Raw genomic sequence first — 243793 nt, 5'->3', positions numbered from 1 at the left:
AACACAAAGATCGTGCAGGGAACGCGCGATCTGAGCGCACGCCGTCCTTGGTTGAGGTCGGAGGGAAACAAAAGCACGTGGGTTCACTTGGTGGGTAAATGAACTCACACGAGACGCGCAAAGAGCAGACGAATTTGCCCGCCGGATAAATTCCACTGGCGGCCATAGTTGAGTCGGTTGTTGCTGAGCTCATGGCTTACGATGAACTTTCCCAGGCTTATACGCCACGTGCATTCCAGGCTAATATTATAGTTCTTAGAGGTGGGGGCTCGTTCTGAGCATGCGCTCCGAAGACAGCCCTCAAATATGCTGCCAGTGAATACCACCTGTATGCAATTAGGCTAAAGGGACACTGAAGTGGACTTTGAGGTCGTCTTTTTATGATTCGAACTCGGCACCAAAACCTGACACGACCTTTTTTTTCCTTTTTTTTAGATATCTCAGAAAAAGGGCGTATCCTGCTGCGATGCCCAGTCGTGTTTTAAATTTTAATGAAGAGGAAGGACACACATTATTGCATTTTTGGGGGTTTTCTAAGATGCCTAGGGCACGTAGACATGCAGTTCACACTATAAAGAGACAAACTCAAAATCCACTTTAATGTCTATTCAAGGCATCGTGATTGACAACGAGTAGCGCAGATGGCGACGCGTGCTGCAGTTACGTGAAAACTGCTGAGCGAAGACAATGAATTTGCTCAAAAAATGGCGGCTGCAGTTGTGCCGTTGCTGCCAACATGGCTGGGGGCCGGTGTGCAAGCCCTGCAGACCTCCTCGATCCGTGTGCCGGGTCCGGCCGACAACCAGTCTGTGCGGTTCCTGGTGTTTGGCGACTGGGGTGGCCTGCCTTTCTACCCCTACACGACCCGGATACAGAGGAACCTGGCCAAGACGATGGCTGCCGTCGCGGCAATCAAGAATGTCGACTTTGTTCTCTCCCTGGGAGACAATTTCTACTTCAAGGGAGTGCGCAACGCGGACGACCGTAGATTTAAGGTGACGACGATTGCTTAGGTATTTCATTGGAGAGGCAATACCACCTAAAAGACGAAGCCTGGACATGACGCCGTCATTAGTAGGTGTGGAAAGGGTGCTCTCGGAACTTACACCCATGGCTATACATTTCCAGTACCCTTATTTCAAGTAATACAATCTTTATACTTATTACGTAGGGTTACTTTACCTCCTCCATTCATTGGGCTAGTTCCGAAGTCCACCAAGTGTCCCGTTTGAAATTATTGAAACGTTTAATGTGCCTAAACCTCTGAACTGTATTGGTCCTGAGTAGGCCTATAATACCGGTCGTCATGTTCATATCTACGCCGGACGTTTATTGTGTTTGGTTCTGATCGGCAAGCCTACTACGACGTGCCATATAAGAGAGTTTTTCTTTCGGTTCGGTTTCTCTTGGCAGAGAACATTCGAGGACGTCTACCACGCAGCTTCGCTCCAGGTTCCATGGCTTATACTCGCCGGGAACCACGACCACGACGGCAACGTCTCGGCTCAGATCGCCTACACTAAGAAGTCCAAGCGATGGTATTGATAACTTCCTCCTCTCCCACGAAAAAGGCCAATAGATACTTCTTAAAAATCCGTGCGTTAATCATGATGTTTAAACCCCGTGACTGGGAAGGAAACCTGAAAACAAAGTAAAAGGCATAGATGTGAACCGACAAGCGTCTCCGAGACGCTCGTCTGCCCACTTTCTTCTGTCCCTTCTACTTTATTTCCCAGTTCCCATGCACTTTGACCTTTTTTTTAGAGCGCAGCTCTTAGGCGCCCGTTTCCTGCTTGAGCGGCGTCGGCGACGGCGTAACCGCGCGTTGCATCATGGGACGTTTCCCATAACGACGTCACATGTGATGTCACGAGGGTCACGAATGACGTCACGAGGGAGGAGGAGGAGGAGGGAATTTTTCTGCTAAATTTAGCGAAACAAAATTGCCCGCTCGATTTAGCGGAAATATTTCCCAGCTATAGATTTAAATAAAACATTTCTCCGCTCAATTTAGCGGAAAAAAATTCCAGCTATATTTAGCGGAAAAATTCCCCCTCTAAATTTAGCAGAAAAAATTTCCCGCTAAATTTTGCAGAAAAATTCTGTCGCTAAATTTACCAGAAAAATTTCTCAGCTAAATTTAGCGGAAAAGATTCCCTGCAAAATTTAGCGAAAAAAATGTTCCCACTATAGTAAAAAAATTTCCCCACTAAATTTAGCGCAAAAATTTCCCCGCTAAACTTAGCGGGCGAATTTTTCCCCTAAATTTGGCGGGGAATTTTTTGTTAAATTTAGCGGGAAAATTTTTCCGATAAATTTAGCGGGGAATTTTTTCCACTGAATTTAGCGGGAAAATTTTTCCGATACATTTAGCGGGGAATTTTTTCCACTGAATTTAGCGGGGACATTTTTTCGCTAAATAGTAGAGGAGCAGGAGAAGAGGAGGGGAATACCGTCCCTTCTGTAACCTCCCTCCTCGTCCTCAAGAGCTGCGCTCTAATGGACTACTTCCAAAACCGACGCGCCCCATCGCGGCGAAATACCACACAGTGCACTCTGGAAACTAGTTGGCCACTCAGTTTCGGTTTCGACTGAGCAGCTTCACCTCATGCTATCACGCCGCGACCGAACGCGCTGCTTGCGTTTTCGATTATCTGACTTTTCACGAACGTACAATACACTGATTCTCGAGCGATACAAAACTAAGACCGGGGCACTTTCCTTGGCTCCCGAAACACCGGATATTGTGCGTGCGTATGCGAACGTAGTAAGACGTGGCTTAGTCACCTCACCCTACGAGTGCATGTTTGAGCTCAATTTCAATAATCCCGTCTAGTACCACTGAACTAGAACTGAAATTTGTTCATCTGGAGCCTTTTACGTATTATGTTTGCCAAACGTCCGTTTCTTGTTACTTCATTGGGCGAAAAGAAAGCCGCATCCTTACAAGGTATCAAAGTTGAGCCCAGCGTTTACGCATGAACTTTTAAGGAAACGCAATAAATTTGACCTCACTACTGCACAAAAGTTACTATGATGTCTTCCTCGTGTCATCATATATCTCCCACTCGAATTTTATGCTGGTAGAAGATTAACTTCTCGCAAACGCTGAGATCGGCTAGCTACGACGGAGGCCCTAACAAGCGTCCCCTACTCCTCGCTAAGCCTTTTTGAACGAGCTTTTACTGACGCTCAAGATCTGCGCCTGAACGGTGAGTCTGAAATTATCTCGGCATACTCAGGCAGGAAAAAAACAAACACAAAACAAATATTATGGCCGTTAGCAACCGTCAAACGCGCTTTGAATTCGTTCGAGCACTTCTGTGAAGAATGTAGCACCGCGCGCCGGACGGGTATGAACCCCTATGCGGTGCGCATGGGGGTTCATGCCCGTCTGGCGCACTTCCGGGGAACGGTGCGACATTCTTCACACAAGTGCTCGACTTTTGCTTTTTCAAAACGGTCTGTATGTGCGAATTTGCCTATATGATTGGCAGGATAACTTTATGTGCATACGCGGTTTAATGGAATGCAAGCGGGTGGGGACTTCACTTCGTGCAGTGCTGCGGGTCAGTACAGATAAGAGATAAGAAGTGTGTCAAAATTGAGCTTTTCAATGGCGCCTCCGAGTTTTACCTCGCATACTCAGGCATATTAAGAAATACAGTAACTGCAAAAAGTAATATTTCGTCTATGGACGCACGAAACAAACAAACTTCCTGATCAACAACACTAATGTAAAGGCGCGAGCTCGATGTATGCATACTTATTGGTTGCTACAGCTTGTTGATTCGTACACAAGCAACATCCCCGAGCTTCGCAGCGTCGGGATTCCCAGCACTGGCTCGCCCACATACCTCGATTGGAACGCTAACAGGAAGGCTCAAGTACAAAAAAACAACAAGCATCTGTTAAGACAAGCTATACGTCTCGGGATTGTGCTAAAGCTTCGAGGTCTGGCCATTTAGGTTAGTTTAGAGACCACAAACGACGCTCTCGGGACCGGAAAACGACGACGTGTCGATCGAAACCGAAACCCTGCCACTCTCCTCCCTGGCCAACTAGTTCCCAGAGTGCAACGCGCGCCGTGTTGCACGCAGGGCTTTATGGAAGTAGTCTATTCGGCAGTACAAGAAGTTGTAAACGTATTTTTTTTTTTTCTGATTTAATTACACAGTTCGTGCCCGAGAAATGACGACAGCAAATGTTGCGCGATCAACTTTTCAAAAAAAAATTGGTCTATTGTTAACTTTTCGCCGGAAGGTACTTCCCAAACTACTACTACAAGAAGAACTACAAGATCCCGGGCTCCGACGGCACGCTGGACATCTTGATGCTGGACACGGTGCTGCTGTGCGGCAACACGGACCCGGAGGACGAGGAATCGCAGCCGATACCCCAAAAGAGGAACGAGGCTCTCTACAACAGGCAGTTCCGTTGGATCAACAAACAGCTCGCCGAATCCACGCAAGTATCTGTGACGTCATAACTTCAGCCAATAATCATTGCGCAATCCACGACTTTAGCCACCGTGACGCAAGCTGCCTTTGCTGATCGGTCGCCGATCCAATGACGTTGGCCAATCAGTGTGTCGCGTTATTACGTCATTCAAAAGTGCTCAGACACTACTGATACGTCACGTGACGGCGGGAACGTGGACTGTCAATCCTATAAGGAAATGTGGGCAATGCGCGTAAACATCTTATAGCAGAACAAAAATTGGTAAAAGCTGCGCAAAACCCATCAAAGCGAACAGCTAGCAAACGGGAGAAGCCGTTTACCGTTACCCTGTTTATATTTTTATTTCATCCAGTAGTAGGGAATAGCTTAGTACGTGAATACATAATCGCGTGTTCCAGCATCGCGGACGCTTCGGCAAGCCAGTATTTTAGAAAATGCGTGTGCGTGACTGTGCATGACGTCACACCATGCCATGCCAAAGCCTGAAGAGAAGGCAAAGCTGTCTCACTGGAGTTTCTGAACGCAGGGCCCGGTACATCTTGGTGGCGGGGCACTACCCAATCTACTCGGCCTGCTCTCACGGCACTACCAAGTGCTTGGAGAGGGATCTGGTGCCGTTACTGCAGAAGTACCGGGTCAACGCCTACCTTGCAGGGCACGACCATGACCTGCAGGTATGCAGCCTAGGTGGAGCAAGCCACCGTCCAATTCAAAGGGTTCAACCTTATTTGGAGCAGTTTTGGTAAATGTAATAATATACCTCGTTCCAAACCCTTCAGAGACCTACGAGGCTCACTGGTAGAAATGTAATCCTGATAGGTATGTACGCACATTTAGTAGTAATTCAGCAATGTTTTACTTTTTTTTTTTTTTTCAATGACATGGATGCGCCGATTCCTATGACAATTGCTGGATCGCGCATCACCGCTCCGCGAGTGCGGCCACCGGACGGCCATCTTGCATACAGAAACATTTCGTTTCGCTAGCGTCGCAGAGGCCGGCGGCAGCGTGCTAAAGACACGTTTTTTACTCGTTCGTCGTCATGCGCCGAAGTTTTTTTTTTTTTTTTTTTTTTTCTAAAAATTTCTGTATAAGCCGTGAGACTTGCCGTTGAAAACACGTGGACTTTTTACGAAAGCGCAGTGCCGCAGGAAAAAGGCAGAACTCGCCGAAAATAGAGCACTAAACTCCCACAGAGCAGAGTAACGCAATCCCTTTCATACGCGTGTTTGCCGACAACATGGCCGACAGAGCAGTTCGGCGCGAGCCACGTGGTACTAAGGGTTCCAGGAGGAATGGAAATCGACGCAACACGGCTGATTAAAAAATAAACGCAGAGTTCACACTTTTCGAAACTAGTCTGTCGTGAAGTTGGTATAGCACTAACAGTTTTCACAATAACGGATGCGTGTGAACATGTTGAGAAGGCAATTTCCAAGGCAATGGCGTTTGAAGCAGACGATTTTTGTACGCAGCGGAGATTGGCTTTTGGGCGTTCTACATCGCGCTACTCTGCTCCGAAGGCTTTTGCCGGTCTCGCGGCGTGTTCACACCTTCCTTGGCACTCCGAAGTGCTGCGTCTCTCTGCCTTCGCACACTTGAATACCCATCAAGAATCGACGCCGTGTGGATGTGTTTTGCACGTGTACAACTCACAAACACATCCATTTTCTTTTCTTCACTCTCAAGTGTTGACTACACTATTATCTGACCAAATTCCCCCCCCCCCCCCCCCCCGCCCTTTCCATAATGTCCAGAAGTGGATCCTCAAGGTATTATGAATAAATAAATAAAAAAAAAAAGTGGATATATGAAGCCTGTACTATCGAGACGTCACAACATGACGTATAAATTATATAGATAACTGATGCAAGCATGTATTGTGGAGTGCGGTCCGATATCTTGGCAAAAGTTTGACTAAAAGCCTTTTGATGGCGGAAACTAAACCAATGGGCTTACGGATCAGTACTTTGCGTTGGTCAGTTCTTATGCTCACACCATCGAAACAGGCAGATAATTGAAAGATTGATAAACCATTTCCCATCTGCCATCGTTCTACATAAGTGACGGTGCCCAATTAATTAGTTTTTGTCAAAAGTAAAACAGCTTTCCAAGCCACAGACAGCACTAAGTTTAAAAAAAAAAAGTATCCATTACATTCAAACTTCGATTTACCTAAGCATGCTTGCATACTCTTGAATGTTCGAGCTTTCAGCCTATGCTCAATAGTTGTAGCACTTAACTAAAAAATACTTGTTTCAAATATTTTTTTTTTCTTTTTTTGTTTAAAACTCTGCTGCCTTTTTCGTCCTCAGCACATCCGGCCAGACACCGAAAATTGGACCGTGGAGTACTTCATCAGTGGTTGCACGAACTTCATCAACCCGTCGCTGATCCACAGGCGGTCCCTACCCCGGAACTCCCTGAAGTTTGCGTGGGCCTCCGTGTTCAGCTACGGCGGCTTCGCATACATGGAGGCAGCCACAGACTCCATGGCCATCACCTTCTACGACTCCACCGGAAAGATCCTCCACGAGAACGTCATGAAACCCCGCTAGGTGCAATGCCACCTAGATAAAAAGGGCACAGTGCTGAATTTTTTACACTGCCCAAGAGTAAGCGAAAGCGGGGCATGGTTTGGACACGAGTGTAGAGTCGGCATTTGCCCAAGACAAGTCGTCAATTGATGAGGAGACAAGCCACAGTCAAACGCAGACACAGCACCCGTGTCCAATTCCTGCCCCACATTCGCCTCCTCAGGGCGACATTAAAAATTTGGCACTATGACCTTATCTAGGTGTTGCTAAGTGCCACACCACAGCACTTTCCCCCAAATGGCTTTCGAATTCGCCGCTACCGAAAATTCGTCCCCGTCCATGTCTTCCGAAGACCACAGCTGCAACTGCCATCCTCTGTGCCTCGTTTCTCGTCCACTGCTTCGAGGAAGCCGTACACCTGGCTGGTTCCAAGTCCGGAAGTACCACAGTAGTCGAAGCACCCCCCAATTTTCGGAGGTTCGTTCCAATTTCAAAAATCGAGAGACACTACATTCCAGATTCTATCGCCTTCTGGCAGTTATCGATATGCAAAATCTCGATGCCCCGTTGAAGAGCTCGTAGGCAAAGAAAAAGAATGCGAGCACCGAGTAAAGGACTAGAAAACGCCCCTCACAAAATATCAAAATTAGGTTGCAAAAAAAAAAAGCACCTACGCAAGAGACACCAGACGTCAACACCATGGCTACGACGCACCGATGAAGAAAGAAGCAAGAGCCAAAGTCGTAAACAGAAACACTTTGTTTCAGACGTGGGTACACATGCACATGATGATACAAGCAAAGGGGAGCAAAGGAGAAAAGGGGGCTGCTGCATATAAATTAAACCAACAGTACAGAGTCCTGGGTGGTGTCTTCGCAGCCTCCGCCTCAGTCCGCCTCCTAGCGAGGAAGTCGAGACGGGCCTCGCGCCTCTCTTCGTCTGCCTCGTGTACGTGTGTGTGTGTGTACGTGTTTCCGTGTCATAAACACTCCTCCTGCCAGTTTACATATATATATAATATATATATGTGTACATATGCATATATATACAGAGCATGTAGTGTTGTTGGTTCTCTTTTTTCTTCTCCCCTACCCCCCTCGCAATTTGCCGCGACATGCAACGAGTACACGGCACAATGAAAACGTCCCCTTGTCTCACGGATCATACGTTCCGCGACGACACACCGCTCAAGGTAATTGCAAATGATGTGGGGGGGAAAAAAAAGGCGAGCGGTTTTGTTTAATGATATGGACGCGACAGTGTGTGCCTCTTCCAAAGTAACGTTAGAATGACGCAAAAGATCTACCGTAAGAGTTATCTTCGCGTCAAAATAGCTCTTTAGACGAGGGAAAAAAAAAAAGTCCAAACCAAGAATCGAAGATGAAAGCCTCCAAACCGCGTTGATGCTGTATAGTTTTCTTCGTCTGTCCACTCTCGTCTAACCAGTCTCGTCGAGCGTCCGCTACATATACATATATTATGTACACACACTCACGCACGCTTGCACACGCTCAGACGCTCGTCCAGACACGCACGCACATTGCACACTCATGCACTCGCAAAACCCTAAGAAAAAAAAAAGACCCCACTTTTTTGGAAAAATGTTTCTTTTTTTTTTTTTTTGCGGTTGAAACGTGAAGGTGTATAAGCGCCACACAAATTTCGTCTCTCTAGCGTGCACAATTTTGGTGTTTCTTTCTCCTCTCAAATGCTGCAGCCTCGACCGTTGTCAGGGGTACCTAAAACCGAAAATGTTGGTCGAAACAAAAATATAAAGACAAGCGGTGCCTCTACGACTGTCCACACGTCTGTGCCAGTAACCCTTTGCAAAGGTAGGGGCCCTTAAAGCGCAGAAGAAAAAAAAACGAAAAGAATCGACATCTTTTTTCAAGATGCACCACACCACACACTGCGAAAAGGAGAGAAAGAAAAAAAAAAGCTTTTCTTCGACGGACGGGGTCATCCGTCCCGACCCGTTTACACGACAACGCCGTTTCCTCCTCCAAGAGGACACCTCCAGAAGACCAAGAAGAGAGACAGAAGACAAGAGACCTGTCCCCAGAGAAGGGGAGAGAGAGAGCAGCCCGCAAGGTAACCCCCTCCCCCCACACACCCCGCCTCCTCCCCCAAACTCCCCCACCGTGATGCCTCGTTTAACTGCGCTACCCCAACCTCTTTTGCCGCCATTCCTACAGTGCCTGCAACAACCTTCTCAACCAGTCTTCCCCGGCCGGGCTGATCTAGTGCCCCTGAACGACTCCGATGGCAACCCCTGCCTAAAATCAAGGGAAACCATTTACGGCAACCACACCGTAGAGACCATGAGGAGATGCTCCGTGATCGTTACTACTGCCGTTCCTCTGTAAAATGTTTGATGGTACCCTTTCTGTAAAGGGAGTATAATTTTCGTTTCAATTCCCAAAACCAAGTGGGGAATGAAAGGCGTCTGCTGGCATCCCGACTTTCACCAGTGCAGAAGAGTGGCCAAGATCGGGAGCAATCTTGATCAGTCAGCCTGCAGTAGATCGAACAGTTTACTTTGATAAGATCCTAAACTTAAAAAAAGAAAAAATAGAAAAGTCTGATAGCTCTGTAAAATACTGCGGCAGGCCCAGAGGACGTTGGCTACTCTTTCCCTGCCTTCCCAGATGGCCTGTGAGAGAAGTTCCAGCTCTAGCAAACTCAGACTCGCCGACCTGGCTACCAAACTTTCGCAAAGAAAGAAAAAGGCAAAAAAAAGAAGGGGTCTTCGAAACGCCGTTGCACTTCAATACTCAATCGGGCGAGGAACGGCGAGGGGACCAACCCCAGCCCGTAGTCTCTTGCACTCCGAGAATACGAGCGGTCCTTCAATCCTGTCCGCGTAGAGGCAGCGAATTTGGGGTGCCCTCCCCCCAACTCAAAGGAGAGAAACAAGAAAGAAGCTGCTTGCTTACTGGCTGAGAAAACTGAAGTCTAGAGACTGCAGAAACGACTTCGTTCCCCAAACCCCTTCCACCGGTGAACCAGCCCGCTCCCCTCCCCCTAAAATAAACCGACCAAACCCCGGTCCCACGAGTTCATCGGAGACACACTGCACGCCGCCGCGCGGCCGCACTGTCATCATCGTCGTCACTGTCACCGCGTCGCCGTCTTGTGTCCTCCGAAGTTGCAGCACTGTCTAGAAGTGTCCCGCCGCTCGCAGTATGTGGGGGGTAAGTGGGGAGACTGGGGGGAAAGTGGGGAGGGGGCGAAGGTCTGGGTGGGGGGGTGGTGGGGGTTGCCAGACTCTCTCTGCGAGGTGCAGGGCTGGCGGGCTTGGTTGGTTGGTGTTCTCGATTCGCCGATGACGACGTGGGGGGGGCCCACCCGGTTATTGCATGAAATAGTCGGGGGGCTCCGCCGGCGTGTCCTTCTCAAACCTCTTGGCCTCTTCTTGCATGCTCTCCTTGATCTTCAGTATTGCTGCCGACTCCGTCTGGTCCTGCGGAAAGCAGAGGGAGAGCGGGGGGGAAGGAGGAGACGGGAGGGAGAGGAGGAAACGGGGGAGGGCGACGGGCCCAGTTCAGACATTCCACGACGGACAGAGGGCAAGCGTTTGCGGCGTGTCGCCACGCCACTTCAACGAGCTACACTGTCACTTTACAGTCCGATTGACAAACAGCCTCCGAGCTCCCGTCAAGGCGACAGCCAGCCAACACAGCTCCCAGGAAAGAGAAAAATTCCTCCGCTCAACGTAAACAGTCCCCAGTCAACAGCTCCCCACTGTTGACAGTTGACAATGCCGGGGTGTTGCCAGCAATGCAGGGGCACCGCCAACAATGACAAAGAGTTGGCTGCCTGCCAGCATAAAGGGAGTGAACTAAACAAGTGGAAGCAAATGGCACAAACACACAAAGAAATAACTTTTTTTTTTTTTTTTTTGAAAACACATACAAAACCCCATTGCCCCAAAAAGGCACAGGGTGAACGAAACGCATGCCTTATTGCACGCACACACACACACAGACACACGTGTAAGTTGTCACATGCCTTTCAAGGTGTCAACCAACTTGGTTTTGCACTCTGCTGTGTCTTGCAGTGCACCCCAAAAAAAAAAAAAAAAAAAACTAACATGAAAAATTGGCAAACACTTAGCCCTGCATGCCAAAACCAATAGATGCTGTGCCTCTGCGTTGTCTGTTCCTTCTCTCCCGTTCCAAAGAAGAAAAATGATAAAAAAAAAAAAAAAACCTAGAAAAGCCGGACTGTGCATATGTTGAAGAAAGGAGGAGGGAAGGGGAAAGGCCTGCCTTTCGTTGCCACCCGGCGGTGCTCCAAGCACAAAGAGACACTGTGCAGATAGATAGCTTCCCGTACCGTAGGTTTTGCATTACGGGCCATTTCACATGCATGGTTTGTCTGCACTCTTGCAATATACCTCTACGAATAATATATATTGCAAGCCCCAGGTTATTATATTTGTGTCTATAAATAAAGTGAAGCTAGATATGAACAGCGGACCAAAAAGAATTGACCAGATTAAATTAAAAAAAAAAAAAAAGACTGCCAGTACACATTTCTTTGCCAAGCATTTCGTATGGCATAGAACTATTCTGGAAAAACGTGCGTCGGTATATGGATGGGTTTTGCCTGGCAGAATTTCAAAATGAGAGTTTGCCCCTCGCAGTAGATCCTTTTCAAAAGTGCGTACCCTCTAGCAGCTGCTGCGCAAATTATCAGAATCCGCCACTGTTTGGGCATGAACTTTGAGCGAGCATCGGACACGAGGGCTGCGACGGAGTTTGGCGTTAACTCGGCTCAGCTTTTATCGAGAAATCGTTGCGTGAGCGATCGTTGAGGACCCGGATCCTGCCGCACGCTTTGAATTGGCGACCGCCAATGTTGCTCGACGGGGTTCTGGGAAGGGGTCTATTACAATGGATAGCCCGTTCTCAGACTGCAATAAAAATCGTGGCAAGATTCCTAAAGAATGTTGTAGCCAACTAGGAGTTTCCTTCTTTTTTTCCTTACCTACACCCTTTTCCCCCAAGAGAAGTTGAAACCGAAAAGAACATAGTTGCCGACTCTCGGTTTGTGTTTCATTTAATGCGCGCGGTTATTTTAATGAAACTCTTTGTTGCCAGACAATTTGTTAGTCAGGGACAGGATACATACAACGAAGCAGGTGGAAGGCAGTTAGTCGACAGAACGTAGTCGAGGGGCCCGTAACGTAAGACCCGTCAAAAGCCATTAGCTCAAAAAAGGATAGATGTTACGGGACGGGTGGATACTATTCGACTCTAAATAATTTCGTCTAGGAGACTGCCTCGTGTAGAAGTGCAGGCCGAAAAAAGCAAGAGCTCCAGAACGATACCACCCCAAAAAGATCCTAGACTTTGGATGCAACGTCGTTTCATACTATCCCGTTAAAAGCTCCCCACATCAGATGCTAGCCATGAGGATCTGGCCTGTCCTATTTCTGAGCGCATCGTAAGTTAGAGAGAGGCATCGCAGACAGAATATCTTCTACGATGCCAATACTACTTGGTATCTGTTACAAAGGGCAGCCATCCAATCTAATGGCAAATTACCCCGGTAGATTTGGAGCGGTTATGGAGCACTTTTTTTTGGTATTTTTATGCACATTCAAACACGAGCCAGCATTCGCTGCTCTAAGCGTGCAAGCATGAAGCGGTTTTGGGTCGCTCGAAATCTATTGGCAGAATTTGCTTCAAGACGCCTACAAGGTTGTCTCTGAATACACTGCTGCGACGACCATGTCTCCATAGCACCTCCCCTCGATCCCAAAGGACGTCGCGAGAAAACGAAAACAAAAGGGCCTCCTTTCCGAGAGAAATGTGCCGTTCCCAAAACGCTGATGCTGCTGCTGCTGCTCAAATGGTGTTGCAATGTGGTATGCAGAAAGCGAGGAAGAGTGGGGAAGGATGTGACAAGGAGGGGGAGAGCGAAAGAGAAAAAAAGAGGAGCCAGAGACAAAAATAAAAAAGAAGTCTGAGAAAACAAAGAGATTGTTATTCTTACGCGGCAGTCAGCACCGGCAGCTCGCCTGAACCTGACTATCAATCCACTGGTGAAAAACCTAAAAACCAAGCGACCAAGGGTAATAATCAGCAACTGGAGAGGGCAAACCCTTCTCTCCTTACACCTCCCCTTTTCCCCCAACACACCGGCAAAAAGGTAGAGAACAGGGCACAGTTTCGACTAATTTTTCCCCCTTTCTTTCTCCCTCCCCTATTCCCCAAATCCCTAGTATGGGGGAGAGATCTCTAGCTCTGGAGAGAGATCCCCAGAGGAGGGCGCAGGGACGCAACTCACATTTTCCTGTCCGTAACCCGGGATTCCGTAGTCTCCCATCGGTGGTCCGTCTTCCCTCGGTGTTCCCGGACCGTTGGCCGGAGAGTTCTTCATGCCGTCCAGGCCGTCACCTGAATCGACATCCGCGCGGAGCAAAATGTTGTTTGGTATGTTGGACGACGTGGAGTGTCAGTCTGTTCTTCTCCGTTTTCTTTTTGTTCTCCGTGTCTTTCGATTTCAGCAAGGCTGAAGATCCGCAGCTTGGGAAAGAAGAAAACCTCCCCTCCCAAGCTGCAAATCTTCAACCCTGCCGAAGGAAGATGTAGCACGTCGGTTTTTAACCTCGCACTTCGTTGAGGCTTAGCAAGCTCAAGATCACTAAGCGTGTTTGAGACAGTGTCCAGTCAGCACAAACATCACCTTTAAAATGCACAAAAAAAATATATAAAAAATTTGCACGCTTACACTGTAAACGCCTTAAGAATTCGTGGAAATGGCCGTAATCCCCAGTGGTTTACGAAATATTAACCTAAAACCATGCAGCGCAACACAATTACAAAGCTGACCAGCAAATCAATGTTGACAGCTTGGAACCACCAATGCTTAGGCCCGCTTCAGATGGGGCTATTTCTCCCACAAGTAACTTGACGTCGCAACACCTGCAACACGGGCCGCCTGCGTTCCCACGCAGCAGCCACTTGCTGCGATTGGCCATCGTCGTCACTATATTTGATTTTTCTTGCACTATTTAGAGACACAGTTGCACGCCATAAACGTTTTTAAACCTTTAAATGTCATTGAGAATATTAACTCCTCTTTGTGAAGCTGTTTATTCCCAAAAACGATTGATTTCAAACCAGAACCCCTGCATGGGATGCCACGTGAAAATATTGCGTCCCTCACTGGCTGCTGCCGCTTCAATTGTCACCGAGTTGTCCGAGTGGCTCGCTTGTTTCGAGCCGGACGCGATCCGAGCAATTGGTGTCACACTAAGGAACGTTGCCCCGTCTGAAGCGGGACTTACTAATCGTCGTTGCTAGGCTTCGATGCACCGTGGAAAAAAATTGTACGGTTTCCCCATTCCCCCAATTTGAAGGAGACTTTCGGTCACAATGCGCCCCAGAAAACGCAACCACAATTGCGCGAGGTACACTAAAGTTCCACCCACCTGCTGAAGACATGCCGTTCATGACGGGTGGTCCCATGTCCGGCCCCATAGACCCCATGGGGCCATCAGGGCCCCCGGGACCCATCTGGAACTGGAGAGAGAAAAAAAAAGTGTTGGACTCAGAAAACGTGTTTGTCCTCGAATGAGAAGAAAGAACACTTGTACACAGCTTACATTTAGTTAATTCACGCACATCCGGGTTAAGATGTTCCCATCCAGTCCAATACAAAGGAAATCCACTTTTTTGCCAAATATGTGCGGTCAACTGGACACACAACTGGGTTTGAGACTATCGTAATATATCGTGAGAGATGGCCCACCCCCTAAAGATAGCCCACCCCTATTTTTGGCATGATTTGCTATTTTTTCAGAAACGCCAAAAGTTAGCCCCCTTGTAGTAATTGCAGGGCCTTGACCAATGGCGACCTTGGCAAAAACAGTGTTAAACCATGGCCGGAGTGAACGCTGTGACTGGGAAGGACAGTTGTTTATGGCTCATTGCCCCTTCTCGAGACCACAAGGTTTGAGGGTCAAAAATTCTAAAACTAACATTTCTTTCAACCTTTTTTTTTTTTTTTTTTTTGTTATGGCATGCAGAAACTTAGCTTACCCCTTATTTTCATTTGATTCGCTATCGGTAAGTGGCTGAAAACAATGCGCATGCAAGGCCTCTTCCACCCATTCAAAACTCCAACCATCCGCTACATCCCGTTTGCCCGCTGAGCTGCTGTGACCTAGATACAGCTCCCCCAAACTTTGTTTTTGCCTATATCATAGGTCGTCTTCAGTCCCGAGGTTGATACATAGAAACCATCTTCCCTTTCTGCTGGGCCAGAGGAAGGAGAGAGAGGGTACCACATCCGTTTATGCCCAAACCAATATTTCTGCAGAAGGTCGATTCTAAAGAATATTCAAATAAATGGTAGAGTATTCTAATGCTCGATCCATGGCCAAAATTTCGGCCCATTCCCGCAAGTTCCTTCTTTCATATTTGCCAAAGGGCAAATTACGGTTGTGGCGTGCAAAACAAAGTCTCGCGAATCGCACCTAGCGGGTGCGATTTATTCGGGCCCAGGCAGTACATTGTCAACACAAACATTTTGCACCCTATTAAGAAAAGAAAATAAACACAAAAAACATCTAGAGACGAGAAAGAGGAGAGAAAAGGTTAACTTGAAACGTACCCCAGGCATTCCTCCGCCAGGCACAGGCTTCATCATGGCGTACATTCCGTCACCGCCCGAATTCGAAGAGTCTGCAGAGGCGGGGAAGTCGAAACGGACAATCGTCAGACCTTGCGGTTTTCGAAGTGGAGCATTACGACACATTATTTGAACAGCTTGCTCAATACCTTCATTGTAGTTCCCCCCCCCCTTTTTTTTTTTTTCGCTGTGTTTAGATAACAAGAAGTCCAATCATAAACGTCTAGGACAGAAACACCGTCTCGACTCTCGATCGTGGAAGTCGGTACCGCGCCGTCCTGCACCGCAATGACGCAAACTCGTGACCTCCTTTGGCACCGAAACGAACCCAGGAAGAGGGCCTTCAAGAAATTTAATACCACGTCGTTAAGCAGCTCTAACAACTAGACCCTCTGAGGATGACTTCTTAAATCACATAGCTTCGCAGTAGATCAATATCAAAAAAAAAAAAAAATTGGACTAATATTTTTGGATTTTTAACAATCTAAAAAAAAGCAAGATAAAAAAAAAAAAAAAATCTCAGGGTACACAGACACTGCAAAAACTTCCAAAACTTCACCCAATAAGTAAAAAAAAGAAAACACAAGGACAACAATGTTCCGTCCAGTGTTAAGTGAGGAAACGAGCAGGCAACAAGGGCCGAAGCGCACCGTCAACCCCGCATTATTTAAAGAAACAAAACAAAAAAAAACATTGCATGCATTTTGAGGAGGCATTGTACCCCTACCACCTCGGTAGTGTCTGCACCTCGCCACAACCTTCCGCTCGCTTCTAGCACAAATTGCCAGGAGAGGAAAAAAGCGAGCCAAGCACTTGCAAAAAAAAAAAGAAAAAAAAAGCCCGTTGCCCAGAGCAGTGGCCAAAGACGTCGTCACCGGTTAGAGTGGGCTCCCAACAAAATTTCCGCGGCGGTGCTGTGGAAGGTAAGAGAGCACTTTCGGTCGCACGTCGAAAGCCTTCTCCAAAGCGCGCACGAGCAAGAACCCATACCTTCCACAGCACGCCACAGAAACGTCGTCGGTGAAGGCGTCTGCAGTCCAAAGCGGGTTACAGGGACAACACTCCCACCATCAGCTGCAGTACTGGCAGGTACAAATTTGGCAATTCCCCCTTCAAACTCCCGCTATAAATTTGCGCTAGACCCCAGCCAGGCGTACAGGGCACCTCGTTCCAATTGTATGGGTGAATCGGCGTTTGGACGCCGCATGCAGTTCGAAATCCCAAATGAGCATGACGACGCGAGCCAAAATTTCTGCACTTTTAGTTACCCCGAGGTGGACCACAGACAAAGCTACGAGGCCCTTGGATTAGTCGAAACAAAGTACAATGAAAGCCTTAGTTTGCTCACAGATGAAGGTCCGGTTAGAGCTATGTACGCCAAGGTCTAGCAACTGTGGGCTGCCGTTTCGTTTTACGTTTTTCTTCAAATATGCAGTTTTCTTTTTTTCACTGTTAAGCCACCTTAATCCAACCTAATTGTTTCACAGCAAAAAGTCGCAGTAGAGCAAAAATAAACCGGATTAACCTGTGGCACCAATTGAATCAAACCTGCCAAGAAAAAGCAAAAAAAAGTTTTCGTCTACGAAACCAGACGTTTTTGTCCACGATTTCTCCTGCAACTTCGAACGTTAGCTCGCACACGCACCTCCCAGTACTGCAGTGTCAAGGCACAAGCGGGAAAGCAGTCCGGCAACAAAGGCACACGACACCAAAGAAGGAAAGAGGAGGGCAGATAATAGGGCAGGGGATGACAACGACGAAAGAGGCGGGGACAGGGGTGGGCTGGGGTGGGGGTGGGGCGGGGAACGGAAGTTTGGGTAGGGAGGGTCCAACTTCACCTCTTCTGGTGTTGGGGGCATTCATTCGGTGGCTGGCGGGGGAGAAAGGGCCGGGGGTACCTAGAACAACACAGGGGCCAAGGGGGGGGGAACAAGGGGGAGGGGCAAACGAGCAACGTGCCCGTCAGCAAACACGCACACTTGGCAGCACATTCAGCAAAAAAAAGGGTAGAAAAAAAAAAAATGCTCGGAGTGGTGCGCGGTGTTTGACGAGATGTGGCAACGGCATTGAGAGTGGAGTGCGGAACTATGTCGTAGTTTGTCGGACGGGCGAGCCGCACAAACACTGTGGTCAAGTCGTCGCCAAAGTGCGAGACTTGACCCGAACGCCGACAGTAGACGCTGAAAATCCAACGTCGCAAAGTGCGGTGCCACGACGGATCACAGAAAGGCTCGTTTTCCGTGGACATCGGCGGGTGAACCTACCCCCGAACAGATATTATGGGTGAAGATCACAATTTTCTGCTTTGCCTACACCTCATTGGAGTGAAGAAAGGTCGCTGTAGGATGTCAAAAAACATTAATTTAACGTAAAAAAAAAAAAAAAAAAGTGAGAATGGTACAAGAAACATTAACTCTGATGTTCCCACGACGAACGAACCAGATTGCATGGCCCTTCAGAGAAAGCAAATTTGTAAACAAACTAGATGGGCCAACAAGTTGCAGCTTTGCGATGCATTAAAGCATCACACTTTGCAAAACCAATTTTCGCCGTCAGCGCAGTACGACCCTGGTTCTCTTTACCCGACACCACAGAAGGTGTCAAAAGTCGGGCAAGCAGCCGAATCATTGGACGAATGTGCAAGACTTGTTTAGAGTCATGTAAACTGGAAGCCACAGCTCCAAGCCTCGACGAACACCGCGCAACAAACAGGAGGCACACAACACAAAGTAGCGAAGCACTCTGGGTAACAATGCGCACAAACGGCGGTAGTCTATCGCACGTGCGGGGCACCGTATGTGCGGCGTGGGACGGTCAGCACAGCCAGTCATACACACACACATACACGCACAGCTATGCACACAAGGAAAACGGGATGGCAGGAAAAGCCAGGGTCGACATGGCCGTAAGTCCACTTGGCAAACAAGGCGCAGCAAACGAAACGTGTGGTATCTGTTGCACATTAGTCCTTTATCTACACAAGCATGCATCTTAGATTTAGTTAGAATTTAGAAGAACTTTGAGTATAAGTCGGCAGGAAAACGACGAGTAAATGCAAACGAAATGGGTCGAAGGAATCTGTCGATAGGCAGGGTTGCCAGCAGATATTGTTGCCGGACCAAGCTCACCTTGCGGACTGGGCATGATGGGAGTTCCGGGACCCGGGGGACCAGATCCAGAGACTGGAGGTCCCTGAGAAAGAGATTATGTTAATATTAGCAGTAGAAGTGATATAGCAACGGGAGTGGTACTAAGAGTAATAGCAGTAGCAGTAGCAGTAGTAGTTGTAACAGTAAAACTGTTTTGTTGGACAGCAAGCACAATCTGGCAATGAGACAAACATCTAGCAAACACTTGAACCTTTTCAAAAGTCTGTGCCAAAGCCTGTCCGCCATTGCTTGGTGACATACTCTTAGCACCTATAGACCTATTGCTATATTACCCAAGCATCAAGGAGAATGCAGGGATCAATGTTCCACACGCACACGCCTTCCCTGTATAAAAGATTCCAAGTAAATAACTAAAATAAAGCGTTGACGAACGTGCGTGCAAGATGTTATTTGTTTTAGGTATTTTCTTTAAAAAAGTTACTACTGCTAACGCCAGCACGTGCGGCGCGTGGAACACCAATCCCTGCATTCTCTTTGATGCTTGGGTAATATAGCAAATGGTCTATTGGACATGAGGACTGAGTCAGTGCTCGGCGAGGGTTCGAATCCAATCACGCGCTTTGTGAGAAAGAAATGGTGACTGCCAATGTTGCTTGATGGACTTTGAAAAGGGTCTCTTGTCTAGCAACAACCAGGTTTCCGAACAAAGGATGACCAAGCTTGGTACAATAGTAGTACTAGTAGTAGTAGCAATAGTAGCACCACTAGTAGTTGTAATCATAAAGCTATGTTTTGTTAGGCAGCACAATCTGGCCATGAGAAAAGCATCTCCTGTAGTCAGTGACAGGTTAAGAAAGGTGTTGGAGGGAAAGGAAGGTTGGGGAGAAGGAAGCAGATGGAATGCTGAAGAGAGGAGGTGGTTTCCCCCTCTCCTCTCAAGCATTTTGTCTATTTCCACCTCCCCAGCCTTCCTTTCCCTCAAACTTTCCTTAACCTGTGTCTGATTAAAGCAAACACTTGTATAGCAACAACCAGATTTCGAACCAAAGTCCACGGCCCATGAAGGACAGTCGACTCACAAAACAATTGTATGTCAGACACCAAACAACGTCACTCGATCCGACTGAGCACATGGTATGGCAACACATTTCCTACAGAAAGAGGAACGGTCTTGTGGCTCGGCAAAAAGAAGCTAACTTTTAGAATGATGTACAAAGTGTACTGCATATTTGAAGTGCACAACAAAAAACTGACAAGCTACACGAAAAAAAAAAAAAAGAAAAGAGGTTCAGAAAGTTGTTGTTACAAGGGTGCAACAAAAAACTGCTTTTTAAGAACGGGCTGACAAACAAAAGGGCACCCCCAAGGAAAGCTTAACTTGGAACAGCGGGGTCGTCGTGACGGCTCGTTTGATTTCCCTGCCCCTCCTGCACCGGCGCAGAAAAGTGCACAGCAGGTATAGTTGTGTTGAGGTACGATTGGACGTTCACCACCTTACTCTCTTCCTCAACAGCACAGTACGTTCAGGTAAATCAAATGAGCCTAACCGACCAGCGAAATTCTACCGTTCCCCTCCCGTCGTCTTATTAACCGGCGACAACACATTATGAAAAAAGCGCCAAACGACGCCAGACTCACCCCATAATGGCTACCGGGTGACGCTGACGAATAGTTCATCTGAGAAAAAACATGGAGGGGGGAAGAAAACAACCAAACAGAAAATCAGCAACAGAAGCAAATGCAGTCACCCACGAAAGAGTCCCCTTCCAGTTCATTCAAATCGACTACGACTTAAATGTCTCGTGCAGTCGCTGTCCTGCCGCCAATACATTGTATAAAAGACAGTCTGCAGGTGCTGCCTCTGGCAAGTTTTTTGCTTATGCGATGGCCCTGCCACATCGGTCGTACAAATACAGTCTTTCAACACGTTTGAAGCATACAGTAGGCTCGCGATAATTCGAACCCTGATATTTCATACTTCTGGTTAATTCGAACAAATTTCAAGATCGTGGTCATCCCTCCATGTTTTAAATGTATCTTATAAGCCGCTTGATTCGAATGGCCTTTTCATGCAATTTATAATTTCCATTCTCGCGGCCCCGCCGAGCGCGCTTCTCGCAGAGCACCGGTGCGCTGCGGAGAAGCGACACCCGAAGAGCTCGCTTCCGTGAGTGTCGCTCCTCCGCAGCGCACCGCTGCTCAGTAAGAAGCGCGCTCGACGGGGCAGTGGTCCACAATTGGCTCTTTTCTTTTTTTTGCTGGATGAACAAACTTGATCTTGCGTATGAGGTGTCACGTGCTGTCTTAACAGCTCGCGATGTACGACATTTTTGAGGGATGGATAAACTTATCTCGTACGTTTCGCCAATGTTTCATGTGTGGCAGACCTGCTCACTATTACTAGGTGGGCCTGTGTAGAGGAAAGCATCAAATATCTGCTTTGTACGCGTATCCATCCACATAAAAAATGTTGAATTTTATCACGCACCTTCGGCGACAGGTTAAGAGCTCAGGGAGAGGGAAAAGATAACTGGGGAAGAGGAGGATGTTTCCTCCTCTCCTCTCAGCAATCCATTTGCTTCCTCCTTCCCAGCCTTCCTCTCCTTCGCCCTCAACTCTTAACCTTTCACCGACTATAGATAAATTTCTGACAATTAAAACAAAATGTGTGACTTCCTAGAGTTTAAATTAAAAAAAATATAAACCCAAACTTTTTTTTTTTTTTTGATTACGAGGATTTTGGTTTTAGTAACTAGTTATACACCCTTACACTGAATTTGATAACCATATGCTGAATAGCTACATTGATATAAAATATTTTCTACACCTTGTGAGGCAGTAATAAAGTAAAGGAGTTCAATGTTTGAATGCATTTTTCTCAGTTCCACTTTTTGCTGGAAATTTCATACGAAGGAATCTTTTGTTCGGAGTTAAAATTATTCTGATACCGCAATTAAGATGTTTCTGATGTGAAATTTACTGGGGAATCAGGAAATCTACTTTATTTTGTTTTAAATTGAAGTCCTCATTGAAAGAACACAATGTTTTCAAAAATTGAGACGGGACAGATATGCCTCTCATATTTTGAGGTAAAACTCTTCCTGAAATGTTTACATTTGAGTTAAAAAAAAAACAACTAGATAGGCCAAAGTCCCGCATCCCCCACTTAATCTCTAGCCAGTGTCCCCCCAAAGAAAATCTGCCGTACGCATGCTTCGAGCGCACCCAAGGCACGTGCGCAGACCATTTGTCGTCACGTCTGCAGCAAATGCCGCGTCGTTTGCAAGATATACTAGCAGGGCAACTACGGACTAAGAAATGCAGCCTGTGACGATTCCCAAGGCATCTTATTACCGCTACGAAGCCAACACGACTGCGGCTTCGGTAGACGAGAACGCCGACCAACTAATCGCGAAGCAAGCAGGGCGAGCACGACAGGCTGCGTACTGCGCCTCTAAAGCCGTCGACGGCTAGAATACTAGCAGATGGTCTTCTGAGGACACCAACTTACCGAGGACGCGTTCGGTTGCCATGGTCTTCCGCCGGGACCGGGCCTGTGGGGGAAGATTGCCGTCAGAGTCTCCTCGACGAGTACTAGAATTAACGAGCAACGGTTTATGGGCTCACATGGACATGGGAGGCATGCTCGGACCGCCGGGACCCATGGTGCTGTTCGGCGGCGGCCTCATACCCCCGTAGTTCTGCAGCGCGAGGGAGAGAGAGAGAGAGAGAAAGAGACGGTAAGACGCTGCAAGCGATCGAAAGCACCGAGTTCTTGCCGGCGACTTTCCGATTCACTCACCCCGGGGTTCATGGGACCCAATGGCTGCCCCCTCGGAGGGTTCATCCGGGGGTTCATGGGGTTCATCGTGGGAGGACCTGTTAAAACGCAAAAACATAAATTAATAAAAATAATTCCGGTTCGTGTAAACCTACAATGCACTCATGGCCATAGCCGAGACACGTCGTAAAACCCTAACAGGTCTTTACGTATCTTGCACCTTACGTGGAGGAACCTGGGCCAATCCCTGGTCGGAGAGCGACACGCTCACTTATTTTACACGCACGGAAGCCCTCTAACGAATGCGGCGCGAGGCTCGGGTGGCACAGTGCGATGTCGCCGCAACTGCGGCCGTTTGGTGGGCGCCGCTCAATACTCCTGCATGCTCACTTCCCAATCGAGGAACCAGGAATCAAATCCCTAACAGATCGCTCGGGATTTTCTTTTATCGATCATTCAGTGATAACGAAGACGGACACCCCACATCATTTTTAGTTGAGGGTGGGGGAAGAGCCCGTAACAGCCACCACCGTAAAAGAGCGTCGGGGGTCAACAAGTATGAAACATGGGTACGAGCATTCGTCTTCTCAAGCCAAGGGAAACGAGGCACAAACACGATAAAGCGGGGCTCGTGCTCAGCTCTTCAATAAAACCAGCGACAGCCTGCAGTCTCGATAAATGCCACGCCAACCTAGGTTTTCACAATCAATTACCTTGACTTCCCCTCACCCAGAGAGACCTTACATTCTAAAACGCCGCAGGGTTAACGGGTGGAAGTGTTACCGTGTTCGAGCTCGTATCGGTCGACGAGTCTCGAATTCTGGGAATGAATTCTGGGGACTTGCTTCGAGATAATTGCACACTGTTTTCTGGTATTGAGGCTTCTCCACTACGTACCAGCCAATAACAAGAGCAGAATATACACGCACAAAAAGATACAACAGCATGCCGTCAACGTTTTAAAAGCAAAACTAAAAACGAAACGAGTCAACCTACCTTGCCACCCTACGAACTCTCCACTGTCACCTGCATACCAAAAGAAAGACTGAATTGGACATTGTTGTCGACGGTCGCCACTTCTGCTCGCTCGTCGAGTTCGTTACGACAAAACACTCAACTACTGCCCCTTACCCGCGCAACAATGTTAACAATGTGAGCGTAAGTTCTCGTACTAACCGTACATGCAGTGGCACGGAAGCGCCGATTCCAAGGAACAGTCGTGCGGCACATCTACAACGATTGACCAGTTTCGCAGCTGCCTCATCTCTCAGAACCAAAGATACACCTACGTTGCTCTGGGCTACTAAGCCCGACCGACAGCAGAAACAACGTGGAACATTTCAGTGTCCCAAATATCTAGCATTCAACATAGACACGGAAAAACAGTGCTATCAAGACCCCTTCATACTAAATGCCAATAAATAAAATTGTAAAAAAGAAAAAAAAAGAAATAGACAATCTTTAGCATTAATTTTATTTAAAACTGGTAATTCACACTACCGACCAGTTTACAGGAATCCGATACATTTGGTTGACTCACGATTACCCAAAGGGATACTTCAACGAAATTTGAAATATGCCCGTCGTGTTCAGAAATGGGCTGAATATGATCCACAGTATCCGTAAACGACAATCGCACGTTTCAGGGCCGTACCCAGAAAAGAATTTCGGGAGGGAGGGAGGGAGGGAGAGGGGGGGGGGGGGGGGGGGGGGGGGGGGTTTCGGGGACAACGGCAGCCATTTTGAAAATGTCTATTGTCTTATTTTCGCCTATGAATCATGTGCATCGGTGGCATATAATGGAGAGTTATAGCAAACCGGAAAACCGGTCCCGGTTTGGTACCCGGTAGCCGACCAGCGCCACTGCGCGTGCGCAGAGGTGGAGACTAAAATCGGCTGGCTGCAAGTGCACCAACCAGGGCCGTACCCAGAAAAAAATTTCATGGGGGGGGGGGGGGGTCAGAACCCCCTAACCCCCCCCCCCGGTTACGGCCCTGGCACGTTTGTATTTTGAGCCTGGTGGCCGTATTTTTCGTTATAAACAGCACACTCTGGCAAGCGCTCCGAGACCGGCCAGCAGAGAGCACGTGACATCCGGCGCAGCCGCGATGTAGACTGCCTCGGGACGAGCGAAAAAACTGCGGCGAGGCTGACGTCGACAGGACGCCCTGCCGTTCCAGCCACCAAAGCAGTTGAACCACGCCAGCGATCGGACCACCGCAACAAAGCGCAAAGCTGACTTTGTATGAATTTTGAGTGACGAGTTAATCTTCTATAATCTTGTAGAGGGACAACAGCCACGTCTGGGGAAGTCTAGGACACACAAGAGAGTCCCGTGAGAGAAGAGTTTCTCCTTCCCCCTTTTCCCACGGTGACTGGAGAGCTGACGGGACGACGTTAGGTTCAGGGCATGTATAGTTCTCGGCGAGAGAGGAATCGTCACTACCTGTCAAGGTTCCTAGATGGGCTTTACAAACAAGGCTTTAGCGACATCCACCAGGTGTTCCTTGATAATCATTTAATCTGTTTTAAAATTCCTTTTCGTGTCTTTTTCAACAAGAGATGTTGGGATTCTGCTCCCTTGAACACGTACAGACCAAAAAATAAGCGCCGAAATTGGTTGTAGTATCCCTTTAATGCATGTACACATCTCTTAAGTCCTATACAGATTTAGCGAGTTCAAAACTTCTCAAAACAAAAAATAACGGAAGCGCCGCAAGACTTCCAGTAACCTGCATTTCAGTCAGTGCACTGTACGAAAGGTTTCTTATATACAACATATGTGCTACAACTGCAATAAGAGAAGTTTTCTTGTCTGCCTGTGCATTACATTATTCTCCTAGATTGGTTTCAGACGAAACAATGTCAACGAAACATACACCTCACTGGATATCCGGTACGTATTCTTAAGAATACCTCTAGCAGTTGTTAGCTTCTCATGCCTCCTTGCACTGCACACAAAGTGTTCTAATTATTGCACACACAATCTAATAGGTGTGATTAGGGAGGGGGGGGGGGGGGGGGGGGCATTTAAAACTTGAAAACTTACCTTGCCGCGTAGGATCCATACTGTTCGGCATCATCGGCTGACCCGGCACGCCACCGGGGGGCTGCAAGAAACGGAACAAGAAGCTTATTTCACTTACTCACTCATTCCAATCAAACAAAGCGTCATAATTTTCTGCAGAAGCAACTCAGGTGCGCCCCTAAGGCAACCCCGATGCACCCCAGGGGGGACTCTGCTGTGCACCAAGGGCAGCTTGGGTGCACCCAGGGGTAGCTCTGGTGCACCCCAAGGGAAGAGCAACCCTGGTGCATTCCTGGGGCAACTCTAGCGGACATCGGGGACCTCTGCTGCCCCCTTGGGGACAGCTCCAGCGCACTCCAGGGACTGCTCCAGTGCATTCTGGGGGCAACTCTGGAGCACTGGGGACATCTCTGGAGCACTCTGGGGGCATCCCTGGAGCACTCTGGGGGCATCCCTGGAGCACCCTGGGGGCATCCCTGGAGCACCCTGGGGGCATCTCTAGAGCATGCCCGATGTAGCCAGAGGAGAACCCTGGTACACTTCAGGAAACCCTCTTGTAGAACTTGGAGGCAGCCCCATTGTGCACTAACCTCCCCAAAGACGGAAAAGAATAAAGTGTACACTCACGTTGAAATCTACTTGCTGGGGCATCCGAACACCAGGTCTGGGTCCCCCAGGGTACCGTGGAGACATAAAGGGCTGCGAAAGAAACAACATTGTGAGAGAGGCATCAAAAAGCACCAGGCTGAGATTACCACAAACGACTGTTGTCCATGGAAGCCACCCAAGCTATGGTAGTGTGCAAGGGGCTTCAAACTGTTTAGTGTGGTTAAGCTAGTTCAGCCATTACTGGTAGAGAGAAGGTAGGTTACAAAAAACGACACCTGGGGGAATATTTGTTTCGAACAGCCTAGCCAAGGGATCACATGCGAGTAAAGTGAGCACTTCAATTGAGCCCACATTTGCTGAACTGCTTTTGCACATTGTGAAACAGCAGCTCTGACTAACAGAGCTTGCAAGTCTAGCATCTACCATGTTAACACAAGCCCCTCTTTAAACAGAGAAGTCACTATAAAGATTAGTCAAGTCCTACCTGCTAGCCTTCAGTGTGGTCTAAACGTAACACCTGCTTCCTTTCTGCTCTCAGTATTCATGAGGGCACCGTACGGGCACAGCTGTGCACACGCTTGCAAAACGAGACCGTTGACAAAAGCGAAGCTTTCTTAAACGAAAACAAAGATGGTGGAGCACCAAGTTGTCACATGACCAACCATGCAAAAAACAGTGCAAACAGAACTTTAAAGACAGGCGGAACTGAAACACCGTGAAGCGAGGCTCTGGAAAACACACATAAGCATATCAGTGCAGTTATGTGCAGTGGGTGTCAAGTTTTACGAGAAGCTCTGCCCGGCTACACAAGTGTGTCTTCAGAACTGTGGCCTGGACAACCAGACTTGAATAATGATGGCACAGTCACAAATGCGAGGCACATGAAGCCCTGAAAGTCAAAACAGCACTACAGGTTTTGACACAGAACAGATGCAAAGAAGCTACTGCGTAAGAAACACACACAATAAAACCAAAAATAATGCAAAGGAAGAAATGCAAGCGACAAAACAAAAAAGTGGAAGGGCTGAGGCATGAGGAGGGACCACTTTGATTTTAAGAAAAATAAAAAGAGACAACAAAAAAATACTTATTTATCAATAAATCTGTAATAATGATAACAAAGAGGCACATTCAATGGACGAGGGAACATGCTTACTAATAAAGTAAGGGGGAGGTTAATGCCACTAGAGTGTTGTGAGAAGGCGGGAGGAGCCATCAAGTGGGCAGGGCCAAGGTGGACGGGGGGTGGGGGGGTGGGCGGGGCATCTCCTCACCTGATTCTGCATCATCTGACTGTGGGGGGGAGGGGGCTGGGGGTGGGGGGACGGTTGATTGGCGGGCTGCTGTGGCGGCGAGGGCCTCATGTGCGAGTTCTGCGGGCACAAAAGACAAAGACAAACGGGAGGGAGGGAGGGATGGGGGTGGGGTTTGAGACAAGGAGGGACAGGGTTTCGATGACAGGGGGCAGGGCACGAGACGGAGGAAAGGAAGGCAAGACGAGGGGAAAGAGGGCAGAAAGAAGGGAGAGGAGGCGGAACCGGAAGAGGCAGACGCCCGGAAAGGAAGAAGAGGGAGGGCGGAAGAGAAGGAAAGGGAGGAGAGGGAAAGAAAGGTGGCTCACACCTCGTCTCTCTCGCACCAGGTACGCAAAAAGAGAAAGATAACAAACAAAATAAAAAACTTAAGGAGAGTATAAAGAAAGTAGAACTATAGGGTGACAGGAAATGAAGAAACACAAGACAACAACTCAAAGAAAGATGGGAAAGAAGAAGTGCACATGCACAAGCACTGGCTACTCCACAGGAAGGAATCAACACTTGCAGACGACAACCCTGACTCAGATCCCCAGATGCTCTCTTAACATTCTTTTCAATTGGAGCGTGGGCAACTAGGATTGCTGCAACAGCCACTGTGATTTGGCCCACTGCCGAGAGATTTCAAGATGACGGCAAAGAAGTGCGAGCTCACTGCCTTTGAAATGGTTTAGGTATCGGACCACCGAAAAGCAGCCACTTATTGAAAGGTGGTACATCTCCGGGACGGGTGTCGTCTGAAGAATGCCCTCCTTTTGTGGACTGTCGCACAGCGAGAGAAAGGCATGCATCTGTGAGTCGTCGACAACACCCACATCTAAAACCGCACGTGTGTGGACAACGTGACAACAGAACATGGGACAGTTTGTCACACTGCAGCCGTCTGCAAGCACGCACACAGGCAAGAGTGAAACGAGACACTCGTTTGAGCAGACGCCAAAACAATGAGCGGCAGGATGACGTCACAAACGGACACAGAACATCCCAATAGCAGTTGTAGGTAGGTGTCAATGCTTGAATTGAAATGTGAAGCTCAGCAGGATTGTTCATTACAGCGTCTTTTCCATTTTTAGACCTTAAGTGAAGTGCCTAGTTCTTCAAAGCTTAAATAGTAATTGCACATAATGATGAACTAACTTCTGCACAAACATTTGCAAGAAGTTACTCGCACACCATTATAGTCTGAACTGTGTTAGATCTGACTACGGGATAGATCGTGTTCAGGGCGACACATTGGTATTATACACTGCAACTGGTGCTCCATTGGTAACTTCAGTTTGCCCAAACATCACCCCCCCCCCCCCCCCCCCATGTACTGCTAGACCCTCCTTCAAACAGCAAGGTGCCAGTTTTTTTTGTTTTTTTTTTTTACTGTTGCATTTATCATCCACTTAAGGAACCAAGACAAAGACATGCCAGCCCTTTAAAGACTCGAAACTGAGCCGGCGGAGAAGGTATACACAACGAAATGGGGCATACAGCAACGGCACAGCAGTTCTTGACTACGTACCAAAGGACAGCACGAGAAGCATGTCCCGTATCCTAGAACGCACTTTCCGCACGTTAGCACTCCCTTGCCTCGACTGCTCCCCCAAGAATGATCCAGCGGGACAACTACTTCAGAATCCTGTAGCTTAGCACCAAATTTGATGCACACAAACAGATCCCCAATCCCTATACTACCCTCTAGACAACAGTAATGTGGGGCTGGAATGAAGCCGCAGAGTGACCACATTACTAGCCCCAACCACGCCAACAAACAGTTTGTCATCACGTGCACGCTGCCTCGTTACAGTACAATGCTAAAACTCTATGGCGAGTGATGCGATTGCCCCGCAGTTTGGTCTCAGCAAAACGGGCCAGGCCGCCTGATGTGCCACTAAGTCGATACGTTAGTGGTTTCAGGGCATCTTCCCCGGGGGTTTCGACGGCCCATATCCGCAGAGAGAGCACGGGAGCGCAACTTTGTAACCGGGCACATGGAACGAAAACAGGAAAAACGGTGGGGAAGGGGACTTACAGGAAAGAAGCCGCCGGGGGGCATGGGTCCTCCCGGCATGCCGTCACTTGGAGGCATCTGACCCAAGGGGCTAGGTGCTGACGGATTCTGCAGGCGACGGGGCAGAAAAAGAAAAAGGCACAAAGGATGCAAGGTCAGTTCGCTAGTCCGCAGGGGTAGAACATGCGAGTAGGCCGATCTTAGACCTGGGATGCAACTTTTGGTGGCCACAGTATAACGATGATGGTAATGGGAGAACAGTGGAAAAGACAAAGAGAGACTGAACAAAACTAAAAATCCTAATTCGATCTGGTTGAAAATTGCCGACAAAAGGTATGTAAACCAAGAGATATGCTAAAAGAGAAATACTCGCTGCATGGAAGCATACAAACAGTTCGTTCTTGGCTATGCTCCCTACCCATTTTTCTCTGTGTTCTATGTTAGTCAATCATTTTCGTGAGAGCCACTGGTTTCGCCGCTGTTGCGTGGCCTCCACACTCGTTGTGTCTAGGTACCCGAAAATTTCACTGCCTTTTTCCTTCATTGCACCACCCCTCCTCAAATTTAAACTGACTATCCACTTCCCTTAAAAAAAAAAAATCTCTGTCCTTCATCACCCTCTACACTTCTGTTGGGAGTTCATCCACGCACAGATAGAGCCGGGCTGCTTGCACTCCTCAATTCCCTTTTGTGCTGCTGCACCCCAGATTTCAGGCATAGTAGCACATTTCAACAAGTGGGCCCCGATAATGGTGGTGCCATCTCTGGGCGGTAACGAGAGACGGCTATGAAGTCACAGTCCACCTTTCCACAGGCTAACACCAGGTCAGCTACCGAGTTTGATGTATCACGGGTAGCATGGCAAAAAGAGTTCAGTGACTGCCAAGATGCACGAAAATAAAAATAAAGAAGGCCGTGTTTCGCGTGGGATAACAAGAGTGTTTTTCTTAATGTTTGCTAAGATTTCATATCTTTTAACAAAACTTTGGAACGAGTGATGACTGGGAGAAAAAAAAATCAAAACAATGCATACATTGAACCGCTCAAAGCAAAAAAAACGAGTAATAAGAAACAAAACAAAAAATCACCTAACAGTCGGAGAAATAAAAATTACAAAGAGAGGTACAGGAAAAGGCATTGGTGAGGAGAGGAGGGAATGGAGTCCTTTTTCCCTTTCCCTCAAACATTAACCGACCCAAAACAACAAAAGTTGAAAACAAAGCAACCACGGACAGTCGGCAACAAACACGAAAAAAAAAAAAGAAAAAAAGACAGGGTGAAGGTGGGAGGGAAGTTGTTGTTGCCGCCTGACCGAAGAAGGGAGAGGGACAAAAAACGGCGAAAGGGGAAAGGAGGCGGCGATTCGGCCAGAGAAGAGGAACAATGCACCAAGGGTGGCAAAAAGCGCCAGAGGCGTCAAAAGAAACAAGAAAAAAAAATATTACAACAGAAAGAAAGAGATAGAGAAAGGAAAAAAGGACGGCAACAATCGCGAGGATGGAGAGGGGAAACGGGAATAACCAGTCCAGTCTCCCCTCCTTCCCCCCGTCTTTTGTTTTTGTTTGTTTTCCAGCCACCCCAACTCTTGTTTCTACTTTTCTCTTCTTGTTTTCTTCGTGCGCTACTCCGGAATCGTCGCCCCCTCCGTTACCCCGAAAAAGCAGATGACAAAGAGATATATACACACGCGTACAAACGTCTACAAAGACAAAGCAACCGCCAAAAAAAAAAATCTGGGCGCGCCATGGTGGCGGCCATGGCGGTTTCTGCGCGCTCTCTCTCTCTCCTATTCTGTTCAACGCCAAAGAACTCATCTCCACGTTTGCGCAAACTTGTTAAGAGCTTGGAAAGTTGAACGTGCTCGTGAACTATTCGACGTGAACGAAAACAGGCACGCGAAGAACACCGAACGAAACGCTCGATTCGAACGTTGCCACCCGCGCCGACTAATGACATCGAGGAAGATTAAAATAATAATAATAGTCGAATTAAAGAATCCCATTATCCACTTGAACTACCTTTGAATCCGGGTATTGTTACCTTCCTAAATTCCCAAAATAACTCGGAAAAAATAGAAAGCGAGCTTTCAGCTCGTGACAGCCGGTTTAAATTTGGATTCGTAATCCGGGAGTGCGGTCTAAGACATAAAACTGAGTTCGAGCCACACAATGAGCGACGTTACTTCTTGTAACGGCTGCGTAAACGCCGAAGAGATAAAGTGTTTCGCGTTCGAGCTCTCCTCGTAAAATGGAGCGTTTAAAACTGCGTCGTATTTTGAATCGCTCCGAAGCGAAACAAAGACCCAGTGGTTTGGAAGCACATCCTCCTAGCCTGATTACACAGACGCAACGTTCAACAAGTGGTCGCGCAACACATGCTACGTTTTTGAAAGTTTTGTTTATGTGTGTGTCTGTATGCGCGCGCGAGCTTTTACCTTACGAGCAGGCGCCACAAACACTGCTTGGTCGAATCCCAATGACATGCACGGTTAAATACTGTTTTAAACTGGATGTGGGTTAAAAATAGCAAACACGAATAGAGCTGCAATTTCTATTGCGATTCGTTTCGTATTATCGTCTCGTGCCCAACAACAACAAGCCTTACACACGAGTCGCGCAAGCTTTTGGAAGTTCCGATAATTATTAATAATACCGTAATAATTATTATTATCGCATTATCGCCTCTCTTGGGGTCACACACCCGACGAGTCGCAGCCCACCGCTCGCGTGACGCTCTTCCGTTACAGGAATGCGCTACAGGAAGATAGAAAGAAGCCAGTCATAAACATATTCTGTAACAAATTAACGAGTTGGGCTAGTTGGTTCATTACATACATTTTAGCGAAAAAAAGCCAGAAGGAAGAACGAACACAATACAAGTCTTCATTAGCATTGCTAGATAAGGATTTTTTTTTCTTTTATTTAGAACATGAAGGGGCATCTTGGAATTATTTTATGAGATTTAAGCCCATGTGTTCCAAATTAAATTTCAGTTGCGAGTGCGCCTTCTATCTGTGTTAAACCATATTCTGTATTAAAAAAAAACAACTTTTTTTCTTTTTTTTTTAGCAGACGAAGTGAGCAGCAGACGACCTGAGTGAGTAGCAGCTAACTTGAATAGCAGACAATGCGCTCTAGCAGACGACCCGCTTTTCGCAGGCGCCGCCGCGCACGGCACGAAGATGCCATCGATTGTTCGAAAACGGGATTTCAGACAGCAACATCTACTCCGCTGTCTGCGGCAGTTGTGACGCCACGGGGAACAAACGCCTATGCCCGACGTTCACCACACATGTGCCGTCTCAACGGTCGCCGCCAGCCGCAGAGCTGGCCATCCTAACACCTTGTTTACTAACACACCTCAAACAGAATCGAGACGCACGCTTTTCAACAGAAAAAGATTCAAGGTGATGCAGTTTGGTATATAGACCTTTTCTGTGTACTCTCGTCCCCAGCAACCTAATAGGCGTATCCGGTATGGGCGATGAAAAAATAATCCAACGCTTCAACCTGCAAATAGTAAAAAAATAAAGGCGAGGCAAAACGAGAAAGTGTGACGGTTACGTTTATATCCTAAATGCCTTCTGTTGGCGTGGCAAAGGCAAAACAATGTTTTCGCCCATACTGGAAGTGACGTCAATTCAAGATGGCGGCGCACTTGCAGAAATGGTCTATACAACGAGAAAAAAAGATCTAACCAACCAAAAGGGAAAATAAATTACAACTAACTTGTCCCCCAGAGGGATCTGGCGGAGGGGAAACAGAAAAAGAAGGAAAGAGCGGGTGATGCAGCACAAAACCGGTCGTATCCACCAAGGTAACGACTCCATACCCCCCCCCCCCCCCCCCCCCCCCCCCCAAGAAAAAAACAATTAAAACGAACTATATATACCCAAACCAAGAAACAAAACAAAAGAAAGGTGCGAGTGAGGGCATTTCTTCATTAGCGTACCGGCAGAAGTCCCCCTCCACAAACAAAGGAGCCAGCACCGCACACCAGATAGGTGTCCCAATTCGAAAGGGTGCGCCACCTAGTAGCGTCTGCTCCAATTATCCGGTGTTCACCGTTTTTCAAACTAGTTGGAACACGCGCTCTGAGCATCGCATCGGGCGCGAGGGCTGCTCGAGCGCTCGGCGTGCAACTCGGCCTCGGCTCGTTCGTGTACGAGGACGACTGCGGCGGCTCGCAGCGAATCACCCGCTCCGCGGCCCAAAAAATGGCGACCGTCTATGCTACTTGACGGGGTTTAACGAAGGGGTACGTTCCGACGACCCTGACTGAACCGTCGAATCGTCACAGCGGTCCGTTGTAACGTGAGAACAGTAAGAAAACCAACTCCGCCCGCGCACCAAATGAACAAGCAAAAACGCTCTGCTAAGTGTCCAACGCGAGGAAACTCACCGGTTATCAAACAGAGCGTTTTATTTCCTCTGTGTGTGTTGGGGGAGGAGCAGTCTCTAAAAAAAAAGTCTGATAAATGTAGGTCGAAGAATTGGAAATAAAAGGTCACCACCGGAGGAAATACTATCGATCATTCGGCGTTTGCGACTATTTTATTTCGATATCTCGGTACAGATAGCAAGGACGTAAACACAGGTGCACGATAAGGCAGCTTTTCAAGCATATCGATAAAAAAGTTAAAAAAAAAAAAAAAATCTTACGTCCGCTCGCATCTGCGAACCGTTGCCGGCTTATTTGCGCCGCTTTCCTTTTTCGCCGATTTGGCGCCCATGTTGCATAAACACCGAATGACGTCGATTTCATGTTGGGTTTCATAAACGCCGATAATTGCGATGCCCGAACGGTGTCCGAAAATAAATACCGAAGATAACGGATTCGCGCTACCCGCCACGAGGTTAACAAAACTCTTCACTCGTAAAGTAGCATCAAGGTTTAGGGGTCTGTCGGCGGCCGAGTGTGTTCGGCGGACAGCTCGGAGCGCGTGGAGCGAAAGCTCGCGCTGCAGAACACAGGGATCCTCGGCTCAAACCCCGCCCCCTGCCTGCCCGTTTCGATTTTTTTTTTTTTTTTTTTATAGATGAGCATCGTACCGGCGTGCGTAAAGAAAAAAAAAAAAAAAAAAAAGGCTTCGCGACGGGCATTAAAACGAATCGCATGTCTGCTCTGACTCTACATCCCACTCATAGTTTCGTGCTACATTTATTGCACATTGACATAGTCAACGTCGCCAACCTTAGACCTCAGTGTTATGCGTTTGACTGCGTTAAACTTCCTTCGCGTTCTTGCGCATTGAAATATTGTGCTTAATGTCTTATGTCACATATTTTACAGCGGAGCTGTTAAGAGCTAGTTTCCCCAGTATCGTGTCCGTCAGCAAACAAATGATGACACGCAACTCTGGACAGCTACTGCCACCTATGAGCGGCGGCGGCAACCACTGCAGACAATCGGCTTGCCGCCGTCGCTCATAGATGGCGCAACCTTTCGAGCCTTTCCACTCTGGCTTGCCGACTTGCAGCCGGCCATTATTTCATTCCCACCATAGTACAGCTTCGTTGGTCTTCCTTCTTTACCAAAGTGGAAGCTTTTATCGCGAGTTCCATGCCATGCTCGTGAGTATACTTCTGCCCCTTGTAAACATGGCAAACTTCCTATGTGTCTTGATTTATACCTGGTGTGTTTTCTGGGTCAAAAATATTGTTTAATGTCATAATGAACTTAATATGTAATGTCAAAATAAGCTACTGTAAACGTTTTAATTTTCGCGAGGACCTAATTTTCGCGAAAAATACGTCCCACGAACATATCGGGCAATACGGCAACGCTAGGGAAGCTACACTCGATTCGCGGAAATTAGAACCCGCGAATAATCTGAAATTTTCAGCTTTGGCTCGATTCGCGAAAAACTGAGCCCGGAAAAATTAAGTCGTTTACAGTATATACTTTCATTTACCTTGTTTTTTTACAACAATAATTTGAGTTTATTTGTTTAGATGTCGACCTATTTATTTATTTTTTCGTCGTTTATATTCGCTTGTTTATTTTCCGGCTACGAATCCCCAATCCGGTTCCCCCAGCCGAGACGTTCGGGGACCCCCGACCAAAACTGTAAAATTATAACTAGGGGTGTCGCGAACCGGCCGAGGTTCGAGTTCGACCAGGTTCGAATTTTTCAAACTTTTAGTGGAATGCTCGACGAACCTCTTAGTGAGATTCGACTCGTGTGGGCATGCGCGACAGGCTGGCCAGTTGGCTTCGGATTGGATGGTGATGGCTAAGGCATGAATTAAGGGCAGCGCTGATTGGTTATTTCGGTTAATACAGTACAAAACAATAAAGTTATTAACTTCATCATTGATTAGAATTGGTTTCATTTAATTGCAACTGATAATAAAATAAAAAAAAACCTTTGCATAAAAAAAATACTCTCCAAACCTAAACATGCTGGTATCAAGGTCTGGCCACACTGTCCACAAAGTCGAACCGGTCGAATCTGGTGAAAAGTTCGAAGGTTCGTCGAAACGGTTCGACCCAGTTGAACTCCGAAAGTTCGTCCAAAAAATCCGGTTCGACAAAAGTTCGCGACACCCCTAATTATAACTACTATTTTTCTTTTTTTTAAACAGCACACTATAACTGGGCATGTGCGGTGATCGTTCTATTATTCTCTCTTTTGAGGACCCCTACTAATGCGAGGCAGGGCTCAAGCAACACATGAAGACAATGAAGGGTGTTCTTTGCATTCGGAAATGACATTTCGCGAGCCACGATTGTGAGCAGTTCCGCCGTGCCCACTGAGCAGGAGAACCGAGGACCCTCACTAGAGCGCTTCCCTTTTCTGCCGCGAGAGGGCGAGCAACGAGCTGGAGACGCGAATAGGTGACATCTATAGTCACTCACAGAATTAGAATGGTGTGGAGGTCCTTCCGTTGTCCCGTCTCTAGCGCCAACTTCCTCTAGTGCGAGCTTCCCACCATCTTCGATAACACTTGGGTGTCTCGTGAGGCGTGCATGCGCAGCCCAACGCACAACGAAGGCAACCGGCACGTGATAGAGGCCGGGCATCCCAACGAGACGCCCTACCCTTCTCATTTTGCCAGCGGCTAAGTGCTAAAAGATACTAAACGTTCCCAAGAAGAAAAAAAATCCTTGTCTGTTGGTTTTGTAAATGAACTGCACATTGCAGAAAGCTCACACTTTGCGAGAATCTGGCTAAAGCGGCGGGGATAGAACGAAAAATGTTTTGAGAACGTTACCTGGATCAAAGTATAATTGGGAAAGACGAAATCTTCCTTAAGAACGGACGTTGTGGAAAGAGTCTATTGTTTTTTTGTTTGCGGCCAATATTATTATTATTTTCACTGAAATAAGTAGATGGGACAGGCGCCCACAAAGTCATTTCTCGTTTTGACAATATTAAGCTTAGGTGGAGATTGGCTCATACGAGAAATATCGTCTCTCTCGAGCACCTTGTGATCCAGGTAACGTCTCTCAAACTTTCACGTTCTATCCCAACCGCTAGCATCACAGTCTCGCGGTGTTTGAGCCCTCTGCGATACATAGTTAATTTACTCAAATAATATTTTTTTAATAGAAACTTTAAGTACATTGATTGCTTCTTATCGTTCCCTATCTATACTTACCGGCAAGCCCGCAGGAGCTACGGCTATCCACACGAGCGGGACCTTGTTTCATCGAAGAGCACGACATGTAGTGCGCACACATGCTGTCGTTAAGGCACAAATGTGGTGCGACCAAAAACATAAACAAAAGGCAACTCACATGTGCGATTCCGTTGACCGCATAGCCGGAGTTGACGAAACCCTGCAAAAGGAGAAAAAAAATAGCGGTTAGTCATTACTCGTATGGCTAAAGGAATGCCCACTGGGCGACGTAGGTATCAAATAGAGAAATACATCGGACGACCACGGCGCACAAAGTATAGTCGCAAAGCAGAAGCAAGCAAGAGTTTTAGGGAACCGTTTTCGCCACTGCTAGCTTTTCGCTTTGCACTGCTAGTTTTGCACTTGCTGCACTAGTGAACAACTTTGGTGAGCCCCCGGAGTTTCACACAAGCTTCAAGTCGTTCTATAATTGACTGATGTAGCGGTGTTCGATTATGATCAGCATGTTTCTAATTGAAAAAGAAGTTTACTTAATTATTTGAGTCATCGCAAAGATTTGCCACCTATATGACGTCCCCCTGGCCGTATAGCTCGCTTGCCCCAACTGCATTAGCACATCTTTTACGGATAATTTTTTTCTAATAAATCTGTCCGAATTAAAATTGAACATCCGGTTTTAAAGCCGTCCTATTTCAGTCCTTCTATTCGAAGCATCCCCCGTCCCTTCTTGTCCTTTTTCCTCTCTTCTGTTGTCCCCTCGTCTTCTCACCGCCCGTAACACGAGCCCCACTATCCTCAGAGTGTCCGTCTTGGAGAAAGTCTAGGTACTCATGACGCGCCACATAAAGTTTGAGCCGACTGCCACAAGCAGTGGGAACTCTGAGTCTTCCTCGTCGAGGCGATACGTAACGGGACCAAGTTGCCTACTTATTTTGAAAGGCCCGCAGTACCCTGGAAGAAGTTTTTCCAAACGCTGTGGACATCTGAAGTGTCTTCCGAGAAGTAGCAGGTCACCTGATTCAATCAGCGGCGCTGAACTGCTCGAAGTAAAAAGCTCCGCGAGCTTCGACTTCTTGTGCAGAATCGCAAGCCGAACTCATTCCCCTGCCTCGCATAATCACCTGGAGAAATTGCTGCACTCTTGGCCTTGGCGAGTCCACGCAGTCTATTGCCGACCCTTCCGACAACGTTGGATGTCGTCCATAAACCAGCTCAAACAAAAGGGGGTTCACCAGCTGTTTCTTGATGGGATGTGTTCAGTGCGAAGGCCGCCGTTCCGACGTACCAATCCCAGTCTTCATGAAATGTGCTCACAAACGCAGCAGGAATATCCCCCAGGGTGCGGTTGGTCCTTTCCACGAGACCGCTTGTTCCGCGGGCGGCATGGTGACGCTGCGGTGAGTGGGATCCCGTGTTCACGGAGAGCGGCCTCGACAAGTTCATGATGCGAAGGAAGTTCCTCTGTCCGAGACTACCAGGCGTGAAGGCCCATGTCGCAGCACAAGGCGACGGTTCAAAAAGGCGACTAGATGCGTCGATGAGGTGTCCAGAGGAACAGCCTCCACTTTCAGGCGACGTACTTACACTTCCGAGTCGGGGCCAGCAGAATTTCTCTGAAACCTCGACTAACGTCCCGCGCTGACCCAGATTACCTGCAGAGGGCACGTCGCGACGCATCTCCAGAATCCCATGTCGTGCCTTCTCAGGAGCAAACGGAAACCAATGATTCGAGGGGCGGGATCGATGGCAAAGTCCATCTGTCACCTTGTAGTGTGCTAGGAAGCGATGGTGACCCATTGACGTTTTCCGTCAATAAGCGGTGTAAATGAGATGTCTCAAGATCATCCGATAGGGCTGTTTGCGGGTCCAGCAGTGCAAGAGGTGAAGATGCTGAGTCGTCCTTCGTTGGGTTTCTTGATAGAAAATCTGCGTCCTGACGCCGCTTGCTGCTCCGATGGATGATGGAGAAAAAGTGGAGTAAGACGACGACGTGACAAAAGGGAGGAAAAATACAAGGACTGAGGGATGCTTCGAACAGAAAGGCTGAAAGAGGACGACTTGTGTTAACCGCAACAATATATGTGTGTGTGTGTGTTATCAAGACGTACACGTTTCAAAAGCGAAACGACTTCGCGTGGCGTATGAACAATGCGCAAAACTTGACCATTTTTTTTCTTCTTGGAGTGACAACGGACAATCTTTTTATGCTTCCCCAAACAAAAGAAACAACCAAAGCCATTCCGACGTAATCCGGTTAACGCGCGGGTCACAGTCAAAGCCGCGGTGGCGCGAGCGACACGCACGCCACAATCCCGACGGACCACGCGGCGGCCTTGCAAACTACCACCTGCTCACGTGACCCCCACCAACTCCCGCCGACAGGGCGGCGCGCGCACGCGCGCAAAAGCGAGGACAAGCCGAAAGGAAGAGAAGCAAAAGAGGGGAGAAAAACCACGAGCAAACAAAAAGGAGAGAAGAGAGAAAAAGAGAACAAGAGTGAGGGAGAGAAAGCAAAGGGGCAAAATAAAAAAAAAGGGGGAGGAGAAGGAAAGTTCCTCCTCTCCTTAAACGCGCGTTGCCGCCGCGCGCCGCCGCCGCAAAAAGTCAACAAACAGCGAGACCCCCGCAAGCGCCGATTTTGCCGGAGGATCAACAAATGGAGTGGCGGCACGTGGACGGAGTTCGCCTCCGACGTTGCTCTTTATTTGAACGAACGTTTTCCCGCCTAAAGTTACACCCCCAGATTAACGCCGAGAAAAAAAAAGCGGTCGGCCGCACCATTTTTTATAAACGGGAGTAAGTATAATAAAGCATAGCGCCATTTTGGTTGTACCCGAGTTCGAACTTTTGACCTTCTAGAAAAAGAAAAAAAAAAATCGATTGAGTTCGACGTATGAAGGGCGAGCGCTGCCCGATTTCTAACCAAAAGTTTAAAGGTTTGGGGGGCAAAATGATACAGTTATACATGACGATTGAAAACCTTAGACTGTGGTTTGAAAAACAGAAAATTGTGAAGTAGAAAGAAAACGGGACAGACAACGTCTCAAGAGGTCTTGAGACGTTCTCCCTCCCTTTTTCTTCCCACAGAAAATCGTGAAGTAGAAAGAAAAAGGGACAGACAACGTCTCAAGAGGTCTTGAGACGTTGCCTGTCCCTTCTTTTTACTTCACGATTTTCTGTTTTCCAAACCACAGTCTCAGGTTTTCAATCATCATATATAACTTACACCAGCTCGCCTGCACGTTAACAGTTTTTTTTCAGGACACAGTTAAAACTATGTTAAAACTTTATGGGGCCAGTCAAGCTGTTTACACAGCTTTTCCCCCGTCCCTCAAGCAACATTGTATTTTTGTCGAGAATAATGACAATATTATATTATTATTATTGTTATCACTATTATAAAATAATTACCAACATTTACACAATACAATGACAAACAAACACATAACCTTTCAATGTTTTAGTTTAAGGGCGGTTTTTAGGGCCACCCGAAATAAACACATTTTCAGAATACTCCAACTTTACTCTTTACGGCATGGTTAGTTACACAGAAATAAATAAATAATAGACAATTGAGAAAACGACGAACGTGAAAAACACATTCAAATTTTCCCGCGCTCTGCAGCCGCACTAAGCAATCTAAAAAAAAAATAAAAAAATACGTTTCTTTTTTTTTTTTTTTGCTTTGCTGGCGAGAGCTTCCCCAGCATTCATATTGCATCATAAAAAAAAAAAAAATATTGTACCTAAACGTTGGGAAAAAGCTGCACTGGCCCTATATTACAACACTGGATGGGTAGATGGATGCTAATAGCTGTACCGTTTATCGCGGGCGGTGGTTTGCGCCACCTAGCCTAGAAACCAAAAGTTTGACGTCACGTTCTGCGTCGAAAAATAGAGCCTCAAACAATGCCACGGGCGTCTCTGAGCAAGCGCACCCGTGGCCAAATGGTTATCGAACCTCGGCCCTTTGCGTGGTCCCTGGTTCCGTGGGCGTCGCCTCATCAATTGGCATTTGTGACTACATCAAACTTCAATAACTTCGCAAAAAAAAAAAAAAAATGTGAATTGCAATTTGGGTTATTAGTTCAGCTGTGTCCCTTAACGTGCTGAAGCCATTTTGAGTCAAACCAGTGAATACCAATATTTTGCCAGGGACGTCACCAACCTGCCAAGCTTCGAGTTCTGAACAGGTTTGACTGTTGTGCGCATGCGCGAAAATTGATAACGAACTGGCGCCAGCTGGCGCAAGAGAAAATCTAAAAAAAAAAAAAAGAAAAAAAAGAAGAAATATAGAAACATCGGTGAGCATTTTATAAAATATGAAACAAACTACAGCATAATAAAGTCGAACTTCGTCGAATTTAGTTAAAAGTTCGAAGGTTCGTCGAACTAGCCGAACCTCGGGGCTCAAAGTTGAATCCCGACTCCGATAGAAATTTGCAACATCCCTACATAAATTAACTACAGCCAAAAGCTTGCTTTTTTGTATATGTGTGTGTGTGTGTGTGTGTGTGTGTGTGTGAATAATTAAAAAGCCTTGGCTAGGTGGCGCAAACCGCCGCCCGATTAAAAGGATTCATCCATCCATTCATTATGAGAGCGGTTTGTACCTTTCCTACATTCGATGGCCCCAAGCTAAATGCTAAGGTCGATTGCATGAAAAGCAGAGGGGTTCATGCCGTCGCAGCGACGCAAGTTTATAACAAGCGTTACACACACACAGACACGCACACACGCACACTAAGAAAATCAGTCGAGCAAAACCTAAAGTACAGTTACAAATCAAAGAGGGAAAGGCGAAACTTATGGAGAGTGTCGAGAAGGAGGCTCCGTGGTTGTCAAGGCGACGCAAAATGCCAACAGACGGTAAGAAAATAAAATAAAGACAAAAAAGAAAGGAAGGATAGAAAAGCGGCAAGGTATCGACGCCAAAAATGACGAGCAAAGAACTTCCGAGGTACGCATAAAAAAAATCAAAAACAGATTTGCGAGAGAGAACGAGAGACAGAGAGAAAAAGAGAGCGTTGATAGGGAAAGGGTAACATAAACAACGCTCTTCAGCGAGAAAACAAAAACAAAGGAAAACCCCAAGCTCAAGTTCGGCAAAGAAAGGCCTAAAGCAAAAGCACACATGCAAAAGAAATAAATTAAGAAGGTAGTGGCAGTGCTCGAGAAAATGATGCGCATGAACACGAACTTTAGTTAAAAGGAAAAGGCTAAAAAAGACCATAAAACAAAACAACAAAGAGGAGTCTACGTCGACCCAGAAGAAAGAAAAAAAAAAAAAAGACTGTGCAAAAGGTCGAGCTCAGACGCATAGTAGCCAATACGAGAATAATATTAAAAAAATACCAGAGACGATCTAAAAAAAAAAACACAAAAAAGTTCCCAAAATCCAAGAATAATAATAATAAAAAATCCCGAACATTTAGACACGGAGAGAGCTTGAGAACAGCGTCGAAGAAACTACACAAATAATAATAAAAAAAGGGTATAAAAGAAGGGATTGGACTAAAACAATAAATGAGACTGAAGACGAGACTGAAATCACCGAATGGCGTGAATGGATAAAAAACGAAAAACACGTAAAATGCAAAACAAAAACAAAAACCCCCCAAATGACGGAACCCCTCGCGGACAAAAACTTCAAAAAAGAAAGGAGCAACTTAGACACAAACACAGAAAGTACAAGCCCGACCCGAGTACTTCTTTCTTCTCGTAAGAGCTTGCCCTCCATGCGACCATCTCACCCTCCAGCCAAGACGGGAGAACAAAAACAACAAACAAAAACACCTATTCCCGAAAGAAAAAAAAAAACAAAATGGCGGAGAGCGAGAGAAAATATATTGATGTTGAAAAGAAAAGAGCAAATATAGCTACACCTACGCAGAGCCCAAAGCGCTTCTTCGTTTGCTCCATCTCCCTCTCCCCTTTTACTCCTCACCCTTTCCCCTCCCCCGCAAAAACAAAAGATTGAGAGAGAGAGAGAGAGAGAGAGAGAGAGGCTGAGAGAAGCGTTTTGCCGGGTTCGCGAGCCGCGCGGGCGCCGACAAACCAACGCACAGCAAATAGAGCAAACCTCCGCCACCGCAAAAAGAGGCAAAACCAAAACTCCAGGTATAGTGACAAACTGGTTTTCTAGTGCCTAGACCCGTGACAATACGCGGTTGCAGTCATATATGGCAAATAAAACAAACATAAACAGCAACATGAAAAAAGCAAAACAAATAAAATCTCCAGTTATAGTGACAACGTGGTTTTCTATTGTGCGCTACACTTGCGACAGTACACGATTGCAGTATCACCTACCTACAGCAAATAGAGGAAACGTCAGAAGCAAAAAAGCAATCAAACTCCAGATATAGTGACAACCGGGTTTATTTAAAGTTACACCTGTGACAGAATGCGGCCGCGCAGTCATAACCGAGTTCACAGGGCAGGGAATTCAGAACGGCTCCGGTGTCGTTATAATCGACAAGCTTCGAGAGTGGTCGGTTATTAAGGAGAAATATAAAATTAGGCTGTTCATCCCTTTTGTGTCTGTTTCGTTCTTGCTCCTAATAATAGGAGACGACTTTAATATCGCCACAGCGACGATTATTCTGGAAACAAGATACTCGAACAATTCCAACATACAATGTCAGTGTTGGTTTTTCTTAACGTTCGCCAGAGGCGAGGGTGGCATTTTTCTTATACACGACTGAGCGGCTAACCTTTTAAAAAGGCTATCCGACACTGCAAGGAAATTCTGCGAAACGACATGCCTAATGAACCCACAAAACCTCAAAACTGAAAAAAAAAACCACCGATAACTATAACGAAAGACATATCCAACAATGACAACCATGCCAAAAAAAAAAAAAAAAAATACTTTTTTTAAAATATAATTTAGATCTATGATTGCAATGGCAGGAACTACTACTAGCTAAGATTTAAGTATCCTGCAAAGGTCAAATTTGGACCAATGGCAAGAACGAGAATCTTCTCGGCCACTGATTGCACGCAACGCCTCAGAAATTTTTTTTTTTTTTTTTTGCTAGACGAGTCTTATTGACCAATGAGAGGTTCTTGATCTGCCCGTGAGCCCACGATCGACTAACACTCTGGTGAGAACTTGTCACCCACACCCGAATGATGAGGGACGTCTCGCGGCCGCTAATGTAACCATACTAAGTACTTTTTTCTTTCTTTTTTTTTGCGCTTAGACCCACTCTGTGAAAACTGTTACCTAATCATTACATAACATTCAGCGAAAACCAGTGTCCGTGAACCAAATCCGACCTCTGGTTTATGAACGTAAACTGTTTATGCAGAGCACGAATTAGTCCAAATTACAGGGGAAAAAAACGTTTTATGGTACCCTAACAACTAAGGGTGAAAAAGGGTTCTAGTTAACTTCTAAAAACCCTCAAAGAATTACTTAGGAAACCCTAGGCTCAAAACTGTCTCCTTTTTTTTTTCTTTCTTTCTCTCTTCTTGATGCGACAACTAGTTTAGTCGACAAACCGCGTAGCTGATTGGTACTAAGAGACATGAACCAGAGGAAGAGAAGAGAGGAGGTTAAGTAGGAAAGGCAGAAATGTAAAAACTGCAGCACCATACAAAAAAAAAGAGGTTGCGGTGTGTCTACTTCCGTGCGGAAGCCGACAAAGAGACCTGCCCCTTCTGGTTGCCCGACGCGTCGCACTTCCGCGTTTGAACCCGTCGGTCACGTGGTGGCCACGCCGTCACGTGACCGGGTCAGGACCAACTTTATTTAAGTTGGTCCTGGACCGGGTTACCCGTAAGCTGAGAGACAACCCTCCCTCACTGTCTTTTTTTTTTTTTTTTTTTTCTTATGTCGATTTTAAAAAGGGAGGAAAAAAATAGAATGTGGGAATGAATGGCCTGGACATTACCCCCCGGAAAAGCAAAATACGGAGGAATTAATTGCACAGTTTTACTGTCACCCTCCAACTATGCATTATTGTAGTATCGTTCAGTTACTATGGTCTCTCTAATGTGATTCCTCGTCATCGGCCGCGAAAAATAAGGGCTGTCGCCGTAAAATATTAATAATAAAACGATGTGATCGCCGAAGCGTTTTCCGTGACTGGCCGAAAGTTCGCTCTGCATTTACGTTTCCAAAATAGACTTTTCCAAAAGAACGTGCCATTTAGTGGCTGCTGCGTCAACTAGCCGAGGTCGCCATTGTTTGGGCACATATCCTGAGCATGTATATTGGACACGAGGGTCTGCGTCGGCGTTCGGAGAGGACTCGGATCCAATCAGACGCCTGGTGCCCATGGATGAATGGATGGATGCTAACGGTTGAATCCTCATAACGGACGGTAGCTTGCGCCACCTAGCCCAAGCAACGGCGACTGCAAATGTTTCTTAATGTTTTTTTTTTTTTTTTGTTTTTTTTTTTAGTCTACATTTTGATTTCCCCCAAAGTTCTTCAGCCGCAAACAAATATGAAGGAAAAAAAAAAGGGACCCAAACACTATCGTTTCGTCGTTTCCATCGGCGAGAGTTTAACGAGTGGTTAACGACTATTATTATATTGTCGCCACTCGGAGCAAAACGCGTTACACGCCAAAATCAAGAAAATTAGTTTTCTCCTTCTTCTTCTTTTGTTCAAAACAAACAATTACTACTATTATCGACATCGTCGTCGTCAACAACGGAAACGCAGCTCGCAACCTTGTGCCAACGTGCGCCCCGGCGATCGCGAGGCTTACGATCGCAAATAAAAAAAAAAAACTAATAAATAAACAAACCAGGAAAGTGAAAAGAAAACCAGTCATGGACGGAAGCACCAATAAAGAGAGGGGCTAAAAAAAAAAAGTAACAAGAAAAAGCTTTTTTCCAAGTGGAAACTTACGTAATCATGGAAGGCCTTCGCTTCGCTCGAATGCTCACATGTATCCCTCCGCTCTGGAGCTGCGCAGTACAGGTCCCAGAACACGCTGAAAAAGACAAGAAACAAACATTTATACACACATTGATCTCAAGTAATGAAGTCACAATTACGCGGAACGCGCCCTTGCTCAGTCACCATACGCCCCAAACCAACTCACTGATGACGTCACGCCGCTGCCGCGGTGGCGCTGTTGTCGGTACCGCGCATGCGCAGACCTGGTGTGCTGCTGTGTATACGCCAGTATAAAAGGCTCTGGTATACGCTTAGTGCGGCCTCTGGTTGGCGCCATCTTGCCGCTATATGTGTGTAACGACGTCTGCAAGCAGCCACGCTTCAAAAGCTAGTCTGGCCACCGTGGACGGAAAACGCTTTGGTTGGGGTGCCAGTCGGGCAAACCACGGTGGAAACGCCTTGGCGAATCGGCGGGGCGCGAGGAGAGGAATTATACTTTTGGGTTGTAGGCTAGGTGGCGCAAGCTACCGCCCGTTATAAAGTGTACAGTCATCGGCATTCATCCATCCACCCAGGCTTAAAAATCTGACGCTCTTTACACAAGCCGTCAGCAAGATGACGGCGCCCGAGGGGCAGTACTGGATTGGCATCTCAAAACATTATATTACCAAACACACAAAACATTCATACACACAACACAGACGTGGTGTGCCACGTCTGTGTTGCCATCCACCGGAATCCCGACACCTCCACGTTTCGTTGGTTACCTGCTCTCTCGAAATCGTCTAATCCGACGCCATTCGCTCACTTCCTCGCTTCATTTTATTGATACGGCTCATTCATCGGAATATTTCGGAATTAATAAATTCAAAATTGTACAAACGTCTCTCTCTCTCCCCCCCCCCCCCCCCTCTCTCTCTCTCCCACCCGCTTCCAATAGCAGACCGGTTCCGAAGGTGGGGGGCGAGGAAGGGAAAGAAGGTGAAAAAAAAAAAAAAAAAAAAAAAAAAAAAACTGAATTCACACACAGACAAAAAAGAACTTCCTGTCACCCCTGGTTTTTGCAACGATAGTCGACACCAACGCCCCCGCCAACCACCGCCACAAACACACGTGCATCGAAAAGATATAAAAGCAAAGCGGCGTCAAGAAAGGAGAGTACGCGAAGAGACGGACCGCGTCACTCTTCCCGAAAGAACCGGTTCAAGGAACGACGTACTACTACGTACACGCCGGAGCAGCCACACCACCGCCGAACCGTCGACAATCACACAAGTTCACGCATGATGCGGCGAGACGGCGACGTTTTCTTTTTCCTACTTTACTCTTGCTTCGAATCAGAAGCTCAATCTACACGGCGTGAGTTAAGTGGATCAAGCAGACTTTAAAGAAAAAAACATACCGAACAAAAAGAAAAGAAACAGCCTTATTACCGTTACGCCCGAGTCCCACTAGAGCGACAAACAGAAACAAACGACAGCGACAAGCCTCAAACCAGAGTCTTTCGCGATTTGACAGGATTCGTAGAATAAAGGAGGCTATGCTCAAACACGAGCATCGTGCACGCGAGGGTGTCTTCGGCAGGCTCGCAATCCCTCCGTGCTTACTTCGCGAGCACCGAACGACGAAACGCCTGCCAAAGGTATCATCGCGAGCATGTTGCATGTGTTGGAGGATTGTCCGTGTCGGTTGTTTTTGTTTGTCGCTCTAGTGGGACTCCGGTCGTACCGTGCCATCTGCCAGCTCAAGGGGCAGCGTTCGGGCTTCAGCGGGCAAGCATTGGACTCCAAATGGTTCGCCCCGATTTTTATCCACCAAGTTTTCAAACCTGCGGCGATATGTTGGCGTAAGGCGAGCTTCCCTCGCCCCTTTTCGGGGAAGCGACGGAAGAAAACTGCGGTGTCGATCATCGTCGATGAACGCGCAATGGCATAGCCTCCCATAAACTGACGAAGCCTGGCAGGTCGCCACGGGAAGCGGCCACCGAAATGGAAAAAGGTGGAGCGGCAGACAACGGATGAGAGGAGAGAGCCACGTGACTGGCGCCCCGCAGCGGCGAGACTCCGAAACGCACTTCTCCCGAGCGAACGAGTGTGTTTCGGGTCCTCGCCGCTGCAAGAGCTGTGCGCTGACGTCCAGGTTCTCCGAAAAATGGCTCTTTGATGCTCTGTGCTACCAGATCCTCGCGCTCCAAACCTGCGACCGGGCACTCTATGGCTCCGTCGTCCAACTGCCAGGCTTCGCGAGTATAAAGGCAATGGCTGATTCACACGATTGCATGGGTTGCGTTCAGACGGGCCCGGATAACACGCCGATAGTGACCGTAACGCCAGAGTCACCGGGACAACCGTTCCATCGCGCCAACCGCGCCGACAACGTGCAGCCACGAATGACGACAAATAAGCCCTGGAGAAGGGGAACAAGGGGGACAAACCCAAACCTCTGGTCCCTCGTTCCCCTTCCCCAGGGAGTGTTAATTATTATCGTCGTTCTTGCCCAGCTCGTTTCCACCTTCGCAATACGATGACATACTTTTGGCGCCGTTTCATTGTTCTACGTATTTTAGTACTTTTCGCGTCGCCGACGTGTTTTCGCTCAAGGACTTCGAAGGTCAACCGAACGATGAAACGTGCAAGGCTTTCGCCTTAATAAGTATTGTAATTATCTTTAACATTAGCAGTCTTTTCTTGGCAGGTCTCTAATTTTAATCGCATCTTTTTTCTTCATTACTTTTTTTTTTTTTTGGGGGGGGGGGGGGGGGGGAATTAGTTTTTGCGGTCCTCAGTTGAAATAATTCCTCTCTCCCGATTAAAAACACTCATCACATTTCTCTAAACTAGAATTACTTTACCATATTTGTTGGCAAAACCAAGCGCGTTCTTATTTATTCGCTTCCAAGAACCGCAATAATAATAAAAAAGTATGAATGACTTAATAACTGTATAATATCTTCAGGGATTTTACATACCTAATTACGCCCGTAAGACCAGCTATTGGGTAATTTGATCAAATTGCGTGTCCGATTTATGGTAATGGTACACGTTTAAAAAGTAAAAAAAATCTACCGAAAATAAATTTTGTAAACTACTGCGCGCGCAGGACGAAGATATGTGCAAATCTGACTTGTTATTTAGACCCAATTTCTATTAGTTCGTAATCTGTAAAAAAGAAACAATTTTTATAACCTTTTTTTAAATCAGTTAAAATGTTCTATTATACTCTATTTGCGTAGGAAAACGTACGGCCGTAAAAACGTCCCAAACAACCTTTTTTTTTTTTTTTTCGCATGACAGAACACAGAGTAAGCAAATCGGACAATAATTATCAGTACAGGAGCAAGCGGCCTTAGCATTTAAGACGTTCAAGCAGCTGCAGGTAAAAAAAAAAAAACAACACAATACGCGTTAAAAACACACACACACGCCGAACGGGACAGGCGCAAATAGGCTGGAACCCGCAAGAAAAAACAAACCAACAAAAAAACGGTCGAAAACAAAATGGCGACTGGGAGAGCAGAATAGCAGACGACGTAACCTTGATACCTCGGTCAACTCGGTGGAGAGGCAGGCAGCGGTGTGATTCGTGCTCTATGACGCGTTCCAAGGCCAAAAAGCATCCCAAAAACAAGACAGACAGAAAACAAAAAAAAAAAAAAAAGCAAGGCAAAGGTACGCATATGCATCCAGCCGTTCCTTCGACAAGACGAAACAAGAATAATGAAAACAGACAACGAGGGACCCACTTTTCGCGTCGTCTGCTATTCTGTGTCACCTCGGGGGCAGCGGCAGAAAGCAGACGACAGCACCCCCACCCCCCTTCACAACCACAAAACAACTAGACCAAGTCGACTAGAGCGAAATCAGTTGACGTCGAGACTGTCGCGGTTCGACAAGATTGTGATGTAACATTCACAAGCCGAAAGAAAGATGACCGAAGTCATCGGACGGAGGAATACGGGTGGACGGATCAATTGACGAATACGGCCGAACCCCTTGAATCGGGCGGCGGCAAAATCCTAATTGGGCGGCGGCTTGCGCCATCTACCCCGTTGCTTCAGCAGGCGACACCGAACGCTCTGCTCGCTGAGCACCACCAGAGATATGTAGAGAGTTTGGCCATTCGTTGGAAAGTATAGGAGACAAATGAGGCGCCATTGGCCGAAAACGGGCTGAGCGTGTTCCAGGGCGTTTTCACAAATTCGAATGTGGCCAACCAGAAGCCGGGAATAATACCCTGGCGGTGGTCGCGAGAAACAAACTTAATAAGTGCGTCGGAGTAACCCTCGCCGACTGAAAATACGGTGCACGTGATGTTTCAATCGCGGTCATCCAAAATCATGGTGGAAGAGTGCGACTAGCGGACCAGGCGCCGAGGGCCGGGAATCTGCCGTTCGAGTGCCACTCTCTGTCCGAGTAAAACAAAGTTCGAGCGGCGACATCGTTACTTACATCTTTCTGCATGATCATGATCAAAACATCACGTGCACGCTATTTTCAGCCATGCAGGATTACTACATTTAACTCTTACGCGCTAAATAAAACAATATACCCATGATCAGGGGTTTCCGCAGAAATTGAAATTAGGAGGGAAAGAAGGGGGGGGGGGTCTAAATTTTTTTTTTTGGGGGGGGGGGGGCATTGAGGATAGAGTCGTTGAGAATTAAGGTAACGCTTAAAAAAAAACAAGGGGAGGGGGTTGTGTAGGGAAATCACTGCCTATGATTAAATCTGTTTCACGTTACCACCGCTAGGGGATTCTTTTCGGCTTCTGGTTGGCCAAGAAAGCATCTGAAGCCCTCTTTCTGCGCCTGGTGCACGCCCGCGCCTTCCATTGACCAAACTCTCTACACACAACTCCGACAATTACACTCTCCTCTATCGGCGTGTACAGACTACCGCGTCCGAGAAAACGCACGGGCATCGCGCTGTCCACGCGCATCACCGAGGGAGAGGGCTGCCAACGACGCACCCAGATACCGGATTTGCCGAGGCAGCAGAAACAGCTAACTCCGCTGCAAGCTTTTTTTTTTTTTTTTTTTTTTCCACATTTTTTAAAGGTCAATCTTGCGATATCTCACACCGCATGGCGATAGTTACCAAAAAAACTGAGAAGAAGGATACTTGGCTTAGAAGGGCGAGGGAATGAATCATACTTTTGACTCGTTTTGGTTTCTCAGCTAGGTGGCGCGAGTGACTTGTACGTAATCCGTTACAAGTACCGGGGTCACACTGTCGCTTGCACTTACAAAACGCAAGGCCTGGCATTCTATCTTCACATCACCTAACCCTCAAAGCAAATCTTTTTTTTTTTTTTTTTTTGCTTGGTTGTTTGCTTTCTCACAACAAAAGGGGGAAGCACACTGATACAAAGGACCGGACTCTCCGTGCAAACTCCCAAAATAAAAATGTTTCCTTTTACAAAAAAAAAAAAAAAAAAAGTCAAGTGCAGAGCTTGTGTAGCGCATCTGTTCGCGTCTTTTCTTTCTGCCCTTCAATCTTCCTTTCCCTCGTACTAGTGCCACTAAATAAGCTACGCTTCAGAGTAGCGACACTTGGCCATATTGTGTCTTAAAATCATGGTTGCCAGTTATCCGAAGCTTCACCTGAAACCACAGGAAACGCCTTTCCGCCCTCCGGAAATGTTTAAACAGTTCGCGACAGAGCAAATCAATATTACGTGACCTTCCGAACACCAGATCTAATGCTGAGGAAGTCGCACTTTTGAATCATGACGATCGGCAGCTGTGTCTGCTCTGCATACGAGCCAAAATGGCGGCGCCCACAACAATGTCGTGGAGCGGAGTGCCAATACTCTAAGCGCAGCTCATTTAGTGGCTCTACCTCGTGCTATCCAAGAGAGAGAACGCAGATGACTTCTTCGGATCAACTTCAGGGACGAAGGTAATCCACACTGGGGAAAGGTAGGGAGCCTAGGGAAATGGAAGTTTGGGCGTGTTGGTAAGGCATCATGATTGAAATGTACAGTGCAAACAGACGTGAGAGAAGAAAGAGGACACACAATTGGTAAAAAAATGGCATCGCGAATCTGTGCTTCACGAACGCAGAGTATTCGGAACACTTACTGACGTTGGGTCGCAAGCATTTTATTGAAGAAAATTTAAACAGAAGGCGGTGTAGATGCGGTGAACGTTCCCAAAGAAAGAAGAAACAAAGTTGCTGTGATGCCATGTTTGCATAGTTTCCCATGATAACAAGTTATCCAAGCTTTGCAGAAATATTAATCTTACAGCCGGAGGTCTTTGACTTGTGTAAGAAGCATCAAAATCGGTTTGTCGAATGCACGGAAAAGTTGTTCATTCCATTCCACTTTCCTGTGGTAAACAGTACATAGGGCAGACTGGCAGTTGCCTGGACGATAGGCTGAGAAAACACTATTACGATGTAAACGGGGTGGCATCAGGACATTTGGGCATTCACTGTCGTAACTGTATGTGTAATGCGAATTTATTAAAAAAAAAAAAAATTAGTTATGGAAGTTGCGGCAATGCCCTGACCAGAGAAATTATCGAAGCTGAGATCATTGTGCGCCTAACGGAAGATTGTGTTACCAGCGTTAAGCCGGAGTACCACTGCCCATTTGCGACTCCAGCGAACTATAGGGGGCGCGCTGGTCAGGCAAAATGGCAGACGAAAGTAGGTCGCTTTCGTCGTTCAGTACGCGGACCACCATAAATTTCTTATTTTCTGCAGCGTAAAATCGGTGTTACAAATGAAAGCAAAGCAATTTTTCGGCGGTAGAAACCTTCTTTTAGTCAGTGCGTAGGAAATACACGGCGGAAGCATAAAAATAATTAGTGGAAACAAAGTTTGTTTCTATGCTGCCTACGAGAACCAAGCAGCGGTAGCAGACGACAGAGTTGAAACAACCTCCTCTCCTGAGCTTCCCGGCGTTGCCACTACGCGGCGTCGATTTTGCTGAAGTCGCCAACAGGGTTGCACGTTGACGATTAAACTTCAGTCGTAAGTTCAGCGATTGCGTGTCCTCTCTGTTCTGTTCAGTCTGTTTACGCTGTACGTTTTAATCACCACACAGGGGACAAAAGAGAAGCTTGGGGGAGCCGTATCTAGGTCACAGCGTCTTATGGGCCAACAGGACCTAGCTGACTTTTTGGGCGTCGAACGGGTACGAAAGGCTTTGCGAGCATATGAAGTTTAGGTGGCAGCACCTATTTGGAAGACGGTAGACTGAAAGGGGTGTTCAGCGCGGCTGACATCTTCACATGGAAACGAGGCAAGATGTCCGATGAGACTTTTGAGAGCCAGATGTTGCTGAAGGTCACATAAGTGTGAGTGGATGCAACGATGAACGCTTTCATAACACTTGGTTTGTGTCTTACCCTAGGACAGTAAGGTTTATGGAAGCGTAACTGTAACTGTGATTAGTTACAACTTAGCCATGGGTAATTGCAAATACAATGCCTTACTCTTTCTTAGTAATATGTATAAGTCTGGTACAAGAAGCTACCACCTGTTATAAAGGATACAGCCGTTAGCATCCATCTCTCCATCCGACGGCTATCTACAACGATAGATCGCGGCAGAACACCCCTCCTAATTCAAACGGGGAAACCGCGAGGCTGTGTGCGTCCAGCCGCTCCTACTACGCAAATGCTGTCGGCTCCAAGGCCGTTGGGTTTTCGAGGAGTATGATGTATTCCGAAGTATTCTCTGAAGTAAAGTATTTGTAGCAACTTACAAAAAACCTCCTTTCCCATATCAACAAGATGAGGATCAGGGATGGGCAAAATACATGCAAATATGTATTGAAATACAAATACAAAATACGTCGTCAAAAATGTATTTAATTACAAATCTAATTACATTTCCAAAAAAGCATTTAAGTACAAGATACAAATACAACTAAATGTATTTGGTCTCCTTCAAATACTTTTCCAAATACATTCCTCAAAATTTGCGTCAGCGACTTCAGGGCACCTGCAACGGGTTTCTGGGTATCTCATTTTAATTTTGCATCGCACACTCGGGAGTTAGTGTGCGAGGCTCTAGTAACGTAATAGAAATATAATCACAAAAAAAAAAAAATGTAATCAGCATGGACGTAATAAGTGAAAAAAGTACAGAGCTTCAAGCAGATTTTTTTTGTCGATTACATTTTGGTATAGACCAACAAAGAACCGAGACGACCAAGACGCGCAGCACTAGCTAGAGAATTTTTTTATTGTTGCAACTCGCACCAGTTACGAAAATCTGGACGACCCACGCATTTAGAATGTTCCAGGCAGAAATATGGATAGAAATCAGGCTGGAAAGCATCACAAGTTGTCACGGGCATTCATTTAGCCAGTCTGCATGTGAACGTCGATTTCGTCACTATTCTTACCCTGGACTAGCACCGTATTCACAAAGTCACTAAACGCTTGTGCTTGATTGAGAGACACTGCATTCGGTGCAGAACATAGTTTTCTTCCTGCTCTACACAGTGACAATAAATTTGAGGGATGTATTTTAGCCCACACAATTGTATTTAATTACAATTGTATTTGAAATACCCATGTTTTAGTATTTAAATACACACGTGAAATACATTACCCAATTCGAAATTAAATACAAATGCAAAATACACAAAGTATTTAAAATACGTATTTCAAATAGTTGTATTTGCAATACAGCCCATCCCTGATGAGGATCAATGTTTAATGACGGTAATCAGTGTCAGTGAAACATTACTTTCTGAAGCATAATTTCACTGCAACAAATACTCAATTTCAAAAGGGACCAATTACAATTAGCGGTGTTACTACACACAAAAAAAAGTAATTATTTAAAGCTTTCATTACTATTAGATATCAGTGCAATTACTTTTGGTGCCTAGTTAAAACGAGTAAGCAAAAACGCAATGGCTCATTGGTCGAGGACTCGGTAGGCAGAGTTTTACACTTGTCGTGCTTCCTGTTATTTGTTTTGCGATTTATTAACCATACTATTGGCGGTGATAGGAAGCCAAGTTCTATAATAGTTTGCAACATCACCAAGATGTCTTATACCACTGCGATTCACGGAAGAAGTGAAAGGCAGGGAACACCAGTGCAGTCGTGCATCACTACTGAGATGTTAGCAGTCCGCGAAGCCATTCTAGGGGGTCCGCATCCTCCCACACTGGCTAAATTTCTCATTTACATTGTCGCTTAAAGGGGGGACACTACCCCGAAAAAACAATAGCTGCAAAAAAAAGTTGATTTTGAAGAATGTCATGTTTACATATTCTCAAATGAGGGTCCGCGAAGCTATCCTAGGGGTCCGCGAAGCCATTCTAGGGGTTCGCAAAGCCCTGCCTCATCAGTCAAGCCCGGCAATAAAGGTTGCATTTTTTATTTTTTTTTTTCAAATTAAGAAGAAACGTTTCAATTTTTGTGTAGGTTTTTTTCGTGTGTATGTCAAGAGAGACCTATCTTTTAGTTTTATCCGTTTATTAAATCATTATCGTAATTAACCTATACCTTTCCCATCACCTCACCGCGAACCGGGTCCCCGATCATCACCTCCGCCGATCGACAAGGGCTCCGCGAAGCATCAATGGTTGAGAACCACTAATCTAAAGAGTATTCCCAGAAAGTTTATTAGCTTACACCGCATAGATATTTTTTTTATAAACTATTTTCGGTCCACCAATGTTAAAGGAAAGGTAGAGGTTGGAGCACTTCGCACACATTCTTCTCCATTCCACTTTTTGGCATAAATTTCACTTTAGGAAAACTATCGTTGTGTTATTATGTAACTTGGATTCATTTTTATGAGTTTTTCTGCGGTGAAATTTTAAGGGGAAGATGGCTATGAGTTTGTATTTTTTTTTTTTGTTGTCATTTTTCATACTCGAGAACTAAACTTTTGGACAAAGGATGGAAATCTAAAAAACAGTATTTGTGTTCATGTGGCTTTTTTGTCATGAAGGATGGTATAGTATAGAAATATAGCTTTTAGCTATCTGCTCTGAACTGTCCTAAAGCAATAGAACACATAAAAACGACAAATTTATAAGCGATTTCAAAACGAACGTTTTCCTACACAACATGCCCAGTTTCATTTTTGAACATTTGCATTTTTTTTTTGTACTTCACCCAGGTTAACAAAATAAGCCACAAATGGTCTCAACATCAACAGAAACAAGCCCTATAAGTGTCATTTAAATCAGATAGGTGGTTCAAACATTCACTTATTTGGGTAGTGTCCCCCTTTAATCACAAATGCAAACCGACCCCAGATACTGTCTAAATCACTCGCACCTAATTTGCTTTGCTTTACTCTCCTTTCTGCGATCAAAGGACGGGCTCCAGTGTTACAAAGCCACTCTGAAAGTAGTTGCTATCGTTGCACAGTCTACAATTAACTAAACCACAATTACAATGATACGAGTCAAAAGTGGGCAATAAAAAGTGACCACACAAAGCATGAAGTTACTGCGGTTGAATTACGTGCCACCAGCAACTTGCAGTGACATCTTAAGGGGATAATCTCATACTTTTTTGCTTCATAAAAGTTTGTTAAAAATTTGTCCTAAGTAAGAATGAGATATCATAGTGTGTTCTTGTTCTTTTGGCCAGCGTACCATTTCAAATTCCTGGTCTTTTAAAGATATTGATTAATTCACTCAATCATATGCAATAGAAAATTGGCAACTTGTAGTAAGTACTACGGACCAGTGCACCAAAAAGCAATGCGGTCTTGTGAATACGAAGTAATACGAAGTAAGATGACTTAAGAACACCACAGATATTTCTGGTAATTGCATCACTCATTCACCCGTCTACTGACACTTGAAGCATATAACAGTTAAACTATGTTTTTAGTTGTCAGTAATACATGTGTCCTCCTACATAATTTTTAACTATCGTTGTTGAGTCCAATTAATATTGTATTACTGTATTGTGAAATGATGAGTCAAATGTATTGACATTTGATCCTGCATGGCTATCCTTTTACTAGACTTCTGATTTTCTGGCACACAAAAGAAAGCATAGTTAATTTATTGCACTTGTTTGGCATATGGTACGACTAAGAAATCAATTTGTTCATCCAAAGGCTACATAAGCTCAACCCTTTGCAATCCAACATCTATACCCCTTTGCCCATTTACGGTCAGCCTGAATAACCACGCTAGAGTGCCAACTTTTCGCCAACCGCCTTTCTGCCAAAACCTAACCTCATGTGCCGTGAGAAATCAACAATGCGCCACATTATTTTGAAGGCCCATACATCCAGTTGCACCCGAGAGCGTTTGACTGCGCTGCAACTGCGAGTAACCAGGACATCCGTCCTTCGCATCCCTCGTGCTAAGCTACTCCCTGAATTGGTTGACACGCCTCATACGAAGCGTGGATTGTTCCTGTGACTTTGCAGCGATTTCTCGATGCTATGCTGTCAAACACAACCAAATGTATGGGCCTAGCTATTTACCAAGCTATTTACACCAGCAATGACTCGAAGAACATCATGGCCAGGAACCGCGGAGGTCTTTCCACGTCGAATACGAAAAACCGACAGCCTTACGCCGTATCAAGAGCGAGACTTCAATACGCATTTAAAGACCTTCTATGCAAACTCAACACCAACAAGCAGAAGCGTGCGTTCTAACAGACGTGAAACACTCATGGTCACCGCGGAACTAGGATGGAAGGGGTCCTTCAGTCGTCCAACCTCCAGCATGAGCTTTTTTTTTTTTTTTTTTTTTTTATAACGCTTCGGCATCGTGAAATTTGCGCGTGCACGCACAACTTGAGCATAGTGGAAGCAGCGGGTGCAAGTAGAAGGCGAGGCTTCAGACACGCTCTACCAATCTCATCCTGTCAGTCGCTATACCCTCACCTTGTTTTGGGAACGGCTAAACATACAAGCCAAACAAACACTAACCCCTCACCACCCGAGCGAGAAACAATAAGCAGCGAGCTGGGAAATGGAGGCCCTCGATGTGAAAACTAAAGAATACAGGACCAAGCTCGACTAACTTTAGAAAGCACCGTACGTGCGAGCAATTATTTTAAAATGTGCAGTCTTCTCTACTGGCCAAGCTTTATAATGAAGCCCGACCGCAGCAGTGCACACAACCACTAACGGCTGCAGGGACTGAGGGGATGCCCGGCAACTTTAGATGACCAGCAGCGGAGGACTGGAAACGAAATGGGCTTACCCCTTAATATTTCAAAAAGTATGGAGAATGCAAACGCACACCACGAGGGGATTAAACGTAAAAGCACTCTCATTTCCAACGCAGTTTCTCCAGCAATTACACCCCAAGACGTTCCTGGCCCGCCGAGTCGGCGTCTGGTTCAACTCAAGCGTACGAGACAGCCACGAGATTGCTCATCGAAATGCGTGCCGAAGTACCTTCGATCGGCTCTAGTTCTGCCACCCTTCTCCGCCAGACGCGATAAAACGAAAGAAAAGAAAACGAAGCTGTTTGCTCGGAAAGCGTGCGACAGGGCGGATCTCGAGCATACCGGCGCGCGGCGCGTCAAGGTATGAATACATTTATCCGCAAGAGGAAACGCCAGCGAGGAAAACAAAAACGAAAAAGAAAGCGAGAAAAGTTTGCAAGAGCCACCCCGGCTACTCACCACCACCAGGAGTGAAGAAACCCCGGAGGCTCTCCTAACGTGATGTTCTTCTCCCATCGAATCTGGAAAGAGGAAAACAAAAAAATCAGGTTCACACGTCGAGACGCGTCTGCAAGCGGGGCGACAGCAGGTCTCCCGCACACTGCGCATGGCGTACCGGACGAGATTTTCTCGAGAGGTTGAACATTAACCTAGCCCGTACGCAGTATCTATGTGCGATACACCGCCGTCGGCAGGTGTTGCCTTCTTGGTTGCTCGATGCTGTTGACTGCATCGCTGCGTGATGCGGGCTGGCAGTCGCACTGCACCGGCTGAATTTCCCGTCTACAGCGTAAACCGGTGTCGCCGCACCTCAAGGGCAGACTAACCTTATGTTGTCTACACATAAACAACTACTTAGCTTTTTTTTTTTTTTTTGACTACTTACAGTAAAGAGAACCCACTGGACCGTCTATCAAATAGCCATAAAGCATTTTCAACTTGCATATATTTTCTGCCTTTTTTCATATCAATCTTTCGCAGTGGGCTTGAAATGATCCCAACAATGCTATAAGTAGGGTTCGGATTTTTCGGTTTAAACCGATAAAAACTGATAAAAGTATGGCAAATCCATTTTCGCAATTTCGGTTTTAACCTGAAAAGGTCAGTTTTTAAGTTCAGCATTTTCGATTAAAAGGGATAAAAACAGGTAAAAGTATGTCGAATCCATTTGATAAAATTCAGTTTTAACCTGTGAAGGTCACATTGACCTTCCAGTCGTACCGCAGAGCCGTGGCGAAAAAGTGGAACGACAGTGCCTATTCAAACGTGTCCGAATGTGTGGGATACACGGGTGCCATCACGACGTTTTGGTTTAATGTGCGTATCATCGATCGAAACGTGAAGTCCTAAATGCCCCATGACTTCGCCATGTACGAGCGTGTTTTCAAACTCGGAAGACTGACTTGATGCAAGCTCTGCATGTTGTGTTGTGCTTCAAAACGTTGCACCGTGTCTCTTTTGGCGGTCACAATTGGTTGATTGGCCGATTTTGGCTCAGGCAGTGCTTTATCTTCTCAGCCTGCCAGTGTCCAGTGTTAGCGTTGAGAGGGCATTCTCGAAGCTCAGTGTCATATTAACACGAAAGAAGAAGTGCGGATCAACGAGGAGAACCTGGAAAAGTTCATGTGTGTGTGTGTACTATAACAAGGTCACATAATCCTGATATACAGAAGGTGAAGTTCCATGATTTTGGGCATAAACGCTTCATATCTGTCTTGTTTGTACTTGAGTTTTTTTGTTTTTTTTTCTTGTTTCTTTTACAGTTGCACACATTTGCCAAATGAAGTGTTCATTTCTTTTTCAGAGTATTTGTCCCGTTATTCTTCGAGTAATCACAAATATCAGAGCTACAAGGATAATCCGATCCAGTGTCCGTTGGCGTTTCTTTTATATTCACTGAAAAAAGCCGATAAACTTTTGTGGGCATAAATATACACCGATAAAAACCGAAAATTAAATTTTAAAGTAAACACCGAAAAAAGTGTGCCGAATTTTGAAAAAATAGAAACCGAAAAATCCGAACGACAGCGCACAGATCTGGTTCTGTGCGGATTGAAAGCGCGTCCTCTGAAGCTGCTCGATAGGTAGAGCCAGCATGCTTTCTTGTCGTAAGCAGTCACAAGCGGTTGCAATGCAGTTCACCACACTCGAACACAAGCGGTGAACCAGCCTTACGAAATTGAACGTAGCGAACGATAGTATGTGGGAGGACGGTCCGCCCTTGAAATACAGCGACACCGGCTTGGCGTCCTCAGGGAGCACACCAGCCGAAGCAGTTTCTGCATACCTTGCATCTCTAACCTGCACCAGGCAGTAAAGAATGTCGATAGAGGCAGGGATCAAACCCAAGAATGACCTAAGGGGTCGTTCAATTGGAGCGTCGGAGTGGGGGTCGCAAAGGCACTCTGCTGCATTTCCACAAACGAGAAGCAGGCGTGCAATGTGGTCGAGTATTCAGCGTTACTGCGAATGTCGTCGTCGTCGACAGCCAAAGGAAGGCGAGAGTTGCGGGGATTCCTGTGGTCTCCCTTCCCCGATGGCTGTGATAACGGCCGCGGGCCGGAACGCTCGGCCGCCTTCGCCGTGAGCTCCAATCTTGGCTCTCCAGAACCTCGCGTCGGGCAGGTAAGGACCTTTTCTTGCCTTGCCGCAGCGCGGGGGGGGCATTTTGGTTAAGGGCATTATAGTTCACTTTGAGAGTGTTTTAATAAATGCTCTTGGACTCTGTCTTTACTCTGGTATGTGTGTCTTCTTTTCCGCTATATTCGAGAGAGTGAGACGGGGTAGTCACTCATTGGCACCGACGGAGGTAATTTATTGAACCGACCCGCGGTGATGTAGCCCTAAACGTCGTCTATATTGCCGCGGAGATGTGGGGACCGCGCTACTAGGTTTGACTTCTCCTTTGAGATCGCCGCCGTCGTTGAGATAACCCTTTGGTTACTCTATCGGTACTTGTGTTGGTAGCTAGCAAATCCCAGAGTACTGTGGGTGCAAATAGTAGCAAAAACGACCTCTCTTTTTTTCCCTCCCTCACAACGGCTGCATGCGGAAGGTTTCGTCCCGTCCGTGCTATGATCAAGACATACAAGCTAATCTACTAGTTAAGTTGCAAAATAATTGCAACATTCGTGATCCTGAAGGCTAAATAAACGTTAATCCAACATCAGCGCTCATGTACCGCATTTGGTGCATGTAATATTCCGTGTTTCGTATGGCTTATTTAGACAATGAATGGACAGCATAAATTGCTACGGGATGCACCTTAATTGGTTGTCTTAAAGAGGCGACAAAACCATTCTTGTACTTTGTGCAAATACCATTTAGAACGGATCCCTGACGTTAATAACCTGTAAAACACTTGTTTGTGTTTCACTACACGCAATGAAAGTCGCAGTAAAAATCGAATGTCCACACAATGCCTCGGTCCAATCTATGAGCCCCAATCGAATATCGTCACCGGGCGGTACTGCGACTGCCCAGCTACGTCATCAAGTTTTGCAAGGGAGAGATTGAATGAAAACGCTTGCTTTTGACCTTGAAATCACCATGCAATAAAGGAGTTTCTTGGGAAGTGGGCTTGTGTGCGAGTACCCTTCGGCCCCACTAGTGCCAGTAAGCTCATGTAAAGTGAAAAACATTCCAATTTAATATTGTTGCACCGCCCGTTGAAGTTTGTTGACAAATGCGGTAAAAGACAGCCGTACAATGGTGACATTACAGTGCCTTTCATAGAACATGGCATCAGACGGGATTGCAACGTGAACACACAGTTGCCCAGGCATATTCAATAATGTTCCCAGATCATGGCATTCATAAATGGGCAAGTAGTGGAAAACAGAGCAAGTGGCAATGATTGCATGAGCATGATAGAAAAAATAAAATTTTGTTCAACATCAACGTGTATGCATGAGCCTGCACAGTTTATGACTCAAGTGCCTGACACACCTCCTAATCCAAGGCCGGTATGTGCCAAATGAGTGCGAGAGTAATAACAGTCACACACTAACAACAGTGGCGCACAGCATATGCTTTAAGCACTGACAACCCAGATACATCGCTGCGACGAATGAAGCCGACATTATTTGGGCACTAGAACTCAAGACTGCGTGATCTGGCAATGAGCAGAGAAGATAAATACGAGGGGTGATCAGAAAGTTTTGCAACTCGCATATCACAAAAACTACCAGGGCTTTGAAAAAAAATTTATTTTTCGACATAATCCCCCTTACACTCATGCACTTTTCCAATTCACTTTAAAAGCTTTTGATACCTAGTGAAAAAAAATACAACTTTCTTCCTGCTCGTCAAGCCACTCCTCTGTGGCAGTTCGCAGTGCACCCAAGTCATCAAACCTTGCTCCGTCTAGTTTTTTTTTTTTTTTTTCAGATTTGGGAATGAATAAGTCACTAGGGACCAGATCAGAACTGTAGGGTGGGTGGTCGAGCTCTTCAAAAGCACTCTCTCGAAAGCACACAGGGGCGTTGTCATGCAGGAGGAGGACGCCTCTTGTCACCAATCCTCTTCGTTTTGCCACAATGGCCTCACGGAGTTTGCGGAGAACGTCGGCATAGTATTCACCTGTTATTATCCGGCAGTTTTCCAGATAATCATTAAGTAGGATCCCCTTTGCGTCCCAAGAAGCTGTCGCCGTCACTTTCTTCCCCGAGCATTGTGTCTTGAATTTTTTCGTAGGGGGGGACCTCGATTGGTCTCCACTGCATAGAGTCTTGTTTTGTTTCAGGCTCCCACTGGTAAAGCCAAATCTCATCCCCAGTCACAAGGCGGAAAAGAAAATCTTGGTCGCTTTCATAGATGCTCAAAAGCTCCCTTGACAAATGCAAGCGGTGCTCTCGATCCTGCGTAGAGAGGTTCCGTGGCATCCATCGTGCCAAGACCTTCGACATACCCAAAATGTCATAGATGATTGTGAAAGCACTGCCATATGAAATGTTCAATTCTGTAGCAACTTTGGACACCTTAACTTGGCGATTCTTCATGATGAGGCTCTCAGCTCGGGCTGAATGATCAAAATTGGTCAAGGTGCTGGGCCGTCCTGACTTTGGGTCGTCCCGTACGTCCACACGACCGCGTTTGAACTTGTTGAACCAACGAGTTACTGAGTCACCGCCAAACACATTCACCATTCTATTGTGAATTTCCTAGGCGGAACTCCCTTCTTTGCTCAAAACCTTGATTACGCTCTGGTACTCAAGCTTGAAATTGGGGGAGGTCACCATGTTTAACTAACTGATGAAGACCAAAAGTGGAACAAGAAGTCTTGATATTACAAACATGTTTCTGTAGAGAAATGAGCCAACCAACGGTTATAGAGACATCACTGTCAGACTTTTGGTTATAGCCGAGTTGTGTGGGGCTTACCTAGGATTCAGTGTTTTCATAGTTTATTTTTCGTTAAATTCAGAGGGTGCTTTTCGGAGTTTATTATTTTTTCAAAAAAATTTTGAGTTTATTTTTGCTAGATTTCCAACTCTCCAAAAATTCTGAATTTAATTTTGCAGTGTTTCCTATTAAAATAAATAATAAAATAATATCCAAATGGCAAATGTGTGCGAGATAAAAAAAAGTAAAACGCCCTTGCATTAATTAGTATTTTTTCAGCAGGACTTGGCATTGGTGTCATTGGCAGTACTAATTTGTCGTGCAACAAAAGTTTCATACAAGTGTTGCTTCGAAAAACGTTGATACCTTAAAATCAATAAACTCATGGAGGTGTCACTGGGAAGCTCGTATTCATCCCATCCTATTCTATCAACCTACCCCGTAGTTGCGCAAGGTGGAGTGGCAAAGGACTTAGTAGAGAAGTTTCAACTGCTTCTGCTTTTCCATTTTCTGTAATCTCTATGGTTCATAGCTTTCAATTAGAAAAACCCAAGCTCTGCTTTCTCTAGAGCACAAATAGCATGGCCCCAAACCTAAGCTAAACAAATTTTTTTTTTTTTTTTTAGAATTATTAGGCCTGCAAATGTTGAAAATGATGAAAGTCTGCTTTCCCAGCTCTCGACCGCCAGAAATAGCAAGCAAAATAAAAACAGTGACTGGCACGTTTTTGCAAGATCCAAACGGCCAAGGAACGAGCACGAATTAACCTCCGCATGGGTGGGTCAAATTTGCTCTCGATGGAAGCTAATGTATTAGGGAAAATCACAGGATGCACAAACTCTCCTAGCAACCTCATGAGCTGCCACACACTTTGAAAGCCGCACACCCTATGACCGAAATGAGCCAGTCTAACAACGAATTTAACCGAGCTCCATGACTTCAAAGCGGCAGCAGCATCTTAACCCTTTAAAGGGGCCCTGCAAGGACTTTTTTACTGGTTTTTTATTTGCACCAAACCTGAGCACACTGATTCTAGGAACTTAATGACTTTTCTTTTCTCGAATTTCCCTTTATTTTAAAAGTTATAGGCAGATTAGAATTACAAAAACAAACAAAAAATAACCTTCTTCATGACGTCCTTGGTCGCTTGAGTGGCCGTGAACTAGAAGAGGGGTAGTGAACTCAGCGAGAGCTCACGGCTGCCACACGCACTTTGTGTCGAGGGATCGAGAGGACGCCACTAAAGCATGTTCTGGATAGGCTGTATGAAGCGGGCAGCCAGGGCGGCTGGCATTGCATTTCTGCACGATTTAACACTAATTCGGCATGACACTTCATTGGCCACAAACGACCGCAAACACGGGGTAAAGATCAGTTCAGAATGGGAGCCACTTTGCACTGCCATACCGCCAAAGGGCCAAACCGCAAGCCAAAGCTGCTCGCCGAAGGCCTTCGGAACGCTTGGAACCGGTCGGATCCTTGACTGCAGCGCCGCCACGTACATCCGAAACCTTTCTACGCTCGCCGTTCGTCGGTGCCTGATCCCACTACACCTTTCTAGTATGCGCCGCCTTTTCCACCGCTTGGTGGTGGGTATGTTGACATGTCATTTCTTGTTTCTGTACTTTAGAAACTGCATTTGTTTCTTTTCTGATCTAAAATACTGAACAAAAACTACTTTTATAAAAAATTTAAATGACTCGCACTACTTATATTTTGTATTTCGACTAAAAGGAAGCTTTTAGCGGCTCTGACCAGTAGTAAGCCCAGGACCACAGACATCACATTTTGCGCACTTTCGACACCGCGGGTCGCCCCCGTCGGTGGAGGAGGTTTCCGCGTCGTCCGATTAAAATATGACGAACTGATATTTAGTTACTCTCTCCCTGCCCGCTGGCTTGCCCGAACCCCAAGAGACGTGGGAACCGCAAAAAGGTAGACGCTTAAATACGATTGCAGAACCCCTTTAAATGATTAGCTAGAAATCTGAATTCAACCTCGTTGCAATTTGAAGCGTGCTGAACCCAACAACTAGGCCAACTCCAACATTTTTATTTCTCTCAGCCTTTGAAATAACATTTGATACCAGCAGGCAGTTGTCCTACGGAAAGTTTGGTTGTTGGACGAAAGCAACGATAAAAGTTGCGGTCTCCCGCCGGATTTCGTTTCAGAAGTATTTTCTGGGACGTGCCACCTGACAGGATGAAAATGGTTGATGACAGGATGAGAATAGCGGGCGTCTCTTCAGATGCCAGGTCTCTGGCACACGCCCGTTGCCTACCATCAAGCTCTGGCAGCGCGTGCACGCCAAAAGCTCACGAGATGCTGCAGTGGCCCTGAAGGCAGGTCAACTGAGAGCCCTCTTTTCTGTCTCAACCTGTCAAAATCTATTGCAAACCTTTAAAGAAAAAACCTGTCCCATTGCCCCACGACGTTTGCTTTGGCTCTCGACTAGAAACCTGCGGTTGGTGCCACCCGCGACGAACTGAATGCATTGTTCACGGCTGATCAGCCGCAAATCTCGGGCACGCTGAGATATCTTGGTGTGCCTTGAAGCACGACTTCATTCCGAATGCAAGCAAGCCATTTTCCACGGTGACCTGTCCCGACGTCGTTAATGTACGACGAGCTTTCTCTGAATGATGGATGTCGAGATGAACGAAGCTGCATTCCAGGTTTTCCATTAGTCAAAAAAACGTTCAAAAAAGAAATGCCTCGGTAACTTTTGCCCAACTCGAATGTCTCACACTTGGCCCAGTTTCCTAGTAAAAGACGCAATGTCACCATCGACGTGCTGCAAACACGCTATCTTGAACCACGACAAGCCTTCCTCGGTTTTGTACTCGGTCTAAGCACACAGTTGTCCCTCGCGAGAATGTTTATAACAAAAGTTCACGCCGTGCACTTTCATGAGCATGTGTGCAAAAAAATGTATCGTTTAAGCTAGTAATTACAGTTAATTGGAAATTTAAAGAGGAGAACTGTCGAGCAACTCTGGATGTTCTGCGAGAAACAAGCTCAAAATAACAAATTACGAATTTCGTAAAAAAAAATACATTTGAACATAGTCGTTCAAAAAAAGAAAAAAGTCGACCAGCCTTTGCTAAACCTTCTTAACATAGCAGCCACCAGCGACATGGCATGCCTTTGAATTGTCCGACATATGGAACTCCACCCCAAATCTCTGTCGGAAACCTACATGCTATGCCAAAGCTTAGCGAGCGCCTTTTGCTCTAAGAGCTATTCAAGTAAGAATAAGAATAATAGCAAATTTATTTCCCAAAGTAATTTAGGTACCAAACTTGGGAGATTCCACTGTAGTGTGTTTTTAACAAACTACCATCTGCTTATTTCGTTAAAGAAGAGGTGCGGAAGATGTCATTTTTCGGACAACGAGCGAAAACTGGATGTGAAAATCTCCAAAGTCGAAGTGAACATTGTTACGGGACAGGAGTTGAATGTACCACTGAGCTGCAGCGAAGAAAATGGTGATTATAGGAAGTTTTAGAATAATGTACGCAATTTTAGCGCACGCTAGCGCTAAATTTAGCGCTTGCATTAGCGCCCGCGACGCAAGCGAGTTTTAGAATAGCGTCTCTCTGCCGCGACGCAAAAGCCCATGCATCTTGCGCTTGCGACGCTACCAAGATACAGTCACAATTTTTATTTCACACATGAAATGCTGTAACTTTAGAAAGAAACAAGTTTTTTGGTCCAGACTACCATTTTAGATTTGTTTAAACACGAGAATGCGACGCGAGCGGTTGACCGGTCGTGCCCGCTTGCGTCGCCTTGGCAAGAGAGGTCTCGTGTACTGACCTTCGCACATCGTACCTTCGCCGAGAAGTGTTTGCGCGTCGCAAGCATCATGTTGCCGGTGATCGTTGCCAAACCGAGTACAATTTCATCTCATATTGAAAATCGCAGTCGCAAGGATGCCGCCGACGTCGCACTCACGACACCGCTAAAGCAGCCGCCGACACAATCCTGGAAGCCGCCATTTTTGCTTCACTCTGCTCGTCTTGGCTTTAGCCAACTTCTCATCATGAATCCTCCTTGGAGAAGCGGCAAAGACTCTTTGCGTATGCACGCTAAAATTGCGCACGCAAAGCGCAAAACCTGGTTTGCGTTCGGAGCATGCGCAGTCGCAACGACGCTATTCTTTGCGTGCGCAAAGCTTTAGCGTGCGCTAGTCATAAACTTCCTAATGACTTTATTGAAAAATAACTAAATGCTTGTGCAGAACAAAGCAGTAAGCCATATGAATGCAAGCAATATGCTACACTTACCAAGAAAGCAGCGTTGAAGGAATTACCCTGATACAATCAGTTCTATTGCACCTGTGCAGGTAGCCCAGTTGCTGCTGGGAAGGTAACCCCAAATGCCATCTGGCATTTACGACTGATCTTGCGAGACCGTGTCCGAAAGACGTTGACAAATTCGCACATAAGTGGAGAATGATCCGAATATAGACCGATACGGGAGAAAGAAAAAAAGATGAACGCAAACTTTCAGCTTCTGAACGTTGGAGGGAAAGGTTCATTCTGGATCTCAAGTTCCCATGATCCGGTCTCACTTTTCGCTAATACCGGGAACAAAATTTTTTTTTCCGCCCGCAGGGGAGCAGAAACAACACCGTACGGAAATCCGTAAGTGTGCGCCTTATCGAGCACAGCCCTACTACGACTGTGGTTTCGAGGCTACATCCTTGAAAAGCACCTTTTGGAGTATGTTTCGCATGGCTACTTTAAGGTATGTGTTCACGATGTGGAAATCATTAACAATCGTAAGCGAAAGAGACTGTGTCACTTTGAGCATTACCACAGCAGGGCGGTCTTTGGTGTTTGATGCGAGCCCTCAAAAAAATACAACTGGAAAGTACCAAGCTACGTCACAACACTGAACTCTATAGAAACCACAGGAGCAATGAGTGTACAGGAGCACAGAACGACTTTGCTCATCAACATGCAACCAGTCAGGCTGTGTAACATACTGCAGCGAGACAGACTACAGAAATATGAAACTGGCCTTTTTCGCAAGGCTGGAAAATCGCCGCGTGAAATGCTGCAATTCTGAATGCAAATCCGTCGCAACTGGAAATCATCCCAAGCTTAGTATAGGTACTGGCTTGCATTGCAGCTATTTCGATGTCGTCAAGTAACAATCGCCTCGCTTGGGCGTTCAAATGGTCCGTCAATTTACTCGGGCAGCGAAGCAAAGCGTGCAGTCTTGTAATCCGCATGAAATATTATTAAACGGCTGGGTCAACAGTCACCTCAGCCTTTGTTATCCTGTGTATTGGATATGCTAAGCTTAAACATATGGATCTGCTAAGCTTAAAGAGCAAAGACCAATAATGTTAAACAATGGCCCAAAGGGACCGTCGGATAGATTCAGCTTTTACAAGAGTTTTACGTGTGAACCTTGAGCAATTTTTCACTTCTGACGGGTCTTTCTGCCTCAAACGGCTCCTAACCTTGTCATAACAGGTAAAACTCTTGAATGCCATTCCGGAATGAGTAAAGCTATACGCACTCCGGAGTGCGCTTCGCGCGGAAATGGCTATACGCACTTCTCCGAGAGATCATACCGCTCGGGCCACCCTTTTCGAACGGCGCGTGAATCACTGGGGCACTCGTTAACACAGCCCCCCGCCTGCGTTCACGCCGCATCGCGGCGACAGTATCGGCTGCTAATTACAAAGCGTAACCAGTACACGCCGCTTCGCGGCGTCCAGCCGGCAATCCAAGCCCCGCTGTCCCCGATCGCACCTCCGGAAAGGGAGTCCCATACCATTTAGTTCTGCAAAGTTTCTCGACAACATTCGATTTTTTTTTTTTTACTGTTCATCGCAAAAAAGGAAATGTCGTAAATATCGCCAAATGCCTCGACAAAACAAAATGTTTGAGAAAAAAAAAAAAAGCAGGCCCACCGCGCATCGAACCCGCGTCCACTTGCGTATGAAGCGGACACCCTAACCCCTATGCCATGGCACCGCTTAGGAAACTCGTTGTGTCCACTCTTTTTATACGAGAAAAGCGGAGTGTGTATAGCCATTTCCGTCCGAAGCGCACTCCGGAGTGCGTATAGCTTTACTCTTCCGGAATAGCCGGGCATGGTCCAAGTGCACCATTTGGCAACGGAGTGTTGGACTCAGAATACTGCACCCTCCAGTGCACAGTGCAAATGCACACAAGACAAGATTGCAGCAAAATGGTCCTGTACATTAGATCCTAACATGCATTATGCATTAATGTGTCAATCTAAGTCAAAATTTGGGGGTTTTACGTGCCAAACCAACGACAGACATCTGGCACGCCCCAGCGGAGGACTGAGGATTAATTTCAACCACCTGGGGATATTTTGATGTGCGACCGAAAGCTCGGTTACACAGCACCTTCTTTGCAGTAAGCCTCCATCAGATTGCGGGCACCTCGGCTGAGATTCGAACCCGCCATATGCATTAATGTGTGTTAGACACTGCCATTGTGTGTCTTACAATTACGCCAGTATGCATTATGCAGCAGCCCTCAGTTCTATTGACAAGCCTGCTATGTCCAGGAACGTTTACTCTTACCCAGACTACTCCAAAAGCTACAAGCAGGAGCTCATTTGAGACCCCACTAAAGTAAACCCTTCTTTGGTAGCCACAGCCTACATACACACAAGCTTTAAACCAAATTTCAGTTTGTTTTGCTTTACTGGTGTACCGATCTTGAACGAGTAGCGAAATCCAATTTTGGGTTGTGTCCTTCCACCCTACACGATGCGCACAACATCGCTAACAAAAAAATATGACATAAAATATGACAAAACCACGCAAATAATTAATATTGCATTCTTGGTTTCAGTTTCGATTGGTGGAAGCTGGGATCTTGAGGTGACGTCACAAACTAGGCTGTGAGCTATGGCGGCGGTCACATGGGCCCAAAAAATTGTTACATGTGCACTCTATGTGCTAGAACGAAAGCAGATGATGAAGCTTTCATGGCGTCACAATTTTTGGGGGTCATGCGACTGCTTTCGCAGCACCACTCCCTGGTCTGCAAAGTCCTTCTGACTACCAGCAATGGAAATTGACGCCACTAAGTAGAGAGAATGCAATAATAAATTATTTGTACACACTTGGCTTACCGTAAAATACCGGGCAAGCGCCCACTCAGAATTTAGAGATAATCGCGAAAAAAAATGGGAAATGGGCGCTTGTCCGGTCATCAATTTTACAAATCAATGTACTGTGCACATTTTCTCGGATCCTACAAATTTGGGTATGCAGTGATATTTATTTATTTATTTATTTATTTATGCACATACCTACATCGCCCAGGGGGCATTATTGTAGGGGGGTTACATGAAAGAAAATACATGACAAACAAGGGAAATAACAAGAAAGCCTAAAATAACATAGAAGTTCCAGATACCTATTGGAAACAAAAGTTTTGTAAAACTGAGGAGAACATGTTTTCAGGAGAATTGACAATTGAGCTGTCCAGACGATTCCACTCGGAAATAGTATAGGGGAAAAAAGAGTGGGCAAAAACATCCGTTCGGCTGTTAATTTCTCGAACTTTTATCTGGTGATCCATTCTTCTCGAGACGTAATTTGGAGCCTGCATATACATACTTTTATTGATTCCGGTTTGGTCATTATAAATAGCGTAAAATAGCTTTAACCGTAAATATGATTGGCCTAAGCCGTTTTGGAGCACCTTTCGGAGCAGCCAAAACAGTGTTTTGAAAGTGGCCTTTGTAGCAGCCAAAACAGTGTCTTAGAACAGCAAAAGTGGCTTTAGGAGTAGATATTCTGAGAAAAATAAAAATATTTGTTACAAGTGCTGGACAAATGAAGGGCACATTGCTCGCCACAATTAACAAATCATGGTCAAGTTAGACCACTTGGGAGCCTTTCAACATGTAACTAAAATGCCAATGGCATGACACATTTTGCAATGCTTCAGTTAAATGATACATATAACTATAAGTACCCACTATAGATAGATAAGAACCAAACTGCACATATTAAAATTTCTTTGAAAATGATCTGCTTAGTAGTAAATATCCCAGCATTAGGTTTGACTAGTTATATAATATAATAAATGGAACCAGTCTGTTGAGACACGTAACTACTGCAGGGCAATGCCAAATTGTACACAAGACAAAGATGCATTACGACTAGCGGGTGCTTTTCTTTCTGCTTTTTGAAACTTTCTGCAGGGCTGCTGCAAGCTTCGCTTCGCCTTTGGCTAGTAATGAATCTCCACGTTCAGTGTCTCCAAAGAGACATTTCAAAAGTGTACAGTGTTGTAGGCATTGCCGAGCAACTCCGAAAAACCGCTTACCACCGTTTTACTGGTTTCCGACGTGCCTGAGTTTCGTCAAAAGTAAGCAAACATAAAACAATGGATTGCAAGCGTCCTGGTTGGTGCCTCTGTCGTACAGTCATGTTCGCATGCGCATGAAGGCAACTTCGGCAGTCTTGCATTCACGTGCTATGTCGCGTGAGCGAAGATGGCTGTTCGATTGAAACCCAAACTATGCCTTTCCGCTCCGTCGCCAACTGGTTCCCAAAATTGAAAGCAAAGTGTAAATGTCCAGCATACGACAAAAAACAGTCCAGTGGCACGTGCTTGCCGACCGGCAAGCACAATACAAACTAAACCCACTCAAAAAAAAAAAAAAAAACCTGGGTGCATTGATGCAGGACATAGCAAGCCAGGGTCAAAAAGTCCTTAGAGTGCTTTGTGCAATGACTGAACTCGAGACATACAAGTGCTGTGCGGGTTCAGCGTGCAGACATTGCCTTTTTTGCTGTAGCTCACCTCTCTTCACCAACTTTCTTTCGTGGCAGATTTTTCACGTATTGGGGGTCCTTCTCGAAAGAAAGCCTACTGATTACCAAGGTAATCAATACTTTGACAAGCAGTCTTTGAGTTATGGAGGGATTCTTGTAGTAACGTATGATTTAAACAAGAACAGGAATGTTGATGAACATGCAACAGTCCTCACATTTCAGTTTAGAAAGCGCCATATTGCAGCGACGTGCGGATGGCAATACCCGACGTCGCGCGACCACGGCAGGGACCAAATATGGTTTTCCCACGGCCGTTGCTTTCAGGAGCGAGTGCTTCAGCTCACAAAGTAACTTCCGCCGTGCAAAAACAAGGTTTCGTTTCACAGCACGACGGCATGGCTGGCATGGTTAACGGCACGCTACAGTTGGAGCGTCCGCACACGCCCGCCTCTGTCGTTGAAAAAATCGTAAAAAGACGCGAGACGAGACTTTCGAGATGACAAAAGCACAAAACGAGAGGCGGTGGGAAAAACCATGCAAGGACCGCATGGACCATTGATGCAGGGTACTTTGTGTCGGGCGGCCTGGCCGCTTGTGCATGCTCAACCATGGTACTCAGTTTAGTTTCGGTTTTGAAAGGTGACCGAAATTGGTTTTTTGGTGCAGGCTTGGTGGAGATTACCCTTATTTTGACAAAATGTAGCAGGGTTCGCCCCTTGGCGCAGTTTGGCACAATTGGTGCAGCAATCACATCACTGGGTATGGGCGCTAAATGTGGTATGTGTGGATGCGCGGTATTCTATGGTAAGTTGTTCTACATTGCATACCATATAATAGTCACAAACACTGTTTACAAAAAAAAAAAAATCAATTTTTGAAAGACTGGAAAGACAGAGAAAAAAGGGGTCAAGTACAGAGTGTCTCACGTTCTGCGCTTGTCCCCTTTTTCCTCCGTCGTCTGGGGTTTTCCAAAAATGTGTAACATAAACCAGCTCGCCTGTCTACTCTATCATCAATAATTAAACCCTCAATTTCGATGTCTCTACTTTTTGAACGAAAGCATCCTTTAGGAGAGAGGAACCTCTGTCCCCAAACTGATTTAGTGATCCTTCACCAGTGAAATCAAGAAAATGAGGCCACTACATTACATCAGACCTGGATAACATCGAGAGACTAACTTCCACCAGAAAAAAGACATGGTCTGGTCACATAGCTGGCCAGGTACGCAATCTTTTAAAACCGAAAAGGTCGGGAAATACGATCCAACAACCTTGCAACCCCTCCATGCAAGGTGGAATGTCATTACACGCGATCCCAACGACGACTAACCAAACTACCTCAAACCTCGGCAAAACACATATGTGCAGACAACACCGCAAAAAGCAAATTTGGCCGTTCCCGAGATGTGGAAATAGTGCGGCGGCTCGGTTCAACGACAAAAAAGGGGTCTTTTCGGGAAAGCAGTGACATGTTTTGATGCATGTGCATGCTGCGAGAAGGAGGGGAGACGCAACAAGTGTTGCAAGTGACACGACCAGCTGTGCATTTGCCATTCTATCTGAGGCAATGGGCCGCGGAGCACATTTTGCCCTAGGAACGGGCCCCTTACAACAGAAAGAGAGGCCGAGCCAGGGAAAGTCCTTCCGGTCGCTGTACCCGGATGACTTCAGGTGACAGATGGCAAGAAAAAGGTCCTCAAAAACTGGCAGCAGACGGGCCGGACTGTAATCGGTCGAGCTAGCCTCGCATGCCACCTGGACGTCTGGAAAACAATCTACCGAACACCTCGGCTAATCCTGGAAGATGCCAACTTGGAAAGCACCTTTCACACCGAAAAGTTTTGGCTAGAGGCTATCAACTTTGACACTACAACGTTCATACTCCAACAAATCACGCAGAACAAACATGAAACGTCGGAAACTAACCAGATTATTTGCCTTTGGCGGCCGGACATTGAGAAGAGCGTGGAAACTGTTGACCTTTGGTCGGCAAAACATACCCTACCCACTGTACTGAATAGCCACTTTTTATAAAACAGAAATGCAGGTACTTATTGCCAAATCTATACCCAACATACTTCTCTGTGTATATCTACCGTACTTGGTTAAATAGTTGTGAACATCACTTGTATGTCTGCATGAACATCTTGTGAAAATCGTGGATTGCAACCAAAATGGGTGCCTTTTCTGTTGGATTGTACTGTAGGTTGCACACATTTTCGTGCATTTTACTTTTTTTTTTATTTTCCTACTGCTTTCAATTTGTGTTGTGGGTTATATGGTTGATGTTAATGTTTTTGTCTGTACTATGCCTGCCCTTTCAAGTAGAGACCTGACTTTCCTTTTTGAGCTTCATTTCCGCAACCGCTGCTAACTTTGTTGCGGGAAAGAACTTCATCAAGCCGCTCTATTTTGGCTTTTGTTTCGCACGCCTCAATCTTTGTCGCGGTGGCAAATAAAATTCAGCTCAATTCAAATCCATTGCAGGGCTGCTCTGTCGCAGACGGGCAACTTACGTAGCACCAGACCATACCAAATGTGAAATCCAGTGAGCAGAAAGGTGAAATCCAGAACATCGCTCGTAACTCGCCAAAATGTTGATGCACGGGAGCTTTACCCTTTCACAAACAAGAGTGCTTTTCTTTTTCTCCCAGATACTTTACGTGTTTCTTAAAGTCAATCCAATACAATTACGTGCGTAAAAAACGGAGCCGAAATTAAGCTTAAAGATATTTGCGCTTGATTAGGTTGCCTTCACATGACCTCTCACATTTAGCTAAAGAAATTTAGACAAATCAGCACCATTAGGACACTGTCGGACATGATTCTGCTGCAGCTACAGGTGTGAATTTTACATTACCGCTAGGATCCATTTAAAAATCTCGTATGCCCTTGGCGTAAATCTGGACAGTAAGTCACCGCACATGTTGGGGCTCAAAAGCTCCCAAACATTGGAAGATGCTTGTGACACAGTTGGGCACTGAGCTAGCACGCACACATGGAATCAGTACTAAATGACTCTAGTTAAAAGACCACAGGCAGACTACTTCCTACTGGCTTCTCTCTAACAAACTTGTTTAAAAGTTTCAAGATTGCACTCTCAACTGGCAGAGCTGAAAATACCATACAATGATGTATGCAAAAAAAAAAAAAAAAAGTACACCATCCAACTGGCAAGCACTGGGCCAGCTTGATAGAAACATTGCCTTAGCTAACACCATGTAGAAAAATTTTAAAAAAATACTGACAAAGCTAGCTCATGAGTGCCTTGGCACGTGAAGTTGAGTCTCAAGCACTCGCGCGCCCCAGGCTCGGCAGGCTTTCTTTCGCAGAGTCATAGCTAAGACGCCGTGTAAAGCAAGCAGGCCCAGAACTTATAATATTCACTTTTGAGCATCTCTATGCGGGGGTACTGATGGCCGAGTGTCTTCGCTTCGCAACTCGGAACGCATCGCAACCCGAAATGCGTCGAGCAAAAGCTCGCCCTGCAGAACCCAAGTATGCTGGAATCAATCACTACCCAGCCGTTTAGATCTGGACAAGCATAGCACTGGCGAGCATTCGTGTATCACTACTGCATGGTGTTCGTTAAACATCCAAGGCTAGCAGTGGTACAGCACTAGCAAAATATCTTTTCTACAACGGAGACCCTAGATACCCACTAAAGGCTCACTAACTTCCTGCTGTCTAAGCATACACACAACACAATTTCTTATAACTGTATGTGTTTAGAGAAGTTTATCCATCGTGGTATTGACTTTGCCACCGCATTGCAATGGTCTCACACTTCGAGAAGCATAGGACTTTTGAAAGAGGTCTATTAACTTGTTTGTTTAAACTCAACGCGGGTGACTTTGCCCATACCCTTGCATCAATCAAGGCGACCTAAGCTGGAACGGCTAACACAGACAATCGGACCAGCAAAGTGGATATTGGATATTCTAACAGATATATAAGGGGGATTCGAAAGAGATTGCACTGCTCTCAATTATCGAGGTGACTGCGTCCACGACGAATGTGCCAAGGCTGACGACGACGGATAATAAACCCGGGTGAAAGTAGCAGACGATTGAAAAAAAGGTAGACAGCCAGCCACCCCGAGAGTTCCAAGACGGACGCTATACCCTTGACACTATTCAACGGCAGCTTCAGAGACCCCGATGCTGCAAGGAGACCAAACGCTTGCATGTAGGGGATCAACGCCACCAACAAACTCGGAGAACGCGGAAAAAGAAAAAAAAAAAAAGCAGAAAGACAAAGGGAATAAAAAAAGTGAGCCACAAATAACCATGAGCGTCGGCGACAAGGAAATGCTACAAGACTCGCTTGCTCGCGAAAAAATAATACACCATCCATCTGCCGTTGGCGGCTCCAGCAACATTGGATTTCATTACTACGATTTCTGAGACGCATGTAAAACACAAGGGAGATTTTTTTTTTTCGTAGTTTTTGAAGCGTGTGCAAGTGTGGCGTCAAAGCCGTGACGTCAAGACTACAAAGCCTCAACGTCTCGTCGCCGCGTTTTGGTCGTTTTGCAATCAACCGACAGCAGCCAGCTTCACTGGCGACATCGGCCGATCGCGTACGCGTAAACGCGATCGGGATACCGGAGCTGTTCGTCGGGCGACATTTCGAGCTACGGCATTTTAATAGGAGCACGGCACAGTCCATATGCCGATCTGCATACTACGCAACAACAATCGTACGCTCACGAAAAAGAAACAAAAAAAAACCTAAACGCACAACACACATAGGCGACCTCCACCACAGTGGAGGAGGGGAAGCAAAACGCCACAGTCGCCGCGTTGGCGATTTGCAGGTTAACGAAAACCGCGTTCGGTTTACTGGTTTTGATGTGATCATTGACGTTTGGGTGATATGATCGGGCTTGAATGCGACACAAAGTCCGGATCAGAGAAAGAAAAAAAAAAATATCCAAAGTGCCAAAACGGAAGCTAGCGTAGCAGAAGAAATACTTCTGCGGGGCTAGCGAAGCGAGAGGCGAGGTCTCCTCGGAGTTTCTCTCCCCCCACACAGCCGAATCGACGCGCGTTCGCCGCGACCAGGCGGAACTAGGGGATCATCCGTGAAGCGGTCTGGCGAAAAATAAGAGATGCCCAAGCGACGTTCGGCTTACCTCGGATAGGAACGTTTGTGCAGCCTTCTGTGCTCCCACGTGTAGTAAGTATTCGTAGACATACAGCGCTAACCTGGAAAAAAAGAGCAACGAGGCGCAGGAATTAGCCAAAACGGGTAAATAAGCGGTGCCCGTGGCACGCGCGTCTACCCCCGGCCTCCCCTCGGCCGGTGGAAATGGGACCGACCCGGCCATATGCCCGAGGCCTACTCGGACGGCCGATCCACTTCGAACTGAATTTTGAAAACTTGCGAACCAATAAAACTGACACCGATCGGAACGGGCGGTCGGCCCGGAGTCTCGGCCCAAGTGCCGTCGGGGCCGGGTTAGGTTTAAAAATCGGGCCGGAGGACTGACGTGCCAAAGCAACAGCGCCGTGGTCGCCGGCGCACGGCCAAAGCAAGCTTCGCGAGTAGTACACACCGCACTCGTAGAACATGGTTGCCGCTCCGAGCAAAAGCGTCCACGATCACAACTTACTTTTCCCGTGCTTGAGCATCAGAAGGTACTGTTGAGCCTTTTCCTTTTGCGTACATACTGTGGATTTGAACAGTCACACACCTGTCAAGACATTCAGGACGACACCGACCATGTTACCATAGAAACATCAATTGATCTGTCAAAGACTGCCTTGTGATTGGGCTCACCCCCCAACATGCACGAGCTCCCCCTGGGCATGATCGTGACGTCACGGACGCGCGCGCCTTCCCATTGGCTGGAGACGCGTCATTACCGGCCGCCATCTTGCCCGAACGTAATTCTACTTCCGAAACCCGTCTGTTTTTCTCCGATATTGTGACTAATTAAGCGTTACTTTTTATTTCGCGGTGGCTTAAAAACGTCAACATCAGTGGCAGCTTTGGGTAGTGGATAAAAAAAAAACTCGGCCGTGAACTTTATTGGTTTCTGGGGGGTGCGTCCGCGCAACGGAACAGCTGCAGAGAGAGAAAACTTGGGCAGCTACCGCTTGGCGCACGTAAACGATTTTGTGTTGTGTAGTAGTCGCTGCGTTGCACTCTGACGCGGCGGTTCGTGGCTTGCGCTCTCTCTCTAAGCGCCAGGTAAATATACGGAATAACAACCTCAAGCAGCGGTTGGTTGTTCACGAGTCAACACCTTATCCGAGGTGTCAACACCAGTCTAGTCGCCTCTTTAAACGCATCTCGGACAACAACGTTGTTTATCACGCCGCGTATTGTAAAATCCGCTCAAAACCGGCCTATGCGATTCTTGTGGTCGACACTTTATGAGCCTCTGCTGACTGCGAAACAATTGTCTCCCCCAATAGGAAATTCATCGCCTCAATATTCAACTGGGGCGCACGGCCTGGCTGTGATCATCCTCGGGCGAACACCCCCTAACCGGAAAGTTTGGTTGAGGTCGTGACGTCACGTCCAGTCGTCTGCTTGAGTGTAGGAAAATTATGTTGGAATGGACCGAATTTCAACGCTGTTGTAGGGAGATCGAGGCCCTTTCGATCAACTTAAATGACGGCTGGCACTTCGTTGTTCAACAGGTCGGTGACTTTTTCTTTTGAGTTTTATTTGTGCATTTATTTATGCACGTCTGTGGTGTTGCGGTTTCGGTTACACGCGTAGAAAACAACAGATTAATCAGCGACTACAGTACTGCAACTGTTATCTGCTGTTTTAGCAGACAACTTCCGTCGTCTGCTAAACCTGCGGATGCCAAGAGAGGAGTGTTTCGCTATAGGGATTGGCGAGACATTGAGAAATATTCCGGGCGACAGGTTTATTTTTACGAAATCCACAAGGCCTCTATTTTTAACAGCATACCAACTTTTCCACTTTTTTATTTCATTTATATTTTTGGTTTGACGTTTTGTCTTCTGCTTCTCGGCAGTGTTTTCTTTTTATTTCGACACAATGCCCTAGAGCTTCGCTAAAATTCCGACACACAATGACCTTGAAATCCTGTAAGGAATCAATATATCTGCATAATACTTTTAATATTGGTTCCCAGGCGTTCAAGCAATAGTTATAAATTAAAAAAAAATAATAATAAGATGGATACAATCCAAACACTAAAATTAAGATATATATATATATATTTTTTTTTTTTCTTTTTTGGGGGAAAATTACAAGGGTCAAGACAAGACGGAAAGTTCTGTCTTGTCTGTCATCGTCACTTTCCTTTGTTTTTGTAAATTACCAGCCACTAATACGTCGTCTAGCTTCCGTGTACATATTTTGTAATATTTATGCATGTTTTGATTTTCTAAAAATAATTTTTCTGCCGAAGTAGCTTGAAGCATAAGGAATAAAGATTTAATCAATCAACCCATCCTGATAACTTAAACTCTGGGACAAAATAATAACACAGCAGTTATTCATGTTGTCTGGTATTATATCCATTTCTTGTCTCAGTTTCGATTACGACGTTATTTTTTTTTTTTTTTTTTTTTTTTGATACTTCTTTGTATGACTCATGAAGCTTGGTAGTTTGACTTCCCTAAGGACAGAATTCTAGCATACGACTGGGATATTTTGCGAAGGCGATGCCATCGCGCGAGAAACGATGACGTCATCCTGACATTAATTTGTGACGTCCTCTGCCTCCCTCTGCCACCCACGATTCGAACCTTATGTCTGCGGAAAGACAAAAAGAAAAGGGCTGGGGTGGGTTCATGGTCGTGAACTTTGAACTTTCTTTTAGCCCCACGGACATCGTCGAGGTGCTACGAATCACGTGCTCGCAGTAGTCCGAAACAGCCGATCGGCTACTACTGAGTGACATGGACGAGGAACGGCTAGGTGTCTTTTTATAGCGATCTGGAGAGAAAGAAGAAATTAAAGATGGAGAGGGGGTGCATTGCTAAATACAAGCCTGAAGGCGGGGAGGGCGAAAAAAAAAGAAGACAGTGAAGAGGTGAAGAGCGCAAAGAAATAGTTCAGCCGACACTACAAAGAAGGTCACACTTTGGAAGAAAATAACGGTGTACCACCGTCGTCGCCGGCTCTTTTTCCCCTCCCTCTCTCTTTATTCGTTTCCCTCTCCCTCGACCTCCCAAGGGTTTGCTGTGTGTGTCCCATTTGCATGTGCGATGCTGTCCCCTTTCCCCTCACTTCCTCTTTCCACACACACGCACACACATTCGCCTCCTCCGCCACCTCCAACCGGAGTTTTTCGTTCCCTCGCCTGCTCGCGCCAGTTCGGCTCCGGCGGAGAGAGAGCGAATACACCGATCGACGCTACGCGGCGCTTGCGCGGTGCGCTCGCTCGTCCGGCAGTGAGGGAGAGGGGCACGGTCAGGGGTTCGAGCTTTCGAGTTCCACCCCCGGGTCTGAGCCGTGGGCCGAGTCCGACCGCGGTTCTCCCCGGCCCGGCATCGATTGGTCGCCGGTGCCAGACCAAACCACGGGCTCACTGCTGTGCAGCCACCACGTGCATTTTTCCCGCCAACAACACGGCTTCTCCCTCCCTCTCTTACGCTTTCTTGCTCGCGCGCCGCGACGTTTCCTCCTCTCCACGGCGCTCCCTCTTTCTCTCTTTTTCACATTCGTTCGCTCCCTCCTACTTTGGGAAGTTTCTGTTCCCTATTTTCCTTTTTTTTTTTTATTATTGTTAGGATAAATTCGGGATGTGCTCCTCCTTGGTCGACCCTCTTTATTATCGTTATCATCGCGAAAAAAGTTGGTCATAGTCCGCTTTTTTATCTCTACATGTGTGTTTGTGTAGGCTTTAGCTTTTAACCGACGGCTGATGCGGGTAAACTCTACAACTTCCCTTTGAGTTATTTCAGAATCTAGCTAACCACTACAACTAGTAATTTACAGTTTGTAATATGTCTTTACTCACCCTCTTTGTTAATTTTTCCACTTCTCTTCGACGATTAAAAAAAAAAAAAAGAAACGCCTTGGCTTGTCAGCGAAGTTCCGATAAGAAAAGTTCAAACGCCGAGTTTCCGCGTGTGCCAACGAAACGTCGTGAAGTGCGCGCCGTTTTGAAGTTTGTCCGATCTGGCACCATGACCAACATCAAATATGAATACGGTGACAAATTTGCTCAGATGGTACAGACCGCCAAATAGTCTTTATAACTCGTGCGATGACTTGACGAATAACCAAATTCAAAATAGTTCTTATTTGCTCTAAAAAGCTGATTGACAGGATAGAAAATGACAAGCTTCGTATTCAGCAAAAAGGTATGAAACTTCCTTTACCTTTCCACTCGTGAAAATCAGTCAATCAATCAAAATACTATAATAAATTGATCGGGTAAAGAGTTTCCGTGTTGTATCACGATTCCGTTTTACGCGACAACGTATTGTTTACATAAAAAAAAAAAAAAGTCGGTTTTTAGCGGCATACGCAAACGGTGATAATATACGGATTTCGCATTAAGCGGAAGTGGCGGCGGTCGTTCTACTTGTTTCCACGTTCTTTGGAGGTGAAGAAGGGGATTTAGGAACCAATAGCCTTTATGTCGCTTATAAATGGCTTCTCCGCCGGTGCACTGTGACATGTTTTCATCGCCTCCTCTCCCATCCCCCAGATTAAGAGCAGGAGAGAAAGGGAGATGGGCAGAAGAACAGGGCAAAGGGTGGAAAGAGGCATTTATCTGCGCGTGCGCGTTAGCACGAACATTTTGGAAACCTCCGCAGGACACTCCGACTGCTTGCATGCGTCGAAAAATGTAGCGCTCAGTGTTTTTACGTGGTGTTATTATTAATTTACTGCAATGTATTTTTTTTTTTATCTCCCATCATTGTATTTGTTAATTTCGTTGTTTTTGTACAGCGCGAAATAGCGAGCGGTGCATGTATGAAATGGTAAATAGAGAGATTTATTGCAAGAGAAAATGAGAGTAAGAGTGTGATGATATTAATAGCCTGCTCGCAACGCCGGCTAGTCCCGAAGGTAGCAAGGAAACGCATACTTGTAAATAAAATATCCAATAAGGGCACATAGCGTTAGTTTATATCAAATTTAACGCATTCTCAGTGCTTCTATAAGCATTAGATATGAAGCTTTTTCACTTGGCTGTTTTTTTGCATGTACAATTTATTGACATCTTTTCTTTTTTTTCTTTTTTTTTTTTTGTATGGTCACATTAACATTTCAGCGCGTATTATTCTTAGTCATTCTCCTCTTCGGATGCATTAAAGCTTTGTAGCACGTAATTTAGATACAGTAGAACTTTCAAGCTGCTTGAACGAATTCTGAACAATTGTGTCAGTAGTGCACAGCTGTAATGGGGTGCTACACCAAGGTGATGTTTCAACGTCAGCCAACCTGTGGGCATTGCGCATGCCCAGTAATCCTCTGGTTATCGCTCAAAAGTAGATTAGGGAACTGGATTCCATAAAAGGCAGTGGGAATGAGATGGCGTCAGGCGAGAGATGACTGAGGTCATCACAACTGACCAAATACGCTTCGCGACGACGTTAAGCTTAGAATGTAAACTTTTTTGAACGCAAAGCGTCTGATCGATGCCGTGACGTCACTGCGACATTCAGTCAGTCATGCTACAGGTTCTTGACGCTGCGGTGTTCAGAGTGAAGTGGAAGCTCCTCCCACCTCTTTCCACTTTAGCAAAGGAAACGCTGGAAAGGGGGGGGGGGGGGGGGGGAGTTCAGTTCGTTGACGTGCTCAGGTGGCGTTGTTGCAAGCGGTAGGCTGCGGTAGGCTAGTGACGTGTGATGTGTTCAGAACTGAAGACTGAAGTCCCGATGAAAGCGAGTGACTTCATAACTTCCGAAATGACGTCACAGAGGGTAAAAAAAAAAAAGTTGAAGAAAATGTATTTCTTGGAACTCCCAGTTTTCTTCAGCCCTTCAGAAAAAGGCGCCCAGTTTCCGTCTGTCGTTTAACGAGGAAGAGGTCAAGAGCAGTGCATGCCCTGGTACGCACGGCCAGGGGCTATTTTGGGGGTTTTCCTCGTCGATGGTAGCGCCTGCTTCCCCCTCTGTCTCACCGAGAAAGCAGGAAAAAAAAAAAAAAAAGGTGTGGGTGGGCAAAAAAAAAAAGATTAAAAAAGAACGCGTATGCGCTCAAACTTGGCTCAAACGAACAACGTAAATACACGTATATATAGCGTTTTGTCAAAATTTCTTACGCCCGCGCTAGCATCTCAGTCATTTTCCCTGTCCCTACAGTTGCCTTTTACGTCGTGCACGCAACTATAAGAAAGGAGTTTCCCGGTTTTTCTTTTATCGCGATGAACGGTACTAAATAAACGACGCTTTGAGAGGTGGCGCTGTCTATGGGAAGCGTGCGACAAGACAGTGGCGTCGCGGTGCGGCTCCCAGCTGAGTCGTTTGGCGGGAATATCAGTTGGATCGCCGCGCCCTTTTAGGTGTCGCACTCCGCAGCCAATCAGATTGCAGCGTTATTGTCGTACGCGTCCCATTGTCATTCCGCAGCCAATCAAATTGCGGCGTTATTAATAATAAAGTCCGAAGAAGGAATCAGGCAGAGCATGAACATATTATGCCCTGCTGTTCCCACTGACAAAACGCTGCCCGATTCCTTCTTCGGCCCTCATAATGAGTAACGCCGCGGTCTGATTGGCTGCGAAGACAGTGGCGCCGCGGTGCTGCTCCCAACAGAGTCGCTTGGCCTTGGCGGGAACATCAGTTCCATCAGTTGGATCGGCGCGACCCCTTTAGGTGTCGCACGCTTCCAATATCCGATTGATATTTTTCCTAAATCTACGTGATAATTTTTAACATATTTGAAAACGCTTTCGCTGCCACGCGCTTGAAGCTTTAGTTTGGAAATACATCCAACTCATTGGAAATAATCACGGGAGTAATGAAAGCAATGCGGAGGGCAAGTTCGTCTGCTTCTTGCGCAGGGGGTAGCGGTGACGTCAGAACGCCGAGCCCTGATTGGCTGATCGCCACCCCCTATCTGAGCGTCGTCTGCTCCTTTGCAACGTCGTATGCGTCTGTCTTACCTTTCGTGCGACTTTCGGAAGTGCAGAGGCCAGATGCACGAAACAATCTTGCGCCAAGAATGTGCGTAAGACAAAACTTAAGAACAAATTCGTACTTACGAAACGAAATTTTCGTAAGTTTTGCGCAGATTACGACAAAAGCCTACGACAGCTCCGAAGCTGTCTTACGCACCTCTTACGATCAAACCAGCATATGCCCGCGCGACCCTTGTGAACCCTGCCCGCATTATGCTTTGATCGCTGACCTCAATTTTAGATTAAGAGGTCAATTTCTTCCTCTTGTTATCTCAATGTTTCCCGAGGCAACGGCGACTCTCGCCGGTGAAGAAGCGGTGAATCTCCGACAGACGCAGGAAAGGTAAAGCAGCCATCGCTTTGACTAGCAGACGTAAAGCAGACGACGCCAACCGCGCCAACCCGCCGACGCCGTTAAAGAGTGAGGAGTCTCGTCGCACACGAAAGGAGGGAAAAAGTATTTGGGAGGGAACTTGCGGACACTAACCACCAGCTGACCACCCTCCACTTTCGGTTCTTAGCAAACAAACCTCGGCGCCTCGGGACACCTCGCCAGTGAGTCCTTTGACTTCCCTCCTTGATGCGGGTCTGCTAGTTTGACAAAAGCAACGTACCGCTCGAGTTATTTCGTCTGCCCTCTCTGAAAGGCGAAGTCGAGCTCGCTCGACTTCCGAAAGTCGCGGAAAAGGTAAGACAGACGCAGACGACGTTGCAAAGGAGCAGACGACGCTGAGATAGGGGGTCGCGAATAACATCTATCCAGTTGCAGACGATAAACTGCCGCCTGGTGTTGTAGTTGAAATTTGTTTTCGGATCATTTAGGAAATTCAAAAACCAACAGAAGGCTTGAAACACATTTGTCTTTTAGAAGTCTAGGCGTAACACTTGCGTGTCCCACTCTGAAAACGGTGTCACTTCTTGATGTCTGCTGACGTTTGCTTACTTTCGGATTCGGAGCGTATCGCTACAGATCTACGTGAAAGAACGTAATATAAATAATAGAAGATACAGGTTGAAGTCACACAATTTTTACGTTTGCATTGTTTATGTTTGGTCTTCGTGTAGTAGGTCCTTTCGTTTGCTAACCATTCAACATTTGTGGGGAAAATGGGCCGACCATGATGTTTAAAGGGACAGAAGAAAGGCCTTATGAAGAAAGGTGACAGACAAGTGTCTCAAACTCGGCCAACAAAATTTATTTCACCACAACGCTTTTATATCCATCTAAAAATCGCAAAAGCAAAGCTCGGATTTCCTGCAAATAGCTCCTTTTGGAAAGTTTATTAAAAGCTTGGCGTCCAGCGAAATCGCGGACCAGAATTTTCTTTCCGTAAATTTCTAAAAATTGCAATGGCAACTTTTTTTTTTTTTAATTGATTCTGTTATTTTTACATTTTACTTACACAAGGTTTGAGCTCTAAGGAATGGTAGCTTGACTATGCGCTGCGACAAACACTGGTTGCTTTTCGGTTTTTCAAAGCTATATCTGCAGCAGACGTATTTTAGTGCTAGAACACAAAGCAGATCTCCCATTACTCTCCCACAGGACGAGCCTGGATGCAGTTATTTGGAGAAACGGTCCGTTATAAAGGCACAAAGTCGACATCTGAAGGACGTACCAAGTGATGACTACCATGCTGCAGACTTCGGCTTGAAAGAAGTTTGTACTTTATTACACATTCATCACCACAAACTCGAGAAATTGCGAAGTTTCACTGGCACGGTAAAATGCTTCCTACAATGGACCGGAAAAAAATTTACACATGACTATCTCTAATTACTTCTAGCTTTTTGGAGCTTATGATCCATGATCTTCTCATCTCATTTGCGCTTCATATCTGTTTATAGCATATGCTACGGCCATTGATGTGATTGTCGAGGTTTGAGTTTAGTGCTGCTATACACATTACGTTTCCCTGACAGGAGCTGGACTGTGACAGTGTCATTGAAGACAACCAAGAGGCATTGAGATGTGTCTACAACATTGTCTACAGCGTCAGCTACAGTGTACCTGTTCTCTACTTCAACATCTGGAAGCAGGGTATGTTGAATGGGATTGCCGTGTATTTCTGGATGCTCACCAACTGGTTTCTCGTGACATGCAGATGGATCATTGCTGCCTCTTCCAGAAGTGTGGTCCATGGTCCCACATAGCTTTCAAGGCCAGCTGAAAGATGTCTGGTGGTCTACAATAACACAACAGGTTGTTGCCAAACTACAAACCCTCTTTTTACATCTTCAAATTTATAAATGTCTGACCATGCAAGTTCGGAATGTTCGTCAGCTTAGCACAGTTTTTATCAACGTTTAACAAAATTGAAGCCACTTTTGCAAAGAGGGCAGTGAACAAAATAGCAATGGGGATTAGAAAATTAAGCTCTAGGAGAACTGTACTGAATGATGTTAGTTTTAGCAGATAACATTATTTCTGGCAAACTTTTTTTTCTTTTTTTTACATATGCAAGTTGATTTAGAAAAGGAAACAATTCTATGAGTTGCACTTGTAGCACCCCTTAATCCCCTGACATTATTTTGAAGCACTGACTACCCTTCCAAGACAGGAAGATTCATACCTAAAGTTTCACATGCTTTAAGAGATTATCCCTGAACGAAGCAAGTACCTCTCGTGTCAAACCAGGTTTTGTTAGTTGCTCAGTCCATCGTGTCTAATCGGCCAAAATGCAGGCACAAGTCATCACAATTGCCAAACTGTCATTTAGACCTTCCGTCTGTGAAGAAAATGTGCCGGCAAACAACATAAAATACCCAATAAAATTGGCTGAAAAAAAAAAAAAAGTGGACCTCTTGTTATTTAGGAATGCCCTCACACAAAATCTGTTTTCATCAACTAAAACCAGGAGCATCCGATCCTGGGAACACCTTTCTTCCAGCTACACCCCTGCAAGACAGCTCAATTGATGGATCAGGTCCTACCCAGTCACAACAAGTAAGACGTCCCAATGTCTTACGAATGTCTCGTTAACCTCCGCGGCAGCACTTGTCCTGTCCACACACCAGCCTCCGGGCGGACAGGTTGCCAAGGCACAAGCCGGGCATGAGCTTGGTGCTCACATTCATAGACGAAAAAGCAGACTAAGCGCACACTCGCCACTCTAGACTGCTTCAGCACAATCTTTACTCGAGGACAGCTTTCTGCGGCCATGCAGTCAAAGCTATGGGTGTACCTTGTGCGCAGACTCCTGAATTGCCACAGAAAGTTGTTCCCAAGTATAGGTAAGGCACTCTCTTTGCTAGGGGTCGGCAACCGGTGGCGGCCCCCCGGCACACCTCCTGGCGAGTACCGCAAGAAAAATCGTTGGTTTCAAACCTGGTGTAGTCAGAGATATTAACTCCGTCAGGAGCTGCATACAAGGTGGTTACCCCCCATTCACACTGGAAGCGGATCCGCGTTCGCGAAGCGGTTGCGAAAGCGGTTGTATAAAGATCCAGTGCAATTGCACACGCATTTGATGTCATCATGTGCGCGTGCAATTGTACTGAATCCTTATACAACCGCGTTCGCAACCGCTTTGCGAACGCGGATCCGCTTCCAGTGTGAATGAGCCCTTAGTCTGATATGCAACTTTGCTATATTATCCATCAGCAGTTGTTGAGCACTAAAGTGAATCAATATTTAAGTTTGTCGTACCTAGGCTGCATTTTGTTGTGAAATAAGGTTTTATACCCTTATCAATTTCAAACTTTTTGTTGCACACAGATGCTTGCTATGGGTATTGCGACTTGGCGTCCGGTGAAGAATTTTAGCAGAATCTCGTAGTCCACATTACAAAGAGCAGTCGGACGGCAACCCTCGATCGTTTTTAGTTTGCCCGAGTCTTAGGACTTATCAGAACTGCATGGCTCTGCAAGAATTACAAAGGCAGAATAACGGTTCAAGAGCCTCCCGAAATACAGCACGCAGCATCCACCGCGCGTCACATTATTTATCTTCGTCATCCCGCCCACTCTCGTCTCCGCTAAGTGGCGATTCAATCCGCTGCAGGAAAAGCTTCCCGACCCCTGCTCTACCATGCCGATCCGTGCTCATGCGAGGTCGCATCTCTTGACGCAGGGAGCACGCCAACTACATCGTCACTTGGTTGAGCAGCATGGCACCCCTGGTCGGATTGGACTTGCCAAACAGCTACTCGGCGCTGACGGCGGCGCGGCAGTGACGTGTCAGTCACGCTTGTTTCTACGGATGCGGTGCGTGGACAGCAGAGACCATGACGCTGCGCAGCATGTGCCGGTTAAATGTGAAGAGTGCAAAACAGTGTTACTCAGAGAGGGAGGTACGAAGTGCCAGGACCTTCTGCTTTTAAAGCATTAAAACATGCTGTACACGTGTCATCAGTGCATAGACTCAATGAAGAACGGAGTGGCCCCTAAAAAAACATTTATAGCACTTTTTTTCATCGCAATAAGGAACTACGCATTACAAAACGCTCGGTTTTTGTGCAAGTGTAGTGCTACTGGTTCGAACCAAATGCCAAAGTCTCGGAGCTTCACATTACCCAATTAAAAAGTTACAAGATTTTCAGAAATTTTCAATAAAAAAATGGTGGCCAACAAAGCACACTAATAGATGGAGTTGAATGACATCAGCTACTGAGAACGGGACCCCATTTGCCCATTGAAAGTTTAAAAAAATAATGCAAGCTTTTAACAATTATTAGTTCTGAAATTTTGACTTTCCGTCCGGACTGCTAGTGCTACATTTTCGGGCAAAGATCAAGCGCTTGGCAATGTGTATATTTTTGTAATTAAAAAAAAACAAAAAACATTGTTTTTTTTTTTTTTTTGGAGACACACTAGTTTTTGGCAAGTCTGCGGAGCATCAGGACCCACAGGCACGCCCAAAGAGAAAACTGAAATAAATGGCTTCCAACACTCGGGTCTTCGATTCACTATAATACAACTTTTATTCTGCGGCATTCTCCTGCGAAGAACTAGAGGCAGCACGACTCCATGAGTACAAACCCTTAAAAAAGCGATAGACTGCCCTGGTCGGTTGCATGGGGGGCACGGATTTCAATGACATGTCTCGTTTTTTTTCTCTGTGCATCGCGTACGACCTCCACAAACACGTCAGCTGCTGTCACGCTCAAGAGGAAGCAACTACAGAGGCGCTGATTGGTCCAGCCAACACGCCCAGATGAATGCAAGGGAGGGACACACAGTCGTAACCAATCCGCCGGATAGCCAACGCAACCAACTCCTGCTTTCGGCCGTCTGACAATAAATCGCTGCACACAAACAAAAAACACGGCATTTTCATTTTTTTTTTTTGCAACATTTTATAACATTGTTTTATTCTAAAGGGCGGCCGAGAAAGGTTTATAATCGTAAAACGTATCCAGTTTAGAAACCTTTATCCGACATCAATGAACCGAGAAATTTTGTACAAGTGGAATCTAGCTAGTAATTTAGTTAAAAGTAGCATGAAAACACCATTAAGCCAATAAAAGCTATGCATGCATGTTTATTACCCTCCCCTTGCCCACAAGAAAAACGTGGAAGAAAGAACAGCTTCAGAAATACACACACGACTTGTAAACCCGCATGCCGGTCTGACCAGCGGAATAACAAAACTTGGGCTGAATCTCGAGTTGTAAACACGACAAAACAAAAAAGAAGTTTCGAAAGGAAAAACTCTTCAGACCTAGGAAATTCAAAACAATGGAGACACCCAACAACGAAGAAAGAAGGTACTTGGGCAGTCTATGAGGGACGGGTATCGACTTTGAAACCGCAACGAGCAAACAAACGTTTCACGTGTTAAGAAAAGCGCGTTCGGAACGGAAAGAACACCGTGAGCATTCTCAGCGTTGTCGCAAATCTGTATGTACAAAAGAAAAAAAAAAAAAAAAAAAAGTGGCGTAGTCTAGGTGAGCGATGTAGAAGACTGTCCCGCAAAAGCAAGACATCGGCAAAGGAAGCGTGCTGAACCAATTCTCGTTGGCTGACGGCTCCTCCCATATTTGCAAATGTGGTGCTTTTTCACGTAATTGCATGTACAGAGTTATTGCCCATAATTGCAGTAATTTCAAGTACCGAGTTATTTCCTATAATCACGAGCATGGCGTCATTTACCACAGTCGCAAGTAAAAACTGATCTTCCGTAACTGCAAGTTTGGTGTTGCCGTCAAACCTACGGTGTTCGAGACACGCTTTTAGAACGAAATACCACACAGTTTATTTTTGTTTTATTAGTACCGGTAGTTTCCTGAACTGTAGGGAACGCCTCATTCTCGTCGTGTGGCGACTCATTCTGGCCAGTGGATTTTCATTTCGAAGTTTGAACTCGAAACGCATAAAAGCGCGGCATTTTCGTCCAAAGGTGTCGAACGAAACGCCAAATGCATGCCGGAGGACAAAACGGATTCTGCGTCGCAAAACGTGTCTATCCCAGTAGCATTTTACAGCTGCTCGCAAGCCATCAACGAAAACACTGCAGCTTTCTTCTTTCCATAAAACCCACTACAGAAGCGTAGAATAAAGGTAAGGTTGGTCACGGAGGTACACCGTCGCACCTCTGTTTCCGAAACCCAGTTTCATTACTTTTTTTGTTTTCGTCGAAGAGATAGGCGACGGGGAAGAAATAAGGCGACACGAAGACCAAGCTCTTTTGGGCAACGATACGCGCGCGAGTGAGTATCGCATTCAAAACAAACAAAAACACACAAAACGAAGTTGGGAATGTGTTGCAATCTTTGCTGCAGTGGAAACACTTTACAACCCTGAACTCCTCTCGCCAGTAGTCTTTTCTTACTTTCGATGTCCCCCTCCCCTCTCGAACCGTGCTCGTGGTCGGGACGTCCGACGCGTAGAAAAGGCGGTACAAACTTCGTTTGGGGGAAGGGGGACGCTCCGGCTCCTCTTGACTAGCCGAGGCACGCGCGCTGCCGTGAAACGCGGCGGCCCCGGTCGCGCGTCGACTGCGGTCGTTTCTTTGCGTTTCGTTAAACTTTCCTGACTAGAATGAGACACTAGCTGTAGCCTGGTCAAAGGCGGGCATCACACCAAACCTATTTTTGTTCTATGCCCAGCTGAAACATCTCGAAGCAGGGCGGAAAGTGCAAACACCTTGCGACAAGTTCGTTGCGGCGGCTCTGGATGCGTCGTTCGAACTATGCTTCCGACCTGTCGACGAAGCAGAGAGCAAAAACCTTCCGGCTTGGCGCCGCAATAAATAACCACGCTCCGACAATCACCGCACCAAGGCCGCGCGCTCCCCTTGCAGAAAAAAAAAGAGCCCACGCGATTTGTCGCAAACGGCAAAAAAAAAAAAAATGTTCGTGCCCGGCTATCCGTCCACCTTTTTATATGTATGTACAAAACAACGAAACAATTGGATACCTCACACGCAGAACAAGCTGGAAAATAAAAATCGCCACACAAACGGACAAAAACAAGTAACAAAAGTGAACCACAAGAAAAAAAAGAGAACAAAAAAAAAAAAAAAACCTAGTGTCACCATTATTATCACTCCCTAGATTCCAGGTTCGTGCATGGCTGCCGGCATTCCTCGTCGTCCGGTACCGCGCACGCACGCACACACACACAGCTTCGATCACTCGCCGCATCCCGCGTCTTGACTTCGGGCCCGTCATCTCTGCCGTCATTCGCGCTGCCCCCGCCGAGGGGGCGCCACCGACGTGTGGGGCTCGCGCATGCGTTGTTTATGAGCTGCGGCCGTGCATGCGTCGGGTGGCGCTTGGTTCTGCAGCGCAGCGGCGCTTGGTTCCGTGGTGTTGTCGTGGGCGGCGCCACTAGGACTTGGGCTTGACCACTTCAACGGTGCCTCCCCAGCGTAGCCTGTAGAGGCCCGTGCGCCACCGTATGGTGGGGTCCCACAATGCGTTGAGGTACAGGTAGAGGGCACCGCACTCACGGAAGGTCCACGCCACCACAAACTCCCACTTGCTGAAGGGCAGCAGCCCATTCTGAGGAAACAGGGGCACAATGTCAGGTGCGTAACTTCAGACTGCACCTGTTTATCACACTACTTCGATTAGAGTTGAAGCAGCTGTCCGCGATCCACGCAACAAAAAATGTGAGCTTAATTTTTTGTTGGTTTTCCTTCCACTTGTTTTATGTTGTAATAAATGCTGTAATGGCCTTCAATGCTACTTGATAACTTTGTGAAAAAATATTAGCCGGACAATCTTTTGAAAGAAAAAGTTGATTTTCTCTTCTATCTTTTGACTTGGTTGATCCCATGTTTTCGTACCTTCAGATAATAAATGCGGCACCTGCGGGCAGCTCCATAGCAAATCGTAGCAAAATACGTCATGAAACAGAATTATTGCGTTCCCCTTCAAAGGGGTAATCTGCCATCGGGTTCTAGTTGGTATAATGGGGCAGGGTGGTGATGCCTGTCAAGCAACGGGCAGCACTGTTATTTCATTCCTTTTTTTCGGCACCCTCAGTTAGTTGGACTCAAAAAAAAAAAAACATTCATTGATTGATTAGCTATGTAATAACACTGTCCTTAGCAGTGGCATAGCCAGGAATTTGTTTTCAGTGGGGAAAGCTGAGGTGGCCACGATATCCATAACTTGTGGCGAGGGGAGGGAGGGCAAAACGCATGTGTATATTATTGGGAGCATTCCAACACCTATAGGAAGAATTCACTGGCAACTGTAGCTGTGTGCGCGGCTGACGAGCGCGTGCTCAAGGCGGGCTTCCACAGTTCTTTTGCAACGTGCACTCCGCACAATCAAGATTGCCGGGCTTAGCAGCCTATTAATGTGAGCTCGTTCTGAGCATGCACTCTAAACACCGCCCTCAAATATGGCGTGCAGTGAAAACCCCCTATAAGCGGTGCACCACTCTGCCTTGGTAGAAGGTTAGTAGCGCTGCCAGTGACAGCATCCATGCTACATCGTATAATAAAGTGCCCCCCGCTCCGACCTATTCTAATGCACCCGTAGCGTCCTAGCTGCGCCTGCACCAACCCGCAGCCTCGTTTGTCCATCTCGCTCCCAAATGAAGGTTTGGCACCTTGACATTCGAAACCCATCCACGTCCAGCATTGCCCTGGATGCGTTTTTCGCCGTTCGACACGCAGGAGTCGCTCGGGCTTGGGTTCAGTCGTGTGTCCCGCAGTTGTGAGTGACAACGACGACAACGCGCCGCAATGTTTTTTGTTTATCTGCGCTGAAGACGCCTTGACGACGCGTCTTGTGTTTCGACGGTCCGGAAATGACCACGGGGTGACATTCACCAGGGCCAGTAATCAGGAAAATTGACACGAGAACTATTTTTCCTTCCTCTCATTATCGGTCTGCTCTTCGCTCGCTGGCAGACTAAGTAGACATGCTGGGATTAAGATGATCTAGGTGCCTGCATGGAGGGGATCTGTGTCCTTAATTTTCGGGCCCTGTCTAACAAAAGTTAGCGGGGACTGTGACCTCAATCGTCTTGCATAGCGCTGCGCTCGGGTAAGCCGAGATTGATTAGAAAGGTTGGCCTACATAGGACGGCTATGCCAGTTCAGCCAAGGTCTAAGCAAAATGCTTCTGCTGAGTGCTGCACTGTGGTGCCACTGGGCGCATTAAGTTTGTGCTCCAGAGAGCAAGAGCTCGGTGCTCCTTTTACTAAACGGCCAAGAGTGCCACCGTAGACCAACACTCGAGCGCGCTCTTCGTGCACCGAGTGTTTCTCGGAGCGCGAGTGACTTTGCGCTCCGCGACGTCACGTCCACGAACAAGATTGCTGCGCTGTTGGGCAGACCATTGAGACGAAAGGTGCAGCCGGACCGCTGCCCCTTCTCAGTTGATTAGTGCTTAATCCAGCATGTAAAAATGAGTTGATTTGAAAGCCAAGACAGCAATTAGCATTCCAGAAAAGGTTTGTTTGTGCATCTCGCCTGAAAACGAATTCATCTATCAAACGGTTGTGTTGATAGCACAGCGACAGAAAAGTTGTCGAGATGAGGAGACATTCGGACCGTTGCCCCTTTTATAATGCTTAGCACAGCGAATAAACATACTTCGATTGGAAAGCCGAAACATCAGTTAGCGTCGATGAAAAGGTCTATTCATGCGTCTTGCCTGAAAACGAATTGATCTATCGCAGTGGTTCTGAACCATCGATGTTTCGCGAACCCCTTGTGGATCGGCTGAGATGATAGAGGACCCCATTTATGGTGAGGGGAGGGGAAAGGTATAGGCTAAATATAATGATGATTAATTAAATGAATATAACTAAGGGCTAGTGTGAAGTGGACTTCTCTTTCTGACATACACACAAGAAAATTCGCCCGAAAACTGAAACATTTCTTCTGGACCTGAGAAAAGACGACTTTTATTGCCGGGCTTAGGTGATGAGGCAGGGCTTCGTGGACCCCTAGAATGCCTTTGCGGACCCCAAAAGGTCAGCGAACCCCCATTTGAGAACCACTCATCTATCGAATGAGCGTGCCGATAGCTCAGCGACAGAATAGTAGTCCTAATGAATAAACAGACTGCTGCCCTTTTTAAAAGGCTTAGCCCAGCCACAGCGAATAAAGATACTTAAATTGGAAAGCCGGAACATCAGTTAGCGTTGCAGGAAAGGTTTGTTCATGTACCTCGCCTGAAAATCAATTCATCTATCAAATGGTAGCGTGCCGACAGCACAGCAACAGAAAAGTTGAGATGAGAAGACAGTCGGACCGCTGCCCTTTTTAGAATGCTTAGCCCAGCGAATCAAGATACTTTGATTGGACAGCCAAAACATCAGTTAGCGTTGCGGAAAACATTTGTTCATGCACCCCGCCTGAAAATGAATTGACTTGTTATCTATTGATTGACCGTGTGCCGGTATCGGTGTAGCTCCCATCTCGCGCTGCAAGACGGAACCATGAAATACCTGACAAGTTTGAGGGTTTCCCGTGTCGACAAGCGGGTTCAAAAATGTTGTCTTCAAGTTAAATTTGAACAGCATGCATGGTCAATAAATAGATCGGCTAAGGTAACTTTCCACATATGTGCTCGAAGCGAGTTTTCAAACCTTTCAGGAATATTAAAACATTCCTAGATACTTCATAACGTTGCCGTCTCTTACTTTACACTCTGCCGCTCCACACGGGCCTAATTAATTTATCTTCGAAATACTCTTGGCTTCTGTCACCCGTATAGTACAAGAGATGCCGGGTTCATCATAACCGTGCGGTCGGAAGGAGCTCGTGTGGCTCGTCAATAGTTTCGGTGTGTCGCGCGCTCCTGTACGCCATACGCCGTAAAAGTAAAGAAGTGCGGACTTAACACGCCCACTGTCTTGCCGCATGCTTCCAATAGGGTCGGCTCGATTTGGGGGGGGGGGGGGGGGGGGGTGTTGAAGGCTTATAAGTTCTCTTGCTATGCCACTGGCCCTTCGATAAACTACTTATTGGTCTGGACACTTGGACGGTTTCTGCCCTAGTAAATTTTGTCACAAGTAGTGCAGACCCAGGTAGGAGTAAAAAAAAGAAGTTTAAAAAACAAATAAAAAAAATAATAAATTTTTTGCTAAAGCCAATTTTAGCCAGTCTCACAAAACTTTTACCTGTTTGGAAGTACAGAATCGGGCAGTATTTTGGGGAAAACGTCTCACCAACAGAAAAATGTCAAGTGAGGTCTGGCAGCCCCTGAACTGCTAGTGCCGAGCGCTCCCCAATTAGCCAGTTAATTTCAGATCTTATAAGGCAGCATAACAGCTTGAGATTTGCAAGGGAAGCAGGAGCTGTCGATCCCTACAATTGTGAAAGAGCAGACGATCACAATTTCATCCTGCTTTCGATCTCACATTGCTGCGGTACTCTGCTCGTAGCAGACAATCTGCTTTTTTGGTCTGTTAGCAGACGACGGACGGCGTTTTCTCTTCATTTTCGTCTGCAAACAACACTTTGTGGTAGACAACATCGGTTCTTAGCCCGCGTTAGCAGACAAACTGTCTGCGAACGATACCCAAGCTTGCTTCAGGTGAAACAAATTAGATCTTGCTCACCGCGACGAAAATCTGACCTTGGTAATCTAAGCTGTGGCCACACTTCATACATTACACAAAACCGTCCGCAGACACTGTCCAAGGCACGCTCCTTACTCTCACGACACTCCTGTCACATTAATGAGTCACACAAAGACCGTCTGCAGACATGTTGAATGCATACATGTGTACAAAGTAAACATATGCTTTGAACATGCGCGAGACATATCCACAGATACTTCTGTCACCGTGTATGCAGTAAACAGTTTGTCCGCTATTGCGGGTTTAGGAACCAATGTTGTCTGCCACGAAGCGTTGTTTGCAGATAAAAATGAAAACACCTTACAGCGTCTGCTAACGGACCAAAGTGGATCGTCTGCTACGAACCGAGTGCCGCAGCGACACTAGATCGAAAGAAGGTGTCTTGCGAGTGCCGCAGCGTGATTGTGGCTTTGGAGCCCAAGGCGACGGCAGGGCGGCCTCCACGCACCTGCACAATGCTGAGCAGCATCCAGTCGAGCAGGAACCAGAGAAGCAGGTGAAGCAGGTACACCACAAAGGCGTCCCACTGGAAAAGGAAGCTGGCCGCCCATGCCACCAGCATCCCGAGCAGCATGCACTCAGAGAACGGCTCCAGCGCCGTCGTGTGCGGGACCATGGCAAACCGCAGCTTGGCCCACCTGCCCGGGAACAAAAGTGCCGAGTCACTGGGCGGCACCGCAAAAACTTGCGTCGACTAGACCAGAGGGACTAAAACAATTGCGGTGGCTTCGCTCGGCTATGCCAGGATATACGTAGCGCGAGCTTATGTGCACAAAATGAGAGGCGCTATCAAGTGGCTCCGGTGCAGCAACAGACTTGGCTACTGAGCAACGGAGGCGCACAGCTCGGCACGCAGCAGCGCCAGTGTGTCTGCCGCGGCTATGACGTCACTCCTCTGGAATGCGCAGACCGGCGAGGGGCGCGCGGTGGTGGCGGTGGCTTTGGCGCGCCAGCTGTGCGCCGTGTGACGTCACTGCTCCTCGCGCAGGCGCAGCACGGAGCACAGCTCATTATGCGAGCCATGCGAAACTGCTCAACCTCGGCCAGTGTAGCGCACGCTACAAAAAGCTACGCTTGTGCGAGTCTTGGCACTTTGTTACGCCATCACCTGTGGCGCCTAACGCAGAGCAGGCTCAAAAGGCGAAACAGAAACGTCATCGTACCAGTTGCGTCACGCTAAAATAACACCCTATATCAGAACTAATTACGGAAGGCAGAAATTAAAATATCAAATAACTACCTTATTAAACAATGGACCCGATATGAACTATGAACAACCTTTCCCATTATCTAAGAAAGAGTGCAGAGCATTGCTGGTGGGTGGTGATATACACTTTCAGCAAACTTAAATTACTTTACATTAAATATCCGTTATGATTATTCGTTTTGCAATCTATGTTACATTTCATTTCCAGCGCTGACTCCTGCGTTTTACATGCATAAATTGTACAGCTATACCTTGACATTTACTTCAAAATATCATCTAGTGTGAACATTTTTCAGAGCATCTTTTTTTGTTGCCGTTTTACCTTTTGTCGTAGCGTTCGGCTGAACACTGTTTTTTATATTGAACTGTGAAAGACCAGTGCCTCGTCAGGCTTGAGGGCCTTTAGCACTAGCCCTTCTTTTGAACCCAGACCCCAAAAAAATAATAAAACAAAAAACAAAATTGCAAATGCAATTTTTTTAGTCTTAGTATGGTGCCCTGAACGGGCCTTTGACTGATGCATTAAACGTCCTACTCTGACCTTCTGGCAGGAGCGGACCCAAAGTGGCAACAGACGATGCCTCAAAACTCAGTGTCGGGCTGTCGGAGATCGCGATCCCGGCGGTTGGGCGAAGAAAGTTCCGGAAAAAAAGCACGAGAAAATGCGAGCGTCGTCGCCGTTGCAGCGTCCCAACTCTCAGCCATCGGTGCTTCCGTGGACTGCCAGGCTGGAGAGTGACCCACAGCGGAACAGGCTTCCGCCATGTTCACCGCCGCCTCTGCGACATTGCTAGGGTAGCGGCCAGCGACGGCACAATGCTTTTATGGCGTCGTCGGGGAGAAATCGAGGGACAGCTTTCTTGGACACGGTAAATGCACTGGTCAGGGACACGTCGTAACTTTACGTACGGCCTCAGGACGTTCGAGCTACGTCGTGTTGCTCTGTAGCAGACCGTTTTAATGTTTCCGAAAGACGAAAAAGTGTTTCCCGCAATTTCTGAGAAGGCTTCAAATGGCTAGCAACAATGATTTTAAACGTCGAGGTGGCAAAAGTGGTTTTCAGGGTGTCTCGTTCCTTTCCTCTTTGCCGACAATCTTTTCGTTTGTGCTTTGTAACGTAATGTCGGCACTGCGTTCCCCCGACTGCCTCGTGGGCGCTGCCACCTTGGTGCTTGGTGTAGACCGGGTACAATTGGCGATCCTCGCGATTCGAAAGTGCGCCTTCGTAAGGTGAACGTCGCAGAGCTCGGGCGACGTCGTTTTACTTCATCGCCACCTGAAAACGAGCCATAGAAACCTTTTCAACCCGTTGGTGGCATGCAGAAAGCGGTGTTTGGGTGACTCCTACGTGTCTGTCCACATTCTCGTTGACCCGAGAGGGCACATCCGTGTGGCTCAGCCTCGCGCACCTGGACAAATAAGTAGTGCTGCTGTGCATCTTTACGGCAAAAAGACAGTTGGCCGCGACGGAGATCTCGCGCCTCTGCTGTAAAAGAAAAATTTACCCGTTAAGGTACGACCGCCAGACTGGGGTCTTCGGCATGCATACGCAGTGGTTTTGCATTGACAACCACAGCTATGTCGCTCATCCAGATCGAAATGGGTAGGAATGGGGATTGACCCCAGGAACCCCCCCCCCCCCCCCCCCCATGCTTTGAGCTGCGGCACGTTAACACACTCAGCGACCGATCCCCCTCACCCACCCCCTTCCCCTCGGTTAATGCTAAGATCCAGGAATTAAAAAAATTGGGATGTGTGTATGTTTATACAGCCTAGAACTTGGTCTGCCTCAACGGGCGACGAGTCTCCCCACTGTAGATGAACAAGTTAGCCAGTGCAGTACAACCGCTAGGCTGGGGTCTTTAACGAGCATCACGCAGTAGTGATTCACGACCGCACGCCGGTACAAGATCCAGGAAATACCACTGGGGAACTCCGACACCAATGACACCAAAAACGAGGAAGTTTCGGTTCCGGACAAGTGTTGACGATTGGACCAGTCGGTAGTGAACCTTCATTAAAAAAAACGGTGTGAAGGACGCGGACAAAGAGGAGACCAACTCTTCCTTGTCCACGTCCTTTCGCAAAGTTTGTCTCTTGAGACTAGTTCCAGCAAAAAGCGACGAGTAGTTGTCGCCTCCTAAAAGTAATTTCAAGGAAAGGGTAGCCTCTATTCTGTGCAGCGTTGTGTCACGAGAACTGCCATACAAAGGAACTGCTTCAGGTCGGAGGCACGCAGAAGGCAATTAACTCCGCGAATGTAGGTCAGTGTGTCCTCCGTAGATAAATAAACGTTACAAAGGATGCCACTGCGTTACCGGGATCAAAATTTGTGTTTGTGCTGCAGAAAAGAAGGACCCTGCATAGGGTGTGCTCCGACACTAGAAGGAATCTCGGCACTTAAATTGTTGAAGCCCGGAAAACGAAGACAAGACGCGCTGAAAAATCGTAAGGACATACCTCGCTACCCTCGTCTGGAACAAGCCCACCTCGCAGAGACCGGAGTTCTGCCACGCAGGCTGCGAGCTGATCTTCATTTTCCAGCCCCTACATTGATGGCAGCATTGCAAAGAGGCAAAGGGTGAAGTGAGAAAAGACAGCCGCCATGTAGATACTTAGCAGGCATCAGAGAGAGCTGTTAAGTAACTAATCAAAAAGTACCTAACTTAAGTCATTACAATTAGTTACGATTCTAGTAACAAAATGCTTTCTAAGTCGCTACAACTGTGGCCTAGTGACATTTCTTGAATAGCTTGCAACATATTTGATTGCAGCTATATCTCAAAATTGTGTCCAGAAATCCAAAAAGCTACATTTCGGGGCATGTCGTCCCGAAGTACAAAGAAGCATGTCATGCGACTTCGAATAAGTCTCGCAAAGTGCTTCTATTTCGGGTCAATGTTTCGAAACAGGAAGACATTTCGTATCGCTTCTGTCTTAAATATGCCTCACAATGCAAATATTGCAATAAAAAAAAAAAAAAAAAAAGTTTTTTTTTTTTTTAGGGAATTTGTTTTGCGACGCATGTGTCCTATTCAGTTACTTTTCAGAAGCACAAAAGTATGGCACACCTGTAATGCTTTTACGGGCACCTCAAGGGACACTCTTATAAATACAATAAAAAAAAAGGCAATGAAAGGTTATGACAACCAGCAATTCCAGTTGAGGTACCTCAGTTACTTATTCAGTAAAGATATTTACGAACAGAACAAATAGTTTGGGGTTAAGAAATTATGACGGCAAAGCACCTTTCTTCCCATTTCCAAATCCCATATCTCATGGACGAGCCAACCGACTTACTCCAACTTCTTTCGTTTAAACGAGGATGAAAAGAAACGCCTTCCTTAGTATAAGAAAACTTGACAATTATTCCATTTTTCCTTATGAGCACACGCCCACCATTGATTAAAAAATGAAAGCTTTAGGAAATCCTAGGCTTCCACCAAAGAAGCTAGATTGAAATCACATCCTTTCTCCTGAAAATTTATTGTAGATCAGAGAACAGAAACCCCACCAGTCCATTCTAAAAAAATGAATCGTTCAGGAGGGCTGACATGTGCTCTTAGGCCTCATTCACACAGCCGTCATTTCCCCCGTCCCGGCGGCAGCGCCGGGCGGCGTTCCCGCCGGGGAAGAAGATTTTCGGACTGGTTTGATGCCCAAATTGCGCCGGCGAAACCGAAGTGCGCCGAAAGACGATGCTCTACGTGTCCGGGACTGATGGGAGACGGGGGCGCTGGAGCCCCCCAATGGGGAAGACCAATCCCAAAATAGGAAACTTTGGCTCAATCTGGCGGAGTCTGAAAAGTTGGGTGACCATGGGCACGGCCGCAAGAGAGGGGATTGACCGTTCCGTGCCCCAACGAAGAAGCCAACAAAGTTCTTTTCGGGAAGGAGCAGGGCCATAGCGGGACGATGTGCACGTTGTGTGATGCTTACGGCTCTCGACCAGCGGGCACACAGAAATTTGAGTTTACCACTGGGCTGCTGCTCAAAACGGTGAGACCACATCGGTTCCTTTACGATAGACGTAAATGCGATTTTAAGGAAGAACAGCCCAAGGAAGAGAACAGAATGGTCGATCAACAAGGAAGAAATGTGGCATAACGAGCGATAGGTATGAATTATGCTCGCAGTGAGTTTTATCGTTTTTGTCTTGAAAAGTAGAGACAAATAAAATGTTTTCAAACATGCAAGATTGTTATCGCCGACCAAACGCAAGGTCCAAGAAACAAAAACAGTTATGGTGGCGCCCATTGACGCCGATCGTCTGCTACCTTTGGTGATCGGTGCTGCCGCAATGTAGTCGCGAAGAGGGGGTTACAAGATTGGTGGTCTAGGGAAGTGGGAAACTGTGCACAAAATTAATGGGTTATATCATTAATTTTGTACCCAGTCTAACGGGGTACAAAAGTTTGACGCAGAATTTGAAAGGAGGGTGAAAAAAGGTTCCTACCACTCAATACAAAGGGCACAACCACCAGCATCCATCATTGTAGCCACCGCTAGCTCCTCCTTCGCCACTGGTTTGAACACCCTACCGGCCCCGCACCAACCCAATTTTGGCACAGCGCAAACGACGCTGGCGCCGGGAAGGGGCGAGGAACCGGCTGTGTGAATGAGACCTTACATTGCTTTACTAATGCTACAGCTTGGCTCTTCATAAAGTCCTAACAAATCGTCACTGTGGCTCCTGGAGGACTCTGTCTGCACTGCTCGACATTTGGCAGATTCTTATAACTCCTATGGAAGCAAAGACCACGGAAAAGCGAGGCATCTGGCCAAGCCCCTCACCTCTCTGCAAAGGACTTTGCAAAGAAGAAGTCTTCTGCAAGGTACTGCGCAAAGGCCCTGATGCCTCCAACGTCGTCCAGAAGCTTTTTCCTCATGAGGGCCGACATTCCTGTGGCGCAGTTGATCCGCAGCAGGTCGGCTGCCAGGTAGATGCGCGCGTGGGCGGTCCCGAAGAACACCTGGCACATGTCACAGAGGGGATGCGTTTCATGATGAGGAAGGGTATAAAAAGGGTGCCACATGTCACAAGAGTAACAAGTCACCAGAATTTCAGAATAGGGATGTTACGAGAGGCAAAGAAATGTCACACAGGGAGACATGTGGTGTTGTGTGAATATTCAAAATTTTGAATAGTTGTTTCGAACAATACACTATTCGACATTCGCTTCGAGATGAACTGCGATGCTCATATTTTTTTAAAGAATTGACTGCGGCAGGTTGCCCCGTTGGGCATGTTTCTTACAGAGCATGGGTGCATTGAGGAGAAGCAACATTAGCAGAAGCAAGCTCCGCGGGTGTTGCTTCTCTGCAGAGCACAGGTGATTGATAAGAAGCGCACTCAACAAGCTAAAACGCCGAGATCAACACTTAAAAAAAGTTTGAATATCGCAATTGCGTCCTTGGGAGAAAAACACTTTCAAAACAAAAGAGTGCACATGTGCCTGGTGTATTTAAATAGAAATTGAAACTTTGTTAATATTGATATCTACATTGTAAAATTTTTAAAATGAAACTGTGACTGTTACGCAAGAGTATATGTTAGGCAGAGATGCCCTAACAATCTGCATTCATCATTCACAATCCTTTTTTTTTTCACATTCAAGACAGAAGAAAGAATATTTGCATGAAGCAAGATTGGGAAATCCACTCAATTAGCCCCTATAGGTTTGATTTTTTTTTTTGTCATATATGTCGTTAATTTGCCATCCCAAGGCATTCTGAGTAGGGTTGTGCGAATATTTGAAATTTCGAATAGGAGTTTTGAATAATACACTATTCGATATTCGCTTCGAGAAGAACTTCACTATTCGCGTTTTTCGAAGTGTTGATTGTGGTGGGTTAGCCCTGTTGAGTGCGCTTCTTGTTGAGCACCAGTGCACTGCGGAGAAGCAATACCCGCGGAAGCAAGCTCCGCGGGTGTTGCTTCTTCGCATTACATCGGTGCTCGGTAAGAAGCGCACTCAACGGAGTAACCTGCCGCGATAAACACTTAGAAAATTGTGAATATCGCAGTTACGTGCTTGGACGAAAACCATACATTCAAAGAGGGATGATGCACGCGTGCCGGCTGTATATGAAAAGAAATAAAAACTTTGTTAACCCTTTCCCTACCATGGACGACCTGGGTACGTCCACACTGTTTGTACCCCTCCCCCCGACGAGTACAGCCCAGTTTGTCCACGCTACCATGGACAAACTGGGCTATACTCCGTTTCACCTTATGCAGTACCGCAGTGAAGGCTAGAAGCGCGAACTCATAGCGTTGGCAGCTGCCCTTGGTGCACGAGAGCTTGCGCCGCAGAGATGTGCCCTAGAGCAAGGAGCTTGCGCTTGTAGCCTTTCCTGTGGTACAACACAAGGTGAAACAGAGTATAGGGCACATAAAAAAAAAATCGGCATTTTAATTTTGTTTTTGTTGAAATTTTTGCGGTAGGCAAAGGGTTAATGTGTATACTGTAAAACCCTCTATTTTCGGGGCCCCTTGTTTCTGTGAATCGGTCACAGAGGACATAGACGCGGTCACTAAATTTCGCGAATCCCAGAGACCTGCATTAAAATTCTTAAAAGACCGAAATCTTTGTGTGCCTTTAAGTTTCATGAAAATTAAGGGCTTGCAAACATTAAGAGCTTTACAGTATCTACATTGTAGTAAAAGTTTTAAAATTAAACTGACTGTTTTGCAAGAGTATACGTTGGGCAGAGGTGCCCTTTCAACCTGCGTAAATCATGCGGGAGTCATTCTTTTTTAACTCGAAATTAAATAAAGAATATTGAAGATTTGTAAATCACTCAATTGGGTATAAGTGGGCCATTTCCATTGGATTCATTTTATGTCAAACTTGTTGTTTACTTACCATCCCAAGACATCAGACCTTCTGAGGTCACAGTTCATAAATATAGATAAATTAAACTTGGCTTATAAATGAAGAAATGGAACCTTCACAAGTTTCGCTGGGGTTTTGTCTAAGCATTATGTCATGGTAGTAAAAGGCGTGGAAAAACTATTCTATATTCGATTAGAAAATATTCGACCAAAATGACTATTCGCTTCGAATTTGCTTCAACATCTACTATCCGCACAAGACTAATTCAGAGGTCAGTCCTGAGGCCACAGACTATAGTCAGATTAAAAATGAGCTGATAAATTGACAAGTGGAAGCTTGGGAACAACTTTCACGAGCTTTACTGGGTTCTCATTTAAGCATGGTGCAAAAGTAGTCAAAGGCTTAGGGAACCATTCCATATTTAATTAGAAAATTTTCGGGAAAAAACCACTCGGTTTGAACTCAGAATCCACTATTTGCACATGACTAGAGGTATGTCACAAGAGTAACAAGGCAGGTACAGGTCACAAAAATTTGAGAAGGGGAATGTCACAAAGGGACACATCACAAGGGGGATTTTGCAAGGGGAAGGAAACTGTCACAAGGCAAATTTCAGAAAGGTAAGGGGGATGTTAAAAAGAGACGCATCAGAGGAGGAACGGAAAATTCCCTAAAGGAGAGGAGGATGTTACAGAGACATGTTGCTGCGTGCGCAGCTGGTCAAGTAGGCAGCGTGCCCGTGGCCTAACAGTTACCGTGCTTGCCTCCCCCGCGAAAGGTCGAGGTTCGGTGCCTGTCTACGGATACACCTTTTTGTGGTTTCTGTAATGTCACGTTCTGATAAATTCGAGAACCTTGTTGCTTATTCGAGGTTAGAATGTTCTATACGCCAAACCTTCTACGCCGATTGTTCCAGAAGCCCACGCGTCTACATAAGGGGCTCTTTGTGGCGGGCCGGAGTCAGTCTTGCCCATGTTCGATCCTGCTGTTTCGCCGCCGTCGACGCTAGTCTTTTTTCTACTTTGCTTTGGGCACAAGTTCAAACCATTATACGTTCAGTTTGCTTCAGTATTTACCATCTCATCAATTGTCCATCGTGACAATATCACTAATCAGATTTTATAGGAGCAAGCAAAATGTCACAAGGCCTAATTCACAAGCGATGTCACAGATGTCAGAAGGTAACACACATCACAATTTCACAAGGTACATAAAAAAACACTAATAGAGAATTTCGCAAGGGTGACGGGAAAGTTGGAAGGAAGACACATTACAATTTAAGAGACTATGACATGCACCAGACTTTCTCTCTTCTCAGCAGAAGTTTCAGTTTTGTACGCTGGCGCTTGAACTTGTGCACCTGATAATGAAGTGGCTCCGAAGTCGCCAACATTATTTCAAAGTTTAGTCTGCTCACGGCCTTCATGCTTGCCACAGAATGTGATGGGTGCACCATCAATCAATCAGCGAATGTGTGAATGTGAAGGAGCGAGTTAGTGCAGATGAGTGAGCAGGTTAGTAGTTTGAGTGAACTTATTCATCTGACTGGGTGAGTGTGCATGTCTGTTTGCATGTGTGCAAGCATGTGATTGGAAATGAGTGAGTGGGAGCCCATGCAACCTCCTCCCAACCAGCTTGTGCTAACCTGCGGACTCTTATGACTCACCTTCTCGAGAATGGCAGGGAAGCCCTTCCTATCACAAACGAAAGGCATCTGATGCACAAGGGCCACATTGTCCGTCATGGTCAGCACCATGTCCAGCAGGGTGTCTTCTTTCACTGCACACACGCACACATATACGTCACGACATAGATACATACTTTCACAAGGTCGAGGACTGGGCCGATAGGTGTACACTAAATGTGACGATGATCAAATAGCATTAAAATGCAAAGACCAAGAAAAGGCAAAGACAAGACGCAGCAGCACTTGCCTTGTGCGCCGTTTTTAGTACTGTTTGATTCCTATCCTGTTAAAGAAAGTGCCACCGCTTACAGTACAGCAGAAAATTGTTTCCTGCCCTACAACCAGTATGCATTGAAATCAAATTGAATGTCATAAAAAGAACCTAAACTAAGCTTCTTTTCTACTTATTGCTGAAGTTATGACGAAGAAAGTCACTAACTTCAGCACGCTTCTTTGGTACATACAGCTGTCTTTATGAACTCGGCATAACTTTAAGGATATTCGCCGAGACATCACGAAAACTTTGTCGCAGATTTAATTCATAGTCCGTACGACAGAGCCTAAGAATGCGTCGACGACAACAGAAAATGAACGTGCTTGGGTAGCACTTTAATTAAAAAGAGCTTCCCATAGTCACCGACAAAATGAGAACAGTACGACGTCTCTTTCGGAAGCCCAGAATCCGGCATGTGCTCATCGTCTTCTGCCACGCTTCGGCTGCGCTGCACGCTCGCAAGCAGACGAGACGTTGAAGCGTAATCGAAGGTAAGAAGCTCACACCAGAGGCGGGACAAATGAAGCTTGTCCCCGACACTCTCATGCTGCCAGAGAAGCTTTGGCATAACGGCCGACACTGCTAAAAGTCGGCTTTTTCGGGGTGGGGGGAACAGCCCACGCGTTGCGTAGCGGCCGACTTCCATGCCGAAACCGTGCGAGCACGGTAGACGGTTGCAGACGGCACTCACTTCTCAGCCCGCTGTCGGAGACCAGGATAAGGTCGTACTTGGCAGCTTCATAGCCTGGTTGCATATTGTTGATCTTGGGGTTCACCCCGACGGGGCAGCCCCCTGCAAAAACAAAAAAATATCAGCACTAAAAAAAAAAAAAAAAAAGAAGTTTTGATTTACGGTTTGAGGTTGATTTGCACAGTTGCGACCTAAATTCCCTTGCGAAGCGAGTTTATGCCAGCGCGATCTATCTGGTGGTAGCTGTGGACAGCGGCGTAGACTTTCCATTTTACCGGGGGGGGGGGGGGGGGGGGTGCTGCGTGCTATCTTTTTGCCAGAACTGGAGATTGAAGCTAACGAAAGCCTGCTGGGATTCCATTTCCCATGTATTTTGTCAATAAAGGCAACGTGGGCGTTATTTTGTTTACATGCCACTACTATAGAAGCTCGTTGCATGGCACGTAAACAGAGTGTAGGTAAGGATCATGACCAGGGCCTTTGCCCCCCACCGGATCTCACCAGGGGGGGCACGAGCCCTGATGTCCCCCCGAAGTCTACGCCTTAGGCTGTGGAGCACTTGGCATCTCTATATACAGTGCAATCCACATGTAACTATAATGAGAAAACCCGAAAATTCGATCGTAATAACCGATTATCGTACCTGGATTAGAAACTGAGCATTTCCAGTCAAGAAACTCTAGAAACTGATCATTATAAGTGGTAATCATTTTATGTGAAATCGTTATAAGAGGATTGCACTCTATTTCCTATTTATTTATTTTTTCACAACATTTTCTTTCTGGCCCGAGAAGTTCTGACAATGTTTTGACAACAACACTGCAAAAACCTCCACTCCAGTGAAATACAGTTCGAAAGTCGCCTCATCAATGGCGCCAGCATGCCAACGTTTTCTCTTGCTGTAAGAGATCACGAGAAACCAATCGGAAGCGAGTGCAAATCTGTGAACGACCCTTTAGGGGGCTACATCATCTACGACTATCAACATGTCGGTCTTTGATACAACGAGTCAACCGTACCCCTCTAGAAAGGAGGAGTCGATGGCATGACACTGGCTACTGGGACAAGCCATCACGTATGGGGCATTTAAAGTGATCAGTGTCATCGAGCACTGGCCAGGTGGCGCGAGCCACCGCCCGTATAAAAAGAATCCTGACATGTGTGTCCTTCTATCCATCCATCACACGTGCATCAAAAACTGCGGAATACAGCACGTTTTGATGAAGAAACGACGGTGTACCTGATCTTTGCGACGTTTTTTGGCGTAATTAAAATTGGTTGTCAGTCGGCGCTCTGTGCATGTGCATGTGCCCTTCGTTCGTCTTCGCATTGTTTTTAATTTCAGTCGTATAGAAGTTGGGCTGGACGATTGGTTGATTAACCTTCCGATTAATCGATTAAGACTTTAATCGCGATCAATCTTTTTAACCAGTTAATCGTTTTTTTAATCGGTACCCTAAAAAATGTAAACTACGAAGCTTTTTTCTTTTTACTTCCTACCACAATGTCAACCAACAAAATAACTCGCTCCTGCCGGAGAATTAAAAAAAAAACATTCTTTGTCTTGGAATAGGAGCAGCAGCCAGTGATGTCTTTGAACCGCCTGTTAACTGCACACCAAACTACATAACCTCAGTATGAAATGTACATTGCGCCGTGTATCAGACAGTAAACGAATACTTCAAACATAATTGAACAGTTTAGTTTTTTAGGCATATTCATACCTGAAACTCAGTGCAACCAAAAAATTTATTAATTAATCAATTAAACGGTGGCGAATAGTCAGGTTAAAATTTTTAATTGATGCCCAGGCCTATATAAAACTTAGAAGACATAAAAAGGATCAATATGGCTAGCTGGACCAGTTGGATATTGTCCATTGTAACACTCTATGCCAAAAAGAATCGTGGACAAGAAAGAAGACACAAGTGGATAGTCTATGCCAGATCTTGTCCATTTCTGTCTTCTTGCCTACACTTTTTGGTGTAGAACAATACAATAACCTAAAAAGAAATTAAAAAAAAAAAAATGAAGGGAGAAAAAAGTTGCACTTGCCTACAAAAACCCGGGCATCCACCAGCGGATGCTTCTCCATCAACCTGTTGACCAGCATTATTGATGGATCACTCTCATCTTGGATGCAGAATAGAATTTCATACTGCAATGAGAAAGCAGACAACAAGGACTGTAGTAGTACCTTACCGTGACGCCAAAAACACATCTGAAAACATACTTCAGTACAGGAATGCAAATGTTGTTTCTACGTTGACTCGAGACAGCAAAACATAAAAATAGTTCATCAATTTGAGGAATACAATCAAAATGTATTATAATCCCAATGTTACTCAACCATTAGCTCGCACTATCCTTGGGATTTTTGTAGACTTACTTTGACGTATTGAATCACTCCTGTTTCCGACACTGTTTTCAGTGAGATTCTTCAACACTTGTTGCTAATGTTTTTTTATACTGTAGTTGTAGCCTTTGATTAGAGATCAACAGCACAATAAGGTGCAGCCATTATACTGTGAGAGATCACATAATGGTTTAATGCAGTTAACTCTTAACGAGTTGTCGCCCTTTCTTTGACGAGCTCACTCCATTTATGAACACTTTTATCCGACAAAACTTGCCTCATCATACTGTGCTTTTAACCTTGCACATATTTCAATAATTGACAAGAAACCAGTTCATAATGTATTGTTCAAAAATGTGATCAGCTACTTCTTCGGTCATATGTCTGTCAAATCTCCCAAATTTCACGCTAGCATGTAAATGACCGTTTCAAAGAAGTACAGATTCCACGGCCTCGCATAATGAATATCCACTCCCATAGCATGCATTGTTACTTTGACACTCTATTTATGTCACAATTTAATTTCGAATGCCCACGCCTTATGTCATCTCATCTCTCAAAGTACACATGCCTCTCCTGAGGCCCACAAATGGGCCTCGTTTGTGGGCCCATTGTGCACTCTTTACAAACGAGGCCATGAAGGCCTCGTTTGTAAAGAGTGCAGCTATTACTGTCGAGGCCGGTTATCAGGCACGTAGCCGAGGAGGGAAGAGGGGGGGGCTCACCCCCCCCTCCCCCGAAATCTTCCATTTTGGTGGGACCTCCTCTCCCTCCTCCCCCTCATACAGCATTTAGTCATGGGCGGCGCCCCCCCCCCCTCCCCCGAAACGACATCCTGGCTACGTGCCTGCCGGGTATAATGAAGTCAATGGGAATCGGAAATCAGTTTGCTATATCCGCTGTTTCGTTTTAACCGACTTCGGTTAACGAAGTGCAAAAGGAAATGGGAAATCGTAATCGCGTCACTGCAACCACTATTTCGTTATAACCGACTTTGTTACAACCTGTCTAGACAGTATTCGAGAAGATGTGACACCGTCCATTACCAAGAAAGAAAATTAATTTAAAAAAAAATAGGGATTGAAACTAAAGAAGCGTCTAACTCCGACCGAGGAAGAAGCACCCAGCTAACCGCCCGAAAGTTGAACCACAGACACAACAGGCTTGTGAAAGTGACGGGCAAGGCTGACTCTCCAAGTCGATAAAGGAGGCAGCAGAATCACAACGGGCGAGAGTGAGCCCAATCTTGGCAGGAGGTACTGCAATGCGGTAGGTGCAAGCTTTGTTCTCGACAGACTGTCGGTAGGGGACTATCTCGGTGCCTCGACCTTGACCTGTCAGTCAAAGCACGAGGACTGACGACAGCAGATTTGATTCCCAGCTACAACTGCATGCCCCTGGCCTGGCCAAGGTCAATAGGTTAGACTTGAGGCATCAAGTTTATTAACTTTAATTTCAATATCAGCACCAGAATCAGTCACCTTTTCAAGTAACTCTTTTTTTTTCCTCCTGAATTTAGAGAATGCTCGATGCCTCTCTTGTTATTTAAGTTGAACTTTCATTACCACAGCCCAACATAGCGTTGTGGCATGCTGAGACTGCTCGCTACTGAAGCTCAATACTGAACTGCAACTAAAAATCAGAGACTAGAGATGAAATTGCTATCGAGCTAGGTGAAACCAATACAGTCAACGGCACTTCAAATGTGGTGTTTTTCCGGTCCCTTTACCTGCCAATGCCACATTGGCAGCAAAGACGTGTAGTACCATATTTTCCGGACTATAGTTCGCAGGGGCAGATTTGGGGTCAAAAATAAAAGTTTTTGCTTGGATAGTTTGCACCCCATGCATAGTCCACGTGCTGTGCATAGTCCACACCTAATGCTTAGTCCAAACATAAAAATTATCATACACAGCACACCTTAAAGGGCCCCTTAAAAGGTTTTTTTTTTACACAATCTGGTTGGGACACGCATGTCAAAATTTTTTTTAAGAAAATGTTTTAGTTTAATATTGAAAGATGCGATTTAGTCGTTAGTCATCTCCTTTCCACTTGTTTTCTCTCTCGGCATTTCGGGCCCGTGGAGGAGAGGTGGATTGGCTTGGCCATCAGGTTGGAGTGGAGAGAGTGTACGACCATCTCATTGAGATGGAAAGAGTGTATGACTATTCCGTGACGTCAAGGACCTTGCACGCAGAATTTAAAATCTCGCGCCGCTCATATTGCTCTGAAAAATTAATTTTTTCACGTAAAATTAATTTTTTGACACGCGTGTCCCAACCAAACTGTTAGAAACTTTTTTTTTTTTTTTTTTTCAGTGGTTTTTCAAAAAATGCTTGCTGTATTAGCTCACAAAGAAGCTTGAATTATACATAAGTCAACATTAATATACTCCGTTATTCATAAAATCCTTCATTTCTTGTCACAGTGAACGATCTAGAAGAAAAAAACAAATCTTTGTATAGTCCACACCTGTAGACAGTCTGCACCGGGTAACATTTAAACTTTTCGACATGTTTAATCTGCGGAATGTACATTGGAAAATACTGTAAATGAATGCCGTTATAGCGGACAGCTGCCATTTCGAGTGCTGTATTGGGTAGCATGAGCTGTGCTGGGAGATGTCGTTTTCATTTTTTCTTTCCACAACGCCGGTGCAGTTATTTCTGCCAGATAAAATTACCTAGACTTTCTGCATTGTCTGATGCCGATAGAGCAGTCTAGACAACACTTCCAAGGGACCCTGTCGATGTGAATAATTCCCCCTCCCGTCATGTTTGGACAGACGTGATAGAATATTTGCACTGCACTTCTAGGAGGCACACTGCCTGATAAAGAAAAATAAAGGTTTCCCCAAAAAGGTCCCCAACGATCCAGCTTTTAACAGCTTAAACTTTTTGCTTGCCTATGCCAGAACGGCTTACTCTCTCTCTACAACCACGATACTGGCGCGTTATATGCACGAGCTATGCCCACATTCATGTTACTGTGTGCTTCCCACACCTACATATTTTGGTGCGCACAGTATCATACCTACTAACTAATATCAGTGGTCGGGCAAGAACCAAGTGCTTTAGTTGTTGCGATCTAGCAACTGTCCGACATGTTGTTTGCAGTCCTTTCATTTGCCATTAGGTACAACTTTGAACTGATGCCTCGTCCTGTTTCAACATGGAAACAAAGCGTTCATTGCTCTGGAAAATGGAATGTCTCTCGGCAACATTATCACTGTTCGTGTTGCCATTTACCTCGTCTGCACAATGAGAGCTTGAAAGCTGGCAGATATCCAAGAAATAACAACACCTCAAGTGACTCAAAACTGCCACAAGGACAATTTACAGCCATTAAAAATTATTTTCCTTAGGAATGTGCCTCAACTGCGCTTGCAAAGGAGTAACAGCAAAGCAAAGAGTTTAAGCTTCTGCCCGGAACCACCATTGTGATATCGCCGATCCATCAGGGCTTCTTTAACGAATACAGTGTAAGGAACACTACACCAATTCAGCGTAATAACCCCAAAAATGAGATCACCTAACTATCTACTTCCGAAATTGAAAAGTAGCGCTGCTGCCCTTTGAGCAATGTTGAGCAATGAACGCGAATGAAGCATTCAAATTATACACAGCACACAACCGGTTTCCTTTAAAACAAGCTTTTTTTTTTTTTCGTGTCGTCTTAACTATACTGTTTCACCTTGTGTTGTACCGCGGTTAAGTCTACAAGCGCGAGCTCCTTGCTCTAGGGCACATCTCGGCGGAACAAGCTCTCGTGCACCAAGGGCAGCAGCCAACGCTATGAGCTCGCGCTTCTAGCCTTCGCTGCGGCACAACATAAGGTGAAACGAGTATAGAACGCACGTAGGCTTCAGCGACGCCTTGATATGGAGAGCCGGAATTTCGACCGAGGTAAATACGGAATGCGCGTCGCTGCTTACACGCGCAGACAACGGGGAAAAAACACTCGAGCGTCAGAGAAGATAAGGACGCCACGGCACACCCTCACGCCATAACAGCACGAAACAACAGAACTACACGACTGTTGCGACGATAAGCCATGCTATGTATTGCAGCCAAGTGGCTCACAAACTCTCTCGGTTTCAAGGACAGCACTGTCGCCTCTTTTCCCAGGACAAGGATTTCAACTTAGACATAAAAGTGAGGATTTTGGACATCAAAAATCGAAAGAAGGGGAAATAGAATTCTGCCTTTTTCGTTGCAGCTCTTGCTGTCGTCGTCAGTGGTTCTCAAGCATGGATGTGTTAAGGACCCCTTGGGGACCCACCAAAGTTATGGGGGACCCCATGCCAGCGGGGGAAGGAGAAAGGGGGAGGGGGTATAAAATGAGACAACTATAGTAAGTTACAGGTAAAGAAGGTAGGGCGAGGGAAAGGAAGGTTGGGGAGAAAGAAGCAGACGGAATAGTGGAGGGGAGAGGGGGAAACATCCTCCTCTCTCCAGCATTGTCTGCTTCCTTTTTCCCGGCCTTCCTCTCCCTCGCCCTACCTTCTTGAGTTGCAATGGACTATAACTAGTGTTAAAAGTGCATCCTTTACTGTTATAAAGAGAAGTGAGAAGCATCAAGTAAAAGGATAAATGGATGGATAGATGGTAACGCTGAACCCGTTATAACGGGTGGTAGCTTCCGGCAGCTCATCAAGGTCAACAAAAAAGCAATTTTTCTCAAGAAAAGGGGGAGGGATTGAGGGCTGAGGTGAAGGCTTCGCGGGCCCCAAAAATGGCTTTGCGGACCCCAGCGAATCCGTGGAACCCCAGTTGAGAACCACTGGTCTAGTTCACTGAGGGGGTCTAGGTGAGACAGCCCACACACATCTTGAGTTTGGGAATCCATAACCTATAGTACCGCATTTCCCGAACCCTCTTTAGTGAACTATACATGTCTAAAAATGGAAACTTTATGCGGTGCTGACTATCGACAGGTGCGGGCTATGAGAGGCTTTCTTTCTTCTCGTGATCATTCAGTATGACGAGATGTGGCAGGTTTTATGAACGACATTTATGTCATGATAATTTATGTACGAAACGAGCTTTATTTGGTGTGGTAATAAAGCAGGCGTTTTTCAAGGTTGTGCCGCGCATAAACACTCGTTTACGTGCAAGTCGTGCAAAAATATATATTTTTTTTTTTGTGGTTTTTTAGATTGGGTTCTTCAGGGTGTCTTGACGGGCTGCTCAAACCCCCCCCCCCCCCCCCCCCCCCTCCTCCCCGAAAGTTGTCGGCTGTCCCAGCTCCCCATGTATGTGATTTTGCAGTTTAAGCACCATTTTAGCGGATTCCAGTCGCCCATTGATTTATCACAAAGCCCTTTCAAAAACCCCACCGAGCAACACTGGTGGTCGCAATATCTCGGGCACGGGGCGTGCGAGTGGATCCGAGTTTTCCCCAAACCGCCGACGCGACCGAAGCAAGCCGAACCAAGCCAAGCCGAGCCTATGCCAAACGTCGACGCAGCCCTCGTGTCCAATCCGTGCTCGGAGTGTGTGCCCAAACAACAGCGAACCTGGGTAACCAGTGCAGCAGCTACCAGGTGGAGCACACTTTTGAAAAGGGTCTATTAGGTGCATTACTGTTTATGAGGCCCCATAGGTTCCCGTACCACTTTACTGCATTGTTGCCAAGACTGAGAGGGGTTCGTCAGCTGTCAATCAAGAGAGATAGGCGATCCTAGAGATTTATTTTATTTATTTATGTATTTCGAAACACTTAGAGCCCAGAGGCATTAGAGTGGAGAAGCAAAAAGACAAAAACAGATTAATAAGATATAAACGAGTCTAGTGAAAAAAAAAATGCACCAAAAAACATGAGCAATCGAGGGTCAACAAAAATGATTAGCATGTGTCAATACTGAATTAATCGACCAATGGCACGGACACTAAAAAGGTGGGAAGGCGGTTTTATTCGGACGACGATTTCGGAACGAAGAAGTCGACATGGGCATTAGTGTGACATGGATGAATTCAGACTTCAAATCGACGGTCAATGCGAGGGGATATGTACATAGGAGAAAGAAGAAGCATATCTTTTAGAGCAGGGTTGGAACAATCAATTTTATGGAAAACACGTAAACGAGATACTTTACGACGCAACAAAAGAAGAGCAAGAAATAGGTTAGCTTTCATGGATGAGAAACTGGCTGTATGATGATAGGTGTGAAAAATAAAACGAGCACCGCAATTTGGACAGCCTCAAGGTAAGACACCCCGAGCTTGAGAACCCCTGCTTGAAGCCCTAGTTTCATTCATGTTTTCTTTTTGGTTTTGAGGTTTTTCCACCTTCGCAATAGACTCACCTGAGGATAGCTCATGGTGAAAAATGACTCTAGGTTGCTGAAGAGGTTGGGGTCTACACCGGTGAGCGGCTTGATGATGGAGACCCCCGGGAGCGGGACTTCCAAGGGTGGAGGGCTCTTCTTTTTGTGCAGTTTCAATTTCCTGTAAAAAAAAAAAAAAAAGAAAGAGGGGATTATGACCTGAAGAAGTAACGCCGAGGGAACAGATTATGGGACAAGGAAACAAACAACAATAATCAAGGCCCTCCTGCAATTGCGGTCACTGCGAGAAAATAATATGTAGCTTGCATTATTTTTTTTTTCTTAGGACATGCTCGACAGTATTGGGCTTGAGCGCTAGTTATCTTTTAGAATTCTTTTAAAGGCAAGCTTGAGAGTGAATAAATAAATATGTTTATTGTGAAAAAGATACAATGATACCCTGGCTACTGGCATCAAGTCAAGGGGACTGGCCAAATGTTAATGTCGGCGGCCTTATGTACATATGTACTAATGTAGTAGATAAGTTATCTACACTTTACAGATGAAGTGTAGTAATGAAGCAGTTGCTGTTTGCTGCTTGTTTGGCTATGCAAGGGGAATATATAGAAGCACGGCTATATAACCGCAGTGTGGAACTTGAAACCTTAAAAAGCACAAACGTTTACAGTGTTTATTCTTTTGACACTTTGCTCTCGTGTACCGATTCATGTATGAAGGCAGACCGACAGTGCTTAGTCTCCCACAAGTTGCAAAGGCTCTCCACAAACTCTCATAAAGGGGAGACAAGGGAAGGGGGGGGGGGGGGGGGGGGGGGGGGTTCGTACTAGATGTCCACATAACCGACTTGAGTTGAAACGCTGCAACCTATCGAAGGAACCAAAACTATTCAACGACGTGCCTTCAGATTATTTTTCCCATTAATAGCTTCCCCGAAACATCCGACATTCTGTACGAAATAAAATCAGCATAGCTACACAAAGCAAAATTTTTCTCTCTCTGGAGACGGCTACTCAACAAAACTCAAATGGGGAAAGATCTGATAATTTCTTATAACAAAACAAAGTGCAAGACGCAGTAATTATGAGTATGGTTTTATCAACGCCAGAGCTATGACATGGGCCAAGGGGGGTGGGGGTGGTGATGATGGGTGGGGGTTAAAGACTACCTTTTGAAGCAGAGGGTTTCTAACATAAAAAGTTTCTGCTGTCAAACCCTCCCATCAAGTCTGACGTGCCCCAACGCTCCTGCAGTTGAACCAGGGTTGGGCAGAAATACAAATATAGAAATACTGATACTGCAATACATTTTTCAAATATTTTGAGACACCAACTGAGATGAAGTTTGAAGTGAAGGTTTTGATCCCGAAATTACTTTCCCATAGGCTTGGTACTTCACCTTGAAGGTAGTGGTTTCGGACGAAGAGGGGTCTTCAATGGGCTCAAAAAACGTTCCATCAAGGATTGACCACAATCCTTTCCCTGACATCCTGTCTGTCTGACGAGTGATGCAAAAAAGACTTCAAAATCTAAATAAATTCTGCCACCCTAAATCCCATCAAAATGTCACCACACCCCTGTCCAATAAGGACGCACCTGTGACCATTGATCACATGACGTCACGATGGAATGAACTGGTATTCTATCTCTCTAGGTGTGACTTTAAACATCAAACTTTACTTGAGCTGCTGTATGAAAGGACAATACATAATTTCGTTGTAGGTGACCTCGTTGAAGATCGTTAGACAGTTTCATTTGGAATTTTCGAGAATAGTGGACCACCTGAAGCATCCTGGAACACATGTCTTCTGTTACGGTTGAAAAAAACGACACGGTGTCATCCCTGTTCTGTTGTGACGGTCCTTCATGCCGACCTTCCTTCTGCCACCCACGCATGGACTGCAGTCCTCAAGTTTAGCCTAGCATAATCCAAACAGACACCCTCGGGGATCGCTACCTGATATTGCCGGCACAGAGAGCAGCGGGTCAAATTCATGAGGACTGATGACATACCCTTAAGCCGTAGGCCCAACGCCCAACCCCAGACGTATTCTGATATCTGTTGAACTTCACTGCCCGAGTCATCCTACAATTTCAAGTCAACCACCGCCAGGCTTGTGCTGCAACTGACTGTGACTCAGCTTTGCCGGCTGGGTGTACTGTGTACGCTAAGGCAACAGAGACGGTTAGCAGCCAGGGGGCATTGGATGCCAGCAAACTATGACTCATGAAATCCCTGCCTAGGGACCTGCGGCAGAAGATGCTCCGACTCCACTCCTGGTACGCCACCTGGTTCGAGTCCTCGACTACGTAACGCTTCTCAGAAGAGAGAAGACGACGCATAGAAAAATAATTTGGAGAATCGGAGGGAACCTTGGTCAGCATAGTAACAATGCCTCAGCATCTCCTTGACCTTGGAGCTCTCGGAAAAAGAAAAAAAGGTGTTCGGTCTTGTATTTTGTTTTTGTTGAGGGGGGAGGGGGAGTATTTCTAAAGAAATGTGACGAAATACATTGCATCCTGATTGTATTGCGATACAAAGAAACATTCCAAATGTATTTCGATACAAAAATACAGATATTGGTGAAAAAAATGTATTGCGATACAGAGATATGAAATGTATCTCTGAAATACTATTGCCATACATTTGTATCGTGATACTGCCCAACCCTGCATTGAACCCCTTTCCGTTTCAGATAGTCTGACTGGTTCTAGTCTGACCAACCTTTTTTTAAGTGTGAATCATGTCCAAGTAATGCAACCATTTTGACTAAACAGTTTAATCTAATTCATGTCGTTTCTCTGCTGCTGTAGGGGAGGCAAAGGCTTATTAAGCAACATCAGAGTCACCTTTTTCTACCCATTTTTTCTTTTCCTAAATTGATAAAAATAAAGAATCTGTATTTGAAAGAACTCGAGCACTATGGATCCATAAGAACCTGACTCGCCCATGTACTCGATGGCAAAAAAACAAACAAACAAGAGGTATCGGTCCAATAGTGCTAAGGACATGTACACAGTGCAGTTGGGCCGGCGCTTGCAAACGAGCAGTTCCGAGCAACATGTGTGGGAAATGGAACAGCTGCAAACCGCACGACAGCGACAGCTTCTTTCATGAAGCACACAGAACTGAGGAACCACTTGTTTCCACTAGAGGAAAGAATCAATTACAAAATGGCAACGAGCCACACGTGCTTCGGCTCACACTGTCGCATACATTCTCGTCATCTAAGCTAAGTCCTACTACAGGCAAGTTGGCAGAAGATGTCGCAAATCGAAAACACCCAAAAAGCGTAATAAAACTGAGACAAATACAAAATTGTTTAAATTTCCTCAGCATAAAGGGGAATGGGGGGGGGTTGAAATTAGTTTGACACCTTTTGTATATGTATTATTAGAATATTGTATCATAAAAAAAAAAGACTTGCTGTATAGTAATTTAATACAGTTTCTCGTGTAGAATCACAATGCCATAGATTATATTCCCTCTGTGTAAATTTTTTTTTTTGGTGTGTGCCATTGTACGTACTGTGACCGACTGGTTGCTCTTGGGCACGTGACAACTCAGGTGAAAACCAGTCCATTTGGAGCTGGATTGTGGAGCTGATCTTAGACTGGATCCAGCTGGACTGTCTCAATTCCAGCTGAATTCAGCTGCAACCAGTTCCGTAATCTAGCAGCAGGTGGATTGACTTTCAGGTAGGGAAATTAAGCATTATTACTATTTTAATTAAACTTTTGCTACAACAAACGCACGAGGTAAGAGTTTTGCTTTTCAACTGAAAACGCTTCCCGGTATGCGAGCTCCCAGCGCAAAAAGGAAGCTTCTACGGACGCTACTGAGAAGCCTGTTGCTTTTCTAAACTCCTCATTAATGCTCGTTCGTGGCTAAGGGAAAGCAAAACAACCTTTGTGAGACTTAATGCGGGAAGCTAAGCTCCTGGAGAGTGCCTTAGAAGGCTCACCCGAAAGCGGCAAAACTAAAAAGTATGTTCCAACAACTGCAAAGTCTCGCGCGCTGCAGTGGAATGTTTCCGCAGCAGTGTGTGTGGCCTCGGAATACTCTGAACCAATGTAACCTATTTTTTCGATGAACCGCTGCCACGTGCTGCAGCTGTGAATAGGGTGTATGCTGCATGAGGGGGGGGAGGAGAGTCATGATACCATTTTAACATGGCGGTGCAAGATGATACCTGTACCGATACTCAAAACTCGAATAATTTTTAAAAATTATACTGCGCGCCTCTCGGTCACGACGGCGACATGCACGAGGACAATGCACGTCACCAGCAACTCTAAAATCCACCGGAGCGAATTTCGATCGTATTATGAATCACAACTGCGCAATGCAGACTAAAGGTCCCAAATAAGTGGCTGTGCTAGGCTGGCCAAATCACTCCCTTACTGTGATGAGTTACAAGATGTTTTGTTCTAGCTTTTTCAGTTAAGCACAGCAGCTTAAAGTAGTAATGCTACATATCATTAACACAAAGGTTTATAAATGTGGAACGGGGTTACTGCCTTTAATGCGATAACTGCTCGTCATGAGTGCCGTTGGTGCTATTCACTCTAACGAAGTGAGCACAAAGGCCACGTGACGACGGTTCCCAAGCGCAACTTGATTTGCGGTTCGGTGGCCATGTGGTTACGTCATCAAATTTTGCAAAAAAATGTCTCTTTTGCAAAACAAAAAAAAAAAAATCCAGCTCAAAAAAAAAAAAAAATCCAGCTCTCACGTTTGAAACTACACGGTGACAAAGAGGCTTCTTTACAAGTGGCACCGCACGAAAGTGTACTTGGGCCACACTAATGCCAAAAAGCTTGTGTCAATTGAAAAAAAAAAAATAACAATTTTAATATTGTTGTGCAGCACCTTTAGCGGAAGGAGGAGCTTTGCCATAGTGGTTGGTGATGACCAATAGCAACAATCCTCGATTCTTACGACCCCGCAATTTTTTTTTTTCTTTTCACAATGAAATAGTAAGGTTGTATACGCAGCACGTTTTTTTGCGACTCTCTGGCTTTCATTTTTGTGGAAACCCAACGAACATCTGGAAATATTGTGAAACAAAGAAACAATGGACATGCCGGGACAGCTCGAATTTCAGGTATATTTACGCCACGCGTCTTGACCAACACTGACGAAGATTGAAATGGGGCACAAAAGGATCATTGAGGAAGAGGTCTCCGCAAGATTGTTGAAAAAGAAACATACATAAGACGCAAATGGTGGAGTTTAAAAGAATGAATGAGGTACTAGAGTCTGTTGTGGACTTGGAATAAGAGAACAACCCTCTCCCACAGGGCTCTCTGCTTCCCATCCTTAGTCGTTCCTTCCTCTCTGCTTGCCTCTTCTCCAGTATTTACTCTACTAAAGTGGAAAGGGTAGAGAAATTTGTGGGAGGATCTTGTACTGCTGTTCTTATCCTGCAACACACTAAAAGGCTCGGGCAGAAGTTCAAACGGCCCGAAAAGCGAGTTACCTGCATAAAGCACTTTCCTCTCCACGCCCTTCGTTTCATGTTTACTGAAAACTTTTCATTGCACTGCTGCGAACCCCAGAAAACTCTTTACGGCTCCGAGATAAACTAGACGCAGATATAAACACAATCGTAGAAAGGAATATATTTATAAAAAAAAACGGCGACCAGACAATACACGTACAGAGCTGTCAACATTGCAATGTAAGGATAGTTGCGGAATGTTTTATACGGCTGCACAGTTCTTTGTTTAGTTTTACATTAGAAACTGGAAATCCACAGGGAAGACCTTTACATTTACAAGACAATTTTGTGAACCCCACACAACCGTGCTGGAAGCTTGCAATGCTTGTCTCTTGCTCGATATTTCTGCCCTTTTAACAGCATGGTTCAACTGCAGCGTCCTTAGACAACAGTCTCCAAAGTCTTTATTTTGTAATTTCAACGATTTCGCATCCTAGTTTGACTTCTTTTGCCTCTTCACAAACCACAATACATCTTAAAAGAAAAAAAAAAGCCTCGTCTCGCTATAAGAATTTGCAACTAGCGCACGCTCCATGGGGGTCACCAAACGTGAAAACACGTAAAACTAAATCAGTGAGAAACGCGTCACGGCAACATGTACTTACAAAAAAAAAAAAAAAAAAGCACACGGAGCAAAAATACACGAGTACGAAAACGGGACCACGGACAAAGTCAATCCGCGTTAGTAGTGAAAGTGGTGGGACCAGTGTAAAACCGCTAATCCATCTTCTAGCCATTCCGGTCTTTCCCTTCTACGTTTTATTTTTGTTTTTCTTTTTAAATGTGCCGGTATTTAGTTTGGGACAGAATTCGCCGTCGCCAAGACGGGAGAGTGATTTTACGCCCGAACGTACCCAAAATCGATCACGGGAATCGGTTCGTCCGCTCGAACCCGAGAATGGCAGGACGCTACGAAACAAGTGAAGCTGAGCATTTTTTTTCTGTCGGCACTAGCGCGCCGACGCTGACAGACAACCGCCGTGTCACCTTGGCTAGTTAACCGAGCGGCCGCGACAATCATCACTGCACTCTGCTTGTTTGTTCGTCTTTTTTGTTCGCGGTGTTCACACATGCAAAAGAATCACTAGCACGAGTTGTCGCAACGCCCGCGATTCGCGCTACTGCTCGGGCAAGCGCTTTTCGACGAGAACTTGAACAGCCAGCAACGACGACGGAGTCAGCGGTTGATTGACAAACGAGGCGAGGAGCGCGTTCTTTCAATCAAGGGAGTTAAAAACGACCCCAGAGAAGGAACAGTTTCAAAGAGCCGACACTCACAGCATAAGAAACCCCGTCGCGGCTTCTTCAATTACACAGCATTAAGAAATGTCGGGACTGACGGCGGTGTGTGTCACCGCGGGGTTGAAATGGGGAAAGGGAAAATAGCCGCCCAAGCATGTGGATAGTGATTCATGGCGAGATTAAAAGAAAACAACCTGCCAGCCGCCGAATTTTAGCAGCCGAGGGTCGGATGTTTTGAGCCGCGCCCTTACGGAAAAATCACGACGCCCAATTTCGGGGCAGGGGCGGGCGGTTTATGGTTTTACTTTCGCCGGAGAGCTATGACAGGCGCCAGCGGCCACCGGCTTATGGGCTGGGGCTGCTGGTGCTGTTGCATTTTTGTTTTTTTCTGCGGGGGTTCTTAGCCACGTTTCGGCTCGTGAGCGGGTTGTAGTGGGTAGCCCGGGCCACGGGTCGCCCCTCTTATAAGCGCGGCACGCGGAGAATTTTGGCCAAGGCCGCCTAAAGGAAAGTGGCGGCGAACGGTCGGGCTGCCGCTGCTGCCCGCAGGTAGTACGAGAGCCTGCGGTGCATGCGAGCCGAGGCACTTCACAGCGCGTCCTCGATCAAAGTCCGCCGCCAAACTGTCAGCCAGACAAACGACTGGGAAGACACTCACCCGTTGAAGATGGCTAAAAGGTGCAGGAGCCAGACGACCCACCATCCCGCGAAGAAAAATACCGCAAATCCGTAGAGTGTGTAAAACAAGAGGGCCATCTTTGCGACGCTCCCACCGCCGCTGGTGGTGACGTCAGGGCGGCGCGACGACGACAAATACGTCGACGCCGCTTCCGGTTTTAGGCGGCGCTTGGCGTCACTTCCGCTCGAAGGCCCTCCTCCAGCCGCCGCGCCGGCGTCGGCGCTGCGGTCGCTTCCGAGGACGTCGAGCCGGCGTTCGATTCGGTGGAGGTGGCGGTCGAGCAGTGTCCACTGGGTGGCTGCATGGTCAATCGCTGTCGGCCTCGGAGGTCGGCGCTTTATAGTGAGCAACAGCAGGCTTATCTGGTAGGCAGAGACGAGACCGTACGCCACCCCCGACACGCAGCTCGAAGTGCACGCCTCCAGACGTCGGGGAGGAACCAGAGGGACACCGCTAAGGGTAGCGGCTCCAGCGAGCCAGAGAAGCGTCATGCTGCAGATGGGTGGAAAGGGTTCGCATCGTTCGACAGCATCAATGGCGACCGCTTCGGGTCCCGCGGGCTCGTAGCCACCGCGACTTGCGTGTCGGGTGGATCCGGAATCTGCCCTGGCTTGGGGTCTTGGCGATTCCTCGACATCGGCGGGTGGCTCACGTGTTCAAAGGGTTCCTTTGGGGACGGCGCCCTCTGATGGTTGTTCGTGTCCAGATGACGAGGAAAAAGAAACAGCCTACGAGCCCGAGTTGGATGAAAACACGATGTGCCACCCACGACGATCCCAAATAACTTTCCTATAAATTCTAACCTAACTAGAGGATTCAGCTCCACCTCAGTACCAACTCTATGTGTTCCATCCATTTCGCTACCTCTCCTGCCATCGGCCCTTCCGAGTCAGTAAAGACTATTATTATAGAAATAACAAAGAAAGATGCAGGCGAGCTGGCGAACTTTCAACATCTTGAACACCCGAGACTAGGAACAAAAGTGGACAACCTTAGTACCATTATCTGCTTTTGCTGATGCCCTTATCACCAATGCAGGCTTTGTCCACACAAACTGAAATTGAATGCATATCAAATGAATGCTATCATTCATTTCATTGTCAACGCAAACTGGAATTGAATGCATATCAAATGAATGCTGGCATTGAATGCTATCAATGGATGAAGTGCCATCGCGACCCTATATACTCAGAAACGCCAAACACAAGCCGCCTAAAATCAAAACAAATTATATATAAAAAAAAAAAACTAAATTATCAGGTTCTTACATTACTAAACATTTTTGAAGGGCGTACTGATTTTACAGTATCATTTGATAAATACAAAAGTAACGTCAGACACACCCTTGTACACAACGATATATATTACGCGCAGTAGAAATTGTTTTGTTTTTGCGCCTACCAGTGTTGCAATGACGAATGTGTTTGCTACATGGCTGTAACCTTTTGTCTACATATCTTTCGTGATTTTTTTTTTGCTCCTTTGATCATTTTGTGATTATACGTCAGTGATTACGAATCAATGTCGTACGAATCAATGTCGTACAAATGATAGTCATCTTTGTGTGGCCTTATCTAGCTAGGTTTAGAATTTCAAAACGTTTTGTGAATTGTTTTCTTATTTCTTGTAATATTGTATTCATGTGAGGACAGATTAATCCTCGTTTATGTTTGTAAAATAATTTCTACGATTTTGTGTAACAAGTGTGCATGTTTGTAGCTATGTAGATGTATGTATACTTTTGTTTACTTTCTTTACATATATGGCAACTAATGCAAGTCGTGCTGTAATGAACTGTGGGGGTAGAGGCCCAGTCAGGCAGAAATGCCTTGTCTCGACCTCCCTACCGTGCCTGGTCCGTGAGAAACCAAATAAACTTCAGACTAATGTAAATGGCTAAAACATACCTGAAAATCGCTCTAAGAAGCAGCTACAAGAACACTAGGAAAGCGACGTTTCTTTCATAATGTAGCCCGAATGATTTTTTTTATTATTATTTTTATTTGTAAAATTTTTGGCGCGACCTTTTTCATCGTTGCTTCTACTGACTCTTTCAGGCTTAATATATATATATATATATATATATATATATATATATATATATATATATATATATATATATATCCTTAATTGGTTCATGTTTCGAATTCCTGTATAAATCTAGGGCTTTCCGGTATAGGTATCAGTGTAAGACACGAATTTGCGGATATTAATGAAGCCGGTTATCTGACGCCCTAAAGCAGTCCTTGGCGGGACTGTTGTCTTCTGTGGTCCCTGACAGGATGTAAACGCCTAAGCATTATCGAAGCTCGCACTGGAGTCGGGAGAACTGAATCTCCTCCCTGACGTTCTCAGTGACGACGGTGAGGAAATCCACCCTGAAAATAGCGCGCGCTTGGCGCGTTTAACGTTCCTTCGGAGCACGAGCCTTTGTCACGCAGGCTTTTCTCACTCGTTCTAATTTGCCTTGCAGGTTCTATTTTTGAGAGGGCGACGTGCGGAGGACGCTGTCAACGGACGTGCTAAAAGAAACAAGGAAAAACCACAACGAGAATGTTCCTTCAACGGAGAACAAAACTAACAATTGAAGTTCGTGGCGACTTCGAGGATCGCAGGCGAGCCAACGTTTCGAGATCGTGCAGCCCTAGGGCATTACCTCGAAAGTCCTTTTGCTGAACTAGCTCCAAGCAACCGCGAGGATGTGAAACTGAATCCTGCTCCAGGGGTTCAAATGGTGAGGACAGTCCCTACGAGAGTATAAGGACAGCTCGCTCTTAAATTAATTTGCTAAAAAAAAAGAAAAAAAAGAAAAAAAGGACAGTACGGCAAGTACACGAAAGACACAAACACAGCGCTGTTCTCGAGGCTGGGAGGAAACTAAAACGACCGTTTACACACACAAGAAAATACGTTTGTATTTTTACAGCAAACAAAGAAAAAAATATTGCAGGAAGGAGTAAAACAAGCATTTTTTTAGCAGGGAACAACATTGACGACGAAGTTTGTGTCAACTTCGGGGATTGCTGGCAAGCTAACGTTTCGAGATCATGCAACCGTAGGGCGCTGCACCATTTGCTGAACTATCTCCAGTTAATTGCAAGGATGTGAAACTGAATCTTGCGCCAGGAGTCCAGACGGTGAGGACACTCCCCATGAGAGTAAAAGGAGAGCTCACTCCTGAATGATTATTTGTTCTCGGGGGCAGGGAGGGGAGTAAAACGGCAGTTTACACCAAAAATTACGTTTGTTTTTGGAGCATTACACGCATTACACGGCGTGAAAAGGAAGCTCTTTTGCAGGAAGGAATCACACAAGCGTCCCTTTAGCACGCAACAAATCTAACAGTGACGTTTGTGGCAATTTCAGAGATTGCGGGCAAGCTAACGTTTCGAAATCATACGACTCTAGAGGTACTGCACCATATACGGACTAGCTCCAAGGGTGCAAGACAAGGGTGCGGAATTGAACCCTGCGACAGGAGTCCACATCGTGAGGAGCAAAACGACAACTCACTCTTGAGCTATATTGCTCTTCCGGGCCGGACAGTTTACACAACAAAATTACATTTGTTTTTTACAGCACCCACAAAAGCTCTTTCGCAGAAAGGAGCAAAACAAGCATTCCTTTATCACGGTACAAAATTAACAATGAAGTCTGTAGCAATTTTGGAGATTGCGTGCGAGCCAATGTTTCGAGATTATGCAACTTCAGGGCGCTGGAGCATTTACTGGACTAGCTCCAACCAGTAGTCTCAAGGGTGTGAAGCTGAACTCTACGCCAGGAGTCCAGATGGTGTGAACTGGTGTGCGACCATTCCGCATTAAAGTAAACTGACAGTTCACTCCTGAGTTTTTTTTTTTTCTCTTTCTTTTGCTCAGGGGCAGTGAGGAGAGTAAGTACGCCCTTGTTCGTTTGGTTGAATGGGAAAGTACGCTTTTGTTTGTTTGGTTGTTTGTCTGTTTGTGTGTGTGTAAGAGAGAGAGAGAGATAAGGGCGTAAAACGGCAGTCCACACCGCAAATTACTTTTTTTTTTTTCTTGAAATAGAAGAGCGTAAAACTAGTCTACTGCTATTCGGTCTTGTCGTTCGTCTTTTGCGTTAGTTGTCCTGAGATTGTAAAACTGTCCAAATTTCTTCAGCGTACAACTAAAAAATAAAAACACAAACCATTTCTTTTTTAAAAGAGAGCAAGCATTGATGAAGGTGTGCCAATAAAGTAATTCCCAGATAGAAACGTCGCTCGTCGAGCGGAAACACGCTTATCTAAAGAGTAGTTTACTTCTCCAACCACCGATGCTTTTCAAACGCCCCCAAAAGGGGTAAAACCGCCTTTTACTCCCCCAACAACAAACGCACGGCACGAGTCCGAAACTAACGCGAAACGCCAAAAACAAGTGGGACACGCGCCAGAAGTCAGACCTGCTTTTTCGGGCATTTTTTTCCTTTTTCCGTCTGTTTTGTGCCTTGATTCGGCTAGACGCTGCGTTGCTCCTCGTTCGCGATCAGAAACGGCCCCTTTTCGAACCTGATTTTTTTCTTCTTGTTTTCTCTCGCTCTCTGGACTGGTGAACGGATGCGTGAGCTCTTATCGAAATTCGAGTTCAAGCCGTTATTTTTCATTCGCTTCGACTTCCTGCAGCCGCTCTGCGGCTTACCTTATGTGCCGTTCAGTTTATATCGCGTATTGAGTGCGCGACAGTGCAAGACGCAAGGCGTTTTTTCTCCAACGGTTGCTTGAATTAGAACGAAGTGCGGGTGAACCACCTGAATGCCTTAGTTGTAACTCGCTCCGTTAATATCCTACGAAACCGTGAACAAACTCATTTCTTTAAGAAAACACACACACACACAAAAGGAACTTCTTGGTCATACTTTATTTTTTCGTTATCTGACATTTTTCAATTTATGAGTTAAAAAAATGAAGAAACAAGTATTCTAGAAACTTCGCGCCAATTTGTGAAACTCTTCATAACTTGTTTTCTTTTTAGAGCGCAGCTCTTAGGGGCCCGTTTCCGGCTTGAGCGGCATCGGCGTCGCCGTCGGCGTCGGTGTAACCGCGCGGTGCATCATGGGAAATGTCCCATAATGCACCGCGCGAGCCCCCCACCGGGGTCACGTGACCTCGTGGGGGGGGGGGCACGTGACCCCCCCGAGGTCACGTGGCCCCGGTGCATCATGGGAAATATCCCATAATGCACCGCGCGAGCCCCCCACCGGGGTCACGTGACCTCGTGGGGGGCACGTGACCCCCCGAGGTCACGTGACCCCCCGAAGTCACGTGACTCCCCTGAGCTAGGTCACGTGACCCCCCGAAGTCACGTGACTCCCCTGAGGTCACGTGACCCCCGCCGATGTCGCGTGACCCCCCAATGACGTCATCATCACTGATGACGTCACCGGCATCCACATCGTCATCATCACTGATGACGTCACCGGCATCCACATCGTCATCATCACTGATGACGTCACCGGCATCCGCATCGTCATCGTCATCATCACTGATGACGTTACCGACATCCGCATCGTCATCGTCATCATCACTGATGACGTTACCGACATCCGCATCGTCATCGTCATCATCACTGATGACGTCATCAGTGACGTCACTGATGACGTCACCGGCATCCGCATCGTCATCGTCATCGTCACTGATGACGTCACCGGCATCCGCATCGTCATCGTCATCATCACTGATGACGTCACCGGCATCCGCATCGTCATCGTCATCATCACTGATGACGTTACCGACATCCGCATCGACATCATCACTGATGACGTCATCAGCGACGCCACTGATGACGTCACCGACATTCGCATCGTCATCATCACTGGTGAAGTCATCAGTGACGTCACTAATGACGTTATCGGTACCCGCATCGTCATCGTCACTGATGACGTCAACAGTGACGTCAGTGATGACATCATCGGGATTGGGGGTCACGTGACCCCCCTGGTTAGTTTAACCCCCCCCCCCCCCAGTGCCCTTCCCTCCTCCTCCTCAAGAGCTGCGCTCTAATTCGGCGTTACAGGGAGTTGTAAGGAGCTTTCACTTTTTTGTCTTCGTTCTCTTCCCTTTTTTTAAATCATGAGGTGAAAAAAAAAAGAAAGCAAAGAAACAAGTCTTTTTCCTCGTCTCGACCATTCTTGCAAATTACACGTGAACTGCAATCGTCTACGGTCTTTTATCAAATGTCTTACCATTGGGCATAAAAGAGTGGAACGCACTACCTGACCACATTAGCACTAACATATTTGCAGCTGCCATTACCCTCTTTCTTTCTAACCGCCCTATATAAATTTCAGTGTTTCCGCGTTTTTTCAAGTTGTGTTGACTGTTATTTTGTATGTAAGTATGCTCACCCCTTATATAACACCCCTTTGGGTCTTCAAGGGAACTATATGATGATGATGATTTTAGAAACAATGGGTGACTTCTGTCTGTATTCAAGTGAACATTTTACCAATACTAAAGCGCGTAAATGTACCGACATTCCCTCTAAAGTAACGGAGGAAAACTGAGGCTGAAATAGTTCAAACGAATTTAGCTTATTCGGTTAAAGTGGAGAAAACATGCGTAGAGTCAGTGATCGCTTGCAGACAGAAAAAAAAAAAAAAATTACAGAGATAGCTGAAATCGAGTAAATGTGTCATTATTTTATTGCATCCCATCGTCGTTTCATATGCAACTGTGCCAAATGTTATTCCCTGAGAGAACCTAAAACCTTACGTGTGCAAATAGCGGTCACTTCCGGTGACGATAACGACCTCTTAGACAATAAATAAATAAACACGAAGCGGAAGTCTGCCACCAAACGATCGTTCTCCCGCTAGCAGACGACAATCACCGCCATTTTGACAGCCGTCGTCGCGTTAGAAAGTTTGCTTTCGATAACAATAGAAAACAGTTCAAGGTAGTCAGATGATAAAGCATAGTACACAAAAAACAAGAGAACAGCGTAGTAGAAAACATATTGGTCGTTTATTGCCTGTTCATACGACAGAAAACCGATACGGTTTCGGTTTCGAGCTCTGTCGCAGGCGATCCGACGCGACATAAACACGCGAGCGCGCGCATGCGCCGTTACATCAACTACGAGTTTCCGGTGATGTTTTCTCCCAAACGTGGCTCCGGGATTTCGCACCCTTGACCCAGATGCGGGGTCGGCGGTGCATTGCGGAGCGGCCGCTCGATCAGGGGGCATGATCGACCGATCCTGCACAGGTGCACATGGCAGCTCCAAAACCAATGCCTGCCAAAAAAAAAAAAAAAAGAGAGAAAAGGAATTTTTTTTCTTTTTTTTTTTCTTCTAAGATTGCAGTCGGCTTGCGTGCAAGATCGTCTGCTTTTTGCGCACACCATGCGTTGGTTTATCCGCCAAATGCGCCCCACGTGCTTTTGTACCCCCACTACATCAACCAACAACGGGGCACGCTTGGCTTCCTCGGTCATCAAAAAAAAAAAAAAATATATATATATCGGGTAAAAAAAAAAAAAAAAAAAAAGAAAACAGGCTTTTGGAAATAAACGAGAGGACGTGTTCGTAGCCTACAGTCACTGTTTTTAGTCGAGTCTTCGATCAGATAGGGATTGAGGGTGAAACAGAGACACTTAAGACTGCTTACATGTAGGAGTGCGAAAGCATTTCTACACGCAGCGCATTCCTACAAGCACTGCGCCCACGACTTCCTTTTGCACACGTCGCTCCGGCGGTGACGTCACGCTCTCGCACTGCGCAGGCGCGGTGAATTCCGCCGGCTTCACGACGCGGCTTCCGTGACGAAGCATCTGCATTGCTGCGCTTTTCTTTGTGTTTTATTTCTGAGGCGTGTCCGCTTTGACCTTGAGCGCCTCCGTCGGCTTCCGCGACGAAGCATCTGCGTTGCTGTGCTTTTCTTTGTGTTTTCTTTCTGAGGCGCGTGCTCGGTGACGTATTGGTGTGACCATCTTTCGGGCACAACGCCGCCACTTTTTCGCGTAACGGGACAAGTGAGGCTTTCGCCTTGATAAATGAAATAAGATCTTGGAAGTAGCGATGTTAGGCTATCTCAGCGCCGAGCGTACGCACAACGGCCGTGCCACGTCTCAGGACAAAGAGCAAGGTTCAAATTCAGCGGAGGTTTACTTGTTCCACACCTAGAAGTTTTGTAACGTGTATTATGTTTAAATGCGATGCCCTTTTTTTTTTAATATGATATCATTTTAGTTACTTCTGGTCCTCATAAAACGACCTTAGACGAAGTAGTGATATTTTCAAAAAAGCGCGCCGCTCTTCGGACTACTTTTCGGAAGTTCTCGCGATTGCTATACGAATCACGTGCGTTCGTCTTTGGTCACTCACTAGCGCGATCAATATTTCGCGTTTCCGTTGTAGTTCTCCATTTGCTTTGTTTTGTTTTTCCGCGATATTAAGTCCCAGGTAAGCGATTTGCATGCTTACCTGACTCAGGCGACCAGGCGTTGGAATGGTCGCATATTCCCTCTCGCCTCTTTCTCTCTCTCTCTATTCGCTTCCACTTCCGTTCAAAAAAAAAAAAAAAAAACTCTCCCTCTCCTCTCTCCACCTCACGCATACGCATTATCTCAGAGTATTCCTTTCTATCCAAATGTATCTTTCCTACACTTATGTCTGTCCATCTATACTTTATCCCTCCCTCTCTCTCTCTTTCTCTCCATTTGCTTAGTTCGTTCTACCGGAAGTCTCTCTCACTCTCTCTCTCACTATATCTTTGTATTGAAATGTTTCCTTCATCTACTTCTCTCTCTCCATCTATAATTTCTCTCCCCCCTCTCTCTCTCACCTTGCGTCTGCTTTTTTATTCTCCCCCTCCTTCCACCTCTTCTCTCTTGCCGATTCGGTTGGAACAATAAAAGGTACGAAACCCGTGGCTGCGTAGCAACGGCTGCGAAACCCCACCCCACGGGCCATAAATAAGGGAACAGATAACAGCGCGGCGTTGTCGCAACATCGGATCAATTTCGCCAAAGACCATGGCATGACTCCATTCATTTGTCGAACCCCGCGTTTTTTTTTTTTTTTGCTTGTTTTTTTTTGCTTGTTTCGCCAAACCATCGCCGTACATATATTGGGGAATAGAACGGGCGCGGTTGTCCGATGTAAAGTAACGCAGAAGTCGAAGAAGATGACTATCTTGATTTCGAGGAAAGTTTGTTCGCGTCTCTACATCGATGATGAGACCACTCGGCGTTGACTGCGATCGTTTGTTTTTGTCAGGACAGACTTGCACAAATCGAACGTCAGGCTATTCGCCTAAATTCCAGACCTTTAAAGGGATACTACAACGAAATTTCGGCGCTCATTTTTTGGTCTATATGTGTTCAAAAAAGCACCATCAAATCGAACATACCAATATCTTGTTAAAAAAGTAACGAAAAGAAATTTTGAAACGAATTAAACTATTAGCAAAGAGCACCTGGTGGATGTCGCTAAAGCCTCGCTTGTAATGCCCGTCTAGCAACCTTGGCAGCTAGTGACGGAGGTTGTCTCGCCTCCGGCCACGACGAGAGAAGAGGGGCAGGAGGAACTCCCCTCTTCCCGAGAATGCCTTCTGTGTGTCACAGAAGTCGCTATTGTCCCCCTACAAGATTATAGAAGATTAACCCGTCACTCAAAATTTGTACAAAAGCAGCCGCTTCGGTGGCTGGAACGACTAGGCCGTCCTCTCGACGTCAGCCTCGCCGTAGCTTTGCTCGTCTTGAGACGACCCACGTCACGATTGCGTTGAATGTCACGTGGTCTCCGCTGGGCCTTCTCCGAGCGCTTGCCAGAGTGGGCCGTTCATAACGAAAAATGCAGCCACCAGACTCAAAATACAAACGTGCGATTGTCATTTACGGATATTGTGGATCATATTCAACCTATTTTTGAACACGACGGGAATATTTCAAATTTCGTTGAAGTATCCCTTTAACACATTCCGTGCTTAAAAAAAAAAGAAAAAAATTGGTTGTGGGATATTTGTTTATACAGCCTTGAAATTAGTCTGCCTTCCACGATCGACTTGCCTCTCAGCAGCGGATGAACAATTTAGCCAGTGCAGTACAACCGCTAGCCTGGGGTCTTTAACGTGCACCACGCAGTAGTGATACACGATTAATAGGATAGTGGATAGACCTCAAGGCAGCTTGCTTTGAGGTCTACCCACTGCCCTTCAAACAGAGCCAATCGGAGCTCGTCTTCCTGACGTCACCACAACCCCCGCAAAAGAAGCAGACGAACTTCCGATCCGCATAACCTGGTATAATGAATTGCATCGATGTATACCAGAGTGTCGAACCGGAACCGAAACGTTATTTTTTGCCGAACCGGAACTGAACCGATCCGAAATCTTCGCCGCCATCTTGAAACTGAACCGGAAAAAATATAACGGTAACCGGTTCAAGACGGTTCACGGTAATTGGTTTTTTATTACAAAATGACTGTTTGACAAGTAAAAATTGGCAGCTATATTTCTATGTTGTGTTCAAATTGTCATATACCCAATGAGGAATCGTGTGTTTTCGTGGCTTTTTCCTATTGTCACTACGATTAATCATGTGTCATCTGGTCACATGACGTCATGATGCCAAGACATGCTGTCAAATAATGTCATGTCACGTGGCCCCGTGACGCAGTCGCGAAACTCGCTGCGTCAGGTCGACTTAAATTGAGAACGTTACTAGATGTATTAGCGTTGTTCACACCGTGACGTCACGTGCCATCACGACTTCTCACCGCGAGTCACGTCACACTGTGACGTACTCGACTGTCATGAGCCCTAGCTGAGTGCTCGGGTTCTTGACAATCAGCATCGCCAAACATTCGTGTTGGTGGCGTGTTCAACCAAAGATGAGAATAGCCGAACTCTAACAATGTCTAAAGCTCAACCCATGCTTTACTCTTTTCCAACCCCAGCGCTTGATTATGATGTACACTGGCGGTACACAATTAGCGTCAAATCACATCACCGTTTCTTCTAATAGCGAGTTGAGGAGGAAAACGCTGTTTCTTTCCTTTATTTTTTCTGCGTCTGCCATTAACCATTTATCAACGTCAGGTGTTAGCTCTAAGCGGTATTGACTGTAAGTACAAAAATTGTTGCGCAAACCATTTTACATATAAACATCATTGAGACACCCAAACATGTTTTCGTTGTTGCTGAACTGTCTCAGACAGTTGTCCCCAAGTATAGGAGCATTGAAAAACTAAATATGGCTTATTAATCAGACGATAAATAGAACTACAAGTGTGTACTGCAGGGATACCTGAAAATAAATATTTTATAGTAGTGGCCTCAGAGGGACAGCTGAACGTTGGCAGCCGCTCAAATTCTGACAGCTTTTGTTTAAACTTCACAGTTTTTGGGTGCAAAACAAAAGAAATGGAGAATTACTGTCAACAAATTGCACAAGTATAGTTGTCGAATGGGCGACCCCAAATGAAGGAGGGAGTCCATCAGAAATACAACAAAAAAAGTGTTCTCTGGAGGAGCATCGTAAAAAGAGAAGGGAAGGGGAGAGTTTTAAAAACATACTGTATATTGTAAAGGTTCCTCTGCTCCGCATCTTCGGCACAGCCCAGACAGCGTGATGCTGCAAAGCTACTTCGTTTGCAAAATCACCAGAAAGCGCGTTTGCGTGGTGCCAGACATTCCCGCCGTTACTCACGACGCTGCAGGAAGCAAGAATAATTTTTGTTTCTGAGTAGATGAGTTGAGTTACTCACGACGCTGCAGGAAGCGCGAACTTCCTACAGCGTCCATTGTGCACCACGAGATTTGATTTTTTCGGCAAAAAGAAATCTCTGACCACTAGCATATAGCACGATGATGTCACGTGCAAACCATGTTAAACAGTTCAATTTTCTGGCGAAATGTGATGTTCTCAACACAATGCGGGGGGCAAGTTCGTCTGCTTCTTGCGCAGGGGGTAGCGGTGACGTCAGAACGCCGAGCCCTGATTGGCTGATGGCGACCCCCTATCTGAGCGTCGTCTGCTCCTTTGCTACGTCGTCTGCTCGGAACGTCGTCTGCCTCTGTCTTACCTTTCCTGCGACTTTCAGAAGCGCAGAGGCCAGATTCACGAAACGATCTTACGTCAAAAATGTGCGTAAGACAAAACTTAAGAAGAAATTCGTATTCACGAAACGGAATTTTCGTAAGTTTTGCGCAGGTTACGACGAAATCATACGGCAGCTCCGAAGCTGTCTTACGCACTTCTTACGATCAAATCAGCATGGCCGACAGCGTCGCGGTCGCGACGACCCATGGACGTTTATTTTTCTACCTGCGCTTCTGACGCGTCCCGACTTCAAGCAGCAAGAAAAAATTAAGAAGTACTTGAAACAGACCACGACGAACAAGAACGCTGGATCCACAAACACCCGGGAAAAGCTCCGACGGCCACGATTCCACCGAACGCGACCAAACGAGCTTGGCAGTTAGGCCTAGCAGGCACTCCGCGACTCGGCGACCGTCTGCCCACGACCGGCTGGCGTGCTGAATGGAATATGCCCGCGCGACCCTTGTGAACTCTTTCCGTATTATACTTTGATCGCTGACCTCAATTTTAAATTAAGAGGTCAATTTATTCCTCTTGTTATCTCCTTGCTTCCCGAGGCAACGGTGACTCTCGCCGGTGAAAAAGTGGTGAATCTCCGACAGATGCAGGAAAGGTAAAGAAAGCAACATCGCTTTGACTAGCAGACGTAAAGCAGACGACGTTAACTGCGCCAACCCGCCGACGCCGTTAAAGAGTTTGGGAAAGAACTTGCGGACACTAACACGCTCACTCTCGGTTCTAAGCGAACAAACCTCGGCGCCCCGGGCACTTCGCCAGTGAGTCCTTTGACTTCCCTCCTTGATGCGCGTCTGCTAGTTGTTAAACAAAAACAACGTACCGCTCGAGTTATTTCGTCTGCCCTCTCTTAAAGGCGAAGTCGAGTTCGCTCCGAAAGTCGCAGGAAAGGTAAGACAGACGCAGACGACGTTGCGAGCAGACGACGTTGCAAAGGAGCAGACGACGCTGAGATAGGGGGTCGCGATCAGCCAATCAGGGCTCGGCGTTCTGACGTCACCACTACTTCCTTTCTCATGCGCAGAAGAAGAAAATGAGCCCACTTGCGAGGCGTATACACTTTAAAAAAAGCCCGTGTGTCTGCTTTCCCGCACAACACTCGGAGAGCCAATCACCGTAATTCACGGAGGCAGATCAGCGAATGACGATGCCGAAACATATGTTTAGACCAAAAAACGCAGTCTGAGTCATTCGCTGAGCTGCCTCCGTAAGTTACGGTTATTTGTCCTCCGAGTGTTGTGCGGGAAAGCATACGCACGTGCTTTTTTTAGAGTGTATACTCCGCTTCGCTTGAAGTGGTGAGCGTAACAGAAGCTACAAGAACGAGCTCCGGGCTTTCAGCGTCGCCAAGCACGCGCGCTCGTGCAGTGCAAGCACTGGTCAGGACCACATGCTCGTGCTGGTAGCATTGGCTCCGTCTGGACTTAAAAGGGGCCTTGCAAAGCGTTTCTGACCATTTTTAATTTGCATCGCGTTTGCTCGAACTAGTGAGTCGGATTCTAGCAACACATTAAACAGAACATAAATAAGAAATCTGATGTATTTTGAACATAATAGGTGAAAAAAGTTCAGAATTTTGAGCACATTTTCTTTTGTTGATGACGCCCTAGGTCCGAACCAATGGAGAACCGAAACGACAAGAGAGTACAACAACCATGTGCGATCTTCCTAAGTGTTAGAAATTATCATCCATTTATGAAGATGTGAACGCCCCACCAATTTAAGGATCTTCTAAGCAAACATTTGAGTGAGAGTCGCGTGTTTGAAAGGTTCAGAAGGGGTCGCGTGCGCCTGTTCAGCCAGTCGTATACCTCTAGAATTCTATGTCGTCATTATCCGACGTTCTAGACCAATGTCGTTACTGAACGCTCGTGTTTGACACTGATAGGCAAGCCTTTCGAAGCAAAATTTGGTTCTCTTCGTCCATTTGCAGTGTCCTTTTAAGCTGAAACGAAGTACAACAAAAAGGGATGTCGAAATTCTAAAGCTGTGCAGTATATATAGCAGTCTCGCGATGATACGTGGCAGCCTATAAAATGTTAGAGCGCGCATGGCTAATAAAGCACAGGGTTGTAAAATAAGGCCCCAAAACAAGTGCACGTAAAATCGAATCTAACTTTAGCCTCCCGAGACAGTATTCTGCGAAGTTTCGGGCTCGTGCAAGCCAATATCCAAATCTGATTTAAATTAGAAATATGGTGCCTGTTCTTCGCGCTATTTATGTGTAATTAGGAGCATCATTCCACGCATCTCTATTAGAGAAATTCGGACCATACCCCAGCCAAGTCCTAAACGGTTAGGTTAGCACGTTTCAAAACCAATTCGTTTTTTTTTTTTTCATCGGGGGTGACTATTTGCACGTGGAGAGCAGCAGCTTCTTTTCCATCTACGGTGTGTCGTTTCCTTCACTCACTTTTTCTTCAAGTGCATGAGTCCGTTGACATACGCCGATGGTCAAGTGCCTGTAAACCTACTTAGCCCGACCTATTGAAGCGACGGGCTCCTACCTGTTTAGGACTTGGTTGGTGATGGTCTGGCTTTCTCAAATATTTGACCCAACCAAACGAAGTTCCGTCATACGTGTTTACGTTTAAAACCATGCATCTCTATATATATCTTTTTTTTTTTTTGCAGTAAGGCGTCGTGTATGGGATAATTTAGAAGAATACCAATTACTATCTCTCTTCTGCACATTTCGTGTATTTGCCTTTAGATGTTTAGATCTATAATGTGAGCACAGAGTCCTTTTTGGCGTACCCCGCGACCCGGTGTTTCAAGGGATTCTGAAGCGAAATTTGGATTGCGCAATAAGAGGCCCCTGTAGCGTTGAACGGGACGCTACGAACTCCAGAACATCACACATAGATCGATATTTGAAACGGATGGCCGTACTTTTGGAAAAGGAGGGCGCGATCAAGCGAGGTTTTTGACGTCATTGTCCTCAGGGAAATTTGAGAATGAGGGGAAGCGACCTCGCTTCTAATCCTCCTCGCTTCAGTTCACCAGCTCGAGCGGGACGTAGCGAGGAGGAGAGCGAATGGGAATCGTGACGTGACTCGTCTCGTCAGCCTCGTCGGCCGTGTTCAATCGCCGCACTTCGTTTTCAAAAATGCAGCGATTCGTTAGAGATATCGCTGTGTGAGTGATGTTTTTGGGGTTTTGCAGCGTCCCGCATATCCGTCCAGGCTTGTTTTGTCTGCTCGAAATTTCGGTTCAGTATAACCCTTTCACACTGCCAAACAGCGATCATAAAAACACATTTCCAGAGATTCAACAGATGGTGTATTTTCGAGTATCGTCCTCCCGTGTCCGACACGGGAGGACGATACTCTTATGTGAGCTTCATACAGTAAAATTTATTGATGACAATAAAAAAATATTTTATTATTCCCTGAAGACATGATCACGCAAATAAAAGGCCGATCATCCTAAAGATATACATCATAACTAAATGCACCCCCAAATTATATGAAATATGCCCTGTAAATCTTTTCCGGCGTTTTTATTCTCGTTAGGCACGTCTATAAGTGATTTAGGAAAACCTTAAACAATACTTTCTCTTTTTTTTTAAGTTGATTTGAATAACATGTGTTTTTGGCGCATATTCAACTTCTCAAACATATAGAAGTCTGTAGCCTCTTTTATGTGAAGAACAACAATTTTATGTGCCTGTGGGCTGGACAAAAACAAAGTACACAGTGGAGCGTGGCGGACCTATGACAATTAAGCACGCAGATAGTCAGAAAGTGACCAATTGAGTAGCTGCAATGTCGATTAGAGCAAAAAAATACTACTTTGTTCTATTTTTTTTTTTTTTTTTAATTAGAAGGGTGATGCTTATTTGCAAATTGAACTAACCGGCATCTTGTCAAGAACAAACTTCAAACGCCAAGCTATGTCGAAAATGCTCACTTCGGTACGCGTAATTTTAGGCCAGATCCAATTTGAGTACAAAGGTCACTCTTTTCTGCATGATTATTCGCCTGCATCGCGGTGCTGAGTGTAAACAATGTTAGTCAGGAAAGCAAGCGTTGTGATTGCCTGCTCAGGGGTTGTCCTAAAACCTTTCCTGATATTTTTAAAAATATTATTGCGTTTAGCTCAGTTGCGTCGTCAGCATATATATTCTGAAACGTATTTCATAAACTATATTTCATAATATATATGGTGACGACGTGCCCATTTCATGATTTTACGCACTGCAATTAATTTCTAAGTTCAAGAGCACAACAGGATTCCACTTTTAATATATCGCTGAATCGCATTTGCACATGACAGGTTCTATGGTGTGCTTAAAAAGCGTGGTGGCAGCTACGAGTCGTCGCGCCGGTGCACAAGCACGTCGCGACCACGTGATTTCTCATTCCGCTTTTGAGTGGAGGACGAAAGCTAAGGAGGAAAAAGTTCAAAAAGCATTTCATGGCCCCTTTACAGGCCGACGCACAACCTCAGTTTTCTACTGGGAAGATGCTCCTCTTAGTGCTTCCCTCTAATAGCCGATTCACACGACGGACTGATCCGCGGACGGATTGATCACGTGACGACATATCCGCGGTTCGTCCGTCTCTCAAGCGCATCCACACGACGGAGACGACGAGCAGACGCCAGTGAGGACGGACCGAACCTGTTCGCACCCCACAGTGCCGCGAAACTCCCACATCGCACAGTAGCACCGTTGTCCAAGAGAGAAATCGACGGTTGCTACCGCGATAAAGAATCGTACGCCGCTGCTACGTACAGATCGAGAACAAAACACCGGGACAGGCTTCGCGCGAAGCGCCACTAACTTTACTAACCCAAAGCATGACAGTGACACAGGCATGATCATGCCCGAAAAAGCTTCGGCGTAGACGCGACGAACTTCTGGGCTCGCGGAGGGGCGTTTGGAGATGCCTTCACACACTCCGCGCTCGTGCACAACACTCAAGCACACCACATCCACAAGAGGGGGCTTGCTCGGTGAAATCCTGATTGGACGTGCAGGAATTATCGCGGCGTGCTAGACTAGTTTTGACGGGAGCTTCTTGACACGGACCCGGAGGAGCACCGGAATCTGCGTCGCGTCAGCCGGACTAAGTTTCTGGAGTTTCTCTCACGCGTGGAACCAAGAATCGTACGACAAAATGAACCAACAAACGCACAAAACGCAACGACGCGCCATTTTTGTTTTGAACGCACAGAAGCAAAATACCAAGAAAACCATGTACCGTTGCCAGACTAAATGCTTTCCAAGTCAGTCTGCCGCCAAACGTCCGCGAGTGAAAAAGGCGCTCGACTTTATCAGTCCGCGCCTCCGCGGAGGAGGCGCGGATCGCAGGAATCGGTGACGTGCCGGTCACGTGGTACACGGTCCGCGGACGAAAATCGCGATTTGGTCCGTCGTGTGAATCGGCTATAAGGGGTATTCACACGAGGGAGAAATCCCGGGGATTTCTCCACGGCTCGCGCATCCCACGACGAAAACGTCAGGCTTTGCGATGTGCAAAAGCCTCGCGTTTTCGCCTCGTGATGCGCGCGTGCCGGGGAGAAATCCCCGGGATTTCTCCATCGTGTGAATACCCTGAGGTAAAAAGTGGAGAGGATATATGAGTACTAGCGCCAAAAACACAGACAAGGACGAAGGAGTGAACGATCACAAGGCGCACTCGCCACTGTTGTTTATTCAGAAAACAAACAACCAAACAAAAACATTCATAATATAGGCCTACAACGAAGTGGCATTCATCACCGTATCGATGCACTGCTTGTATTCAAACTCTTTTTTCGATAGGGCAAGTGACGCTTCACTTATACAATATGCATCCTTATCCCGGATTTGAAACGCCTCATGTAGTTCTCTGCTATAGCAGAGAACTGCATGAGGCGTACCACGATACCACGATAGAACTATAGTTCCATCGTGGTACCCAGCCACAATCTTAATGTCATGTAGAACAGGCTTACATGGGCATCTGTTGCAATGAATGGCAAGATGACCCGACGGGCTGGCTCGCGTGGCAGCCTCACGCTCGCGAGCGCGGTCATTCACGCAAATGCCCGTCTGGCCAATAAATGCAGCGACGCATGGTAGAGGTATTTCATAGACAATTCCTACCCAGGGATCCTGGGTTCAATCCCCACCCCTGCCCGTTTCGATCTGGATGAGCGTCATACCGGCGTGCGGTCGTGTGTCACTATCGTGGTGCAAGTTAAAAACCCTAGGCTAGCGGTTGTACTGCACTGGCTAAATTGCTCATTATATACAGCGAGTGACTCATCGCAACTTTGAAATGGCTGACCGACTACACGCTGTATAAATATCCACAGAACCCCATAGACAACTCCTGGGGCACACTCAGCAATGTTTGTTCTCTGCTGTTTGCTGCAAGGATCAGACTGTTGCCCGGTGCTGTTGATTTTGTGGCAAATTCGAACCATTTGATTTGGAGCTGGGAAAACCACAGGAACGTTGAAACGTAGGGCCATTTTCTTTAGGGTGATTTCATTTGAATTCGACCAAACTTGTCGGGGGGGGGGGGGGGGGGTCTTTAGATTTAATCGTAAAAAATATATATGATACCCGAATCCTTGTGATGAAAGAAACTGCCTTTGAAAAAAATTAGAATTGTATAGTTTGAGAGAAAAAAATTCTGAGGCGCTGCAGGGTAGAACACGTCAAATTCCCAATTTGATTTTATCTCGACTTTAGCCGCCATTTACAAAATATCGAATTCTTGCAGAATTATTATATTTATTACGCAATATTTACGCAGACTTGGCTATTTTTAGAGGTAATTTTCTGTCTTCTGTTATTTTAAATTAATTTTCTAAAAAATCTCAAACATGCAACCTAGAGCAAGTGTGACGCAACTTCGGACAGCTATATAAAACGAACGGTAGGGCGCAATGACGTGAGACAGATATCTGTGCGTAGCTATCAATGTAAGCTATCGATTGACATGTATTTTCTGGTTATTGTGTTTACCGTGTTGTTTTTATTCTGCCACAAATATAGACAAAAATGAAAAATATGCAAAATTTGAAGTCAATTTTCTAAAAAAAGCCATTTTTTATTTCGTTCATACTTTTTTAATTTATTGCCCAGATTCTGCTTAATAACCGGGTATAAATATTGCTTGACCTTTTTTTGTTGTAGTTTTAGGACAACCAGTTGAATAAGTCATTTTTATCGCGTAATACCAACCTCCGGCTCCGGTATGCGGGCTTCACCGCAACATTGATAATTGGCTCAGCAATATCAGATTTCACTGACAACCACTTTACCTCGTTGCATTCCTAGTAATATACTTTTTACAAAAAAAGAAATGTCACAAAAAAAATAACAAAAGGCAAGTGGCGTACGTAGGCAAATTTTTTTTTCTCTTTCAAACTTTTTTAATTGATTTCCCGTGTGTTGCTTACCAGCTGGGTATGCACGTTTTCTGGCGCTTTTCTTTATGTTTGTTTTTACATCAAAAGAAAGAGCCATGTTCGTTACATCAGTTGCAACTGGTCCAGTTGTTAGGTGAAGTATAGGTTCAGTAACCTCCTCGCGAGCGCCAGCAAAAGGCTGCGATTCTTATCATGAAGATTACCATGCGACTCCTAGTTGACCTCGGCGTGCGCCGTTGCAAGAGGGTTATACTAATCTTGTTAGAGTGGAACTCGCGTCGTCACAGGCTGTCGCAATGCATCACAGCGAAGTGGAACTGTGTGAAGCAGTCCTTGTCCTTCTCCCAATAAATTTATGGGCGGAAGCTTGAGACTCTTTGGTGCCCGAAGTTTCTGTAGCTCGGCTGGGTCAAGTTTGTCAAAAGGAGAAAACAAATGCAGTAAACACTAGACATTATCACGCCGGTCGATGGAGTCGTAACTCTATACATACAGCTTTTGCGGATACTTATTTGTTTCAAGGGTGGCAAGTTATCACCAGTACAAACATGGCCACAGTGTCGGCAAGAGCATCAGAACAAAAAGGAAGTTTTGTTGGCTTATCATTTTGTGTTTTCGTTGCAGCGCTTTTCTCCGGAACTAATGTTTGTAGCCCTCTTTGAGCCCCTGGTGCTATGGTCTGTCTGTTTCTCTTATCCATTATTTATTTTTACTTGTAAGCGAATAACACGCACCATGACATTTCTGGCGTCCTTAGGTTGATTCGCTAATCAGTGTCTATATTTGACAAACTCATCTAGTATAAGAGAATAAAAAAAATATAAGAAGAGGGCTTGCAGCAATGAATTTGTATAAGAGAACTGCGGAACTGCGTCGAAAGCAGAAAGCCGGAACCTCCCGAGGAATGAACGCGTTATTTTGAACTCAGTCATGGCTGCAGTTTTCAGCTTTAAAAGAAAGAGTTGCGCGGACTACTTCGAGAGACATAAGCGAAGGGTATACCGCAACCGACGTTTTCGTTATGTCACCGATCTCAACGTAGACGCCTTGAAGATGATCCTGCCTCCATCGAAAGCCGCGGCTCTTGCGTTGGATGACGTGCTCTGCCAGAACTGCTTCCAGTACACCGGTGAGAAGCTTTCATCATCTGTCAGTGATCCATGCTCGAGCTCTCCAGCAAGCTGCATCGAAGAGCACGAAGTAGTGGAAGGTCTTAACGAAGAGATTTCTGCTGCTGGGCTTGAAACAACTCCTTTGCGCATGCCTTCTACAGTAAACCCGAAAAGCCGTCAGGCATATGCTGAAAGAAAACAGCGGGAGATTGAAGGATCACACAGCCGACAGGTACGAAAAAATTTGGCGACTGCATATACCTTGGAGCCAAGTGGGTCAAGTTCTCGCAGTGATCAACCATGCCTCGGCTGCGACGGGTGGTGGGCAAACATCAGAGAGGCCTTTGTGAAGGCGGCATCTTACCAGGAGAGATGTCAGCTCCTCACGCTTGTGCCCAAGGGCGTAGCCACTAGGGAGGTAGAACGGCTAATTCCTGAGGCATCGAAGTACCTTCTGAAGAAATCAAAGCAGCTTCGTGAACGGTTCGGCGTATGGGAGCGTCTGGAGCCTTATCACGGTGGAAGCATAAGCGAGGACACCATACGGGCAGCCACGCAATATTACACCGACGACGATCTCGACTGTTCTCGGCAGAGCCCAAACAAAAAAGATGCTGTTAAGCTTCTGAAGGATGGCGAAGAACATGTGGTCGTGAAGCGGTATATGACAAGGTCTGTCCGAGAGACGTACAGGCTGTTTAAGGAAGCAAACCCGGACTCAAAATTAGGTCTGACTAAATTTTACTCGCTGCGGCCAAAGTGGGTCAAGCTAAACCCTGAACAGACTGTCTGTGCATGTGTGTGCTGTACGAATTTCGATTTGTGCTTTTCCATCCTGAACAGCATGCGAGAAGAAAAAATAACAAAAGAGGAGATTCTCGCTTTGTGCCTCTGCTCTGAACCCTCGTCCGAATGTTTCAGAGGCGAATGCAAAGACTGCCCCTCGACTGACAGACTCTCCTTAGAATCATTGGAAATGGTGCCTGAAGAGGAAATTACATTTTTCACATGGGAGAATGGTAATTTGATAAGCAAGACTGCCGACTCCAGCGCCTTTTTGAAAGAGCTACAGAAATGGGCCACAAGGTTTTCCACGCACGATTTTATTCGTAGGACACAACGGGAAGCCATACGGATTGAGAAGTCTAGTGTGACCTCAAGACACATCGTCATGCACTTCGATTTCGCGGAGAACTGGACGGTAATTTTTCCACACGAGATACAGGAGTACCACTGGCACAAGCGTCAGCTCTCTGTGTTCACGTGTGTGGCATCCACGTCGCAAGGCTCAAAATGCTTCGGCGTTGTCTGTGAGGACTTATGTCATGACACTTCCCATGCGCTGCTGGCTCTGAGACTTATAGAAGACTGGCTGGAGGAGCACATCCCAGTTTATGCTTCACTAACGTACATATCCGACGGGGCACCTGCTCATTTTAAAAATAGATTTCAGCTGCATGAGTTCGAACGAGTGGGCCATACCCAATTGAAGTGGATATTTTCTGCCTCTGGGCATGGTAAAAACTCTTGTGACGGGGTTGGAGGGCTTCTCAAACACCACGCAACGGTGCACAACCTCCGTTCACCGGAGGAGCAGCTCGTCCGAACATCAGTAGATTTTGTGGACAAGGTTGGAAGGCGTGTCAAAAACGTAACTCTCATGAACTTAACCGAGAAGGAGGTGAGTGACTTCCGCAGAATCAAGAAAACAGAGTGGAGTTGCGTACCGACTCGGAAAGGCATCCGCGCTTGTGTGGCGACGCGAAAGGGGCGAAGTGCAGCTTGAGCGAACTGTTCTATCTTCGTTTTAATGCATGAACCTCTGTGGTGCACGTGCGGAACTCTCAGATGATCTACGGCTTTGTTTTGTTTTGTTGTTAAAGCCTCTTCTTGTACATTTGCGCTTCTGTGAAAAATTATGTGTTTCTATAGGTGTGCCTTGTTAACCCAAATAAATTACTCAATAAGTAGAGTGATTTTGTTAAACTGTTACCTATGAATATTTTATTGCATACTGCCAACAAAAGAGTATGATTACTGTAAGCTGAAAAGCAACTTCCGATATGCTGTGCGTAGCCCAAAAAATTTAAACGTATGCAACAAGTAGTCCAAAAGCCGAAGGATGGACAAAATGTAGTCAAATTTTTTTTTTCACGTACCTCGGAATACTAAGGGCCAATGAAGGATAGGCGAAAGAATGCCATGCGGTAAATTTAAAAAAATTCGAGCCGATTTTCCGATAATGTTTGTATAAAATAAAGATTGTCCGAAACGCATAAACGGGGATATTGTTTTTCTGGACTGGATAGTGCCGCAGAATGCAACCCGACATGATCGAAACGGATGAAACGTCTTGGATCTCTCCACTCGCTTAGGCTAGTTAACATTGATGTTAACTAAATTTACTTTTGTTGTTGTTTATCACGGCACAATGTTCAAACAAATAATTTAAATATATAAGTTTCGTGCAACCTCAGTAGTAAAACGTTGTCGTGGCGACGTTCGAAAATGCAAGCTGTGACTTCGCAGACATCACTTCGTCAATTCAGCCATCTCTCATTTCTTTATGACGTTACTGATTTTTTAAAAAAATATATTAGTAAAAATTCAACGGGGTAAAGTAGTTTTCAGTGAAATCTGATATTGCTGAGCCAATTATCAATGTTGCGGTGAAGCCCGCATACCGGATCCGGAGGTTGGTATTACGCGATAAAAATGACTTATTCAACTGGTTGTCCTAAAACTACAACAAAAAAAGGTCAAGCAATATTTATACCCGGTTATTAAGCAGAATCTGGGCAATAAATTAAAAAAAGTATGAACGAAATAAAAAATGGCTTTTTTTAGAAAATTGACTTCAAAATTTGCATATTTTTCATTTTTGTCTATATTTGTGGCAGAATAAAAACAACACGGTAAACACAATAACCAGAAAATACATGTCAATCGATAGCATACATTGATAGCTACGCACAGATATCTGTCTCACGTCATTGCGCCCTACCGTTCGTTTTATATAGCTGTCCGAAGTTGCGTCACACTTGCTCTAGGTTGCATGTTTGAGATTTTTTAGAAAATTAATTTAAAATAACAGAAGACAGAAATTTACCTCTAAAAATAGCCAAGTCTGCGTAAATATTGCGTAATAAATATAATAATTCTGCAAGAATTCGATAGTTTGTAAATGGCGGCTAAAGTCGAGATAAAATCAAATTGGGAATTTGACGTTTTCTACCCTGCAGCGCCTCAGAAGTTTTTTCTCTCAAACTATACAATTCTAATTTTTTTCAAAGGCAGTTTCTTTCATCACAAGGATTCGGGTATCATATATATTTTTTACGATTAAATCTAAAGACCCCCCCGACAAGTTTGGTCGAACTCAAATGAAATCACCCTTTAAGTTATGTGATACTACGTGTAAGTAGAATAACCGCTAGCCTCAAATTAGGTCTCTCGCGAGCGGGTTTTTCTATTCCTCTGAGGCTTTTTAACAAGCTTTCCGCGGCAACGGTTAAGTATTTTTGCGGAAAGTCCCCCTCTCGCAGCTTTGCGATCTGTCGCGAAAGACTTCCTGAACGGAATGCCCGCACGATTTCTCCGGAGCAGCCCCTAAAAATATTTTTGCGATGTCCCTTTTAACTAATTTAGAGTGAGCCGACCCAAATGGCAGGATAGTTTTTTTTTTTTTTTTTTTGCTTTTAGCTCAAAAGCACGACAAATGTGTTCTTCCACAAATCTAAGTTTAAGGTCTAAAAATTGTAACGTACCCTCAGTGAGTGTCTCAAAGGTAAACGTCAGCTCGTTGGCGCATGCACCGAAGATAGGCATCATTTCAGAAACGGCATCCACCAGGGATGCCTCAGCTGCCTCACTGAAAATAAGATAATCATCTACATATCTAAAATTCCTGGACTTGCCATCGTCTCTTAGCGTTTCTAAGATGACGTTGTCGCAAATGCTTAAGAAAAAAATCACACAGAACTGGCGCCACGCAGTACCCATTACAAATGCCCCTTCTCTGAACATACAGGTCCCCTTCAAACGAAACATACCTGTGATTAAGGTAAAAAGTTAAGAGTTTCAGGAAATTGTCCAAGCTAAAGCCACTGGAAGAACTAAACGGCACCTGTCCGTTTTTCTTGATGCATTTCCTACAGGACACAAAATATCTTCAACGTCTACCGCAAAGGCACGCTCCTTCCTTCAGAAATTCAAACACACTCTCAAAATTTCGAGCCGAAAAAGGATCGTACAACTTCAAAATAACCTATGAACCTGCCACGAGCCCTTTTCCGTCACAATGTTCTAAAGGGATTCTCAAGTTTGTGCGTTGTTACGGCGAAGAAAATGTTTAGATGCAAACCGTTGGCAGATTGGGCGCTTTTTTTTTGCACCCTGGTTAAGTTCAATTCACCGCAAAGCTCCTTAGCTCGCTTGTCCGTGTATATGTCTTCTACTTCTCCTCGTCTTAAGCGCTACCTTTAACAGACCGATCTCACCAGCCAGTTTGACCACGCCACCGCTGCCGTAAAGCATCAAGGAAACTTTAGTCTTTCCACACGTGCGACAACCTCGCTGGAGCTCTGCGCGTATATAGCAAGAGACTGCACGAACTGCCTCGCGCACTGCAGCCTGCCTCCTGTGAACTAAAGTTACGGCGGCGTCACGCATGCGCCGAACGCTTGGTGAGATCGGTCTATTGTGTGAAGTCTCTGTGTCCTTCCACTTGGCACTTGCTTTCAAGATTCAGAACGAATTCCTTGGCATAGCCCGTGAACGGTAGTATTCCATGATGATGAATATAACGTTGCTGTGGGCCTATACTATCAATGTTTGTTTTGTTTTTTTTTTCGAATAAACAACAGTTGCGAGTGCGCCTTGTGTTCGTTCACTTCTTCGTCCTTATCTTTGTTTTCGGCGCCATTACTTTGTAAAGTCTATGAACCAACTAGCCTATGTAACCACTTTGATGCAGGGTATAGGAAAGGAGGAGGTGGGCAAAAATGCAAAGGGCGAAGCGTCACGTCGGCCTTTAACGAGACTTACCAAGCGGAACAGCGGGAATCGAACCCGGGACCACGTGATCCGCAGCCCGAAGCTATGATTCAAGAGAGCCTGCGGTGGACAGGAGACTGTCGGCGTGCACAGCGTCCGAATGACAAATAGCAGCTCCCCACGTGACCTCCCGAGGTCAACGGCCCTTAAACTTAAACTTGTCTCGATCACTCTAAAGGCCGGTTCTCACATGCAGCGAAGCGCTGATGTAGCGCTCCTCACGTGCCGTCAGCTACTTATCGTCTGCCATGAGCAACAGTTTTGACGGTGCGATACAAAGCTTGGGGTCGCTCCCGTCAGCACGCGCTTAGCGCGAGGTGAGCGCTATGCTTGTAGCGCTCCGCTGCATGTGTGAACAGGCCTTAATGCGTCCGGTTAGCACATACGTGTGTCCTGTGGGCAAACCCGAAACCAAACAAAGGATTCCGTGACGAAGTATAACAAGTCATAACGCATGCATCATACATGCACGAGAGCCGACACTCTCTGCTCTTTTCGGGTGTATACAAATTATCAAGACGAAAAATAAATTTTGGTAAAACCGCTAGGATAGCATTTTACTGAGCCCGGTTCCTTGGTGCTTTCAAGCACTGATTTAGAAAGACTATCGGCTTTCTTGCTCATACTAAAATTAATCTAGCTGCCAGCACTCTTAATCCGGGTGACCTCGAATTCGGGTGTCCTGCCAACCTGATCCAGGTGTGAACCAATTTGATTCAATTTGCCGCCTAATCCCCGTGCAGTTCGTTGTAACCCAAGAGTCGTTCAATTTAAGTCGTTGGAAACCAGTAGGCCAAGAACACTTCAGAGAGACCAAGAATTTCGAGAGGCTTGACAGCGAAAGCTTAAATTATACAGCTATACTGGTAAAGTGAGCGAGTTGAACATGAATACTTAAACGCGCAAGAATAAAACACGAATGACAAGCACAGGACAACCACGTGGTTGTCCTGTGCTCGTCCTCCGTGTTTTATTCTTGCGCGTTTAAGTATACCACTATACCTCTGGGCTATTCGAATTCCAATTATGTTTGACGGAATGCTTCGCCAACTTTCCCTTATATACTAATTTTATCAGACGAAGCGTTGGATAAGCAATATAGCACGCAAAATTCCCCTTATGAAAAAAAAACAAAAAAAACACGAACAGAAAATAAGAGCAGCATTTGCACATGCGCAGTGGTCACAGGAGGAAAACGTACTTGCGCATAGACAATAAATTGGTGGCTGAAGTTTTCATTTTTTTTTTTATTTTTAGCCATAAATCAGTTTGAAGATCGCCTTGGGTCTCCATGACCAAAGCGCCCGAGCCGGACCGACAAACCAAGTGACAGCATATAGCAAGGTCGAGCTTCGCCCAGCGAGTTTGGCGATCAGAGTCGTCTCTATCTGCCGACGATCAGGGCGACGTGTCACCACGCGACAGTCAGCGGCGTCAACTTATCGCATCTGTCGAGCTGTTTACACACAGCCGGCGAACGTTTTGCACGACCCGCACACAACGCCGATACGCATGGTGCTATCATAAGCTCGGGTTCAGATATAGGGCTACACGCCGAGGCTACATTCGGCCATTCGGCACCGCATACAGGCGAGGGAGGACCGAGCTATGTTCACAAATACGACGCGTATAGATTCGACGATATTTGTATCGCCGGATCGCTCAGAGACAAAGGACTATCGTCGAGGGCAGTCCACGCGGCAGGAAGAGCTATGTGAAGAATGTCGACCTTGTGTGCTTCATGCACGCCTCCGGCGCGCTTTGGCAGACGGGCTGCGTTTATCAGACGAGGCTGGTTTACGCATTAGCATTTGAGTGCAATCGAGTGCGTTTCAACGGCTTGTGAACGCCTACGACGAGCGAGCACACTGACGCCACCTATCGGGCAGCCCCGGACTATGCCCGATCTGCGTATATTTGAGAAGTCGTTTCTCTTTTTTTATTTTTTTTTTTTGTGGGCTCGAAATAATTTCTACAGTGTTCTAAGCGACCGCTGAACGTCCGATTCTTTAACTCAGTGGTCGGCAACCTTTCGGCGCAGCGGGCCGAGTCGCCGTGAAGCTAAGGTGGAACGGGCCGGACGGCAAGCAGCGGGGCAGGGGTGGGGGTGGGGGGGGGGGGGGGGGGGGAGGGGGGGGGTTAAAAAAAAAAAAAACACTTGCACGGATTCAGATTGACGTACATAAACCGAAAAGGAACAGTTTCTTCATTTCGCGACACACGACATGAGATACAACATTTCCTCAAAAACCTAGTGACTTCTCTCAGTGAGACATCTGGTGTTTAACTGCGCTCGACAAACTACGGACATCCACATTCAAGCTACTAACTGCGAGTCGCAAAACATTTTGGAGGTTCTCGTCAGTGATTCGTGAAGGCAGGCAACGTCTTTTTTCTTTTTTTCTTTTTTAGCTTATCGCGTTGGGGGGGAGGGGGGGGGGGGCGCTGGGGGGCTAGGGGCCGCATGATACCGCCTTGTGGGCCGGATCCGGCCCGCGGGCCGCTGGTTGCCGACCACTGCTTTAACTGAACACTTGAAACGATCATTTCCGTGCGGGACCTTTCTTGGCGTGCTGGCGACATTTGTAGTTCAAGGAGGAACTCGCCTCTTGTTGACTGGAAACAACTCTCGCGAGACTATCGGCCGATAGGAATTAAACGGTCGAGTGAGCGACCGATACGGGATCGCTCTTTGTGTTCGGAACCTTCCACGGCAACATACACGCTCTTATTACCGCCGAGCTCGAATGGCTTTCGTCCGGAGCGATTACTCTCGGCCTGCGTCGTCGGGAGTTTTCTTCTACCCGGGCCATTTACTCTCTAGGACGATCCGGTTGGGTCCAAGTCTCGAAAAGAAGGTCGAGTACCAAGATATAATTTTCCGTGTCGTACAATCGCTGACGCGCTGGCACTATCTTGTTTTGTGACGAATTATAAACAACCAACGGGGAAAAAGGAGAGTGGAACGCGCTAGCCCCAATTGGTCCGGTATTGACGTCATCGAATCACGTGACTCGTGACGTCACGAATTATGTGATCTATTCCGTTACTCGCATGATCTACGACGCCATTAGTCAGGTTATTTATAAATTCCCTAGTTACGTGACCTGTCACGTCATTAGCCATGAGATCTAGGACATCATCGGTCACGCGATCTTTGACGTAAGTATATATCACACGATTTATGGTATCCTTAGTCGCGTGATCTATGACGTAATTAGTCACGTGACCTATAATTTTGTTAGTCACGCGATTTATGACGCCATTTCCGTTTCCAGCGGAGCTCGTCGTGGCACTCTCTTCTTTCAACGTACAAGGAGTGCGAAGTCCTGCGGTCCTGCTTGCGGTGTACGTGCCGTGCGTTGCACGATGTAATGACCCAGCAGAAAAAACATACGAGTGGGGCTTATTCCAGTGACCGCAGTATGACAATAAAGAACTCAAGAAAGGAGAAACTTCACTGCTCGCTCTGTATGGCAGATCCCGTAACCCATACCCTTAGGAAGCTCTCCCCGCCAATGCCAAATGTAAGAGAAAAAGAAAAAAGAAAGAAAGAAATAAGATTAGGAGGGCTTTCCCGCTGAGCACGACCCAGATACACGGCCTATACTCCGTTTCAACATGCGACGGACCACAATGGACGCTAGAAGCCATATCAACCAATCCAGCGCTATGAACGTAACTCGTGACCACACTCCTGCACGTTGTTGCGCCTTTCCCAAAGGTCACGTGTCACTAACAGGGCACTGGATTGGCTCCGATGGCTTGTAGCGTTTACTGCGGTCCATCTCAAGGAGCGAAGTGTGGAGATTGAGGCCACCGCACCATCTCCAATTCTTCATCGATAACGGCGCCGGCCACTGCGCAGCGGAGCAAAGCTAATCGTTCCCGAAAGCGTATCAATATTTCATCCGACGCTGTCGTTTGAAAATCTCGTGACGGCGTATGTACCATCAACATGCAACGATCGATGCGAGTTAGAGTTGTTGTTTCGTGTTGCTTGGCTTTCCAAATCCAAGTTTTGCGAAACTTTTTTTTTTTTTTATGCGGCAGTAACCGGAATTATTGGAAGCAACGGAGCCGATCGATTGTCTTTCGTGATATTACTTAAGAAGCTGCAGGGCGCCGTAATTTTGACTGTTGCTAGAGTAACTACATGACTGTTGCGAATTAATGACCAACATACTTAACCGTAACGACCTTCACACTGCAGTTGCCATAAAATGAGACTGATTTAAGTTAGATGTTGCGGATTAAAAACGAAAAACAAAAAAAAAAAAAAAAACGAAAGACGTTTTCAAATTTTTGTAAAGCGAAATTAGAGCGCAGCTTTTGAGGAGGAGGAGGGCAGGGTACGGAGGGGAGAGTATGCCCCTCCTCCGCCTCCGTACCCTCCTCTGTTCCTCCTCCTCCCCTCCTTCTCCCGTTAACTTTCCCCGCTAATATTTCCTCTAAATTTAGCGTGGAAATTTTCCCGTTAAATACAGCGGGAAATTTAGAGAAAACTTCCCCGCTAAATTTAGCGGGTTAAGTTTCCCCGCTAAATTTATCGGGGAAATCGACGTCACGTGACTTCCACCAATTCATTTTCCCCGCTAAATTTGAAGGCTTCCAGAGTAAGCGAACCAACCCCAGCCGATTGCGGTGGCGCTCCTGTCGTCAGTGCGCGCGCACAGACACATCGTATACAACCAACGGCGCCCGCTCTGCACGCGAAAATCGGGGTGTGCAGTGCCGAAAAGTCCGCGAATAAATTACATTTAAGCTCATACGCAGCCGACACTACGAGATAATAGGGAGTTTTCGTAGATCGTTTTCGCCGTCCCGCAAGGGCCGTCCGCAACCCGCTACGATAGCGGGAACTCCACAGTCAAGGCTATCGGCGCGCAGGCGCAGTAGCAACTTCTTCGTTGCGGAACGCTTAGCGGAGGGGGAAACGCGGTCTACGAAAACTCCCTATTGTGTAAACGCCGCGGGAAGTAGTCCTTATACAATATAGGGTTGTCTGAGGAAGAAGCGATGATTTTGGCGTTTGAAACGTGTACGCCTTGATAAGATAACATGTACCTAATTTAAAATGCACCTACGTATATCTTTTTATTCTCTAGAGGGTAAAATTAGTAATGTTCCTCGACGAGCTGGGGACCTCTTTGTTTGCAAGGGCGCCGCCATCTTGAACTATCGTCACTTCCAGTATGGGCGAAAAGACGGTTTTGCCGTCGCCACGCCAATAGAATACATTTAGGATATAAGCGTAACTGTCGCCCATTCTCGTTTAAACTCCCCCTATTTTTTTTTTTTTTTTTTTACAATTTGCAGGTTGAAATGTTTTATATTTTCTTCGTCCATACCAGATATGCTTTCAGTGTGGCCGGGGACGAGAGTGAGCAAACAAAAGGTTCACGATCGGTTCAGCGATGATAGAACACGCGTGCAAAAGCATATGACGAACATCGTGATGGTGCGCTTTTGAAGCCGTCTGATTGGTCCCATCAGCTCGTAGCGTCGGCTGCGTCTGGACTTAAAGGCCGACGATCACACTCGACATTCTGCAAGGCAGAAGATCCTCCTCACCATGGGGGAGGAGGAAACAGGCGACTGCGAAGAGGGTAGAAGGGGCGAGAGGAGGAAGCGGGGAAAAGGGAAAAGCGCGAACCGGTCGTCGGTCTTGAAGCTGAAACCAAGTTTAGTTTCGACTTAGGGCTAACCAATCACGCGGTAATCACTGACAGCCAGAGAAACATCACGAGGCAAGGACCTGTCATTGGCTGTCATTGGCCATTACACCTCTTACGTATATGTACTACGTGATCAGCGAAGCGGACGCTTTCACACGGTAGCACGCGTGTCACCGGGAATACCGCGCGCAAGCGAGCGCGTTGAGCGGAGCACGTGCCGTGGGATCGACGCCGTCTCGCTCGCTCTCCACGCTTGCGTCACAAAGGCAGAAAAGGCTGCACGCGGCGTGGTTCGGCCTTGCCGTTTCCGGAATAGCAGCAGCACCACGCCTCCCCGACGGTTACGCGGACGCCGTTTGCTCGCCACTCGCGGCCTTGGGAGTCCGAGTATACGACCGCGACGCTTCCTCCTTGTCCATGGTCGTCGGCGGCGTCTCTGTTTGTTCACGTACGTGTGCTCGTTGTGGAGGCTTCGTTCCGGTGGAGCGATTGACGGCAAACGCCTCTCGTAAGACGTGTCAAATACAGCTTGTTCGCGTTTTCCGTTTTGAGGGTCATTCACACGGGGGCGGATTTACGGGTCAGGCTTGGGGAGGGGGACGTTCTGCGCAAATGCAATCTGACGTCATGGGCGAAGTGCGGTCCAGTTGTGTTTTGTTGATTTAATTTTTGCCATTTCACCAAACACTAAGCGCTTCTTCCTAAAAGAAAGCTCGTGTGTGTCGTTTTTTCACAGAAAAAAAATTCCTTGGGGGTTTAGGGAGGAGGCAGTTGCGCCCCTCCCCTGGCAAACGCTCGGAGAGCAGCCAGCGGAGTGCACGTCACATCCGCCGCAATCGTGACGTAGTTTGTCTCGGGACCTTACGTTCGGACGCAGCGAACGCTGCCAGCTATCCTAGCCAATCCCGCTCTGTGGACGTAGCCCGTGATACGCTTTCCGTGCGTGTCTGTCTCCCCTCTCCAAGGTCACGTGACATTCACACGGCCTTGGATAGGCCCCGATGGCTCGTAGCGGTCCGCTGAAAGCAGCCGAAGCACATCAGCGATCGGGCCACCGCAAGTAACCCCAATGCTGCCTTTGTACGAATTTTGAGTAACGGGTTAACCTTATATAATCTTGTGAAGGGACAATAGCGACTTCTGGGACACAAAAGCGAGTCTCGGGGTGGGGAGTGTTCCTTCTTCGGCTCTTCTCTAGTCGTGGTCGGAGGCGAGACAGTTATCGTCACTACCTGCCAAGGTTCCTAGACGGGCATGACAAACGAGGCGTTAGCGACAGCCACCAGGTGCTCTTTGCTAATCGTTTAATTCGTTTTAAAATTCCTTTTCGTGTTCTTTTCAACAAGATATTGTTGTGTCTGATGTAATAATGCTTCCTTGAACACGAATATACGAAGAAGTAAGCGTCCAAGAAATAAGCATCCATTCATCGCATTCAACGTACGCCGCGCAGATGATTCATCCCACACAAAGTGGTTTCTGCTCGTGCGTGGTGACATACTGATGCTCCATGCTTGCAAACAGAAAGTAGGCCTATGCTTTCTGCCCTGTGCCTCGCGTCTCTCTTTTGTTTACGAGTGCAGGTCGGGCTTGCGCAACATCGATGGTCAGCGCTCCGTAGAGTGAGCCGAGCCCTTGGGTCGAGTGTTTGTGTATCGGTCATAGCCGGGCTTATCTCCGGAGGCCTGTGTTTGCACACGCCTTGACGGAACGTGTGCTGTGCTTACGTCACAGAGCTGCAGGTCGCGACACTCTAAGCGGTAAAAGTGGCCACGTCAGGATTATTTCTCTTGGTCTGGATACTTCAGAGCTCAATTTTACAGCTGTATTATGTCGCATGTGGTGTACCTAGGCAATGGGAGTCGAGTTCTGAACCTATCATTTTATTTACTAATTCTCCTGTATTCTGGAACTATTTGGAAAATTCTGGCAGACAGCTACTTCTCAGGGCCCTGAGGACAAAAACCTGCAAACGTGTCGCGAATAACAACAGCTGTGAAAATGTTTCGAACAACAGCATTTTTTTTTTTAGCATGCGACGATCAATATGTTTGTTACTGTTCATTCGCGCATATGTTCACACGTGCCATGATGATGTTTTCTGAACATGTTCACACGTGAATAGGTTTGTGAGTTTATGTGAATAAGTTTACACGTTGTGATAATGTTTGCGAACATGCTCCTAAGCATTTTATTCATCAAACATGTTTGAGAACGCGCACTGCTGCTGAATATTGCTCAGAAAAAATGCTATATGGTTATGTCAACAGCGTTGGTTATTTTTTCCTCCACCGTCTGCAAGTAGCAGTCCAATGTGCGATCAGCACACTTCATGTACTACGCACGAGAGTTGGAGAAAACAAAATGCTTGAAGTGGTGCAGAGATATTAGAAAAGTAAACGAGAACATGGGACTACACTACTTATCGCAACAACTAAGAGCATACGAGAAACTCCACTACAGTAAAGAAAAACAAAAACAAAAGCTGAGAATATATGTGAACAATGCAGAAAGTGAAGGAACGCAAGTGAGCTAACTGAGAGACAATACTTAAAATTCTTCCACATAAGATAACATACACACACACAAACAAAGAAAACGTATCTCGAGTTATTAGAATGTTTGAGCAGTATACCGTCTGGTATGGTCGAAATGGTTGCACCCTTTGCCGGCAGTTCCGCATTATTTCACGGTCAGCGACTTGCCCCGTCACAAGAGCCACAAGCCGTAACGTCGGGAAGCTTTCAACGTGTCCACGGCGCTTGGCCCATTCATAGACGAGCCGTCAATTACAACGTCACGCTGTCGTAGTTCGAAAACATGAGACTGACGGATGTTTGGCTGAGCGCGGTGTCGGACCACGGCCCGTCGCCCTCTATATCTGCGTCGCAGAAACATCATCAAGCGTGTCGACAATCGAATCGTCCGACCTATCGTTTGAGACTGGTACGATGCATTACTCCATTTGGATGGCGGGGTAGTGCGGCGAAGCGGCCCATCTAATCGCACCAGCACAGTCCTTACAATTACCGCCATAATCATAGTTTCTCATATTCTCAGGGATCCCGGGTTCAATCCCCACCCCAGCCCGTTTCGATCTGGATGATCATCGTGCCGGCGTGCGTTCGTGTATCACTACTGCCTGGTGCACGTTAAAGACCCGGTGGCACGATCACTGGATAATTTTTCTTGTGTACAGAGACTCTATATACGCCCATTGGGTTTGATTAACTCCCTGTTGTCTAAACATAGAAACAACACAATTACCAGAAGTAAAAAAAAAAAAAAAAATAGTATGACGGAAGGTAGTGATAATTTTAATTTAAACATTAAAAATGTTTACACCCTTGTACACTAAGGGTGTTACAGTAACACACTTAGGATGATGGCGAGCATCCTAAAAATAGGATGGTGGCGATCTGGGCGGCCTCGTATTTTATTACGAGGAACAAATTTACAAGCAGAAAGTACCATCTGCAGTACTCACACGCGCAGAAAACGACCTATACACGTTCAAAGGTTGAAATCTTACCCGGACTGTCTACAGGTGCGAACCACACGAGGATTAGCTTTTCTTTTTCTAGAACGTTCACGGTGATGAGACGTGAGGGATTCTATGAATTACAGAGTACATCGATGCTGATTTATGTACTATACCAGCTTCTTTGCGAGCCAATAAAGCCGGCACTTGTCGAGGTGTGCTTTGTATAAAGAACTTTTTACGTGCAGAGTGGACACCGGGTGCAGACTAACCATGCAAAATCTTTTTTTTTTTCTTTTTGACACCAAGTTTAACTCTTGCGGACTGTAGACCGGGTGCGGACAATTAAGAGTCCGGAAAGCACGGTATACTCGGCAATTGAAATCCACTCTTTCGCAGGTGTGTTGCTTTTATCTTGCCAATATTTCACGTAATGCATAATACGTATATCCGCGACGCTCTCCGCAGCAAGATACATGGAACTCTACATTCAAGGCCATCGGCGCGCAGGCGCAGTAGCGGCTTGTTCGTTGCGGAGGTCTTAGCGTAGGGAGAAACGCGGTGTGCGAAAACTCCCTAATAGGGAGTTTTCGTAGATGGTTTTCACCGTCCAGGCAACGCTTTCCGCAACCCGCTACGATACGTGGAACTCTACATTCAAGGCCATCGGCGCGCAGGCGCAGTAGCGGCTTCTTCGTTGCGGAGGTCTTAGCATAGGGAGAACGCGGTCTACGAAAATTCCCCAATCATTCGCCATTGTCGCTAAAATAACGTGTTTGGGGTCAGGGGCGGAATTAGAGGGGGGCGGGGGGTCTGGATGTCCTGACCCCCCCCCCCCCCCCCCCCCCCGCCTTCTTGAATAGACCGATCTCACCAAACGTTCGACGCATGCGCGAGGCAGCCATAACTTTAGTTCACAGGAGGCAATCGGCACTTCACGAGACTGTTCTTGCCCTGCACGCGCTGAGCTCCTGCCGGGTAGTCGCACGCGCACAAAGACTAAAGTTTTCTCGATGCATTGCGGCAGCGGTGGCGTTGTCAAACTGCCTGGTGAGATAGGTCTATTCTGTATGTCTAAAAATTAAGGACGTGGAAACGGGAGAGGGAGGGGGGGGGGGTGTTCCTAAACATATGGTAAGCTCACCAACACCTGAACCCCCCCTCTGAAAATTCCTGCATCCGCCCCTGTGTTTCAAGCGGGTGTCAGTGCAACAAGCAGTACTCAAGAAGGGGGTCTTCGCCTCACATCACATCACCGTAGCACCCCTTTCGATACCCCTTTCACGCACTTCATAAATGTGCTCTATGCAAAACAGCCCCCATTGTACAGTTAAAGTCACCTGACCCCGACGGACAGTCGGGAAAACACTCACAGATTAGGCACACGAACAAACTCCCTCCGCACGGGTGCGAGAGACCGTTCATCGGCTCCCTTCAACACGGGGGGGGGGGCAGCTTTCAAAAAGTTAGGTAGCAAACCCCCCGGTAGCGTGTGTCCATCACGATGACACGGCGAGGACGGCCAGCCAGGGCGTTGGCCGCCCGACGCCTCCATTAACCGGCGGGCGAGACATGTCACGCCATACGGTGTACAAAGATGGCGGCCGCGGCGAAAACGTAGAGTGCCGCCCTCTGTCACGCGACAAGGTTGACACCCTGTCCTCTTGCGCGCGGAGCGACGAACTCTGATTTATTATTATTAGCGCTCTTTTTTTTTTTTTTTTTTTCGTGAAAGGATGAGAGGGTCTTTCTTTTTCCGAAATATGATTTTGTTCATTTTGTTGGTCGTTGATTTTGAACGTTGCTGACGCAGTGGCCCCGTTACTTGTTTCCATAATTAATGCCGTCGCGCGCTCCGAGGCGTCGAGTTTATTTACGGTCAGCGAATCAAGGAAGAGAGAGAGAGAGAGAGTATCGCTTGGCCGTTATCCAACTGTTATATTTATATTTGGATATATTAAACAACACAAAGAAAACACGTTAAGTTTTTTTTTTTATATTTTAATTTCTGAATGAGGACGTCGAACAATTCTTCGGAAACCGAGGAAGAGAGAAAGAGAGTTTCGCTTGGCTGTTATCCAACTGTTACCCCCCCCCCCCCCCCCACACACACACACACACATATATATATATATATATATATATGGGCGGTTTCATTTGGATTGAGGCAACGAGGGGCAGTCGTATTTTTTATTTTGCTTCAAATATTTATATTTCGTGGCGCATGTTCCAACAAGAACAATCCTTTTTATTTTAATGCCCTGACATGTTTAGTTTCGGAGAGAAAGAAAAATCTCAAAGAAGTGGGAAAGAACAACGAGGTTTTCACGATTGTCGTGTGTGTGTGAGTTTGAGAGTGCTTTTTAATCACTCTCAAACTCAAAGTATTCAAAAAAGAGCGTCTATATATTTTTTAGATTGATATATATATATGCAAGTAGGTAAGTCGAAATTATAACTACTGTTTATTATTCGTCGCTCCAATCTTTGAAAAATCCCCAAACATGCCTCCGCGAACAACTGTGACCTAAATTGCGGATTTTTTTTTTTTGGGTCGACTATGTTTAGTATCGCTTTTAAATTAATACCACGTGTAGAACCTTTCATTGCCTTCCAAATTAAGCAATGTTTGTGTTTTTATCTTGTACGAGTACTGAGAAATAAATTATAAAAACAAAACAAAAACAAAAAAAAACATCTTTAATTTTTTTTTTTGCGCCGCGTTTTTTTTTTATTTTTATTTTAGCCAGATGACATTCCGTTAGAGGTATTTGCCTTGGTTTTGAGCTTTAAGCCTCTAAATATGCTAAAAAAGAGCAAGTGCCGATGGTGGGTTTTGACGATTTTCGTGTGTGGCGTTTTTGAACCGCTCTCAATCTTAAAGTATTCAAAAGAGAGCTTTTATATTTTTATTGCGATATATATGCAAGTCGGTAAAACGACATTCCAACTACTATTTAATATTCGTCGATCCAATCTTTGTAAAAATCCTGAAACATGCCTCAGCGAACAAATGTGACCTAAACTGCGGATTCTTTTTTTTTTTAGTCGACTATGTTTCGTTTTGTTTTTTTAAATAATACCACGTGTAGAACCTTTCATTGCCTTCCAAATTAAACAAAGTTTGTGTATTTATCATGTACGAGTACTGAGAAATAAATTATGAAACAAAAAAGGTTTTCACTTTTCGTACCATTTCAGCGTTGCTGTATATAAAAAAAAAAATCATTAAAAACATTTTTTTTTTTGCGTTGTGATTTTTTTACACCCTTCTTTTACCCAGAATGCATTTCGTTTCGTTAGAGGTATATGCAGTGGTTTTGAGTATTAAGCCTCTAAATACGCGTAAAATGATCCTGTTCTGTTATCAACATGAATTTCGAATTAAAAATATAAAATTTCTCATTTAAAAATCTAGGTTTTCAATAGGAAGTGTAGTTTACTCTAATGTTTTACAGTATTATACTTTGATATTTCTAACGTAGTACAGATTATGTAGCGCATAGGGTTTAGGCTTGAGGCCTCTCCAATCATGGCACCGGCGGGAATTTCCTGAAAACCCGCTTTCGGCAGTTTCGTATTTTACAGTGTTTAGACGTTTGAAATTGCAAACTTGTTATTATACGCCTAACGACGTTAATGTCTTTTATATGAATATTTATTCAACGTCCTTTACATTATTATAATAAAGAATAAAATATACAGCTATAAGCCATAAACCCACCATCAGCATTTTTTTTAGCATATTTAGAGGCTTAAAACTCAGAACTAGTGCATATACCTCTAACAGAATGTATGCTGGCTAAAAAAAAACTCGTAAAAAAAAAAAAAAAACGCGACGCAGGCAAAATTTAAACAAAAAGTTTTTTTTTTCTTTTTAAAGGGCAACTCCGCTCCATACTTTCGATTTTGGGATTATGACTGTTTTAGTGCAGTCAGCGTCTCTGAATTTCAATGTGTAATTTTTTTTCTCTTTATTGTGCGTAGTTTTAAAGATATCGACGTTTCAAAGTTTTGCTTGGGGCGCGGCCAACAAAACCGAAACTAGCCGCTCGAGGCCCCGGCAACACTGGGAATCGGCTGCTATGTGAACGTGACGTCAAGATCGTTCTCGATCAACGAGTACGCAGGCCGAGCGGCACCTACCTCTGTTGCGCTAGCCGTCTAAAGATAGGAGGTAAGCTGATTTTGTTTTAATTCTGTATATGTGGTAGTTATCCAGCCCATGTAGCAAGAGTTAGTGTGTATTCCCAAAAAGCTAGCAAATGAAAAACCCGTGAACTCGTGCGGTGCCATACTCGGCGGCCGCGACCGTGCGCGCGTTATGCCGTACTCGTCGCTTGTATACCCAAAAGCTAGCGACTGGAAAACGAGTGAACTCGTTCGCTGCCGTACTCGGCGGCTGTCGCCGTGTGTGCGGTCTTCCGTACTCGTCGCTAGGCCTAAATTGTCATCGGGGCTACGTGGATGGAGCGGCGTTGCTCTACGCCGCGCTGCCAGTGATGTACAGTACTGGCGGCCCTCTCGCTTTCGCGCTGCTGGTCCGTGCCAGACACGAAGCTTTGAGGCTCTCCGGCGCGGGCCGCGGCGCCCGAACACACGTGTGCTGGACTGTACACGTCTGTTTTTTCGTTATTTTTTCCTCGCGCGCGTACACACACACCTTCTCCAATTTCCGGTCCGTTGGAAACTTGTGTAAAAGCACCTCCGTGATGCGCAGCGGGTTGTTTGAGCATCCCACAGCGCTACAAGTTGCACTCGGCATCTTTCGAGGAACAGCTGGGCAGTCTTGGGCGCACCGAGTTGCTCGCTAAAACGAGTCTTGGGGTCCTCACAAGCAAATAAACAAAATGCTATACCGAAGCTACACGGGCTATAGATAAAAGCAACGACTAAACACGCCAATCACAAGCCGAAGTAGCGGTGGTAGCGGCTCAGAGAAGCGCGCTCCGCGCAACGCCCGGACCGGAGGAAAAAAAGAGAACGATACGGACGTCACGGTCCAATGTTGCTTTAGCGATCGGCAACCCGCTGGCCGCCCGCTAAGGAGCAGCGGCTCGCGGCGGGTCGTATTTTTATTATCGCATTTGTTGAGAATGTGGCGTCCGACGGACGTGATATTTTGGCTGGGGTCATATTTTGTGTCACTACATCGATACCAGTAATTTATTTCATTTTGAGTTTTGGCCGAAGTTGCCCTTAAAAACATTTTCTGTTTCATAATTTATTTCTCAGTACTCGTAGGTGATTAGACACAAACTTTACATAATGTGGAAGGCGATGAAAGGTTATACACGTGGCATTACTTTAAAAACTAAACTAAACATAGTCGACTAAAAAAAATAAAAAAAATCCGCAGTTTAGGTCACATTTGTTCGCGGAGGCATGTTTGGGGATTTTCACAAAGATTGGATCAACGAATAATAAAAAATAGTTGGAATGCCGTTTTACCGACTTGCATATATATCACAATAAAAAAAATATAGAAGCTCTCTTTTGAATACTTTGAGATTAAAAGGGCTTCAAAAACGCCACACACGAATATCGTCACAACCCACCATCGGCATTTGCTCGTTTTTAGCATATTTAGAGGCTTAAAACTCAAAACCAAGACAAATACCTCTAACGGAATGTATTCTGGCTAAAAGAAAAATGTGAATAAAACGCGACGCAAAAAAAAAAAAAAATTTTTTTTTTTTTTATTTAGCGTGTAGAAATTGAATCAAAAGTGAAAACCCTCTCTGCTTCATAATTTATTTCTCAGTACTTGTACACGCTAAAAACACAAACCTCATTTAATTTGGAAGGCAATGAAAGGTTCTACACGTGGTATTATTTTAAAAGCAATACTAAACATAGTCGACTAAAAAAAATTATAAAAAAATCCGCAATTTAGGTCACAGTTGTTCGCGGAGGCATGTTTGGGGATTTTTACAAATATTGGAGCAACAAATAATAAACAGCAGTTATACTGTCGTCTTACCTACTTGCATATATATCACATTAAAAAAAAAAAAATAGACGCTTTCTTATGAATACTTAGAGAATGAGAGTGATTCAAAAACGCCACACACGAGAATCGTCAAAACCTCGTCAATCTTTCCGGCTTTTTTTTTTTTAGATTTGTTTTTAAGAAACTAAACATGTCAGGACATTAAAATAAGAAGGATTGTTGTTCTTGAAACATGCGCCACAAAATATAAAAATGTGAAGCAAAATAAAACCCTCGTTGCCTAAATCAAAATAAAACCGCCCATAGAAAAAGAAAAAAAAAAAAAATCTCAAAGAAGCGGGAAAGAACGATGAGGTTTTGACGATTATCGTGTGTGGAGTTTTTGCATCACTCTCAATCTCAAAGTATTCAAAAGAGAGCGTCTATATTTTGTTAGTGTAATATATCTGCAAGTGTTCAAGACGACATTCCAACTACTATTTCTTATTCGTCGCTCCAATCTTTGTAAAAATCCCCAAACATGCCTCCGCAAACAACTGTAACCCAAATTGCGAAACCCCCTAAAATTTTCACGAGCCCGCCCACTGCAACAACCCTGCTACGAGGCGAGGGGAGCGGACAGACATGTCGCAAGTGAGGCCGAGTAACGGCGGGATTAGCGCCGAAGGCTGGCGTTTCCTTTTGTCTCTAAGCTGGAGGAGACATGAAGCATCTCAAGAAAGAGCTTGTCCCCGCTTCTCCCCAACGTAGGATCTCTCGCCCACAACACAGGAGGTGTACAGCGTGCACAGTGCATCCTCACTCAGAGATGGCAACAAAATGCAGCACCCGCTCTGAAGCTCACCTGGTACTCCTGTCGTTTGTGCTGTACTTGAAGAATCACGTGCTAGAGGGCAACGTAAATGCAACCTTTTTGCGTTGCCTTTCTTCCCAAAACTCAGAATATGCAGGTCTTCCAAGATTCGAAGATCGTTCGAGAAATCTTAATGATTCCCCCGCAGTTTTCATTAAAAAGAAAAAAAAAGAAAAAAAAAACTAGTAGTGTTGGAAAGCACTATAAGTACATGGTACTTAAAGTAGGTTTAGAAAACTTGTACTTTATTTGAAGTACATTCTCTGAGCATGTACTACTTGTACTTTACTAAAGTATCTTTTCGGGTACTTTCTGAGGACAGTTCAACTCCTGAGTTAAAAGTACATTCCCCAAATTAAAAAAAAAAAAAAAAAAAAAAAGGCGTATTATTATGTGAAACCACGCTATCGTCTTTCGAGACGTCATCTGATCATTTCGCTGAGTGAAGTAATGGCGGTTGTAAGACCGATAGAAACTAGTGCCTTATAAGTTGATTGTGTTAAATAGGTGGTCAGCGAGAGTAAAACAACTACTCTGTGGCGACTTGACTTCATCAAATAGTTGGTGCCAATTAAAAAAAAAAGTGATGCACCTCCGATTATTCGTAAAGCAATGCATACCAGTTTAAAAAAAACAAAAAAAAAACAAAAAAAAACTATAGGGGATGAAAGGGCGTCATGAAAGTATTAATATATTATTGTACTTTACATTGAAAGTATATTTTATTTATAAAACTTTACTTCAAGTACATTGCACCAGGTGTACTTACTACTTTACTTGAAGTCCATAACCTCTCGTTTACTTTGTACTTTACTTCAAGTACCTGTTAGATGTACTTTACGCAACCCTGTAAACAAGCAAACACTGTCTGCAAAATCAAAATCAGGCAGTGCTAAATCTCAAAATAGAAATTATACATCCGCAACACATCGTTACAAAAAAAAAAAAAAAGAGAAGAGTGCAAAACAATTACGTGCTCAGAAGTAGCACCAGCTATTAAAGCATATCTGTAAAAACACAAGCTGCTTCATATTTGGCTAGCAAAATTTCGCTAACAGATAAAAAACTATATACTTTTTATTACCTTAAAAAGTATAAAAGTAATTTCAAGAGTAATTCACTACTTTTTTACAGAAGTTAGTAATTGACCAAATTACTTTCCATTTGACTAATTTCTACTCTACTCAAATTACTTTTGAGGCCGATACTCAGTAACTTAATTACTCTTTTTTTTAGTAATTTGTACATTTCTGCTGCAGTGCCCGTTTCCTTGCTTCGCGTGTTTTCCGCTAGGTGGCGTAAGCTTTAAAACAGAACCATGCCTCTATTCTTTTAGTTTGTAATATTAACAATGCTTATTTTCCGTCGAGTGTATGACGGGGGAGAACGAAAAAGAAAGCTCCACAGGCGCAGCTTGAAAAACCCTCGGCCTTCCCCCCCCCCCCCCCCCCCAACACACACACACACACACACGCTTTTGCAAACGGCAGCAAGGCACTTACAAAGCAAAGCACAAAAAATAAACAGAAACTAAGGCATTTATTTACCATGAACTTATATGTAAGGCTAAAATTAATGACGAAGTTTCCAATCTAAATACGACCATAACGTGTTAAAAAGTGTCATAAAAATGCTGGGACATCTTTCCTAGATGACATCACAAGTTGCACATTTTCTGCTCGCCATGTGTTGTTTTGTAAGTAGCAGCCTTCCAAATTTCTGTGCTTCTGGAGGCGTATATCGGCAATTTGGTTGTTAAGGACGCTTATTCAATGATTCATAAGAACGTAAGCATAAAACGCTGCCCATTACTTTACAGCTATACTTGTAGAAGTTACGCAATATCATCGTTTAGAGTTCTTGGGCGGCAACATCCATCTCAATCTGAAACGTAACAAACCAAGTGACACTAGTATATCTCGTTCACGGTTGGGCGGTAGGCTCACAAAGCGCTCATTCTAACTTATCTCCACGGAGATGCAGCTAAATTGAAGCGGTTGGCCAACTTCAAAATGGTCTTGCTCTTTATGATCAAGTGAATAGTGTATACGTGATCATTTCTTGAGCGCAGAAGCGTAAAGAAGCAAGATAGTAAACCACGGCGTCACACGAAAAATGTTCACCACCCTCTTTCGTAGCTTCTTCGTTTTGCCACCAGGTGTCGTGAGCTTTCAATCCGATTGCAAATGAACGGCCACACCCACTAGATTTACAACTCTACTCATATGGTCACCTGAGTGCACTCGCAGCTTCCTGCCAAAGTAAAAACGCAAACAGTTATCGTGTATTCGAGTGAACAGACGACGCACTCTGCTGTATGCTTGCGGCGCCTAACGGGAGATGGCGCCACAAGCTACACCCATCGCTAACTCGGTCGTCTGCGAACACGTCCGCCGTTTATCCTGGCAAGTTTGTTAGTCTTATTTATCACAAGGAAGGAGCTACGCCTTGAAACTTTACGAAATAAAATCCACAACCTATACTTCGTTTCAGCTTCCGTCCGAGCGCAGCCAAAGCTACGTGTGGCCGGAGCCAATCAGACGCCGGCAATAGGTCAGGCAATCTCGCCTGCACCTTTGTATCACTCCGCTGCGCCGCCCGTCGTCCGCGCCGCCCGCGCTCGCCGAGTATTTCGTCTGCTACGGGTGTATCAACGGTATCGACTGCTACAGGCTTAAAAAGTGCCCTTTCACGTTCTGAAATTTAGTCACAGGGGATGTCAGTGCGTAGGCTGGCCGCTGCCGTCTGTGTCCGAGCTTTCCACCTGTTCGGCATAGTTTTGAGATGTAAAGTACAGGTTGCAAGGTGCCCGATGACCCGGCCGTTGGTGTTTCCTTGCATTGTCTGGATATATCAGGGCTCGAAGCGCAGTCCTTTTCACCAACTTCTCGGCGTTCAATATGATCGGCAGGTAAAGAGATGCCCTAGGTTCGTCGCGTATCAGTGAATTGTAGTGGCCCGGACGCTTTTCTTGTTTACAGAGCATTCGCGGTATACATAGTTCCCACGTGACGTCACTTCCTCGACTTCCGGCCGCCGGCCGCCATTGCCCGGTACTGAGAAGCAGACGCGGACGCTGCTGCTGCCGTATCTGCGCCGCTGAACGACTGGACGACATCTGTGTGCATGCCAGTGCGGCTCAATCGGCTCGATGGCGAAAGCCAATGACCAGGAGTTTTGTACGTCGTACTTTGAGGAGCTTGTGGGCCCTACACGGGCTCGCTATGAGGCGAAGATTAGTATGTGCGACGGCGTCGATCCCTACACACTACGCGTGGGAACGAATACGACATCAGATGCGGACTTGCTTCCAGCCACTACACACGTGGACATTATTAACTATCTGGTCTTATCGACAAGCTACATCTCCCTGCTACAGATGAAGGCCTACAAATCCTTAGAGGCCCACAATTACTTCACAAGCGGATGGGTGAAGTCTACAGGGCCGTACCCAGAAAAAAATTTCGGGGGGGGTGTTTTCGGGGACAACGGCGGCCATTTTGAAAGTGTCTATTTTCTTATTTTCGCCTATGAATCATGTGCACCGGTGGTATATAATGGAGAGTTGCAGCAAACCGGAGAACCGGTCCCGGTTTGGTATCCGGTAGCCGACCGGCGCCACTGCGCGTGCGCAGAGGTGGAGATTAAAATCGGCTGGCTGCAAGTGCACCGACCAGGGCCGTACCCAGAAAAAAATTTCGGGGGGGGGGGGGGGGGGGGGGGGGGTCAGAACCCCCTATCCCCCCCCCCCCCCCCCCCCTGGTTACGGCCCTGGGTGAAGAGCCTCACGGCGATGCGGCTACCATCCAAGCGGATCGTCGTTCTGAGCGAGGTAAGTTGATCGTCGTTCCTTAATCTGCCTGCGTATGTGCGTCTGTGTTTATTTTTTCGCGGCAAATTATAATATTTTGTTCCTGAGCTGTAAAAGATTGTCGCTAAAGGGTGAACCGCATGTTAGCGAGTGACGAGGCGAGCGTAGGTGACAGGAACGAGGGTGAGCGACGGAGAGTTCTCACGGTCGCTCGTCGCGTCGCTTGGTTCTGGGATTTCTAGAAATCGTCGTTCATCGCCCCGGTCGCTTGCTCCCATCGCTTTCATGCGGTTTGCCTCGTCGCGCGAGTGACCTACCGACAGCGAAGCGGGTCGCTATCGCTTGTCTCGTCGCTCGCTTAATCGCTTACATGCAGTTCAGCCTTAACTAACCGCCCGGTCCCCACGAGTTGACGAGATCCATTTGCTATTGCAAATGTGGTCAGATCTGAGTGGCACTCCCGCTTGAGAGCAAAAGACCGAGCGATGCGACGGGCAACAGTGAGAAATCTCCGTCGCTCGTCTCGTCACTCGCTAAATCGCTTGCATGCAGTTCAGCCTTTAATTGCAAGAAATGTAATTGTGAACACAAACTGGCAAGTTCGCAGTAAAGACATAAACAAAATGCAAATTCAGTATATAAAAGTAATACATGTGTATCGAGTTTTTAATCTGTCACTTCATTTTTAGGTCAACCACTCCCAACGGCTGCGAGAGGCACCACTGAAGGCCTGGTTGCTGGCCGACGCCGACGGAAGCGTCATCACAGCGCACTGCGCCTGCATGGCAGGAGCAGGCGAAGCCTGCTCGCACATTGGAGCAACACTGTTCGCTGTCGAGACAGCAGTGCGCCTCAGGAATTCAAGAACGTGCACGGAGAAGGAGAACGTCTGGCTTCCTGCACACAGCCCTGGGACGCAGTACAAAAGGCTTCGGGACATTGACTTCTCATCTTCTAAAAGAAAAAAGAAACAAATGGATGGGATTCACCAGAGGCTGAATGCTGAAGTCGTGCCACCATCGCACCCAGTTGTGCCACCTGCTCCTACAGAGGAAGAGCTTAGAATGTTCCATTCCAGACTTTCGGCTGCTGGAGCTGTACCTGCACTCTTCATGGTCCACCCGCAGTACAGTGGCAGGTTCGAGCCACCTTGCAGGAGAGAACCAAGCCTTCTTCGCAACTTGTTATGTGCTGAAGCACGATCGGAGGACTTGCCAGCTCTTGTTTCCCGTGCTGACAAGGTGCTGGCCGAACTTGTTGTCAGTGAAGAAATGGTAACAAATGTAGAAAAGAGCACACGGGCGCAGTCGAAATGTGCAAAGTGGTATTCATATCGTGCAGGTAGGATTACTGCATCAGTAATGAAAAGTGTCTGCTCAACTAGTGTGACCCAGCCCTCAATAAGCCTTTTGAAAAAGATCTGCTACCCTGAACAGAATACCTTCACGAGTGTAGCTACAGCATGGGGTGTCGAGCACGAGGATGATGCAGTCGCCAGCTATGTCGGCGTTATGTTAGAAAATCACACCGACTTCACTCATCGCAAAACAGGGGTTTATTTGAGCACGCAACACCCCTACATCGCTGCCAGCCCTGATAGTCTTGTTTGCTGCACATGCTGCGGCAAGGGTGTTGTTGAAGTTAAATGTCCCCATTCCTTAACCATCAACACGATACAGCAGGCAGTAAATGACTCGGACTTCTGCCTAGAGGATGTCGACGGCAACCGGCGCCTAAAAAGGAAGCACCCTTTTTTCTATCAGGTGCAGACACAGATGGCTGTGTGTGGTGTTACTTACGCGGATTTTGTTGTGTGGAGTCCAATGTCAAAGCCGCACATTGAAAGAGTGCTGAAGGATGACGCATTTTTTGACAGTGTCATTCCAACCGCGATTGACTTTTTCAGACGTGCAATCTTGCCTGAATTGTTTTCTCAGTATTTCACAAGAAAATGTACTCCGAAGTTGAAAGCGAGCGGGAACAGCTTTTGCTACTGTCAGGGACCCGAGGTGGGAAAGATGCTTGCGTGCGATGGCCAACACTGCAAATACGGTTGGTTCCATTACAGTTGCCTAGGCATAAAGCGTGCTCCCAAACAAAGCAAGTGGTTTTGCGAAGATTGCATTACTGCAAACAGTAGTCAACAGTGAATTTCATACTCTGAAGAGTGAACAGCAGCCCCTGTACATTTATTGGAGGACGTTCGGTGAAGTGCCACACTTGAGTGGCCCGAGTGCCCTCTCGTTAATAAAATATTACAGTATTCACATCCATAACAACATTGTTTCCTTTCAAAACACAGAATCACCAATTTTAATGTGTCAGATGAAAGCATTTACAAAATGAATGCTCCATTGTCCCATAGCAAAACCAGATGAACAAAAAAAAAAAAAAAAATTGCACAAACCCCCGAACTCTTGTTCGGACACGAACAAACAACCCTGTATCTGCAACAGATCAACAGTATGCAAATTGAATGTGAGTGTTTCTGACCGAGAAAGAGTGACAGAATGCTTACCCAAGCCATTACTCAGTTTCGTCTTTTTTCTATGTTAGCAAGCTGCTATCATTTGATGTACAGATGAAAGATACCAACTTGCAAGAAAACCTTCATGTGGGTATTTTGGGGTTTTCAGGAACCACAGAGGGACAGAGGTTTGTAAGGGCGCAACAGACTGTCACAATCTTATCGAGAGGCGTAAACGGGTCTCCTGGTCTACAAGTGACGAAGTCAATTGGCTGAACAGCTTTCATGATGATGTACTTGTTGCGTACTAAGCCAATAACCCTTTCAACATGAATTCGAACGTTCGCAAGTTTTCGAGTACTTTCAATTTCTAGGGCCGACGCTTGCTTTTTGCCTTTAGTGAAGGCAGGAACATGCAGCTTTGCACAGTACAGGCTCAGAGTATCGGCAATATCAAATCCCCTGTCGGCGAGAACCACATCCCCTTGGGATAAAAGGTCGAGAAGGCTACAGTTTTCTGTTATGTGTTTATCACTCGTTCTTCCGCCCCAGCCTTCCGATATGTATGTGATAACACCTTGAGGAGATATTCCAATTAAAATTTTCCCCGTGTTACTGTTCTTGTACTGGGACCATGTCTCGCTTCTTGAAAGTAAAGAGGATGGTCGCTCTATTTTTATCTCAAAGCAGTCAATGATGACTGCCACCTTTGGCCCGAAGGAGTCAAAGAATGCCTGTGGCATTATGCTCTGTATGTCTCTCCTAGACGGCCACACAATTTGGGACTTCAGTCCCCAGAATGCTGCGTGCAGACACTTTTCGAAGATTCTGCTTACCGTTGAATCTGAAACTCCAAACCTGTAAGCAAGATCTTGCACAGGGAAGTTCCATTTGAGCTTCAATAAAAACACAAGGAATTCCTGGAATTTCTCCAAGCCATTTTGTGCAGCGTGTTTCACGACAGACTCTATGAACTGAAAGACTGCAAATAGAACTGAAAAGCTACCAAGCCCTGTATAAAAAAGAACTTTTGCGTCATCTTCACGAAGCGACGCCTCCGTCACTTCCAGCTGTTGCTTTTGCTTCGTAAGTGTGCGGAGCTCCGAAGCAAGTCTTCGGTTGTCCATGTCAACTGCTCGGAGGTCCTCTTCTGTCAGGTCCGTTTGCATGGCAGCTTCTGCCACAAAAAGGTAAAACAAAAACAAAAAAATCCAGTAATTTAGTGCATCAAATTATATGCGACAGGAATGTCATTAAACTAATCATAAATGGTAAAATTATGGCACAAACCTCTGTTTGAGGCTGCTGAATCCACGGAACAGCTTGGAGGGGGAGAACCTCGATCAGGCTCGGGGTCCATGCTGCGGTCTAGAGGCGATGCAGCTTGAAGAGACTGGCAGGGAGGTGTACTCGCCTCTAACTGGACCGCCTTCTTCTGGCGTTTTTTCGAACGCTGGTACCGAGCCGATATCTCACCCAAAGGCTGCTCGCCGCGTTCGTAACCAAGGTGCTGGGTCGGCGCCCAATCAGGATTAGCATCGTCCATGAGACTCGATGGTTTGCCTGGGAGTGAAGGGACGTGTCTGAACTCTCGGCGACGAACGACGAGATTTGCCGTCGCGTCGCTTATTTCTAGATTTCCAGAAAACATCGCCCATCGCTGCTGCTCATCGCGACGTGCGTCGCTTGCATGGCTACGACGAGCCGAGCGACAGCGGGTCCTGTCGCGTCGCTCACATGTGATTCACTGATCCCAGCATCTGAACTAAACTCGACGTGTCCGCAGCCAACATCACAGAATTACGGAAACGCGGCTACAGAGATAAAAACAAATACAAAAGCAGTGGTTGCAACTTGCTCGGTCAACTGTAAGGAGTTTCGATCGTCAAGCATTGGAACGTCGCGGCGTAAACATTGCCTCGGCTGCTGCGCTCAAAGACCGAGCACGATCGTAAGCTTGCGTCAGACCCCATTGGTTGGACTCACGTGTTCCTTACCTTTAATAAAGTGACGACCGCAGACACGAACATTGTTGAGGTTCCCCAGATCCTTTCGGTTGATGCGAGTGAGCCAGAGGCTCCGGCGCTTCTCGGAGAGCTGCTTTGTCCGCTCACAATGCCACGTGATTACTTTTGGCAAACTGTGCAGCCCTATTCCTGGTTCCGAGTTAGTGCTCTGTGCGGAAGACTTACTCCTGCTTCGGCAACCGAACATCCCACATATCGGCATGACTGCACCGCACGATCGCAAGAAGACACGTGCAACGAAAGTCAATCAGCTGCGTCGCTCACACACGGCAGCCACCTGGCTGAAACCGGAACTGAAACTTTTTGATACCTGGCAATGGCGCTGGCGTATCCCAGAAGCCCCGGCTATGACGTCCGTGAAAACTATGTATACGACGCGGCCGGAGTCTCGTGCCGAATTTGAAAGCAGACATTCTTCACGACCTCTCACGCCTGACGCCCAAACGTGTCTTTTCGAAAGGACGTTTTGAAGCGACTCGGTGGGGAGTGCAGCGAAGCACATTATTCGGCCATTGCGGTAATTACGGGAACGAAATCGCACAGAAAAACTGAGCGCTTCAGCAGTGTCAGCGGATGTACGTGCTTTCACCAAACCACGTACATGCATTTACATATAATAATAAAACCCTAAACTTCAGATATTTAATTCCTTTAGTTGCAAATAATTCTCAGCAGTACATATCTGGAATATTGTGCGATGTTTACGCACAAAACAGTTATTAAAAAAAAAAAAAATCTTTTGCGGACTACCTTGTGGTGCGTAGGAATGCTCTTCTCGAAGTTGCGAACCGTCCTTAGCCTTTGGCCGCGCTCGGACGGAAGCTGAAACGAAGTATAGCTGCACATTCGGTGAAAGTCCGAACTTTCTACGCGCAGGCGCCGATTTCTACGGCTTGTTTTGCAACGCAAGGATCCATTGTGGCCATTCTACAGGGTGAAACTAGAGCCACTAAATGAGCTGCGCTTAAAGTATCGGCACTCCGTTCCCCGACATTGTTGTGGGCGCCGCCATCTTGGGGCTTGTGCAGAGCAGATGCAACTACCGATCCTCATGATTTAAAAGGTACGACTTTCTCAGCATTACATTCGGTGTTAGGAAGCTCATGTAATATTGCCTTGCTTTTTCGCGAACTGTTTAAACATTTGTGAAGGACGGAAAAGCGTTTCTTGTGATTTCAGATAAAGCTTCATATAACTGGCAACCATGATTTTAAGCCACAATATGGCAAAGTGTCCTTACTCCAAGGAGGTGATAATGGGCAGGAGGTGGCGTCCCTATCCCCAATGCATGGAGCGAAGTGTAACGGAAGTAGGCGTGGCCACGAGCCGCAACGAGCATTTCTTGACCAATGGGAAGCCTAGTGAGTGGGCGCCGCCATTAATTTCGGTGCAAACAACCGCGTTGCCATGACATTTCCGTGGCAACGCGATTGTGTGCACCGAAAGTAATGGCGGCACCTACTGTTATTTGAAACAGCGCTTAACGGGAGACTTCTAAACCGGTATGGTCGGAATTGGATGAGGTTATTAAAACCGAACGCCTGGTTGCCCAGCAGAAAGTAAGTGACTAGAACTGAGACGCTCTAGACGACGCACCGTGAAGGACTTGGCGTTGCGCAACGCATTTTTTAATAAACAGCAGCAGCAGATCGCACGAGCGCGCATGCAAGCATGGAGCGCACAGAACAACGGGCTCGCGCTTCCAGTTCTGACTTCGCTCGCACATAATGTGGAACTAAGTATAAACACTCACGCTGCAAAGCATTTGCATCGTGGACGCCCACGGCGGACGCCGACCGCATCGAAAGCTAGCCTCGTGAAGCACACGCCGAAGCAGATTATAAAGCAGACGAACCGCCGGTGCGCTACCCCACAGCCTCGGAACGGGTGCGCAAGGCCACTGTGCGCGAGGCAGTCTGGGATTAAACGCCTCTTGAGGCTTCACTCAGGCCAACGTTACTAAAACACTCAGTTGGGAAACTCGCCGTCGAAACCTGGGCCGCTGGCGTCCACCGAGACCGAGCTAAATGCGACAACAGCGCCACTCTTTATCATTTGTCTGTACTGTGGTCACCTTGAGCTTCTTGAAAGCCTGTTTTTGCGTAAAAACAAACGAAAAAGACTCTTTTTGTATGAAATTTATTGGAGTTTAGTACCAAAAGAGGGGCGCGTTATGTTTTTAAAATCTTTAGTTTGCAGGGTTTTGCGGCACAATTAATATTGTTTTTATACAACCATGCCTCAGCGGGCCTTTCAGGTAGCACGTCCCGCCCTAGGTGCATTTTAACTTCCGCAGCTCAACGCGGCGCGTCCGCCGGGGAGACGGGGGTTGGCTTGTCGTCGGGTTGCGGTCGCTCGTTCGTGTGAAGCATCTCTAGTTTTGCACGCGCCCAGGGACCTCAATTTGTTTGTGGTCCCCGGGGTTCGAAGCCTCCGCCATGTCGACGCCTACGAAGGCACAGTGTTTCTCTTTTAATGTTCCGGCGGACACTCCGGTAGATGCCATCATGGACAGCATTCAAGCCGTCGCCGGCGGGGATGGTCTGTCGTACCTGCAACACCACGGTGGAGCAAGGTTCATGGCAGCGGTCAGCACCATGGCCGCCGCACAACGACTTGTAGCGCAAGGTTTCTTGTCGCTGGGTAACGTGGAAGTCCCCCTGGAGCCAGTGGGAGCCCACGTTGTGTTTGTCTCGGTGTACGGCCTTCCCCCGTACGTGTCGGAGGAGGCACTGGTGCAAGTCCTCGCACAGTACGGCAAGGTGAAGGCGATCAACCACGTCACGTTTCGAGACCACCCAGACGTCAGGACCGGCACCCGGGTGGTCAAGATGGAGATGTCGAAGCCGGTCCCCAACTTCGTCCACATCCAGGGACACCGGGTGATGGTGGACTACCGTGGTCTGCGACGCGTCTGCAGCCGGTGCGGGCTGGAAGGCCACATCGGACCCGCCTGCAAGACCCCACGTTGCGACAGATGTGGCGTTTTTGGGCATGCGACGGCAGGTTGCACGGCTCCTTGCCAGCGGTGCGGCCACGGCCACGCGACGACGGACTGCGTCCAGCGAAAGTCGTATGCCGCCGCCGCCAAGCAACCCAGGGAGGACCGTCCACGCACTTCGCAGCGAGTTGTCGACACCGTCTCCGACCCAGCGCCCCAGCTTTCCGGTGACGACTCGGACCCGTCCATCCGCCCGCGGACCCCACCACCTCCCCCTGTTGTCTCGGATTCCGACGCTTTGTCGAACGCCGGAGTTTCCGACAGCCAAGCTTCGGGCGCTCCATCGAACGCGGCCGCCCCTACCGACGGCCAAACTTCGGACATTCCGTGGAACGCGGACGCCAACCCCGGCAGCCAAGCGTCGCGCGTTTCATCGAACGCGGCCAGCAGCCAAGCCTCGCGCGTTCCATCGAACGTGGCCGCTAAACCCGACTGCCAAACCTCAGACGCTTCGTCGAATGCGGCCGCCATCCTCGAATCTCACAGCATTGATTCCGAAGATCTGAGCGACGATTCCGACCGCCTTTTCATCGCTGAGGAAGGCGACGTGACCCCAGGCCAGGGACATCCGCCACCCACGCCAGAGGTTTCGACGACAACGACGTCACGTGAGTCGTCCGCAGAGTCGGCATCTCCCGACGCCGACATGCCGGACGACCGCTCCGATGCCAAACGCGTTTTCTCGCCTGCTAGCGGCGGCTCGGACGCGTCTCCCGCCTCGTCAGCTAAAAAGAAGCGGCTCGGCGCGGACAATTTTGACTACGCGGAATCGCTGGAATTCTAATCGACTGTCCGCCATGTTTGTCTTTTACTTTTTTTCATGGGCTTACACATTCTGACGTTAAATGTGCAGGGTTTTCGGAATCCGAACAAGCAGCGCGAGGTGATACACTTTGCCCAGTCTAATCACTGCGATCTGCTCTTTTTGCAAGAAACTAATTTTTTTTCTGCCCGGGATGTGGCAGAATTTAAGGCCCGTTTTTCGATTCCTTGTTATTTTTCTCTCGCACCTTCTTGCGCGCGTGGTGTTGGCGTTTTAATATTCCGCACTTCGTTTTTGCGAGGTGCTTTTTCACTGTGCGACCCGGACGGTCGCATCCTTGTGTACAGTTTTTTTATCGGTCATGCCAAGTTTCGGGCTATAAGCGTTTACGCTCCAGTTCGTGGCGGCCACACGCCGGCGAGGGAGTTTTTTAGAAGCCTTCTGCAGTATGTGCCCGAGGACGGTTTTTTCTTCCTCTGCGGGGACTTCAACTGTGTAATAGACTCCTCTCGAGACGTTCGCGGGCCTGGTCGCGGGCGGAATACCTCTGACGCTCAGGAGCTGGTTCGGCTTCTCGGGCTGCACGACCTGCGCGATGCCTGGGTCGAACTACACGGCGCTGCGTACGACTCCACGTGGTCGCGGGGCACGTCGTCGAGCCGGCTGGACCGCGTCTATGTCCAGAAACATCTTGCATCGCGTCTCCTCAGCTGCGAGGTGCTTTCCTTTCCATCAGCTGCAGGCTATGTTTCAGATCATCGCCCGGTTTCAGCGGTTTTTGATGTGTCGGGTTTTTTGTACCCACGCGGCGACACATGGCGCCTAGATATCTCGCTACTGCGGGACGAAACGTCCATCTCTAGCTTACGACAATCGATTCGGGCGTCACTGACGGCCGTTGCCTTGTCCCCCGCCCAGTGGGACGCGCTGAAGTCTGACTGCCGGTTTTTCGCGACGGCAGCTGGGAAGTCGCTTCGGCGCCGCACGACGGAGGCCCTCAATGATGTTGTCCGTCGCATTCGCATTGTGCAGCGTGGTGGTGTGCGCACCTCCTTGATGTTTGAGTACCTCACGGTTCTTCGCGATCGCCATCAACGTCTGTTGAGCATGTCCTCTCGAAGTGCTGTGGCGCAGCGGCTGCGTGACCAGCCGGTGGAAGACCCGGAGGTGCTCCGGTGCCTCCGTGCCACACGCGCCGGTGGGGACGGGTACTCGTACGTTCCCAATGTACATCTCGCGGACGGTAGCCTTTCGGAAGACCCCCGTGAAATTGGCGCGGTGTTCCGAAAATCGCCGTAAACATCTCGAATTTCGCCGAGCGGGTTCGCCTTTTTTGCGGAGATCTCCCGGCCTGCCCTGATGATCTCGGCTCCTCTCTGTTCCGTCCTACAACACGCGAGGAACTCTTTGACGTCCTCCGGGCTATGAAAGTCGGGTCTGCCCCAGGCCCCGACGGCTTACCAGCCGAATTTTACGTCACTTTTTGGGATGTCCTCGCGAATCCCCTAGTCCAGCTTGTGAACGGTTTCCTGGAGGCAGGCGAAGTTCCACCATCCTTCAGAAGAGGTCGCGTCATCCTCCTCCCAAAGGAGGGTGGCTCTTCATCGGATCCTGCGGCTTGGCGACCTATCACTCTGTTAAACGCAGACTATAAGATAGTAGCGTCTCTACTCGTCTCGCGCCTCCGTACGGTCATGCCCCATGTGGTGAGCCCAGTTCAAACGTGTTCGGTGCCTGGGAGAAACATTTTTTCGTCCCTGTCACTCACACGAGACCTCTTTTCGTACGCGAATTTTACCCATCTGTCGGGGGCCTGTGTCTCCCTCGATCAAGCGAAAGCGTTTGATAGGGTTGAGCATAGTTACCTGTTCGAGGTCCTGAGAGCCTTTCGCTTCCCCGAGACTTTCATTTCGTTACTTCAGTCCTTATACAGCGGACTGACTGGCCATTTGCAAGTCAACGGGTGTCTTCTTCCGCCTTTTCCAGTAAGTAGGGGAGTACGACAGTGCTGCCCGTTGTCTCCCTTACTCTACGTTCTTAGTCTTGATCCGCTTCTCCGACGTCTTGCATGCTGCTCCCGGATTTGTGGCTTTCCGCTGCCCGGCCGGGACTCAGTCGTGGTTAGCGCCTACGCAGACGACGTCAGTTTGTTTGTCCGCAACTCTGACAGTTTTGAGGCTGCTGGACAGCTGTTCTTGGAGTATGGCGCACTCTCTGGGGCTTGTTTAAACACTACCAAGAGCCAGGCTTTGGAGTTTGGAGGCTCCCCTCCCGCTCTACCTGCGGACATCCAGATTGTGAACGAGCTCCGAGTTCTCGGCGTGTTTTTTGACTCTCGTGGAGTGGCACCCCGCACGTGGGAGGTTGTAGCGTCCGCCGTTGAACGTCGGGTGGCTGTTGCAAGGACCTTTACGCTCTCCCTCCGCGACAGAGCTTACCTAGTAAGAGCTGTTTTTTGTGGGCAACTTTTCTATGTTGCTCACATTGCACTTCCCCCTTCTCGATTCGCTAGCCGCATCACCTCATGTCTCTTCCGGTTTTACTGGAGCAGGGGCACTGAGCTAGTGACAAGGTCGGTGCTCCGCCTTCCCGCTTCACTGGGCGGAAGGGGCATGCCCTGCGTCAGCACGGTGTGCCGCCTGCTCTCCCTCCGCACTGTTCTAGGGGTGTTAGATGACACGGATCACCCGGCACGGTCCCTGGCTCTTTATTTTCTAGGGCCCTCGCGCCGAGTGCTTGTTCCTCGCGCGTTGGGCAACCTTTACCCGAGCGCAGAAGCAACGCCACCGTTTTACCAAGCGGTGGTGGCTTGCCAAGAAGAGTTGAGGCGGGCGTTACCAGACCTCGAAGTGCGCGAAGTGCCACCGGCTCGCGTCGTCGAAGAGCTCTGCGTGACCCGGATCACTCGTGAGCAGAGGGATCGGGCGAACGCCTTTCCGTGGACCTGGTTGGTTTCTCGCCGCCTTCCCGGACCTGTGGAGGATTTTGAGTGGCGTCGGGGCTGGGGTGTCCTTCCAAAAAGACAACGACTCCACCGCTGGGGCATTGTTCCCGACCCTAAGTGCCCCAACTCTGGACAGGTAGAAACAAACACCCATGTTTTCTTTGATTGCCCCGTTGCGCGCTCATTTTGGCGTTTGGTGCACCATGGCTTCCGGGGTATCGGCATCTGGAACTTTGTGTCAGGCGGTAGGTGCCCCCGCGGGGGCTTCGCCCTGCTCCTGTTGGCAGTCGGCCAACTGGTCCTCTGGCAGAATCGTTGTGCGGCGGTTGGCCAGCAACGACGATCTCGTGCAATGTGGCCAGTCCTCTCTCGACTGCGGGGTATACCCTGCTCCGCCACCTAGACTCCGAGCTCTTTTGGTTGGGCGAGGAAGAGTTCCTCAGGCGGTGGTCTTGCCGCTACGTCCGGCTGGTCGGTGGTCACATCCACTTGCTTTTCGCGCCTCTCGCACAGGGGTGAGAGGCGTGGGGTGGGGTGAAAGGGGGGGGGGGGGGGGGGATATGACGTTAGCCAGCCGAACGCTACGCCTGGCTTACACTGACATTTCTTAGATAAAGGAGAGAACCCTCCTCGTGTGTGCTGATGAGATGTAAACAGCGGCCATATTTGGTTCGCTAAGTTATGTTTTTTCGTTACCTCCGTCCCTGGATCTTTGTAGCGTACATGTTCCTATTGTATACCGGTGTGATTTACGTCTTGCAGTTTACAGTGTCAATAAACTTTTCTTTAAACCCTGTAACCTCTACCGCTATATCTGTTCTTAACGCCAAAATAGAAGTCACGTGCAGTTCCTCGAGTGGCCGCTGCGGGAGAAATGGTGTCGTTGTGTTCGTCATTAGCTCGGTGCTCGGAGACAGTTTAGGGCCACTTTTTCAAAGCTGTCTCTATGGGAGTTTCCCAACTGAGTGTTTTAGTAACGTTGACTCAGGCTGACGTCATGCCGGGTCCTGTATGTTTAAACGTCCTTGCCTTACTCTGAAGCGTAGCTTATTTAGTGGCACTAGGTGAAACAAGGAGACTGCAGGCTGTTTAAATCGACCGGAAACTTCGGTTTTTTAACCTATCGCGCTACGACTTTGTGCAGCGTTGCCCATAGATGGTGCTTTTTTTTTTTGTAAAATTTGCGAAGAGCGAACTTACCTGAGGAAAAAGTAAAGAAAGAAAAAGGCTTAGCTCCTATGGAAACGCAGCGACGCCACGGGTCTGCAAATAACACGGCGCCGTTTCGCACGGGAGACAAGAGATGGCGCAAGCGGTCGCGACGCCAACTGCCGCCAACGAACGAGCAGACGACGCCGAGAGCCGGCCCATTTGCAGACAAGGAACTGCAGTTCCTTGCTGTATACCGCGCCTGTCTTTTTTTGTTTCTGCGACTGTCGCCGCCTGCGGAACGCGCGCCGCTTTTGAGTTGAAAAGATCGTCTGCTAAAAAGGCCTGCTCTCGGCGCCGTATGCTCGTTCGTTGGCGGCGTTTGTTGCGCCATCTCTTGCCTCCCGTGCGAAACGGCGCCGTGTTGTTTGCAGACCGGTGACGTCGCTGCGTTTCCATAGGAGCTAAGCCTTTATCTTTCTTTACTTTTTCCTCAGGTAAGTTCGTTCTTCGCAAATTTTACAAAAAAAAAAAAAAAAAGCACCATCTGTGGGCAACGTTGCACAAAGTCGTGGCGCGATAGGTTAAGAAACCGAATTTTCCGGTCTAATTAAAGAGCCTGGCATCTCCTTGTTTCACCCTGTATATATCATAGCTTGCACCGATGTCACATCAGCCGCCATTGTGGCGCCCTTGCTGCTGGGAGGGTCCATTTCGCACCATTTAATTTGCTTTTCTCCGCAATAACAAGTGGGAACGACCATAATAGACCAAAATTCCGAGACTACAGAGAGAACCAGGGACGACGCGACACAGAGGTCTAATCTTTTAGTCTATTATGTTCAACCGTCACCAGCTCGTCTGTGCCCTAACTTTCTGTTTGGGAATGACCACCAGCATGGTGCGATGACGTCACATGCAAACTATGCGGAGCGCAAGTTCGTTTTTAAATCGTCTGCTAGAACTTGGTGGTACGCTTGCACCGTGTCTGCTTCTTGCTTAGGGGTTGCAGTGACGTCAGAATGCCGAGCTGTGATTGGAAGGATAGCGGATGGATCTCATTAAGGTCTACCCACCATCCTTATAATTGGAACCAATCAAAGCTCGGCGTTCTTATTACGTCACCGGGAACCCCGCGCAGGAAGCAGACGAACTTGCGTTCCGTATATGCATACGCGGTGTTTCATGTTGGAGACGCTTCCGCACAATCGGATGCATACATCGTAAAAGACCAGGTTTCGCGACGGGTCGAAATGACTCGATGAAGGTCGGGTACCTGACCCACAAGAGCGACCGCACAGCACGGAATAGCGCCATCGGGTTTTTGGGGACGCCGCCGCTCGCGTGACATGCGGGGATCATACGCCCGCCGGAAAGCCCGCGGAGGCGACCTCGAAAGATAGCCGCGAGCACGCCACCCGTACTCACGCCGGTTACAGTCACTCGCGCAGTTGTTACTCGCCATAAATCAGAGGGCAAATAAAAATTAAGACAATTTAATACCAATACATATATATATATATATATATATATATATTTTTTTTTACATTGGGAATTTAGTTAGCCTTAGTGGGCGTCTGGCATCTCCGCTCTGGGTGAGAAATTTAGCCAGTCTAGTACCACTGCCAGCCTGGGGTTTTTAGCGTCCATCAAGCAGTAGTGAGCCAGTCTTATACACGACACCCGAAAAAAAAATTACCATTACATTTACTCTTGGTTAAAAAAAACATTCAAATAGATCACTTAAGAAAAGAAAAATTAACCATCACTTGAAAAAACAAAAAGGAAAAAAAAGTAACCGTTAGTTTTCCGATTCAGATTTTTAGAACGGCAGATTTTTCTGCCAGTTCGAAAACGGGTCTTTAGGTACTGTCCATTATTGTATAAGAGTCACCGAATTATAAGCTACTTATCTTACTTAATCCTCCAATTTTGGTTAACCCCGCATCTTCCTGTTGGAGGCACATGGTTCCAGGATTCCTTAGTTGGAAACGTATTCAAACAAAGGGCGTCATTAGAAAGGGAAGGGGAAAAAAGCGACGCTTACGAGTAATTTTAGAACTTCCAAAACTAACCAGATTGCTATTGTGATTACTTACCAATAAAAGTAGGTCCAATGATAACTAAATTATACCAAAAAGTAATCGATTACAAGAAATTTGGTTATTTGTAATGAGTACCGGATACAAGTCTGGTATAATAGGGAATTTCAGGGAACTTTTTTTGCACATTCGAAACAGTACTCTGTACTGTATCGAACAGTGAACTCAAGATAAAGGTTTCATCGGCGAACTTGTGCCGAACGAAGCAAAGAACGAGCGTCGGAACAGCAGAAAAGAGTGCGGCGATTTGGCCGCGTAATAGTAAGCGAGAGCGAGACTGATTCGACAAGGTCCCGCGCAGCTCTGTGTGCGTCATCGTTTCGAATATTCGGCCCAGAAGGTTCGCGCGTCGCGCGTTCGGGACGTTGCGCGACGGCCAGAATTACAACCCTGCACAAGAAATTGATGACGATTATGCATTACTTTCAGAGGGCAACGCAATTAGTCTACTTTGAAAGCTATACCTGACTTCAGTGACGTTGATCTCTGAAGTGTGCGCTAGCGCACAAGAAAATAGGGTGTACACGTTTGCAAGTCCGGTCTCAGGGCGCCGCCATCTTGTCCATTGGGGTGCGCTTGGGCGCGGCCATAATCTGATTATGACGCCTTAGCAAGGCTTCATAATCAGATTAGGACGCGTCCAAGCGCACCCCAGCGAGCAAGATGGCAGCGCCCTGAAGCCGGACTTGCAAATGTGTATACGAAGTGCCGATTTGTAAACGTACCTTATTTAAAGACTAGTGCCGCGGAGGCAACTGTTGCAACTAGCCAAAACTTCAAAAATAAGCGCAAAATTTTTTTTTTTTTTTTTTGTGTGTGTGTGTGTTCTGTAGTTACGCGGATCGTAATGTTGCACTCTCGCCATTTGGCTACCGTAGTAGCATGAGGCTCCCGTTGCAGCTGTAACGCGAGAGGAGTGTTTTATTTTTAAGTTACATATCTGAATTTTAAGGTGCGAAAACGTGCATTCACTGGGTTTCTTCACTTTCGGGTTAAATTTGGGAGGTGTTACTGTAAATCTCGCCGGAGAGGGCTTATAAAAAATCGAGTCGATGCTACCCCCCCCCCCCCCCTCTCCCCACCCCGCCGAAAAAAAAAATGAAAATAAAATAAATATTAATAATAGAAGAAAACAGTCTTTTTCGTTTTTAAAAATACTTAGAAAGGCAGTGCACGACACATGAACAGTGGCAAAGCCGTGGAGTATTTTTTTTTTTTTTTTTTTTTTGTGCGAAAACAAATACGATTTTGAAGCCAGCCGCCAGCCCACATAAAGCCTCTGATGTTTCAGAATTACAACTCAAGTATTTACGTATTTGTTCCCCTCTCCTCTACGATGCAGACCGTAGCGAGAAATACAATATATCGAAGTGTATACTATTCTTTTATATATATATATATTTTTTTTTCATACAGCACAGAAAAAGAGAGAAACAGAGAGATCGAGAGAGAGCAGACGGAGCAGCTGGCTTTCGTTTTATCTGCCCGTAGCCGCCCTGAAAGCGTGAAACGCGGCCTCGCTTTGCTTCCTTCTGCCACTTCTGCCACATATTCCCACCTTGTTTGTGGTTGCCTGATCCCGGGAACGCTCTCTCCCCACACGACGGCACTCAACAACTTGTTACGTAACGCTAGCAATAAAACATGTATCGCAAAAAAAAACGTTCTTCGAGAATCAATTAGTCTTGTGGCGCCATCTCTCGGGTGACATTAAAACCAAGGTTGCGATGGTTCCTAGTTGCGTGTTTCAATACGGGAGGACGCCACAAGTCAAACAGTTTGCTCCATGGAGAATAGAAGGGAAGGAGAGGGCATGACGTCGGCCGCGTAGCCTCCGCAAGCCATGCTCCCGATGCTCCCTTGACGCCTCGCCTCTTTTTCATTTTCCTCCTTACTCTCCTCACTTACCTTGCCAACGTGACCACATCACGGCGTGTCGCGGCGGTCGCCTATTGTTCGCCGCGACCTGGCGGTAGCCGCCGCAGGAGCATCGGGCAGCAATGGCGACAAACAGCACGGCGGACAGTGTCCCCGTCGTGATTACGACGGAATTTAAGGCAGTTACGAGTTCGGAAAGTTCCTTCGGAAGCCGGTGCCGCCGGCTCACAATCATCGCGAAGTAATAGCAACGAACAGCACAGAGGACAGTGGGCGACTAAGAATCCGGAAAGCTTCTTCGGTAGCCGGTGCAGAATCATCGGGGGGAAGCAGTGGCGATTGGCAGCACAGCGGACAGTGTTCCCGGGGTGATTACGACGGGGTTTAAGGCGGTTACGAATCCAGAAAGCTTCTTCCGTGGTGCCAATATGACGAAGAGAAAACTGTTTCATGAATCTGGCCGCGTGTGCGGCGTGAAGGAGGTCCGTTTCGACGGACAAGTGGATGTCGCGGAGCGCCGTACTCCGCAAACAAAATTAAGCGCGCCCGCAAAAAAAATTTGTTGGCGTTGAGTGGACTGCGGTAATTATGTACGTTTATTTCTGAATCAGCTTGACAATAACTGGGCGATTTTTTTTTCGCGCCGTTCCGCGATTCTCTTTACTATCTTCCTGTAGGCTGATGGAAACATCCAACGGTAGGCTTAGGAGGGCGACCGCATTCCGCTTCTCGATTCCGGTGAAGTATTTGCTGCATACTTTAGAGTTTGCCGTCGGTGTCGATGCTGTTCCATCGTCGCTAGAAGAGAAAAAAAAATAATTGTATTATTCGTCAGCAGCTTAAACAAAGCGCTAACTGGAAGGTAAGAAACACCACTAACCTGTATGGACGCACAAGTCGTACCCAGGTCGCGCGGGTCGCGCAGTACTCCGCCTCGTACGGCTTCGTAGGGACGATGTAGTACATCGTGCCGTGCGCGATCTTGCCGACCACGCAGCAATTGTTGCGGCTTTCTTGGTGCGGAATAGCCATCTCAGAAATTACAGCGCTAACCCACTACAACGCACAACCAACGCAGCGACTGGCAGAAGATGCCCGATGCAACGGACCCGTTTGCCGCTAGGGGCGCCCTGGTCGGGGCTTGAATTTAGGGAGGCTGTAGTGAGGGTGGGCGCAACTCAAAACCTGGAGAGCGTTTGCAATTTAATGGCGGCGCCAGAGGGAGAGGATTCGAGAAAGGATATGCGCCAGTGTTGCCTGCACGAGAGCAGGCGCCCGCTCAGTTGCAACTCTGTTGCTCCATGCGCCTTTCCTCCTCTCGCCTCCCATTGCAAGCAACGAGCGCCTTGGCGCAGCCTCTCTCGCTTCCTTCTCGCTCCGAGAATTGCAAACGTCGAGCGGAGAAAGCAAAGTCGCCAGACAAGCAGCAACGTCCAAGATGGCGGAATTTACCATTTTTCGCGTTAAAAAAATACTTAACCTATCGCAACAAAACTGGTGGCTATGGAAAAGTAATCATTTATACCTTGTGTAAATTATTCAAGCACCTTAATGGGCTTTTATGACCCGAGTTAGGAAAGAAAACGACCCTTTGCCCCATAGACTCCCAGCAAAATTTAGCAATTAAATGGCGTCCATGTCCCGTGATCGCCGATCTAGCAGTTGCACCCACCCTCACTTGAGCCTCCCTACTTGAATTAGATCCGCACGGTTCCTATGGGGTACTAGAATACACCACAGTCTACACTTCGATCTGATAAAACCTACCGGACGGAGCGCGCGCAAGCCTGCGAGGAGTCCTTCTACAATCAACCATCCATCTCACACGTGACATGTCACGCGCACCAATCGCCAAAGAGATCTGCGGTCACGCTGGGCACAAAATCGTTTAAACTTTTTATGACTAGGCTTCACCAATATTGCAACGTGCCCCCTCCTAGTACTTCTAACCTCCTTGGTTTGCTCAACTGTCTTTTTATTTTATTTTTTTTTGAGGAGGAGGAGGAGAGAAGAGAGAAGGGGAAAAAGTAGGTTTTTTTTTGGGCGGGGTGTTCAAACGAGGTAGCACCAGACTAATTATTGAAGTACTCAACAGACAATTAGGGTAAAGTTTTGCTGCCCTAATTGTTTTTGTCGTGCTCCTCTTCGTCGCGTTATGAATTACGGGCGGATGTGCTAGCCTTTTATGGCTCCTAGATTTTGTTAACCAGTATCTTTTTTGGGAAATCATTGTTAATGACGGTCATCATATTTGTCTATCTTTTGTAGGTAGTTTCTTATATCGGCGAGCCACATTCGCTTGTCGTAACGTTTTGCTTTGTGCGAATGTCTTATTATTCTTACTGTGACGTATCATTTTGAGACGTGTTTTTTTGTTTTACTTTTGTACACTGCCACAGGCTGTATTAAGCCCGTCCTATCCTTGTACGACGAGGTACACTTGCAATTTTTACCTCAATAGCATCGACGTCACATGTCATCAAAAACAACATGGAGCAAAAATCTTGAAGTTGAAACACAAATATCTTTAGATTTTATCAGCTTTAATTAGTGGATGTCCGTTTTTATTCACATTTTATCTGTGTTGATACTTGGGTGAATGGATGGATGAATGGAGAAACGCAACCAAACATCGTAACACGTCCCCTTTTCTGAGGCAGATCTACCCCCCAAAAAGGGCATGTCGCAATGTTTGATCTTCTTAATAAAAAAATAAAAAATAAAAAAAAAAGGTCACGCACGTTTGTAATTTTTGATTTTCTGGAATGCTTAGGGAACGCAGGATCTTAATGCAGGTAATGCAAAGGTGCAGTGAGCTGGTCAAGAATAACGACCCCAAAATCCCCTTTATTGCTTCTTTAACGTCTTCTGTATTCACTTTTTTGCAGGCGTTCATTCTTTATATATATATATATATATATATATATATATATATATATATATATATATATATATATATATATATATATATATATATATATATATAGAACACGGGCACTTCACACCATCGTACGTGGTCTCCGAGGAGGATATGAACAAATGAACAAATCCTGGCTCCGCCAATTTTTGGCTTTCGGCGGGTTCCTGGAAACTTTGATTCTTTGATTCATTGGATTAAGTACGGTTCATTCATTCATCTGCACTTATTTGTTTTTTGTTATATATATATATATATATATATATATATATCAGGGTGTCGAACCGAACCCGAATCTGAACGGAAAACCGGATCAAAACCGTTATTTTTCACCGAAACGGTACAAAACCGAAACCGAAATCAAACGCTTCATATTGAACCCGAACCGGAACGAAACCATAATGTGATGTGGTGGTTACCGGTTCAACGAAAGCGGTTCAAGATAAATTGTGTCAATAATTGGTTTTAATGGGAAAAGTTGTGGACGTATTGTTTTCTTATATTGCCAAGACTAACCCTAAATTGTGTCAGATATTTTTACATTTCATTTTTATTGCATACGTAATAAAAAAAAAGCATAATCATCAAAAGCAGAGACACAAAGAGACGGCGTGGTCAGCGAGCTCACTCAGTAGACCTAGTAGACCGATCTCACCAGCCAGTTGAATGCGCCACCGCTACCGCGCAACGACCTCGCTGGGGCTTTGTGCGTGCAGATCATGAGACGGCACGAGCCGTGTCGTGCATTGCCGCCTGTCCCCCGTGACGTCATGGTGGCGTCACGCAGGCGTCGAACGCTTGGTGAGATCGGTCTGTTCCCCCCTCTACTTAGGCATTTGGAGAGCTTCAACTTTACTTTGTGTCCCTGGACTGACCCTGGCGACGCGGTAGCGGCGGCGGCGATTTCAAAGCACCGCTTGGCTACGAAATGTCCAAGTGTCGGAGCGGATTGCGCCACTCTAGGCTCGGAGGCCTATGCGCCCGCGAATGTTTGGCTTCAAGATGGATCGCTGTTGAAGTCGATGAGCCATTTAGCGGCCTATCGAGCACTGAGAGCGCTCCACGTGACCTTCCGCTTGAGTGCAGCGACACGCTGCATCATCAGTATAGTTTGTAGGGTCGCCTGTGGTTCATTTCAATGAAGAACCAGCTTTTCTTCAGCGTGTATAGAGTGTTACCCTACAAAAAGAAAAATTAAAAATATGGGTCGTCGGAGGCAACGTTACTCGGCGATGATTCGCCGACGCGCCGCGCCTTGGAAGGAGACCTGGGAGAGGAGGGGGGAGAAGAAAATGCTCCTTTGTATCTTGACTAGCAAGGCCAGCATGTCACCTGTTCAACCAATTTATCATTTTTGTTTAAAGTTATCTTTCATTGTCGTCAACTGGGCTTTCGAGAAAGGTCGTTCGTTGTGGTGACATTACCTGAATTTTGTTCGTTGGCTGACAGTTTCAAATGCGAGAACTGTTATAATATTATCACGAACTTAACGCTAACAATTCATGCTATGTAATTGGTTCTGAGTCCCTCAGACCGGGTAATTGGCATAGAGCGTTGGTTGCGATAAGAAGTCAGTGACAAGACGAAGCATCTCCACAAGATCTTTAGAACAGCGTTTTTCCGCCGGAACCCGAAGCGCTGTCAAGATGTAGTCACATTTTATTGTACGTGCGTGTTCACGTGCCCGGTCATTGACACATCGGCCAGTCTGGCCGATGTGTACACGACCACAGCTGAACGGGATTCGATAAACTATCCCAACTGCGCACTCGACGTACCTGTTTCCGTGTTTTACGGCACATTTGTTTCCTCTCATTCCCCTGTCAGTTATACTCTGGGGCATAACTGCGTCAGCAATCCAGCTAGAGACCTTTTTACTGTTTACAAAATCACAGCCTGGCGTGCAATCTTCACAACCGCAGCACGTGCTTGTTCGCCGCTTCGGAAAGCGAGCAAAGCACGCGCTATACGCACGAGCTTGTTCGCCGCTTCGGAAAGCGAGCAAAGCACGCGCTATACGCACGAACACTAAAGATGGTAACGGCCACAAGCTCGTTTTTCGAAAGGTCTCAGAGACCCATCCCTAAATTACGCCCTCCCCTGGCATAGTATGAAGTACTGCACAGCTGAGTGTGCAAAAGACACCATAAAAATGGGAAGCCGATCGCTTATACATAGTTTTCAGAACAATATTATAGGGAGTATTCACTAGACGTCATATTTGTGGGTGTTGTTTAGAGCGCATGCTCAGAACCAGCTCACATTAACAGGCTGCTAAGATGGCCAATCTTGGTGGTGTGCAATGCAGGTTACAAAAGAACTGTGGAAGCTCTTCGCACGCGCTCAGCAGTCGCGCACACAGCTATGGCCGCCGGTGAATTCTCCCTATACAGGGATTGCCATATTAAAGGGATACTTCAACGAAATTTGAAATATTCCCTTCGTGTTCAAAAATAGGTTGAAAATGATCTACAATATCCGTAAATGACAATCGCACGTTTGTATTTTAAGCCTGGGTGGCTGTATTTTTCGTTATAAACGGCCCACTCTGGCAAGCGCTAGGAGAACTCCCAGCGGAGACCACGTGACATCCAACACAATCGTGACGTAGGTCGTCTCGGGACGAGCAAAGCTACGGCGAGGCTGACGTCGAGAGGATGGCCTAGTCGTTCCAGCCACAGAAGCGCCTGCTTCTGTACGAATTTTGAGTGAGGGGTTAATCTTCTATAATCTTGTAGGGGGACAATAGCAACTTCTGCGGCAAGCAAAAGGCATTCTCGGGAAGAGGGGAGTTCCTCCTTCCTCTCTTCTCTTGTCGTGGCCGGAGGCGAGACACTCACCGTCACTACAGTACAATACAATACAATACAATACAATTTATTTTTTTTTGAATACATTTCGCTCTGTACCCACGTAAGCCAAGAAGGCTTGTGTGTGGGGCGGCAGGTGACTAACAACCAGAATTTTTACAGTTTTAACTCTTTCTATAAGTTTAAACAAATCAAACAAATTATAAGAAAAGAAGCAGCTCATATATACACGTGCATTATAACCGGTGGAACAGGCCTCTATTAGTCACATACTGCTATTTAGTCATATATCTCAAAGCATTGTATCAATAATCAATATAATTCATACAGTGGTTACAGTCGTATGTTGGCACTTTTTATTATTTCGCACTTTGTTTAATTTTTCTGTTCATTGATTCATATTCTTGACATTTTTTTCACTGCATGTGGATTTTTGCACTCAATCAGCTCCTCAGGTAGTTCGTTAAAAAGTTTAGGCACATAATATTTCGTTGTAGACTCTCCATGCTTTGTCTTTATTAATGGCTCAAAATATTTCCTATTTGGTCGTAATGTTCTTTCTTTAACAATTTCTATTTTGTGGTTGTTGATTAAAAAGAATTTTGTGATTATGTCATATTTCAATTGACCACTAAAATAAAATACTCCTATTTCTTTATGTATGTCATCTATTAAATCGCTTCTCTTTTTGATTTGGCAACCGATTCTTCTGAATATCTGTTTTTGGAGAGTTTCAACTTTTCTTTGTAGGTATTTGGCACAGTGCCCATAAACAGTTATTCTATATTTAATTACAGATTTTCCTAACGAGTTATAAATCATTTTAAATACAGAATGGGGGACCATATCTTGAATGTGAAACATATAGGCCATCAGTGTCCTTAATTTTTTGCAAACTTGCTCTATGTGTGAGTCCCATTTAAGATGTTGGTCTATATACATTCCAAGGTATTTTACATTTTTTACATACTCAATTGGTAGGCATGAACAGTTATTACAATTTTTATTGTGCATTTTAATGGGTAATTCAGTTAATAGTATTTTTCTGGGATCTCTAAAGCACATTATTTGAGTTTTTAAAGTATTTACGATAATCTGATATCTACAGTACCACTGAAAAATATTGTGAATGTCTTCTTGTACTTCTCGAACGGCAACTTCATAATTTTTGTGGGCGTATACAATTACTGTGTCATCTGCAAACTGAAATAATTTGCTTGTTAGTTTTACTTGCGCAATTTAATTGATATATAAATTAAGCAGTAGGGGGCCCAGAACTGTGCCTTGCGGTACTTCTTGTTTTACTCTAATTGTTCTACTATATTTTGATCCTAGTCGCACTATTTGATATCTGTCTAGACGATAATTTTGTAACAAGTCATGCACTTTTCCCCGAATCCCTATGCTGTACAATCGGTCTAATAAAATAGAGTGATTTATCGTTTCAAATGCCCGTGTAAAATCTATAAAAACAGCTAATACATATTTTGTACAGTCAATGTTTTCATATACGTAATCAAAAAAGTCTTCCAAAAGATCTGAAGTTCCCATTTTTTCTCTGAAGCCATATTGCGTGCCAATTAATATGTTATGTTTCGCGAAAAAAACTCCGAAGTATTTTATTGATGTATTTTTCCATTATATAATTAACTACCGAGAGTATACAAACGGGTCTATAATTAAGTAATTTATTTTTCTCGCCCTTCGTGTATATTGGCCGCACAATAGCAGTCTTCAGTTTTTCAGGAATGATACCACTTGAGAATATGCAGTTATATAGCTGGATCAGAACTGGTTTTATTATGTGGATGTGGCACTTAATGTCCCTTGCCCTTATTTGATCATATCCCACTGCTTTATTAGTTTTGATTTGGCCCACGATTTCTATTAGGTCATCCTCAGACATCTCCGGAAGAAAAAGTGAATCACGGATTCTGATTTGATTTGGTTGCCTTTTTGTTGGCATAGAGCAAAGTTTTTCAATTAACTGAACATATTCTGTATTGAATTAAATTGCAAGCGTTTCCATATCATTATAATTTCCAAAGTTAACGTTAATTACGTCTCCTATCGATTTTTTCCTTTTTTGTCCTAGCAGTTGATTGACTATAGTGACCAGCATTGTGCTATGTTTTTTTTTTCTGAAAATTTGGTCCAGTAGTAATTTCTTTTCTTACATCTTATGATGGAAGTCACTTTGTTCCTAATTGCTCGATAATTTGTTTCATAAGTTTTATTATTCGGAAAACGCTTCAAGAGGTGCCAGGCCTTCGTTTTTTCCTTTATTAGGTCATCTATCTCTTTAGTTATCCATTCATTTTGTTCTTTACGCCTTTTTACGTTACTTTTTTGTGTTGACTTTTCATAAATCTGTTTAAATATGTCTATAAGTTGGTCGTAAAGCTTTACTGGATTTTGTTTCTTAGAAATTTCTTTCCAGTTGATTTCCGGTATGTATATATCTACTTTTTTATTATTAATAAAGGAACTCTCAACATACGCTTGTCGTGTAGTTTTAAAGAAGTTTGAAATAGTTACTGCCACGAAATAGTGGTCGGCTACTTTCTCCGAGATAACAATTGTCCCTCAGATTTCCCTTCTTTTGTCCGTGTATGTATATGGTCTATATATGCATGACTGAGTTAGTCCTCCTCTATATGTTTCCTCTCTTGTGAAATCCTGTATAATCGGTTCTAGACCGGGTAGTACCATGCTATCAAGGTAATTATTTGTCATCGGATTCGATCTATGTGTGTCACTGTTTATGTCACCTACTACAATCATATCATTGTCTTTATTCTCGTTTAACTATTTATTTATGTCATCTATGAATTCACCTATATTTCCTTGTGGTGCTCGATACAGACTTAACACTGAAAATATTTTCCCGTTTTTTTCAAGTTCGACGTGAAGAGCCCCTGTTGAGGAGAATTTCATCTTTTTGCTATTCTTTATTTGTAATTTTTGATTTATTATGACCATAGTTTCACCTCCTTTTCGGTCCTCTCTACTATGTGACAACACTTCAAAGTTACCAAGAACAAACAGCGTCTCTTCCTCAGGCTTTATATTGGTTTCCGAAAATACAAGAACATCTAACTTGTCTAGGTAAGGTTCCACCAAACTGTTAATTTCATTCCAGTGCTTCTTCAAACTGCGGACATTGGCGTGTAATAGAACAAAACAACAGTCATCAATAGTAGCGGATACACTTGTCCACCACTTTGTAAAAGATGAATATGTTTGTTTTCCATCCATTTTGGCTTTATCTTATTTTATCGATATCACTGTGCGTCATGATACGTATCGCCCGGTCACCGTCCTGTTTCCTTACATAGGTGCAACCCCCTCTGTGCCACGTGTAGCGATATCCCAGTGATTTAGCTTTTTCTCTAGCTTCGAAAAAAATCTTTTTGTTTATTTCGGTTAGGTTTTCTTGTAAGTAGATGTTGTCGTTAGAATCTTCGGATCGCAGTTTGTTCTTGTTTTTTAGCCATTCGTCTCGTCTGCTCCGGTTTAAAAATCTAATCATTATCGGGGGTGTTTTTTCCTTTCTTGATGGAACGCGGTGCACTGCTTCAACGTCCTCTTTCTTTAGTCTCGTTAATTGTAGTTTGTCCGCGACACAACTCAGTTTTTCCATTAGGTCCTCGTGTTCACTGACAAATATTTCGTGGACTTCGATGTTGTTTAACCTGCCGTATTGCTCGAGGTTGTTAAGGTCTTGCTTTAATTTGTTGATTTCTTCGTTAGTTGGGCTAGTTTCTTCAATTTTTTCACTCTTGTTTTGATCTCGGGCATTTCTGCTTCCTGCATGGTTAGTTTTTTCATAGCCTCGTCGTATCTGTCTGACATTCTTTGTACCTTTCTTTCAATTTCTTGTACAGTTTCTTTTACACTGGCCACTAGTGTCAAGGTTCCTAGACGGGCATTACAAGCGAGGCATTAGCGACATCCACCAGGTGCTCTTTGTTAATCGTTTAATTCGTTTTAAAATTCCTTTTCGAGACTTTTTTTTAACAAGATATTGGTATGTTGTAAGTGATTCTGCTCGTTTGAACACATATAGACCAAAAAATGAGCGCCGAAATTTCGTTGTAGTATCCCTTTAAAGGTGTCTTTTGCGCACGTCACTGTGCAGGTTTTTTCAGATCTGCCTGAAGAGGAAGTAGTTTTGGGATGGGCCTATTGCATGCATCTCGTGCTCAGAAAAGGTTGCAGGAAGTGCTCGGTTAATATTCAAAGGTCGAGCTAAGAACCGGTTCGCTCTTATTAAAACCGGTAACCGGAGTGATATTATGGGCGCTACCCTAAACCGGAACCGAACCGGAACAAAATGCAATGCTACTGAACCCGAGTCCGAACCGAACCGAAATAATGACCCGTTCGACACCCTGATATATATATATATATATATATATATATGAACAAGAGCTGATTTGTTTGTGAACAGCGTGCTTGTCTATACATACCGATAGGATGATGAGTGACTGAACAAAAAATGGTCTGTTGGTCGAAATGTTTCTGGGGATAGAGAATTTATAAAGGTATACACTGATCATTTAACATCTGATGAACAAAGATGGTGACTCGTAAAGAGGCGCCCACACACACACACACACACACACACACACACACAGACACACACACACACACACACACACACACACACACACACACACACACACGCACACACGTACACACGCGCACACGCGCGCGCACACACACACACACACACACACACACACACACACACACTTGACTGTTCTCTCTCTCCAGTTCTCTATTCCCCGAGTTAGAGCCAGCGGAACGTGACGTCATGCATCCGAGAGAGACGCACACCGGAAGATGACATTATCGTCGGCCCACTTCACAGTTTACAACCACTTCCCCGCAAAACAAGGAAGGAGCGCCTCCGGTAGGCCGGAGCAGATAAAGCGATATAATGCGCACGGCTCTTCCGTCACTGAGCCCCAAATCGAATTTCTCCAGCGGTGAAGAGGCAATAAGGCGTGCGCGCGGCAGGAAGGCCTCTTTTATACGTATATCTAGTAGAGAATAATCGCCAGAACTGTCGAGTGGCAAACTAACCTCCCCTCCCTGCCACCGGGAGGCGCGCACGCAGCTGCCGTTCTTCGCTCGCCACTCCTCCCTGAAACCGGGGCAAACCCATCGCAAGCGACATCGAGCCTCGCTTTAATGGCGGCGCCCACGGAGGGAACGCAGAAAGAGCCGCGGGGGCTGAATGGCAATCCAAGTGGCACTTGTCTTAAAGTGGCGTTTTTTCGTGTTTTTTTTTTTCCGGCTATTTTACTAGGTTTTTCTCAACCCCTCCACCGGCGTTCGGTCCAAGAACAATGACACCGTGCGGCAAATGCGAATAGAGAAGTAGGGGGGGGGGAGCGCATTTTGCTAAGCGACGCAACTACAACCTTGTCGTGTTTCGGAAGTTTTGCGATGGAGTGCTGAAGCGTTTCGTGCCGTCGAAGCCAATAGAAATGACAACTGGAAAAATTGAAACACAAAGATGAACACAAGGAGGGGAAGGGGGAGCTACGCGGAAAGAGAAAACCGCTTTTTGTTTGTTTGTTGGCCTTTTTTGCACATTCAGAAAAATAAAAATGATCTTCCGGTTTGAGATGCAATAAAGTTGGAGTGAGATTCGATTGAATCTCACTCCAACTTTATTGGGCATTGGTGCGGCTACTAAATATATATATTTTCTGTTTCAGGGAGGGTTTGCTTGGCGCTCGCTGTTGGCTGAGGTTCTAAAATTAAGTTTTTGAGCATTTTTAGAATAATCGATTGGCACAGAACGGGTGTGGTCCACTCAGGGGTGGGTTCTTTGGTATCCGTGAATATGGGGAAGGTACTTTGTGCTTCAAGTACGTACATGATGGGCGCTGGGTGGCCGCATTATGGCAGCCTCTTGAGTGATAATGCGTCGGATCGTCGATGTCGACGGGGCTCCTTGTAGTAATGTAGTATTCGATATTCAAATTTCTTTTGAGGGATATTTGACATTTCTTTATTTAACTCTTGAGGAGAGTTTGGTCACCACACAAGGCGCGGTGCTGGCTACCTCAATTCGACGAAGCAATACAGAATCCACTCGCGAAAGTTTGAGAAAGTAAAGCACTGTGGAAGGCTGTTCAGTGATATCGTTTAGCTGTTTAGTTGCGTGTATAAGCACAAGACACGGTAACGAGAAGATGGCTGGTGAAGGGCAGCACGAACTTCTCTGAACGGTTATTTTATGTACGGAATTCCACTGAAACAATGTTAGAATACCATAATTTTGAGCACCAAGATGTATGTTTCCTCATGTTCTCGAGGTTATAATACAACCGCAATTCCTTGTTCAAACAACGGTTTGCTCATTTGATTATGGAATTTAATTACATTTTATGTGTAGAATTCCACAATACAGTTTGGCGCGTAAACGAATATTATGCTTTTTTTTAAAAAAAAAAGCTATTTTGCCAAACTTGCAATGGTTCTTTCCAAGCTTCAATCCGCTGCTCCCACTAATTTAGTTTTAATTTGCTCTCACCTAAAAGTGATGATAAACAAAACAGTTGGGACAAAAAAGTAAACCTACAGAGAGGCCATGTAAATCTTTTTGCGCTACCAAAATATCCCTGCCAAAACTCAAAATCCGCTGCTCCCACTAATTTAGTTTTAATTTACTCTCACCTAAAAGTGATGATAAACAAAAGATTTGGGACAAAAAAGTAAACCTACAGAGAGGCCATGTAAATCTTTTTGCGCTACCAAAATATCCCTGCCAAAACTCAAATTGAAAAAAAAAAAGGAAGAATGCCGAGAGGATATTGTAGTTTTTTTTACACATATACAAACGAAGTCTCATTCAAAAGTTACGTCACTCCTCGCTCTGGAAGGGCGCTTTCTCCTTAGCACACAAATGCGCTGCTGCGAAGCAAGACACGCAAAATCGTGACGCCCACTCCGCGGTGGTCGCTTCTCTGCAGTACACCAGTGCGCGGTGAGAAGCGCACTCAGCGAAACTAATGCACCCGCTAGAACAGACCACGAACACGAGAATCATCGCGAAACTTCCGAGTACTGGCTGTGTTCAATACGAAATCAAATCGAATTATTACGTTATTTAAAACAATACTCAATTGTTAAAAAGAAAAAAAAAAGAAACTCGCACGAGATTATCGTAACGATCCAGCCGGGCAGCGATGCCTGAGCCTATTACATTTCCAGTATTATAAAAGTGAAAGGAAGCTTTTGGCGCAATGTTGGCGCACATTCTTTACATCTTCGTAAAAATGACGCAGGACGTGGCAAAGTAAGCACTTTGGTGGAGTTTGGTGCACACATAGTTCAACGCACACGGCGCAGCGATCGCGCATCAGCGCTGTTCAACCTGGTTTTCTTCGTCGCATAGTTCATCTGGCTCCCTTCATGCTCTTTTCTCGGGCATTTTTGTATTATGCATTATCATTACCACCCCGTAGCCAATCAGGTTGCGACATCAGCCGACACGAACGTCGAAGGGCCAATGAGGAAACGAGAAATGCACGAATAAAATAAGTCACGTCCCGCGTCTCTTCAACCGTCGGCGACCATATCGTTTTTCGTGCGAGAGTTGAGCAATCGGCTCCCGTCCGTTCGCGACGGTTTCAACGAACTAAGATTACGATACTTCCGATAAGGTATCATCGAAATATTAGAGAGTTCCCATGACTCCGATAACGATATCCCGATACTCCGCCACCGCCTCCCTTGCGCATGCATAGTATCGTTATCGGGGCTATCGGAGGTATCGGAACGATCTACTAAAACTCTCTATTAGAGAGTTTTAGTAGATCGTTTCGATATCTCCGATAGCCCCGATAACGCTACTATGCATGCGCGAGGGAGGCGGTGGCGGAGTATCGGGTATCGTTATCGGAGTCATGGGAACGATCTACTAAAACTCTCAAATGTCACTTCGGGGAAATCTATGCCTTACTCGAACTACTTTCGTCTTTGGTACCGCCAGATGGTGTTACAATACCCCCCAAAACGTACTCTTTTTATTCATCATGGAATTCCAAGCAGCTCTAAGCAGATACAAGCACGTGGTCCCAACACGCTGCATTCATTGTAAAGTTTCCGACGCTTGCACACATTGTCACCCAACCATCGTACGCGCGCGCACACACGCAACCATTCATTAATTTACTGTCCGTCACGCCGCCTTCGAGCTCGTCGCGACCCACAATCACACGTCCGTATCCCCAATTCCGATGTCGCCAAACAAGGACTAACGATTCGTTGCGGGGTACGCGGAGGGGAAGAGAAAAAGGGAGTGAACGTCCCGATTTCAGAACCGGAGGGAGCAGAAAGAGAGTTCTATAATCAAGTGTTCCCCAATTTGGGAACCCCGCGGGACGACACCGAAGAGTGTGAGTTCGCATCGACGACGTGACTTTTTGGGGAGACGGTGTAAATAGCAGGCAGGAGGGCCGCGGCGGCAATGAACGGCCTGTAACCGCGACTAGGGAGGAAAAAGGGAAAGAAATTCCCTTTGTGCGGTCTTGATTAAAGACGGGACATATCCCCCTCGTTCCCGGCGCCCAAGATCCGCGGTGCGCCGACGCACAATGGGCTCCTCGTCGCCAATGATAAAAACAGGGGGAGGGTGGCAGTCAATCTCGTTCGCGAGCGTGCGGTGGCAGGAGCCGTCGCCATAAATGCGCCTCGACAATGGCGGCGCCCACAATGCGACCCTCTTTTCGCTGCTCCCTTTCCCTTTTCTTTCCCTCTCCCTCTCGCCTGAGTTAGCCTCCGAAGCGTACACGTAAACGATGTATTGTTTTTTTTGGTTAGGATGATTGTCGTCAAGGCTTGACTCTGTCCGTTCTGATACGGATGGTGAAAGCAACTAACGGAATTTTGTTTTTATCAGTGCCATATATCGCCAGATTAGCCCTTATATAGCCATATATGGCCACATACGACGTTAGATGTGGCGAATATACAACCTTACACAACACGTATGATATCCTCTAGGGCGCGTGATGTCGCGTTAAAATGGTGAACTTCTTTCCCAGAAAAATCGTTCATTATGCGAGTTGTACATATTAACGAGGCAAAAGTGCGCGATTGAGCATATATCACACAGCCTCGGCGCATATGTTAGCACGTATGACAGATTTTTAAAGCATATATTACGTATCGAGTGCTGTTCCGGCTGCACCTTGATTCACGCGAACGACCAATCTTTGGACGCGAAGTGATTAGCGCTGTCTAATGGCAAGTCCCGGATAGCTTAGACACTACCGCGCAGAGAGCACGTCCAACGATCAACGAATGAATGGCAGTGATTGGCGGTGCCGTCCTCGAATAGGCTAATCTCGACTCGTCGAGGCGTTGAAGGCAAGATGACTATAGGGTCTGGAGTGTTTAGAAGAAGATATTCATTGATGAAGGGCCAGCGTGTCGTTTGGTGTTTCTACATGCGGTGTACGGCTATTGCCTTTTCCCCTTGTGGAACAGTTCGGGAAAAAGGGAGAGAGAGTTACATACGCTGGGTTTACGTATGCAGGTCTCGTCGATGATGCGCGTCGGTTTTCGGGTACCAGATAAAGACAACACATTAGGCGGTGACATGGGTGCCGCTGGACTCTGGTGGTCCTTCCTTGAGAGTGCTGCGAACTCTGTCTTTTTGCTTCGCTCGAGGCCTGAATCCACTTCTTTAACCCGATGGACTAAGTGACTCTTCCCGAAACAGTAAAATAAAGTGGGCAGGGGGAATAAAGAAGCCCTTGTTCAGACTTCCTCTCTCTAACCCTTGAAAGCTATAGGGAGAACTCTCCCCTTTCTCCCTTCAGTTTTTCCTGTGATCCAATCTCCGTTTTTCCGAAGAAAGGATTACCGCATCCTTCGCCGTTAGGCATTGAACAAGAAAAGCTGTACCGCCACAAGCGTCACCTGTCGGCCGGGAAGTAAGCGGCTCGAAAGAACTGCGCGCGGCGCCTGTCTGGATGCTTGAACTTCCAAGTGGCGTCGGGGGCCTGGAAGCGGCAAGAACTGTTCCCGAACGACTGAATCGCCGAGATGCGGGTACCTTTAAATCGACTTTCACGCTACGCCTTCTTTGCAGCGGGCGGAAGCCCTTCGCCGTTCTGCATGCACTCAAGAAGGAATAAGTAAGATTACGCCGCGTCGTTGATTGCATTTGGCGTGCAGACGAGTGAATCAGTTCTGCGCTGCGTGCTTTCGCCCAATCAGAATATGGTAAAAAGGATGGTGGTTTTTTATTTTTTTTTTGGCGTCTGAGATGTTGTCGAGTGAATCTCCGCAGTACCTTTTGGAACTTGCATTCGCTTCGTCAACCACGTCCATATATAGCGTCGAAAAGTACCTTATCCTAACCGCTTGCCGTATAAGCACGCGCCAGCACTAATATACAAACACTGGATCGTTCGTCACACAAGTTAGGGCTATTTGCCGCTTGAGGCGGTAACGTCATAATTCGCAGGAATCGTTGAAGAAAGCGGAAAGTGATTTTTATTGCGGAGATCCACAGGAAAACCCCTCAAAGCTTGCAAACGTCACGACAACTGACACACACGCTGACACAACGTTCTTATCGAAAACTCCACGACTCGCCCGAGCTCACAGATGGCGGAGTATGCACCGCGTTCACCGCACCACGTGATCTATGACGACCCCCCGCAAAAACCCACAAGTCATCATCGCAAGCACACAAGCTCGCCGGGAGAAGGCAAAAGGTAAAGAGATGAGCCACCATTCATCGGTTGGTTGCGCGCAAACCGTAAACCACCGCCCCCACGCGGATGTTTATAGACAAACGTGAAGAAGCCAACAATCCGACCCCCCTTCCCCTTCTTCCCCTCCCCCAGTGCTGCCCCCGCAACCAGTTTCGCGTATTCCACATTTTCGCCCCCCCCCCCTCCCCCCCTCCCCCCTCCATCGCATCTGCGATTGCAACGACGAGCGGGTTCCCGCCGTGCGACTAACTAGGCGTGAGATATTGACGGGTGGGTTAGGCTTAACTAGGCCTAAACGACTAACCCCAAGCCGGAACCCCCGGACCGGTGTTCTGAAGCCCGCAGCACCTCTCGATATGGTATATATGTGCGCGTACTGGACGAGGGGAACTGAGCCGGTGGCGACACGCACGTCCAAATCGGATGAGGGTTGCTTGGGTCGTCTGCTTCCCCATCTTTCCCCATTTGCGGAACTTTCTCTTTGTTCCCTGTTCAGCGAGGCTTGTGACCTCCTTTGCAGTCTGCTCTGTCGTAGCCTGTCGTTGCGTGGTCCGAGAAGAGGCCGAATCTCTAGGGAGGGTAAATAACCTCGTTGTGATGACGACCCTCCCCCCGATCAAAGCGTCCAAACCAATTTGTGTTTGACGTCGATATCCGACGCGGCGTACGGCTCTAGGTTTTCGCTACGTCGTGTGTCTACGTGAACGTACCTTGTCGTTGTGGCCTCTTGCCGCTTGCATTACCGCGTAATAAATGGATCGAACGTCGATGAGATTTAGAACGTTCTACGCCTAATCTCGTCGTCGACGTCAATCGCCCTTCGTTTGAACACAGATTCCTATATACTCGCGCGAGTCAAACGGGTCGTTGGCCCTTTGAAAGGAACGCATAAATCGATTTCTTAGCGTATGCGATTTTATATAAAGGTTGCCTAAGATGGGGAATGCTGAGTCACAACTTAAAAAAAAAAAAAGAAGCTTACCCGAGTAGAGTACAAAATTAAGAGCGCATAAGCAGCCAATTCAAGCAGGCGGTGTCAGTCATTCAATTGCAAACACTCTCCATGGTTTAGGTTGCTTCCTCTCTTAAATATATGCTCTTTAATATAGCCCCGATAGCCCGACAAAGAAATATTTCTTTTGGTTTTGTGTTTTTTGAGTGTGTTTTATTACCTAAAGTGCAAAAATCATGCAAAACACCGAAAAAAAAAAAAAAAACTCGAGCCGTATTTAACAACAACAACAACAAAAATTGTCTGCTATCGGAGATTAGTGACTTCGCCCTCGGTCTTAGCTGCCTCCACCTGTCACCGGTGGCGCCAGTCAGACACCTTTTGTTAGCGCGCGAACGCCTTATAAGTAACAAAATAAGGTTATCAATTCTTTACTTCTCACGTGGGAAAGCTCATTCCCTACCTCGTTTTATGCACAAAATGCTCTATTTTTGGCCATTTTTGGTCAAAGGATCGACGATCCATATACACCAACTCATGTTTACAAACAAACCGGAGCGCCCCTAGCGGACGCCACCGGCGCCGCGCATGCGCGATGGGGGTGTGGGCAAGAAGTTCGCCGTCGCCCATAAACAAACCATTAAAATGCGATGTTCTCAGCGTCGGTGTGAGTCCCGCTGCCCTTTTTCGCGTTCGAATTGTTGATTCTACGTCTTCCTGGCAATGTCTGACTACTTGAGCGGCCTCAGCGAAATTAACGAGGCTCGTTACACCGCAAAACATTGCGTGAATAATGTGACTTGCGGCGATTCATTCCGCGTAAACGCTGCAGAATGTACGCTAAAGCCTGATTCGCATGATGAGATTTCGCTCGCAATTTTCAGTCGCAGCGTCGCTCGGGCTGCAAAAGCGTGAACCGTAGCTGAGATGGTCGACGTCGATACTGAAAATCTAAAGCAGAATCGGACCATGCGAATCAGGCCTAGCAAGTCGGTGATGGTAACAATGATCAACATCTTCTTGTATCTGCTGTTTACATCGAGCCTGCTTACCAACCTTCAAATTTAAGCCTTTTGAGGCGTGCACTTACTTCTTATCGCAAGTACCGGGCCGAGATTTGATCTGGCCGGCGTCGGCAGACGACAAGCAGAAACGTTTGAAAGAGCAGACGACAATTCGAACGATCAGGTGGCCGTTTGAACTTGAAGACGCACTGAACGTAGTCCACAGGTGGTCCGCACAACTTGACGGCTTTATGGCGTTCATGTTGGAACAAAACAAATAAATCTGATGACCACAAGTATCCGTGAATTCAACCCAAAGTGCTTCCCGCCCAAGCAATCGTTGTCCGACGGCGTCTGCTTTTCTCTTTGCACGGCACATATCCATATTCTCGGACGAACCGAGCACGTGAAAACTGACCTTCAAACCCTTCTCGACACTTATGATACGGCCCCAGTCGCAGCGTTTTGACGAGAAGGCAAGTTTTTGTCTCGTTCCCTTCAAAACAACGCAGGAATACACGTCTGGCATGGGGACTTCTGCCCACAGCTCCAGACCGGAAGCGCGACCGACGCGCCACCACCGCGCCGTGACGTAACAGAGATGAGTTCGTGTATATGACTCCCGTGGTTTAGAAGAAGTGCCGGATTTTGGCGTTCCGCCACCAACACGGGTAGTGGGCAACGAAAGCAGCACTAGAGCAGAGGAGCATCTACAAATTTAAACTATAGGGAGTATTCACTGGACGCCATATTTGTGGGTGCTGTTTAGAGCGCATGCTCAGAACGAGCTCACATTAATTGATTGCTAAGACCGGCAATTTTGATGGTGTGGAATGCACGTTGCGAAAGAACTGTGGAAGCTCGCCGTCAGCACGCGCTCAGCATTCGCGCACACAGTTATGGCCGCCAGTGAATACTCCCTATACTCTTACAAATAGACGGCACAAACAACGCCCCCCCCCCCCCCCCCTCTCTCGCTGAGCCAATGAGAATGCCAGGGCGAGGCACGTGACAACTAACATACTGCCACATTCAGGTGCTCGCATAACGGTCGGTACACACATCCGCTTTTGAGTGTGATCGAATGTATGTGTGTGAAACCGCTTGTGACCATTTAAAACTATATAATACACTGGCGCCACCTATCGGGTAGCTTTGGAACCCTTCCGATCCACGTATGACTGAAGGTTTTTGCAGTATCCGCGAGATCAACCTCTACGCGCCATCTAGGAGAAATAGTCCCCCATAACAAGATCAGCATTATCCCAAGTCCACGGTGAATGAATGGAGCGCAAAAATAATTAAGAAGCATGCACAGACCGAGAGCGTCCCAAGGCTAGCCAAAAGATGGCGCCAGTGGTTGCATGGCGCACTTGGTGACAGTCCAACGCAAACGCGTGACAGGCTTTCGCTCTTTGACAAATTACGCTAAAACAAAACATTGTGACAAGCCGGCTCGTCCCGGCAACGAAAAAGTCCCACCGTTTGAAATGGGTAAACTATCGATAGCGGCGAGTATGTGCAACAAGAAGCCCAACAGCGCAATAACTCGTCCAAGTTATTCAATGAAGACTCCGTTCATCGAATATCCCGACCCAGGAACGAGCGAATCTATAGAGAGTTTTAGTATAACCGTTTTCATCTTCCGCTCCGCTCTGAGGGTGCCAAACTGCGCATGCGCGGCCCGCTTCGCCGGAATGGAAAGCGGAGGTCCAAAAACGCGTTTTAGTAGAGCGTTTTTCTTCAGCGTAAGAGCGTTTTGAGCGGGTTCGAAAAATTTGCTTGCGTAGCCCCACAAGTGGACGTTTATAGTACTAGTAAGACAAAAAAACCTAAGCGTTAACACCAAGAGAGTAAAAGGGAGCGTGATTGTAGAGGTAGTAAAAACGAAGGCGACAATAATGAACACAAAAGAGTAGGCACACACCTGAAGAAATATTAAGCTATAAAATATAAATATAATCGTTCCACCTTGTGTGCGAGTGAAGCCGAAGCTCTAAACGGTACTTGCACTGCACGAGCGCTCGTGCTTATCAAGGACGCTGAAAGGCCGGCACTCGCTCTTGTATAGCTTCTGCTCCACTCGAATTAAAACTGAAACATATTTACTTATTCGAAGTAGAAAAATAAGAGAAAAGGACGAAGTTTGCGCATTGCGAGTACATCCTTTTTTCGTAGTACGAGTACAGTGTTGCTCAAGGCTAGCAAGGCATCTGCACGATGAATCCCCGCTGTTCTCAAGGAAGGAGACTTCTACTAACGAGATTAAGCTGGCGAGACATCGAATCTATGATTCGTATCCCTCGTGCCATTAAGCGCCGAAGCTTCCTTTCCGAACGCGGTTTGCTGGATATTTCCAACGTAGAAAAGAAACCCTTTAGGAAGCTATCCTGCTTAAAGAAGGATCTCACTGTTCTGCATGCGGGCCTCCAAATACCAGCACCCGACAGATCGGCGCAGGGTGTTGCCAATCTGGCGAGACGCTTTGCATGGTTCTTCCTCGACTGGCCTATCCCAACCGTCTGTTCGTACTTGGATGAGCGTTTGGACGGAACTTGTCGGTGTTCTTTAGTTCTGTGAACCTCATCGTGGGTCACATCAACGAGAGGTTTGGCCACCTCCTCGCTGACATGAACAAACATAGGTGGTTGACCCTGGCGAAACTAGAGCTGTGCTCACATGTGAGACCCTGCATGGTTTGTGTAAATTTTGCGTTTCCATTGTTTCTAGCACAGCTGCTCTGTCTGGTGAAAAGTTACTTTTTTCTATACGCCAAAGGTGTACATGGGCAGTGTCAGGACAAGTCACGACGAGCGCGTTTGTAATCTATGAGTATTAGTAGGCCACTTTTATGAGCCCTCTTTGCTCTACTTTACGTTCTGCGAGAAGCATGGTCCCCACCGCGCATGCGTGGCCCGCTCTGAGTTGGAGCGTATAGTTAGCGGAGTGAGCGTGCGCTCCGCTTCACAAGTGGTAGAGCGGACTGCCCTCAGCGTCCTTAGCGTGATCGCTTAGATCTCAAGATGGCTGCACTTACTCAATACGCTTCGATGTTTTTGACCGTGACCTCAACTTGAAAGAGGTCGAATCAAGAAGAAAAGCGTACGCCCCGCGCGTAAAAAGTAACCCATTCGATTTGGGTTCTATGTAACACAAAACAGCATAATCAAACGATGTGAACGAGTATCACTTTGCAACCGGCACGGCGTCGGTAAAGTCGTCGCGTTTTGTGGACGTCCTATGGCTGTGCAGTCAGATGTACGGGTGCGCGTGCTTGAACGCCGATTATATCTGTGCATGCGCCCTCCTGTCGAAAATGCCACTGAAAGCTGACCACGAGCATAGCGCTCGCAAGCTTCACCAAAGAAACCATTCCCCCTCTCAGCTTTATTTATTCACACTCGCTCGCAACTTTTGAATTGCTTAACTTTCCTCAAGAAATGTTTGCATTGGATTTACTTGGTAGATTTAGAAAATAATAGAAACCTAAATGCAGCCTTTTTAAAAGTGCAACCCATGGTGCCGCTAGTCTTCGAGGCCGACTTATTTTGGCCAAGTGTCTAGGGAGCAAGAGAGCTACGTCATTGTTTGTCGCGGATGCGAGTCTAAATGTATTAGACACGAATGCTGCGTCAATACTGAATATAAAATGGGTTCTAGTCACATGTCTCGCACTAAAAGCGATGCCCAAAATATGGCGGCCGAATATGTTACCCGGTGGTGTTTTGAAAAGAGTTACCAATAACGGTCGAAAGAATATTCCACATCAATTTTTTGTCTGGTGAAAACCAGACAGGCATAAACAATGCAAAATTTAGCAAACACAACCCTGGACTTCTAAGCAATAGTGGTAGATTAGAACAGTTTTCAGAAGTTTCGTTTTGAATTCCGGCGTAGCGGGCCTCGCATGCACAGTTTGACGGCCTCAAACCTTAGCAGAATTAAGGAACAACAATATATATATATATTAATTTACGATACCCAGTTTTTTACAACCCTACAATGGAAATACGCTTTATCTTAGAGGAGTAACAAGTCCCATATCACATGTTTTGGTAGTGTTTAAATACTGCCGTGTTGTAAGAGTGTTTTTCTTTGTCTTTTTTATTAGGCCGTCAAGGACAAGGGAACACCCCTGAACAACTGTTGGGGTTTTGTTGACCGCACAGCATGCCGTGAAGCACCAGGCAGCGATGTGCGCAGACGGCATAATTTGACGGCTGGACGAAACCTACAAAGAACATGGGCATTTTTTTTTGTTTGTTTAATATTAGAATGCATAAAATTATCACAGTAAATCATGTTCAAGCTTTTGTACTGAGCGAAATACCTGTCCAACTGGTGAAAGGCATCTAGAAATATTTTAATAAAAAACGTTTACTAACGACTCCCATTTTACTCCTCAGATGTGCGCGTGAATATTGCATCCAACCAAATTACAGTGTTACTGCTGAATTCAGCATTGTAAGAGTAGACTATGTTGCGTGGCCTTCTATTGCAAGAAAAGACCGTAGCACAAGTGAGGCAGAAACTGGGCAGGAGCTTAAGCTGAAAAACGCACTTTCATAAGCACACAAAAGAAATAAAAAGAAGTGTATAGTCAAGCAAAATGGTTTCATGTCACCCCCCAAGGCAGATACATACACTGCGCTCCACTGTAAATACGAACACGAAAAAAATCGCTTTTATTTGCAGTTTATTTCTTTGACAGCTATTGAAAAAGCTGAAAATTTGTCGCTCAGATTAGTGCCCCAAACGAGCGCTTTATTCCACACCAATAGGCAAATGCCAGCACCTCGAATTTAGGGTGAAAAATAAAAACAGGATATTGAATGCTCCCGCTAACAGTGTCGCGCAGTGTACATAAACACCAAGGCACCATATCACAAACCGAAGCATACGAAGAAGAAAAGACTCATTTAATTGGGAAAAAAAGTAGAGATATAAATGGAGCACTCGCTTTCGCTAATTTTCACTGTCTTGCTGCCTGAAGTAACCAAACAAAATATCTGTCCGTTTGCCTACTGCATTAGTCTTTGGTCTTTAACTTTTAATTTTTGGCTCTGGAGAGCCGCGGCACCGCGGAAAGCAGCAGCCCGTACCACCGAAGCCGGCGGTGCCGCGTCTAAGGAACATGGTAATGTGATGAGTATATACGTGCAAGATGACGACGACATGGGTTGTTGGTATTCGGGAGGGTGGCAGTCCGATTCGCACAAGTCCAGACTTCGTGGAGGCGGGTTGGGCGGGTGAGCAGCGAGCTATGAGGATCTTGCACGCCGTTCGATCAGTGCATGAAGGAGCACCAGGAACATAATGGCGCTATTGCTCACTGGGGTCCACTGGGGTTAAAGAATCATGCTCCAAGGAGGTAGTCCAGCCGAAGTAGAAGCTGCCGCCTCCGAGGAACCGAGGCCCAGGGGTGCTATGTTGCGCTTTTTGCACTCCCAGGAGACTTGGAAGAGGGAAGTGACGTCAACGACACAGCAAACGCAGATTGGATGTTGACAGAAGAAAACGAAATCAACACCCAATCTGCGTTTGCTGTGTCGTTGACGTCACTTCCCTCTCCCTAGTCTCCTGGGAGTGCAAAAAGCGCAACATAGCCCCCCAGGGCTCAGATTGAGACACCGCCGTCTTCCGCGGTGTGTCATCCTCTCAACGTCGTCGTCGTCATCTCGCATAGAAGAATCGAGCCCGCTGGCTTAGACAAGGCAGCACCTGTTCCCACCGTTCAGGGGCCGTGAAAGGATTGCGGCCAGCGATTTCTCGGAGCAGCCAGAGGTTCTTGACCACCGTGAAACGTTTTCTGGGGGACGCCTTTTCAAACAAAGTCTGCGCAGCTTTTTAGTGCAGCGAGGTTCATAAGGGTCAAGCGCGCTCCCAAGCATGATTTCAAATAGCGAGCACCCACCTTTCCAGAAAAGCACCATCTAGTGAACCTTTACTGAGAGTGGAACGTACTTCTTAAAATGGCGACGATAGCGGAGCTGACGCTCCACGCTCAAATCCCAGAGCGTGTCGCGCATGCGCGATGGCGACTCCGCTTTCCATAGAGCGGAGCGGGAAACCGAAAACGGTCTACTAAAACTCTCTAATATATAAAGACCGGCGAGCGGGCGCTCGGCACGACACAAACCTTTTCCACTCACACTGCGACTAGACAGTAAAGGCATACCTCAAGCCGCGCGCTTACAGAATCCAGAAGCGCTAGAAGAAGGGAGAGCGGGTGGATTTAGAGGGAGGGGGGGGGGGGGGGGGAGAGAGGAGGGGGGGGGGGCGGTTCTCATTTAATAACCATTTGCGCCTAATTCACTTTGATCACAGTCGCCGACCGTACAGGGGAGCTCACGGCGATCGCTCGGCACACCGCCCGCAAAAGGACTCAGTCGAGCCGAAAACGAGCCCGAAGCCGCTTATAACGCACGAGCGTCGCGTATTGTGCACACGCCGTACGCTTAATCCGGACCGCTTTTCGGTTTACGTGACACGCTCTTCTTGCGCCGCTGTCGTCGGGACGTAGAGAGATAAATGCTGGCGTTTCCATAGCCACGTTTCACGTTACAGTGAACCGCATGACAAGGCTACGAACCGTCCCCAGCCAATCAAACGTTGAGTGAGTATCACGTGACCTTCGAGAGGGGGCGCAGTCACGCACGGGGAGGAAGTCACGTGAGTTGTTCGCGGCACCTGATTGGCTGGGGCGTCTCGTAGCGTTGTCCGCTGCGGTCTATATCGTGAGCTGAAACGGAGTCCGTTTCAGGTGATCTGGTTTACCCACATCCCCGATATTTTGGGGATCAATTTTTATTTGCCCATCTCGTTTGTGCAGCGGCAACATAAAAAGAGCGCAAAAAAAAAAAAAAAAATGAAATGAGTCGGACATTTTGCAGGTAGAATCTCGCGATATCTCTGGATATATACCGCGTTTCATTTTTTGTTCTCTTGTTTTTGGCAGCCGATATATATAACGCGATTTGCCCAATTCGTTCTCTTTTCCGTCCCCCACTCCGATGTTCCGCGAACCGAGCTGCCGTTCCCGTATAAATGGTTTTCCCTTTCGAGTCACCATTGCGCGAATGGTGCGCTCAACTGCATGGAAAATCGAGAAAACCCTTCGTATTTTTTTTTTCTTTTTTTTCGCCGTGACGATGCGTTGTCGTTAGGGTGGCGACGCATCTATATTCGTTTTCACCTCAAAAACCGCGGTAAAAAAAAAAAAAAAGTCCGTCTTTTTGCGGAGCAGTGCTAATTTCCTGCCCTTAATTTGGAGAATCAAGATATATGTAATTGCATTTTGAATTAGATATATGTTATCTTATCGAGACGTACACGCTTCAAACGTAAAAAAAGTGTCGCTTCTTCGTCTGACGACCAAATCTCGTAAGAACTACTTCGCGAGGCGTAGGAACAATGGGGCAAATCCCCGCTTCTTGATAGGAAATTAAAATGGGCCGGTTCTGGAGGCAGTGCAATACCGGGCCAATCCGTGGCATAGGTGAGGTAAACCTCAAGCACTACGCCGCAAAAAAATTGAGTGTAGTGTACACTCGTGACGATTCTCGGTATGCGTGCAATTGGCATAGAAGATGGGTTGTTGTTGTCCACAGTTAAGGCACTCTCCTCCTATTATGTTTTCTAGAGGACAAGCTTGGGCGTGTGCGAGTGATACGATATATAGGTTCGAACCATTTTGGGCACATGTCGTACCAGCACTTCATTCCCACTCATTACACAGAGTGAGTACAGTGTTAAGGCTCCCGTGTGAGCCTGCCCAACTAAATGACAATACGTTCCTTGCCTTCGGACCTCTGAGCAGTCACTTGTTAGCCACCGTTGCAGAGCAAAGACTCAACTAGCTGTTTTGATAACAGTTGGCTGTTGCCTTCGACGCTGAACCGCTTACGCTACCTAGATTCCTGCTAACTCAACCTTGATTTCCACTCATTCGTCATTGTTTTTCCAAGTATAAGCTGTTATCGTTCCGCCCTACACGCCCGCCATCGGTCGGAGCAGAAGCTTCCGCAATGTCGCTCGTTCCAAGCGATGCCCAGAGAAACGAATCAAACTTTGGTCAGCAAGCTTTCTAGCGGTGCCGAGAAATATGAATAAAAAATATGGATCGGACGCGCCGCAATAACGTTCAGTTTTCATTGGCAATATCAGCCACATAAGCGATGAAACCGAGTTCACGTCCTATTTTTAGAATTCTTCGTGGCACCTTGGCATTAATATGACAAAGCACGGTTACTACGGCATGCGTCGCTCGTGCACCACTAGTCGTTAAGACAGAAACGCCCCAGCGGTAATTGATCCGACCACGACCTGGTTACGTTGTTTTTTTTTTGTTGTTGTTTTAAAACAAAATAATGTGCATGTTTTTGCAAATTTGTAGTTACCGGTCATCAAGCGCCCATCGGGTAATATTTAAAGAAAATAGAGAATGTTTATTTTTTTTTAATTGCCGCACAAAAATCACAAATTTCGACCTTTTCGATTTTCACAAAATTTCCGGACGCAATGCAGAAGAAAATTTAAATTAAATAGTAGAACACTAGTTAATTTGTTAAAATTTCACAAAGCATGAAACACTACGCAAAAAATTTTCAGTTTTATAATATAAATTTAAACCGACTTAAAAATTCGCCGAAAAATGCCTCATTATGTAAGATTTGCTCCAGAAGCCAAGTTTGGCATTTTATTTCGCTTGAAATATATGTTCATATAAGTTAACTTTAACTAATTATTATTGCAGGAAAGTATATGTGCACTTAACGTAAAAAAATGTGCCTGTGTAGAAAGCTGCACTCTTTATTCCTCCAGCCTTCAAAGTTGCGTCATCGCGCAGTTGGGAACATCGTTTTTCAACCTTCTCTCGAATCCGATTTTTCTCACGAATTCAAGGAAGTATCTTGCAAAAGTAAGGTCTCTCCCATTGTGTGGACCAGGTTTAGCTACCTCCATATAAGAATACATATAAAAAAAAATAGGCATTACACCACCATGACCGTCCTTATCTGAACACACCCTAATACCTTATTAAGTTCTGAAAATTCGCACAGGCGCGTAATAAATCAGCTGCCCGGGGACTGTCGTATTAGTTTCCGCGTATTGAAATCAACTCCTAGCTCTAAACTATCCAATAAAGCTGATGAACTCGAAGCGCATGCCACGTCTTACAAAAGTATCGCGGTAAGGTTTTCTTCCACTGACAGTGTGCAGAGGGCGAGGACCTCCGAGGGAGTGAAAGCAAGTACTGAGAACCGCTCCTTGGTTAGACTCGTTTTTTTTTTCTTTCTTCTTTTTTCTGGGGGAGGTCGAAAACACCGAGCGTCAGAGACACATTCCGCTGGGGTGCGCTGTTTATCAACAAGCTGACGTTCAGCGGCGCGGGATGGCGCTATAGCTTCGCGAGGTGTATGCTGGGGGTGATCTTGACAGCGTCAAGCTGCAGGCGCCTTCTCGGGGCCTGTGTTTGTTCGGCTTCTAAACCTACATGGCAGCGAAAGACTGCGCATGCGCGGGCCAAGGCTAAGTAACCCCCTCGACGTCTTCCAGCGTCACAATGCCTTCCTTTATGTCGACGAGGAGAGAGCACGTGACAGTCTCATACACTGCCTGCCGACCGACCAGTCGGCTAAAGACTGTTGCGTAAATCTGTCTTCGCGTTTGTTATACGCGAGCGTTGGAGGCTATGATGTGACCCATCAGAGTCATAGCATGTGGTGTAATGATAGACACTATGGTGCTGAGCATACCACAAAGGGACCGTATTGCTAACTACACGTTAGCCTGAGATCGCTATGCTAAGCATCTCAGCATGACACCGTGATATCATGCAGTTTCATACTAGCGTGCCACCACTATTATAATGGCGTGTGTATGTCATACTAGCATGACACCAGAATGTCATTCTAGCATAATATACCGACAATCCTAGCATAATACCGTAAGCCTTAGTACACTAGGATGACACTCCGAGGATGATATCGACCACCACATAATGGAAAGCGTACTAGAGTGACACCATCAAGCAAACATGTATCAGGCTACTAAACTTAACGTGTCATGACACTGAACATCGTATTGCCATGCTAAACATAGCCGCACTAGCACGATACTATACGGCGAGCAAATGTAAGAATGTGACCGTGTTTGGGGAGTAAAGAAACGCACGAAGAGCGCAAGGAGCAGACAAACTTGTCTGCCGTATAGTCGCCTTGCAGCAGCTGTGCAAGGGCGCAGACATCACCGACCTTCATTTTTTTTCCTCTTATTACGTTTACTTGATTTCATCGTTACCACAGCAAGGAAGGTTAACGCCATTTTAGATTTTACCGTGTCTTTCTTTATAGTATTGTCCTTTGTGGAGGCTCGTGAACTCCCGCTTCAGTGGCTCGGCATCTCGGTAAGACAAGGGAAGGCCTGCAGCAATGGCGACTGTATCCATGGCGCATGTGCCAGACTACCACAAAACCGAAATCAAAAGCGTACCTGCATAACAACATATAATTCCAAAAATACTAGCATGACCCTTTTGTCTCAAGCAAACTAGCCTAACACCATGATGCTCATCGTTAAGCAATTTGGTACGACGAAGTGATTATATTGAAGGATGACGCGTGAACAATTCCTTCGCAAACCATGGTCTTTGCACCGCAGCTTCGCCATAGAATTGTCTATGAGCCTGCACACCTCACTGTCCGGAGACTATAGATAAATCCTCCGTGTTTCTCTACAATATTACGATGCATTATCGCTCGTTGTAGACAAGTAAATGCGTTGCGTACGTCTTTAGATGTAGCCACTCACAGTTCAGGAGACGCGGGGCGTCGGCAGTTCCTTGCATCTGATTGCCGTTCCACGGCCAATCAGATTGCGGCATTATACCAATACAAACTTCCGAGAACCAATCAGAAAGCAGAAAGTGTGAATATAATAAGCCACGCTCTGCGTTTCTTACGTTGTCTGCGACTCTACTGGGATGTCAATCTGCCTCAAGGGGCGTCTCATTGTCTCCGACGCAGATGATAAACTTAGCCAGGGCTGTATACGTCTGCTATGCGGAGCGCAAGTTCGTCTGCTTCTTTTGCAAGGGTTGGGGAGGCGTCAGAACGCAGAACCCTGATTGGCTCTGATTGAACTCTGATTGAATGATAGTGGGTAGACCTCAAAGCAAGCTACCTAGATGTCTAACCACTATCCTTCATTCAGAGCCAATCAGAGCTCGGCGTCCTTCTGACGTCACCACAACTCCTGCGCAAGAAGCAGGCGATTTCTCTCCACATATAGTCTGGGTTATTTAATGTGCATCTTGCAGTAGTGATTCGCAGATACGGGCCTGACGTCTCAGTTTTCTATTGGTTAAAACCTTTTACCTATACCTAAGGAGGGAGGAGAAAATGACTGGGTCTACACTGGCTTTGCATATATGCGAATGGCCGTGATTTTGAAGAAAAGAAAGTTCTTGCATGACGTTTCCCACAGCCTTCCCGTGTACTAACCCACGAGAAATGCGTTAGCACTTAGAACAGCTAACAACAAGTTGAACACTTGATGACCTGCGAAACGTCGATGGGGAAAAAAAAAGTGTTAAAGTGGTTGCATTCTTTCAGTGCGTGTGCCTCAGCAGGCGTCAGCTTGCGAAGATTTCTGTATCTGCTTTCACGACTGGGATGCCTGTCGTTCTAAGTGAGCAATGATTTACTTGTTCACTCATGGTTAGAATGTATACGCCTCGCAAGTGGGCTCATTTTTGTCTTCTGCGCATGAGAAAGGAAGTAGCGGTGACGTCAGAACGCCGAGCCCTGATTGGCTGATCGCGACTTCCTATCTCAGCATCGTCTGCTCCTTTGCAACGTCGTCTGCTCGCAACATCGTCTGCGTCTGTCTTACCTTTCCTGCGACTTTCGGAAGTGCAGGTCTTTACGAACGAGCTCGACTTCGCCTTTCAGAGAGGGCAGACGAAATAACTCGAGCGGTATACGTTGTTTTTGTCTAATACTAGCAGACGCGCATCAAGGAGGGACGTCAAAGGACTCACTGGCGAGGTGTCCCGAGGCGCCGAGGTTTGTTTGCGAAGAACCGAGAGTGAGCGTGTTAGTGTCCGCAAGTTCCCCCCCAAATACGTTTCCTCTCCTTTCGTGTGCGGCGAGACCCCTCATTTCTTAACGGCGTCGGCGGGTTGGCGCAGTTAACGTCGTCTGCTTTACGTCTGCTAGTCAAAGCGATGGCTGCTTTACCTTTCCTGCGTCTGTCGGAGATTCACCGCTTTTTCACCGGCGAGAGTCACCGTTGCCTCGGGAAACAAGGAGATAACAAGAGGAAGAAATTGACCTCTTAATCTAAAATTGAGGTCAGCGATCAAAATATAATACGGGAAGGGTTCACAAGGGTCGCGCGGGCGTATTCCATCCAGCACGCAAGCCGGTCGAAGGGGAGACCGGGCAGACGGTCGCCGAGTCGCCGAGTGCCTGCTAGGCCTAACTGCGCAGATCGCTTGGCCGCGTTCGGTGGAATCGTGGCCGTTGGAGCTTTTCCCGGGTGTTTGTGGATCCAGCGTTCTTGTTTGTCGTGGTCTGTTTCAAGTACTTTTTACTTTTTTCTTGCTGCTTGAAGTCGGGACGCGTGAGAAGCGCACGTAGAAAAATATACGTCCGTGGGTCGTCGCGACTGCGACGCTGTCGGCCATGCTAATTTGATCGTAAGAAGTGCGAAAGACAGCTTCGGAGCTGTCGTAGGATTTCGTCGTAACCTGCGCAAAACTTACAAAAATTTCGTTTCGTGAATACGAATTTGTTCTTAAGTTTTGTCTTGCGCATATTTTTGGCGTAAGATCGTTTCGTGAATCTGGCCTCTGCACTTCCGAAAGTCGCAGGAAAGGTAAGACAGACGCAGACGACGTTGCCAAGGAGCAGACGACGCTCAGATAGGGGGTGGCGATCAGCCAATCAGGGCTCGGCGTTCTGACGTCACCGCTACCCCTTGCGCAAGAAGCAGACGAACTTGCCCTCCGCATTGACCGTCGATTTCGAAAATTCTCAATTACAATAGTACATATATTGGCCAATGAACATACTAGAACGTGTATAAATTATATAAGGCGCATATAATTTTCTATAAGAGCTTCATAAGCTCTTATGACGTCGCTCTATAAGAGCGACGTCATACCTGACTCAATCAATCAGCATCGAGATAATCGGCGGCCTCACAAGGTGTGCCGCCCCAACCAGGCAAAGAACGTCTCACGTTAACGAATGAGGAAGGAGACCAAGGGATATGTCAAAGGTGTCAGAGATGTCGGGGACACCCACCCGCGACAACCGGGCACCTCATATAGGGACCACAGTGGCCAGAAAGAAGGCCCTGGAACGATTTCCAGAAAGAGGCATACCCAAAAAGCTTTGGAGTGGCTTCCCCCCCAAAACGGATCGGTGCAGCGCAGAAATCAAGATTAAAATTAAAATTAAAATATTTGTATTTTTTTTAATTTGAAAAAAAAAAAAAGAATCCTGGACTCCTTCCTAGACTTTATCACGATAGACATTAAAAACAATTTATTTGAACACCCGCCTCCCCCCTTCCCCCCCCCCCCCCCCCCCCCCCAACCTGCGGGAAGCATGTTTAAAGTGTTCGCTTCAAACAAGCATGTTTAAACATGTTCGCTTCATTCATATGTATGCTCGGAACACGGCTGGACCAAAATCCGAGGAATAAACACGGCACCTCAGAATGTGCCCGCAGACTGTCGTTCGTATTCGCTATGTGATCGCAAAAAAAGCTTATAAAAATAATTATTAAAAACAACGTTTTTAAGCATTCCGGTTACAACGTTGTTGTCGGTGGTAACATTAGGCGGCTTGTTTTGCATTGCATTGTTATCGGGTACCATCACCAAAGCCCAGATACCATCCACTAAAACTCCAGGATGATACTTTTTTTTCTCTCTCTGTCGTTTGGCACTTTTTCGTCCGGGTAAGAGCGATCGATTGATTCGCCATTGTCGCGGCAAGAATACGGGTACCGCTACCTCACCAGATGCCGCCACATATATACATGCTCACCCAAACTCGAAAACACCACGTGACCCGCTCGACAGCCGGGACAGAAGTATTCTCACGCGCAACTCGGCGCAAGCAAGCACCCCTCCCGCAATCCATTATACGACCGCAATCGTCGAAAACACGTAACAGCGGGACACTTGGAAACTTGAGACGACGCGACGACACGACGCGCGACAGACGAACGAGAAAACAAAAAAAAATCAAAACCCAACAAAAACAAACAAGACGAGCCTCAAAACGACCGGAAATAGTCTGTCCGCTGACTAATTGGGCGTCCGTAACGAACCGCTAATGAAGTCTCCCACCCGCACCGAGCTGCCAACATCAACAAACGTCAAGCAACAACGTGCAAACAGCGTTGCTCCACTAAAAGAGCCTAGATTTAAGAGAGAGAGAGAGAGAGCAACTCAAATAAGTAGATTGGCCGTAAGTGCGCATGCGCAGCATTTTCGTGTGGCGAGGAGGAAAGCGGGAGGAAAGGCGGGTACGATTGCAGACGATCAGCGCTCTGGTCACCTCCTAGCAGATTGTATTGTGGCGTATAAGAAGAGAAGACGATTGTGAAACTGAAAATAACGGTTTAAGGCTGCGGTCCCACGGCAGCCATCTTGAACAAGGCGTTAGTTCAACCAATAGATGGCGACACGCACCCGTGGGGTGGCCGAAACATTGGTTCACAGTGGGATGGCTCGAGCACCATCACGTTCCCCTCGTGGCCTTGCTCGCGCCGCTGCCAGCTGCGCTCAGCTGGCTCAAGTAGCGTGGCCCAGCAAACGGATGTATGCGAGAATGTCAGGCTGGGTATAAATTGTTCTCTGATATAGGGAGATGCGGTCGGCGGTTGTAACGTGCTTTCGCAATAAATCTTACCAAGAAGGAATCAAATGTTGATTGACGCGTCAATATTCTATCAATGAAAATTTCCTCTGCAGGAATGCACGCTCAGTAGACTCAACCAGTGGAAGCGGACGTCGAGTAAACTGCTTCGCGATTTAATGACGACTAAAATAACGTCACGAAATATTGTGTTTCACAGGGTCCGGAAGATGTTGTAAAGGTTGTTACATTATAGTTCCCGGAAAACAAACGCCGTTGCAATATTTTCGGAAGTACCGACACATATTATGTTGTAAGTACAGCTTAGGGAAACCATCAGAAGAAATAGGAAGACGTTTATTTGCAATGAAGACACTATGAATGAACGGCGTTCAGCGACGGCAAGTTATGAGCGTTCGGGAATTTATAAGTTGACTTGATTGCTAACCATGGACATGCGGACAATGAAGACAAGTTTTGTCGGGAGATGGTGTTGTGGTGATGACCGGATATCGGACGACTCATGGCAGACGAACAAGCAAGTTTCTTCTCAGCGATTGGTAAGTGTCCAGTTTCAAGCACAACACGTGGCTACCGACGTTGTCGACGTTTCGAACACTTACCGCTTTCGAGAAAAGTCCTGGCACCTGGGCTAACTTTGTGGAAAGACTCGAACAGTAACTGAAAACGATCCACTATTCATTCGGTGGGTGGCGAAACGTATCCACATCTGCGGAGTCATGTACGATGCGTACTCTAAGTGGCTGGAAGTTTACACGATGTCTGCCACGACGTCCAAACACGTCATTGACGTTCTAGGGTCTCTTTTACCTACTTTTGCCCTACCGAAAATACTTTTCTCTGATAACGCGCCAAGTCTTGCTTCAAATAAAATAAACAAATTTTTGAAGAAAAAAAAAAAAAAAAACGGCATCAGGCATCACATTAGTGCACCATACCATCCTGCAACTAACGGGCAAGCAGAACAGATGGTGTGCGAAACGAAAAAAAAAAAAATTCCTTTTGAAGCTTACGGAAGAAGCAGTTCAGTGAAGAATCGCGAGGTTCTTGTTCCGGCAGCACGCGTCGGTTTCATCTTACACGGAAAAAAACCCGCCGAAGCAATATTCGGCGGAAGAATAGCCACACCCCTCGATCTCATGATACTATCGCTTACGAACAAAGATCGAGAGATACCCACATCGGGAGTAATGGCAGTTTATTCGGTCGGACAACTCGTCTACGTGAGGAATTTCAGCGGAAGTCTGGCCTTCCATGTAAAGCTTGAGTAGAAAAGGCTCTATGTTGGTTGACCAGGAGGTGTCATCTCTCTGAATAGGTTGGATATCAATGCCCTTAAGTGTAAATATAACTAAATCACAAACCTTTCTTTGTGTATTGTGTAACTGCCCTTGTATTTGATAGTAGAAGCTACGGTGGTGATCTGGACCTTTCACACCAGACTCCTTTTTCTTATTTTTCGCCTCATACTCCTTTGCGGTTTAAGTATGCTTCAAGAATCTTTTGGAACGGGGACACTTTACGTCAACGAGGCCATTTGTTCCAAGTAGTCAATCAGGGAATGCTGCTAGAAATCCGTCCCCCATATTAACGAATAAGCCGCGCTTCTGCACAGTGCAGTTTTCCTGTTCCACGTACAGTTGTAAAGCAACATCCTCATTGATTCTACCATATACTGTTGCGGGTGAAGAAAGTCTTTGGGTACACGATACTTGAAACAAGTCTGGCACTGTACGTTGTGGTTCAACACCCATTAATGTCGTCGTACTTATAGAGCCTCATCATTTAATCATTGCCTCGTCACCTCATATTGCTCTTCATCAACAGTAAGTACAATAGGCTACCGCCACATTACAATCCAAGAATTGAAAAATTAAGTCGTTCAGTCCTTCAACCAGTTTATAATTTATATAATGTTATTACGTTACATTACCTCGAGACGATCGACTTCCATTGTCGATCTTCAAATACTTATACCTGTATATAAATTAGACGCACAAGGGGGGGTTGATTGCCGAGTGCATGGTCTAGCGCACACCAGCTCGGAGCACTGGGAGCGAAAGCTCGCGCTGCAGAACCCACCCCGCCCGTGCCCGCTTCGATCTGGAAGAGCATCGTACCGGCGCGCGGTCGTGCATCACTACTGCGTGGCGCACGTTGAAGACCCCAGGTTTTCGGTTGTACCGCACTGGCTAAATTGCTCATCTACAGCTGAAACACCAGACGCCCACTAAGGCAGACTAACTTCCGGCTGAATAAACATACACACAACAATTTGCAATTAGACGCATAATAACAAAGAACACAGTGTGCCGCCTCTTTTCCTTGGATGCCTTTTTTTCTAAACCAGCGCAAGCTCGTGCGTTCTCTCTTTTGAGACGGTTAGAACGGTCGCGTATAAAACCCGCGTTTCTCCTACCCGCCCGCTTCCTCCTCTCATTATGTGTACTTGGTTATAACTAAATAAGCTATAATAATGGTGTATTATTCATATTCACTTTCAGTTTCAGTCAGGGAAAAGGAGTTTCGCGGCAACTAGAGCCAATAAATGAGCTGCGCTTAGAGTATCGGCACTCTCTTCCCCGACAGTGTTGTGAACGCCGCCATTTTGGTGCTTGTGCAGAGCAGGCGCAACTGCCGATCGTCATGATTCAAAAGTGCGACATCGTCAGCATTAGATTCGGTGTTAGGAAGCTCATGTAATGTTGCTTTGCTTTGTCGCAAACTGTTTAAAGTGGGGGACGGAAAAGCGTTTCTTGTGATTTCAGATAAAGCTTCAAATAACTGGCAACCATAATTTTAAGCCATACTAAGGCCAAGCGTGGCTACTCTGAAGCGTAGCTTATTTAATAACACTATTCATGCTCTTGTTCAAGAGGCTTGTAATACCTAGGGTGCCTCAATGTCCTTCTGTTTAGGGTGATGCCACCCTCTGTAGTACCCGATGCCGACAGCACGCGCTCACGGGGAAAATACAAAGAAATTGACGAAAACAAAATGTCGCCATAGCACAATCAGCGCCACGAGCGCGTGCAGGGACACGCTCTTTCACGCGCTTCTGAACAAAAAATAAAAATAAAAGAGGGGGACAAAATTGCCAGATGTCGTGCTCCACCCTAAGCAAAGGGCACATGAAGTGCTCCACCCAGTAATACCTGGAGGGGCCATATCGTAAGCCCCGTGGATTCCACAAGCCACTACCTTTAGACACCTGCCTCTTCTTCATTGTTCCCGCTTGTGCCAGTAAATTAGCTACCGTTCAGAGTAACGACACTTGGCCATATTGTGGCTTAAAATCATGGTTGCCAGTTATATGAAGCTTTATCTAAAATCACAGGAAACGCTTTTCCCTCCCTCACAAATGTTTAAACAACCCGCGACAGAGCATTGCAATATTGCATCAGCTTCCTAGCACCGCATCTAATGCTGAGGAAGTCGTACTTTTAGATCACGATGATCGGCAGTTGCGTTTGCTCTGAGCAAGACCCAAAATGGCGGCGCCCAAAACAATTTTGGGGAACGGAGTGCCGATACTTTAAAGCTCATTCAGTGACTCTAGGCATAAAGTGAACTCGGGTGTATTCTTTTCCTCTTCGTCTTCATTGTTTATTGATTTCAATCATATCGAATAATGAACACATTATATCACGCTACGCTTGTGTAAATATTGGTCTTAGATTTATTAGCCTGACCCAGTACTTAAACCATTCAGTTATCGATAGTAAATCTTCCAATATATTTTTTAAACGTGAGGATAAAAAGACACGGAGATTGATGATGATACAGACGCCAACGCCGCCCTCGGAAATTTTTTGAACAATAGAAATCAGCAGTTTGACTGCCATCCGCCAGGTAGCGCAACAAAACACCCAAACAGTTTTTAATTGTTTTTTAAAATTAGCTAAGCTCTACACCTATTAAGAAACCAAAGCAATATCATTGTGAAAATTTAATACATCGCAATGTATATCTATTCCAAACTATAAATGTTATTAAATGCCAATAAATCTGTTTAATGTCCAAAACAGATATGCGTCAAAAACAGGTAAGTTTGAAGGGCTCCTGGAGCGTTATGACTTTGAAAATGAAAAAAAGCCATCGTCCACCTTTTGGGCAACCATTGTAGCTCTAAATGTTATAAAAGATTTTATCATAGTTTAATTATTTCTTCAGCGGCATTTGAACTACCATGACACGAAGCACAAAAAAGTGCTACGTTTGATATAAAATATATAAACAAAAAAAAATGTACACAACATTAAATTTTTTTCTGCATATTACCAATTATAAGCACTACATCTGTAGCTAATTTCATTGCCCTAGCTCTTGTCATTAAAAACATATTTGTGCGGAAAAATGTCAATTTTAGGGCAATATTTGGAGGGATGAAAAAAACAATGTAGTGCAAATATAAAAAAAGTGGATCGTTAGACTCTGCTCCGACATCATCTCAACAAAACTGCTATATTGGAACCGTGCTATCTTTAATGGATCGTTCATAAAACATGAACTAGCGGAGTAAGTGAGGGTCCGCGCCATCATATTCGCAACGCTACAAATGCGCATGAACAGTAAAAACCAACACATACATAATATCAAATGAAAGAGGATTGCATTGCCTTTCAAATGACATCAATCCCACAAAACAGTATTTAAAAGGAGAGGAGTAATGGCTTGCCGAAAAGTACCTAAACTGCCAGATTCAGTGGGACCGTGGCCAAAGTTCCACGCATCTCGCGTCTGAGAGAAATTGATGGATGGATGCTAACGGTTGTACCTTCTATAACGGGCGGTAGCTTGCGCCACCTAGCTTAGAAATTAAAAACCAAAAGTATGATTCCTCTCTTCGCCCTCACTTAGTCAATTTGCTTTCCCCTTGCAAATTTTGTAACTATCACCAGGTCGTCTGGGATATTATCAGGACGCTGACCCAACTTTGATCCATAGTCGGTGACAGTTTGAGAGTTTTGGGGAAAGCTCCTCCCACCCCTTCCACTTCAGTAAAGCGAACGCTAGAGAAGAGGCGACCTCCTCTCCAGCGTTTGCTCTGCTAAAGTGGACAGCGTTGGGTGGAGCTTCCCCTGAACTCTTCTTCATCTGTCTCCGACTTGGTCTGGAACATTTTGAACAGGAACATGACACTACTGGAACCTACAAGAAGAGTCACTAAAAATAAAATAATAATAATAAAAAAAAAGTAGGCTGGAGGGGTTAGAATCCCGTGCCCTCGCGTGGGGGCCGCGTGCGAAGCCAAACCACGTGACCCCAATTCAGTAGTTGAAAGCACTCACAAATCTAGGCGCACCGTGCCCCAAGCTTCCCTCGCTCCTTCCCGTCGTCACGGCGAGTTTGCGCGAGATCTGACTCAACGCGAAGGCGAGCAGACGCGTTACGGCTGTCTTCGAGTTTGGGGGGACGGTTTTGCTGTTGCTCGGCGTTCGGTGTTCAAAACAGGGATGGTGTTCACATCTTGGCGACGTCTCGAGATGTTGCGAAATCGTCGAGGTTCGAGTTAGACCAGGTTTGACCCTTTCCAAGCATTTAACGCGAGGTTCGACCAAATTTCGACAAAAGTTCGACTGACATTTGAGTAGAGTTCAAATTTTATGCGCAATCGCAAAATAATAACAATAACAATATGGCGCCCTCGGGCAGAAGAAAAAGTAATATTTGTTTGGTAATATTTAGGGCTGGGTGTTGATTAAAAAATTTTATTCGATTAATCACCACCCTTCAATCGAATAATCATTCGATTAGTCGGTTTCGTTCATTCCCATGGATAATAGTTAAAAACTAAAATTGTTTGATTGATCAGATTAATAAACGAATTATCATTAAAAGTACACACTTTTGTGTCGATTGCAGCGATAGGAGTGAATTTGAAGCACCTCTTGGAGCATCAAAAAGTTCGTTATGGAGTAGCAAAAATGGTTTTTGGAGCAGAAGCACACGACGCAAAAATTCATACGTTGACCTGCCCAACTATACGGCATCATGCCTACATTTCCTTTCCACGTATGTACTACCTTTTGATAGCATCAATTGCACGGCAGGTTTGATAACACCAAACACGGAACTAGCTGTTCATTTGCAGGGCAACGAGATGTCGATTAACAAAGCTGCTATGAATGGTTGTTTTCGGTACGGAACAATGGTAAACCAAATAGTAGTATATTCCACTGAAACAGCGTCAAAACAGAATAATCCTCACCCTGAAATTGATGTCTCGTCCAAGTTCGAAAAGTTTTATTAAAACTACAAATTTTACACCTCTGATAAAAGCAAATCTTACACTTCTGATAAAAGCAAAGGTTAAGTAGGACAACATAAAAACCGAAATTGGCACGTCAGCGACAAAGACGCATTCTTAAAACATTCCAGCCAAATTTTTTTAAGGTTCTTCCCAAGCTTCAATTCACAGCTGCAGCTAATTTCACTAGAATTTACCCTAATTACTGTGACATTGAACAGATGGAGCTAAATAAAGACGATAACTAAACAAAAAAGCGGATAGGATGCACAAACCTGCTGAGCAATCCACATAAATCTTCTTACAATACTCAAGTATCCTCGCAAAACCTCGAATTTGAAACAGAAGATGTACGTCCAGATGCAGCCGCGCCGATGTGACCGATCATGAAGCGTCAGAAGCGCATCAACGTAGTGTTCGTCGCGTTTTTCTACGTGTTCTAGTGAACCACTCATGAACAGAAAAGGCCCAGTGACTTGCGTTTTTTACGCTCCCTGGTTTGTTCCATCAGTAGGTAGCATCGGCTGCGCCCGCAGGTAAGCTGAAACAAGATATAACATATACACTAGTTTTGTGAACAGTTTTATTCAGAAACTTTACGGTACAGTTGCTACATCAGCCCTTTTCAAGGTGCCCCCCCCCCCCCCCTTTTTTTTTAATTCAATAAATAAACAAAGATACTCGGCGCATGGGTGTGCAACGGTCCGCTCTGGAAAGGGGCTTTGCCTTAGCACGGGCGTTTGCTGCGGCGAAGCAAAATACGTAAAGTCGCGACGCCTACTTCGCGGTAGTCGCTTCGCTGCAGTACACCAAAGCGCGGTGGGAAGCGCACCCAACGAGGTCAACGAACCTGTCAGAGCAGACTTGCGAACATCGACAAATATTGCGAAACTTTTGAGCACCGTCAGTGTTCGACGCGGAGACCAAATACAATAAATAATATGTGCTATTTGAGGTGACACCCGCGGCTTACAAGTTCGGATGTTCGCCGAACTAGTCGAACCTCGAGGTTCGACATCGATGCTCAAGTTCGGCAATAGTTCTCCGCATCCTCAACGCGAACGAGAACATACGCGTCACGGCTGTCTTCAAGTAGGGGGGAAGTTTTTTTCTTCTTCTGTTTGATTTGGCCTTCGAAACAGAACTCGTATACGTTTACGCGAACGTCCGTTTTCTACTTTCGGTTTCGTGCTGTCGATGACGACTGTCGCTCCCGCTTCGTCGGGAGTTCTATTTTGCGAGCGGGGACGCTTCGAAGAGTCTCTGACAAATAGAGCTGTAGGGGCCAGAATATGGGGCGATGATGGAACGGAGTCGGCCGTTGGGCAAAGGGTCAGTCGGTGCCCTTCCAGGACAGGTGTTCCTTCTCGTCTGCGACGAATTCTCCTGACGTTCAGATGGCGCGGTATACGTTTCCACGCCAAGGTGTGGAAACGCGTCAGTTAGAGGCAGAAGAAGACACTAAATGGGATTCCCAGATGACTACACGTCATGTGAATTGTTGGGGGCGAGGAGGCGGGTCCTTGGTCGGTTAGCTTAGACAGGATCCGAGCCAAGGATAGCCGAATAGGCGAGAGAAATGAGTTTATATACTATAATAAATTCATATTAATAATAAATTGTTTTATTTTTCTCGTGCTATGAAAGACGAAGCATCAAAAACATTTGAAAAGTTGAACCCGTTGATGAACGATTACTACCTATCGAAAGATAAAGCGAAAGGACAAAACAGACAAAATGGCTTTCGTTTTAATTTATCGTTTAACGTAGGATACGCTCTTAGGTTCGGACCCCCACGGAAATGTAACGACACAAAGTGTGTTCACAGCTAGAAGTGACCTTTGACCCTTGACCCCAATGAGGAGGTCATTGACCGTGTTTCATTGGCCTCTCGACTTTAACCTTCGAGACATGACCTTTCAAAGTTTTTCGCCACGCCTAACCGCGTTTCTTGGCTCAATGCTTTCGCCTAGTTAACCTTAACTATCAACGCCGACCAATGGGCCGCGGTCGACAACAAAAGCGAGGCAGATGCGACTGCAGACAGAGAACGTAGATTCCTAACAGCGTGTTGGTAAAGCTATAAATAACAGAAAGAATAAAACGTTAAGAGGACGAAACACAGACGAGTATACATTCATTCAGATTGTACTCGTTTGTGTTTTGCCTTCTCTTTGTTTTATTCATTCTGTTATCTAAAGGACGTACTCTAAATATTACTACTTCTGTATATCCCTGCATGCAACGCTGCGCGCGTTTCACTCTGTGAACTAGTTATCCACGGAGGAGAGGGGTATGGTTTCGGTTTCGATCGACACGCCGACATAAGATCATACACAGTGCCGACTATTAACAGCCGTTACCTTGTATTTCCTGGTCCTGAGCGCATCGTTTTTGACCTTTAAGTTACCCTATAAATGATCAAACCTCGAAGCTTTTGCACAAGTCCGAACCATAAGAAAAATTTGTCTTGGCACACGTTGTATTTTCGTACTCGAGCCTTTCTGTTAACGTTTCCAATTATGTGGACGAACCGGTGCTGGGAATCTCGACGCTGCGAAGCTCGGGGATCCTGCTTATGAGTTCGCACCTTTAGTATTGCTGGTGAGGAAGTGTGTTACTTGTTTTGTGCGCCCATTGACGAAACATGCCTTTTTGCCATGACTTTTTTTCTTAATACCGAGTACGCGAGGTAAAACTCGGAGACGCCACTGAAAAGCTAAGATCGAACATAATTCTTATCTCTTATCTGTACTGACCCCGCAGCACTCCACGAAGCGAAGTCCCCACCCGCTTGCATTCCACAAATATTCAATATTGCGTATGAGCATGAAGTTATCCTGCAATCATGTAGGCACATTCGCACATACAAATAAAGTTTTAAGAAAGCAACAGTCAAGCACTTGCTTGAAGAATGTCGTACCGTTCGCCGGACGTTACGTATGCCATAAAATTTGTTATGTGTTTGCTTTCTTTCTGACTGAGTATGCCGATATAATTTCAGAGACACAGGTCTTTAGCGCTCTTCCTGAGAATATATACAATATTACTGGCAGGGCAATGTAAAAAAAAAAGGCTTCGTTCACATGTTTTTGAAAGTTAAATTGCGTAGTAATGCTGGTCTATGCAATTTCTTTGTTTTTTTAGCTTTGTTGTCGTTGTGATTTGTTTTGTTCTGGAAGTTGTTTATTGAAAGCTTTCTTGTATGTGTATACGATTGATTCTCCTTTTTAGCCTGTCCGACTTGAACGGTTCATTCGTACAAGCCTATATCGGCTTAGACAAACCTGTAACTTATGTACTGATTACTGATGGCTCCTGTGACAATAAATATTATTATTATTATAAAAATAATAATAACTTTATTTTCATTCAGTTAGTTGGAAATAAGTATATAAGTTAGAAATATAATTAACACTCTTGGTGGAGAGACTTTTAAGGTTGCTTTGCCTCACAACATTGGTGTATATCGTGAAGCCGACTTGTTTCCCAACACTAGGCCGCCGTTTTTTCACTTGCACGAAACTTTATATTGTCACCTTAGCTTATCGCATTACTTACAAACACCAAGCTAAAACATTGCTTCTGCGGTTTATTCAAGTACTGTTTATATTTATCTTGGTTGGCGCAAGGAAAAAATAAACATTGATTGATTGATTCACTGATTTTACTTTTTTATAGTCGCAACACCAACCTTTTTTATTTTTGCGTGTGTGTGTGTGTGTGTGGGGGGGGGGGGGGGGGGGGCGTTTCGAAATTACGTGAACCTTGTAGTATGTCTCGGAATTAAGATGCGCGATCTCCCATTAAATTTGTGAAGTTCGTGTCCATAAATTTTTGAAATCGATAGCCCACAGTTCAGTAGAAATTAAGTCCAAGTACCCTTTGTTTCCATTTATTTCTATACAAAACCTCCTTATCTGTAAAACAATCAAAATCAAAATCAAATCGAATGCAGCACTCAAAATAAAGGGTCCACGAAAACATAGCTGCGTTCACGAAACAATACTCTGTCAAAAATATCGCACTCTAAGCACAGGGCGTACTGAAATACCTATTTTTTAATTTACTAGAGGAATAGCAAGAGCTAATATCTAACGTACATTACCCCCTCCCCCTTCCCCCCCCCCCCAAAAAAAAAAAAAAAAAAAAGATAAAAAAGCAGTGTGGACAACCCGTCATGCGCATGCTTTTTAGTAGAGGAATTATTGGACTGCTAAAACGATCATACCATTCCGCAGACAAAAATATACCCTAAGATCAAAAGAAAAAGATCGTTCCTAACAACCCAGAAAAAAAAAAAAAAGAGAAAAAACAAGAACCACCATTTAACAGAGAAACCAGTCAACTCTCTTCACACAGCTCGCCCACACAAGGGCCCTGGCAGCGGCGGCGAAACGCTCAGCTGCGACGAGACCCAGTCGAGACTTGTATCAATATTTTGGGTCGCGCGCGCTCTTCGTCATCTTCGCTCGCGCGGCTTGCCCGTCTCAGAAAGAAAATATTAATAAACCCCCCGAATACAGTGAGACGACGCGGGCGACAGAACGAAAAGAGGGTGGCCTTCTCTGGACCCCTTTGCCTCCCCCCCCCCCCCCCCCCCCCTTCTCTCTCTCCCACGCGGTCCTCCTATTCCAGTTTGTCGACTGCTTGTGTGTCGCGCCTCCAAGCAACGCAGAACGCAAGTTCGTCTGCTTCTTTCGCAGGGGTTGCGGTGACGTCAGGACACCGAGCTCTGATTGGCTCTGGGTGAAGGATAGAGGCTAGACCTCAAAGCAGCTATCATTGAGGTCTTCCCACTATCCTTCAATCAGAACCAACCAGAGCTCAACGTTCTGATGTAACCACAACTCCCGCAAAAGAAGCAGGCGAACTTGCGCTCAGCATACTACCTAGAAGACAAGGCTGTAACAAGGCCCTTAAACGTTATCACTGGATGGATCGGTGGATGAGGCTGAACTCTTTGAATTGGGCGACGACTTGCGTCACCTAGCCAGTGTTTCTTTGATGTTTCTTTTCTCTTAACATTTTTTTCTCTTAACTTAACGCTAAGCACGCGGAGACGCCGAAACACACACGTATGCCTTTTTTTTCTCTCTCTTTTTTTTTTTTTTTTTTCAGCGTGCTCGCCACTTGGATTGCGAATCCACGAACGATGACGTAATGAGCAGGCTTTGAGGTGGTATTGCTCTAAAGCGGCGTTCCGCCTATTAGACAACGACGACGACGACGACGACGACGACGCTGTGTTCAGGCTGAGCCTCGGAGTTTGAGACGCGCTGAGCCCGACGCTGGGCCACCCACTGGGTGCGAAGGAGGGGGAGGGAAACATTCCGACCCGAAAATCTCGTCAGTCCCAAGGCTGGCACACAGATTTATACTCGAGTATGATCGACTTCGTTGCGACTTCTGGTGGCCGCTTAGACGACTAAGGAGTCCCTCGACGAATTTCACGCTTCGCGTTTCTTACGAGTAGTGACTGGAGCGACCGTTGTTGTGCGAATAAGCGGCACACGTGCCACGAGGGGGTGCTGTGCTGCCATTTGCTTGCAAGGGCCGACAGCAGACGATCTTCAGTAAATGGTTGTTAGTCCAGCAGTGTGTTTGTCCTTTTTTTTTTTTTCTCTCTCTCTCTCTTTGCGTATCTTCCTACGTTCAGCTGGCATCTTTCAGAAGCATGAATCACCAACTAGCTCAGTTTTGACGATGCACGACTCTGGCTCTGCGAGTCAAGGAGCACGCGAGGAACTTTTCGTCCTTTCGTCATGTTTTCCCTTCTCATTTTACTGCCCCCTCCCACTGCCGTTTCAATGCAAATTCGAAGCTGAGAAGCTCCCCCTTCAGCGCGAGCTTTCTTGCCTTTGCTATAACAAAATTGGGAACGCGCAGGCATGCGCAACCAAAGCACTCTGGCATGACATAGCCTAGTTTTTGTGATATTCGCGGAACTTGTAGTTGAATCAAAACAAATCAAGTGTTTTAATCAAATTCAAAACCACTTCAGCATCCTTTTAAGATGAAACGAAGTATATCGCGGGCGGCGGTAGTTTTGTCCGTTGTTGCTCAATGCGAGCTTAGGATGAGCGTCCAAAACGCTTCCAAAACGTGCATTGCGCATCACCAAGACTGTAGTTATTCTCAGAAGATAAGCGAAGGCTCGTTATTGCTATCAACCGTGAACATCGCGCTCAAATATGGCGCGAATTGAATACTACCAGTGGTATTATCTGGACAGGGCGAGAGAGTGAATGAGACAACGTATTTATTAAAGGAAGGGATACATCACGATCTCTCTATGAAGTCATCCAATCGTGACGGGGGAAGGGGATTATGGGGAGGATAGGGGGAGAAGGCTAAATGCTGAGAACGAACTCACTTTAATAAGCTTCCAAGACCGGCCATCTTGATGGTAATGCACACTGCAAAAGGATGATGGAAGTTTGCCATCAGTACGAGCTCAGCAGTCGAGAGCTCAGCTATGGCCGCCAGTGAATGATTTCTATTCTGTCACTTTTGAAGTTCGAGTTGGAGTTTGAAAAAAATGTTTATTAAAGAGATTTTACCAGAGATCAGAACATAGATGTCTTAACTCTAGCGATGCGATGGTCACCAGACCTGGCGTCTTCGTTTCTGTACGAGATGACGGCTGAGGATGGGAAGTTCTTCATATGGAGTGTTCCAGTCCACCTTCGTTAACGAAAGCCAAGAGCAACCTGAAAACGTTAAGTTTTCGTTGGGAGTCCCCAGCCGGATGCATCCAATCCATGAGGCTCGAGGTTCTTAGAACTTCTTGAAAGACTTTCAGTAATCTTCTTTTTGACTAGCCAGAGCCTTGCACTCCCACAGGATGTGGTGTAGTTTGAGAACGGTCCCACCTTCCTTGCCCTTCTGACACCTTGGGTCACCAGGAGGGCCAAAGGGCTCTAATATTTGACTTGAGGTAAGCCAATGTTTTTGAACCACCGCTCCACCGGGTCTGATCCTGCGGAGAGGTACCATCTGTTTGCGCTTGAAAGGCCCTTCGGGGATCGGGTATTCGTCCCGTTCAACAACCTTTACAGCTTGAAGCAGTACTATTTTTTGTTCCTTAGATGGTCTTCGGATTTCCTTCACCGGGTTGTATACGTCTTGATTCGGTGGCGCGGTTATGCGGAGAGCAAATCGTGTGCTTCCTGCGCAGGACTTGCGGTGACGTCAAAGCAACGCCGAGCTCTGTTTGGCTTTATAAAAGGGTAGTGGGTAGACCTCGAGGGCTGTAGATGCCTCGAGGCCTATCCACTATTTCTTTTAATCGGCCAATAAGAGCCCGGCGTTCTGGCATCATCACAATTCCTCTGCAAGAAGCAGACGAACTAGCGCTCCGCATACTTTCAAACGTGCATATGTTCTCGGTCCCCGTTGCAGTGGCACAACACGGAACCATTGTGTTCAACAGCGCTCGCGGAAAGAAAACGCCGTAATGTCAGAAATATGGCGACAGAGACGCCGAGGTCGCTTCGCATGGGGGGTATGGTATGTGTAACGGCTTCATTTCCAGCGCCCGTGCACGCTCGCTCATTTAAGGCGTGACCTTTCCCCCCTCGACGACGCTTGACAAACGATCGCGTCCCCCGAGAGTCCCTTGACGGATGGTCCCCGCTGCAAGAGCGTCGCCTGCGGCGTTGTCCCAACACCACCCAGAAGGCAAGGCCCGCTCATGACGTCATTGCTGGTGGACGCCCGACTCGCCCCGTGCTGCCAACACGCCGCAAATGCTCCAGACGCGTGCGTCTGGCATTGTAGCGTGCTAGTGCCGCGCTCGTATATATTACATATGACACTGCGAGACACGCTGGTGACAACGCTTGTGTGGATCCACCGGTGATTACGTTTGGGGGTGAAGGAAAAGGGGGGGGGGGGGGGGGTGCAAGTCTTGTCTTCTGCGTGGTGTTGGTTGTCCCTTCCAGGCCTGCGCTCGTTAGTGCCAACACAAACCCGGTTTTCCGCCGGGGACCCGGCGACGCTGCGACAAGGATTGCTTGTTATCGTAGAATGGACCCAGGCGGGCCCGCATAGCGGAACAAATTTGAACGGGGTGTCGGAGATGCGGTCTAAATGGACGGGGTCATTGACGCCCCGCGCGTCCCGACGGTGGAGACCAAATCAGGAAGAAAATGTGTGTTGTGCTAAAACGCCCGACTCACTCACTCGCAGATTGAAAGCGAACCCTCTTGAGCAAAGAAACGCGTATGTTACATATATGGGCGTGATTAAAAAGTAAGGTATACGATTGAGATTAATGGCATTTCGGACAACCTGTTGACTAAAATCATTGTTGCCGGTGATCTAAAGCTTTATTCGAAGTAGCAGGCGACGCTTTATCACCCCTAGAAAATGTTAACACACTCGGCGGCAGAGCAGAAACCTCAGATTTTCAAATCGTAAAGATCGCCGACGTCGGCCACTCTGAACTAGGCACCAAAATGGCGGCTCCAACGAGAAACACGGGGGAAGTGCCATTATTCCAAGCGCAGCATATTTAGTAGGTCTAGGCATGACTATGGATCCACTATACATAAGGCATATACGCGTAGAGTATACCGACACTCCATTTCCCGATTGTGTTGTTGGCGCCGCCATTTTGTTTCCTAGTGAGGAGGTGGCGGAGCAATAGAACTTTTGGTTCCTAGGCTAGGTGGCGCAAGCTACCGCCCGTTATAAAAGTACAACCATTAAATACAAATTAAAATTCAATTTTTTTTCTTCGAAAGAGAAGCTTTCATCCATACATACATCGATGGTTGAAGCGTCATTCTCTCAAGCGTATGGCTTATGTCGTGGCTCTGGGTGCGAAGGGGCACACGCGAGTAAGCTATTTAACTCTTAAAGTATGCCCTGCAAGAGGCATATGCAAAAGTGATTTACAACTACATCGCATATGTAAGATACATACTATCGGCTATTGCACATGAAAGTGTATAATCAGCAAACAAATGTGAGTATGAGCTCCAAGTACGACATGCAATTAGCATATCTAAGGATCTGAAAGTAACATACAGTAACATCTCAAAAAACAATTTAGAGAGTTTTTTTTTTTTTTTCACCGCAGAAACAAGCTAAGTATCACCGAACGATCACTCTTCGCCCATGATGTAGCGCTAGCGGTGCGAATCAAATGCCAAAGTTTCACAACTAACCGTTGTCCAATTTAAACGTTACAGGTGATCTTCTAAAAATTGCAATGGGAAAAGGGCCCGTTATCGCACATTTTTGGTAACTGGCGCCATTCAGTTCCAGGTGCTCGAAAGCTGCGTTGACCATTTTCCCATTGAAAATTTTCAAAAACTTCGCATAACATTTTAATAATATAACGATTAGTTCTGAAACTTTGAAATGTGGACCGCTAGCGCTACATTTGAGCAGAGAGGAAGTGTATTTTTCCGGTGAATTAAACCCTGTCAGTTTTTGGGGGGACATCCTAAATATGTATGAATTGTATATGCCTGGCACCATGTGCAAGCATAATTTGCAGATGATCTATTCAAGTATCATCTCCACTCAGAATATGCGAGTAAGAGTTGCAAGTATCGGATGTAAGTATTCTATGGATGTAGTAGAGGGAGTGTTTTGTTTTTACACGAATGCCCCTGAGTACAAATCATTCTGTCAAGCAACGTTCTCGCGCTTGTACATTGGCAGCCCTGTTCAGAACATGATACAAAGTGGCGATGCCCTCGATCTGCATTTTCCACGCTTCAGCCCAAACTCCGGCCGCGGGTTGACGCAACACACACATCCCTCCGATAAGAAGCCGTGACGTAGTCGAACCGCGACCAATTGCAGCTGTCGGAACGCAGGCCCCGCCCATCCGTCAAGCGCCGTTTTCACCTCGCTCTAAAAATATCGGTGAGCGCGCGGAATGTTTGTACGCACGTGCCACGAAGCAGGGAACAAAGTTTTCCCGAGGAAAAGCGGTCCGAAACAGAACTGGAGACGCGCGGCGGGGAACGAACAAATTGCGGCTGTCGTGGGGAGGCGAGGGAGTACCCAGATTTGTCGCGGAGCAATGCGAAACCGCGTCACGCCTGATTTCGACCCCGCTAACGAGTTGCTCCGCGCGAGGCGCAGCAGACGGACTTGGCTTTTGCAAGCTTCGGGCTCGAAGCGAGTTGAGCAATGGCGCAAACGAGTTCTGGTTGGAGGCACGTGCTCAGACATCTTGGTTGAGGAAAGTGGGATTACGCATTTGTTCGGAAAGGCAACGACCCTGTTTTTCTTTTTTTAAGTATTTATGCCGAATGTTGTAGAGAAATTGTCTTATGTGTACGCAGACGCCGAGAGCTACTAGTATAGTAATACAAACAGTGCTATAAATCCTAAGGCTGGCTTCCGAATCGGCTGTAAAGATCAGTGCCTGCTCCTAGCGATCTAAAATTTTCAGCCGAGGTGTATCCATGGGCGTACCAACCGGGGGGGGGGGGGGGGGGGGGAAGGCGCAAGGGGGGCGCTTGCCCCCCCCCCCCCCCCCCCCAGTTCTCAGAGAGGGGGGCAAGGCATGTGTTTTGCCCCCCCCCCCCCCTCCCCCTGAAACAGCCGCCACTGGGCAGGGCAAGCACTGGCCGGCGGCGCCCAAGGGATACCAGGGGCACCGCCCCCGGCCCTGGGTGGGTCTCTGGTTTCCCCCTCCCCCCCCCCTCCCCCCACTCAAGAACAAGTTGGTACGCCACTGTGTATCCGTAGTGAATTTTGCTCGCAAAATTTCAAGGCGCAGTTCCTTCCCTACCCAAAACCCCAGTATAAGATTTCACTTTCTGGATTATGGAACTGGAAATCTGTGTCTGGAAACTCGAAATCCAGATTGCAGACAAAGAAATAATTTCTGAAAACCTTATATCCAGATAGATTTCTAGTTCCATAATCCAGATAGCGAAAAGATTTACAGGGTTTTTCTGTAAGGTTTCCTGCGCTAAAATGCGAGAGTCAAAAGTCTTGAAGTCTAGAAATTTTGAAAGCCTTAGAAGTATATGCTTAGAATGCCTCTCAGCATTACCTCATCACGCCACTCTGATCTCCCGATGAGGCTTCTTGTTTCAGAAACGCGGGACGTGCGCACTTATAATGCTCACGATCTTTACATCCTGATTAGCACGAGCTATAACCAGATCAATGGTAAGTCTTGTGTTTAACGCCTTATTTAAAACGTTTACAAATGAACGACAGCATCGACCTACAAGACGAGGCCTTCTTGAGACGTCATCATTAATGGATCCCCGATGGTGATGCTGAGGCAAGCTGAACGGCTCTGCGTGGAGCCACTACTGATGACGCTTGGGGAGAAGAAAAAAAAGGGAGGTAACCCTTGTTTTTTAGGTGGTATTGGTTCAATGATCAATTCGTGCTCAATGTGAAGGCACGAGGTCCCGCTGGCTCCCGTTAGCAACGCAGAGCTCTTGCAAACAATCTACGAGAGCTCCCTATTGTATCGCCAGAGGAACGCTATGCGGAGAGCAATTAAGTCGTCTGCTTTTTGAACACGGGTTGTGGTGACGTTAGAACGATGCCGAGCTCTGATTGGCTTTCACTGAAAAGGCTTTCGTTGAAAAAATGGGTAGACCCTAATGCCACGTGCCGTAAAATCCACCAACTATTTTTTTTTTTTCAATCAGCCAATAAGAGTTCGGCGTTCTGACATCATCGATACCCCAAGAAGCAGACGAACTTGCGTCCGTATATCCGTTTTCACCGGGCCGCACCCCTATTGTATCGCCAGAAGGACGCTACATTCGTTTTCGTCGGGCCAAGAACTCGCTGTGCGTCTACGTATACAGGTCTGCAAACAGCCACGTTTCAATAGCCAGTCTGGCCAGCGTGGGTGGAAAAGGCTTTGTCGGGGCACCCGTCCGGCCACCGTGGGCACGCTTTAGCAAACCTTGACTTTAGTACCAGCACCTGGCACCTCCGAAAGGCCGTACGTGCGAACGCGTATAGACCGACTCAACTCCATGACGTCACGCCACTGCGGTGGCGCTCCTGTCGGTATGGCGCATGCGCAGTTGCCTCGCCTCACACGAATCTGCAGTTGTTTCTGCGCACGCGCAGTGTGAGCAAACACGGGCTTGTTTGGAAACAGTTCGTTGGTGCATAGCTTGGTCAACTTTTGATGAGCGGGTAAAAAAAAAAAAAGATGAGTGAGAAAAAACATGTTTAATGTGCACTAAATTTAGATGCATACTGTAGCTCTACTTCTGCACATTATCACCCCGCAGGTTTAGACACTTATTATGAAGTGACACACAAGTTTGGATGACGTCTTCAAAGAAGTTTGCCGGGGTTCTTTGTCGTTCCGTCACGCGTCAAGAGGACCGTCAGTGGTCGTAGACGTGTGTGTGGAGAAAACTGCAGGAAGTTTCGGGGAGGATGAATAGACGCCCATGATAATGCGGGTCTGGAAAAAAAACATGTGCGTCGACTGACGACCTTGTTGAACGCGTGATGAAATGACTTAGAGCCCAGGCGGTCACTTTGTTCGAGGAGGGCATCAAGAAGATTGCGCCGTATCATAACAATTGCCTAAATATGTGCGGTTATTATGTCAAAAGCTACAGTATGTATCTAAATGTTGTGCATATTAAAACATTTTTCATCGTTTTTTTTTACTTACCAAGTTAATTGGATGTTTTTACTCACGAAGATTATCAGAAAAAAAAAAAAAAAAACAGCCTTCGTATATTGTTTTTGTAACAAAACGATTCGCTTCTCGAGACGAAGGTGGCTGGGCTGCCGAAAAAATACGACACCAGCGACGCGGCGCGGCGGGGGGAGAAAGGTTCTCGCGTGACAGGCGAGTTAGAATGCCCGACCAAGATCAACAGAACAAGGGTGACAAGACCACAAAGACGCCGCCTCGAAGAAAAAAAAGAAGCCGAGGGGAACCGGACCGAGTGTTAAGTGAGATTAGGAACAAACTCCTTTAAACCGCGAAATAAAGAGAAAAAAAAAAAAAAAAAAAAAGACACCACCCACCGGGGGTGAGACCAGGGGTGACAGACTGGAAAGAAAGACGGAAGGAAGAGAGAAAGAGAGAGCAAGAAGGATTGATGAAGGAGGGGAGAGCAAAGGCAGCGACCCCTCAAATTAGTTCTCCAGAGGGGCATCAGATGGCAACACTGCGGACGAGCGAAACAAGATCGGATGTCGTCTGCTTCCCCTACCCCAAAACTGCGGTTTGAGTTCGAGAGCACATAACGAGAGCACCGCGTAATGTGGAATGTTCGCTGGCTTACCGAATAAGCGGCAAGTGTTAAAAAGAATTCATGTTTAACACAATAAACTCTCAAATGTGCCGATGAAAAAAAAGAAGGAAACAAGCACTACATTTGTTCACTCTAGCTTACACGTATATACACGCTCGACATTCGTTCAGAAATCGGTCCTTTAACTTTTCCCGATAACATTTTCTTCTTTTAATATCACCATGTTCAAAATAAAACCTAATTATTTTTTTTTTATTTTTTTAATCTATGAGCGATTCAGAAGCAGAGAGAAAAGGAAATGGGGGCCGGGGGAATGGGGGTGGGGGTGGAAGGGGGGACCACACGACTGCCTGTTGTATCCCTTTGTGTGCTGTTCAGTGTTCACTTCTCGGTTCTTTTTTTTTTTTTTTTCAAAATAAGCTACAAATCAAGTGTCTTGATGTTTAAACATTATTGCGGTTCATTTGTAATTGGAGTATGGTGCTTATCGCCATTATGAACTTTATGTACATTCCCGATCATGGTTAGAACAACGGGGAGGGGGGAGAACACTTTGTAGTTCGAGTTTTCAGCAAGCCACTTCTATACTCAACGAATTACGAGCGAGCTGGTAAGGTTACACGGTCATTTCCACCAGCGCTAGCAGAAGATAATGTCTACAATAGTTCAAGAAATGTCTCAACCCATTTTCTCGTGTTCTGTTTTTTTTTAGAGATTTCGTGGCTTTATTTACTGTGGCCACGAAACAAAATTGGGTTTGAATGTTACGCACATTACTCAAACAAACGGACACAACCGCAGCACGAAAAATACTCCCACGCACGCTATCGAACCAGAAGACAATTTGTACTCGCGACTCCATCTACGGGACAGCACTATCGGACAAATATGGCGGTCTAATACAGATCGCGCCGTGCCACGTGCCAACTCAACGCACAATCGGGCATCAGAAAGCAAGCGTTGGACTCAAAACGGTCTGCCCCGCTTTTTATCCTCCACGTTTTCGAACCTGCGGCGATATGCTGGCGTAAAGCGAGCTTCCAGACGCTTGACTTTCTTCGACAAAGCGACGAAAGGACGCTGTACCTCCAAGGTGCTGACGAACGTGTCTGGTGGTTGCGTAGGTCGCGTGCAGAGCAACCCGGGTAACAAGCTAATACTACAGTTACGACAGAGTCACCGGGACAAGTGTTCTATCGCGCAAATCACCGACAACATACAATCACGGAAGCCGCAAGAAACAAAGTGCCGTCCGTTTTACTCGAGTCGCGAATACCCGTCTAGTTGGAAGAAGCGAAGCGGACTATTTCTTTCAGTTTCTCTTTCGCAAAGCTAGCTGACGTATAGCCCCGGGGATCGAAATGTCAACGCAGCAGCGGGGATCACACCGGGTGACGGTATAGTCGCATGCGGCTCGTTGGCTGGACACGAACACCGCTTGCACACTCGGCTCGGGCTCGGTTACACTCGGTGCGTCGGCGGACATTCGATCGATGTCCGGAGCCGCAGCATGTGCCGTGCGCATTGCCGATTCCGTAGCGCGTGACTGCAACATGAAAGCTCGCGGCACAATCGAAAACGAATCGCGTGGACTTTCAAATTGGCTGCGAGTCAAGGGAATGAATTGCTGCTAGCGAAAACGAACGCGAGTTTCGTAAGCGTATAAAAAATATCGTGGATTCATTTACATTTACTAATACATGAATGTGGAGACGCAGGTTAACTGTTTGACTAGCAATGTTCAAAATTAGGGGAAAAAAAAACCGGATGAACTCGCGAGTTTACTACTCACTGTTTGGTTTCGTGGACACCCAACTTTTTGTAAACTTCGCAGATTAAGAAAAAAGTATCGTATAATGACGCACAATATAAAAACAAGCGATATTGCCTCGGTCTGCCTTATTTGAAGAAATTAAGTTCTCGAGAATTATTTCGACAGTTTGGTCTATAGGTCGAGGAGGAAATTTCTTTAATTATCGGCCCTGCTAAAGTACTCAGTAGCATCGTTCACAACTTTTACCTTGGGAAACAAACGGTTTATTATATGGACATTTGCTTTTACGGCGTCCTAAAGATGTGCTACAAGCCTATAAGTGACTGGCCCGTCAAATTAAGTCTGAAACTTGTCACCCGTAAACTTTTTCAAATAAAATCAAAGGGCAAGTTCGGCTAGAGTTTAACGCTAGGCGCTACTTTATGGACCTGTGTAAACAGATCTTTATCTTATATTTCTTTTATCAGATGCGCTTTGCAGATTTTGGCGTCGCCAGCCACAAAACGTAAATCTATATTCGCCAACAACGCTGCACTCGGGTGGTCCTTATGAAGAAGGCCTTTGCCCAGCATCAGATATTGCTGACCCGAGACACTGGCGAGTTTTAGAACCGGGTACGCGAAATATTTCCGTACATACACAAAAGAAAAAATAAATAGCGTCGTCACATGCACTGTACGTTGGCCGAGGCCAAACTGCGTTTTGGATTGGCGTATGGAGACGAGGCCATTTATTTGCGTTAGGAAAGATTTTGCGTACGCTATTCTAAAGCTTGCTACTCTTAAAGGACCACAGAAAAAAAAGTTATTTTTTTAAACAGTCGGGACACGCGTGTCAAGAATAAATTTTACGCAAAAAAAAAAAAAAATCGGAGCAGTATTGACAGCGCGAGATTTATTTTAAATTCTGTACGCAAAGTTCATGACGTCAGGGAATGGTCACTCGCTCTTTCCACTTCAACGAGATGGTCATACACTCTCTCCACTTCGACGCGATGGCCAAGCCGATCCACCCCTCCTCCACGCGCCCGAAATGCCGTGGGCTTAGTATGTGGCTTAAATATCGCAGTTTCAGGCTCTGTAAGTCCCAGCCTTTTAAATAAAGCGAATTGAACGGATCATCTTAAGAAAATCATTAAATCACTTGAAAGACTGGTGACATGAGAACGAGCGCAGTTTATAGTTTCTTAAAATTAATGACTATATAAATAAGGCGAATGTTTATATTGCAAAAATGATTGAGAACGTCAAGCACATAAGGGGTGACGCAAACAAACAAATTGCCTGATGTTAATGCACTATTATTCCTATCATCAGATAAAATGCCAGTTGCACGTTCGTTACCTATCTCCTCCACGGGTTCCCTCACATAATCAACGTAACCGTTTTTCCGTGTATGATGAATACAAAGGACGATGCTTCCAGGAAACACGCATAACCTCCTTTGCTGACTATTCTTACCCCCTTCCAAACCTAAATACGCGATCATATAAGTATACGCGCCTCTTATTGCGAATGTTCCGCCACTATTAGTGAACAAACCTGAGTTGTCAGAAGTAATTAACCTTACAACCCTCGTGCGGTCTTGATCATCTTAAAGGGTCTCAGTGCTAGCAGTGATTCCTGAACCTCATTTTTCTACGGATTCGGTACAGCGACGATGAATATGGCCAAATCCTGCCACAAAATTAACCGCAGAACATTATGATTAATGCAGTTATGTAGTAGATTTTGATATGGGGCCACACTTTAGAAAGTAAAGCAAGAAAACGCTGTGAAACGGGACCAAAAACCACGAATGCAATGCGTTTGGCTAAGGATCGCTGCGACGAGTTGAAGCAATCTATAATGGCGGCTGCGTCACGTGATTCCAAGATGGCAGCGCCCATGCGACGGAGGATGAAAAGGTCTATAGGTCACGTGACGTCGATTTCCCCCGCTCAGCTTAGCGGGGAAACTGGATTGGTGTCTAGGTCACAAGAAATGAATTTTCCCGCTAAATTTAGCAGGTAACTGAATTGGTGTATAGGTCACGTGATGACAATTTTTCCGCTAAATGTAGCGGGGAAACTGAATTGACGTTTCTGACTACAAGACGTGACTTTCCCCGCTAAATTTGGCGGGAAATGCACGGACTGAGATAAAGAGCACTTCGTGCTTTGAAACGCAGGATCAGGACGCATTCACTGCCGTGATTGGTTGAGCCGCGGTGACAACCTTGATCGGCGTGGAGGGCTAACCACCACTTTGCGAATCCAGTTGAGCAAAGCGTGACTGACCGAATAAAAGAGTTTGGCCATCGCAAGTAACTACAACGTCAGCTAATTCAGTCCACTTCAATCCAATCTAATTCGAGATTGTGATCGGGGTAAATGGAGGTGAAACTTGCTAAGCTCACCTCACTTTTAGATTGAATCTCATGTGGCTAAAAATGAAAAAGAAAAAAACACAAAACGTTCGCGATTAAAAAAAAAAAAAATACACGATACATTTTTTTTGCTAACATATCTGCTCTCGGAAATCAAGGAATGAGTAATGATAACTGAAAATGTCGCGCGCGTCTTTTTCCCGTCGAATTAGTTTTTTTTTTTTAGTTTTTTTTTTTTTTTTCAAATTAGTGCGCACACTAAGCGGATAGGAGATACAAAGCGGCGTGACGCAAACCGAAGTGTATTGCTGCTGCGGTTCTTGCGGTCCCTTCGCGCGGTCGGTCGGTCAGTTCTTCACGCCGTCGCGTTTGCAGCTGGGCGGCAGATTTCGGGAACGGGGTCTTCTTTTGCGGCTTCGCCGGCGGCGGCTTCTTTCAAAAAGCCAGAAGATACACAGGCATCGGCGTTTTGAAACACACATATGCCCGTTCGGTCGCACGGCCTTCCTCCGCGCGTTTTTGTTTGCTTGAGCTCTCCCACCCAAAAACCTCAATGTTTGTCTTCGGCGCGCAAAATAATCCATCAGAGCTCAAACGAGCTTACCTCCCCTTCTTCCTCTTCTCGAAAACCGCCGTGTTGAACTAATGCTAGACGTTCTCCGGAAGCTATTTTGTGAGCGAGAAGCGGAGGTTATTACGAGAGACCTTATTTGTCCCACCATGTGTGGGTGACTGTGTGAAAGCGCTTACGTCCCATTCCCCCCCTGAGGTGACAGCACGGTGTGAGCTACGTGCCCCTTGGACCAATCATAGTGTTTAACTATCGTCACGTGATCACGCTCCCGATGCATACCCGCACACAGAAAGAAGAAGAGAGAGAGAGGTCAGGTGACTAAAGGGAGGCGGGTGATTGGTTACGTGAGGGCGTAGGTTCCAGCGCACTGTGAGCTTAGGGGTGAAGCGAGCGTGCGTGTGTGTTCGCGGGAATCGGTGGGAGGTTTCTGAGGTTGTCAGGAAGGGGGGAATGACCGATGGCTGTCAAATGACAAATAGTTACTGCGTAGGTCCGTGTGTGCGGATTCGGGCAAACCAACTTCCTAAATTATTATTTTTTTTTTTTTTGTTTTGCTTCGTTTTGTGTTTTTCAGAGTCCCACGAGGTCTCATGGTAAAGTCAAGGCCTATTGCATAGGCTCATTTTTTTTTTGTAAAATTAGACAGTATAATATAATTATTAATTATCGTCGTGAGTCGATACGACACAAAGGTGTATTACACAGTATGGAACGTTAATGAATAGAGCTAGTGCTATAGTCATTGTGGTCATAAAGAAAAAAAAAATCGCAGAATAAATGATGTTTGCAAATATCGGGTAAGCTTAATTGCGTTTGATTGAAATCCGTGTAAAAGTAAAGACAAGGCTTGAGATGACGTCCGATCAGCAACCATTCTGGCAATTTTGCTGCCGATCGCGTGGCTTCCTGCGGCATACACTTCTTCGCACCATCCAATTTGATTCTTCTGGGCAACGACAAGTATAGAAACGACCACCGGCACGGATGCGGTGAACGCCACGGGATAGCCCGGCATATAGTTTTAAGCGATCGTACCGATACCGCCACCGCCGTCAAAACGAGGAAAAGCGGAAGAGATATAGGGACCTAAGATAGACACCGGTCCCGGGAAAAAAAGGAACCGTCACGTAGACAAATCGAGAAACCGTCAGTTCCGTCGGCGCGTCTTGAAAACGCATCAATTCAATTCCCACGGGTATCTCTCGCGAGATCCCGTTAGAATTTCACACGCACGTGAGTGGACCCTGCCGAATGAAAGGCGCCCTCGCAACTATAATAAACACGTCTCTGTTTTATTTCATCTCGGTTCCACCGAACCACAGAGCTGTTTTGCGAGGCGCCTCTTTAGCAAAATATATATCGGACGTATCTTTTTTTTCCCTTGACTCGTGAATAGGGCTCACTTTCTGCGGAATGGCCTTGGGTTTTCCCTCTCTCCTCCACCGCCTCTTATTATTTTTATTATAGTTTTGCTTGTCCTCGAAGTCATCAGGTGGCATGAGCTCCCCCGCAGCCAAGAT

General features: G+C 46.3%; 4 protein-coding genes across 6 annotated transcripts; 2 read left to right on the top strand and 2 right to left on the bottom strand.

Annotated features, from left to right (window-relative positions):
- The first annotated feature begins 704 nt into the window (after positions 1-704).
- Positions 705-8568, top strand: LOC8023703 (tartrate-resistant acid phosphatase type 5-like). The gene is made up of 5 exons (XM_029994409.4): positions 705-995; positions 1414-1538; positions 4264-4467; positions 4988-5135; positions 6777-8568. The coding sequence occupies exons 1-5, from the start codon at positions 705-707 to the stop codon at positions 7017-7019; spliced, it is 1011 nt and encodes a 336-aa protein (XP_029850269.2). The 3' UTR covers positions 7020-8568.
- LOC8023704 (single-stranded DNA-binding protein 3) lies at positions 7740-77995 on the bottom strand. Its single transcript, XM_029994457.4, has 20 exons — positions 77811-77995; positions 77331-77403; positions 58520-58581; positions 45940-46024; positions 37228-37269; positions 29506-29592; positions 27447-27545; positions 26191-26262; positions 25585-25645; positions 23532-23561; positions 22557-22633; positions 22382-22455; positions 22266-22308; positions 20393-20431; positions 18773-18836; positions 17483-17542; positions 15627-15697; positions 14443-14533; positions 13296-13405; positions 7740-10461 (listed from the first exon to the last, which is right to left on the bottom strand). The coding sequence occupies exons 1-20, from the start codon at positions 77864-77866 to the stop codon at positions 10351-10353; spliced, it is 1407 nt and encodes a 468-aa protein (XP_029850317.3). The 5' UTR covers positions 77867-77995; the 3' UTR covers positions 7740-10350.
- Positions 77996-78282: 287 nt separating this feature from the next.
- On the top strand, positions 78283-91650 carry LOC8023705 (ubiquitin-like-conjugating enzyme ATG10). Of its 2 annotated transcripts, XR_006077552.1 has the most exons (8): positions 78283-78391; positions 78619-78846; positions 85813-85926; positions 86190-86307; positions 86372-86469; positions 87125-87213; positions 88339-88522; positions 89073-91650. XR_006077552.1 is itself a non-coding variant. In XM_029994464.4 (7 exons), the coding sequence occupies exons 2-7, from the start codon at positions 78754-78756 to the stop codon at positions 88439-88441; spliced, it is 615 nt and encodes a 204-aa protein (XP_029850324.2). In that variant the 5' UTR covers positions 78283-78391; positions 78619-78753; the 3' UTR covers positions 88442-91650. The 2 variants fall into 2 exon arrangements, 1 of the variants encoding a protein (XP_029850324.2); XM_029994464.4 differs by having other exon boundaries at positions 88339-91650.
- Positions 89165-123680, bottom strand: LOC8023706 (ceramide glucosyltransferase). Of its 2 annotated transcripts, none has more exons than XM_029994463.4 (9): positions 123004-123680; positions 115622-115763; positions 109014-109116; positions 106959-107060; positions 105973-106085; positions 102262-102440; positions 99928-100014; positions 96709-96898; positions 89165-92212 (listed from the first exon to the last, which is right to left on the bottom strand). In XM_029994463.4, the coding sequence occupies exons 1-9, from the start codon at positions 123513-123515 to the stop codon at positions 92039-92041; spliced, it is 1602 nt and encodes a 533-aa protein (XP_029850323.4). In that variant the 5' UTR covers positions 123516-123680; the 3' UTR covers positions 89165-92038. The 2 variants fall into 2 exon arrangements, with proteins under 2 accessions (XP_029850323.4, XP_040359325.1); XM_040503391.2 differs by lacking the exon at positions 123004-123680 and adding an exon at positions 122382-122448.
- Between the last annotated feature and the right edge of the window lie 120113 nt (positions 123681-243793).

This window comes from Ixodes scapularis, unplaced genomic scaffold (genome assembly GCF_016920785.2).
Source record: "Ixodes scapularis isolate PalLabHiFi unplaced genomic scaffold, ASM1692078v2 PGA_scaffold12__126_contigs__length_90152505, whole genome shotgun sequence".
Taxonomy (NCBI): domain Eukaryota; kingdom Metazoa; phylum Arthropoda; class Arachnida; order Ixodida; family Ixodidae; genus Ixodes; species Ixodes scapularis.
The sequence above is the reverse complement of the archived record's forward strand: the minus strand, read 5'-3'. Positions and strand labels throughout refer to the sequence as shown.

What these genes read in the sequence shown, in the direction of transcription:
- LOC8023704 (XM_029994457.4), bottom strand. Translation starts at nt 77,866, where the DNA reads ATGTACGCAAAAGGAAAAGGCTCAACAGTACCTTCTGATGCTCAAGCA. An exon ending in CCCCCGGCGGCTTCTTTCCT is followed by an intron (nt 27,546 to 29,505) that starts GTAAGTCCCCTT and finishes TTGTGCCCGCAG; the next exon opens with AACTCGCACATGAGGCCCTC. An exon ending in CGGGTTACGGACAGGAAAAT is followed by an intron (nt 10,462 to 13,295) that starts GTGAGTTGCGTC and finishes TGCTTTCCGCAG; the next exon opens with GACCAGACGGAGTCGGCAGC.
- LOC8023706 (XM_029994463.4), bottom strand. Translation starts at nt 123,515, where the DNA reads ATGACGCTTCTCTGGCTCGCTGGAGCCGCTACCCTTAGCGGTGTCCCT. An exon ending in CTTTTAGCCATCTTCAACGG is followed by an intron (nt 115,764 to 123,003) that starts GTGAGTGTCTTC and finishes TTTTTTTTACAG; the next exon opens with GAAATTGAAACTGCACAAAA. An exon ending in TTCCAGACGAGGGTAGCGAG is followed by an intron (nt 96,899 to 99,927) that starts GTATGTCCTTAC and finishes GTTCCCGGGCAG; the next exon opens with GTGGGCCAAGCTGCGGTTTG.
- LOC8023705 (XM_029994464.4), top strand. Translation starts at nt 78,754, where the DNA reads ATGTTGGAATGGACCGAATTTCAACGCTGTTGTAGGGAGATCGAGGCC. An exon ending in GGCACTTCGTTGTTCAACAG is followed by an intron (nt 78,847 to 85,812) that starts GTCGGTGACTTT and finishes ACTCTCCCACAG; the next exon opens with GACGAGCCTGGATGCAGTTA. An exon ending in GGTCTACAATAACACAACAG is followed by an intron (nt 86,470 to 87,124) that starts GTTGTTGCCAAA and finishes AACTAAAACCAG; the next exon opens with GAGCATCCGATCCTGGGAAC.
- LOC8023703 (XM_029994409.4), top strand. Translation starts at nt 705, where the DNA reads ATGGCGGCTGCAGTTGTGCCGTTGCTGCCAACATGGCTGGGGGCCGGT. An exon ending in AAACAGCTCGCCGAATCCAC is followed by an intron (nt 4,468 to 4,987) that starts GCAAGTATCTGT and finishes TTCTGAACGCAG; the next exon opens with GGCCCGGTACATCTTGGTGG. An exon ending in GGCACGACCATGACCTGCAG is followed by an intron (nt 5,136 to 6,776) that starts GTATGCAGCCTA and finishes TTTCGTCCTCAG; the next exon opens with CACATCCGGCCAGACACCGA.